Source organism: Lissotriton helveticus, chromosome 5_1 (assembly GCF_964261635.1).
Source record: "Lissotriton helveticus chromosome 5_1, aLisHel1.1, whole genome shotgun sequence".
Taxonomy (NCBI): domain Eukaryota; kingdom Metazoa; phylum Chordata; class Amphibia; order Caudata; family Salamandridae; genus Lissotriton; species Lissotriton helveticus.
This window is the reverse complement of record NC_136065.1, coordinates 1,724,688,430-1,724,932,270: the sequence shown is the minus strand read 5'-3', so window position 1 is coordinate 1,724,932,270 and position 243,841 is coordinate 1,724,688,430. Positions and strand designations below refer to the sequence as shown.

General features: G+C 45.5%; 1 protein-coding gene across 1 annotated transcript; it reads left to right on the top strand.

Annotated features, from left to right (window-relative positions):
- The first annotated feature begins 12,093 nt into the window (after positions 1-12,093).
- LOC144755771 (uncharacterized) lies at positions 12,094-243,074 on the top strand. The gene is made up of 3 exons (XM_078644992.1): positions 12,094-12,870; positions 65,552-65,935; positions 231,162-243,074. The coding sequence occupies exons 1-3, from the start codon at positions 12,210-12,212 to the stop codon at positions 232,133-232,135; spliced, it is 2,019 nt and encodes a 672-aa protein (XP_078501118.1). The 5' UTR covers positions 12,094-12,209; the 3' UTR covers positions 232,136-243,074.
- The last annotated feature ends 767 nt before the right edge of the window (positions 243,075-243,841 follow it).

The window sequence follows — 243,841 nt, the reverse complement described above, 5'->3', positions numbered from 1 at the left end:
GCTGCAGCTGTGTCTCTGTTCCCAGTGGATATTCCCCTTTCCTAGTCCTATAGTAATTGCTACAGCTGCATCTCTGTTCATACAAACACTACACTCCAAACCAAAACATATAGGGAAAATACATTGTCATTTTCAACACAAATGCCTCTAACTCTCAAATATGTGAGTCCTATTGCTTTGCAAATGCTTCTTGTACTCACCATCAAACCGCCAGGGATGCCAAAAAGCTTTATCTGGGAGCGATTTTTTATTTACGTTTGTTTTACAATTACAGCCAATTTGCATTTTAAATTTCCGATTTAACAAGCGCTGGAAGAAAAGCGCATGAGCAGCTTTCTGCAGCCATCTGGCACTTCCGGTTTCATGGCAGCTGTCACCGCCCTCTTGTGTCTGTTCGCGTGTCCGGAGCTAGGAGAAAGGAGCTGTATGTCTACGGACTGCTGTTATTCCCCATGTTCGCTCTACTGCTGTCTGTATCCGCTTCATTTGACAACTATTTGGAAAACCGAGGCAAACGAGCTGTGCATCTTCACAGGTAGGCTAAAATGACTGACCAATTCTAACTGTATTTTAGGTCTGCTCGATACTAGGATGGAATCGCGAAGAATTAGATTGGGTGCGAGAGCAGCGAAATTAATTATGTTTATGCAGCATCTCATTTATTCTAAATTTACATCAGTCAGACTTTACGAGTTAATGTAGTAGATTAAAGGAGGAAGATGGATCAAATTGTTAAAACACAGTCCAAATAACCCAGAGCTTTCAAACGATTATGGGTGAATCCAATATACATTGATATGGGTATGTCTATGCATCACGCGCAGTTCTACTATCTAAACCTGCTGATATAAGATTTATGCGTGGATTGCCCCAACTCGCCTCACTGAGCAACTAACACACATAAGTATTCAGTCTTTTAACCTCGACTGAAATTGCTCCCATTAATAATCAGTGTGGGAATTAACTAAGAAGCAGCAAATATGCAAACAGCAATACTTCATTCCAAAATTTGCCACGGTAGGAATTGTTGTCCGAAAAGCAACTTCTTTGTTATGTCCACAGCCTAAATTGTTACTCCTAGGACGATGATTCATATATTTTGTCAAGTCTTCAACCCACCAGAAATTCTGCTGTTAAACCACCTAATTGCTTCTCTAAGTCCTCCGTCTGCATTTTAAGATATCGATCTCTGAGTCAGACTTTTTCAAATTCTTAGCACCAAGCAGGTACCCAGTATTTATTTTCGTATGTAGCAGGCTCTGTGTAACTGCATTTCGTCTGACGATTCTCTTAACAAACTTGAATACTTCACTTTTTATTTAACTTTTTATTGTATATGAAGAGTACATTATGACATTTTAAGTATTCAGTTGTATTTTTTTGTGTGAAAACTAGTACATTAGGACTAATGAAATATAAAGAATAATCTTTTAAGACCATTGTTTCAGCCATGATACTGTAAATTACTGTATCTATTGAGAAATTGTATATTCCGATTGTATGAATTTCATTGAAGTAAATGTTCAAGGATGAATTTGAAGCCTAAATAAATATTTAACTTAGTAATCTATACTACTATTATAAAGAGAGAACTGTGAACCTTTTGAGGCGGGTAAACTCGGGAACCACAGCGCCAATCAAAACACCCAATACAACGTTGGAAAGGTCAGGGTAAGCAGATGGTCATAGGCTATACATCAGCAAAAAATATATGTTACAAGGGCAAAGTACGTTCTTTGCCAAAGTAGTCCCTTGGAAGTAGTGCCATGTCTGAGGTGGGCGTGTGCGCTAACGAGGAACGTGCTGACATCACCGTCAGACATTTTGGTAAAGTTCAGGAAGTAAACCAGGAGCGCGAGGAGGAACGGCCAGGAGCGCGAGGAGCAGCGGCAGGAGCGCGAGGCTGAGGAGCGGCGGCGCCCGCGGTGGGCTAAGGTAGAGGTCCGACATGCCCAGGGGTAGGAGCGGCCACGATCGCTGGGAGGAGCGGCCAGGAGCGCGAGGCTGAGGAGCGGACACGAGCGCGGGGAGGAGCGGCCAGGAGCGCGAGGCTGAGGAGCAGCGGCGGCGGCAGTGAGTGTCACCCGGTCTTTGGCCCACGGCTGCACAGGTGGTTGGGGGCCTGGGATTCGAGACGCGAGGAGGAGCGGCCAGGAGTGCGAGGCTGAGTAGGGGACACGAGCACGGGGAGGAGGGGCCTGGAGCGCGAGGCTGAGGAGCGGCGGTGAGTGTCACCCGGTCTTTGGCCCACGGCTGCACAGGTGGTTGGGGGCCTGGGATTCGAGACGCGACATGCTGCCGGAGGTCTGTGGGGGCCCTGAAGGTGGTGGTTGCGCTCCGGAGGACTGCACACTGAGCCTCATTGCCAACTGGGATTCGAGACACAACATGCTGCCGGAGGTCTGTGGGAGCCCTGAAGGTGGTGGTTGCGCTCCGGAGGACTTCACACTGAGCCTCATTGCCCCCGGACAACGTCGGGGCGGGCTGCTAGTAAACTCAATAAAAAACTTTAAATACAGTTAATTTCACTTTCTCCGACATTTATATGTATTGTTTCATTGTCTATTGATTCAGGTCCATATTACTATTTTCTTTCCTAAATGTATTTTCACACATAATCTTTTAAGACTAACAGAATGCTAATCTAATACTTCTGCTTTAATCTTGTAGTCTTCAGTTGCAACCCAGAAACACAAACCTTTAATTGCTAATTTGATTACTACTAGACTATGAGAAAAACTAAATGACTACTAAAGAAATAGTTATATTTTGTGTCCGTATTGTTCTCTTTGAATGCAAATATATGGAATTATAGATGGGTGACAGTGAGGAATGCTGATGTTTTAAACCAAGGGTTTCCGAGTGACACCAAATAGACAACAAGAGCAAACTTTGAGTTGTCTATGATACCACTCAGAACCCAGACGTGAAAAACATTTGTTCTTATGTTCACCCAAGGGCCCATTGGCGCTAAATTGGCTAGCATGCATTCCTAGGTCACTAATTTAATGTGACAGAATTGATAAGTAAACAATTGCAATTTTCGATGCTTCCCAAATATATAATAGTAATTCTGATTAAGTAAAGCAAGGGAAGCTGCAGACAATACCTATCCACCACCCAAATGTCTCTGCGGAAACAAACTGAATATGAGAGAAAATGCATAGGCAATAGTTCAGGCAGTAATAAGCATCGTGGCATGGGAAGAGGACGCCTAACGTAGTCTCGTAAAAACTCTAAATATATTCTTGCGACACCTATAATGAAATGTACTTGAAAATAAATTGCAAAATGACAAAAATATTCTTCCAAAAGGCTTCCCTTCATTTATGTACAAGAGTGATAGCTATATTTGTATAATCGTTTTCTGGTTTATTTTGCTCTCTTTCTTTGTTCGTTGTTTGTACTGTAATTGGGGTGTGTGCATTAGCTGTCCAGTACTCCATCTTCCTGTTGTAACCTGGCACTGCTTTTTAGGTCTCGCCTGCCAATGCGTTTGTGCAGTGCTGGTGAGAATTATAGAAAGTGGAAAAGAAAAGTCTACCAAAACGGTTGCGGATCCCATACAGTTCATGTGAGACAGGCGCGTGCACGCCAGCCACATAACACACCACCATTTGTCTGTGCCTGACTTCAAAGGCTGCCGCTCCCCTTCCCCCCGCGTGCACATAGCGCACCACCATTTGTCTGTGCCTAGGCATCATTCAAAGGCTGCAGCTCCCCCCCCCCGCAGCAATGCCGAGAGCTTGTTCTCCTTTTCCTTCTTGTCCGTTTGTTTACTTTTTATACTCCTCAATCTCTTGCGTATTTCTTTCATTTTGCTTTCTCGTTGTTTGTTGCTTTTTAATCTAACATTTGTCACACTCTTTAGTTTTCACTATCAGGTCTATCTTAGTCACCGTCTCTCTTTCTCCACCACCACTCATCATACCTTTTTTTAAACATTTATTTTGGATTCTCAACCTCGTTGTTTTTTGTGTAGGCACAGGGAGGTTAAGTGGTTTGGCCAGAATCACACATGTGGAACCGGCGCCGAGATTCTAACTTGGTTCCCAAATAGGCAGCTCTGGTCGGTACGCTATATCCGGTCCCCATTTGCCACTGGCGAGCATTTTTTTGGGCGTGCATTCTTTCATTTTCTCCATTTGAGCTTGAGAAACGATATTGCCTCACCCCCTCTCCCCCCTCCCAGGGTAAGTACAACGAGTCGAAAAATGCAATTTCTGTCATGGCACTGTGATTGCCGTACAAGTGCTGGTGCTGGACGGCAAGCCTTGCCTCTGAGGCTCTCAGAGCTACAGCACGGCCTACACCGTGGGCGGCATCCCCTACTCCTACAATACCTACCCGGCCTACAGCTACAGCAACAGCCCCCAGTACAACTACAACTACTCCAGCTGCACAGGGCATCGCGGGGGGCAGCACCTTAATGAGCAACCTGGGCCAGCTGAACACTGCAGCGCAGCCACAGGGACACCAAGGGGCCTCCTTGCCGCCCTGCCAGAGGACTCTGCAGGGCATCAGGGCCTGGTAGGACACCTGCACACACTGCTGCTGCGGCGCCCATCTACCCGCCGAGCCTGAGCTGCAGAGCCCGGCATGTTCACGTTTCATGAACGCCAGTTACAAGGACACATTCATTTTTGGTTTCTTTGTGTAGGCACAGGGAGATTAAGTGGTTTGGACAGATTCACACATGTGAAGTCGGCGTCGAGATTCGAACTCTGTTCCTAAATAGGCAGCTCTGGTCGGTACGCTATATCCTGTCCCCATTTGCCAAACTGTGAGATATTGGGCAGAACTTTGGTGTAACAGCGGCTTCTCCACTCGGCTGAATTGTTTGATCTTGTGCACATGAGGGGCCATTTCCATGTGCTCGGCAAAATGTGAGAGTTTTAAAGCTGATCCGCGTCAAGAACTTACTGCTTTTGGAGGGATGCCCCCTCGGTGCCAGTGTCTTAGCCTGTACGTCATGGGCCTTAGTGCAGGGAAGGAAATCGGCTTCTGGGCCGCTGTTTCACTTGGGATAACAGCAATAATCAGGGTTCGGTGGGCCCCGCAGGCCAGTGGTCAAACAATAGCCTGGGGTGGTGGTAGGATCCAAGGGCCCCCTCCAACACTGCACTTGCGCTGGGGGCCTTACAGCTCCTGAGTCCGGAGCGCCCACTCCGTAAACTATGCGGGGGCGAGCCCGCCAAGCATACAGAGTGCGTGTACAGTAGCTGGCCTCATTGGTTGTTAGAGGAAAGCATACTGCTGAATAAATAAACTAACGGTCTGCGACAGACGGCAACTAATCACAGCCTCAAAACACACAAAAAAGTGATTGAAGAAATTTGGTAGAAAAAAGAACAATGGCCTTGCTAATTTTTTCTAATTTAAAACTCCTAGTTAATGTAATAGAAAACAGATTTTACGTATAGTTTAGTTTCTTTAAAATTTAGCGTGATAGCTGCAGTGGTAAACGTAAATGTATTTATATACTACTTTGAAGGGCAGAAGGAATCGTGGTGACCGGATAGGATACCTATGCAAGAAATCTGTGGCCAGTGCTTTCCAAAAATACCCTAGGTTTGAAATCTGAATAGTATTTATCCTAATCCGGAATTTTGTTGAGGAAATATTGTTTATTTTGCACTTACCAACGTGAAAATTACCGGGTAACTTAAATGATAGCATTTTATCAGCGCACTGAGGCCCTGCTCCATTTGTCTTACTGAGCAGACTTATTTGGGAACATTTTATGATGTTGCCGGTTTTGGCTTGATGTGTCCAGCTTGTTGTGGGCGGCATCAGCCAAGTCACTGTTGGCTGCACATCCGAGAAACCAATCACTAAAGCAGCATAGGCTTTATGGGGGTTCTTTTATTGCAGGTCAGGGCGGTGGTGTTTTATGTTCTTACACTAACGTCAGTGGTGGAAACATGCCCCACAGCACGCACGCGCCCCTCAAACAACAGCTTCTTCCAATCCTCCCCCTATCTCCTTATCTCTCAGCCTGAAACTGGATCTACAACAGTAGTCGAGGGGGAGGGGCGGGGCAGCAAGACCCAAATGTTTCCCATGTGGCTTTTATAGTTGTCATGTTGGGCTTCCTGCACATGGAGTTAATTTGTCGTCTTTTATCTTTCTCGGCCTATGTGCCTGATGCAAGGTCTGACAAGGTCTGACAGGGACTAGGAGCCAGATGTAGGTCACCAAATACCGGTCGGTAACAGCCGATTTCGGCCGTTACCGACCGGTATTTGGTGATTGAGATGTAGGGGGCCTTAAATTTACCGATTCGGTATATTTACAGAATCGGTACATTTACCGATTCTGTAAATTACTGAATCGGTAAATTTACCGAATCTCAAATTTGTGATGTCGGTGGCACTGAAAACAGTGACACCGGCCCTTAAGAATGTGTTATTTACCATGACATACTATGTCATGGTAAATAACGAATTCCTGTGTACATGCACATCTGTGCATGTACACCTGTGCCATGTGGCACACATACATGCCACATGGCACACAAGCCAGAATCAGGGGTGCAACAGGGTGTCAAAGTGACACCCTGTCCCCCTTGCAAATTCGGTAATTTTACCGAATCGGTATTTACCGATTCAGTAATTGACATTGATTCCTATGGGCCTCAAGGCACATAGGAATCAATGGCAATTACAGAATCGGTAAATACGATTAATTAATTACCGAATCATACCGATTCGGTAAAATTACCTACATCCCGATTGCCAGTTCTTAAATACCGAATTGGTATGATTCGGTATTTAAGAATCGGTAATCTGGGATTACCTACATCGGGCCCTAGGTATGTTAGGAAATGGGGAGAAATTTATGTTTTTAGGTCGAGCCTAAGCCATCTATCTATCGCCCTCACTCTATCTATCTATCTATCTATCTATCGCCCTCACTCTATCTATCCCCCTCACTCTATCTATCTATCTATCTATCTATCTATCTATCTATCTATCTATCTCTCTCACTCTATCTATCGCCCTCATTCTATCCATCACCCTCATTCTATCTATCTCCCTCACTCTATCTATCTATCGCCTTCCCCCTCTCTATCTATCTATCGCCCTCCCTCCCTCTATCTATCTATTGCCCTCCCTCCCTCTATCTATCTATCGCCATCACTCTATCTATCACACTCACTCTATCGCTTCACCACAGCATCACTCAGCACCACCACAGCATCACTCAGGGGCCCCACAACATCACTCATCGCCACCACAACATCACTCAGCGCCACCACAGCATCAATCTGTGCAACCATTCAACAACAACTGGTTCAAATATGTTCTCTCAATGTTTCAAGCTTTATTACAAATGTCACAAAAAGATGTTAATATTTCACTTCTGTTCTTGTATTTTCATCACAATAAAATACACTGAATATAATCTTCACAAAAGTTATTTACAAAAGTTTACGCTATTGCCATTATAAATTACAATAGCTTTTATTTAAGTATTAATGATAAAAAATTTTTTTAAAGCCATTGTTATTTGTAATATCAATACATCTAAGTCACGTAAATACAACACATATTGCATTACAAATGCTATAGGTGTCACATTTGCGAAAGTTAAAACTATTGGCATTGTAAATGACAAAGCTATTAATTTAGCTATTTTCAAAACCAACACATAAATAAAAAATGTGCCATTTACAATACCAATAGCTCAAACTTTCCTAATGCGAGACCTATTGCATTGTAAATGCTTGTTTGATACTAGAATGCCTTCTTTGTGCATAGTTGCAGGGATGCAGTGGGAACTGTTTACGCACACTGTTGCAGAATTGATTACACCACAAACCTTGAGTTCATGCGTGATTTTCCACCATTTGCACCTTTTCCCTGCAGAGCTGATCAGCCGCCAGCGATCTACAGAGGTCAGGTATCAAAGATGAGAAGACTGTTTGTGCAACCCAAGAACCTAAGTTGCTCAGGGGCACACGTCTCACTGATACATATCATACCCAACAAGGCCTTATCTTCAAATATACAAAACACCTCTGCTAAAACTCCTGGCCTAGCTTCAAATGCAAAATGGACGGTAACGTAATTTTTTTCATATAAGCTAAAGAAAATCATGGGATTTGTATACTTACTAGAAAAAAAACATTAACACTTGACTAAAAAATATAACACACGAATGTAGTCTGATGAATTGGCATCATATTTCAGTAAAAAATGGAAGGACACCAAAACAACACCACCTCAGGAAAAACAGTCTATCAATTTGTGCACAAACCGGTTAGTTTGATATGATCTATCTCTAAATAAATGATTGCCCCTCTAAAAGAATCCACTGTCCCGAATTACAAGGGAAGTCCGAAATGCCTGCTGTGTTGTCTAAAAGTTTGCACAAAAATACTTCTAAGAGTCTCAAAAGTGTCTTACTAGAACTTGTGAGGAAGTGCAGAGGAAGTACAGAGAGATATTCTGTGCACTATATAGGAACCTAAATGACATTTTGTCCGTGGATGACTATAAAATCTTTCAACAAACCAAAACTGATGGAAGAAATGCTTGAGGTAATCGCAAACTCTGACAGTCACTAGCACCAGAATTCAAACTTTTGGTCTTCACCCACTTCAGAACAGTTTTGGTCTACCTAGTCTTGACCAGTGAGGTATGGCTTAAGTTCTGTGACAGAGTAAGCACAGCAGCCTCATCTAGGCATACCCATCGCACGTAGGGCGCCTGCTGCATCAAACAACAAAGTAATGGAAGGAAAGCTTAAATTAATCTCAGGCACTGGCAATTGCTCATGGCTGCGATCCAGATCTTCATTTTTCACCCACTGTGCCACTCTGTTCTGTCATTTTCCATTTGTAAATCAATCTTGGTCCTGGTGAAATAGGAGCAGTGCAGCCCAACCTGCCAGGCCAGTGCTCTTCAGATGGGTTCTAGGTGACTTAATCTTTATTGCTGGGGTACAGGTTAACACCTTAACTCCTGAGGCTTGTCCACCCTAACGCTGAGCTCTGTTTTGGCTTTTTGTGGTAGTTCACGCTTATTCCTCCATAACGTTTTTGCCTCTTAAGGTATCGACTCCAAATGTGCTCTTTTTTCCTAACTTCATGGGGGACCTAACGGTACCTGGATTCTTCTGGTGGGGACCGAAAAAATTGCAAAAATATAGCGAACTTTTGGATTTGTTTTGGAAAAATGGGAAAAAATTGCTGCACAAGAAAGTGTCTGTTCTTTTCCCTAGTAATGGTATCTAGATAAGGTTTGCTGTGCTAAAACCACCACCTTCTCAACTTTGAAGAATAAACAGGGCTGAATCACAAAACCAATTTTTTAACATAGTTCGGGTATTTTCCTAAGAGATAGCCCATGTTTCCTAATTTATGTTATCCAACCTACTTCCAGTTTGTGGTGGAAACGAGTGAAATCCAAGGGTAATCCCGGAAAGCTAGACGGTTCTGAAAAGTAGATATGTCTGAATTCAGCAAGTGGTCATTTTGTAGATCCCTCAACGTTTCCCAGAGAAACTAACTGTTGAAATTAAAAATGTTTGAAACTGAGTAGGAAAAACTGCCATGTGTGGAAGGAACATTTTCATCTTTAACTGCTTTTCACAATGGCAGATTTACAAAAGCAATATACCATTACATCCGCCAGAACTTTCTGGTCATGGAGTTATATAGGGTTTGTAGGTTCTTCATTAACTCAAGGTTTACAGAGTTATCTGAACTGCACCTTGCAATGGATTTTCATTGTGTCCCAAATATAGATCCAAATAGGTAAGAAGGAAACCTACGCATTTATGAAATATACACCAGATACTGAGTTTAGGGGCAGTGGATATTTGTACATCTCTGAATTTATGGGTACCCTTGCAAGCAATTCAGAGGGACTTTTGCAAAATGTATTCTTTCTAGCTCACTGGCTTACATTTACAATGGACGAATGAAGAGAAATCGAATTGGTAATAACAAATGTTCTATTGTTCTGTGTTCATACGAATGGTACCTCACATGTGTGACTGGGCCCAGCCCCTATGACACAATACATCCAAACTCGACCTAAAGACATATTTCATCCAGCTGATTCCTTGCTTTTTTTACAACGTGAGTAGCTGCACATTTTTGAGCTTATTTCACTTGTGTGGGTTGGCCTAGTGCCCACAACAGAAAAAGGCCCAAAACATAAAATGGACAGATTACTTTTTTCCTCCCTTTTATGCAATGTAGATGGCTGTGAAATTTGGGCCCAGGCGCAGCAGGTATCCTGGTAAACCTACCAAACGTGTACATTTGTGAAAACTAGATACCGGGGGAGTCCAGGGTGGCATGACTTGCAGGGCTCTCACCAGGTTTTTTTACCCAGAAGCCCTTGCAAACCTCAAATGTGGCTAAAACACACATTTCCCTCACATATCTATGGCAGAAAGTTACAGAATTTCCGGGGTGCCACAATTTCCTTTCAATTGGAGGTTAACTCAAGTCCACCAATAAAAGTGGTACCTAACTTGTGTGGGCGGGCCTAGTGCCTGCAACAGGAATAGGTTGAAAACGCAACATGGACAGATCACATTTTTCCACCTAGAAAACAACCTTTTTCTGCAGTTTCTTGTAGCCAAAGATCTCTGGAGGACAGAGGCAACAAGCCTTGGCATTGGCAAGTTGATGCAGTTACAGGGGTTCTGTTCAAGTGGTTCCGACGAGTTATATTGACCTTTATATTATTGGCTTTAATGAATTTTGAGCTCATTCTCTTGCATATTTTTCCCTACTATCCTAAGATACTATAGGAGAGACTACTTCAAGTGTTAATTACTCCCAGAGTGGTGTCTCCTTTACAAAGGGTGGATGCCAATCATCCTCGGCCAGAATGATGTCATTGAACTTCATAAATGAGTTCAGAAAACAACCTATATGGTGTGCAATATGTGACCTACTTGTATTTTTTACATTCAAACGCTGGTCTAGCATTTTACTGTTACCACACGTAAGCCTATCACAGATTAATTTACACTCTTGTCTTTACCTCTCTTTTTTTCCTTTACGGAAATTTTGTGCATTTTTCCATTCACATTAGATTGGGATGGACAGTATCTACGTCTCTTTATATATCCAGCCACTTAATTTCTTCCTAATGATGGACCCTCTTTCTATGCTTGGATGCTTTTCTGTCTGTCTACATTAAGCACAGACCACTGAAAAAACATTTCCCTGATTCTGAGACATTCCCTCAAATGTGTTATATTTTTGGGCTAAGAGAATATTGTCTCCCATCTTTAGCAGCATTCATACCTACATTCCTTACATTTTAGAGTGGTCTAGGCATTTCTGTCAAACAATTGCCATACCAAAATGAAATTCTAGAGTCCATTTATCACATTCTGATCCACTTCAGAATTCATGCTGGCTTTCACAAATTCCTGTCTCAGGACCTTGGGACCATCTGGGCAATTTATGAAGCACGATCTCCAGAATCCAGTAGTGAAGTGCCAGAGACTTTCTGTATGTTGCAGCTTTTGCCTGGAGTTCTAGCTCAACATACTTCCATCCAGCAGAAATGATGTGAAAAGAAGAATGATACTTTTTCCAAGGAGCGTTATACTGGAAGTCTTGTCTACCAACATTGCCATCGATACCAGCCATTACATTAATATTTAAACAGAGCAGCATGTGTCATATTTTTTTCTTCGACTTAAATAGTCATCATGTTTATTTTTTAGTTAATTGTTATGAATGGGCAGTTTAGGATTCCTCGCAATTTTTAGTGTTACTGTGATTTAATCTTAAATATTCATCCTGTTTTGTTTTCAAGTGACTTTCTGAATGAGCTGCTTAGGACCCCTATGCTAGTTGTTATTGTATTTTAAGAAGAACAATGAATAGTTGGTCCTGTTGACTATGTTTATGGAGGTCCCCAAAGGGATTTTATATACTTGTAGCCCTTGTATATTATGGAAATGACCCAGTTTCATTTAAAAACATAAAAAGAATAATAGAAAATGCTGTAATGATTGTGTATGTTGCCTTCCTCAACATTGTGCGATTGCTTGTAACACATGTCACTTATTTTTCAGGTGATTCTACATCATCTTCAAAGGCAAAATATTTAATGTGCTTCAGTGAATATCTAATTCATTTTAAAGGTGATGAATGATCAAGACGTGGATTTGTGATCAACGTTGAAAACCAGAGGACAAAACAAAGTCTGTAAACCTGGTCTGAGAGAATGGAGCAGCCACTAGCGCAAGTTGAGGTCCAGATTCCGAGAAATCAGCATAATTCTAAAAAGCAGAACATAGAAACATACCAGACTCTGATTCAAGACCACGTGCCTTTTAAGATAGAGCCTGGAATGGATGCTGAAGCCTTTCTAGTAGCATTTGAGTGTGCTGCAGAAGACTCTTTGTGGCCTAAAGATGAGTGGGTCATGCATCTTGCTCCCTTTCTTTCCAAAGAGGCCAAGACCATTTACCAGGCATTGCCATACAATACTATACATGATTATGATCGGTTGAAGGACGCTATCCTAAATCATGTAGGCATCGGGGAAGAAAGTTACAGGGAAAAGTTCCGCAAACTTACATTCAGAACAGGAGCAAGACCACGTATGGTTGCTCATCAATTACATGACTGGGGGAAAAAGTGGCTGAAGCCAGAGATCCGAAGCCCCGCTGAAATCGTGGAACTTATTGTAGTTGAGCAGTTCATCCAGATCCTGCCAGCTGGTGCTAGTGACTGGTTAAGTCATCAGCAAGTATGGTCTCTTGACAGTGCAGTTGAGTTAATTGAAATGTACTTAGCTGGGGAAGATTTTACACCAACTGATGGAGAACGCAACACAGATGTCCAACAATTGGCGTTTGAAGAAGTAGCTCCTGTAGCTGAAGGTACAGTAAAACATTTTGTTATACAAAACTAGGTACAAATATCATGGGTCTATATAGCATGGATTCATGCAATGATGGACAACAAATAAAAATACTCCCTGTAAAACTGTAATGGATTTTTGTTGGTACTATTGATATGCCGTAAACATTTGTTTTGTTGGACCAGCCTTCCAAATTTTGGTAGCTTAGGGCATTTGAACCTGAACTGTGGTGAGAGTGCATCATAACTGGATTCTTACAACTGACCTATGGATGTTCTCTAAATTTACTGTTGACAGCTTATATTGAGGAAGCATCTGGTAGTAATGACTGTAAAAGAATATCACTTTTCCTTTTGGCCCAACCAGAGTTTTCTCAGCATAGAGTGCATAAAATTGATTTTGATTTTGATTTTAGGTGACATATTTTATTATTTATGCTGTCTTAAATTCTGGCCTCCAAAAAGGTGAGCAATCATCCTTATGGTGCCCTTTGTGGTATTATGCTCAATGAGTCTGGTATTATCATATGTATGTAGGGTTTCTTGTGGTTTGTGATCTGCGTAGACCATGAACAAATATCTAATCATTTTAGAAAACCTTAGGTCACTTATAGGCTAAGGTACACCTCCCATTTTATCAAAGGTTACCACCAACAAGTCTGGAAGAAAGCCTTGGTAAACAGGTTATTTCCTGAATCTGCACTGCCTTGTGAATCCATCCTGAGATAGCAGAACATCAATCAAGTGATTGGCTTCTGTGGAAACTTCACTAAACTTGTGAATTCTGTTTACACAGGATTACGCATTTTGAAATTCAAAATAAGCTTTTTCTCTTAAAGCTTATTGGGCAGGTCGATCAAACTATGAATTGCCTGATATTGAATAATATCCTGCATAGTTAGAGGTGGCCGAATCAATGCTACATTTTCAGGATATCCTATAAGAAACAATGAGCATATATTAAATTTTATTGGAACTACACAATCTTTTTCCTGAAAATCTGGCATGGTGTGGCCTCTTCTGGGCGTACATTGAATAGATCCCGAAGACCGACACATCAAGCTTTAGCTGTTGCTCTGGATTTCTATGCGTAATAACGTAAACAGAGTAAATGTGTCACTGAAAATTATCTTTGATGTGTCACAATTTTACTATCGACATCAGCTCTGAAATAGCAGGTAGAATACAGCAAATCATAAATATTATACATTTGAACACCTTAAACAAATTCTATGTGCTTTTAGAATTCCAACATAATTATTGTCTCCTTACAGGAGGCATCGCTAAAGTTGGTGATAATTGGTTTTGTCCCAAAAAACATCTTACCAGTTGCTGATATTAATTTAAGCATTCTATATATCACTTTTTTTTGTACACTTTAGTTTGTCACCCTAGGTGGGATGGTTATGCCCAGACATGGGTCACATGCACACTGTGTCACTGGAACCAAGCTATAACTAGCTCATGAGCTCTAACTAGGGTGAAACTGGTCTTGGGTTGCTTGTGTTCCAGTTCAGGGAGGACTTGGCCTAGCAGTTTGGGCTGGACTGTTCCCATTGGAGCAGGGTCACAACTGATGTGCATATGGCTGGGTCCAAACTGAGATAGCATAATCAGTCCTGCCTAGTATCACGCATCAGGTGTGACTCTAACGCATTTCAGTGTGGTGGTCCTCATCACCGCAATGAAATGCATTGTCACGCATGATGCCACTCTGTCTGCTGTCACACAAAGTGCTAAACTAGTATATTACTGGCCACTTCAGGCTGCTAGCTTGCGTGCGCGCCTGTGTGTCTGGCCTGCGGGGGGGCTGCTTCCACAGACGTCATTTGCCGGCCCGGGCGTGAGCTGCTAGAAGCACAGAGCACAGCAGTGAGGCTGCTACAATGTATTCTTTTTTGAAAGCTGTAGTAGCGCGTTCCCGCCCGGCTCGGCGCCGCAGTCACAGCCTGACCTTAGGACCTGGCTGAAGGCAGTACGTACGCTATGTCCTGCTGTCACCTGTGGCGCGAGTGGGGGTGGCTGCTCAGGCAGATGAATGTAACTGCGGCAAATGGCAGTGCTGCTTGCACCGCCACCGTCATATTTTAAAATGAACATAATTGTCCCGCACAAATGGGAGCCAACTCATGGATCACGGTGGCTGCTGGAGCCCGGGGCAGCAATCACAGCTGTGTGGTGAGCCTGAATGATCTCTAGAATCGAGCCTGAGCCGCATGTTTTTTTACGCGAGAGGATAATAGAGACTAGTACAGTTATGCTTCTGTGATCAAATCACGGCAGTGCTCCTTGACTTTCTGTATTTCCGGCACCTGGGCGCCACCCGTGCACTGTGTTGGGATTATGGCCAAATGAAGTAATGAGTGGCGGCAGGTAAATGAAAGTTTCTTTTTCAAGTACACACAGGGGCCCGCCGGAAACGGAGAGAGTAGGAGGCTGGCGTCCGTTTGTCCAAATGGTGCTTAATTAGCAGTGCACTGTGAGCCTACCTCAAACCTGACTTAGAGGGTCGTTAGCGCTCATGACTGGCAGGATGTTTTTAACTATATTGTCCTACCAGCCCCAGGAAGGCATCACTGGTGCTAATGCGGGCCCGCCCGAAATTAACACGCTCGGGGTCCTGTATCAAAAACTGCTGCCACTTAGATCACGACAACCTTGAGGAGAGCTGACTGTGGCTCTCTGTTCCCTCCGAGTCAGCTTTAAACTCCAGCTGAATCACCGAGACAGGTCGCACATCAACAGTGTGAAAAAAAGTTAGGTGGTGAACCATTCAGCCTCCAGACCCACTACCAGGCAGTGGTGGAATGGACCGTAGCAGTCCGGTGAGTCAAACACTGACTAGGGTTGTCACATTCCCAAGAGAAGTTTATTTGTTTTATTAAGTCTGCCAATGGCTGGACATAATACTAAATAGAACTGGAAACAAAATCTGATTTATTCATTTTGAACTTTTGATTTCTGTTTTTGGTTACTCTAAGTAATAGTCATGTATCAGCACTAGAACACGTTTAAAGTGCTTTCTATTTGCATTACTTCTTTGTAGTATGTTCAGTTAAGGGTTGCAAATTTTACCACCTTTAGGTGATTTTGTTTACTTTTTTACATGCCAGAATAACATATCTGCCCTGTGTTCATTTGATTTCTGCAGCATGTGCTTACCTGTATTAGGCCACAATAAAGTGCAATGGCATGGGGATATGAAAGGCTTTACGATTATTTCTTTACTTTCATATCTTCTATGCAGACACATCATTTCGTATCAGTATCTTAATCTTCTATTTCAAGGGGTTTGAAGCAGTTTCAAGGTATTTTAGGGTTTCTCGTTGATAAAAAATTTCTAATATGTTATATTTATCTCTTTCCATGCACTTCATTGTTTTGTTTTACTCGAGATAAAATGTCGCCCCAAGTGTCACACATTTGGCAGTTCACTGACAACACTTAAAAGCCCTTCCATTTCTGGTGTTTTTAGCAGTTTTAAGATCTTCTTAGAGTTTCTTGTTAGTCAGTTGGGTGAAAATTCTGATATTTATATGGTTCACTGCTCTTTAGTGCTTGATTTTGCTTGCGCGAAAGTGTCACTCATAGTAGTTGAATGTCACTCATAATGCCACTGAGAGTATGAAAAAGTCACACACAAGCAATCAGAAACCTTGCATAATGTGTGCAAAATAACGATGGACTGGGATGCGGCATGAGTAATTACCAGTGACTGAGATTATTCAAGTATTCCATCCATCACTTTTTGGTATACTTTACTATGTCAACCAAAGAGGGACGGGTGTGCCCAGACGCTGGTCCCGTGCACACTGTGTCACCGGAACTAAGCTATGCCTGGCTGATGAGCCCTAACTAGGGTGAAAGCGGTTCTGGGGTGCTTGTGTTCCGGTTCAGGGAGAACCTAGCCTGGCAGTTCAGCCTGGACTGTTCCCACTGGAGTAGGGTCAAGACTAATTTGCATAGGGCTGGGTCCAAACTGAGATGACAATGTGTACAAAGTAACAGTGGACTGGGATGCGGCCCGAGTAATTATCAAGCATGCTTTCCATCACTTTTTTGCATACGTTAATGTAATTAAGAGTCCTACCAGATATTAATGGTAAAGGTGTAATTTCAGCAAAATCGGAGATGTGGCATAAGTTATATCACTTGCGTTTAACATTACATAACATAACTTTACATAATATGTCACACCCTCCCTATTCTGACTCTGAAACAGATTAACTCCTACCCTAGACAGGAGTAACTTGTAAACTGTTTTCAACTAAACGCAAACTGTTTGTGAACACCAATCGAGTTCTGAGTTTGTGTCTGCCCCGTTTGTACATCCCGCCCCCCCCCGAATGCCCTCTTTGCGTATTGCTAATACTGGGAATTCGACCTTACTGGAAGAATTTCCATTAAAGGAAATTTGTTTACGTGTGCAAATTCATATTTGTGTTAATCAGTAAATAGATTTGCACTCGTAAATCAAGACATGCATAGATACCGTTGCAAATTGGACTTGGGAAGAGGGGTCATTGAATTGATTAAAAACAAGTCCAGCATCATGTGCAAAATTAACTTTAACATGTGAGTGAAGCAGATAGAAATCGCAAATTATTTCATTCCTCCTAATCCCAGTAATGAGGCCAGGATAAATACCCCTGGATCAAGCTTCATTGTAGAACAAATGTCGTAATCTTCAGAGCAGTGCTGTGACATTGGTACATTTGATAAATATGCTTCCTCAGTTGACATTGCCATATAATGCCAAAGTAACGTTAAAATAAGCATGTAGTGTCCACATTTACTGTTCTAGCTGATGTAGATGTTCACATTGTCATTAAATGCTAGCTCATACTGTCATTCAGTGTAGTTCACAATAAGATCTAGTGCTGGCCACCTCTCGCAGGCACCTTCATCTACATCAAGACAGCATGCTTGCGGAAAAATCCCCCTCCTCCAGGTTCCAATCATGCCTTCACCACAGTTTACTGAGTCCCTCCCTCTCTCTCCTTCATGTTTTGGTGTCTGTAACTCCTCTGTGATTCCATGGTTCTCTCCTAGGCCCTACCATGTCTACCATCCACCTTCTCCTGCCTACTCTTGGTGCCTCAAGTGTACTAGTGAATACTTGTGTTCCCACATCAAACCAACATGCCTCCCCCTGTCATTAAATTCTAATGTACTTCCACAGCACTACAGGTTTTCCCATTAGCTGTCATGTATTCAGTTGCTTTGTCACTCTCCAGTATGGGCATCTTGTTTCATCCTTGTCCACCCTTATTCTCTATAAATTCATTTTAGCGCTGTTGGGATGGGACTGACTCCAGGAGTTTTGCATGCATATATTCTTGACCTCAGGGACCCAACTGCAGGTGATATATAGTATTCTGACTTTTTGTGACCCAGTTCGCATGCTAATCCAGTGTTTTTGCAAAGTCATATGGCTGTCATTTGACTCTGTTGTCCAGAGCTTTTTCCTAAGAGCTGGAGAGTCGGCCAACATGCCCTCTAGCTAACATTGAATTACTGTATTTGTCTAGGTTGTTGTCGCTGTTGTCAGCCAACCATTCTGTAACTTTAGCACCAAACAAATCTTTTTTCTCTGAATCATCAATGTGGCTCCTACGAGCCTCATTCCTCTGAAGTTCTGCTGATATGAAACACTCATACTCTTGTGCTATCATCCTGTATGCATGTCGAGCACATGTTGTATAAAGTGAACATCGCAGCAGGATTCCATTTGAGCGTGAGATATCTGAGTCCATCTTGGTTTGCCCCTGGTTTTACATGTCACAAGGTTGAGGTTGTGGGACAGCCTCTCTTGAGAGCTGGAGTGTGTTCCATGCATTCCTGAGCTGGATGGTGTAAACCTGGACCCAGAAGTGTGGAAACATGGAGACAGGTCTGCCTTTAGAAATTTTATGGTAAACTTTTAGCAGCAGATTTTGGATTATTCCTTCCTGAGCACTATCATTTGGGTTAGTGGCGGGGGAATGGGAAAGAGTTGATATATTTTGGTGCTAGAGGAATGGAAGCTTCTTTGCGGTGCCTTTCCATCTTGTCTCTCCCAGAGACAAGATGGAAAGGCACCGCAAAGTTTCAGGAAGACTGATGACAGCCAGGAGCAGACTTTTCAAGTCATTGTGCTCCTATTGTGGCTGCTATTGCCTTCAGTTAGCATAATCACTACCTGTTGTGAGAGCTGCAGAAGGAACTTGAAATATGAACCACTCAAAATCAGTTTCTGGGCATAACCAGTGGGATCAAAATTCCCTGACTAGGAAGTGTATATAAAAATTGAACTCAAACTAACCCACATGGTTCCAGATCCATGTTCTTTGCAACCAAAAAAGGGAACAGTTTGCAGATTACTTGAGGTCCAGGGCTGGTGTCTGTTTGACAGTCACTATCACCTTGGTGAGAGGATATCAACTGAAGTCTGCCCATCTTACTTGAACTATAGGTCTACCAGTGACCTTGAAGCCTGCCTGAACTGCTGAGAATGGGGTGTGGGGGGGGGGGGGGGGGGATGTCAGACCTTGCAGGAGCTGACTGCCTGAAGAAGTCGTTCAGCACATTATCATGGAAAAGGATTGGACCAGAAGAGAAGACTTTGCAGGCGAGTGACCAGAGATGATCTAAGTCAGCCCAAGTGACCCTTGTTCTTCCCAAGTGTTTCTGTATTCAAGCAACATACCATCGCACTGACCCCTTTAGGATGCCTACTGCAGGGGCTAACAGCAGAGGGCCTGTACAATGGACCCGAGTTGTGAAGCCAACCTCTGGAAGTGCTGGGACCTCCCGGATTTGAGTTGATCTTCTCAGAGATGCTGTCCCTGTACTGATCACTGCATGAAGATAAGGAGGCAGGGTCACATGGCTGAGTCATTGCACCCATGAGCGCATCTGTAGTCTGTGTGGCTGTGGTCCTCACAATCGCTCCTAAGCCTAAAAGTACCTGACATTTCAGTCAAAAACATCACCTAAACAGAACATTGACCGTTCGCTTTGCTATAGATTTATGACAGATCCATGCTTTAACAAAAACCCTGCCTCAAGAGACCTTTAGGCAGAATTGCCTATAGAGAACTGTCTAGTATAGGGAATACAAACATGGACCACAGAAACTAGGGAAGCTGCTCCTCTGCACCCACACTTAGTCTGCACCTGTCCTTTATCCTAGTCTACTGGTGTCTGTGTAGATACCCATGTAGCACCCGTAGTACTCAACCTTGTGGTTGTTAATATTTTTTGTGTGTAATATCTTGTTTAAAGTGCTTCTGCTTTTTACTGAAAGAAAAGCTCTGGGCCGGATAGTGAATTGTGCCTGTTTGTTGACTGGTTAAGTTCTGAGTCTCTGCCAAACTACTGTGTGACTGCTCACCCTCACTACCACGAGAGCCAAGAGTGGAAGGTGTGCACTTGGCTTATTTGCAGAGCCATCGTAGGATGGACCCCAGGACATAAGAGAAAGTCACTATGGTTTTGAACTAGTAGGCCCCTACTTGCCCTGTGGCCTTTCCAATGGGGCCTGGCAAGCAGATGTCACATGGAACTCATGTTTCAATAAACCACAAGAGCGAAGTATTTAGCTAAAGCAGTACTGTATGCAGGAGAAAGAAAGGCAAAATAATCATATTAGTACACAAATCTTTCTCATTTGTCCCACATGTAACTCCTATGGATCCAAGAACTTTCTTCCAGCCCGCATTTTTTTGCAGCCCCTGTATTTTTTGCAACCCCCCCCTTAGCACATATGAAAGATATTTGACTCTCTCTCTTCCCAATTCTTCGCATATCTGTGCTTCCTAAAATCTTTCTTCATGTCTCCTCATAAGCATCCCACTTTCCTTTCTCCCTGCTTCTCCTCGTTATACCCCCCTTCTCCTTTCCAATGCCTTCTGTTTCTCACTTAGTCTACATAGTAGCAATATCCACCATTTCAGTGAATGAAAAGGTACCTGTCTAGAGGGAACCTTGTAATGCAAGTGTTAATAAAACACCTGGTTGGAGTGGCGCAGAGGGAAAAGGAGGGTAGTTGGAGGTCAGGCAGGTTAATTGCATTGAAGGGGATGGATGTCAATCAGTATTTCTTTTCAGATATATTAAAAAAACAGTGTGTATGTGCTGTATTATTGACTTGAATGCTGATCATTCTGTACCTCTCCTATCCCGGAAAGTTGTATCACCATGGCTGTAAGAAATAATTGGGTTTCTGGGCTTGTCTCCCCATTAGTCACATCTGTTTCGCCTTTTCAAATTTATGACATTACAGTTAATGTTATCTTCTTACAGTTATAACCTCGCTGTTAGTACTCTTTACTGTACTTAGGATTTCCACAACACAGTAAACTTAGTCATAAATTCTAAGGGCTGAACAAGCTTACACAATCCAGAGAAAAAGAATCTTACCTTCTAAAGGTGCCCTGTGAAAAATACATGAAACTTGCTGCGCTGTGCTGTGCGTGTGATTAATGACCTATAAGATGTGACCCATGAAATCTTACCTAACCAGGCTATTCTCTAGTCATTCCAAAGACAAGTAGTTTTTAGTGTGATTTACCTCTTTACCAAGGGTCTGGGTAGTGTTAACTTGCTGTGGCAGCAGAACGACCTTACTCCTCACATCAGACACCACTAAGTTTGGATAATTTTGCTTAGATCAGCATCTAATATGTTCAACAACTCTTTGGTGATTTAGGATTTTTATAGGCTAGGGATAGGTAGACACAAACTAGAGAATAGTTGGTTTGTTTTCAGTCAGGAGCAGCAAGTGTAAATATCCTCCAGTTGAGGCAATCTTAGCCACTTTGAAGGTAATCTCTCCCCACCATGTTTTCCAGGGATAGGAATGACTGAGGTTTTTTAAGAGGACCACTGGTTTAGTTCCTATTGTCTATTTTGTGTCTAGTGGAATAGAGGTAATGGGAAATGGAGAAACTCCCCTAGCTTTGCCCAGGATCAGAATTATGATTGCAAAATGTCTTCTATTCCAATATTGCTCTTCTGTTTGGATTCTGCAGTTGTTAGTGTTGGCGTTATGTTATGTTTTGTTGATTTGTATAGCACTCTAATCACCTGACAGGGTATCCAGGCATTTGGCAGATATGTAGATGTGTGGTCCCCAAGGTGCTTATACAAAGAGCCAGGTCTTCAGCTTCTTAGGGAACTCAAGATGTGAGGAAGAGGCTCTGATGTGTTGAAGGAGGTTGTTCCATGTCTTGAATTAATGTAGGAGAATTAGCAGTCTCCAATTTTTCTTTTACAGATTTTGGGAGTGTGTGAGAGTTAGAGTTAGAGTGAGGGAGAGAGTAGGTGTCCAGTGGGTTGGGTTCAGGAATTCTGGTCCTCTGTTGTGTAGGGCTTTGTATGTGTGTGTGAAAAGTTTAAATTGGTTGCGCTTGTGAATGGGGAGCCAGTAAAGCTTCCTGAGGTGCTGTGTGGTGTGATGTGGGGGCAGCGTGGGAGGTCTAGTATGAGTCTTGGTGTTCTGGGTGGCCTAGAGTCTGTGTTGTTTGGAAATTCCAGCATAGAGAGTGCTACCGTAGTCCAGCCTGCTGGTCATGAGTGCTTGTGTAAGGGTCTGTCTGGTGTTCTCAGGCCACCATTTGAAGATCTGTCACAACATCCATAGGATGTGGAGGCAGGAGGTTCACACTGCAGTGACTTGAGCCGTTATGTTGAGCTTGTCATCGAGGATAATCCCTAGATTTCTTCTATGGTCTATGGGTGTTGGTCCAGCTCCGACTGTCACCAGTTGGAGTCACATGGGTAGGTCTTGTTCCCGAAGACCAGTACTTCTGTCTTGTCTGAGTTGAGCTTCAGGCAGGTGGTTCACATCCAGTGGTCATGCAGTTGGGTAAGTTGGTTCTTGTTGTGGTTGTCTTGTCCGTCAGGGAGAGGGTGAGTTGGGTGTCATCGTGTAGGCGATGACAGTGATGTCTTATGATCTGATGATGCTGGAGAGCGTTGTCATGTATATGTTGAAAAGTTTGGGTTTTCAACATATGCCTGTGGGACTGTGGTTCCCTGGGGAGCAGGTTGGTGGGTAACAACCTCACAAAACACAGAAGGCCCCAGACTTTGGAAATTACATATATCGAGTGAAATGGAATCCTGATTTGACAACGTGGCCCTGAACAATTACTCAGCAGAAATCTGACACTGTTATAAAAAGAGCACTGTGACACCCACAATTATTTCCACACTTGTGGGGGATTCAGGTCTTAACCATCATTGTGAAAAATAAGAATGGATGACTATTTTATAGCATTACCAACAGACCACTGCACAGTCACTCCACCGTTTATGAAACTGTGGCACCATACTCATATTTATATTGTGCCTCTTTTGATGTTACCTTTTTCATGTATGTTTACCTAATTGTATTTGTGAATATCCCTTGTGATACATATACTGAGTCTCGGCAAAGCTCAGCAACTTTGAAATGCCAGCTCCTCTGAGCTTCCAGTAGAAATCATTTCTTAGACACATAGTGGATTACCCGTATTCCTAGGTGTTTTCTGCCAAAATATCAAATAAAGTATAATGTGGGGCATTAATGTTGTTGCAGTAAAATTGTGATGCCAATTTTATTACTGCTGGTAAGATTGGCATTTTAAGGTTTTTTCTTTTTTTTAAAAAAGGTATCAGCAATAATGTAGTTAATAGCTATGTTTTTGTTAACATTTTTTGTTATTTATTTTTAAGTAATTTGCATTTTCAGGAGCTGTATCTGTGGGTTGTATTTTTTTTTTTTTATTATTATATATATATTTTTTTTTAGTTTTTCCAAGAGATCCAATACATGTTACAGTACACATATTTCAAAATACACATTAGTATACAATCAAAAAACCAAATTAAATCTAACAAAGTTGGCAGTAAAAACAAATAATCCTATTTTATCCACCCTTTCTACTTTTATATTAAATAGCATAGAAATTTCAATAAGGTAGAGCTAACCTGCCCTAGTCTTCCAGTTCTCTATGGGCATCCATATTCTCTCACCCAGTGCTCTTGCCCTGCTACCCTTCCTCTCATATATATCTTTCTCCATGTTGTATGTAGATAACAGTCTTGCTACCCACATCTGAAACGTGGGGGGTATCCTGTCACGCCATGTTCTTGCTATGCCAATCCTATATACTGCCATTGCCATGAATAGAAATTCCGTGGGGAGTCCTTCTACACCCACACTCACCCCAAGCATTATCAATTCATCAGACAATTTGATCTTAATCCCCAATGACCCTTCCAAAAATTCCTCGATTGTCGACTTCAATGTATACTATTGTGGACATTGCGCGAACATGTGTACAATATCTGCATTACTCGAGTTACAACGTGCACAGGTTATTCCAGTGGTCCCCCCCCCACTGTGCGATTCTGGCTGGGGTATGGTATAATGAATATACTGTTTTTTAATGCTGCGCTTGTAGTGTCGCAGAGCACAAAACTGTCCGACCTAGGTCTAAAGAAGCCTGTAAGCCCTCTGGATGCGAAGCCACTTTATCCATCCATTTCCTAGCATATTTGTCTCTGTCATGCCCTTTTAGCGCATAAAGTTCTGCATATAGTTGTCTTATTGTACAGTATCTGCTGCGTTCTATATAATCCATTATCCTGGAGTGACCAAAACCTAAAATGCCCCCTTTTTAGGGCTCGGACTCCTCCCCACTGAAAGTGGGAGGAGTTTGAGAACTAATGTTAAAGAAGAAAAAAAGAAGTATCTCCTAGGGCCTTGGCGAGAGGAATTCCACACATTCCTTAGCGTTTTCTGTCATCTGGCCAGTGATTCGTCTTCCTTGTGTTTTCGTTTTAATAGGCTTGAAGTGATAGGGTAAATGTAGTTTTGTTCCGCCATTTTGGGCATATTTCGTTCGTGCTCGCGCAAAGAAGTACATAAATTATAATTAGGAGCTGTCAGGGTGCCTCCGTTAGTGAATCCAGATGGCCGGGCGCGTTCACCATTCAGCAGCGCTCAGCGCGCAGCTGCTGCATGCCAGGCCGGGAAAGGGCTTCATCAGCTGCGTAGTTTTGGAAATTGTCTTTTTTTCCAGAAAGAGCAACCCATGTTAAATAAATTGGTGGAATAGCTCAACCAGCATTCAACTGTATTTTAGGAAGATAAGCACCTGCTTTGCCAAAAAAAATGCGACTATTTCATGTGTTGCGAAACGAAATTTGAATACCTGTTCTTAAATGTACTGTTTCTTGAAAATCGCATAAAACCGAATATTTTCGAGATGCAGGCACACAGACTTTATACCAGCGTTCGTTCAATAACTCCGCATTTGTGACAGCAGTTCTTACTCCAAGCACAACTACACAAAGCCCTTTCCACCAACGAGTTGCACTGATTCGCAAGGCCCAGACATGAACCCATCACATTGTGTATTTAAGGGAGAGTTTTACTGTACACGGGGACATTCGGGGCCAAGGCAGACGCCTTTTCTGTTTTGCTTTAGATAGCCGCACGGGGACGGGGGACAGGCATGTTTTTTTTAACCCGGAGCAGCTAAAAATAACAGTCATAATAAAAATGCATTTATTGTAAAAGCCGAGACGTGCTGTGGCTTCGCGGCATTTCTGCATCATCTTTCATCCGTCACAGACGTCACTCATTCATCTCTGTCGCAGCCGACGCTATTCTAAATATTTACTCCAAGGGATTGTTGGAAAGCTCAAACAGAATAATAAATATTAAATTATACGATGTCCCAATTAACCGCGGGTCGGATATACCCGGGTCTGTTTTTTAGAGTTAACAACATTTGTAAGTTCCAATCGGAAAAGAATTGCAAGGCCATAGAGGCGGGGGCAGCTGTGGGCCTCGCTCTCAAGGAAAATCTATAAAATAAAAAGGTAAATCTGGGACACGGAATGTTAGGAGCAGACGAGAGGCGCCGCTCAGTGGCACCAGATTAGGTCCTTAGCTAGTTCCTCTGATGCGGGTAAGTCACTCCTCAGTGCCTCGTAGGCGCTGGTTAGCGTCTCCCCGGGTCACTGGCACTGGCTGGCACTAGTTTAGCGCCTCGATGCCTCCAGCTGGCACACAGTTCAGGTCTGCGGGCTCCTTCCCGCTGTAACATGCGCCACGAAGCCCCTGCAGGAAGGGGCGGCGCCGGGTGAGAGTTAAAGGCAGGCTGGGGGTCGGTGCCCTCGGGGGGCGGTGATGCAATGTGTGATCTGAGGCAGAGGATGGGCCCCCGGCCGGATGGGCAACGCGTGGTCAGTGGTTTGGGCGGGCGCCCACAATCACACACACACTTACAGTGCATCGCTCACACGAGCAGAAGGCAGCCTGCCATAGAGCGAGGTATGGCATCCATCAATGAGGCCTGGCTCAGGCCTTTACATTCTTGCGTGCATTATCTTATCTTGCTTGTCAATGTATTTCATTTGCATGGTGCACACACACTCAGCACATGCGCGCTGTACCTGGACGCCCCCTCCCCCCAGGTCACCACCTTGCTTTGTTGCTTAGTTACAGTTACAGTTGCAACGTTATGGCCACTGTAACTTGCATGCACCTCTCCTTTTATTTAAAAGGATTCACAACTTGTACTTTAATACTGTATACATTGCCAACACACACAACAACACACCCCCAGCCGTCAATGAATGCTTTCACCATGCACAAACACCAACACCACACACTTGTCACCACTCAACACAACACACTCACCACCACACTCACTCCCCAGGCTCACCCCCACAGACTCACCACCACACACTCACCAGCACACAGAAAACAACACACACAACAACACACCCCCAGCCGTCAATGAATGCTTTCACCATGCACAAACACCAACAACCATCATCCATCTGTGCACGCTTTTACCAAGCACACACCCACCAGCCGTCAGTGCACCCTTTCACCAGGCACACACACCTCCAGCCGGCAGTGCACTTTTCCACCAAGCAATCGCAGTATGGTACACTTTACTTTTAAACATATTCATATAAAGCACAGCATGCCACCATTGGTAAAATTACAATTCAACCAAGATACTTCGACTACACACCACATGCACACACTCCATAACACATGGCAAAAAGACATTGGCATTTACAATGCCATTAGCTCAAACTCAAATAAATCCGAGCCCGATTGCATTTCTAATGCTTGTTTATTATGGAAATAACTCCTTACTTGCAGGTACTTAAAAAAATTACTTCCCAATATCTCGAATTTACTTTGAATCTCCTGGAATTGTAGAATCCCTCCATCCGAATCCATTATATCACCTAATTTCTTAATCCCCTTATTGTCCCATTCTTTCATAACTACATCCCTGAAGATCTCCCCTGTGAGTGAGTGATTTGTGTACAGTCTTATATATCTGTTATATCTACCTATTCCCAATTTTTTCGCAACGGCCTTCCAAATTTTATATATAGCTCTTAAGGTCTTGAACCTAGTGTGTTTGAAGTAAATATAATCTACTGATACGGCGGGATTTCTGATCTATTGCTATAAATCTAGATCCCAACTCAGGTCGACTGAACCGTTGGTACCTGTCATAGAGTAAAAGGCAATCCACTACTAGGTCAATCAATAAGGACTTACACCACTCCAAAGAACCACCTCTTCGAATAAGTTTTAAAAGTTTATTACAAAGCCAAAGTTAACTGGAGATACAAACATCTCAATATAAGGTTCAAAAGATATACTGGTATCAATACAAACATAAATTTTCTAAATGCTCTTAGTCGGCAAAAGAATATTACCAAAACCAATTCAAAGTCCATCAGAGTTGCTAGAATAGACACAAGCTGTGAGTCATTTACAGAAAGGAAAAATTACAAATTAGACTGTCCCTACACTAGACTAAGTGACATCCCTACTTAGCAGAATCTTAACCTAAAAAGGTGTCAGCCGTGGTGACTTCCAAAGAAGATCACACACTTCCCTTAGTCTTAGTTGTGAATCGATCTCTCGCAGTTAACCTATCTGCCTACCCATCCGCTCTCTAAGGTTCCTCAGATCATCTGCCTTAACTCCACCCAGGGGTGCTGTCCCTAATACAAGAATCACATTTACAATAGAAACGCCCTTTAGAGACGCCCCTCACGTGGTGTTGGTTCTGGCATTTTCCATGCTGATACTCCTCTGGGCCCATCATTAGCGTTGACCTTGCTTCTCAGGCTCTTCTCCGGCAGGACGGTACCCCCCAGGAAATTCCTGAAGCCTCCTCCAGGCCGGTGCCTGGCTCCCTGAACAAAAGTCTATTCATCACTTTCTTGATTGGAACCTCCTCGCACCTGCAAACAGACACTTGTACAGTGGGCCCCAAATTCCGGCCTCCACCGTATCTTCTAAGTCGTAAACCATCGAGCAGGCTCCGCAATTTATGCTTAACATGTCCTTCCTTTAACTAGCACGTGCAGATCTAAAGAAATGACTTTCTCTATTCAGGCCTATTAGAATTACATGAAACGGGCCTGTGCACTCTGCAAACCTTTAATTTCTTAGTCTAAACAATATTCTAACTTATTACACACAATGGTTATATGAAACACTTCTATAAAACATATATTTCAGTTCTATGATCAATAATACTTTGAATTATAACAACATTAATATCCACATTATATGAGAGTGTAACAGCATCTTTTGTTCCCTGTGAACTGCCATGTGGCCTACACATTTCTACGTTTAGCAGAATTACATTCTCCTCTACAACAGCCACACAACATGGGATTTCAACATCCTTCTAACATTTCTACACTCTCCTACATTAGCTTTTCACACTGATATATGCATTCTATTTTGATTAAACACTCTATAAATTCAACACTCTTATGTAATCTTTACTAAACTAATGCAATGTGCTTGTAAATATGGTGCACTTCTACTTTTTCTTGATTTGCGCTCCCTCAGTTCCCCCCCTTGATGACTTTTAGTAGTCATCACCATCACAACACCATCCCTGAGGTATGAACTGATTCAAACTGAACTCGTTGCAGTATTCCCTCGTTTCATCATCTCTAGAGCCCTCAGACTCCTGTACTGATTGTCCTGCATCGCAGCTAATCTCCTCTCCTGCTCTCTCATGGATCTCTGCAACCTATTTGATCTATACCGTTGGTACAGCCGCACCAATCCCCACAAGGTGATTACACAGATCACTATTATGATGATAGGTTTCAGTATGTACCAAATGAAACTCTTTCCTAGGTTGGCAAACCAACCTCCAACTTTACCTATTCTTTGACCTACTTTTTCCCACACATTTATCTGTGTCAAATCCTTAATCTCATGATGAATTTCAGTGATGTTCCGTATATATTTTTCTAGAGGTTTTGAATTGTCTGGAATGTAAGTACAACATTCCTGAACCTTCAAAGCCTTACAGACTCCTCCCTCTTTGGCTAACAGAACGTCTAGAGCAAGTCGGTTCTGAAGAACCATTGCCCTTATCGATTGCATCTCTCCCTCCACCAGCATTAATGATCTAGCAGTACTAGCGGACAACCTATCTACAACTATTGCCAATCTCCTAATCTTGACATCATTCAGTGCTATCCCTAAAAGAGGAAACATAGCACCAAATACGTCTCCAACTACCTCCTCATAGTATACATCCCTTCTTCCTCTAGCTTGAGTTCCTCTCTCTATAATCTCCAAATCCTCTGCATGGTATATTTTGGGGAAGACAATTGCTAAATAACATGATCCATACCAATTATCCGGTAGTTTCACATATGCATTTCTTCCACAAACAAAATATACATTTGGGATCACCTGCATTTCCTTCAAGAAATCTTTTGTATAATATTCTAATTGGAAAGCATGTTCACAATTTACTTCTCCCACAAACACATTCTCATAATAGGTTTTTCCCCTATGTATACACAGTTTCCCCTTTTTCTCTCGATCTAACGCTATTGGACCATTACTACCCTTTCTTTGGTGTGACCTTTCTTCCTCGGTCCAATCTGTTTTCCTTTGGCCTGAAGTCTTTAAGATCTTTTGTCTCCTGTATCGATCATCCACCTGTCCTATAAACCTTTTCTCAATTTCTGACACTTTACAAGTCGAATTATTTCTTCGGGCATGTGAAGTATCCAACGTTTTCCAAGGAATGAAAAATTTCTTTAACCTATCTTCACTCTTATAATAATCCCACTTGTTCAAATGCTTGTAGTTTGGCACTTCTGGTAAAACAGCATCAAAGTTTGAAAAATAATATTCAAACCCATCACGTTCATAAAATATACTAAGCAACAAACTACATGTGATTCCATAAGTCAATGGAAGATGATGATATCTAATACCTTCGTCTACAGAGGCTGGCAATTGCATGCACACGTAGCAATTCTTTACCTCCATAGCATCAATATATTCATAAAGCAATTTAGCATATGCATTTGATTTGAAATTTCCCTGTGATTCATCCACATGCAACCTACGAGTCTCCGCTGCTAGTAAAGCTTTATCTTTCTCTGTATTGTCCCCTTTTTGGCCAGCAGTAGTAGGTTACTGTATCGATACAATTTTTGCTTCCTTTGTTGCTTTCTCTTCATTTCTATGTCCCCCTACATATGATATGGTAACTACTAAAACTATGAGAAAAATTACTCCCACTAAAAGTGTGCATACTATGCTTTTTGTCCTGCGGTTCGGGTTACCAGCCTCCATGTTCTCAAGATAGTGTAGTTCCGATTTTCTTTCACAACACAAAGTCTCTTTTCTTTGCTTACTCAGTCTTTCCGAACCACACCTGGAAGCTGATAATCCCTTCTGCAAGATCAGTCTTTGAGTTCTATAACAACGGACAACCCTAGCCCTTCTCCGTCCACTAAATGGAAGTCCCTAAATTTCGTCTTCTTCCACTTGGCGCTAGGTTATCTCTCAATCTGTTTATCTACAAAGTCTTTAGCAATCTGGAATTATACGTGTTCCGGCAGCTCTGATCACGTATTCCAATATTTCAAGACGAAGAATGATCTCATCAGGTGTTGGCCCCATTGAACAAGAAGTCGGAAATTCTAGTCTGTTTAAAACCATGTCTCTTATCCTGCTCAGTAGGGGAGGATTGGGAATAGTGAATGTCAGCAACCCTTCGACCTCCACTCCTGGTATCAACAACACTATTTCCAATGTTATGATTGGGTCAGTACTGATCAGTAGCACTTCCCTCACCCTCCCGGATCTTCGTGCACAGGACATCTGCAGCTAGGTAGGTCCACTCAGGAGTAGCGTATCTACTGCAGGGCACTCGCTCTCTCCTCGATCTTCTCGGACCTTCCTGTTCCAGTCTTTGTGCACCTTCGTCTAGATCCGAGCCTTCAGATATAGGAGCAAGAGTCCTCTCTGGAGTTGAATTTAAGCTCGGCCTCTGCTTTCTTTCAGGCCAACTAGCTTCTCCACGCCTCGTTCTCCTATTTCTTGTCCTCACACTCGGTTCTTGATCACTCTGGTACTGATCTGTGTCTGAGCCGTATTCACAGCAACTTTCTCCTTCAGTGGCAACTTCAGTTTCACTGCCGTCCTGTCTTTCTTCTTCTGGATTTGTAGCGCTCCCAACTTCTTCCGACACCCCCACAGCTTGACTGATCCCCTCTAGTGGTTCGTCGTCCACAGCTGGATTTTCATCTGTGAGAGGAGCTGTTTCTTCTAAGGGTGCTGGAACTCTTCGAGTATGGGAGGCATGTATCCAGTTTGGCAGCCCTCCACACTTTACAGCAGTATTCGTTGTCAGGATTATTTGGTAGGGCCCCTTCCAACGCACGTCTAGGCAGTTCTTCCGGACGTGCTTCTTCACCAGAATCCAATCACCGGGGCACAAATCGTGACATAGGTCTTTGGAAGATGGAACTTCAGCAGCCTGCACCTGAAGAGACACAGAATGAATGGCGTCAGACAGTCCCTTGCAGTAATCCAGGATCAGGTCATCTGTAATATTCAACAAAGCTGTAGTTGGAACAGACGGAAGTCTCATTGCCCTCCCCATCAACACCTCATGTGGAGAGAGACCTGTCCTCCTGTCTGGTGTACTACGCATACTCATGAGTACCAAGGGCAGAGCATCAGGCCAGCTTAAGGACGTCGATGAACATACTTTGGCTATTCTGGACTTCAGAGTCCCATTTATCTGCTCCACGATACCTGACGCTTCTGGTCGATAGCTACAGTGCAACTTCTGGTCAATGTTCAATGCAGAACAAAGCATCTTCACAACTTCACTGTTGAAATGAGTTCCTCTATCTGATTCCAGGGAGGTCGGCACCCCTAAGCGCGGGATCAACTCTCTAAGCAACAACTTTGCTACTGTGAGTGTGTCGCACCTGCGTGTAGGGTATGCTTCGACCCATCTGGAAAATATGCATACAACCACCAGAACATACCTGAGGCGGTTGACTTTTGGCATCTCAATAAAATCTAATTGCATTCGGTTGAAAGGCCCCCCAGACCTCCCAATGTGACTCATTGTAACTGGTGTTCTTTTCCCTACATTCAATTGCTGACATGTGACACATCGTTTACACACTGCTTCTGCTGCAATCCTAAACTTGGGACAATACCAAGTCTGCCTAAATAACCTCAGCATGGCATCTCTTCCCAAGTGAACTGGACCATGTATCTGTCGTGCCATTGGACTCACTAATTCCTCAGGTAATACTGCCCTTCCATCTGCTAAAACCCACAAATCCATTTCACCTTTCACACAGCCTGCTGTTTCCCATGCCTTTTTCTCAGAATCAGGTGCGTTTTCTTGCATGTATTTTAAATATTCCCAAGTATCTACTGTTTCCAGCACCATGTTTAACTCCGTCTTTTCCTGAGTCCCACCTACTTCCACCTCCGTGAAAGAATATCCTTGCTCCGCGCAATATCGCGCGACTTCGTCTGCATATCGATTTCCTTGCGACACAAAATCTGTATTTTTGGTGTGGGCTACACATTTAACAATCGCAATTGCTGCTGGACCTTGTAATGCTTCTAACAACAGTCGCACAAATTCCCCATTTCGAATAGGCGAACCAGAGGAGGTCATGTAACCTCTCTGAGACCACAATTGCCCATAATCATGAACTACACCGAAACCATACTGGCTATTGGTATAAATGGTGACTCAAATGTTTCTACCTGCTATACAGGCACGTGTCAATGCAATGATTTCAGCTACCTGAGCGGAGTGTACTCCTTCCAGGCAAGCGGCTTCCACAACTCCAGTAATGGTACAAACAGCATAAGCTGCTCTCAACCGACCAGTATTGTCTCTTAAACATGAGCCATCAACAAAGAAAATTTCATCAGGGTCAGTCAACGGCTCATCCACAATATCTGGTCTTGGCTTGGTGTATAGTTCAGTCACATCAAGGCAATCGTGATCTTCACATTCTTCGCCTTCTATATCATTAGGAAGTGGCATCAATGTAGCAGGATTCAAAACAGAGCACCTCTTAAGGGTCACGTTCTCCGCAGCAAGAATAACTTGCTCGTAGCGCGTGAGCCTATTATTGGTTAAGTGCTGTGTCTTGGTCCTGGTCATTAACAGTTCTACAGAATGAGGTACATACACCACTAATTGGTGTCCCATGACGATATTTTCACACCTTTCAATGCTGACACCTGTTGCCGCGACGGATTTGAGTCATCCGGGCAACGCTGCGGCTACCGGATCTAAAGTAGCCGAAAAGTATGCAACTGGTCTACGGGCATTTCCATGAGTTTGTACTAAGACTGACAAAGCACAACCCTCTCTTTCGCAGCAGTAAAGTGAAAATGGTTTTTCGTAATCAGGCATCCCCAAAGCTGGAGCACGGCACAAGTCCTCTCTCAGCTGTAGGAACGACATCAAACAATCCTTGTCCCATGGTACCGGATCACTCACCTCCTTGTGCGTCAGTTTTTGTAAAGGTTTTGCTTTCAGTGAAAAGTTAGCTATCCACTGTCGGCAATAACCAACCATTCCTAGGAACATCCTGACTTCTCTCTGTGTCGTAGGCGCGTTCATCTTCATTATCGCCTCTATCCTATCTGGTGACACCTTGCGCTTTCCTTTTTCTATCCGGTGACCCAAGTACTGTACTTCTGTCAAACAGTACTGCAATTTGCTCGGAGATACCTTATGCCCATTTTCAGCTAAATGGTTCAGCAAGGCGATGGTATCTGTCTTACAAGCTTCTTCCGTTCCTGACGCAACAAGTAGGTCGTCTATGTACTGGACCAGAACCGAATTCTGTGGCAGTACTAGACTTTCAAGATTTTTCTTCAATAGCTGGTTGAAAATTGATGGGCTTTCTGTATACCCCTGTGGGATACGACACCATGTTAAGACACGATTTTCCAGCTTAAAAGCGAAAAGATACTGGCTCTCCTCATCTAATGGAATTGAAAAGAAGGCCTGACAAAGATCTATCACTGTGAACCACTCAGCTTGGAATGGTATCTGAAACAATATCACTGATTGATTCGGTACCACTGGACAACATGAAACAACTATGTTATTAATCTTTCGAAGATCTTGTACTATTCTAAACTTCCCACTAGGTTTCTGCAAACCCATAATCGGGGAGTTGCATGGACTACCCACGATTTCCTTCAGTATTCCCTGTTGAATCATAGAGTCGATTACGGGTTTTATTCCTGCGATCGTCTCCGGGGTCAATTTGTATTGAGGCGTTCTTGGATATTCAATATTTGGTTTTACCATGATCTTCACTGGTTCTACTCCTTTGATCAATCCTATCTCTTCTCCAGTAAAATCCCATACCTCTGATGACACTGTATCTCGTAAGTCCCATGGAAGCTCCTCCACAGTCAGGGTAGGGTACAGTTCTGCGCATACTCTCGAGTTTGCAACTTTAAAGGTAGCATCATCGTCTGTAGTCTGTACCTCCACTCCCTGAGGTGTGCAGTATATTGTGCAGTTCAATTTGCACAATAAGTCTCTTCCTAACAGACACACAGGACTTGAATCACACACTACAAACTGGTGTTCATTGGTGTAGTTTCCTATTTTCACTGACACTGGTTCCGTCAAAGGGCTAGTCATTCTCCTATTTGCGACTCCTACCACCTGAATAGTTTCCCCCGACATTGATAGATCTGGAACCACTGCCGATCTCAAAGTTGACCGAGTAGCTCCGGTATCCACTAAGAATGTTGTAGGACACCCTGCTACTTCAGCCTCAACAAACGGTCCTCTTTGATCCACCTCTAGAACTGCCCCGAGGGTACAGTCCTCCTCTCTACTTACACGTCGTCCCGTCAATGGATCAACGTAATAACACTCTTCTTCATCTGTGAAAAAAGGCATTTGTCTATAGATCTTTCCCCCTGTCGTAATCTTTAGTGGTTGCGGGAACTGAGCTCGTGGAGCCGAAGTCCCCCCTTTGGCCACCCTACTCTTTGGCACTGTCACCCCTTGAATTGGAACCTCTTGAACTTCCTCCTCCTCTACTTCTAGCTCTCCATTTTCAGGGTTATAGGGACACTCGCGTTTCCAATGTCCCACCCGGTGACACTGGTGACACTTTGTCGTTTTTTTCAATGTAGCAATGTCTATTCTAGGTCTCAAGTTTTCCTCGCTGTCCTTATTCTGACTATTTGATTTCCGTCCCATTGTCCCTGCTACCTGTTGCTGCTGTCCACCCCTTCCAGCTGACTGCATCTGCACCATCATCAGTTTCTCCTTTAGTTTCTTTGCTTTGGAATCTATTTCATCACTGCAATACCTTGCGTATCTCAAAATTTCATCCAACGGTTTGTTTTGCCAACAAATTAAATGTTGCTGAATCATCAAACAAATATCAGGTCTCAACCCCAAAACGAACTTCGATACAAACTGTCCTATCTCTTTGGGATCCATTACATCTAATCCACTGTATTGTTTGAACGTTTTCAGCAATCGCTCATAATACTCATGAACTGTCTCCTTGGGTTCCTGTCTTGTTCTGTCTATTTTTACCCAATCTATATCCTGTGGTGGCACCTTCTCCTTTAGCCATGTCATCACCCTTTCATATTTTAGCATTACACTTTCTGACGGTCCATTAGTAAGAGCATTCCTTTCTGGTTCTGCAGTTGGCCATTCAACACTAACTTTGCATGCTATCCACAAGTCTCCTGGGACCACAATGTCGAATAAGGTGTTCAAATCAATCCACAATACTTTTGAAATCTTGACAAACCTCTCTACCTGCTTGTACCACTCTACGGGATTTTCCCTTAACTTCGGAAATGAGTTGGTAAATGCGGCCAAATCTCCCCTACTCCAGGGCACGTGTACATAACTCCCATTCGCTATTTCTCGCAAAGGGAATGCCTCCATCTGCATTAGCCTTTGCTCCGGAGACATCGCATTCACGCTCCGCCTAACAGTTCCCCTTTTGGACCATCTCTCTTCCCATTTGTCCAGATCTCTCCATGCTCTTATTCCTGTGATCAGTTCCCTTATGTGTGTTTTTAATCCAGTCGTCCCCCTCTCATCTAAGTCCTGATCTGAATAATGCAACCTATGGTTACCCTGCAATGCCTTTGTTCTTGACAAATCTACCATATACTTTTCTGCCAGTTCAGACAGTTTCTCATGAGTTGCTCTTGCCTTCCGAGTAATATCCTTTGCTATAAACAGCAGCTCATCTTGTTCGTACATGTCAATCCTTTCTAAAGGCAACACACCCTCTATTATATCGTCCAGGTCAGATTTTAAGCTGGTCACATCTAGTCTTTTGGCTTTTATCACAGCCTTCAGTACGCCATCTCTAGAGAGTCCATTTACATCTCTCCCATCACAGCTCTGAATCCTACGTCTGGGCTCAGGCGTGTTATGGGGAGTCCTCCCATGCTCCCATCTCTCCAGGTCCCATGCAGTTCCATCCTCTCTGGGTGTATAGTGAAACACTTTTCTATTTCCCATAGTCCCACATTTCTCATTCTGCCTGATTTCTCTAGGTGCATGGTAAGACATTCCATTATTCCCCATGCCTTCGCAATTTGTCTGTGGTCTCTGATCACTCGACGCATGGCAAGATCCTTCGCGCTTCCCCATGTTCCCACGATTCCAGTGCTGTACGTTATCATCAGTTGCGTGGAGAGTGCACTTAAACCTGTCCCTGTACTCTTGTGTCCTTTGGTCTCCCTCACTTTGAATGAGACGAGACATCTCTCCACACTCCTTACTTCTGCCTTTTTTCTCCTGCCCATTTCCACCGTCAATATGACGTGTAACTCCTCTGCTCTCCTGACTTTTATCATCCCACTCCTGACCGCTTTCGCTAGCCCCGCAGTGAGATAATGTCCCGTTGCCTCGACTTCCCCATTCAGGTTCTGCTCTTGACCTGTTGCTTGGTGCTTCTGTGGACCTATCCCATTCTTTCAAGTCAGCCCTCAGCTCTTTATAGGATTTCGGCCGTGGTCCCCTCAGGTCCATTGGTCCTCTCTGACCCCCATTTTCTGTTACGGGATCCACTGCTGAATCCAATGGGGTGCTCCACGTTATTGGTCCTGGCAATTGCCTCCAGGCATTTGTCGTGTTATTCCTTCTTTCCATCTCAACTCTTTCTCTGTCTAGCCGTACTTGTTCTTCCTCTCTCCCTTTCTCTGGATGATAAACCGACACTATAGGACCTATGGTCACGGGTACTTGAAGAGCATCTGGCAATCCATAAGACTCAACCCTCTCTGTTGCTGGCATCTTCTGCACCACAACCCTTCCGACTACTCTCGGTACAGAACTATGTTGAGGTGTCTCCTCACCTTTGGTAGGTACCCAATTCGTTATAGGGAGTGGCCTATTCCCTTCTATGTCAACTCTATCTTCCCTTGGGAGCTCAGTACCTTCTATCTCCCTATTGTCCGGGGGTGGTCTATCTATCAGCAATCTATTTATTAGGCCATCCTCCGACTCGCTCTCGTCATCCTCATCTATGGGTCTCTTTTCTCCTGTAACCTCTCTCATTGGGTACAACTTATCCACTTCAATCGTCTGTACCCTCCATTTCTTGGCTTCCGCATCCCATTTGGCATCTTGTACTGCCCTTACTGATTGCCTTACCCTTTCCTGGCGTCTGTTCTGATTCCTGTCGTGCGCCGCCCTAATCCACGCATTAAGGGCCTCAAACTGTGTTGGTCTAGGCAAAGGTCTCAATGAGGACATAACTGCTTTCAGCTGATGCAACACTTCTAGTCTAAACGTTCCGTATTTCGGAAAAGTCAGTTCCTCATTCCCTTCTGTAATCTTACTCCAAGTGTCAAGCCACAGTATAGTATGCAACCCAACGTTCGTTGCCATATAGTGAGCTGGTGTACCCTCTGGCGGTGCCTCTTCCCCGTAATAAGATTCTCTTCTTTTCCTCTTAAAGATCGCTCTTAAACATTTAAAACACTTCATGTTCAAAATCTACAAAATTTCAATTTTCTCCGCGTTCATTTACTTCCTGATGACAATCCACCAATCCCAGCGCGGTTTTCACTAACTGGCCTATCACAGCGCGGCTTCGCACCAACCGGCCTATCACAGCGCGGCTCTCTGCTGACGTCACACCAACCGGCCTATCACAGCGCGGCTTCACACCAACCGGCCTATCACAGCGCGGCTCTCTGCTGACGTCACACGTCCCCTTCGCAGCAGTTCCCCTCCTTTCTCAGCTCCCGGTCATGCATGCGTCCCATTCATACTCTGAAAAATGATTACTTCCGACCAAGCGATCCCTTTCCTTGACTGTACGCCCACAGTCTAACTGTAATTGTCACCTTAACTGACGAAATGTCTTTCCGTGTACCTCCAGACAATCGCCTTAACTGATAGGTTACTTACACACGGTAACTTTCGACATGCGTCCGTTACCCACACACTCACTCTTGCGTTCCCCCTATCTCGGTCCTGCGGGCGATCAATGGTACCTCATGACCCCCTTTACTCTGGTCGACAACTACTCTGGATGTTCGATACACCTGAACCACTTAAGCTCTTCCCCGAACTTAAGATTTCCCAGTTTACCAGGTTGCGCGCGCTCACAACCCTCACTCAATCACACTACAGGCACTCAACTCCGCATGACATTACAATACAGATACAACACAAAACACCGCAATCTGTCCACGCATGACCCTTGTTATACTCACTCTCGTCCGACCCTGCTGCTTTTCTCTCGCACCGTCAGCACCTTCTTCGGCAGGCGATTCTTCCGCTGCTCATCTCTCGATCTCTAAGGACCTTGGGGTAATCTTACCTAGTCTAGATCACCTTCCTCTAGAAGGTAACCATCCTAACTCTGCTACCAACTGATACGGCGGGATTTCTGATCTATTGCTATAAATCTAGATCCCAACTCAGGTCGACTGAACCGTTGGTACCTGTCATAGAGTAAAAGGCAATCCACTACTAGGTCAATCAATAAGGACTTACACCACTCCAAAGAACCACCTCTTCGAATAAGTTTTAAAAGTTTATTACAAAGCCAAAGTTAACTGGAGATACAAACATCTCAATATAAGGTTCAAAAGATATACTGGTATCAATACAAACATACATTTTCTAAATGCTCTTAGTCGGCAAAAGAATATTACCAAAACCAATTCAAAGACCATCAGAGTTGCTAGAATAGACACAAGCTGTAGCTTGTGAGTCATTTACAGAAAGGAAAAATTACAAATTAGACTGTCCCTACACTAGACTAAGTGACATCCCTACTTAGCAGAATCTTAACCTAAAAAGGTGTCAGCCGTGGTGACTTCCAAAGAAGATCACACACTTCCCTTAGTCTTAGTTGTGAATCGATCTCTCGCAGTTAACCTATCTGCCTACCCATCCGCTCTCTTAGGTTCCTCAGATCATCTGCCTTAACTCCACCCAGGGGTGCTGTCCCTAATACAAGAATCACATTTACAATAGAAACGCCCTTTAGAGACGCCCCTCACGTGGTGTTGGTTCTGGCATTTTCCATGCTGATACTCCTCTGGGCCCTTCGTTAGCGTGGTGACCTTGCTTCTCAGGCTCTTCTCCGGCAGGACGGTACCCCCCAGGAAATTCCTGAAGCCTCCTCCAGGCCGGTGCCTGGCTCCCTGAACAAAAGTCTATTCATCACTTTCTTGATTGGAACCTCCTCGCACCTGCAAACAGACACTTGTACAGTGGGCCCCAAATTCCGGCCTCCACCGTATCTTCTAAGTCGTAAACCATCGAGCAGGCTCCGCAATTTATGCTTAACATGACCTTCCTTTAGCTAGCACGTGCAGATCTAAAGAAATGACTTTCTCTATTCAGGCCTATTAGAATTACATGAAACGGGCCTGTGCACTCTGCAAACCTTTAATTTCTTAGTCTAAACAATATTCTAACTTATTACACAATGGTTATATGAAACACTTCTTTAAAACATATATTTCAGTTCTATGATCAATAATACTTTGAATTATAACAACATTAATATCCACATTATATGAGAGTGTAACAGCATCTTTCGTTCCCTGTGAACTGCCATGTGGCCTACACATTTCTACGTTTAGCAGAATTACATTCTCCTCTACAACAGCCACACAACATGGGATTTCAACATCCTTCTAACATTTCTACACTCTCCTACATTAGCTTTTCACACTGATATATGCATTCTATTTTGATTAAACACTCTATAAATTCGACACTCTTATGTAATCTTTACTAAACTAATGCAACGTGCTTGTAAATATGGTGCACTTCTACTTTTTCTTGATTTGCGCTCCCTCACTACCGTATTTAATATTGCATTCTCCGCCTCTTTGCCCACCACAACTTTATACACATTCACAAAACCAGGTCCGTCCCCTCTTAGACTGGCACTTCCCCCTCCAATCAGCCCCTGTGAGTATTGCAGTGCCGTCGCCCAATAATAAAGTCTGAAATCAGGTGCCCCCCAGCCCCCCTTGTCCCTAGTGAGTGTCATAAACCGATAGGCTCTCCTTGTTTTTCCTTGCGCCCATATCAATCTATTTAATATTGCTTCTAATCTGTTAAACCACATACAATCAAAAAATAAAGGTATAGCTCTAAAGAGATACAAACATTTTGGGAATGTAACCATTTTTATCACATTGATACGCCCCACTAGAGTCAAGTGTAAATTATTAATCCTCTCAGTATTAGTTTTTACTTTCCATAACAAGGGTTCCATATTTATCCCTACTAGTCTCTCCAGATACGCGGTGACTCTAATACCTAGGTATACCGCTTCCTGAACCACCCTGTCATCCTGAAATGTTGTAAATCTGTTCTGCACTATCTGAGTTTTCCCCTGGTTTATCAGATATCCTGATATTAAGCCGAATTCCTTGCTTCTTGCTCTATTTCGCCTATTGCTATCCCTGGCTCCGGAGTTTTAATGGCCACATCGTCCGCGTAAGCAAACAATTTATATTCCTCATCGTGCGGCCTAACAGGGGGAATGTTACGATTACTAGCAAATTTCTTTAACAGCGGATCCAAATATGTATCTGTGGGTTGTAAAAGGAATGGGGGGAGAAATTTGTACATAATAGTTTAAAAATACATGTAGTTGTGATGTAATTTTAACTTTTTATATTTTAGTGTTTTATTAATGTAATGTGAACATTTCTATAAATTGTTATTTTTGGTATATTTTTTATATTTATGAAATGTTTTACGAGTTGGTTGTATGGTTTATTCGATTGCGAGTATTAATTGTTTTGAAAAATATTTATTTTATATTAGAATAATTTTTATATTTGTAAGATATTTGAGTTGTATGTATTCATTTAGTCCTTTTTGTTGAAATAATGTATTTGGGTAATTATTCATGTTTTATCATTTTAAAATTATGCTTATAGTTCTCTTTGGATGTTGTTATTTTAATAAACTTATTTAAAATATATTATGAATCTAGTCAAATTAAAGTTATTAGAATAGTATTATGTATTATTTTTTACATTTAAATTAATTGTTTTGTAAACTTTTTTTTTATTTTAGTTGTACAGTTTAAAATACCAATTTTGTCAAGTGAATATTTTAATCATATCTTTTGTATGAGTTTTTGTAAGTTGGTAATTAATTAATGTAACTTTATTAATACATAATAGAAATTAAAGTATAATATAGTATAGTTGACATTTCCTTAAACAATTTGTTCTTTGTGATTCATTTTTATTCTTTAGTGTTTTCAGTGTACTTTATATATTGTATTTCTTTGTTAACATTTTCAAAATGTTTTCATACAATTTTATTTCTACAAATGTTTTGTATTGGTTTGGAAAAATTGTAGTTCTATTTTATTAAGTTTAGGTATTTTACAGATATGACTTAGATTGGCATGGAAAAAGTGAGTCAAAGTCCAACACTTAACATAATTTGGTTTAAATTTCGGTGGGAACAGTAAATCTACCCCCTCAAAGTCCATCGCTTTCCTCAATGTTACTTTGACTGGAGTGAGACCTGTAATCTAAAGTCCAGCAGTTTCTCCAATGTGGCTTAGAATGGATTGGAATAGTACATTTACACCTTTTATTGCCTTTTAGGCTAGGCAGGGTAACTTTCTATAAATACCTTTTCCATAATATTTATTAAAAGTCCAACTTCCCCAGTTAATTGGACTTTTAAAAATATTACAAAATTTCAAAGAATGAAATGATATGGTGTTTCCTTGCCAGAGGTAACGTTATAAAATGTAATATTGTATTTCAGTGCTTTCTTGTGGAACAGCCAGGCTTGCTACAGTAATATAGTTTTTGGAGCTTTTTCACTGTAAGGACTTGTGCAATATTTAATTTCTACATGTCCTTATATGTTCAAAATACCATGCACCCTGCCTCATGGATGGCAAGGCTTACTTAGGGGTGACTTGTTAATATTTAAAAGGCTTGTTTAGGTCTAGCAAAAGGGGTCATTTTCATAGGTCGAATTTGCAGTTTAAACTGCTCAGCCAGGATACACATGATAGGCTTGCAGTAATGTTTGCACTGTCACTGTATTGGATGGCATAATGGGTGCTCCAGTCCATTAGTGGTATCTAACTTATTAGGGACATTTAATTTACAAGCCTTGGGTACTCTGTTCCATATACTAGGGAGTTATAGGTAAGTTAAATATGCCAAATAGGGTTATACCAATTTCATTATTTTGAAAGGGGATACACAAGCACACAGAGTTCTACAACTATCTAACAAAAACAATCAAGGCAAAAGTTTGGGGCTATACCACGCAAAAGCTAGTAATTTCCTGCAATATTGATTTGTATTATATTTCTATTAATTGTTAATTATTTTTATATGCTCAGCATATTTTGTACTGCATTTTGTATTATGCATTCTGCTTTGAGGGTTGATTATCATTAATTGTCCATCCAGTATTTTTTGCTAGTCAATCTTATTGTTTATTTATGTATGTTTATTTTTGATGTACGATTTAATGTTAAAGCTATTCAAACAATATTAGTACATAAAAAATGTTTTGTTGTATGAAGGTTTCTGTAGGGTTGTTTATGGTGTGGTGCTTGTATTGGTTAGTTTAGAGTAAGATTTTTGCTATGGAGTCTAGGTATGGTAGGCCTTGATTGTTGGAAAAGAGCTGGACTGTGCTTCATAATAATTTAGGTTTTAATTGCGTGACTGATGGTTCCATCCTTAGTTATTGGTAGTTTGGTTCCAATTTTAAAATGCCTACAAAATGGTATAGTGTAGGGTGGCTTTGCCTTAGAGATCCTTGGGAGGAATTGTACCACCCTTTCACTGTGTTTTTTTGTTTTTGCCTCTTGTGCCACAGTACTGTTGTAAACATTTTACCATAGTGTATGATAGTTAGGTTGGCGTCTTTGTCCAGAATGGTGTAGTTTGCCAACCCGAGCATTTTAAAAGTAGTTCACTAGGGGAGTGAATTTGTGTTCCTTTCTTTGATAATATGGTGAATATATCAATAGATTGTTATGTTTTGCTGTTTCAGTAACAGAGACGTATGCTAGGGCAATTACTTTTTTTTATTTCATGAGCAAATTTAGCATTGGTGGAGGATTCATGTCAGAAATCCTTTCAGATGGCCATGTGGCAAGCAGGAGCTACTGGACCCAACCGCATGGGCTGAGGCCATTTACTCCTGATGTCCCAGGGCCCGAACTACTATGGATTCCGAACAGTTGGTCCGATTACCCCTTCAGCACTTGACCCTCAGTGGTAGTGGGGTGAGCAGTCGAAGGCTTCTCGTGGTGGGGGTAGATACAGGTGGTGGGTGAACACAGCCTAAAACACTCAAAGTATGTTCAATAGCAGCAATAAATTATTTTCTTCAGCCAAATACAGTTTTTTTATGATAAAAGTAGTATTTAAATGCAGACGCAATGGGAAATATAGCATACACAAACAATACACACAGGGTTCTAGTGTTTAATAGGCAAGGCCCTGAGTCCCACTTCCCTCTCATTAGCGCTAGTGTTTATTGCCCATTCACTACAGGCATCATTCACGTAAGGCCCCACTAGCAGTCTGAGTGAGTTTCAGGAGTCCCACTCCGACTCCTTTAGAAAAGTCAAAAGTGTTCAAGCGCTTAAGCGCTATCTGGCTATCCTCCAGGCGTCTTGTGGTCCTTTGATCAGTCTTTGCTGCACCAGCCCGGATTGCAATACCGGAGTCTATAAGAGCATCTCTTTCACAGGTGTGGAGGCTGTAGTGGCTGCCTTTAGTGAGTAACACTTTAGGCTCCGCAGGGACAGCGTCTGGGTGTCCTCTGGCTTCCTCTGTATCAAAGCTAAGTTTCTTTTGATCCTTCCCACAGGTGGGAGAGGTTCAACGATTTCTGGTTCCGATCCTCCCTCACGACTCAAACCCATATGGATCATCATTGCACCCTCTTCTCTTGGTGAAGGCGACAACCTACACACCACCGTATAATGGGAAAATAAATAAATAAATGGCAACAGCCCAATCGGTGTGATTAAATTCATGGGGTCCCTCTGTGGCTTACGGTGTCACCAACATACACACCGCACAAGGCAGCAGCCCGTTCGGCACAGCAGCAAGTTCCTCTCCTCACACCTCACTACAGTGATCCCCTCGTCAGGTTCCCTCACTGGACTTCGCTCCCTCCAGCTATTTTCTCTTACTGACCAGGGCACAGTGGTCTTGGCAAGCAAGCAGCCCCTGGTGCTCCAGGCTCCATAGGCAGGTGGTCTTGAATTTTTCAGGATTTTCCAGCTGGGAGACTGCAAGGCCTTAACCCACAGTCCTGGTCACAGGCAAAAGTCTTGTAGAGCTTCCCCTCCTTGCACAGCTGACTGGCTGCTCGAAGGTTGACCGCTTTGGGGGGCCTTTCAGCTTTTCTTTCTTGTCCATTTCCAGACACCAAATGTCCTTTATGGTCTGAGTCTTTTAAGTTTTTGATAGAGGTCTGCTTTCTTTTTAAAGTGCCTTTTCCTCTTTCCTGCCCTTTCTCCCTGGATTTCAGCCACAATGAGATATATGTATCAAAAGGTTGCCCCAGGGCCGCAGCCCTACCCTTTATGATTCTCTTACCAGCCCCATTTTCTTCCTGAGATGTGGCCAGGCCTCTCTCTGAATCGAAGAGCACCCTTTGAATTGTATTGACAAGCCTGGCTGTTCTTCCTCAAGTGTGCGTGTCTCATCTAGCTCACAGGAATGCAGCAATCCACAAATCTGTCCGAGGGATCTGTCTACCTCCATGTGCTCCTCCAGTCAGCCCTGGGTTCTCAGAAATGGTACCCAGAATCTTCCATGTATTGTGTACTCTTCATAGGCACACATAGACCCCAAACAGGCATACAACACACACGCTCTGCGTTAAATACTAACATGAAGTAGGTTAAGGGTGAGTTAAGCACACAGCAGCAGAACTTTACATGAGTCTTTGGGCCTTACTCCTATGACACAGGTAAGAAGCATTGAAAGAGCCAATAGGTGTCGACTATAGGCGAGCTATTAGCTTTGGCAGTCGGTGGGGGCGGTGAAAGGGAGGATGAGGGTGGGTGGTATAAGGATGGTAAATAAAAGTGCTGTGAAGCGGTCAGCTGGCCATGTTATAACGATTTTTTCCCTTGTTTCTGTTGTGAGTGGGGAGAAGAAACAGGGAACGGGCTGATGGAGAAAATGATACAGTGACGGGTGGGTGGAGCGAGATGAAATAGAAATCAGGTGGGTAGAGATGAAGAAACGGGCAGGGTGTGGAGGGAAAAGAAACAGTGACTTTAGATGAAACAGGGACCGGGGGGCGGTAGAAGCAAAATGGACGGGGATAGGGAGTCATAAAAAGGCGAAACATGGACGAGGCCGGGTCACAAGTACTTGGTCATTGCTCCATCGGTGGGTTAAGCAGACCAAAATAAATTGATGCCTGTAAGCGCTGACCATACAGAAGCAGGCAGATGAGAGTGACAAAGAAGCCAACCAGTGCAATGCACTGGCCGGACTGTAAAACCAATTTATGTAAACAAAATGTTTTGCTTGCACTGTCTAGGTGAGACCCAAAAAGAACCTATTTATTTCTACTGATCACTACACTGTATGCAGCCACCACCGCACACCTGCTGCTTAACTTCGGGCAGTGGTAGTAGCCTTTCACCGTTATAAGGGTAGGGCTTTGGGCACCCCTCTTGGTCCAACAGTACCTCAATTAGTGAGACAGGCCTATGTCATGTCACACACACATGTTCTGTGTTCATCCATGACTAAAATCTGCACCAGGGGTCCAAACATCGTTGCAGCTTGAGCACCCAGGGCAGTTGTAGACATGTGTCACCATTTGAGGGACTTTTCAATCCGAACAGACGCCCTTCCCATATCACACTACCCCTGAACCAACACCTAACCTGGATAGGCTGGGTGGGCAGATTGGTACAAGCTCCAGGAAAATCCATCAGCATTTGTGTGGCTCAATTTGGCTTTGTGATCCACTACAAAATCTAACCCCTGCAAAGAAATAGATCATCTCAACAACTTGGAATCTCTCCCTTCATAGCCATCAACAACTTCAATGGTTTATGTTGTTTGTACCACAAAAGTAGTTCCAAACAAGTAATGGTGAACTTACTTACTTACTTACTTACTTTGTCATCTAGTTAAGCTAACCCCGCTCTAACTCCCCTGTCCGAGACATCCATCTGTACAGTGAACAGCTGACTGTAGTCAGGTGCTTTCACTATAGGTGCAGTGCATAGTGCCTTCTTCAGGTCCTCGAATGCTTTCTAACACTACTCAGTCCATATCACTTTCCTTGGATGCTTCTTAGATGTCAAACCAGTCAATGGGGAAACTATACTTCCATAGTTTGCCACAAAGTTCCTGAAACACCTGGCGAGTCTTAAACAAGGCTCTCATCTCAGTCTGGGTAGTAAGCAACCCCCCATTCCATCACAGACTGAATCTCAGCATCCAACGGGCGAATCTTCCAATCCCCACCTAATGTCCAAGATAGACTACAGAAGACTACATCACCTGACAAATTGATGGTCAGTTTTGCCTCTTTTATCTTAGCCAAAACCTAGGTTGTCTTGCCTTGAATTACTGAACACCGCAAGGCCAGCCAGGTAGGCCATACAGAACTTCTCCAGCCTTGCGAGAACTTGGTTGACTGTGCCAAAAAGTGGAAGGAGCATTCTTCAACCCTAAGGGGATCAACTTAAACTGATATAGCCCCCCTGGCATAGAAAATGCTGTCTTCTCCTTGGCATCTGGTGCTATCGCAACCAGTGCTAGCGCTGACTGGTTGGATCCAAGAGGTTCAAGTACTTTGCAGAATGTAACTGATCCACATGCTCATGCGCTCTTGGAATCGTATAGGCAGATGTTTTGGTTCTCTTAGTTAGGGCTCGGTAGCTAATGCAGAACCACAAGTCAGTAGACCCTTGCTTTGGTACTAACACCACAGGACGAGACCATGGTATCCGAGATTGCTCAACATTTTGGCAACTTCCGCCTAAATCTATCCCTGAACCCTGTCCGGCATTCTGAACATCCTGTGTCTATATCATGCAAAAAGACAGGTGTCAATCCTGGAGCCAGCAAGAAGAGGCTAGCAAACCATCTGAACACCCTTCTGCACTCTCTCTGCTGCACAGGAGTCAACTCGGGGCTCAGGAGTTAGCTGAAACCCTTCCACAGTGCCACCCCTCATGTCACTGTGCAGCAAGTCAGGAAGAGGCCCACTGTCTTCCTCTACTTCTTCTTCCATAACCATACCATGACATTCACTGTGTATTCTCTCCAGAGGTAAGGCTTCAGCCTGGTCACATGACGTACACTCTCGGGTTCCCTTGTGGCACCTGTCTCTACCAAATAGTGAACCTCATAAACCTTCTGAACTACCTTGTATGTCCCATACCATTTGTCCTACAAAGCCATGGGACAAATAAGCTTTAGCACCTACACCTCCTGACCTTCCTGATACCCTAGCAGCGTAGCTTTCTGGATCTTACCACATCTTCATCAGTGCTTGGCTAACCAGTAGTTTTGCTCTGCCTCAATTCATGTATTGCTCCATCAACTTCCTCAGGCAAATCATATAATGCGCCACATCCTTCTGTGGAGGCTCTGAGGTTTCTTCTCAACCTTCTCTAAGGTGAGTAGATCCCCCACCTGCTGTCCATACAGAATAACAGATGAACTGAACCCAACCCCATTCCGCAGATTCACTCGGTAGTCAAACAAGAGACACGGCAGGAGAAGATCCCACTTCTTCCTGAGGTTTTCTGGCAGAGTTCCAATCATACTCTTCAGTGTCTTTTCAGACTGCTACACCAAACCATTTTTTTGTGGGTGGTAAATCGTGAAGAAGTGGTATGTCACACCAGCTTGCTCCCACATCTCTCTCATGTAAGATGAGATGAAGTTGGTTCCTTGGTCAGAAATTACCATCCCTAGAAAAGATCCCCGGGAGAACATCTACTGCCGCCTGGGCAGTCATGCTCCTCAGCAGTACAGCTTCTGGGTAACTGGTGGCATAATCCATCACAATCAACATATACTTGTTGTCTGACTGTGAGGGTGCGTCGAAAGGACCAACTATGTTGATTCCTACCCTCTCAAATGGAACACCTACAACTGGTAGAGGCACCAACTGTGATTTTATCCTCTCTCCTGTCTTACCACTCATCTGGCACGTGGGACCGGTTCTGTGACTCTGCGCATCTCTGACCAGTAGAACAGAGGCTTAACCTATTCTGGGTTTTTCTAAGGCCCAAGTGCCATGCCAATGGCACTTTATGGGCCAGTGGCAACAGGAACTTCCTGTGTACTAGTGGGACCACAAGCGTCCTGCTAGTTCCTGTCTTAGGGTTCGACGACACACTATAAAGTAGGCCATCTTTCCAGGCAACATAGTGCTTCCAAACTATTGGTTTGATGACCTGTTCCCAGGCTTCCGTCAGAAGTCCATCAAGTGTAGGGCACGCTTCCTGTGTCTTGCGAAAATCTTCCAGAGTAGGCCCTACAGCAACAATCAAATCCAGCACCTGGTTACCTTCTGGAGCCTCATCCTACTTTCCCTTTGTAACAAAAGCTCCTTTCCATTTGGAACAGAAACAATGACCTCCAGGGCCACAGCCTTCCTGGAGTCTATTCTTTCCTGCAAAGTACTTAGTCCTGGTCCCTTCAAGTCAGGAATGATCCCAATCTCACTATGAGACTGATGTGCTGCCTGTGCTCTGGTCAACACAGCTGACGTCGTATAAGCCATAAAGGCACCAAGCCAGGGGCAACCAAATCTTTGTCCAAGAGACATTCAGCGCCTTGTTTTTCCCTTACCCTGACATGAACCATGGCTGCATTGTCATTACACTCAATCTCAGCCCTGGAAAGCGGATACTCTATGCCCTCTTCACTAGCTATCAAAACTGAATCCTTGGTACCAGGGAGCATTCCTCAGGATAAAGGTAATTCCTCTCCACCATGGTGCAGAAGGCTCTAGTATCCCTCAGGGCAGACATTTTCCCCCATTGATGCTAACTACCTGCAAAAACCTTGTTGTGTTAGGATGAGTCTGCTTCATAGAATCTGGGTCCATTTGGGTCCCTCTCTCAGATATCCATAGCTGCTAGGTTGAGCACGACTGGGCCCTCTCAGGTTCCTTCACCCACTTGTAACATGCTTGCTAACGTGAGTGTTGCTGAGTCAAGATTTTTTGCCTGACAGTCATTCTTGCAGTGTCCCACCTGGTGGCTCATTATTGTTCTTCCCCGACACACTGTCACCATTCCCATTTTGCGTGAGCCCTCCTCAGGTCCATGTGAATTACCCTGGCCCTTACCCTCTTTTTTGGAACAAGTCTGTGGAGAGTTTCTCTCCCCCTTTGGCTTTACAATCCTGCTGTTGCAGTCCCTTCTGAACCCTGTTAGCTAGCCATTTGTCAGCCAACCCCTGCAAGCTTCTCAGGATCCTTCTTGGTCAGATCTGACAGGTATTGCCTAAGTTGGGTAGAGCAATTTTGCGTAAGTTGTTCAATCACCATCAGCTGGATAAAGGACTGAAAGTCCTTGGTCTTCATCTCACTCCCCAGATATTCCATTCACTCAATACTCAATGAATCCAGGTCTCAAGCGGAATACCATCCATCTCTTGCAGTCCAGGAAGCTCTGAAGGTACTGGGTTGGCTTCAGCCCAAACCTTCTCATCAATGCCTTTTTTATTCGCTCCTAGTCCATCTGGTCTGCTACAGGCAACATTCCAACCTCTTCCAATGGCTTGCTGTTCAATAAGGCAGCTACCTTAGACACCTTATTCGAGGTCTGCGCCTTACAAGTGACCTCAAGGCTCACAAACCATTCCAAGATGTCCTGATCTTCCACATACACATGCACAAGTTCTCTTGGAACCTTGGTCATAACCTGTCCTGAAATGCATGTAGAGTAATGTATCCCTTTGTTGTAATGCGGAAGCTTACAATACTTTGTTGCGGAAAATCAATAATTTATTTTTATTTTTAAATAGAGTAATTTATCCCAGATAGAGTTGTCAATGCTGGCACCCTAGGTTTCTCTCTCTCAACGGCAATCCATTTCCTCTCTAGCTGTATTTCCTTTTACTTCTGCCACTGTCTCTGTTTCTCCTCCTTTGCTCTTTGTTTCTAGGCTCTCTCGCAATTTCTCTACCCGGGCCCATTCCGTGTTTCTCCTGCCTCTTGTCCTTTTGTTCCTGGTGAGCTAGTCTTAGCTGCTTCCTCTCAAACTCTCTGGCCTTCTCCTCTTACTCAGCATTAGCCTTCTGGAGAACCAACTGCAAGATCAGTGTCTCTGCTAGACTCAACCCACCCACAGGTTTTACTCCAGGATGTGGTGGTGACAGTGACATCCATAGAAATTCGGTGTGGGTGGTGAATGTCTTGAGGAAACTCTGGAAAATGCATTAAGGGACACACTTAAAGGGACCCTAGAGCCGAATCCACAGAGCTCTCATCCTGGGTTCCTCCCATGTTTCCCTCCCCAGAGTCAACTACAGCCTTTTCCCTTTCACCCAGTGTCTCAAACTGGTCCCTAATGGGAATCCTCCATCCTCTGTCTGTACATAAATCCTTCATATGGTTTATGGACATGGTGCTGACATCTGTTCCCAACCCTGTGTTTACCATTGTCTGTATCCTGACTTTGTGGATACAAACTGGACTTATTGTACTACTGGCATGAATTGGAAATAGCCAGTGCCAATCAATCAATTAATCAATCAATCTGCAATTGTACAGTGCGGCTAATCACCTGGGAGGGTATCAAGGCGCTGAGAGTGGTGCTGGAGGGGGGCTGTTAGACCTGTCATCTTTTGACATGTTTCCCCTGTCTTTTTGCTTTCTGACCTACTGGGTTTGACTCTGTTTTTGCTGGTTTAGTGTCTCTGTGCACTTTCTCACTGCTGTTCAGTGTTAAAGTGCAAGTGCTCCTATTGTAAATTATATTATGGATTAGTGTTTGCATTATTGGCATATTTGATTTACTGGTAAGTCCCTAGTAAAGTGCAATGAGAGTGCCAGGACCAGTAAATCTATTGCTGCTAGTGAGCTTGCAGCACTGATTTTGTCACCCACACAAGCAGCCTTTCAAAGGGTTCTCAGACCTGCCACTGTAGTGTCTACGCACAGTTTTTACTGCCATGTCAACTTGGCAAGTACAACCACTTGGCAAGCCCTATCCTTCCCTTTCCAAGGTACTCCTATGGGCAGGGTGCAGTGTATGTGAAAGGAGGGACATGTTGTGGTGTGTGTGACATGTCCTGACAGTGAACTACAGTGTAATTCGTTTTTCACTGTTGAAAGGCCATCTGTCACCTAGGATAGAATGGGGAATACTCTGTAACATTTTACGAGTATATCTTCCCATTGGGACAAGATAAAGAAATGGAGTTTAGTATGGCTGTACTCAAAATGTAAAAATACATCTTTTGGTGAAGATGATTTTATGTTCCGTGTTTGAGAATACCACTTTTAGACAAGTAGGTATTTTCTTGATTAGCTATCCTGTGTGACTTTGCTGGGTTGTGGATTGACTGTTTGGCTTTGGAGTGACAGGGTCTGGGGATGGGCATTCTCATCAGACAATGACTGGGGGTCGAGGTGTGTCCTGCCTTTCCTGGATGAGTTGGGCTGGGCTGAATCGACCTCGGCAGCATTTAGAGTAGTGGGAGGAGATTTCTTTGCACCTGAATGGGCCTGGTCTGCCTTGGACAATTCGGTCTCCACCTCCTGCCAAGAAGCTGGGCCAGAGAGGACCATACTGGTTTGGACTGAGTACATACAAAAAAAGCAAACCCTGTAAAAATAGTCGCAGGCTAGGATTGCTGTTTAGAGTGCTGAAAGGGGGTATAGAACTATTCTAATATTTAACCAGAATATCTGCTGGCCACAAAAGACAATGATACGGGGCTACAACTTATTATCTACACACAACATATGAAGTAAACAACGCTAGTGCTGGAATGATTAAAAGTTTATACACAATTTATTAGCAAACCTCCCACCTGGGTTACAATCTAAAACAATTTTATTTGTAGCAGCATATACAGAAATAAAACATAATTTTAAAATTTAGGCAAAATTCTACAGTCAAAGTATTGTAAAAAAAGTCGACGCGGCGTTTCGGTGTAATTGGTCTTGACACCTTCTTCAGGACACAAACATTTGACTTCTTTATCTATAAACAGATAACAAGATTTAGCATCACATTCTCTTGTCATTACATTTTTCTGTAGGCCCTGTCTCTTATTTATATATCTCATCTCCATTAGGCATTTTTTCTCAAAACTACTTTCCTACCCCATTCTTTTCTAAAAAGATATATAATCAGCCTCTCAGTCACTTTACATACGGTGAGTCAAAAAACATACATTGTTTATATTTTAAATACAACCTATGCACTATTGGTGGTACATTAAAAAGAGCAAGGACTGATCTACCTTTTATCTTGATTTAGAGAGGCTTTTCAATTGCCTTCACTCTTGTATAGTGGTCAGATCACCAAGGAATCTTCATGGTATTCCATACATGAACAGACGATCTAAGTGCAAACAGTGCAAAAAATGGACGGTGCCACTCCTTAGTACTAATGATACTCATGTACCCCTTGCCACAATTCATTCGGCAGACAATATGTTATTTTACCTTATGTTGCGGACTGGGAATTGTCTATGCACGGAGGAACCACCGAATTTCATACAGGGTGCTCAATATAGCTCTTCCCCTTAGGTTCTTTATCTATAACGACTCGTCCTGAGCAAGAAAATAATTAAATTAGGGGACTCCTTAGTTGGAGCAATCACACACATACATATGTCCGGCCCTAATTACGTTACTCACCCCATAGATGCGGGTAGGAGTTCTGGTTCAAACTGTTTGGGAATTCTCAATTGTTCTGGTCTTCTCAGTTGTTTCGCCTAGAAGGCATGTATACTGCAGGCATAAATATTAAGAAGGGATATTTAGCTCTCATTCTTTAAAACATCTGGGATTGATGTTCCTATCTCATCCTCCATTGGTCATGCTCATGTTGTCTGCGTATCACAAATCTGTTTATATTTGTAAAGACATTTTAACCCTATTATGTTAGCTTAACGCATGACACTCGTGTTATGTAAAGAGCGTTCTATGGGCAAGCTGTCCTGGCTCACGCAAATCTGTTTATATTTATAAAGGCATTATAACCCTATTCTATTGGTTTAAAGCGTAACACTCGTGTTATATAAAGAGCGTTCTATGAGCAAGCTGTCCTGGATCCCGGATTGTACTCATCTCTCTCTCATGTGTACAACTCGCTAACTTCGAATCAAAGATTTAACTCAAAAGGTTTAAATCAAAACGATGGCATACTGCGGGGCTGCCGCCTACTCGTCTGCGTGTCAAGACCTAGGGGCTCGTTTCTACACATACCTCAAATTTTCTGGTCGGCCTCCCTGTTCCTCCGTGTCCTGCTCCCTCGCATCAATCGGCTGGAATAGAGCAGAAACCTACGGACCACTCTTATTCAGTTCCGGATCGGGTTCACCCGGAAGTAGTTGTAATGTGTTCCGTTGTTTTGCGGGCGGGTAAAGGGATAGAATATTTTGATATAATATATTGCCCTCATCTCAGTTAGGATCGAGTCCAAAATGCGATCTGTTTGCTTTGGTGTTACTCATTTTAATTACTACCGAAGGATATGGCGCCGAAGAAATTTCGGCCTCAGTGATTTATATCGACAATGACTGAAGCAATATTCAAATTTAGTGGTGTTGGTGGCCCCTCTTATTATAGAACATTGCAATAGACCAAAACGGCCTGTGTGTATTGTTTCTAACTAGTTATCTATTTTAAAGTGTCCTTTCTACCGTGATCACAAACGGCAGTTTGTGGCGGCCATCTTGGTATGGGAACACATCCGCCTATTCACGAGCGGACCTTCCTCTATTGCTTGAGAGTTCACTGGTCTATATTTATAGTAATATTCTTCAATCTATTCTGGCTATATGGACAGAAAAGTATCTTACACTGGGTGGTGTTTACTCGTTGGTTGTTAACTATTCACAATGGCCGTCATAATGAGAGTATCAGACATCCAGTTTAGAACATTAGCCAGTTATGGTAATACATCATATAACATATATGAGAACAGACACAGACATACGTCACATTTCTTATGTGTTAAGTTAACAATACTAGAACATAATCCAAGATTATAAGATTATAGGTATAACCAGTTCATCAATTTCCTACAGAAGGTAATTCAGGGGAAAGAATATCAAAACAGGTACTTCTCATACAGTATACACTGATTTCCCATTTTTACTATCTGAGTTTATATTTCTCTACAGGATCAGTCTTTCCCACTCATCTCTGTTGTTCAGACCTGTTCTAAAGGTATTGAACAGGGACATGTAGAACTGTTCTCTTTTTTTCCTTTTCATATTTTCATTACCGCCCCTTGTGTTGTGGGAGATCCAGTGGTTAGTCACCTTAGACATAGAGGCCCTCTACACTAATATCCCGCAGGATGATACCATCAGGATGTTAGAGGGCCTCTTATTAACAGGACATGAAGATCTGAGCAATCACGCAACATTTATTTTAGAATGTGCTGAAATAATTTTAAAAAATAATATTTTTTTATTCAAAAATGATTTTTATAAACAGATCAAAGGCACCAGCATGGGGGCTACCTGTGCCCCTAGCCTGGCATGCTTATATGTAGCGGCCTTCGAGGACCAACACATTTTTAATGAGCTGGCACCATTTACCGAGAATATAACAAGTTGGTCGAGGTATATTGACGATATTTTTTTTATCTGGACCGGTGATCTTGAAACCCTGATGGAGTTCATCACTTGGCTAAATTTAGGCGATAATAATCTTCGCTTTACCTCTAACTATAATAAGGAAAGCATAGATTTCTTAGACATTAAAATCCGCGTGGAGAATGCAACTTTAGGTGTCGACCTTTACACCAAACCCACGGACAGAAACACTTTACTTCATTATGAAAGCAACCACCCAAGATGCCAAAAAGATAATATACCATTTGGCCAATTTTTAAGGATTAGGCGTAACTGCACCAATATAACTGATTTTAATAAACATGCCGATGCCCTATCAGAGAAACTAAAAACCCGCGGCTATCCCAAAAGTCTAATCAGAAAAGCCTACAAACGGGCCAAATATTACAATAGGGATACTCTGTTTGATAAGGACAAACAAGAAAAAAATAAGAACCAGGATAAATTAATTTTTGTTACTAACTATAGTGCAATTAGCAACAAAATTAAAAACATAATTAACCGCAACTGGACATTGCTTAATGACAGGCAAGAAACGAACATTCCTAAACCTATGTTTAGTTTCAGACGGAACAAAACTATAAGAAATTGTCTGGTCCATACCTTTCAAGATGAAGTCAAAGGGAGACAGGGAACTATCGATAGGAACCCTTTGCCCACAGGGAATTTTTGTTGCAACATGTGCACAAACTGCCAAACAATGATGAAGGGCAATAATATCAGTCACAACGGGATTGATCACAAAATCAAAAGTTTTATCAATTGTAAAACAAAAAACCTAGTATACATGATAAAATGCCCATGCGATAAGGCATATATAGGTGAGACAGCGAGAGAACTAAAGGTAAGGATAACAGAACATAAATCTGCAATCCGAACCAAAAAATTGACTGCTCCCTTGGTGGAACATTGGATCAAACACGGTCATATAATAGAAGATTTGAAATGGGGAGGAGTAGAAGCAATCTCCCACAACACAAGGGGCGGTAATGAAAATATGAAAAGGAAAAAAAGAGAACAGTTCTACATGTCCCTGTTCAATACCTTTAGAACAGGTCTGAACAACAGAGATGAGTGGGAAAGACTGATCCTGTAGAGAAATATAAACTCAGATAGTAAAAATGGGAAATCAGTGTATACTGTATGAGAAGTACCTGTTTTGATATTCTTTCCCCTGAATTACCTTCTGTAGGAAATTGATGAACTGGTTATACCTATAATCTTATAATCTTGGATTATGTTCTAGTATTGTTAACTTAACACATAAGAAATGTGACGTATGTCTGTGTCTGTTCTCATATATGTTATATGATGTATTACCATAACTGGCTAATGTTCTAAACTGGATGTCTGATACTCTCATTATGACGGCCATTGTGAATAGTTAACAACCAACGAGTAAACACCACCCAGTGTAAGATACTTTTCTGTCCATATAGCCAGAATAGATTGAAGAATATTACTATAAATATAGACCAGTGAACTCTCAAGCAATAGAGGAAGGTCCGCTCGTGAATAGGCGGATGTGTTCCCATACCAAGATGGCCGCCACAAACTGCCGTTTGTGATCACGGTAGAAAGGACACTTTAAAATAGATAACTAGTTAGAAACAATACACACAGGCCGTTTTGGTCTATTGCAATGTTCTATAATAAGAGGGGCCACCAACACCACTAAATTTGAATATTGCTTCAGTCATTGTCGATATAAATCACTGAGGCCGAAATTTCTTCGGCGCCATATCCTTCGGTAGTAATTAAAATGAGTAACACCAAAGCAAACAGATCGCATTTTGGACTCGATCCTAACTGAGATGAGGGCAATATATTATATCAAAATATTCTATCCCTTTACCCGCCCGCAAAACAACGGAACACATTACAACTACTTCCGGGTGAACCCGATCCGGAACTGAATAAGAGTGGTCCGTAGGTTTCTGCTCTATTCCAGCCGATTGATGCGAGGGAGCAGGACACGGAGGAACAGGGAGGCCGACCAGAAAATTTGAGGTATGTGTAGAAACGAGCCCCTAGGTCTTGACACGCAGACGAGTAGGCGGCAGCCCCGCAGTATGCCATCGTTTTGATTTAAACCTTTTGAGTTAAATCTTTGATTCGAAGTTAGCGAGTTGTACACATGAGAGAGAGATGAGTACAATCCGGGATCCAGGACAGCTTGCTCATAGAACGCTCTTTATATAACACGAGTGTTACGCTTTAAACCAATAGAATAGGGTTATAATGCCTTTATAAATATAAACAGATTTGCGTGAGCCAGGACAGGTTGCCCATAGAACGCTCTTTACATAACACGAGTGTCATGCGTTAAGCTAACATAATAGGGTTAAAATGTCTTTACAAATATAAACAGATTTGTGATACGCAGACAACATGAGCATGACCAATGGAGGATGAGATAGGAACATCAATCCCAGATGTTTTAAAGAATGAGAGCTAAATATCCCTTCTTAATATTTATGCCTGCAGTATACATGCCTTCTAGGCGAAACAACTGAGAAGACCAGAACAATTGAGAATTCCCAAACAGTTTGAACCAGAACTCCTACCCGCATCTATGGGGTGAGTAACGTAATTAGGGCCGGACATATGTATGTGTGTGATTGCTCCAACTAAGGAGTCCCCTAATTTAATTATTTTCTTGCTCAGGACGAGTCGTTATAGATAAAGAACCTAAGGGGAAGAGCTATATTGAGCACCCTGTATGAAATTCGGTGGTTCCTCCGTGCATAGACAATTCCCAGTCCGCAACATAAGGTAAAATAACATATTGTCTGCCGAATGAATTGTGGCAAGGGGTACATGAGTATCATTAGTACTAAGGAGTGGCACCGTCCATTTTTTGCACTGTTTGCACTTAGATCGTCTGTTCATGTATGGAATACCATGAAGATTCCTTGGTGATCTGACCACTATACAAGAGTGAAGGCAATTGAAAAGCCTCTCTAAATCAAGATAAAAGGTAGATCAGTCCTTGCTCTTTTTAATGTACCACCAATAGTGCATAGGTTGTATTTAAAATATAAACAATGTATGTTTTTTGACTCACCGTATGTAAAGTGACTGAGAGGCTGATTATATATCTTTTTAGAAAAGAATGGGGTAGGAAAGTAGTTTTGAGAAAAAATGCCTAATGGAGATGAGATATATAAATAAGAGACAGGGCCTACAGAAAAATGTAATGACAAGAGAATGTGATGCTAAATCTTGTTATCTGTTTATAGATAAAGAAGTCAAATGTTTGTGTCCTGAAGAAGGTGTCAAGACCAATTACACCGAAACGCCGCGTCGACTTTTTTTACAATACTTTGACTGTAGAATTTTGCCTAAATTTTAAAATTATGTTTTATTTCTGTATATGCTGCTACAAATAAAATTGTTTTAGATTGTAACCCAGGTGGGAGGTTTGCTAATAAATTGTGTATAAACTTTTAATCATTCCAGCACTAGCGTTGTTTACTTCATATGTTGTGTGTAGATAATAAGTTGTAGCCCCGTATCATTGTCTTTTGTGGCCAGCAGATATTCTGGTTAAATATTAGAATAGTTCTATACCCCCTTTCAGCACTCTAAACAGCAATCCTAGCCTGCGACTATTTTTACAGGGTTTGCTTTTTTTGTATGTTCGACTTTCCCCTACCCTGAAAACAAAACCGGGGATCCTCCATCCTTTTGAATCTGAATTGTACAGCTTGTTAGCTGGGAGGCACAAATCTTCTGATCACATTTTCAGATCACGGCATTGTCCGACATAAGCATCTAAATTAATTAATGGATGTCTTAAAAACCTATGGATTTTCCGAAGAGGAATTTAATAAAATTGTAAATGGCACCTCTAAGAATTTTACATCGATAGCCACCTCTAATAACGATGAAGAAAAATGGAAAGAGTTGTGGAATAATAAAAAGAAGTTAGTCCGCACAGAACTTCATGCAGACTTTTTAATTGACTATCTTAAAAAGGGTATAATTCCTAGTGGCCTACAAGTAAGAAATGAACCTGGAGTGTTCATACGGCACGAAAAGTTCATTGAAAACTGGACCCTGATAGCCAATAGGTGTAGCAGGGACTGGATGCTGCTTATAATTGAAACCGCCACTGCCATCTTAATAATAGAGAAAAAGGAAATAGAAGACTTAGAAGCCAAACTAGACACATCTGCGTATGAAGACGCCAAGAAAAAACTAGATGAGATCCAGAAGGATGTCTCTGGCTACAGGGACTACCTGTTTGGCAAAAAAAGTAATAAATTCCATAAAGATGTAAACAATTACAGTACCGAGATAGTCTACCCGTACACCCAAAAAGACTTCTTCGACCGCCCTAGGGAAAGCTTCTCCAATAGGAATCAATGGCAACAACCGAGACATAGATATCCTAAGAAAAGGGTGACATTTACAGATTCATCGTACACAAGCACGGAGTCTGAAAATGAAAACCAACATGATAAGAATAAAGCAGGAGAATCAACTTCAACACCTAATAGAGACTCACTATCTTTTTTAGGACAGAGAGGCAGGGGGAATCCACAACACCATCAAAACCAATCACGAGGCAATGGGAGGGGCAAGTTTTTCCCTCAACCTCAACAGCAGAGGAGGTACTACACAAGGAGCCAACCAAAGTGGGACTAGACCAAAAAGCTGCGATTATAAACCTTTCGGAAATCTCCTTAAGTAAAATTGAAACAGATGTTCTGGAAAGGGGACTGGGATTTGCCATAAGCACCAGAGTTGACAAATACAATTTAGAACGAGACCTACAGGGATTTTTTAGAAAAATCCGCCTCCAGGACTACTTTAGAGGTAAACCCCCAAAAGAGGGCCCCATAAACAAATCGGGCTTAAAGCCAAAATCCGAATGGACCCCTAACATTAATATGGTGCACAAACAAGTAGACCTTTTTGAAAAAGTCATAGAGAGCAATATTTCTGACCTCTTGAGTCACCCTGTGGTAGGTCATAATAATCTAAACTCAGCTGAAAGAATAGCACTTACAAATCTAGAAAACAATAAGAATTTAACTATTAAACCAGGAGATAAAGGGGGTAGTATTGTCTTGATGACAACTGAGGACTACAACGATAGGATGATGGGCCTTCTAAACAATTCTGAACATTACTGTTTATCTTCCAGACAAGAATGGAATGCGTTGATTACAAAAGTCAATAACTTACTCGACTTCGCCAAGGAAGACGGAGTGATCTGCCCTGACGAATACAGGTTTTTAAAAAATGAGGCCCCGGTTATCCCAGCACTCTATGGACTTCCTAAAGTCCACAAGAGTCTATCCAACCCACCCATGCGGCCTATTGTCTCGAGCATTAACTCTGTCACTGAACCACTGAGTAAATATATCGACAAATTCCTGCAACCCATGGTAACGACTCAAAAAGCATATATTAAGGATACCACCTGCATGATCGATAAAATTGAGGGGTTAGCTTATGACGTGAATAACCAGTGGTTAGTCACCTTAGACATAGAGGCCCTCTACACTAATATCCCGCAGGATGATACCATCAGGATGTTAGAGGGCCTCTTATTAACAGGACATGAAGATCTGAGCAATCACGCAACATTTATTTTAGAATGTGCTGAAATAATTTTAAAAAATAATATTTTTTTATTCAAAAATGATTTTTATAAACAGATCAAAGGCACCAGCATGGGGGCTACCTGTGCCCCTAGCCTGGCATGCTTATATGTAGCGGCCTTCGAGGACCAACACATTTTTAATGAGCTGGCACCATTTACCGAGAATATAACAAGTTGGTCGAGGTATATTGACGATATTTTTTTTATCTGGACCGGTGATCTTGAAACCCTGATGGAGTTCATCACTTGGCTAAATTTAGGCGATAATAATCTTCGCTTTACCTCTAACTATAATAAGGAAAGCATAGATTTCTTAGACATTAAAATCCGCGTGGAGAATGCAACTTTAGGTGTCGACCTTTACACCAAACCCACGGACAGAAACACTTTACTTCATTATGAAAGCAACCACCCAAGATGCCAAAAAGATAATATACCATTTGGCCAATTTTTAAGGATTAGGCGTAACTGCACCAATATAACTGATTTTAATAAACATGCCGATGCCCTATCAGAGAAACTAAAAACCCGCGGCTATCCCAAAAGTCTAATCAGAAAAGCCTACAAACGGGCCAAATATTACAATAGGGATACTCTGTTTGATAAGGACAAACAAGAAAAAAATAAGAACCAGGATAAATTAATTTTTGTTACTAACTATAGTGCAATTAGCAACAAAATTAAAAACATAATTAACCGCAACTGGACATTGCTTAATGACAGGCAAGAAACGAACATTCCTAAACCTATGTTTAGTTTCAGACGGAACAAAACTATAAGAAATTGTCTGGTCCATACCTTTCAAGATGAAGTCAAAGGGAGACAGGGAACTATCGATAGGAACCCTTTGCCCACAGGGAATTTTTGTTGCAACATGTGCACAAACTGCCAAACAATGATGAAGGGCAATAATATCAGTCACAACGGGATTGATCACAAAATCAAAAGTTTTATCAATTGTAAAACAAAAAACCTAGTATACATGATAAAATGCCCATGCGATAAGGCATATATAGGTGAGACAGCGAGAGAACTAAAGGTAAGGATAACAGAACATAAATCTGCAATCCGAACCAAAAAATTGACTGCTCCCTTGGTGGAACATTGGATCAAACACGGTCATATAATAGAAGATTTGAAATGGGGAGGAGTAGAAGCAATCTCCCACAACACAAGGGGCGGTAATGAAAATATGAAAAGGAAAAAAAGAGAACAGTTCTACATGTCCCTGTTCAATACCTTTAGAACAGGTCTGAACAACAGAGATGAGTGGGAAAGACTGATCCTGTAGAGAAATATAAACTCAGATAGTAAAAATGGGAAATCAGTGTATACTGTATGAGAAGTACCTGTTTTGATATTCTTTCCCCTGAATTACCTTCTGTAGGAAATTGATGAACTGGTTATACCTATAATCTTATAATCTTGGATTATGTTCTAGTATTGTTAACTTAACACATAAGAAATGTGACGTATGTCTGTGTCTGTTCTCATATATGTTATATGATGTATTACCATAACTGGCTAATGTTCTAAACTGGATGTCTGATACTCTCATTATGACGGCCATTGTGAATAGTTAACAACCAACGAGTAAACACCACCCAGTGTAAGATACTTTTCTGTCCATATAGCCAGAATAGATTGAAGAATATTACTATAAATATAGACCAGTGAACTCTCAAGCAATAGAGGAAGGTCCGCTCGTGAATAGGCGGATGTGTTCCCATACCAAGATGGCCGCCACAAACTGCCGTTTGTGATCACGGTAGAAAGGACACTTTAAAATAGATAACTAGTTAGAAACAATACACACAGGCCGGTTTGGTCTATTGCAATGTTCTATAATAAGAGGGGCCACCAACACCACTAAATTTGAATATTGCTTCAGTCATTGTCGATATAAATCACTGAGGCCGAAATTTCTTCGGCGCCATATCCTTCGGTAGTAATTAAAATGAGTAACACCAAAGCAAACAGATCGCATTTTGGACTCGATCCTAACTGAGATGAGGGCAATATATTATATCAAAATATTCTATCCCTTTACCCGCCCGCAAAACAACGGAACACATTACAACTACTTCCGGGTGAACCCGATCCGGAACTGAATAAGAGTGGTCCGTAGGTTTCTGCTCTATTCCAGCCGATTGATGCGAGGGAGCAGGACACGGAGGAACAGGGAGGCCGACCAGAAAATTTGAGGTATGTGTAGAAACGAGCCCCTAGGTCTTGACACGCAGACGAGTAGGCGGCAGCCCCGCAGTATGCCATCGTTTTGATTTAAACCTTTTGAGTTAAATCTTTGATTCGAAGTTAGCGAGTTGTACACATGAGAGAGAGATGAGTACAATCCGGGATCCAGGACAGCTTGCTCATAGAACGCTCTTTATATAACACGAGTGTTACGCTTTAAACCAATAGAATAGGGTTATAATGCCTTTATAAATATAAACAGATTTGCGTGAGCCAGGACAGCTTGCCCATAGAACGCTCTTTACATAACACGAGTGTCATGCGTTAAGCTAACATAATAGGGTTAAAATGTCTTTACAAATATAAACAGATTTGTGATACGCAGACAACATGAGCATGACCAATGGAGGATGAGATAGGAACATCAATCCCAGATGTTTTAAAGAATGAGAGCTAAATATCCCTTCTTAATATTTATGCCTGCAGTATACATGCCTTCTAGGCGAAACAACTGAGAAGACCAGAACAATTGAGAATTCCCAAACAGTTTGAACCAGAACTCCTACCCGCATCTATGGGGTGAGTAACGTAATTAGGGCCGGACATATGTATGTGTGTGATTGCTCCAACTAAGGAGTCCCCTAATTTAATTATTTTCTTGCTCAGGACGAGTCGTTATAGATAAAGAACCTAAGGGGAAGAGCTATATTGAGCACCCTGTATGAAATTCGGTGGTTCCTCCGTGCATAGACAATTCCCAGTCCGCAACATAAGGTAAAATAACATATTGTCTGCCGAATGAATTGTGGCAAGGGGTACATGAGTATCATTAGTACTAAGGAGTGGCACCGTCCATTTTTTGCACTGTTTGCACTTAGATCGTCTGTTCATGTATGGAATACCATGAAGATTCCTTGGTGATCTGACCACTATACAAGAGTGAAGGCAATTGAAAAGCCTCTCTAAATCAAGATAAAAGGTAGATCAGTCCTTGCTCTTTTTAATGTACCACCAATAGTGCATAGGTTGTATTTAAAATATAAACAATGTATGTTTTTTGACTCACCGTATGTAAAGTGACTGAGAGGCTGATTATATATCTTTTTAGAAAAGAATGGGGTAGGAAAGTAGTTTTGAGAAAAAATGCCTAATGGAGATGAGATATATAAAGAAGAGACAGGGCCTACAGAAAAATGTAATGACAAGAGAATGTGATGCTAAATCTTGTTATCTGTTTATAGATAAAGAAGTCAAATGTTTGTGTCCTGAAGAAGGTGTCAAGACCAATTACACCGAAACGCCGCGTCGACTTTTTTTACAATACTTTGACTGTAGAATTTTGCCTAAATTTTAAAATTATGTTTTATTTCTGTATATGCTGCTACAAATAAAATTGTTTTAGATTGTAACCCAGGTGGGAGGTTTGCTAATAAATTGTGTATAAACTTTTAATCATTCCAGCACTAGCGTTGTTTACTTCATATGTTGTGTGTAGATAATAAGTTGTAGCCCCGTATCATTGTCTTTTGTGGCCAGCAGATATTCTGGTTAAATATTAGAATAGTTCTATACCCCCTTTCAGCACTCTAAACAGCAATCCTAGCCTGCGACTATTTTTACAGGGTTTGCTTTTTTTGTATGTTCGACTTTCCCCTACCCTGAAAACAAAACCGGGGATCCTCCATCCTTTTGAATCTGAATTGGACTGAGTACAGACATTCCCTGCCCAAGAGAACAAAGAGAAATGCAGTATAAATATTAAAGTGTTTAATATGGTGGCAGTGTCTGGCATCCATATCAGGATGCAGGCGGGGCAGCCTTTCGCAAGCAGTTTTCGCGATTGAGGGCCCCGTTGCGGACCCCCAGGAAGTTTGGGGGTTGAGGGTGGCACATGGGGGGTACCTATGGTACCCCCCTGCATGTGCATGCACAACATGGCAGGCAACGTGCAGTGCTTGCCACGTTGTGCATGCATATGCACCACTTGCATTTTTGGCATTGCGGCGGGCGGTGCTTTCAGCCCCCACCAGCTATCACTGCCTCAAATCAAGCACTGGGCACATTGCTTTGCCTTGGTACGTTACCCTAATGGCCATGATTCAGGCATTAACCAAGTGTAATGAATTAGAATCTAATTAAATATGCATGAACAAGATACATACAAATTAGTTGGTGAAAAGTATGTTTTAATGTTATTTTGTTTGATTTTCTTTTTGTTTAGGACCTACTGTTGTGAAACCAGAAACTGTACAAATGGATGAAGAAAATATAGAGTCAAAGGTTATAAGTCTCATTGACTCAAGGGAGAATGAAAGGAGTGAAGTCCATGCGGCTTCATTTGTCACTGTGAAAACTGAGGCTCCACCAAGGGTTGCAATAGGTGGAAATTCACCAGTCAAAGCTGAGGGTGAAGATGGTATTGACAGTGCTACCAAAACGTCTTTGACTGTGAAGTCTGAGATTATACCTGTAAGTGAAGAAGCCAATGAACCGTCTATCATCATTTTTGAGGACTCAGATGAGGAAGACAGGATGGACAGGGGAAAGCTCCATCGGATGGCAGATTGTGCCAAGGAGAGAGAAATACCTGGGCAAAGTTTGGCAAGTAAGTAAAGCTTCTGGACATTAGAAGATGGATTTGTTTTATGCTAGGATGAGATATAAATCTTTTTCTGCTGAATGTGGTCCAACGCCTTAGTTGAGTGTGGTTTAAAGTCTGTATCCCATCTTACTGGGACAAAACACTACCTATTGCTGTAGAGCAATTAGCAGTAATAGTGAGGTAAACTCAACAATCTGTCATGATAAAGTTATCTGTGCCAAAATAATCAGCAAAAACTTTAATCCTTTAAGCAGTGTAGGGTTCTAAATAATCTATCACTCCAAGATAGCATCTTCTCTGGCTCTCAAAAGCATTCCAAAGGTTTCCCTCAATAAAAAGCCACAGGGAAACCCAAACCAACCCAATAATAATTGACCAAAACAAATCTTTTGTGGCTTGGCAAAACAATAGGAAATGGCAATTTTAGAACAGCTTAATGGAAAATATTAAACTCTACAATCTATCAATCAGCATTCCCCTATGGGTGCAGCACAAATATTGCCATCTCCAGAGTACGTGTTAAAATATACTGCAAACTGGGTAAAGGTGAAGCCTATCTCCCCATCCTTCTGGACCTTTGATGACCATTGGTACAGTTGATCATGGTACGCTTTCCCCATCCCAGAGCCTTACCTGGGCTTCAAGTGCAATGTTATGATCTGATTGACCTTATTTGATTACGGAGGGATTCTCCTAATTCTGGAATCTCATATGACCCTCAAGGGCAGGGTTCTCATTTGATGCACCTTATTTCTAATCAACTGTAAACAACATGTTAAAATGATGAACTGCTCCTCACACCATATTCTTGTTCTCGTTGGCATTCCAATGGGTTCCATCCAAGCTCCCATACAGTTTGTTAGAAATGGGTGTCTCTAGTTGGAAATGGCTGGCGCCAATGTCCAAATAGGAACCCTTCTTCCTAAGTCAGGGCAAGTGGGCTACTCCCTTTGATAACCCCTGCTCAACCCTGTGGTAATGATGTAGCACGAGCAGTTAGGCCTATCTCGGAGGCAGTGTGTGAAGCATTTATGACCAGGCACAATAAGGCAGTAACGACACCACAAAAAGACGCACCTCAAGTAGGTATAGAAAAATAGTATCTTTGTCTAAAGTTTAACTCAAGACTCTCAAAGCGTTTTAACAAGCTACCACGCACGTAAATCAGTAGGGACTTGAAACTGCAATAACATGTTCACCAGAACGTGACACTGACTGAGTTCAAGGCGGGGGCCTACGCGACCCGTTGCGCTCCAGCTAGCTGCCGTTGGAAGGGGACTCAGCACGTAGTTTCTCGAAGAAGCGGAGGCGGTGACAGGCGGACTCCCAGCGACCACAAGTCTTGGCTGCAGTAGTCCGCAGCGTGCACCCACAATGGTTCGGGCACTCGGGGACAGGCGGGCTCTCAGCAGCAACAGCACATGGCTGCAGCGGCCCGGGCTGGTGATGGCGATGACGTTCGTCGTGCAGAAACCACCGCAATGGAGCGCACACCGCTAGCCCCTCCTCCGGATCGCCCCTCGGGACTCTGGTACTTGTAGTTCAATAGTGGATCACCCAGGTGGGTGCAAGTCGGTACTTGTTGGACTGATGAATCTCTAGACCCGATACATGTCCCGGGTTTTTGGGTATCGCCCGAGACATGGCTCGGGTTTCGGGATAACTTCCCTCATCAGTAGAGAAATGGTTAGGGGTGGAGGAGGAGGCCGCCAAACAACCGTCAATGGCCTCGATGCCCGAACCGGCACGCAGGGCAGCATCCAGGAGCCCGTCGGCTCAAAGCTCAATGGAGCCAATTAGTAGAAACCACCGCAATGGAGCGCACACCGCTATCCCCTCCTCCGGGTCGCCCCTCGGGACTCTGGTACTTGTAGTTCAATAGTGGATCACCCAGGTGGGTGCAAGTCGGTACTTGTTGGACTGATGAATCTCTAGACCCGATACATGTCCCGGGTTTTTGGGTATCGCCCGAGACATGGCTCGGGTTTCGGGATAACTTCCCTCATCAGTAGAGAAATGGTTAGGGGTGGAGGAGAAGGCCGCCAAACAACCGTCAATGGCCTCGATGCCCGAACCGGCACGCAGGCCAGCATCCAGGAGCCCGTCGGCTCAAAGCTCAATGGAGCCAATTAGTAGAAACCACCGCAATGGAGCGCACACCGCTAGCCCCTCCTCCGGATCGCCCCTCGGGACTCTGGTACTTGTAGTTCAATAGTGGATCACCCAGGTGGGTGCAAGTCGGTACTTGTTGGACTGATGAATCTCTAGACCCGATACATGTCCCGCGTTTTTGGGTATCGCCCGAGACATGGCTCGGGTTTCGGGATAACTTCCCTCATCAGTAGAGAAATGTTAGGGGTGGAGGAGAAGGCCGCCAAACAACCGTCAATGGCCTCGATGCCCGAACCGGCACGCAGGGCAGCATCCAGGAGCCCGTCGGCTCAAAGCTCAATGGAGCCAATTAGTAGAAACCACCGCAATGGAGCGCACACCGCTAGCCCCTCCTCCGGATCGCCCCTCGGGACTCTGGTACTTGTAGTTCAATAGTGGATCACCCAGGTGGGTGCAAGTCGGTACTTGTTGGACTGATGAATCTCTAGACCCGATACATGTCCCGGGTTTTTGGGTATCGCCCGAGACATGGCTCGGGTTTCGGGATAACTTCCCTCATCAGTAGAGAAATGGTTAGGGGTGGAGGAGAAGGCCGCCAAATAACCGTCAATGGCCTCGATGCCCGAACCGGCACGAAGGGCAGCATCCAGGAGCCCGTCGGCTCAAAGCTCAATGGAGCCAATTAGTAGAAACCACCGCAATGGAGCGCACACCGCTAGCCCCTCCTCCGGATCGCCCCTCGGGACTCTGGTACTTGTAGTTCAATAGTGGATCACCCAGGTGGGTGCAAGTCGGTACTTGTTGGACTGATGAATCTCTAGACCCGATACATGTTGCGGGTTTTTGGGTATCGCCCGAGACATGGCTCGGGTTTCGGGATAACTTCCCTCATCAGTAGAGAAATGGTTAGGGGTGGAGGAGAAGGCCGCCAAACAACCGTCAATGGCCTCGATGCCCGAACCGGCACGCAGGGCAGCATCCAGGAGCCCGTCGGCTCAAAGCTCAATGGAGCCAATTAGTAGAAACCACCGTAATGGAGCGCACACCGCTAGCCCCTCCTCCGGATTGCCCCTCGGGACTCTGGTACTTGTAGTTCAATAGTGGATCACCCAGGTGGGTGCAAGTCGGTACTTGTTGGACTGATGAATCTCTAGACCCGATACATGTCCCGGGTTTTTGGGTATCGCCCGAGACATGGCTCGGGTTTCGGGATAACTTCCCTCATCAGTAGAGAAATGGTTAGGGGTGGAGGAGAAGGCCGCCAAACAACCGTCAATGGCCTCGATGCCCGAACCGGCACGCAGGGCAGCATCCAGGAGCCCGTCGGCTCAAAGCTCAATGGAGCCAATTAGTAGAAACCACCGCAATGGAGCGCACACCGCTAGCCCCTCCTCCGGATCGCCCCTCGGGACTCTGGTACTTGTAGTTCAATAGTGGATCACCCAGGTGGGTGCAAGTCGGTACTTGTTGGACTGATGAATCTCTAGACCCGATCCATTGCGGTGGTTTCTACTAATTGGCTCCATTGAGCTTTGAGCCGACGGGCTCCTGGACCACAGGACAAATCACAATGGTGCAAAGTTGGCAAAGGTACGGGCACTCAGCAGCAGCAGCTCTCTCCTAGCTGTGGCGGACCACACGACAAATCACGAGGATCAAACGTTGGCAAAGATGCGGGCACTCAGTGGCAGCAGCTCTCTTTTAGCTGCGGCGGCCCACAGGACAAATCGCGATGATGCACGGTTGGCAAAGGTGCGGGCACTCAGCGGCAGCAGCTCTCTCTTAGCTGCGGCGGCCCACAGGATAGATCACGATGAGGCATAGTTGGCAAAGGTGCGGGCATTCAGCGGCAGCAGCTCTCCCTTAGCTGTGTACAACAGTTTAACTTGTGCAATAAACTTCGGGCTAAAGCCGAGTCTCCAGTATGGCAAACAAATATGGCTATTCCAGTGCATCAAAGCTTTGGTGGCATCAAGAAATGCAACGAGTGCCTTTGCTTCTGGATTCAGATAGTGTAGTACTGTGAAGAAGCTACGAAGATTAAGAGTTGTAGATCTTCCTGGGATAAAGCCAGACTGGTCTGGCCTCGCGATCAGGGGAAGTAGAGGCTGCAGCCTGTTGGCCAGCAATTTGGCAAAGATTTTTGCATCTATATTTATTAAAGAAAGTGGGCGATATCCACTTCCAGGTTGGCTTCGCAGGTTTTAAGAGCATACGAACGATCGCCTCTCACATTGAAGGGGAAGTACGCTAGTAATTTGAGCCTCTTCAAAAACTGCCAATAGACGGGGAGCCAGCAAGTAGGCATACGCCTTGTAAAATGCAGTAGTTAGCCCATCCGAGCCTGGTGCCTTGCCCGCCGGCAGATTGCTAATAACCTGCAGGATATCATTGGATGTGAAGGGTACATCCAGGCATTTCCTGTGTGCCCTCCCCAGCAGTTCAATAAAATCTAGAAAGGGTTGGAGATCCTCTGGCTCTACTCGACGAGTAGCCGTGTAAAGCTTGGAGTAAAAAGTAGAGAATCTATCCAAGGCTTCTTGAGGACCTCTAAGGAGATCTGAATATTTGCCCATGATTTCGAATATGTAGGTGGAAGTGTGTGGTGTTATGAGCTGGTGTTTTCTCTGACCTGTCTCCCTCCCCGTATCTCCTAGCTTGTGTATGCTTGCCCAGAAACTGCACCTCCCGCTGTGCTTCTTCCTCAAATTCAGTGATTATCTCCCTGATGGAAGACCGATATTTAGGATCCTCCGAAGTATAGTAGTTTGTTTCCAACTCTTCTAAGGAAGCCAGCATGTTTCTGATAGCTTTGAGAACCCCAGCATAAAGGGAAATACACTTGCCCAATATGACCACCTTGAATGCTTCCCAAAGTGAAGCATATGTGGAGACAGAGCCAGTGTTCGTGTCGAAAAATACTCCTCTATATCTCTCCTCTTTAAAAGCAGAGTCTAGAAGAGCGTTCGAGGCCAGTCATCAATTAAAACATTTTTAGAGGAGTGTCAGGAATCGTCAGTTGTAACATACAGGGGGCGTGATCTGAGAGTGTCTGAGGAAATGTGTGCTATCTGAGGTCCAAGCGGCAATGTGCGATACTAGCCAATAATCTAATCGGGACCAAGCTGCATGATATGTTGATATGCATGTACCCTCCATTACCCATGAATGTCTCTGCCTCCAAATGTTTATCAACCTCCCGTCCCACAGTATCTCGTTTAGAGCGTCACAAGAATTAGCATGCATAATGTGAGAGGTGCCCTTTCTTTCCAAGGAATCGTTTAATACCGCATTGAAGTCGCCCTCTCCCCCTCCCATATTATTGTGTCACAACCCACCAGTTGGAATTTGGCCCATACATTCCAAAAGAGGTCGGGACAGTCAGTGTTCGGACCATAGACTGCAAGGATCGTCACCTTCACTCCTCTCAGCACGCCAAAAATTATTACAAATCTGCTCTCTGGGTCTAACTGTGTTTTGAACCTTTTCCAATCAAGACCCTGTTGAATCAAGAAGGCCACCCCCCTAGCATAATTGGAATAAATAGAAGAGAAAGTGTGTGCCTAGTGCCTGTGGTGCAATCTGGGATGAGATGTGCAATTTAAGCGGGTCTCCTGAATCAGACATATATCTATATGGTGCCTGCTTAGATATGAATATACAAGCCTTGACTTCCTACAGTCGTTCAACCCGCGAACGCTCCAGGTTAAAAATCTAAAGTTAGTCATGCCACAAGTTGGGTATATACATGACGAATAGGAGTGGGTTGTGTATATTCAAGAATCTTGTACGAACTGTGTGTGGTCCCGTTTGGGACATGGCCCTCCACTGCAGCCACCACCTAAGGTTGACTATTACATGGCAGCTGTCATCAGTGCATATATAAATATGTGTTTGTCTCCTGTCTAACTTCCCAACTATGGTATCCCCTTCCCCACCCACACCAACCCCCTAATTAGGTTGTGCTGAACTATCTCCCTCAAAAAACAAACTGAACGACATACTCCAGGTCAAGACCTGGTAACGGCATTTGGAAGCTCTCCCCGGAGGCGTGGGGTCACCGGCATACATCCCTGCCCGGAGGTGGGGTGTCCGAGAAGGATGCAGAGTCCCAGCTAGAAATAAGTAACATCAGGAATACATAAGAAAGTGAAGCTAGGACTTATATCTAGCAACACTATGTCCCTTGGTCAATGTATATTCAACAGCATTCGACTCTGGAGTGCATAGTGGACAACAGCTACTGCCGGCAATCAGTCATTGTCACTTACGTTGTTATCAGGGCTTGAGTTATCTTTGGAATTAGCAGTTCGTCTTCTCCCGCTCACATGCTTGGCAAACGTCATTGCTGACTTTGCATCGGTAAAAAAGTGGGCAGTGCCGTTGTGCGTGACTTTTAGTTTGGCAGGGACGCGCTCCAACACATATGGTATGACAGAACTGCTTGTGCCGACCTAATTTGAATTTTAACCTCACTCTGTGGCCTGATTATATAGCGGCATTGCGCTAGTGCGCTTTTTAAACATTGTAATTGTCACTTACTAGGGATTGCTTTCACTCTCCCCGGTCCACCGCGAGCTTCGCTCGTTTGTTGTGGAGGAAGATTCTTCCTTTCTCTTCTTCATTTTAAGTAAATACCCATTTCCGACGGAAGGGTGAGCGGTCTTGTGGTTCACCGCTTCCACCCCATAAAACGATGCTCTGGGCGACGCGCAGCTAAAGGCAAGCCCGTCTGCGCCAGGCCGCCGCCAGACGCCAGACCCCCTGCATGTGTTTCTGCAGATTGCACACAAAGCCACAAACAGCATCTTGCCTACTCCAGACAGGAGCTGTTAAGCATTAGAAAGACTAAAGATAATGCTAAGGGGGGATGTAACATAAATGTGTGCACTAATCAGTTCCCTCTTACAATTGAGGGTCCACTCTCATGTATCCACTGTGGGTTTGAGAATCTACCATCCTCCCTGGGAGTTGTCACATGCCACCCAAGATACTGACATCATCCCTCTTAAAACTAGCTGGAATTGTTTTTTAGCGAATGTTCTCTCTCTTCCTAAGCATACAATTAATATCTGGGATCTCTTTGCCTCCTCTGCCCCAGACATTGTATTTAAAAAAAATAATAATAATTATATTCAAACATTGCTACCATTTCACAGCGCAATGTACCCCAGGTCAGATATACCATCACATTCAGATTGCAATCCATTTGTCTTATAGGAACAAGCAAATACAAACAAAGCCAGATTAACCCCCCTCCCCTCCAGCTACCCCCTTCCCTCCCCCCCTAAAACCCCCGCTCCCGGATCCCACCCAACCCCGCCGCATGGTCTCCTTTCACGTCTCCAGTTCCTTATGTACGCAACCAACAGAATGCGAGCACCTGCTATCATAGCCCCATCACCCGTCCATCGGAGGGTCCTGTTCCACCGGAGGTTCAAGCCACAAACCCCTAAAATCAGCCCAGCGCTTCCAAATTTTAAAATGCTTTCGTGGACATCCCCGGGCAACAAAGATCAGCCTTTCCATACCCATACAGAAGTCGAGCCCTCTCTTACATGCCACTACTGAGGGGGCCCACGTATTCTTCCATGCTCTGGCCACATCCCTTTTGGCCAGTGTGAGACCCAGCAGGAGTAAATGCCTCTTATAGATGTTGCCCCCACTCCATTCGATGACATGCAGTAGGCCCAGCTGGGGCATACGGGGGAGCTCCCACCCCAGGACCTCAGACATACAATCCCACACCCCACTCCAGAACCTATCCAGTGAGTTACAGCTCCACACCGTATGTATCAATGTCCCAATTTCCTGACCACATCGGAGACAATCTGGGTAGGCAATCAATCCCGCCCACCACAAACGCTGTCTAGTGAAGTACACCCTGTGGAGGTACTTAAATTGCATGAGCGGTAGGCGTATTGCAATGGCGGCACCCCTGGGGGCCGCCAGCGCCTCTCTCCAATCCTCCTCCTCCACTCCCCCACATCCCCTTCCCAGGACTCTCGTAACTTTTGCAGCGAAGGGGAGCAATGTGTAACAAGGGATTGATATATACGCGAGATCTTTTTCGTCTCCAAATCACCCATGAACACCTTCGCTTCCAGAGGACTAAACTCGGGGAGGGAATCCAACCCCTCCAGACATGGGGCGAGGGCGTGGCGGAACTGAAGGTATCTAAAAAATTGAGAACGGGGCATACCATATTCCTGGCTCAGATCTTGAAATGACTTAAGTGTTACTCCTGTCAATACATCCCCTAGGGTTAATATCCCAATGCTAACCCAGCCCCCAAAACCCCTCAGAGTCGCCAAACCGGGCAAGCATCCATTACACCAGAGGGGAGTTTCACCTGTCAGAGTGTTCCACCATCCCATACGCCGTAGCGCTTGTCTCCAGATCCGGAATAGTGTCTGTGTGACGGGTGGGAATGTCTTCCGCACCTGTGCCGCATATAGTATTGTGTGTAGTGTATGGGATCCCATCAGGTATGCCGGGTCTCCCCTGTCCCCCTACCACGACTCATTTAAAACTAGGAGGTGAGAGGCCTGGTAATAGGAGAGGATATCAGAGGTCGCCAATCCACCACAGTAAGTCAACAGGAAGCAGGTGCGCAGTGCCACCCGTACTGTACCCCCCGTCCAAAGGAACTGCCACAACACCGAGTCCACCTGTCGGAACCACTGAGGCGGAATAGGATAGGGATGATTTTGCAATTGGTAAAGTAGCCTGGGGAGGGCCACCATCTTAAAGATGGCTGACCTACCATAGATTGTCAGTGGCATACAGGTCCATGTCCTAATATCTGCCCTGACCCGCTCCCAGACAGGCACCACGTTCCGCTCACAGGAAACGGTCGGGGCCTCGGATAAGAACACGCCCAGATACTTAATACCCCCCACTGCCACCTGAAGGGCTGACGCCCAATCCCCCACCCTCAAGCACTCCCCCAACACCCACAAGGTCGATTTGCGAGGGTTCAGGTACAGCCCCATGGTCTCCCCGAAGATCTGCATGATTCGCATGAGGCGCGGCCCTGACCTATTGATGTCGGTGAGGAAGAACAGGACATCGTCTGCATATAGCGCAATTCTATCGGACGGCCCTTTCTCCCACTCGAACCCCCGTAGCTGTGCGTCCATGCGTACCCATGCAGCCAGCGGCTCCATAGCTAGAGCAAATAAATATGGTGAGAGGGGGCAGCCCTGCCTGGTGCCCCTCCCGATGGAAACCCTGGAGGATAAAGCCCCTGCAACCCGAACCGAGGCTGTCAGATCTGTGTATAAAAGTCGTATATATGACAAAAAGTGGGGACCAAGGTTGAGCAGAGGTAGGAGTGCGAACGGGTAAACCCAACTCAGCGAGTCGAACGCCCTGTCCATATCAGCTAAAAGAAGCGCCGCCTGTACCCCCGCGCTCCGAACCGCCACTATAGCCACATGTGCCCTCCGAATGTTGTGCCTGGTCGCCCTCTGGGGCATAAAGCCAGCCTGATGCATGCCTCCAATCTGGGGGGAGGCTGCCCTGTTCCCTAGCCACCTCCACGACCGCTCTGTAATGAGCACCAAGCTGTAGGAGATATTTCCTATAGAATTCGCTGGGGAACCCATTGGGCCCAGGGGCCTTTCCCGTGTTAAGTTCACCCAGGGCAGTGCCCAGTTCCTCCGCTGTCAGGGGGAGGTCCAGGTGCTCCCGCACCTCACCTGAGACCACGTGGCGGTAAATCTGCTAGGAATTTGTCTACCACATCCGCAGGGAGGCATTCATTCGGGGCTTAGAGATCTGCATAATATGCAGTAAAGCCTTCTGCTAACACTTTAGGGTCTGTGACTGGGGGATCCCATACCATCCAGAATCCCCGGTAGGGTCTGAGCCTGGAACGTGCCCTGACATAACCGATGTAGCATCGTTCCCGACTTGTCCCACCACTGCTAGATCCTACTGCGCGCCGCGAGCCATATCTGTTTCGCCTCGCCTATCAACATAGAGGCATAGGACTGCTGCGCCAGAAGGAGCTGCCCCACCGCTTGAACCTCACCGTCTACGCTTCCCTGAGGCTCCAACGCCTCAATCTCAGCCTCAGCCCATACCAAGTCCTCCCTGCGCTTCCTCCGAGCCGCTGCGCACCAAGCTATGTCCACTCCCCGCAGTGTCGGCTTCATGGCCTCCCATAATGTTCGGCATCCGCCACAGATCCCACATTCTCAACCAAAAAGTGGGCAATGGCCTCGCTCATATGCCTCTGATAATCCGGCTGCTGTAGGTGCCAAACGGAGAGGCGCCATCGAAAGGGCCGCCGCCCCCTGCCCAAACAAACGTCAATGGTAGTGGGAGAGTGGTCCAAAAGCCCGCGTAGCAGCATATCCGCCGATTCCACTCTATTAATTGCCGCTCTGGGAATAAATATATAATCTAACCTAGAGAAAGATTTGTGTACAGCAGAGAGGAACGTGTAGCCCCGCAAGTCACCGTGTAGGTATCGGCAAGTATCTACCCAGTTCAACCCCCTAGCCATGTCATTCAGCTTAGTTGACGGACCCACCACCTGCCTACTCCCAGGTCGATACCTATCTTTAAGGCTGTCCATAATATCATTCCAATCTTTCCCAATAATCGCCAAGGCATCTGGGATGTCTGCCCAAACCGCTAATAGCTTTTCGACGAAGGACCACTGCAGAGGGGGCGGGGCATAAACACTCCCAAGTACCAGTGGCTACTCACCTACCATACCCTTAATAATAACATAGCGGCCCTGCGTATCAATCCACTGAGCTGAATGAACATAGGGAATTCTACTGTATACTAAGATGGCTACCCCACTAGATTCCTTAGTGAAACCTGCATGAAATACCTGATGGTAGCCGTAGTGTTGTAAACACAGTATTTTCGTGCCCAGTAGGTGAGTTTCCTGCAGCATCAGTACATCTGCTCCAGCCCTCTTCGCCTGCCGCAATACCGCTCCCCTCTTAACCATATCCAGGATTCCCCGGACAGTTAAACTGAGGACTCGGAGAGAGCCCCCGGGCCCATCCGCCCCATCCTCACAACTTGCCATAAGGGAACATCCAGCGTGGGCGCCCAGGTGCTTGGCCATTCAGGTGCACACATACCAACTATCGAGACCCCCACGAGACCATGCAACTCCCACCCCTCCCCAACTGAACCCCTCACCAGTGCCAACAACCCCCCATCCCCTCCCCCCTGCCCCCCACCACATACCTCAAAAACATAGAAGTACCTGTCGCGATATAGTAAACTCTCGGCCCCCAACATGGAGCCTGAGGCCGTCTACACCAATGGATCCCCATCGAACAACCCCCAAACCCTCAACCACCCTCAACCAACCCGCAATTAGGGGGACAGTCCGCCCATACCACCCCTCCCCTCCACCACCCAACTTACTCAAGGCCATTTGCATATCTACGCATCAAGCACCCCTTGCCCACAAATGAGTAAAAACAACAGCATGCTAAGGCACAAAGTTACGTCCTGTGATATTCCAGACTCAGCCCCTTTGGTTTGTCCGTCGAGAGCCTCAATGATCCTCTGTTTGGCTTCCAGAAGCCCCCTTCCCCCTCTCCGAAGCACTGCCAGATGCAGAGCGCGGTCTGGACCTGGACTTCCAGTTATTCGTCTGCCATGTCCCCCGAGAGGCCTGCGTCTGCTTCCCACTCTGAGATGAGTCCGACTCCAGCCCCGGCGGTGTATGCACTCACTGTCACCGTCTTATCTGTCCATTTGAACACCTCCTCGGGGGTATCGAAGAAGTGGGTGCAGGACTGATACACGACCCGCAAGCGGGCCGGGTAGAGCAAGGCATAGGGGAGTTTAAGATCTCTCAGGCGAGCCTTGGCCGCCGTGAATGATTGCCGCTGCCGTTGCACCAAGCGTGTGTAGTCTGGGAAGATCAGGATATGGTGGTTCTCAAACATCAGTGGTTCTTTTTCCCTGGCTTGTCGCAGAATAGTGTCCCGATCATGATAGTTTAACAGCTTGGCTATCACCGGCCGCGGACGGGCCCCTACCGGCGGTTTTTGCATGAGGGCCCTGTGTGCCCGCTCAATCACGAAACATCTGGAGAGAGAGTCAGGGGGGAGCCAGCCCTCCTGCCACCGTGTCAAGAAGCCCTCCATGCTGCCTTTCTCACATCCCTCCGGGAGCCCAACCAAGCGTATGTTGTTCCGCCGGGCCCGCCCCTCCGCGTCCTCCGCCCGGAGTGCCAAGCCCTTCTGAATGCCCTCCATACTGGCCACCTTACGCTTCAGGGCCGCAACGTCATCCTCCACCCCCGAGATACGTGTTTCAGCCTCCGTTATGCGGGTCACGGCATTTCGCAGGTCTTGGCGCAATAAAGTGACATCTGACCCCACAGCCCCTATCTTCGCATCCAACATATCCCGGGACTGTGTTATGGCTGCCATCAGGGCCGCGTTGTCTGGCCCAGTGTCTTGATGACCGCCCGTCGCCATTGCGCCTCCACTCGGTCCTGTGAATTTGTCGATAGGACCCTGCTTGGGGGCCCCGCCACCACTACCACCTCGCGTCATGGCTACCAGTCACCCTGGGCTGTCCCCGGGGGTACACTCGTCGCGTCTACTGGCAGGTCCACCTCAGTAATACTGGGGATGCGTATGTGTGTCTCGCCACTCTCTGCCCACCAGCAGGCACCTTCAAGGCAGAACCCACTGTCCAGGCCCGTCCCCCTCGCCTCCTCCACCGGGCCCACTGTTGAGAGGCCCTCAATGTCTCCCTTAAGCCCCAGGACACAAACTAGACCTCCGTGTGGCCCCTACAACCGCTGCAGCCCAGCCTGGCCGCCGAATATTTATTTGGCTGACCTCCTCCTTCCACACGCCTCAGCACGGCATTCAGGACAGTGCGCACCAGGAAGGGGCTGCGACTTATGTTACAGCTCCAGAACACAGCACCAAGACAAGGCCCCATCCAGTCGAGGTGGGCCCCTAGAACACCAGCTCACGGCCGGGGTGGGCCCAGCCCCAGGAGGCCCCACTCCAATCCAGGCCCCTCTCGGCAACGGGCTCCAGGGCCCAGGTATACTCCGTTCAGGCCCCTACGCCGTTGCTCTTCCAACGCGGCCCAATCCAACCCCGGGGCGGGCAATAGGCCCGCTCCAGCCACGTGTGTCAGCAATGCCTCCTGGTCGCGCCCCCCGGGGATCGCCGCTCTCCTCCTTACTTCTGTCCTTCTGGGAGCCGATGTGCTCCCCGAGTGTCCACCACAAGGTCTATGGCCGCCGCCCGCCGCAGGGGGTCTCCAAACTCGAGCTCCCGGGTCCGCCGCTGAATTCTAGGCCTCGCCACTCCGCCGCCTTACATGGACAAGGATCAGGCCTCCTACCCCCGGAGCCCCCGGTACCAGGGACCCCCGAGGGGCAGGCCGGCACTGTCAGGTGCCGCCGCAGGTTCCACAGGCCACCGCAGGTCCCACCGAGCCAGGGACTCGCCCCGCAGCACCACCGCCACTTCGAACGCCGGGAGCCACGACACTCAAGGTCCCCGGCTTCACCACACTGGATAGGTCCCACACTGCACGGCCGCAATCGCCGGCCCCCGGCGCACCCAATCACTCGAAACTGCGCCAGGTGCTCGCAGCCGGGTTCCGGTGCAGGATTCTCCCCTCTGGGTCGCACTAGAGCGGGGGAGGCAGGATACAGGTAAGGATCAATGTCGGGCGGGACAGAGTTCAGTTAAGCTGCGTCCGCCATGATGGCTCTCTTGGCCACGGCCCCCCAGACATTGGGGTTTTAACGGAGACTTGGATAAAACCGTCCTCCACTCCGGATATCGCGATTGCAGTACCAGATGGTTATCATATCCTAAAACTGGATAGGCCTATTAAAGTAGGTGGCGGAGTCACCATAATTTATAAAGATTTATTAAAAGCCACTTTATTAGACAATTTCAGCACCGACAAAATTTAAATTCTTGTTTTTTGACTTGACTTCCATTCACAGCTGAGTTGGAAGGGAGCTCTCGTCTATCGTCCCCCAGGTCCTATTTCTAATTCGATCTCGCACCTATTAGATATATTGGCACCCCATTTTATATCGTCGGATAAATTTGTCCTTTTGGGAGATTTTAACGCCCATATTGATAATCCGGAAGATTCAGATGCTGTTACTTTTTCTAATGAAATGTTAGCCTCAAATCTCACGAAAAGGAATGATGTCCCCACACATATTGCCGGCCATATTTTAGACCAGGCTCTTTCTAATTCACCTGAGCTAACCTATATTTCTACAGATCCGCTTATATGGTCAGACCATTTTATGGTCTCTTTTGACCTCCTAAACCCAAGGAAACAGGTAGTAAAGAAAGCCCCAACCAAAAGGACCTTCAGACTCTGGCATGAATTATCCCCTAACAAATGTGGTGAACTGTTTACCTGGAATAGGCAGAAATCTGGTCCAGTCACAGTGGATAGCCACTATATGACCTTTCATAACACCATGAAAACTACCTTGGATGCTCTAATTCCGGAAAACACTGTTTCTAGCTGCACTAAGACCACCTGGTATACAACTGATCTCAGGGTGGAGAAGAGAAATTGTATAAAACTTGAACGCAAGTGGCGGGGCACCAAGTACTCTTTAAACAAAGAACGATATAAAATGGCTTTGATCAAATACGATAAAAACGTACAATCTGCACGGAAACACCAAATCACTATGCAGCTGGAACAATCAGGCAATTCTTCCAAAATGCTTTTTCATATCCTTAATACTTTTGTCAATCCTAAAGTCCTTAATACGGAAGAGGAACCCACCCAATTTCTCTGTGATAAAATCGCAGATCACTTCTCTCAAAAAATAGAGGATATATATAACAACGTAACCTCTTCTGTCAACAATAAGGGTGACGTTGACATTATCCAATCCCCTGACTTTCTCGGACAGGGAATTCTTAAAGAATTCCCCCTGCTGACAGCCCAGGATATGGAACTCTTATTAAAATCTGTAAAGTCTGGCTCGCCAACTGACTTAATCCCTGCTAGATTTGCCAAAAAATTAGCAGCGGATTTGGCAGATCATCCCAGTCCCATCCTTAATTATTCCATTAAAGAAGGCAAACTTCCCAAAGCATGGAAAGTTGCTCAAATTATGCCCATCCGAAAAAACACCAAATTGGCTTCAGACATCATAACTAACTATCGTCCTATCTCCTTGTTAACTCTATACAGTAAACTGTTGGATAAACATGTTAATACTCATCTCTCGGCCTATCTGGAATCTACCAACTGCTTGGACTATTCTCAGTCTGGTTTTCGTCCCAGACATAGTACCGAACTTGCCTTGGTGAAGATAACTGATGATATAAGAATGCTGGCAGATGCAGGTCAGGCAGTAATTCTGGTACTGCTTGACCTATCTGCCGCATTCGATACTATATCTCATCAAATCCTATTGGATAGATTACGTTCCATAGGTGTCCAGAACTCTGCCCTGAACTGGATACAAGATTTTCTAACAGATAGGACACAAATAGTGATCATAGGCTCTTTTCAATCAAACACCAGCCATGTCATGAAAGGGGTGCCGCAGGGCTCTTGTCTCAGCCTGTCTTTACTTAATGTATATGCCGCCCCCTTAGCAGCACTTCTTAGGAAAATTGGGTTTCTCCCAATCTCCTATGCGGACGACACGCAACTGATTTTCACATGTAACAAATACACCCCTAACATCTAGAATGTGTTCTCAGAAGGCATGAAAACGATTACCTCTGGATGAGAAGTAATTTCTTGCAGTTAAACGCAGGAAAAACGGAAATCATGCTCTTTAAGGACGCTATTACTAGATGGTCTCCTAGATGGTGGCCAGAAGAACTGGGCTTAGCTCCCACACCTAAGACAGTTGTCAAAAATGTAGGGGTTCTAGTAAATAGAGATCTCAACCTGGAGGGTCATATAGCAACTATCAAAAGATCTTGTTTCTATGCGCTGAGCTTACTTCAGAAGATTTTCCATTTTCTTCTTATGAAAAGGCGAAAAACATTAATCCATGCTTTGGTGCTTAGTCGCTTGGATTACATTAATGCTTTGTTAATGTCCGCCAAGGGTTCTACAAAGTTTGCAGGCAGTGCAGAACACTGCAGCACGCCTGGTGACCAGTGCTCCTTATCGCGCCCCTTCTCTTCCCTTGCTACACAACTTACACTGGCTTCCTATTAGGAAGAGAATTCACTTTAAAGGGTGCTGCCTAGTGTTCAAAGGCCTCAATCATATGGGCCCTACATATCTAGCTGAAAAACTAGTTAAATACAATCCAGCTGCACACTTCGTTCTGTGGGAAAAGGCTTGCTTGTCGTCCCTCGAATTAAGCAAACCAGATTAGGAGGAAAATCATTCTCCTACATTGCCCCTACATTATGGAACCAATTGCCCCTGGAACTTCGCCTAAATAAAAATTATTTGGCATTTAGGAAAAAGCTTACGATCCAGCTTTTCTAGTATTGCATGCTTTTACTGTGTTGTTCCGCTAGTTGTCCTCAGCGCGGACATAACCCATGTGGGGTGAGTCAGGCGCTTTATAAATGCTATAAATAAATAAAAATAAGGCGTACGGCACCTCCGCAGATAGGAGCAGGCGTTTGACTGGCTCAAATTCACTCCGCACCGCCTGAACTGCGGGCATGACATCTGGGACGAATGAGATAGTGTTAGCTCTATGCTGTATAGACGCACGTTCCCTGGCCAGGCGCAGAACAACATCTCGGTCCCGATAATTCAACAGCCGGGCTAAGATCGGACGAGGAGTGAATCCCACCGGCGGCCTAAGCCCCAACGTGCAATGCACCCGTTTCGACAATGAAAGCTGCGATAGGTCAGGCCCAAACAAATCTTGCAGAAGTTCCTCCACATACGTTTCCATTTTGGAAATGGCTGTTGTTTCCGGAATACCCATTATGCGAATGTTAGTACACCTTGATCTGGCCTCCAAATCCTCATTTTTAGCTCTTATCAGGGTTAAGACTTTGTCCATTAGTAATAGCTGTTCTTTGGCCTCTACCTGGAAGTCATGTACAGTTCCTTGCCATTAACTGGAAAATGAACAGGGTCCTGGTGACTGTGCAATGGAGTCGCTACATAGTACAAAGTGTGCGGAGTGAACATGTGGCGTTGACACTGGAAGACAGGAGGGGATGTAGGAAATATCCAGTGGAAGAGGCATAGAGGGAGCTCCTGGAGGCATTTGAGCATCCGGACCCAACACCTCGACCTGCCTTGGCCCGAGGGTTGGCATTGACGTGCAGACAAGTGGGGAATTCAGAAGTTTGGGAACAAACAACAACGCAGTGCAAAAAAACCAGAGACTAAACACTGCAGGACAAGAGGATAGGGGAGACTGAAGGGGCCGGAGCCCCAGAGTGGAAGAAGTGTGTAGGAACAACAGCTGTTACCTCAGCCCTCTGGGCACTTTTGATTCATTCATGCCAGGTAGCATTGCCTGTTGTGAGCATGTTTAAACGACTTTGGCAACTTTTAAGTGTACTTTGCAACCCCTGCTCAACACTGTTGCTTTAACAAAGGCTGAAAGGGGACCACGATTATCTTAGCCCTGGGGGATTCCCTCATTCATTCATTCATTCATTAATTCATTCATCGCAAGCAGTTTTGTCTTTACTGGGCACCATTTAAATGTATTTTCTATAAGTTTCGATGGGTTTCATTCCCTATTCCGAGTGAACCTTAGTTGGTGTGAGTGCTCTGGCCCTTCTGGGACCCACCTCAGCATAAAGGTAGAAGCAACCAACATAAAAGTTGGAGAAAATGGAAGAAAAAAGTGGTGTGATAGCATGTGGAAAGTGAGACGGGAACCACATCAACACTCTTTTGTGTGTTCTCCTACTCGAACAAAGGGGAAATGAGCATGCACATTTTTTTTTTATGGTTCGACGCCCAAACCGATCCACTGTAAGCAAGACACACAGTTATCAAGCTTCCCAATTCCACGGGGCATTATCACATCCAGCCCAGATTTTTTGGGCATTTTACTACTTGTAGCCCTGAATTTTCAATGGGCTAAACAAGAGATCTTCAAATAGCAAAATGTAATGCATCAAGTGGGGCCTCCTGGGATTTTCTTTCTGCCCGAGGCAAGAGTGCCATTCCATGGAATCTGTGTTTTTGTTTATGCCCTGACAAAAGATTAGCATTTTATTGCTTGCATTTGGAAGCCGCTGTGGTCACCAAACCACTTTATGTAGGCTGCAAGCCATTTGTCAGGTCATAAACAAACACAGCGTGCATGCTTCAATTGACACTGGTGAGGCATAGGGTCAGTAAGCAAAAGAAGAAAGGACAATGGTTAGCTTCTTACTACGTATTCTTGACAGGAAGACAGTTGCCTTTTAGTCTGAGCATTTTTGGCTAGCACTTACCCTCGTCAGTAAACCTCTTCAGACCATAAATTAAATCCATACTTAATACAGAGAGAACAGGTGGCACAAACGTTCGCCAAACCACAATAAAAAAAATCCTTTTGTTGGTGCATCTCTTTATATATCTTAACAACCATAAATGTAGCCTAGGCAAGATATAGAAAAAGAAATACATATTAATCATATCCTTCTAGGTACTGCCGAGCCCCAAAACTTTGACTTGTCAAAATATTTTGGACCAGAATGAAAGGCACATAAGGCTCATGTTACCTTATGGCATCTCTGGCACTCTTGCTCCATTATGTTTCTCATATCGTTCTATGCTTCTCGGGGGTGCTTGCCGGCAGCATTTTAGTGGAGAATTTCTTTTATGGCATGTTTATAAAGCACAAACTCGACCCAAAGGTATTGGAGCAATTGTAGCAACTGGAAAGGGCACGAGTGTGTCTTCCCCTGCCTTTCAATATCTCCTGAGTTCAGAATGGAAGTTCTGTTTGACAGACGAAGGAAGCTAAATCATGGACAACAGAGTACTCGGCACTGGGCTGCTTATGAAGACTCGTATGTACCCATTTAGGTGGTGTACATGTGTTACCCCAGCAAAGCATTTCATATGACATTAAGTTACACACATAACATAACCAGACATACTTTCTTTGTAGGCACGCCAGTGACGGGGAGATTAAGTGATTTGCCCAGAATCGCAGTGATGTTGAGCTAACGCCAAGACTCGAACCTGGCTGGTTCTCCAGCTCCAAAGTCGTCAGTCAGCATCTCTGGCCATTACAGCACACCACAACGTTTCTCCCAAAGTGATCAGAAATTAATTATATGAGATCTAGTCACGTCACACTTGAAAACAGAACAAGAATGTTATTAGGGAGAGGATGTGTGCCATCCCTAAGAACATTCTTGTTCTGTTTTCAAGTATGACGAGACTAGTTCTCATATAATTAATTGTTCCTTCAGCTTTATTCACCCTTCTTATTGGGCCTGGGGCGATGTTGCGAAAAACGCGTCAGCGCCCGATCACGCTCCTATGTATAGACATGGGCACTGTTTTGAGCATGCGCTGCAAGTCTATGGAGTTGTGAATGTGTGAGAAGGCTGAAACGAAAAGCGCCCCTCACGCATGCACAATTCAGAGATGGAACCCTGCAAATACCCCCTCCCCTCTACTGCTGACATGCGCAATTTGCCTGTTAGCAGCACAGGAAGTGACTGTCACAGATATATATAAAAACGAGCATAGAGACAATTTAGTTAATACTTTTCCGACATCGAAGCTTTAAAGAGGAGGTTCACTTTCTGTCAGTGCTGAAGCTTGTGGGGCGCCGCTCTTCCGCCCTCTATGCACCAGCCGCCGCTGCATGATGCATAATATAATCTGTGTCAACTGTCAATCATACAATGCGCTAAGCTACGTACTGCTCATAACATTGATAAGTGCAATAATCCATGTGACAGTTGATACTCTGTATTAGGCACTGCACTAGCAGATGCAATGACGTCTTATGGACTGGAGTGGGAATAGTAAATGCCACCCCTTTAGTGCCCAACACCTTCCCCAATATAGTTCGACAGGTGTGGAAATAGTAAATGTCACCCCTTTAGTGTCTTGCTCCTTTCCCAGTATGGTCAAACTGAAGTGGGAGTATTAAATGTCATCCCTTTAATGTCAAACACCCTATCCAAATTGGTTTAGATTGGAGTGGGAATAGTAATTGTCACATTTCTCGTGTCTAACACTTTTTTTAAAATGGGCTATGTTGGAGTGTTAATATTTATTCTTTTTTTCTGAAATTCTTTTTATTTTATTTGTATTTCTATCTAGTAGATATAGTTGTGTATTATTGATATCGGTCTTTAGAAATGTAATTTAAAAAAACTACGTTTGTAGGGAATAAAATCAGGGATTACATTTTTATAGATTAAAGATGTAACACGTTTTTCTCATTTCATTTATAGTTTCATCGTTTATTATATATATATATATATATGTATGTATGTATATATATATATTACCTACTGGCGGTCGCCAGTAGGTATATATAGTTAGGATTTTTTCTCTATGGGATTTTTGAAAATTCTATGTCTAATAACTTTGGCGTTTGTGGATGGAATTGGCTGAAATTTTCAGGAAAATGGAACATTTTGTTTCTGAGCAGCCCCTGAAAATTGGGGGGGGGGGGGTTCGTCAAGGGGGGGCCGAGAAAAAAGGGGGGTCCCAAAACGCGTTTCTCCCATGTTAATTTCCATAGGGCGGTTGGCCTCACTTTTAGCCCGAACGGCTGAATGGATTTGCACGAAACTTGGCAAAATTGTAGGGACCGGTAGCCGAGAGACAAGAGGAGGCCAAAGCGAAGGGGCAAATGACCATAAGGGGGCATAGTAGATCCTCCCTGACCCCCTAGGTTTGATGTGGAGGCTTTAAAAGGGCCACGCGGGGCAAAAAAAAAATCTTTTTTTTCGTGGGGTGCGCCCGGTACGCGTAACGGAAAGCGGACTGGGGAGCGTACTACAAGGAAACAAGAATGATTGACTTTTAACTTATTGTATGTTTATAGACTTTTTTTTTCTGCTGAGTGACGTCTTGGCCTATCTCCACGGGATGCAGTCCCTACCATCTCGGCGTTTAAGCCCAGGGGGACCGGTAGTGTGGGAGAGATAACGTCTGTTAACGTTCGATTCGAAGGAAATCAGGAAGTGTTGATAAACATTGTCTGCGCCATCTTGCCTTTTTTCAAATGCCACACTTTTGTCGTGCACGGCAGCCATTTTAGATGCCTTGACCAGACCCACTCTCTGCACGCTGTCGATCCTTAGCATGGCTCCCCACCCTCGCAAGCATCTCCCCCAGGCACTGGTCACCCCCGCTCTCTGTCTTATGCATGGGCAATAAACCTCCCCCCATCTGCGCTGCTCTTCCCTGAGAATCACACCCTGTGCCCGCCCGACACCTCCCTTACGCCCTATTCACTACCGCACCCTCTGACACTCCTCTTCCTCTGTGTCCGATTGTCCAGGCCGGTCCCAGGCTATCACCTAGCCCTGCAGATGTAGTTTATGGCCCCAGCTGTAAAGAATCACCACTCTTCAAAGGAGTTACAGTAGATCAAGGCCCCCACCCGATGAGATCCGTCACACCACACGCGTTCCTACTATCTGAAAACCATCCTGTATTGTGATTGGGGAGGGGACCGAGCCTGAAGCGGAAGATTCCAGGGATGCCTCTTTGTACATCAAAGTTTTTACAATTATGTGTCACATTAAAAATATATAGCACTCCAACAAAGTAGTAGGATTATAAAACTTTAATAACTTATAAATATATACAACGCAACAAAAACAGTAAATACATTTAAACATTTTTTTGAAAAAAGAAGCAACAATGGTCAGTAGCTGTGTTTTGTGCGAATAGTCCCAAGGCAGCACAACGTCCTGAGTTCTGGACGGCACCCAGGTGATGTTACCTGGGTGCCGCACTGGTTTTTGGTATCCTACAATGCAGCTCCGAAAAACGGCGTGGGGCGTCCCGGAGGGTGCGGGGGGAGGCCTCGTCAGTAGCGGTCTGTTGTGCGAATAGTCCCAAGGCAGCAGAACGCGCTGAGATGTGGATGGCACCCAGGTGATGTCCAGTAAGTTGCCGCACTAGTTTTGGTATCCTACAATGCTGCTCCGAATAACGGCGTGGGGCGCCCCGGGGGGGAGTGAGGGGGGGTGAGGCGGCGTGAACGGGCCTCCCCAGGTGGAGGCTCGTCTGCTGTAGTGGGGCGCCCCTTTACCGTTTCAGTTGCCATTCCGCCCGCTTTTGGTACACTGTGCCAAAATCCGCCATTCAGCTGAGTTGCGCCCACTCTTGCGGTGCAGCGATAGGCGGCTGCCACAGGACTCTCAAAATGGCGGCAGGCTCTTTCCTTTTTGGGCCTGGTCCACTGAAATGGCCCTGGGACACCTTGGAACTCGGACGCTTGTCTGCTAGGTCTTGGACCCCATTCTCGAAAGCGTCCCCTCAGCCTTGAAGATTCTACAAAAGTCTTGGGGGCCCCCGACTCCTGCAGGCTTCCGGTGGGGAGCGGCTGCCATGATTGCTCGCGGAATGACCACGACGGAGCCACGAGATGGTGGTGCTTTCATGCTGACGCCAGCTTCAGTCTGAAACATCCAGAAACAAGGTGGGGCTTTCATCGTTTGGGAAAACAAAATGTTTTAATCCAATGAAAAGTGTTATTTTTAGGTCATGTGATCAAGCCTTCCATCATTAGGAAACCAAAAGTAAAATGAACCAATGAAAAGTTTTATAAACAAGTCACATGACCTGTTATGCGGCATAGGGCTATAAAAAGCGTAGAAAATCCGTTGGCACGTGAGGCGGCGTCAGTAGCGGACCGATGTGCGAATAGGCCGAGGCAGCACAACGCGCCAAGATCCGGATGGCACCGAGGTGGTGTCCAGCAAGTTGCCGCACTGGTGTGGCCATCCTACAATGCTGCGCCGAAAGTCGGCGTGGGGCGCCCAGTTGGCCTGTGAGTTCGCGTCAGTCAGTGGGGGCTGTTTGAGGATCTGACTGCATTGGAAAGCAATGTGATGCTGTGCGTCGCCCCCAAGATGGAGGTTCCTCGGCTGCAGTGGGGCGCCCCTTGGTGTTTCACTCGCTATGCAGCTGAGTTGCGTGCGCACTTGCGGCGAATAGGCCGAAGGCAGCACAACGCGCCGAGATCTGGATGGCACCGAGGTGGTGTCCAGCAAGTTGCCGCACTGGTGTGGCCATCCTACAATGCTGCGCCGAAAGTCGGCGTGGGGCGCCCCGTTGGCCTGTGAGGTGGCGTCAGTAGCGGACCGATGTGTGAATAGGCCGGAACCAGCACAAGGCGCCAAGATCCGGATGGCACCCAGGTGGTGTCATAGTTGAGAGTTCTGAGCAGCGCTTGTAACACTGTCTGAAGCTTATTTGCACCTGCTGCAGCTTCACTATTGCCCTGGTGTGGCCTAAGATCGCCCATGACATAGGCGGCCGCCTCCCGGGGTCCGGTGAAAATATTTTCCTTTTCCTTTGTGCATCTTGTCCCACAATCCGTTAGACCTGAAGACACGACCAGGTCCCTGAATGTGTGCAGGGGGACGCTATTGATTGAATCAAAATGGCGGCTTCACACAAAGCTGACTCAAGCGTTGCTGCTGATGCTATACAGACAAAAACTGGTTTTCAGTTTGTACATTCTTCAGGATTTTTCCATCCAAGGCTGGTTGAGAGTTTGTAGAACAATGGCTTCAGATTTTCAACATACTACTCTTCAACATTCTTCCTAAATGTAACAATGTGAGACTCACTAGGAGAACGGTGTAGTGAGGGCCACAAACGGCTGTTTATCTTTCCTTTCAAAATGCTGCCAACAATATTTTCGGAATGGAAGATACCACAAGGCGCTGAGATTCGGTTGGCACCGAGGTGGTGTCCAGCAAGTTGCCGCACTGGTGTGGCCATCCTACAATGCTGCGCCGAAAGTCGGCGTGGGGTGCCCGAAGGGGGGGGTGGGGGGGGGGAGGCGGCGCAAACGAGCCTCTCCCGCTTCTCCATGTGGAGGCACTTCATCTGCAGTGGGGCGCCGAGATCCGGATGGCACCGAGGTGGTGTCTAGCAAGTTGCCGCACTGGTGTGGCCATCCTACAATGCTGCGCCGAAAGACGGCGTGGGGTGCCCGAAGGGGGGGGGGAGGCGGCGCAAACGAGCCTCTCCCGCCTCTCCAGGTTGAGGCACTTCATCTGCAGTGGAGCGCCGTCTAGCTGAGTTTCGCCCGCTCTTGCTGCTACAGCGACAGGCGGCTGCAACAGGACTCTCAAAATGGCGGCCTGTTCTTTGGATTTGGGCCTGGTCCACTAAAATGGCCCTGGGACACCTTAGAACTCGGACGCTCAAATTTTTTTTCCTTTCCTCTACATGCAAAAAAGGTAAATGCCCGGTACGTTACCTGCCTCATCTGCCACAATGTACTCTCCAGAGGAACCGAAAAAAAATATAGTTATGGTAATTATACCATGCATCGTCATATGGAGAGATGGCACCGATTAATTATAGTGCTGCACAAAAGAGAGATTTGGAGGACAACCCCCGACCTGCCAGTACATTCACCAAAGAAGTGGCACTGACAGCATCAGAGGCAAGGGAAACGGTCCCAAATATTCAGAAGAACTTTGGAAAGATTAAAATGACATGTTTAGATTGTGGCAAATTAATTTCATGTGGACAGATGAGTGTTACTCTAATAAATACAGCATATGAACATCATCATAGTCGATGGTTGGTGGAGACATTTTGACTATATCCTGGACCTGCCCGTCCTCGCCCAAAATGGCGCCGGAATAAATGGGACTCGTAACTCCTTGTTGTGTACTGGTTGCACAACCTTGATATCACGAGATACGTATGCAGTTTTGAAGCACATGGCGGGCGGGGACGAGAATTGATTGAATATTTCGACATCCCTATTGATATTAAGTTCTGATGTGTTATTGATTACTGTACTATTGAAAGTTCGAATTATCGTCACCCATGGTACTTGCCCGCAAATGTATATCTAGATAATTTTATTGTAACTGGCCCTGTCGTATTTTAATTATAAAATGTACGTCCACCGATTCCGCAACTGTTAGACACCTTAGTTCTTGCAACCTAATGGCCCGCCCGTTACGTTCCTCTACAGTGTAAATGTCTCCTCATCATATACGATTACAGTTTGCTCCGTGGCCGGCCCACGTGGTTATAGGCCCGTATTTGTATACTGACATTTTCACAATAAAGGTTTTTAAAAGAAAACATGGTAGTAGTATTTACATTGGTAAAGTTTTTAATAATAGTCACTGTTTTCGAATCAGTAAAAGGCAAGTGAAATAAAGCAGTCCAATTACATGAAGGGTAAAAGGTATAATACGCAGGAACGCAGTAAAGATAAATGGTCAAGGGCTGTTGTGTTTTCTACTCCTGCAACATAAAGTGATCGATAAGAATCTGATATTCAGGCGTATCGGCGACTAATACAGCAGGCCGAGCCTCTTTTGCTCAACGGCTCCGTCATGGGACGAAGAAACGCCCTTTTTCTCGAAAAAGGAATATATTTTACTTGCAGGACAGTTGTAAATTTTCCGGGAAAGTACATTAGCCTGGAACATTATAACATATATGTTTAAGAAAAAATAATGTTCGAAAGTAATAAAAAGCGTAATTTGTAGGTCATATGACCAAGCCTTTCATCATTAGAATAAGAAAAGTAAAATGAACCAATGAAAAGTTTTATTAACAAGTCACATGACCTGTTATGCTTACGTTACGCGCTGCGCGCCGTGCCCCGGATCGCTTCCGGGAAGCTGCGCTTCGCGCACCGGAGCACTTCCGGATGCGCTAACGCGGCGCGTCATATGACGCATTACGCTACAACGCAGGTCCAGAATATAGTCAAAATGTCTCCACCAACCAGCGGTCGGAACACAACCCCTTTCAGCAGGCTAAATAGTTCTGTTAAATGACAACAGAAGGGACAGGCAACAAGAACCATCAGTCAAAGAGGGGAGGGCAAGTTCTTCTCTACCGGGTCACGTTGGGGCGCTACCGGAACTGATCGAATTGGTAGTCTACAGTGTTTCTGGATGTTTCAGACTGAAGCTGGCGTCAGCATGAGAGCACCACCATCTCGTAGCTCCGTCGTGGCCATTCCACGAGCAATCATGGCAGCCGCTCCCCACCAGAAGCCTGCGGGAGTCGGGGGCCCCCAAGACTTTTGTAGAATCTTCAAGGCTGAGGGGACGCTTTCGAGAATGGAGCCCAAGCCCTAGCAGACAAGCTTCCGAGTTCCAAGGTGTCGCAGGGCCATTTTAGTGGAGCACGCCCAAATCTGAAGAGCCGGCCGCCATTTTGAGAGTCCTGTGGCAGCCGCCTATCGCTGCACCGCAAGAGCGGGAGCAACTCAACTACATGGTGAGCGAGACGCTGTAGTCGCAAGAGCGGGCGGTAAACAGCTGAATAGCGGAAGAGGCACAGTGTAGCAAAAGCGGGCGGAATGGCAACTGAAACGGTAAAGGGGCGCCCCACTACAGCGTGTCTTTAGGTCAAACGGATTGTGGGACAAGGTCAAGAATGGAAGAGTCACCAAAAGGCAAAAAGTTCCGCTTGACCCCGGGAGCCGGCCACCTATGTCGGGGGCGATCTCAGGCCACACCAGGGCAACACGACTTGGGGAGGGGGCCGGAGCCAAGCGCCCCCTCCGAGTCCGCGCCATCACACTGTCCCTCGGGGGCCTCCGTCAAGCGGTTCAGGGAGGCACCGCATCACATTGTTTTCAAATGCAGTCACGTCCTCAAACAGCCCCCACTTACATTGAGAATAGTGAAGCTGTAGCAGGTGCAAATAAGCTTCAGACAGTCTAACAAGCACTCCTCAAAACTTTGAACTATCAGAGTGCATGAGTTTCATGCTCGATCGATTGAGCTAGCCGGATCGGGCAACAAAAAGTATAAAATAGTTATGTAAATAGTTATTTAATAAAATGTTTTACCCTGTTACTTTGCTGGTGTGTTGTATATATTTGTAATATTTGCATAGAGTTTATCGTTATTTTGGGCGGGGTGGGTGGCGGAGCCGAGCTGTCTTGCAGCCATCATGGTGTGGAGCTCAGTTCATCTCACTAGTTTCGTATTTCTCATGAGGGGTTGTTCCTAATGTTTCTATTTTAGCGAGGTCAAAAAGAGATCCCATTAGTGGCCTACTGATTTTGCTCGATTCCTTTTGTTTTTTTACACGATTTTTCACTATCTGCAAAGACTAAACAGAGTATTGCGACTCTGTGCTTGTTTGTAAATAAAGAATGAACCAAAGAGAACCAATTCTAAAACAGTAAATGCTTGGATAACAATCAATCAAATGGAGAGAGAAGCAGGCACGACGGATTACAACGGGGGCAAAGGCCTGCGTTAACTACCCTTCACTATCTGCAAAGAGAGAGTACTCCTAATAGAAATGAGGGGGGGGCAGCATTCAAAGCAGATCAGTGTGCATAAACACGAAAATGTTTTTACTTACCACGTACTTGACATTCGACAGCTTATGATATTTGCTATTAAAAAACAATTGAAATTCACTGAAAAAACCATAGGTTATAGACCATATATAGTTAGGAATTAGCATTTACAAAACCTTGAAAATTCACTGAAAAAACCATAGGTTATAGACCATATATAGTTAGGAATTAGCATTTACAAAACCTTGAAAATTCACTGAAAAAACCATAGGTTATAGACCATATATAGTTAGGAATTAGCATTTAAAAAACCTTATTTTACTCACACAAAACCATTGAAATTCCATATATAGTTTATTTATTTTTTTATTCAAAGTTTTATATAGTGCGAACAAGATCCTTACGGATATCAGAGCGCTTCACATAGACAGGGTAGGGGCGGTGGGAATGAACAGAGATAATGGAAGCAGTATAATAGTCACTGACATGGTAGGATAATAATAACATACATAAAACATATCAATATGCAAACAGGTAAACAAGTAATAAAAGACGGCACCAGTCATTGATACCACTACAGAGGTGTTCAGGTACACCTTGGGTGTGTGGATGGCTTATACCAATGTCTTCGTGTATAGCGAACAATGAGTGGGGGCTTCGGGAGAGTGATAGTATATAGGAGTGATATATAGTTAGTTGCACTAACTATATATCGCGCACCCGCAATCCACTGCTGATGATGTCACATATTACATCATTCATGACATGGTCAGTGACATCACTGATGACATCACTGATGACATCTCATTTGACATCAATGACCACATCACTGATGATATCATTCATGTGACAATACAATGCATCTCCTCACATTTTAATATAACCTCTGTTTCACACAGTGTTAAATACAGAGTATAATTTTTTAAACCATTGACACACCAATACTAGTTACTACATACGCACTCACTGATTCCTACGTCTACACACACATTCACTCATTCACCCATACAATCATTCATACATACAATCACTCATCTTTACAACACTATCATATGCACTCATACACCTATACAGACACTCACACTCTGCCACTCATCCATGGAGTTACTCACACACCTAGTCAGTCCTGTAAAGAATCAATCACACTTCCATTTTCTTGTCTATACAGTTAAACATAGAGCACCTTACATTTTCAAACATATACTAACACATACTTACTTTCTTATACAATCATTGATACAAGTACACATTGATCTGCACAGAGTCACACACCTCCCAGCCAGCCACACACACACTCAGTCTCCCATACAAATAATTGGACAATCAATCAATAACCCATATAGTTAATCATATAGCTACTGATCAACACATGCAGCAGTTTACAGAACAACAGACAGAATGATGCACAAATTAAGACAGTTTAGTCACTAACCCATGCACTCAGTGAGACACATTTAATCACTCTCATACATTCAGTCATGCACCTACTAAATCCTTTGTCCAGACACTTATACTTCCACTCATTCTTTAATATGTAAGACACATTTTAACTTTACAGAAACATACAGTCACTGGATGTTGTCATCAGTGATGTCATCAGTGATGTCATTTGAGATGTCATCAGTGATGTCATCAGTGATGTCACTGACCATGTCATGAATGACGTAATATGTGACATCATCAGCAGTGGATTGCGGGTGCGCGATATATAGTTAGTGCAACTAACTATATATGGAATTTCAATGGTTTTGTGTGAGTAAAATAAGGTTTTTTAAATGCTAATTCCTAACTATATATGGTCTATAACCTATGGTTTTTTCAGTGAATTTTCAAGGTTTTGTAAATGCTAATTCCTAACTATATATGGTCTATAACCTATGGTTTTTTCAGTGAATATATATATATATATACGTTCAGTACCCGGTTTTCACCGGGATCGCCATAACTCCGCCACCAACAACGGCGGCCCGTGGTAAAGGAGGCAAGCCTTCAATAACTTTTCGTAACGTTGTATTCACTCCCAAAACACCTTGGAAAACAACCACCACGGACTCCGATTGCATTTGCAGTGATTTTATTTCAAAACGGCAACCGTTTTGAAATAAAATCACTGCAAATGCAATCGGAGTCCGTGGTGGTTGTTTTCCAAGGTGTTTTGGGAGTGAATACAACGTTTCGAAAAGATATATATATATATATATATATGTATATATATATATATATATATATTACCTACTGGCGGTCGCCAGTAGGTATATATAGTTAGGATTTTTTTCCTATGGGATTTTTGAAAATTCTATGTTGAATAACTTTGGCGTTTGAGGACGGAATTGGCTGAAATTTTCTGGAAAATGGAACATTTTGTTTCTGAGCAGCCCCTGAAAATTTGGGGGGGTTTCGTCAAGCGGGTGGCCGAGAAAAAAGGGGGGTCCCAAAACGTGTTTTTAATATTGAGTTTTCCATAGGGCGGTTGGACTCACTTTTAGCTCGATCGGCTGAATGGATTTCCACGAAACTTGGCAAAATTGTAGGGACTGGTAGCCCGATGTGCCTTTGCTATGTCTCAAGATATATGCTCCAGTGGTTTTTACGAAAATTAACTTCGAAAAATATATATTGGGCTACATTGGGCTATATATATGTTGGAGCCCAAATGTAGCCCAATGTAGCCCAATGAAGCCCAATGTCGCCCAAAGATGGCCGCCAGAGACAAAAAAAAACAAATGTAGCCCAAATATCAGCCAGATGTAGCCCAACTATAGCGCAGTGACAGAATGTCCCAGAGTGTTTTAAAGAACAACTAGAACGCTAACAGTCTTACTTATGACAAAAGTATGGCACACCTGAAGTCATCTTGATTGGAATAAAGTGGTAACACTTACTACATTTAATTTGAAAAGGAACAAAATAAGGGGTTTCATTTTGCCATAGAAATGTTATATATATATATAATATATATATATATATATATATTCACTGAAAAAACCATAGGTTATAGACCATATATAGTTAGGAATTAGCATTTAAAAAACCTTATTTTACTCACACAAAACCATTGAAATTCCATATATAGTTAGTTGCACTAACTATATATCGCGCACCCGCAATCCACTGCTGATGAAGTCACATATTACATCATTCATGACATGGTCAGTGACATCACTGATGACATCACTGATGACATCTCAAATGACATCACTGATGACATCACTGATGACATCATCCATTGACTGTGTGTTTCTGTAAAGTTTAAATATGTTTTACATATTGAAGAATGAGTAGATGTATAAGTGTCTGGATGAAGGATTTAGGTGCGTGACTGACTGTATGAGTGAGTGATTAAATGTGTCTCACTGAGTGCATGGGTTAGTGACTAAACTGTCTTAATTTGTGCATCATTATGTCTGTTGTTCTGTAAACTGCTGCATGTGTTGATCAGTAGCTATATGATTAACTATATGGGTTATTGATTGATTGTCCAAGTATTTGTATGGGAGACTGAGTGTGTGTGTGGCTGGCTGGGAGGTGTGTGACTCTGTGCAGATCAATGTGTACTTGTATCAATGATTGTATAAGAAAGTAAGTATGTGTTAGTATATGTTTGAAAATGTAAGGTGCTCTATGTTTAACTGTATAGACAAGAAAATGGAAGTGTGATTGATTCTTTACAGGACTGACTAGGTGTGTGAGTAACTCCATGGATGAGTGGCAGAGTGTGAGTGTCTGTATAGGTGTATGAGTGCATATGATAGTGTTGTAAAGATGAGTGATTGTATGTATGAATGATTGTATGGGTGAATGAGTGAATGTGTGTGTAGACGTAGGAATCAGTGAGTACGTATGTAGTAACTAGTATTGGTGTGTCAATGGTTTCAAAAATTATACTCTGTATTTAACACTGGGTGAAACAGAGGTTATATTAAAATGTGAGGAGATGCATTGTAGTGTCACATGAATGATATCATCAGTGATGTGGTCATTGATGTCAAATGAGATGTCATCAGTGATGTCATTTGAGATGTCATCAGTGATGTCATCAGTGATGTCACTGACCATGTCATGAATGATGTAATATGTGACATCATCAGCAGTGGATTGCGGGTGCGCGATATATAGTTAGTGCAACTAACTATATATGGAATATATATATATATATTCGGGAAGCCTAATGGAGGGCTTGAAAAACATTTATCCTGCAATCAATCGTGGGCATGTTACCCACTGGAGGGGATAAATAGTGCTTAAATGGACTACGCTGCCCAAAATGCAACAAATTCGGCATTCGGAAGCCAATTAATAAAATGGGCGGCGAGTCATGCACGTCATTTTTTCCTGCTCACGAGGCCTCTGAAGAGATGGTGAAAGTCCATCGAAACGCGTCAGGCCACAGGATGTATTACGGAATCGGAAGCTGCCTGTTTCTTCTAATTAAGGATGTTTCCTTCATCGCAGTGTTGTGCGGCCTCAAATGCTGGGCATTTTTTGGTACATATATATATATATATATAATGTATTTATTACCTGTCGCCAGTAGGTAGTTCTAGTTAGAACCTAGTTTCCATAGGAAAATAATTTTTTGATTTGCTAATAACTTTTGCGTCGTTTCACAAACTTTCGCGAAATTCTCCCCCAAAAAAGTCTATCCAGGTCAGCTGCTATGCTGAAAGTTTGGGAGTGATTCGTCAAGCGGGAGCTGAGAAAAAAATGGGTCCCAAAACGCGTTTTCCCCATATTTATTTCCATAGGAAATTTTGAGACGGGCTACATCCCGAACTTCTGAACGGAATTACCCCAAATTTGGCAGATAGGTAGAGCTTGGTTCAGAAATCAACCTTTTTTTGAAATGGTGTCAATCCTTTCAGTAGGTTTTGAGAAATTCAAAAAATAAGAGTCACAAAATCAATTTCCCTTAGGAAACTTTGGGCAAGGCTACAGCCGAAACTACTGAACGGAATTACCCCAAATTGGGCAAAAGGGTACTGCTTGCATCAGAAAGCAACTTTTTTTCTAAATGGTTTCAATCCATTCAGTAGTTGCTGAGAAATTGAAAAAATAAAAATGTCGATATCTGGGTGGAGCCTAACTTCCGAGCACGAGCTTCACTGTGATTGGCTGCCAAAACTCCAAACCAGGAAGTGTTGGCAGCCATCTTGTGACTCGGTAGAAGCGAGTCACCAGATAACAGAGAAACAAAGATATAAAACAAGAGAAGGGGGCAGCGTAGAAACACCCTGACACCCTAGGCCTACTCAGGGGTCCCAGAAGGACCCCCAGGGCCAAAAAAAGATTTTTTTTAAAAATGTCGGCGCAATACGTGCTGGGGTCGCGAATTCCGCCGCATAAGTTTAAAAACAATGAAAAAGTGCGGGTTCCCGCATTTTATTTTAATGAGGCCCCCGGGTGGGCTAGGGGAATTTCTTAAAAAATAACAGCTTGTGCCTTGCTCCGGGGACCACCACCTCGCCAGGGCTTCTCTCATGTTGGGAGGGGGGCCGTGTGGCCCCCTCCTGGAGCAAATAATGGCCCTGGGGACCGCCACCCCACAGGGCCGGCTCCTGCAGTGTCCCGGGGTGCCCAACCCCGGGACCCTGCTGTTTGCTATGACAGGGCGGGAGTTGCCTGGGTCACTCCCTGTCATAGCATACTTGCTTTGGGTTTTGGAAGCGAGAGCAGGGAAACCTGCTCTCGCTTCCAAACTCCATAGCTGATTATTTTCCACCCAGGGAGGTGCATGTCAGCAGCTCCCCGTGTGGAAAAGCAATGCCTGCTACCGCAGGACACGGGGAGCCGGCGGGACCATGGGGGCATTGGGGCTCCCCCCACGGTCCCCAACCATGAGGCCGGAATTGGCCACGGGAGGGGGGCCGACGCGGCCATCTTCTCTTTTGTTTTTTTAAATTTAAATAATGAACAAGTCGGCCTGCTTCAGGGGATAGGGTCCCCAAGGCAAATGTAAGTTAATAAAAGTGAACGTTTAAAAAAAGAAATAAAATGGAGGTTCGGCCCCTCGTGTGAAAGCGATGTGTGCAGGGATCTCAGCCAGCGCGCACTTAAGTACTTCTTAAGTCTTTCAAACAACTGTGGGTATATTCTCAAGGACACATCACCGAGTTAACGGCACTTTATCGCAACCAACATTTTAATAAATTTAACGCACCATTCACAATCTGGAGCAAACAGCCCATATCACCAGTTTACCAGCGATAGCAGCCTCAAAAAGCATCATCACAGATGACCCGGGCAGATATTGCTAATGAGATGTAGAGTAGGCTTCCCTTGCAAAAAAACGAACACATCACTTCCCAAGTTTCACAACCACGAGCAAGATTGTTGAACAGAGTACAAAACAGGTGATAAGGTGCTTTAGTAGCAGGAAGTTTACACATGCTCTGAGGTGGTGTAAAGACGAACTACAACCTGCAACATGAAAGGGGGCCCAGCTCAGAGCCACACCTGAACAACAATAGATGCAATGGAGCCAACAATCAAGCAGCTCGGACACCCAACACTCCTTCGACACCCCCACGCCACCAGCCCCTTGTCCGCCGCCCCTTCCTCACCACCCCCCACAAACAAATGTGACAGCAACCTTAGGAAATCTGGAATGTAACAATTTGGCTGATGTAGCACAATTATAATTAAGAAGATTCATGTGAGGTTGGACAAATAAGAATCACAGTCATGTATGTATATACATATAAAACATTTTATTTAAACAAACAACAACAAATACAACTATGTACAGCCTTGGCATGTAATCTGTGGACCATTTGTGAATCACAGCCTGCAAGACAAAAAGCAAAATAAGATTGTGCGTCATGCGTCCATCAAAGGAGAGAGAGAGAAGGAGTGGGAGAGAGGAAGAGTGGGAGAAAGAATGGCTGAAAGAGAGATGAAGACAGAAAGAGTGAGAGAGAAAGAGTGAGATTCAAGGAAGAGAGAGAAAGAGAAACAGTATGAGAGAGAGGAAGAGAGAGAGAGAGAAAGAAAGAGACCGAGAGAGAGAAAGAATGAGAGACAGAGGAAGAGATAGAGAGTGTGAAAGAGAGAGAAAGGATGAGATAGAGAGTGAGAGAGAGAGAAAGAGTGTGACTGACAGAAAGGAAGAGATGGAGAGGGAGAGTGAGTGTTGACACTGTGGAGAAAATCCTCACAGCTCACCTATCTGCCACCAGTGTATCTCCAACCACGTGCCGGAACATAGTGCAGCCCTCAAGTTTAGTAATCTGAAACATAGTATAGAATAAGTAATGGCAGAGTACATACAACTGCACACACCTAATTCTCTGTTTCGCCCCTGCGCACCTAGCCTGCTGCATCACCCCATCCACTCCCGCTGCCCAGATGTGTCTGCCTGCCTCTTCGCACCCAGGCTGCTGTACCCCATCCACTCCCACTGCCCAGAGGTGTCTGCCCGCTGCTGTGCACCCAGTCTGCTCCACACCATCCACTCCCACTGCCCGAGGGATGTACGTTGTTACAACGCATGCTTTTACCACGCATGCTTTTACAACGCAGGTTTTTCAACGCAATTCGTTACAACGACTTGCGTTGGGGGGTGCTGGATAGTGAATAGTTTACTTTACTATTCCAACTCCAGTCCCCGTGGATAGTAGGGAAGGTGTTGGATAGTAAATTAAACTATTACCTATCCTAGAGCACACCCCAGCGCAATTCGTTGTAATGACTTGCGTTGAAAAACCTGCGTTGTAAAGGCACTGCGTGGTAAAAGTTGTGTTGTAAAGGATGTTTCGCGCCCGAGGTGACAGCCCGTTCCTGCACACCCAGACTGCTGCACCCCAACCACTCCCACTGCCTAGAGGTGTCTGCCCGCTCTTGTGCACCCAGGCTGAGAGGAAGAGAGAGAGAAAGAAAGAAAGAGTGAGCGAGAGAGGAAGACAGAGAAAGAGTGAGAGAGAGAGAGGAAGAAAGAGAGAGAAAGAGTGAGATACAAGGAAGAGAGAGGGAAAGAATGAGACAGAGGAAGAGAGAGAGAAAGAGAAAGAATGAGAGAGAGAGGAAGAGACAGAGAAAGAGTGTGAGAAAGAGAATGGAAGAGATAGAGAGTGAGAGAGAGAACGAGTGGGAGTGACAGAAAGTAGGAGATGGAGAGGGATAGTGAGTGTTGACACTGTGGAGAAAATCCTCACTGCTCACCTTTCTGCCACCGGTGTGTCTCCAACCACGTGCCGGGATATAGTGCAGCCCTCAAGCTTAGTCATCTGAAACATAGTATGGAATCAGTAATGGCAGAGTACATACAACTGCACACGCCTAAATTGCTGTCCCGCCTTTGTGCACCCAGGCTGCTGCATCCCATCCACTTCCCAGAGGTGTCTGCCTGCTGCAGTGCACCCAGGCTGATGCACCCCATCCACTCCCACTGCCCGGAGGTAACTGACCGCCGCTGCACAAACAAGCCTCTCTGCTCACCTTCCGCCACCGGCGTGTGTCGAAGAGGGTCTACCACGTGTCGAAGCAACCTCCTCAGCCGTTGCGTACACGCGGCCAAGCCGAGCTCACAATTCAAAGTGGGTGTTGATTGCTAGGATGGCCACGCATCATCACAGGATGCAGACCCGCTCAGGTCTGGTGGCACTAACTCAGTGGAACTGAAGTCATCGCCTTGTGGCAGGAGGTCCGTGTGAGGGGGTCGTAAATCTGTGAATCACAGCCTGCTAGACAAAAAGCAAGATAAGATTGTGCGTCATGCGTCCATCAAAGGAGAGAGAGACAGAGAAAGAGTGAGAGGAAGACAGAGAGAAAGAGTGAGAGGAAGAGAGAGAGAAACAGTGAGAGAAAGGAAGCGAGAAACTGTGAGACAGAGGAAGAGAGAAACCGAGGAAGTGTGAGAGAGAGAGAGGAAGAGAGAGAGAAAGAGAGAAACAGTGTGAGAGAGAGAAAGAGTGTGAGGGAGAGAAAGAAAGAGAGGGAGAGGGACAGTGAGTGCTCACACTGTGGACAAAACCCTCACAGCTCACCTTTCCGCCACCAGTGTGTCTCCAACCACGTGCCGGGACATAGTGGAGCCCCCAAGAATAGTCAGTGCATCCGGTGCCACCAAGTCTGAAATAGAATTGGCATGGAGCACGTGCACCTGGTCCTTTTTATTGGCAGGGTCCCGTGTCCTGTGACATCTGTGCTTGATGGGTGTGGTGTGGGTGTAAACCAGACTCAGGGAGTGGCTGTGGCATGCTGACAACTAGACTTGTGAGCAGCAGATCACCTCAATGAAAATCTGGGTCATGTAGCGTTGTTGTCCCTCCCTGTATGCGTAAGCGGAGTGGGCTTGCCTGATGTATGCCAGTCCTGCGTATGGCAGTGAACAATGACTCCGGAGCTCTGGGTGTGGTTCCGTCCTGGGCTGTATGAGGAATCAACTGATACAGGTGTTCCTGTTGTAGTGCCGCCGCCACCCGGGCAGCAAGCGCCAATGTGTTACCCTGTGACCCAAGACCCAAAACATGGCCAACATGGAAGGTAGGGGGAATCACTGACCCTACATTCATCCCTACTTCCACACATGAAAGATAGTGCACATGATACATCTGTGTGAATATGAATGTTTATTGCACATTCAGTGAAGTGTTGCAGCCGTAGCAATACAGGGCCATACAAAGCCCAAATTTCAGTTTTTGGCACATGGAGGGCAGCCAATTAGGGCCAAGCTCGTGCTTGGGGTTAGGCTCCGCCAACATATGTACTTATCCAATCACTGCGCCAATTCCAAAGCACTTATAAATTCACTATACACTCTCCTTGCAGTACTCTAATGATCCAGTCTCTACGTAGGGCCCAGGACCATCATGCATACATAATGAACACACGGTCAGATAGATAGTGGAACTGGGTACGGGCACGTGCGCTCAGCCCTTTTTTATTACCAGGGTCACATGTCCAGTGACGTCTGTGCTGGATGCTTGTGGGGTGAGTGTAAGCCAGCCCTCATGGAATGGCTGGTGCTGGCAACAAGTACAACAGTAATCATAGGATCACACACAGAGATTCCATCATAAAGGGTCCATGACTTGTGCTACACTAAGTTAAGGGCACTAGATGTGAAATAATATACAAAAGATTCTATCGGAAAGGGTTCATGACTTGTGGTACACTGAGGTAGGGGCAGCAGATGGGAAATCATACCCAAAAGATTCTATTATAAAGGGTCCATGAGTTGTGGTGCACGGAGATAGGGGTATCAGAAGCATTCCACGTGTGCACAGCTAGCGATAATGCGGGGCCTGGGAGGGTCGCACTGGTAGCAATGTCTGTTGCGTACTGGACACTAGTAAAAGGCAGATGTTACATTCCTAATGCTAATGCAGCTTATCTCCTGTTTTTGGATCGCACTGCTGATTTGGCTGCTTGTTGAAAATATCAGGAAGTTGTGTTTTCTTGTTCTTTTTTGCACAGGAACGCCTACTCTGCATATTGTTAGCATTAGTTGTTGCTCTCATTTGTGGCCATCTTTTTTTATTTTTGCTGAAGCTATTGCTGGAAAACTGGCGATATCGGCTGTTTTCAGCAGGTTGAGAATGGGATGATAATTTAAAATCACTGAAACAACTATAGGATTTATTAACATTATAATTAGAAATTAGCATTTAAAAATCCTTTGAAATCACTGAAAAAACCATAGGTTTCAGGGATCTTATAGTAATTTGGACATTTCACTGGTACAAAACCAGAGAAATTTGAACGTTCTAGTTAGTAGAGCTAACTATAACTCGCGCCCCCGCAATGCACTGCTGATGACGTCCCATATTACATCACTCATGACATAGTCAGTGACATCACTGATGACATCTCAAATGACATCACTGATGACATCATCCACGTGATAATCTGATGCACCTCCTCACACCCTAATGTAACCTTTGATACACCCATTCTAAAATACTGACTACCAAATCAGTCTGAAAGTTTTTTTTAAAAAGAAAGTGCGGGCTTCTGCTCTTCGTTTTCTATAAGCCCCTGGGTGGGCCAGGTCCCGGGGCAATGTCCAATTATGTAGCAGGTGCCTGAGGGAACCACCGCAGTTCTGGGGACCGCCCCCTCCCCATGCTTAGTCAATAATATGCGGGGGGCGTGCTGACCCAGGAGCCCCGGGGACCACCACCTCCCTGGGGTTTAAAAAAAACAAAAACCTTGGGGTGACTCCTGCCCCCCCACCTTGTCCCGGGGACTCCTGCCCTCCCAGCCTGCCCCGGGGACCACCATCTCCCCGGGGTACTCTTGATTAAAATACAGGGGTCAGTTGTGGACCCCCGGGACCACCACCTCCCCAATGCATAAATCAGTTGCGAGGGTGGGCCGCGCGGCCCTCCATCCCGGAGCCCTCAATGGCCCTGGTGACCACCACCCTCCCGGTCCGGCTCCTCAAATATCCCGGGGTGCCCACCCCCGGGACATTACTGTTTGCCAGGGCAGGAGCACAGCGCATGTGGTATGTGGTATGTTGTGCTGTGAAAATATGTGGCTAGAAATTATGTGGTATTTAGTGTGTAGGAATTAGGTAGAGTGGGATTAAGTGGTATGAAGAGCAAATATGCAATATGGTAGTCTGTGTTGTGGATTGGTAACCTCATGTTTAGTCTTCCTTGTTTCCATGGAAGCTAAACTATGAACTCAATGAGACAAAATTAAGAAGGAATCACTGAGAAGCACTTCTGGACCTAGTCAGAGGCATGAGCAGGGCCACTGGAATTATGCGACTGTTTGGCTGCACCAACTTTTGCACAATTATACATTTTCCGCAATAGCTAAATAATCCATCATCTGCTTCCTAATCTGCAGATTTGAACAAAAAAAGGCTTGTTTCTAGCTCAAACGTTACCAAAAATGCAGCTACAAGTTTTACAGCGTGATGGAAGCTCCTTTGTAACCTAGAATGGTCACCTGTTACTTATTGCTAAATGTGGGTGTTAAATTTGTAGTAATGGTGTGCCACTCTTACTTCTTTCTGCGCCTCTCTTGCCTCTTTCTGCATTTCTGCTGCTTCTTTCTGCACCTTTCTTCCTTTTTCTGCACTTCTCATGGCCCTTTCTGCATATCTCTTCTCCTTTCTGCACCTCCTTTGCCTCTTTCTGCAGCTCACTTGCTTCTTTGTGCACCCCTCTTGCCTTTTTCTGCAACTCTCTTCCCTCTTTCTGAACCCCTCCTGCCTCTTTCTGCCCCTCTGTTCCTTCTTTTGCACTTCTTTTGTTTCTTTCTGCAACTCTTGCTTCTTTCTCAACCCGCTTTTGTCTCTTTCTCCACACCTCTTTCTGCATCTCTGTTGCTTCTTTCTGCACTTATCTTGCGTCTTTCAATTCTGCTCTTGCTTCTTTCTGCATCCCATACGCCTCTTTCTGCACCTCTGTTCCTTCTTTCTGCACTTCTTTTCTTACTTTTTGTACCTCTCTTGCTTCTTTCTGCACCTCTCTTGCCTCTTTCTCCACCCCTCTTCCCTCTTTCGGCATCTCTGTTGCTTCTTTCTGCACCTCTCCTGCTTCATTGTGCACCCCTCCTGCTTCTTTCTGCACCCCTCTTCCCTCTTTTTTGCACCCCTCTTGCCTCTTTCTGCACCTCTGTTACATCTTTCTGCACAACTCTTGCTTCTTTCTGCACCTCTCTTTTTTCTGAACCCTTCTTCCGTCTTTCTGCATGCCTCTTGCCACACCCCTGTTCCTTCTTTCCGCTCTTCTTTTGTTTCTTGCTGCACATTTCTTCATTCTTTCTATACCCCTCTCACCACTTTCTCTACCCCTGTTCCCCCTTTTTGCATCCCTTTTGCTTCTTTCTGCACTTCTCTTGCCGCTTTTTCCACCCCTCATCCCTCGTTCTGCACTTCTCTTGCTTCTTTCTGCACCTCTGTACCTTCTTTTTGCACCCCTCGTGCCTCTTTCACACCCCTCTTCCCTCATTCTGCACCACTCTTGCTTTTTTTCTGTACCCCTGTTCCTTCTTTCTGCACTTCCTTTGTTTCTATCTACACCTCTGTTGTTTATTCCTGTATCCCTCTTGCCTCTTTCTCTACCCACTTCCCCCTTTCTGCATGTCTTTTGCTTTTAATGCATTTCTCTTGCTTCTTTCTGTACCCCTCGTGCCTGCTTCTGCACCCCTCATTTTTTTTGTTTTGTTTTTTTGCCCTCATTTGTCAAATCAGTATGTATAATTGGAGATAAATAAGGATTCGGGCTCTCTCAGTTCCATAAATGTGGATACCCAATCACTCCAATAAAGGAGGGCATGAATCACATCTCGGGTTCCCAACTCCTTGCCGCCCATCCTTTTCCTCCAGTTATACAGGTACTTACAGATTTACCCCAACAGGAATGTCCATCAATCTCGGTCACTCCTGTGTAATCTCAAACAACCTGTATTTCTGATTAGTAATCTTTGGACTTAATGTAAACTATAATAGAAGATAAAAAAGAGAGAGCAAAAAACAAACAAGAGAGGAAAGAAAATAAATAAATACATAAAATAGAATAGGTTACCTTAAACCAGTTATCCCAAAAACTCCAAATTGTTGTTCTTTTCGAGTTCTGGGATGCCCTATCAATTTTAGCTATTCTTTGTACTGAGCGTACCCACTCACATTCAAGAGGAGGAATAGGTAAAATCCATTTGATACACAACTCTCTACGCGCCAAAAGAACTAAAGTAAAAATAAGCGCTTTTTTATGGTTTAGACAAAATACTGTTACACTCCTCAACCGGAATTACCCCAAAAATAATTAATACCAGGTTCACCTTAATTTCTTGGCCCACATTTTCCGAAAGCATTGTACCCACTTTTTGCCAGAAGTTTTGGATGGAAGGACACCGCCAGAACATATGTGCTTCATCTGCGTTTATTTCTCTGCATTTTGGACAATTCCTCACAGCTAGAGAACCCATTTTTGCCAACCTTTGAGGTTTCCAGTATGCCTTATGAATGGTAAAAAAGTGTTTTTTTCTTAGAGTTGGAGACTTCAAATAAGACATAGAAAAGATACCCCTCATCCCTCTTTCTGCAGTCCTCTTGCCTCTTTCTGCACTTCTTTTGTTTCTTTCTGCGCCTCTCGCTCCTTTCTGCACCCCTCTTGCCTCTTTCTGCACATCTGTTCCTTCTTTCTGCACTTACCTTGCATCTTTCTGTACCTCTCTTGCTTTCTCGGCACCACTTGTGCCTCTTTCTGCACCTTCTTCTCTTTCTGCACCCCTCTTGCCTCTTTCTCCATCTTTCTTTCTGCACCTCTGTTGCTTCTTTCTGCACCTCTCTTGTCTCTTTTTTTACCCCTCTTCCCTCTTTCTGCACTCCTCATGCCTTTTTCTGTACCCCTCTTCCCTCTTTTTGCACCCTTCTTGCCTCTTTCTGCATCCCTGTCCCTTTTTTCTGCTCTTCTTTTCTTTATTTCCTCACCTCTCTTGCTTCTTTCTGCACCCATCTCACCACTTTTTCCACCCCTTTTCCTTCTTTCTGCTCTTCTTTTGTTTCTTTCTGCACCCCTCTCACCACTTTCTCTACCCCTGTTCCACCTTTTTGCATCCCTGTTGCTTTTTCTGCACTTCTCTTGCCTTTTTTTCTACCCCTCATCCCTCTTTCTTCACCTCCGTTGCTTCTTTCTGCTCTTCTCTTGCTTCTTTCTGCACCTGTCTTTTCTGCACCCTTTGTGCCTCTTTCACACCCCTCTTCCCTCTTTCTGTACCCATCTTGCCTCTTTCTGCACCTCTGTACCTTCTTTCTGAACTTCTTTTGTTTCTCTCTGCACCTCTCGTTTATTTCTGTATCCCTCTTGCCTCTTTCTCTACCCCACTTCCCCCTTTCTGCATCTCTGTTGCTTTTTATGCATTTCTCTTGCTTCTTTCTGCATCTCTTTTGCTTCTTTGTGCACCCCTCTTGCCTCTTTCTGCGCCCCTCTTGCCTCATTCCGCACCCTCATCCCTCTTTCTGCAGTCCTCCTGCCTCTTTCTGCACTTATTTTGGTTTTTTCTTTACACCTATTGCCTCTTTCTGCACCTCTGTTCCTTTTTGTACCTCTCACTTCTCTCTGCACCCTTTTTTGTACCCCTCCTGCCTCTTTCTGCTCCTCTGTTCCTTCTTTCTGCACTTTTGTTTCTTTCTGTAGCTCTCACGCTTCTTTCTGCACCCCTTGCCAGTTTCCCTGCCCTCTTCTCTCTTTTTGCACCCCTGATGCCTTTCTGCACCTCTGTTCTTTCTATCTGCACTTTTGTTTCTTTCTGCACATCTCTTGCTTCTTTCTGCACCCCTTGGGCTTCTTTCTGCACCCCTCTTTCCTCTTTCTGCACCCCTCTTGCCTCTTTCTGCACCCCTGTTGCTTCTTTCTGCACTCCTCTTAATACTTTCTGCACCTCTCTTGCTTCTTTCTGCAACACTTGTGTGTCTTTCTTCGCCCCTCATCCCTCTTTCTGCATCCCTCTTGCCTCTTTCTGCACCTTTGTTGCTTCTTTCTGCACTTATTTTGTTTTTTTCTGCACTTCTCTTGCTTCTGTCTGCACCATTGTTCCTTCTTTCTGTACTTATTTTGTTCCTTTCTGCACCTCTCACTTCTCTCTGCACCCTTTTCTGCACCCCTCTTGCCTCTTTCTGCTCCTCTGTTCCTTCTTTCTGCACTTTTGTTTCTTTCTGCAGCTCTCACGCTTCTTTCTGCACCCCTTGCCTCTTTCTCTGCCCTCTTCCCTCTTTCTGCATTCCTGATGCCTTTCTGCACCTCTGTTCTTTCTATCTGCACTTCTTTTGTTTCTTTCTGCACATCTCTTGCTACTTTCTGCACCCCTCTTTCCTCTTTCTGCACCCCTGTTGCTTCTTTCTGCACTCCTCTTAATACTTTCTGCACCTCTCTTGCTTCTTTCTGCACCACTTGTGTGTCTTTCTGCACCCCTCGTCCCTCTTTCTGCATCCCTGTTGCCTCTTTCTGCACCTCTGTTCCTTCTTTCTGCACTCCTTTGTTTCTTTCTGCACTTCTCTTGCTTCTTTCTGCACCACTCTTGCCACTTTCTCCACCCATGTTCCCACTTTTTGCATCTCTGTTGCTTCTTTCTGCACTTCTCTTGCCTCTTTCTCCATCTTTCTCCATCCCTCATCCCTCTTCCTGCACCTCTGTTGCTTCTTTCTGCACTTTTCTTGCTTCATTCTGCAACCCCTTTGCCTCTTTCTGCACCCCTTGTGCCTCTTTCTGCACTCCTCTTGCTTCTTTCTGCACCCCTATTCCTTCTTTCTGCACTTTTGTTTCTTTCTGCAACTCTGAATTTGAATTTAAATTTGAATTTAAAAACATTTATATAGCGCGCTTATACCGTGCGGTTTCTTGGCGCTGTTGGATTGCAAGGAGACAAACAGGAGCAGAGGGAGTCTAGACATTATAGGCTAGGGAGAAGAGCAGAGTTTTGAGACCTTTCCGAAACTCGGTATAGGAGGGCGTCATACGGAGTTTCGTAGGGAGGGAGTTCCAGAATACAGGGGCGAGAACTGCAAATTTTGTTCCGCCCGCCTTTTTCTTTCTGAAACGAGGGGTAGTTAGCAGGGACAGATGAGTGGATCGGAGCTCTCTTCCCGGCGTGTAGGAAGTGATGGCGGAGCAAATGAACTCCGGGGCAGTGCCCATTTTGGCCTGAAAGGTAATACAGCCAAGTTTAAACAGGGCTCGCTCTTTCACCGGCAGCCAGTGCAGGGCCTGCAGTAAAGGGGTGACTCGATGGAATTTAGGCAGGCCGTGAATCAGGCGGGCAGCCTGGTTCTGCACTAGCTGCAAACGGTGGATGGCATAGGCTGGGGCGCCATTGTAAATGATGTTGCCATAATCAAGGCGCGAGAGCACCATAGCCATCACTATGATCTTTAGGGCAGGTAGAGAGAAGAAGCGAGAGATCTTCCTAATGGTTCTAAGGGAAAAAAAACAGGAAGAGACAACCGAATTAACCTGGGAGTGAACAGAAAGTGAGGAGTTTAGGAAAATACCTAGAGTTTTGACTTTGGGGACAGGGAGCGGGGGGACACCAAGTGAAGAAGGCCAATGGGAAGGGGACCAGGGACTGCAACCACCTCCGGTCAAGACAAGCTCCGTCTTGTCCGGATTGAGTTTGAGGTGGTTGCAGTTCATCCAATCCTGGATGAACGACATGACGGATTGGACATTCAGGGAGGACGAGGGGGAGTGGGAAAGGTTGAAAATTAGCTGGAGGTCATCGGCGTAATTAAACACCGTGACCTCGAGCTGCTGTAACATAAAAATAAGGGGGTAGATGTATAAATTAAACAAGAGAGGGGAAAGTGAGGAACCTTGGGGGACTCCGCATACCACCCTACGAGGGGCAGCGGTGAAACCAGCTAGGTGGACTGCCTGAGCCCTACCACTCAGGAAGGACTCCAGCCAGGCGAGGGCCAGGCCCTCTATGCCCGCCGCCCTGACACGGGTGAGGAGGATGGAGTGGTCCACCGTGTCAAACGCGGCGGACAGATCTAAAAGGATGAGGGCCTGCGGGATGTTGGTGTCAATGCCCTCGCGTAGGCTGTCCATCACTGAGGTCACCACCTTCTCCGTAGAGTGGAGGGGGCGAAAGCCCGCCTGCCGGGGGGAGAGGCAGTGATTAGTTTCCACATGGGAGCTCAGGGTGCTGGTTACGTAGGTTTCTAGAACCTTGCCCAGGTAGGGCAGAAGGGAGATAGGACGGTAATTGGAAGGGGATGAAGGGTCAGCACCGGGCTTTTTTAGAATAGGAATAACAGCCGCAAGCTTGTAAGCGGTGGGGACCACTCCATTACTGAGTGAGTCGTTCAGGAGTGTGAGGGGGGGAATAGGGCAGTTTAAGAAGATTTCTCTCAAGATATGGGCAGGGGCAAAGTCTAGGGGGGAGCCTGACTTTACCTTTTGAAGCAAGGGAAGTAGTGTGGCCTCGGTCAAGGGGGGAATAGACGTGAGCTTGGAAGTGACAATAGGTGGGGAGGGGTTGGTGAAGGTAGGGGAGGGGAGAGGGATGTTGGACTTAATCTTAGCGACCTTGTCAACAAAAAAGTTGTTGAGTGAGTCGCAGAGCGGTTGGGAAGGGGGAATCGAAACCGTGGTTCTATTGGATGAGGCAAGCTCGTGTACTGTCGCGAAGATTTCTTTAGCTTGGGATTCCGCTTCCAGTATTCTGTTGGAGTAGAACAGGGTCTTGGCATCGAGGATGCCTTGCTTATACGCCTTGAGCACGGAAAGATAAGTAGTTTTTTTTCGGGGCAGTATTATCTTCTCCATGAGCGCTCTGCTCTGCGTGCGGCCAGTTTCTTCTCCTTGAGGTCAGGGGTGAACCAGCGGTTAGCAGCATGGGCTCGCTTAACCGTTATTCGCCTCAAGGGAGCAAAGTCGTCTCCTGCCTGGGTCAGCCAGCCATCGATAGTGGCCAGTTGGGCCTGGGCAGAGAGGCCTGAAAGGTCGGGGCAGGAATTAACTAAAGATGAGCAGAAAGATGACATATCTGCCTTACCCCATTTTCTGACCCAGATATTCTTGGGAAGGGGGGGTTTGATAGCAGGAACTAAGGAAAGGGAAAAGGAGATTAAAAAGTGGTCCGACCAGGAGCAGGGGGAAATGGTAAGGGGAGTGGTAGGAACATTCAAAGTCCAAACCTGGTCGAGCAGATGGCCATGCACGAGTGGGGCTGTGAACATGGGAAATAAAATTAAGGCTGGTCATAAGGTCGGTGAATTCTTTGGATAGGGGACTTTCGGCGGGATCGTTGGGCCAGAAATTAAAGTCGCCCAACACCAACACTGATGAGTTGTTAACGACCAGTGTTGCGAGAACGTCCTGGAGACTGGAAATAAAAGAGGGAGTGTTGTGTGGGGGACGGTAGATGAGGACAGCTGTGAAAGGGGCCGAATAAGAGCTGGCGCGAATTATCAGACAGTCAACCTCGGAGATAGAAGGAGAGGGGAGAATCTGAAAGTGAGCGTCAGCATGAGCTATCAAGGCTACTCCCCCACCTCTAGTGCCCTCAGGTCGATCCGCACGAATGATGGAATATGAGGGAGGAAGAGCGGCTAAGACGTGAGGTAGGGAGTCAGCCTTGTACCAGGTCTCTGTTAAGAACAAGAGGTCTGGATTATGGGTGCTTCTTTCTGCACGCCTCTTGCTTCTTTCTGCACCCCTCGTACCTTTCATACCCCTCTTTCCTCTTTCTGCACCTCTGTTGTTTTACTGCTCTTCTCTTGCTTCTGTCTGCACCTCTGTCCCTTCTTTTTTCACCCCTCGTGCCTTTCACAGCCCACTTCCCTCTTTCTGCACCTCTGTTGCTTCTTTCTGCTCTTTTCTTGCTCCTTTCTGCACCCCTGTTCCTTATTTCTGCACTTTTGTTTTTTTCTGCAACTCTTTTGCTTCTTTCTGCACTCCTCGTGCCTCTTTCACACCCCTCTTCCCGCACCTCCATCCCTTCTTTCTGCACTGCTTTTGTTTCTCTATGCGCCTCTCTTGTTCATATCTGTATCTCTCTTGCCTCTTTCTACTTTCCATTTCCCCTTTTCTGCATCTCTCTTGCTTCTTTCTGCACCCCTCATCTCTCTTTCTGCAGTTCTCCTGCCTCTTTCTGCACCTCTGTGGCTTCTTTCTGCACTTATTTTGTTTCTTTCTGCACCCCTTTTCTCTTTCTGCGCCTCTGTTCCTTCTTTCTGCACTTCTTTTGTTTCTTTCTGCAGCTCTCGTGCTTCTTTCTGCACCCCCTTGTCTCTTTCTCCACCCAACTTCCCTCTTTCTGTACCCAGTTGCCCCTTTCTGCACCTCTGTTCCTTCTATCTGCACTTATTTTATTTCTTTCTGCACATCTCTTGTTTCTTTCTGCACCCCATGCCTTTTTCTACACCCCTCTTTTGGACCCCTCTTGCCTCTTTCTGCATCTCTGTTGCTTCTTGATTCACTCCTCTTGCTTCTTTCTACACATCTCTTGCTTCTTTCTGCACCACTTATGCTTCTTTCTGCACCCCTCATCCTTCTTCCTGCAACCATGCTGCCTCTTTCTTCACATCTTGCTTCTTTCTGTTATGTTCTTGCTTCTTTCTGCTCCCCTCTTCCCTCTTTCTGTATCCCTCTTGCCTCTATCTGCACCTCTGTCCTTCTTTCTGCACTTCTTTTGTTTTTGTTTCTTTCTGTACATCTCTTGCTTCTTTCTGCACCCCTCCTGCCTCTTTCTGCTCCTCTGTTCCTTCTTTCTGCACTTTTGTTTCTTTCTGTAGCTCTCACGCTTCTTTCTGAACCCCTTGCCAGTTTCCCTGCCCTCTTCTCTCTTTTTGCACCCCTGATGCCTTTCTGCACCTCTGTTCTATCTGCACTTCCTTTGTTTCTTTCTGCACATCTCTTGCTTCTTTCTGCACCCCTTGTGCCTTTTTCTGTACCCCTCTTCCTTCTTTTTGCACCCTTCTTGCCTCTTTCTGCACCTCTGTTGAATCTTTCTGCACTACTCTTGCTTCTCTTCTTTCTGCACCTCTTTGCTTCTTTCTTCGCCACTTGTGCTTCTTTCTGTACCCTTCCCTTTTTGTGCACCTCTTGCCTCTTTCTGCATCTCTGTTCCTTCTTCCTGCTCTTCTTTTATTTCTTCTGCACATCTCTTACTTCTTTCTGCACACCTCTTGCTACCTTCTCCACCCCTGTTCCCCCTTTTTGCATCTCTGTTGCTTCTTTCTGCACTTCTCCTGGGTCTTTCTCCACCCCTCATCTCTTTCTGCACCTCTGTTTCTTCTTTCTGTAGTGCTCTAGCTTCTTTCTGCACCTCTGTCCCTTTTTTCTGCAACCCTTTTTGCCTCTTTCTGCACATCTCTTGCCTCTGTCTGCACATCACTTGCCTCTTTCTGCACCTTTCTTGCTTCTTTCTACACATCTCTTGGTTCTTTCTGTACTGCTCCTGACTCTTTCTGCACCCCTCTTGCCTCTTTCTGCACCCCTCGTGCCTCTTTCTGCACCTTTCTTGCTTCTTTCTGCACTTTCCTTACTTCTTTCTGCACGACTCGTGCCTCTTTCTGCACCCTCCTTCCCTTTTCCTGCACGTCTCTTTGTTCTTTCTGCACTGCTCTTGCCTCTTTCTGCACCCCTCTTGCCTCCTTCTGTACCTCTGTTGTTTCTTACGGCACTGCTCTTGCTTCTTTATGTACCTCTCTTGCAAATTGCTGCCCCCCTCTAGCCTCTTTCTGCACCCCTCTTGCCTCCTTCTGCACCTCTGTTTATTCTTTCTGCACCTCTTTTGCCTGTTTCCTGCAACTCTCCTGCCTCTCTCTGCAACTCTCCTGCCTCTCTCTGCACTTCTCTTGCCTCCTTCTGCACATCTGTTGCTTCTTTTTTGCACTTCTCTTCCTTTTTCTGCACCCCTCTTGCTTCTTTCTGCACCGCTGTTCCTTCTTTCTGCACTGCTGTTGCTTCTTTCTGCACTTCTCTTGTTTCTTTCTGCCCCTTTCTTGCCTCTTTCTGTGCCCTTCTGCCCCCTTTCTACACCTCTCCTACCTCTTTTTGTACCTCTCGCCTCTTTCTGCACCGTTCCCTTTTCTGTAAATCTCTTGCCTGTTTCTGCTACTCTGTTGCCTCTTTCTACAGTTCTGTTGCCCATGACAACAATGAGAATAGTGCTGATGATACCAATGGGACTAGTGCCGATGCAAACAATGAGAATAGCGCTGATGATACCAATAGGACTAGTGCCCATGACAACAATGAGAAAAGCACTGATGACACCAATGGGACTAGTGCCGATGCCAACAATGAGAATAGCGCTGATGATACCAATGGGACTAGTGCAGATGCCAACAATGAGAATAGCGCTGATGATACCAATGGGACTAGTGCCCATGACAACAATGAGAATAGCACTGATAACCATTTAACTAGTGCCCATGACAACAATGAGAATAGCACTGATGATACCAATGCAACCAGTGCCGATGCCAACAATGAAAATAGCACTGATGATACCAATGGGACTAGTGCCAATGCCATCAATGAGAATAGCACTGATGATACCAATGGGAATAGTGCAGATGCAAACAGTGAGAATAGCACTGATGATAACAATGGAACTAGTGCCGATGCCAACAATGAGAATAGCACTGATGATACCAATGGGAATAGTGCCGATGCAAACAGTGAGAATAGCACTGATGATAACAATGGAACTAGTACCGATGCCAACAATGAGAATAGCACTGATGAGGCCAATGGGATTAGTACCCATGACAACTATGAGAATAGCGCTAACGAAACCAATATGACTAGAGCTCCTGACAACAATGAGAATAGCACTGATGAAAACAATGGGACTAGTTCCCATGCCAACAATGAGAATAGCACTGATGATAACCATGGGACTAGTGCCAATGCCAACAATGAGAATAGCAATGATAACCATGGAACTAGTGCCAATGCAAACAATGAGAATAGCATTGATGATAACAATGGGACTAGTGCCGATGCCAACAATGAGAGTAGCACTGATGATAACAATGAGACTAGTGCTGATGGAAACAATGAGAATAGCGCTGATGATAACAATGGGACTAGTGCCAATGCAAACAGTGAGAATAGCACTGATGATAACAATGGAACTAGTGCCGATGCCAACAATGAGAATAGCACTGATGATAACAAAGGGAGTAGTACCGATACCATCAACGAGAATAGCACTGATGATACCAATGGGACTAGTGCCGATGCAAACAGTGAGAATAGCACTGATGATAACAGTGGAACTAATGCCGATGCCAACAATGAGAATAGCACTGGTGATAACAATGGGACTAGTTCCGATGCAAACAGTGAGAATAGCGCTGATTACCAATGGGACTAGTGCCCATGACAACAATGAGAATAGCACTGATGATACCAATGGGACTAGTGCCGATGCCAACAATGAGAATAGCACTCATAACCATGAGACTAGTGCCCATGACAACAATGAGAATAGGGCTGATGATACCAATGGGACTAGTGCTCATGCCAACAATGAGGATAGCACTGATGATACCAATGGGACTAGTGCTCATGCCAACAATGAGGCTAGCACTGATGATACCAATGGGACTAGTGCTGATGCCAACAATGAGAATAGCCCTGATGATAACAATGGGATTAACGCCCATGACAATGAGAATAGCACTGATAACCATGGGACTAGTGCCCATGACAACAATGAGAATAGCGCTGATGATACCAATGGGACTAGTGCTCCTGACAACAATGAGAATTACACTGACGATAACAATAGAACTAGTGCAGGTGCCAACAATGAGAATAGCACTGATAACCATGGGACTAGTGCCCATGACAATAATGAGAATAGTGATGATGATGCCAATGCGGCTAGTGTCCATGACAACAATGAGAATAGCACTGGAGATACCAATGGGAATAGTGCTGCTGCCAACAATGAGATTAGCACTGATGATAACAATGGAACTCGTGGCCATGACAATAATGAGAATAGCACTGATAACCATGGGACTAGTGTCCATAACAACAATGTGAATAGCGCTGATGATACCAATGGCAGGGCTCGAAAATTCCACTCGACCACTCGCATAGTCGAGCTAAATTTAACAAGGTCGAGCTGTTTTTAGGTCCTACTCGCCCTTTCTGGCGAGTAGGAAAACAGACCAACTTTTGTCCTCCATATGTGAAAACAGAGCAAATGTGACAAGATAACAAGATTTAAAGGCATTTTTATTGCTCACATAGTTAATGAGCAATAAAGAAGCCTTTAAATCTTGTTATCTTGTCACATTTGCTCCGCTTTCAGAGACGGAGGTCAAGTAGGTTGCAGTTAGGTCGAGGACATTTTTTAAGGTACTAGTCCTGCAGGACTAGCACCATTTTTTGGTTTTTTCGAGCCCTGAATGGGACTAGTGCTCCTGACAACAATGAAGATAACACTGATGATAACAATGTGACTAGTGCTAATCGCAACAATGAGAATAGCACTGATGATAACAATGGGACTAGTGCCGATGCCAACAATGAGGATAGCACTGATGAAAACAATGGGACTAGTGCCGATGCCAACAATGAGAATAGAACTGATGATACTAATGGGACTAGTGTCCATAACAACAATGAGAATAGCGCTGATGATACCAATGGGACTAGTGCCCATGACAACAATGAGAATAGCACTGATAACCATCGGACTGGTGCCCATGCCAACAATGAGAATAGCGCTGATGATACAAATGGGGCTAGTGCCCATGACAACAATGAGAATAGCAGTGATTATACCAATGGGACTAGTGCCAATGCCAACAGTGAGAATAGCAATGATGATAACAATGGGACTAGTGCCGATGCAAACAGTGAGAATTACACTGATGATAACAATGGGACTAGTGCCGATGCCAACAATAAGAATAGCACTGATGATAACAATGGGACTAGTTCCTATGCCAACAATGAGATTAGCACTGATGATAACAATGGGACTAGTGCCTATGCCAACAATGAGATTAGCACTGATGATAACAATGGGACTCGTGGCCATGACAATAATGAGAATAGCACTGATAACCATGGGACTAGTGTCCATAACAACAATGAGAATAGCACTGATGATAACAATGTGACTAGTGCTAATCGCAACAATGAGAATAGCACTGATGATAACAATGGGACTAGTGCCGATGCCAACAATGAGGATAGCACTGATGAAAACAATGGGACTAGTGCCGATGCCAACAATGAGAATAGAACTGATGATACTAATGGGACTAGTGTCCATAACAACAATGAGAATAGCGCTGATGATACCAATGGGACTAGTGCCCATGACAACAATGAGATTAGCACTGATAACCATCGGACTAGTGCCCATGCCCACAATGAGAATAGCGCTGATGATACAAATGGGGCTAGTGCCCATGACAACAATGAGAATAGCAGTGATGATACCAATGGGACTAGTGCCAATGCCATCAATGAGAATAGCACTGATGATGCCAATGGGATGAGTGCCGATGCCATCAATGAGAATATCACTGATGATACCAATGTGAATAGTACCGATGCAAACAGTGAGAATAGCACTGATGATAACAATGGAACTAGTGCCGATGCCAACAATGAGAATGGCACTGGTGATTACAATGGGACTAGTACTGATGCCAACAATGAGAATAGCACTGATAATAACAATGGGACTAGTGCTGATGCCAACAATGAGAATAGCACTGATGATAACAATGGGACTAGTGCCGATGCCAACAATGAGAATAGCACTGATGATAACAATGGGACTAGTACCCATGACAACTATGAGAATAGCGCTAACGATACCAAACTGACTAGTGCTCCTGACAACAATGAGAATAGCACTGATGAAAACAATGGAACTAGTTCCCATGCCAACAATGAGAATAGCACTGATGATAACCATGGGACTAGTGCCAATGCCAACAATGAGAATAGCAATGATAACCATGGAACTAGTGCCAATGCAAACAATGAGAATATCACTGATGATACCAATGTGAATAGTACCGATGCAAACAGTGAGAATAGCACTGATGATAACAATGGAACTAGTGCCGATGCCAACAATGAGAATGGCACTGGTGATTACAATGGGACTAGTACTGATGCCAACAATGAGAATAGCACTGATAATAACAATGGGACTAGTGCTGATGCCAACAATGAGAATAGCACTGATGATAACAATGGGACTAGTGCCGATGCCAACAATGAGAATAGCACTGATGATAACAATGGGACTAGTGCCTATGACAACAATGAGAATAGCACTGATGATACCAATGGGACTAGTACCCATGACAACTATGAGAATAGCGCTAACGATACCAAACTGACTAGTGCTCCTGACAACAATGAGAATAGCACTGATGAAAACAATGGGACTAGTTCCCATGCCAACAATGAGAATAGCACTGATGATAACCATGGGACTAGTGCCAATGCCAACAATGAGAATAGCAATGATAACCATGGAACTAGTGCCAATGCAAACAATGAGAATAGCATTGATGATAACAATGGGACTAGTGCCGATGCCAACAATGAGAATAGCACTGATGATAACAATGAGACTAGTGCTGATGGAAACAATGAAAATAGCGCTGATGATAACAATGGGACTAGTGCTGATGCCAACAGTGAGAATAGCACTGATAATAACATTGGGACTAGTGCTGATGCCAGCGATGAGAATAGCGCTGATGATAATAATGGGACTAGTGATGATGTCAACAATGAGAATAGCACTAATAACTATGGGACTAGTTCCCATGACAACAATGAGAATAGCGCTGATGATACCAATGGGACTAGTGCTGATGCCAACAATGAGAATAGCGCTGCTGATACCAATAGGACTAGTGCCCATGACAACAATGAGAATAGCACTGATGACACCAATGGGACTAGTGCCGATGCCAACAATGAGAATAGCGCTGATGATACCAATGGGACTAGTGCAGATGCCAACAATGAGAATAGCGCTGATGATACCAATAAGACTAGTGCCCATGACAACAATGAGAATAGCACTGATAACCATTTAACTAGTGCCCATGACAACAATGAGAATAGCTCTGATGATACCAATGGAACCAGTGCTGATGCCAACAATGAAAATAGCACTGATGATACCAATGGGACGAGTGCCAATGCCATCAATGAGAATAGCACTGATGATACCAATGGGAATAGTGCCGATGCAAACAGTGAGAATAGCACTGATGATAACAATGGAACTAGTGCCGATGCCAACAATGAGAATAGCACTGATGATACCAAAGGGAGTAGTACCGATACCATCAACGAGAATAGCACTGATGATACCAATGGGAATAGTGCTGATGCAAACAGTGAGAATAGCACTGATGATAACAATGGAACTAGTGCCGATGCCAACAATGAGAATAGCACTGATGATACCAATGGGACTAGTACCCATGACAACTATGAGAATAGCGCTAACGATACGAATATGACTAGTGCTCCTGACAACAACGAGAGTAGCACTGATGAAAACAATGGGACTAGTTTCCATGCCAACAATGAGAATAGCACTGATGATAACCATGGGACTAGTGCCAATGCCAACAATGAAGTGTAGTTCCTAGGGGGGCGTGGCTAGCCGAGCAGCGAGATGACCGCTCTGTGAGCGAGCTCCGCCGGCTACGTTCTGAAATCCTGCCATAATCCTTGTTCGGGTCCCTGCGGACCCCCGTCATACCTGGGGTTGGACGACGGACACCCAGCGGATTCTATTGCAGGAGTTTGGGGCGCGGAGCTCCCCGGATGGTGGAGCTAACGTGATCTGCAAAATCGCCGATCTGTGCGCCGGCGGCGACCCGAGGCTGCGGAGCTGTGATCTGGACGCTGCGAGCCACTGTGGACCGTGGCTTTGGAGGCCCTTGGAGATCCTGAGAGGGCGGACGCGGGACCCCGACGGCTTTGGCGCCGCTCCGTCGGAACACACTGGTAAACCCCTGCTGGCCCGGAGAGAAGACCTGGGCACGTCCGGTCCGGGGGGCGTGTGGGGTGGACAATCCCCCTCCGTGGGGGCAAAGCCTCAACACTCCTACAGACGGCCGGCCATTTTCGTACATCTGGCGCATGTTGACCGGCGCTGATGTGCTTCGGCTGAGAAGGAGCCTGACCCTGAGCAGCGACCACCTACATCTCACAAGGTGAGGCGTGGAACTTGCGTGAGTGGGGTGTGGGACGGCCGCGCTGCCTCACTCACGCGCTGACCTGCCGAAGTGGCGACTCTGACCTCTTGCGACGGGGCTGATCCGCTGGTAGTGATTACTGAGCCCGTGAACTGTTGCAGCCCCTACCCTACATCTGGGCGACATACTGGGCCGGACTCGGCGCTGGGCAGCCGAGGGGCCGGAATTGGCACTGCCGCCATTTTGTAGCCTGTGCGTGCTCAGAGCTGTGTGCGGCTGGAGGCGCGAACCTAGTAGTGCGGTACACTGGAAGCCTGGGAGGCTGGTTGGCGAGTCTGCGCTCACTGTTGTATGCACAAATTGCTTCTGGCGCTTCATGTGCTAGCACGGACACGGCCTATTTGTTGAAGCTATCTGCACGAGTGACTTGCTGCCCATTAGTCGCCTCCATCATGGGGGGGAAAAATGAGGCCAGACAGCCCAAAATTAACTTTGATAATAAAAGACCGCCAAAACACCCGCAAGCTGAAACGGACGGCGGAGGATCTTCGTCGCATGGTGCGCCGGCGGACATAGACTTTGGGGCACTTATAATGGAGGTGAGGTCCAGCCGGAAAAGTATTGATGGCAAACTAGATGCCATGTCCGAACAGCTGGAGTCAGTGAAGGCCAAGGTGGGCACTCATGAGACGAGGCTGGATTGTTTAGAAAATAGACAAACTGAATGCTGCGAATTCCAACAGCAGGCCAAAAAGCACATAACGAACCTGGAGAAAGATCTGGACAACCTACGCGCTAAGGCAGACCATTTGGAAGCGCGTTCCCGTAGATCTAATGTTCGCATTACGGGAATTCCAGAGACGACAAACACTGGCAAGATGGAGGTGTTCGTGACCGATCTGCTACATGAGCTCTTTGACCGGCTCTGTCACCAGTCTTTACGGTCGAGAGGGCGCATAGGTCACTTGGGAAAAAACCGCCGCTGGGTGCGCCACCACGTCCCATTCTCGCTAAGTTGCTCAATTATCAGGACAGAGACCTCATTCTACGGCTGGCTAGAGAAAAAGGCAAGATAACGCATAAGGGAAATAATATTTCATTTTACCCGGATTTCACCCCCTTGGTACAAGCGGCCCGCAAGGAATTTCTGCCGGCTAAGAAAGTACTGATACAGGCTGGAGTGCAATACTCCCTGTTATATCCAGCGAAGCTGAAGGTGCTCCATGACAACGAGACGCACTTCTTCACGGATGCGAAGTCTGCACTTAAATTTGCTAAACACATCAACGGCCCGGGAGCAAGAAGAAAATCGCCCAGACTGGAAGATGCTACTGATCAACTTAGTGATAATGACTAGATGAGCTGCCAATGTGAGTGATGCTACGCTGGTTACTTGATCCCTCTGAGTCTTGCACCGGAGCTTGGAGACCCCCAAGCACCTACTGATGTTACACTTGATCTGATTGCGAGTGGGGTAAGACACTGCTGTAGTACGGGAGGCGAATTTATGACTGCCCGAACCTGGACCTTATGTGACAATGGCTGTGGTGGGGTTAGTCGACCCTGAGGCGGGGGCGCCGTTGGGGCCCTGCAGCTTTCTGTTCTGAATGTAGCCACCCCGCTAACGCGGGGGTGTAGGCTGGGTGCACCACGTCCCCATGGGGTGTATCCCACTGTTTCTGATGTTGGTTGTATATCACGCTATGCGTGTTTTTCTATGGGGTATGTCACCACCTGATTGGGGGGTTGGTGAGGGAGGCGGGGAGCGGGGGGGGTTGGAGAATTTGTTGTTTGAAGTTTTAGACTGGTGCACTGAGAGATATCTTCTACTTTCATTTCTGGGCACAGGGACAATGCATGTGCTGTGGGCTGGGTCTGGCGGTCCTGGGGGTCGGGTGCTGTCGGGGGATCTGTTGCTTCTACTGTACATCCGAGATGGGGGGGGTTAAACTGTGGACCTGGAACATTAGAGGCCTTGGGGACTACAAGAAAGCCCGGTTGATGCATGGTATGCTAGCCAGACATAATGTGGACATTTGTTTTCTGCAAGAAACTCACCTTAACACTATTCCTTCACCTAGACTGCGGAATTCCAGATGGTCAAATGTGTATTCTGCCATATTTTCCAATTATGCAAGAGGTGTGGCTATACTTGTACGTAGAGGGCTGGACTGGCGGGAACATGCATGTGTGCAGGACAATGAGGGGAGGTATGTGCTCTTACATGGCTCATTGCAAGGCAAACCGGTTGTGCTAGCTGCCATCTACGGTCCGAACGTGGATGATCCGGACTTCTTTATGACTCTATGGGCGCGAATTGCACTGCACTTGATTGCCAATCGATTATTATTGGAGGTGATTTCAATGTTGTGCTGGATGATGCTATGGATCGGAGAGGTGCGGGTAGGCCAACACATGCTAGAGCGCGCCAGGCTGTCTTTGATGTAATGGGGGAGGGGTTGCTTTCAGACGTGTGGAGAGTTCGACACCCTGGGGAAAAGATGGGCACCTGCTTCACGTGTCATCAGTCTGCCTGGTCCCGGTTGGATTACTGGCTGGCGTCGCCTGAGGTGGCGACGTGGGTGAGGGAAGTCGACATACAAGCCAGATCACTGTCGGATCATGCCCCGTGTTTGTTGGAGTTATGCATGCCTGATGCGATTCATAGGGAATTCACGTGGCGTCTGCCCCCTCATGCTCTCACGGACCCGGTATTTGTTGAGGAGATCAGGAAAGATATTATTACATACTTTGCAGAAAATACTGGGTCAGTTTCATCAGAGGCCATAGTATGGGACGCCTTTAAGGCGATGATCAGGGGCCAGTGCATAGCGCGACAGGCGGGAGTGCTGAAGGCCATCCGCAGAACACTAGCCCAATTAGAAAGGGAGATGCGAGACCTGGATGAGACCTTCAGCCGAGATCTGTCCTTGGAGACTGCTGGTAAATTCAAAGCCAAGCTACTTGAATTCAATGAGGAGGCGGACCGCGAAGTTAGATTCCTAGGGAAACAAGCAGAGGCTCGTAGATACGGGGAAGGGGATAGGCCAAGCAGGACCCTAGCTAGATTAATAGCTCCACGTACACAATCACACTACATGCACGCCATCCACGACGAGAGTGGATCCCTGGTTATGGGCCAAGATGCGGTACTGCGCGCCTTCACTGACTTTTACACATCTCTTTACACCTCCAGACAACCCGTAGCTCCAGCTTCTTTGGAGAACTTTCTGGACTCCATCGCCCTAGTGTGGTTTAACGACAACCACAGGCAATACATGGATCTCCCGGTGACCGTCCAGGATATTATTCAGGTCATCAAAAGCATGCCGGCCAACAAGGCTCCGGGCCCTGACGGTCTGACAACGTCCTTCTACAAGACATATGCAGACGAACTGGCACCGAAACTGCATGCGGTGTTCGTAGAAGCCCTCGAATTGAACTCCCTCCCAGACTCCATGCATGAAGCATTAATTATTACACTATTGAAACCAGACAAAGACGAACAGTTCCTAGACTCCTATAGGCCCCTCTCCCTAATCAATGTGGATGCTAAAATCTATGCCAAAATCATTGCGGATAAACTACAACCAATGTTGCCGATCATTGCACTCCCTGACCAATCAGGATTTATTCCTGGGCGAGCCACATCGCATAACCTCAGAACAATCTTCTCTGTCCTGCACTACTTACACCCTTCTGTACAGGCGGCAGTGGTGTTCCTTGACGCTACTCCTTGGAGTGGCCTTATCTATTCCGGATCTTGGAGAGGATGGGATTTAGTCGTAATTTCATAACCCTAATCAAATTACTGTACAGCGCGCCCAGAGCTAGAGTGAGCGTAAATGGCCTCGTTTCCAAGCCCTTTGAGATCTCTAGGGGAACCAGACAGGGATGCCCGTTGTCCCCGCTCCTGTTTGCTATTGCAATGGAGCCGCTTGCGGCCAGGATACGGCAACACCACACCGCGAGGGGGATCGGGTTCAGCTCCCGAAGTTTGCTGATTTCGTTATACGCAGACGATGTCACCTTGTACATCGTCGACCCTAGGGACAACATGAACCCGTTACTCCGTGAATTCGTGCGGTTTGAGGGACTCGCGGGGGTATCCGTGAATTGGACTAAGTCGGTCGCGTTTCCCCTTACTGATGAGACGAGCCAACCATCACCGGAGTACCCCCTGCGTTGGGAAACTGACGCAGTTAAGTATCTGGGTATCTGGATCAGTCGTGATATTCAGGAGTTGTGGTCTCTTAATTTTGGCAGAGCGGTGGACTGGCTTGAGAGGAAAATCGAAGTCTGGAACAAACTACCCCTTTCCCTGGTGGCACGAATAGCGCTGGTGAAAATGGTGATCCTACCCAAATTCCTATACCTGTTCGTGAATGTTCCATTGCCCATGACGGCACACTTCCATGCGCGTGTCCGCTCCTTGCTATTGAATCTTGTCTGGGCGGGGAAACAGGCGAGGGTGTCCTGGAATCTGCTAACACTCCCACTGAGGCAGGGTGGCCTCGGAGCTCCTGACCTCAAGCTATACTCCCTATGCGCGCAGGCGCAGTTTTTACATTTCTGGGCCTTCCCCACTCCTTACCAACCACATGTGGCGGTGGAGCTCGCCGCTGTTGCCCCGTTACCGCTGCGAGTGGCGCTCTATGGCAAAGTCAAACGTCCTTCGAAGGATGTGGATACGGTGGAGATGATTCGCTGGTCTTGGCGCGAATTGCAAAACAGAGCGGGTCTCTCCTTGTTGTATGCGCCAGCTGTCCCCCTGCGGGGCAATCCAATGCTGCCTTGCTTGAGTACCAGAGGGGATACCCTTACACTCCGCGGACGGAGACTAAATACGTTTGCTGATATCTATCCAGAGGGCACTTTTGGGGAATTGCTCGCGGGGGCGGACGATCAGCCCGAGTCTTTCGCGGACGCGCTGCTGTACCACTCCCTCAGGGAATCCTGTAAGGAATTGGGACCCCAATTTCCTGAAGAACCGCCGACACTGGATGCCCTTCAGAACCTACTTTCAAGACCTTCCCCCAAAAAACTGGTGTCAAGATTATATAACTGTATGCAAGAGCAGGCCCCGATAACGGTATCCACGGCCAAACAGGCTTGGGATGCTGACCTTACTGATCCGCTGACAGATGACATGTGGGAATACTGCTGCAAGCAGCTCACGGCACTGTCCCCGAATTATCGTCTTAGACTCATCCACTTTAAATTTCTGCAGCGATACTATCGCACGCCGGTTCTGCTACACCGAATGGGCGTCCGTGAGGATGCTGCTTGCTGGAAATGTGGGGGAGCAGATGCGTCCTTCATTCATGTGGCGTGGAGTTGTCCCGAGCTAGATGAGTACTGGTCGGCAGTGTTCGCTGCTATTAACCAGATTCTCCACAGGACTGATGCCCCGTCGCCACTATTGGGTCTGTTGGGATACGTCAAGGACACGGAGCCTTGTGATACGAAATTGCATGCAATGCTTCTCCTATATGCCAAACGACAGATATCGCTACACTGGGGCCGGAGGGCTCTTCCATTGTACGCAGACTGGATTAGGGATGTGACATATGGACACACGCAACTGACCAATTATTGGGAAACGATGCCAACGGCTTCCAGACCTAGTGATATCTGGGAACCCTTCCTACAATGGACTAGCGAGCATGCGGGCTCGGACGCTTCTGATGGTTCACCTGATGTGGGTGTGCCGGATGATATGGGATGAGAGCTCTGAGATGGGGGCATGTGACAGCTGTCCTGGTACGTGGGGCTGGTGTGGTCTTCCTTGGGGATAGGACATATCCCGATTCTACTGTGCACACCATAGCGGCCTGCCTCCGGGTTGTTGGCGTTACGCAGTGTACCTCTTATGTTTTCTCTACATAATAAATATCTTACAAACAAAAAAAAAAATGTAGTGTAGTTCCTATAGTCCCAATAGGCTCTGCCCATTGGAATAATATCTTCAGTAGTGTAGACGTAGGACTGAGGTTAACTAGGTCTTTACTGACTATATTAGACTTAAGTTTTTTGCCAGCTAGCTCAGAGTTCACTAGAAACTTTCTTGAATAAGCGAGGAGGAGTTTAACCTCCCTGGATAGACAAGAAGGGATTTAGTTTCTGACAACCATAAAACATGACAACTTTGCTCTCCCTGAATAAGAGTGTATCTCTAGAGTCGTGTGAAAACAAAAGACAGCTATTTCACTCAGTCAATACGTGCGTACTTAGTTTCACCAGATTGCAGAGAAAAAGAGAGACGGGCGTTTTCAATAAAAGGTGTTATTTATTGAGCAGTCTCTTTCCTCATACAAGAGAAATTAATTGCTACAATTGCAATACTTATAGTTAAGTAAAGTGCATACAGTAAAAGCAGGATTATGAAATAATACTGTAAAAGCATTGATATGGTTTCTTAGCCATATGATACTTTAAAATGGATAAAATAGATACATACATATATACATTGACTAATCGTACTCAACTGGTGCTTCTAACTACGCCTACCCCGGTGTACCTGACCTAAGCCTAATACGTGGGAAGGGGTAAGTAAGTAGCAGTTTAAGTTAAGTTTGTTTTGCCAAGAGTCTGACTCAAGAATTCTCTGTAAGGGTTTAGTCAGTTCAGTACCTGGGTATTAGAAGGCAGGAGGGCTGGTATCTCTCTCTCAGGACTCGATATCCCAGTCACCCGCAAGGGTAGGCTGGAAACGCCGGAGCTGGATTTTCTCTGCAGGAGAAAAGACAGCGTCTTTCTCAGCGCGTCAAAAGGGAGGGGCAGCGTCCGTGGGCTCTCGCATCAGCTGGGCTCTTCGGAAGTAGATAGCTGCTCTGCTCCAGGATTACCACCGTGTGTTTGCTTAAGGCAACGTTGGTATATTTATACCTGAAAGGTGCCGGGTTTGACGTAAGGATGGACATAAGACGTCAATAAAGATGTCACTAAGAACTGGTCGTTCTTACAGTGCTTTACAGGAGTTCTCGGACGAAATCAAAACAAAGGCAGCGGGGATTTCCCAGGTTGCTGGAGGCTTGGATTTGTTTAAGAACTCGGTGTGCTTTCTATGGGGCCGGAGGAATAGGCTTGCTTAATGTGACAGCATGCGCTATGACCGAATTATGAAAAGGGTTTCTATGCCGTTGTAGGGATATTATTGATTTATAACCAGACAAAGGCAAAGAATAGGAATATTGATTCAGGTACCTAGATAAACACACTACACCCACTCCACGAATTCATGTCCATAATTACTAAACTAAGCAATAGTAAACATATCTAACGGAGCATGTGTATACCGATCCACCCCAAAATACATTTCTTGCATCTGAAATGGCATATGCGAAATACACGAAAAATGAGTATAGGTATAGTATTTCAAGCAGAGTAATCATTCATAAAACAGGATGCATATATATCAGCGGAATGATTTTGCGAAAATTACACATGAAATGGCTCTTAATACAGAAAAGAAAAGTGCGAGACCATTTCATCACATATAAATACAGTTATTTGTAAATATGCTAGAGGCTGAGGTAATATATTGTCTCTAGAGTTCCTAAAAATAGAAGCTCTGCTCTCTAAGAATAGTTCTACTTTAAGCAGAGGTTGAGTGCCAAAAAAAGTAAATATTTTGGAATCGGGGAAAAAAATAATTTCGTTTTTCAGGGGAAGAAGCCAAAACAGTTCCAAATATTTCCAGAAGCTTTTGTTTTTCAAAGCTGAAGGCCAAATTCAGAGTTCAGGGAACGCTGAGTGCTCGTTTGCTTAAAAGTTATTCTTTTTGTTCAGGGGAGAACATCATTTCAGACAGACTTTCAAAAAAGCAGTTCACCGCTTCAGGTGAAAGTTCGACCAAGTTGGAAAATGCCGCAACTGTGCAGTCATGAGAATGATTGCTATCATCGATGTATTGATTAGCATTGCTCACAGAAGGTCGTACCTGGTTGATGCTGCTCTCATCTTGCACTTCACTACCCTTTAATCGCAGTGGTGAAGTTTCCACGAATGCCGTCATCAGGATGGGTAACCGCTGGGGACAACACAATGCATGAGCCGTTACTGGACTTAGCAAAGTATCTGTATCCATTGGTACTTCTGATTGTAGTGTAAGACAGACGTCTAACACGCATTCTTCTCCGCACAGCATACATCTTAACACAGGTAAGATACAATTCTGCCAGATGGGTCTGAATGAAAGAAACCAGGTCATATTCAGATCTCTTAGCCGGGCTAATCCAAGGACTTTAGTTATGCGGTCCCGATAGCGTATAGCTAGGATTGTTTCTTCCATTGTTGCTGGAGTCTTGTCTGTGACATGGCTTGCCATAACGAAGCAGGAGTATCAAAAATAAAATGCCTGCTACGAGTCCCAACAGGAGTGGAAGGCCGCCAAAGATCGAATGGACAAAATTAGGAAAAATGCCCAGGACTGCTTTGAAGGGTGTTAACAGTCCCGAAAAAATTGTCTTAAATACACTTGGGATACCATTCGTATCTGAAATGTTTAAGATTTGGTTTAGCATTTCTGCAAAATGCAAGGGGCAATTTGTTGATAATAGTGCATGAATCTCTGTTGTTGTCCTTGCAACCTGGAGATCATACGTTTCTTTTGATGACGTCAAGGGCACAGGCGTCTGTAGAAGAACAGACTTCATTCTGCTTAAAGTATCAATTCGAATAGAAGAGATTTTCAAACTGGGCCAAATGTTTCCCTCCCTGTCTGGAGTGTCGTTCGGATACAATACTTGCATACAACAAGTGACCATGGACAAACGCTTACAAGATAAGCTTTTCCTGGCATCAAGCCACAACATCTGTGGTCCACAATTAGAATGTAGCTCCCGTTCGAAAGCCGTCTAAAAAATGGCTGTATTCGAGTTGCAGGTGTGCCAAGCTGGTGACATGAAAGGTTATTTGAAGTCCCCTCACAGGCCCCATGTAGATTTATACCCTGGCACAGAAGTATACCACTTAGTGATTTTTCACAATTATTACCACTAAGAAATACATTCTGTCCTTTTTCACTATAACGTGTGTGTGTAAGGTAATTTCCATGATGACTTAATGTATCCTTTACCCAACCTTTCATACTGGCCTGCCTGCATATACTTTTGGCAGTATCGAAATTGGAAAGTTGTTATCGGAATAGTTATGATTCCGTGTATTATCCATTCGATGACAGGTCGTTCTGACATTGTCAATGGTAATCTCTCAAGTTTTTCAATGCTCAGAATTGTATATTCTGATCCTTTTTGTGCCAAGCTGATTTGTGTATCAGTAAGGTTAAAGATAGAGAATAATGACGTTGTGTTGATTAAACGCCAAGGCACGTAGCCTGAACGCAGATTTTGTAACGTCCAGCCAAGCCGTACAATAGAACGCAATTGGGACTGACCATGTTGTAACATTAGTACGTCCTGCTCTATTATATCGATTGCAGATGATACAATACTGTCCAGTGAATATATTCTGGAAGACAGAGTCATTAACCCATTGTCCACAACAGAAAGTGATTTTTCCAAATTAATACGGTCAATTTCCCGTATTTTCTCTGCTGTTTCAATTTGAGTTTCTTTCCAAGCTTCGTTATAAGCTCCATATATAGAGGCTGCTATGAAACGTTTTTGACGCTGTTTGCGTGGTCCCATAATGAAATCACGCAAGTCAGCACCTTCTTTAAGTAAAGTTAAGTGTTGCTTAATTTCTGCCAGTGTTGATGTATGCAGCCATTCGAGGCAGAGTTTTCCTACACTGTATTTAGTTACTATCCCTGGATGTTGTCTCTTGGAGTATCTAGGGTCTGGCCTGGTCAATTTGAACCCCTGTATTTGGTTCAGGAATCTATCTTGACAGTTATTTGTGTCTGTGGGCCAGATCAACCATTTGTTCCAATCAGGATTTGTTCTTTTTTGGTTTAAAATATGGGATACGTCTATCTCAACATCTGTAGTGCTATTACTGTCAGGTGTTGGCTTTGGAATAGACGGTTTGTTTAAGTCTTTAATTTTGGCTAGGCCAAAACAGGTTGTTTGTTGAATTGTGTCATTCAAAAATATCATTTGTTCTGGGATCATGCAGGCTCTGAATAATGATTCTATACCTTGGACTTGCCAATCTTTGGTACCCCAGATGGTTTTTGTTTCAATGTTATTTTTCCAAAAATCAAAACCAAATGTATTCATTTTTTCAAAAAATATTTCTGAATAGATTAATTTTGTATTTGTCAGCATGGTTTTCATTCCTGTCTTATTTAACAGTTTGAAATAAAATGTTTCTGCTTCACTTGTGTTAAACCCTGAGAAGTATGGGAATTTATCATAAAATGTTTTAGAACTGCCTTTTGGTGGAGTTGCACATGACAGCGATTGAGGCAATAGGGTGGATCCGACTCAATGGGCATTGGGCCATCAATAACAGTATACAAAAAACAGGAGTGTCATGTAAATGAGCAGTGCAACATTTGCGCAGTAATGATCTTACATTTTTATCAGTGCTGTAGGCAAAAGATGAATCTAAGGGTTTCAGGTCTGTCCCAAGTCCAGCAACAGGACACAGCCTGTTGAAACGGCAGAATGAAAGGAATCGCCTACCAGCACTGTTTTCACCCAACTTGTCCCAACATACAAAAGAAAAACATGAACAGTAAACAACGGTGCAGTAGAGAAACATGAAGTATGCAATATCCACCCACATATAGGGCCGCGCGCATGTGCGCTGTGCAGCTGTGAATGAGTGTTAATCAGCGGTATGGGCCTTAGTAGTGCATGTGTCAGGTCCCAATCGCTAAGACAGGGGGGGGGGGAAGGGGAAGGAGGGGGGGGGACGGGGAGGGAGCTGAGGCAGGACGATCTATAGGGTCATGTGGCCCTAGGGGTGGAACAGGGCAGTCCCGGAGGGCCGCATGTAGGGAACAATAAGGACATTTCTAGGTTGAGCCGATTTATGCAAATAATGGTTAGCATAGTGGTTGTAGCAGTACATCTGTTCATAATTTGATGAACCTTGTAAATAATCATGTTCTGTAAATTTTGCTGACCTAACTAAGTCTGACATCATATCATTAATACTTTCAAAGTCCCAATCATCAGAAAATGTGCTCGGTTTTACAAAGTCACTTAATGAAACCTTAAATTGATGAGGATACTTCAAGAGCTCGACCGGGCCATATATTTCGTAATCTGTTTTGTCCCATGCTACCCCACCGGGTATCGGATTGGCTGTGAAGTTTACTGAAGAAAGTTCCCTTTTCTCGATGTGTGAAGACTTGTGAGGCTTTAGGACCAGGTTGATATTCTGGCTTGCTGTGTCCATAGTAATATATTTTCCCTCAATGAAGTGTCCCAAGCATAGCACCATGATGAGCCAAAGCAGGAGGAAAAGTACACCTAGCACCACCCAAAATTCAATCCATGGGGAAATCAGATAGATTTCTTGTAGTTGATGAAAGAGTTCTTTAGCTTTATCTTTAAACGTTTTTGTTGTTGTTGGCTGTTCCTCAGGTTCGCTTGGATCCTCAGAAAAGTAATCGAAATTGATGAAGTAGCCTGATGCAGTTCTGTCACTTGTTGGAATTGCTTCTGGATTTTTCTTTGTTTCATAAATATAGTCTGTGGCTACATCGTTGTAGACACGTGTTTCTTGACGACTTGTTGCAATTTGGGTTTTAAGAGGCATACGTTTCATGGCTTTGTTGCATAGTCCTTGTTGATTCACTGTAGGTTTATCAAATGTGATTAGTCTCTCAGTTTGAACCTCTTGATTTGTAGCAAACTTTGGTGTTCTGCTATTTCGTGGGAGTCCACTTGGCCTACTACTTATTATTGGCACATGATTGTGGTTTAACCAGGTCGATGGATACAACTCGGTTCTCCTTTTTACCAGCAAGGGGCGGTAGTACAACTGATCTTGTTCCGTTGACAGCTAAGACAGGTACTGCTTTTCTGTAAGAAGGCCCAAATTCCTTCTTCACCGCGATTTTCTCTCTGACCAGATCCCCAATCTTTGGAATCCAGACAGGCCTTGCTGGGACAGGTGGTTTCTCTTCAGTGGCTGTTGGCTGTTGTTTCAACTTTATGTTGCTCAGGTCTTTTCTTGTTTCATTTAAGTCCTGTAAAATAGCCAAACGATCTTTGATATCAAAGCATGTTCCTTCTACCACTGAAGTCTGACTGTCGAGGTCCTGGATATGCATTCAAGTCCCGAACAATAGTTCGTACGGACTGAAACCTTTTAGAGAATTTCTTGGCAGATTGTTAAGACTACGTTGGACACTTATTAAATGTTTGACCCACCCATCACCCGTACCTAATACCTTTGCCGTTATAGATTGCTTTATGTCTCGGTTTTTTCTTTCCACAAGCCCGTTTCCTCCAGGATGGAAGGGACAAGAATACCGCAATGCAATGCCCATGCTGGTCATGGCCTCCTTATAAGCTCGAGAGCTAAAAGCAGGACCCTGGTCAGAGTGTAGCATGCCAATTACGTATGTGCCGATATAGACTCGCAAATCTTTTATAACAGTTCAGACGTCAGCCGAGAGCTGGGGTCTACATTTTAAATGAATCTAGTCTTAAATAATATTAATGAGACGCATTTTTTCTGGGTATTTCGTATTGATATTCTTGTGATATCTAAAAGAAGGGCAATGGTAATACTCCGGGCAGTTCGCCACTGCGATGCCCTAGACCTTCCCCCATGTGTGCGTCTGCTATTAATAAGTTTCTCCTGTTCGTGTTTGGAATCACTCTATCCCCCACTCCAGGGATTCGAGCAAAAGGAACGGAGTTAGCATCGATTATGTATGTATAATTGAGTGGATAGTTGACAGGTAGCGCTGCACAGTCGCCTTTTGATGATGTTTTTACCGCCAGCATGGTTTCCCCGTCTATGTATTTTTCGGAGCGCTTTTTTGTAGCTACGGAAGCCGGTTTAGTTGCTTCCGCTGTGGCTGTCTCAGCCAATGAATTCCCTGTAACGTGAACGCCATCACGTTCATGACTCAATGAATGTATCACGTGAGTTTTTGGTAGTTCTTTCTGTAAAAGAACTACTTGTTCCCAAAGCGATTTATGCTTGATTGTGCCACCTTATGCATCTTTGAAACCGTTTAGAACCCAGTTCTGCAAGTCGTTATTGTATGATTTGACGCAGTAATACGAATCGCACACTATTAGTGTCGGGAATTCGCGATCGGCATTATTTAGCGCCATTTTTAACGCTATTACTTCAGTTCGTTGTTCTGAATTGTTTTTTACAGAGTGTGATATTGTTACCAGAGGTCTCAATTTACCTCCGCGCCACACGTATTTAACAATCTCGCATGTGGCGTTATAGGCTTGTTTTCCCCAAACTGAGGGTTGTGCATATCCGTCTGTATATATTACACAGGCGTACTGTCGTATGGGCAGAATGTCGATTGGCAGAGGATATTCTCTTTCATATTCTAGATTTTTTTAACCTTTTCATGTTCGGGTCAAAATAGTATTTCACTTTTTCTGTAGCAAGAGAATTTTCCCATTGTATCCATTTTGGATTTAATGCCATGGTAGTTAAATTACATGGGCTTGTTAATGCCTCAAAGGCTGATTCTGCTGTTAAAACAGTAATCCGTCTGCCTTGGGCCTGGGCTCTTTCTTTTGCTACAGCTGTTTGAACCGCATGTACAATGTTTTCCGCAATACTGAATGTTTTTTCAGCTTCTGTGTACAAATGTGATTTGTATGTTATTGGTACCGTTTCTCCCTCATTAGAGGTTAGGTACGTGAATCCGCATCTTCCTGGGATGACTCGGATTACAAGGTTGCGCGTGTTATCGCGTGTTTGCAATTTTGTTTTAGCTAACATGTCTGTTTGCAATGATCTCAAAATTTCTGTGTGTTTTTGAGTCCAATTGATTGTTTTAAAATCTGGTTTTATTAGTTCATAGAGAGGTTTAACCCTCTCTGCATAATTTAGAATGTAAGTTCTTCCGAAATTCAGGAAACCTGGAATTGATTGTAAGTTTTTCAGCGTTCTTGGTGCTTGGATTACAGCGCATTTCTCTAAGAAATTGTCTGCCAGGCTTTTACCCTCACTTGATAATTCATATCCTAAAAACAGGACAGTTAGATGGGCAATTCGTGACTTTTTAAAGTTGAATTTGTAACCCTCTGCTGCAAACCCAAGTATTATGGTGTTCACTCTTTTCAAGTGAGTATCAAAGTCATCATCTGTTAGATAGATGTCATCGACATAAGATAATGCCTCATCATCATATATTTGTAGTAACTCTGTTACTCTTGCTGAGAATAATCCTGGGCTGTTCTTGAACCCCTGTGGGAGTCGACAGAATTTTCTGCGAGCCCATTATTGAGAAAGCGGTCAAATACCTGCTTTCAGGTGCTATGTTTTGACAAAAGAATCCATTAGAGATGTCTAATGTTGTTTTGTATTTTTTGCGCACGATGTTATTCTTTAGTGCTGCACTACGTGAGTTTTGTACTGCAAAGATTTTGCAACATGAGTTTAGATGTCTGTAGTCCAAAACTAGACGATGTGAATTGTCTGGCTTGGAGACAGGAAACAAAGGATTGTTCATTTGTGAGGTGCAAGTTTCAATCACCCCCTGGTATTCAAGTTGATCTAAGATCTCCCTGACCTGTTTTTTAGCTTCTTGCTTAATTGGGTACTACCTCTGTGCAGTTGGTTGACATTTTAATTGGAGTTTGTGAGAAGGAGAGTCCTCATCCCATCCTACATGATTTTTATATAATGCAGGAGCCTGGGCTACTGCCCACTTTCTTGCAAGTGTATATTTTTTATGAATTGGAATATGATTTGAGAAGGCAGGCATAATCATTTCTTCGCCATGAGGGCACTCCCTGACAAACTCTGGTGGCCAGTCTTTTTCAGCTAAAAGGATGTCATAGCCTTTGGAAAGGTTGTCCCAAAATAGACCCCTTATTTTCCTAGTCTTATCTCCCTCTATACGTAATGTTATTTCGTATATTTTATGAGGTTTGCTAACTCTGGTATCTGCAGTTTCCACCTGAATGTATTCATTCATGTCCACTGTCTCCAGATGATTCATCAGGATCTTGCGAGCTATGCTCACTCCTGCTGCGCTGTCTAGCATTGTCTGAGCCCACTCTCCGTTTTTCAGCTGTGTCCTCAGGATCCTCGGCATGTTTGATTACTTTAATACTGGCTACCTTCTTTTTTGGAAATTGTAATTTTTTACTTTGATGAGCAGGTTCCTTGTCTTTGGACTTGACGTGCTCTTCCCTTTGTTCTGACCGTCCTCTTCTTTCCGATTTCTGCGAGGAAGTCTGAAAAGATCGAGAGGGACGTGTATCAATATCTTGATATCTATCAGGTTTCTTTAAATTATCCCTATTTCTAAGGTTGTATCTTTTTTCAGAGGGCTCCCTCTGGGGAGACGTGTCCTTGGTCCGGAGATCTTTCTCTCCGCCGAGGAGACCTTCCTCTGGACTGGAATCTTTTTTCTTTGGGAGTGGATTGTTTATTTCCATCCCAGCTCTTTTTGGGAGTGTTTAGATTATTTTTAATAAATATTTTTTCAGGATTTTCAGTTAGTTGGGGTTTTACTGGTTTCCCACCCAAACTATCTCTTCCTAGCTCTTCATAGGATTTTTCTATGATTCTGGCAAGTTCAAATGGTTGTTCTGCTATATCTGTTTCTTTCAATTTCTGGAGGTATGTTATGTCCTCCGTTGCCAATTGAACTAATTCTCTATATGCCTTTGTTAATTCTTTTATTTTAACTAAGAGTTCTTCGCTTGACATTTTATCAATGTCTGGATGTGGTGTGTAGCTGGCTAGAACCGGCCACGTTGCTCCTGGTCTACCTAGTGGACCGAGCCTGGTGATGTGATTATTATGTTTTAGGGCGCCTTTAAACCAGAGCAGGTGCTCTTGGTATTTTAATGGGATTTCCACCTCCTCGAAAGGAGTGTACTCTTCCGGAGGTTCCTCTACTTTGTAATAGTGGAACTCACGTGTGACAGCGTTTGCTGCTGGAAAGTTTATCCATGAATAGAATACCTCTGTCTGCCGATATTCATGTGCCTCAATTACGAATATGACTGTACCACCTCTCGATGTTAGTCCATTTTCTATAAGTTTAATAGTTATAGTTTTCCTTATGTTGACCGGAATGAGTATTGCATCCGGGTCTTTCTGTAGGAGACTTGTGTCATCCTGTAGGAGTCGAGCTGCTATTCTAGCTGTCTCCCTTTCTTCTTCACTTTCTGTCATTTTTACTGGCAGAAAGGTTTTTGTTGCAGATCAAGTTTCAAGGAAACAAAGATTAGGTGCACAATATTTTGGAACACTGTATCCTTCAACGTTGAATAAACCAAAAACTATACATAGAAATCTCTTCCTACTAAGTTTCGGCGGATTTTTAACCTTTGACCCACTCCAGACGTCTTTGGAGTATTTAAGGGAGAAAGGGTCTGTGTGAAAAAGCACGACTGAGTTACTCTAACGTCTTGCGTTAGATTTATCGCCTTACCAAACGTTGGGCGCCATGTAGTGTAGTTCCTATAGTCCCAATAGGCTCTGCGCATTGGAATAATATCTTCAGTAGTGTAGACGTAGGACTGAGGTTAACTAGGTCTCTACTGACTATATTAGACTTAAGTTTTTTGCCAGCTAGCTCAGAGTTCACTAGAAACTTTCTTGAATAAGCGAGGAGGAGTTTAACCTCCCTGGATAGACAAGAAGGGATTTAGTTTCTGACAACCATAAAACATGATAACTTTGCTCTCCCTGAATAAGAGTGTATCTCTAGAGTCGTGTGAAAACAAAAGACAGCTATTTCACTCAGTCAATACGTGCGTACTTAGTTTCACCAGATTGCAGAGAAAAAGAGAGACGGGCGTTTTCAATAAAAGGTGTTATTTATTGAGCAGTCTCTTTCCTCATACAAGAGAAATGAATTGCTACAATTGCAATACTTATAGTTAAGTAAAGTGCATACAGTAAAAGCAGGATTATGAAATAATACTGTAAAAACATTGATATGGTTTCTTAGCCATATGATACTTTAAAATGGATAAAATAGATACATACATATATACATTGACTAATCGTACTCAACTGGTGCTTCTAACTACGCCTACCCCGGTGTACCTGACCTAAGCCTAATACGTGGGAAGGAGTAAGTAAGTAGCAGTTTAAGTTAAGTTTGTTTTGCCAAGAGTCTGACTCAAGAATTCTCTGTAAGGGTTTAGTCAGTTCAGTACCTGGGTATTAGAAGGCAGGAGGGCTGGTATCTCTCTCTCAGGACTCGATATCCCAGTCACCCGCAAGGGTAGGCTGGAAACGCCGGAGCCGGATTTTCTCGGCAGGAGAAAAGACAGCGTCTTTCTCAGCGCGTCAAAAGGGAGGGGCAGCGTCCGTGGGCTCTCGCATCAGCTGGGCTCTTCGGAAGTAGATAGCTGCTCTGCTCCAGGATTACCACCGTGTGTTTGCTTAAGGCAACGTTGGTATATTTATACCTGAAAGGTGCCGGGTTTGACGTAAGGATGGACATAAGACGTCAATAAAGATGTCACTAAGAACTGGTCGTTCTTACAGTGCTTTACAGGAGTTCTCGGACGAAATCAAAACAAAGGCAGCGGGGATTTCCCAGGTTGCTGGAGGCTTGGATTTGTTTAAGAACTCGGTGTGCTTTCTAGGGGGCTGGAGGAATAGGCTTGCTTAATTTCACAGCATGCGCTATGACTGAATTATGAGAAGGGTTTCTATGCCGTTGTAGGGATATTATTGATTTATAACCAGACAAAGGCAAAGAATAGGAATATTGATTCAGGTACCTAGATAAACACACTACAATACCAATGGGACGAGTGCCAATGCCATCAATGAGAATAGCACTGATGATACCAATGGGAATAGTGCCGATGCAAACAGTGAGAATAGCACTGATGATAACAATGGAACTAGTGCCGATGCCAACAATGAGAATAGCACTGATGATACCAAAGGGAGTAGTACCGATACCATCAACGAGAATAGCACTGATGACACCAATGGGAATAGTGCTGATGCAAACAGTGAGAATAGCACTGATGATAACAATGGGACTAGTACCCATGACAACTATGAGAATAGCGCTAACGATACGAATATGACTAGTGCTCCTGACAACAATGAGAGTAGCACTGATGAAAACAATGGGACTAGTTCCCATGCCAACAATGAGAATAGCACTGATGATAACCATGGGACTAGTGCCAATGCAAACAATGAGAATAGCATTGATGATAACAATGGGACTAGTGCCGATGCCAACAATGAGAATAGCACTGATGATAACAATGAGACTAGTGCTGATGGAAACAATGAAAATAGCGCTGATGATAACAATGGGACTAGTGCCGATGCCAACAATGAGAATAGCCCTGATGATAACAATGGGCCTAGTGCTGATGCCAACAATGAGAATAGCACTGATAACCATGGGACTAGTGCCCATTTCAAAAATGAGAATAGCGCTGATGATACCAATGGGACTAGTGCCGATGTCAACAATGAGAATAGTGCTGATGATACCAATGGGACTAGTGCCTATGCCAACAATGAGAATAGCGCTGATGATACCAATGGGACTAGTGCTCATGACAACAATGAGAATAGCGCTGATGATACCAATGGGACTAGTGCCCATGACAACAATGAGAATAGCACTGATAACCATGGGACTATTGCCCATGCCAACAATGAGAATAGCGCTGATGATACAAATGGGGCTAATGCCCATGACAACAATGAGAATAGCAGTGATGATACCAATGGGACTAGTGCCGATGCCAACAGTGAGAATAGCACTGAAAATAACATTGGGACTAGTGCCGATGCCAGCGATGAGAATAGCGCTAATGATAACAATGAGACTAGTGATGATGCCAACAATGAGAATAGCACTTATAACCATGGGACTAGTGCCCATGACAACAATGAGAATAGCGCTGATGATACCAATGGGACTAGTGCCGATGCCAAGAATGAGAATAGCGCTGATGATACCAATAGGACTAGTGCCCATGACAACAATGAGAATAGCACTGATGACACCAATGGGACTAGTGCGGATGCCAACCATGAGAATAGCGCTGATGATACCAATGGGACTAGTGCAGATGCCAACAATGAGAATAGCGCTGATGATACCAATGGGACTAGTGCCCATGACAACAATGAGAATAGCACTGATGCTAGGGCGTGGCTTGGATGCCGAGGAGTTAGGCAGCCTGAGCCCGGAGCTCCGCGCCCGATCCCGGATAAAATCCTGTTACCTATATGAACTCCGACGGAATACGATCGCACTACTGGCTGAAGGCATCGGCGAGGCGGCGGCACCCTGTGTTCGCAGCTTTCTGTTACTAATTGCCACGAAAACCGCCTTTGAGTTGCGACTGCGGCACGACCCATTTCGCTCCAAGATGGCGACTCAGGATTTGACCCGGTGATGTCGCAGACAAAGGGAGCGCGACGATCTTCACCTGGGGAGACCCAGCAAAATCGGAGCCGCCGCTGGATAAGGTGCTGAGAGCCCATACTTGCAGGGATCACGCACGGCATCCGACCCTCCACTTTGGGGAGGCGGCGACTAACGAGTGGAGCACTTCCCCAGGGCGCACCTGAGGTGGCGGCAATCTTGAGGATAGGAAGCTGAAGACCTCGCGAAAGGAGTGGGGTTGCGGGGATCCCGGCGGCACTGCTTCGGCCGGAGGGGTCTGGATTTCCCCCCCCCCTGTTTGCCCAGAGGAGCGGTCCGCGCCGAGCCCTGCTCCTCGGACGCGGCCCGAATTTACAACGGGGAAGCCGAGCACACGAAACCCGAACCTGGGTTGATCTACTCCCCCAGCGTCGGCCTCCGAGGCCCGGGATGAACTGGGTGCTCTTACTGACTGAGCGCGTGTGAGGCCTTGCCTGAGGGTTGGTGGAGGACTGGTGTGCCTGCTGCTCCACACGAGGCCTGGGAGCAGACTCAACGATCGTAGGAGCGGCCCTGAGTGCGCTCGGGAGTTGGTGGAGACTCGCGGCTTAAGGAGGGGGGCTTCCGAGCGGCGGACCATGAGACCCTGGAGGTGGAGGTGGTAAAGCCGGCTGGGTAGCCGGACCTCGTGCGCAAAATCCCGGCCCGCGAGGGGGAGACACTGCACAGCTCGAGGCTTCAACGCCTGCCGGAGGCCTACAAGTCGACGTGTTGGATTGGGCTGGTGATTCCTCTACTCCTTACAGAGGTGCAGACCTTGGGGCCACTGGAGGGGAGCTTGTATCGCCCTGAACGACTATCCGGGCCAGCCGGCGTTGGTGCACTGAGAGGCGGATTGAGATCTGCGCACTGGGTGGAGAAGAAGCTGAGCGGGGAAGGAGGCATTAAGAGCTGATCGTCGCTAGAGCGTTGGTGCTGCTCGGACCGCTAGTTGCTATTTGAAGCGGGCCTTACCTTTCGCCCTGACCTACCGGGGAACCCCCCTCCCATCGTCTGCAGGTCCCTGGTGAAATCTCATCGGCTACAACACAATCCACGATGGGGAAGACGAAGGGTAAAGGAGACGGGGCTGCCAGCTCTGAACCGGCGGATGGAGCGGGACAGGGTCACACGGACCTCCAACAAATGCAGGACCGCATTCTGGAAGCTATCTCAGCTACGAAGGAAGCCCTGCAGCAGGACATTGCCCAGGTGGCGACAGGCTTGGGACTCCTGCGAGCAGATCATGATAAGGTAAAGGATAGGGTCAAGAGCACGGAGGTAACCCTACAAGAACTGGTCCCTGCGCACAAAACTATGGAAGGTCGGTTGGGTGATGCTCTGGACCGAATTCAGGCGCTGGAACGGCGGGCGGAGGACGCTGAAAATCGTAGCAGGCGCAACAACGTCCGCCTGGTGGGTCTTCCGGAGAAAATGGAGGGCGACGACATGATGGGTTACCTGGACAACTGGCTGCGTACTGTAGTGGCACCGGAGGGGCTCTCTCCCTTCTTCTCGCTGGAGCGGGCGCACAGGGTGCCGGCCAGGCCGCCTGCCCCTGGCCTGCCACCCCGCCCCGTGGTGATCAAACTTTTACATTACAAAGATAGGGACTGGCTGTTGCAGAGGGCCAGGGAGGCAGGCCCTTTCCAGGTTGACAACAACAAGGTGACACTGTTCCCGGATTTTACGTTTGAGACACAGAAACTTCGGGCTAGCTTCTTGTCGCTTAAACGGAAGCTACGTGTGGAGGGCATCAAGTACTCACTCCTCTTCCCAGCCAAGCTCAGGGTTGTGGTGGACGATAAAACTCACTTTTTTCCTACGTCGGCGGATGCCTGGGCTTGGTGGGATATCTATAAGGCCGGGACGGATGGTGCTCGGGCCCGAGCTGAGGAGTCACAGCGGAGACAACCGACGAGGAAATCGCAGCGCCTCCGGAAACGCAGACAAAGGACTCGGAAACCAACGGCGTCGCAAACGGAGGAGGAGAGGAAGGCAGCACTTCAGGCGGTGGTGGACCTATCAGGGGCAATGTGCGGCCAGTCCGGTGAGGGCTCAGACTCTGAGGAACAGGCAACGGGGTCGGGAACAGACCTCTCGGAACTTGGTGGAGGTAGAGGGCCAATTGTAACACTACAGACGTCAGAAGAAATTGTAGAAGCTTGAGGGAAGTGATTCTGAGAGGCGGCATTGCACATTGAACACGAGGGGCCATGCCCGTAGATGCCACAGACTACCCAGCAGGACTATGGAGACTTGTGAGTGCTCATGGGGGGATTGTGGGGCGGGCATGTTTTAGAGTAACGAACACCCTCGGAATCGAGCCGTGCCCTACTGACCCTTAAGGTCACCGCAGTGGAGACTGCAGACTTTAGTGTGGGTGGTTGAGGAGGTTCACCTAGTTGATAAAGTTTGGATGGGAATTACTTCGATTAAGTTGAGTCCTGTCCTGGAGGGGTGGATGCCGAGAGTAGTTTGGGGGGCTCGCGGTGTGGGTGGTCGGGTCTGGGGATTAGTTGTTGGGAGAGGGTGGGGGGATTTGAGATGTGCCAACATAAGCGCCTGGATGTTGACTTGTATTACTATGTTCGAGCATGCAGGGGGCAATGGCTAGTACTGGTACTTTGAAATGTGTGACCTGGAACGTGCGGGGCCTACACACCATGGCGCGAAGACACAAGATACATGCTTATTTAGTCCGTAGAGGGGTTCATATAGCACTGCTGCAGGAGACGCACCTTACGAAGCAGGAGGGCATAGCGCTGCAGAGCAGCTGTTCAGCACGACGTACTCTGCATTTGCAAGGGGGGCCTTGATATGGATCCGAGCAGGGGTTCCCTTCCAGATGACTAAGCAGGTAATAGACCCGGAGGGTAGATTTGTGGTGTGGGGGGGGAAGCTCAGAGGTCGAGACATATCAATATGTAGCGTGTACGCCCCTAACTTAGATCTACCTGCCTTTCTGACGAAGCTATCAGGCAAGCTGGCGGGCTATTTGACAGGTCCCATACTCATGGGAGGGGACTTTAATTCGATAACAGACATCACATTAGATAGGTCCCACCCACTGCTGCAGACGTCACCGGTACATAGACTAGCGAAACGCAGGTTAGAGTGGCAGGAGAGGTGGGGTTTGGGAGGCGCTTGGAGGACACTACACCCTACGTTGAGGGATTACTCCTTTTATTCCGGTATACACGACCTACACGTCCGGTTAGATGCGTTTCTGTGCTCTACACCCATACTCCCCACCGTGGGGAACGCGGAGTACCTGGCCCGCACGTTGTCTGACCACAACCCCCTGTTGCTGTCCCTGAACTGGATGACTGAACTTTCACGAGTCCCGACCTGGCGACTGCGACCGGAAGCCCTGGATGACCTGCTGTTCAGGGAAGCCTTAGGCGAGCGCTTGACCCGTTATTTTGAGGAAAACAGTGGAACCGCGTCCTCCAGGGCGACGGAGTGGGATGCCTTGAAGGTTGTGGTCCGGGGTCACTGCATAGGGGCGTCCGCAAGCCGCTCTTGGATGACCTCGAGCGAACGGAAAAAGAGTTGCGGAAATTAGAACGAGAGCGCCCTAATCGTCCCGAGCTTCAGGGAGCAGTTAACAGGGCCAAGGAAACAGTAGCGGTGGAATTGGAACGATTATGGAGTTTTGACCACAAGGTCTACTTGACTAGAGCGCATGCAGAGGGCTATAAGGCGGGGACCATGCTTGCCTGGCTTGCTAATTCGACTAGGCGCAGCCACCCGATCTTGAGGGGGAAGGGGGCACTGTCTATCATACCCAACCGGAGATCCTAGATGGGTTCCGAGCATACTACGAAGGATTGTATGAGAGTGGGTCAGAGGGCCGGGACGCTGAAATTGATGCCTTTCTTAAAGGGCTGCAATTGCCTCAGCTGGACCGAGAACAGGCGGATGAATTGGGCGGAAACATCACACTAGGGGAAATAGGGAGTGCAGTGAAGCAGATGGCGCGGAACAAAACTCTGGGACTAGATGGTCTACAAATAGAGTTTTACAGTAGATACCTGGAATTCATAGCTCCGCAACTACAAGCGGTGTATAATGAAGCAAAGTCGAGAGGGAGACTGCCTCGGTCTATGAGTGAGGCTTTAATGATTCCGCTGTTGAAACCTGGAAGGGAGAGCAGTAATTTATCCTCATATCGCCCGTTGTCCATGCTGACGACGGATTATAAAATCCTGAGCAAAATATTGGCCAACAGGCTGCTGAGCCACATGACCGAGCTTATACACAAAGACCAATCGGGATTCATCCCCACGCGGAATACTACCAACAACATCCGTCGGTTGATACGGCTACTCGGGAACCAGCTTTCCGAAGCGTCTGCGCCCCTGGTGTTCTCTATTGATATTGAGACAGCGTTCGACAGTCTGGAGTGGGGGTATCTCTACAGGGTGATGCAACATTTCGGGCTGGGTGATAATTATATCGGCTGGACCAAAGTGTTGTATACAGCGGCCACGGCACGAGTCCGGGTAGGCTCTCTCATCTCGAGTCGATATCAGGTGGGCCGTGGAACCAGGCAGGGGTGTTCACTATCCCCCCTGTTGTTTGCATTGGCGATGAAACCCTTTGCGGTGGAGGCCCGAGCGGGACGATACTACAGGGGCCTCGCTTACGGAGGTAGACCACATGCCATTTCGCTGTACGCGGACGACCTTCTGTTGTTTTTAGCGGAAGAGGAATTGGAGGGAGCAAAGCGGCTCCTCTGACTTTTCGGGAGATTATCGGGCCTGAAGGTTAACTGGGCCAAATCCTGTTTATTTCCACTGCGCAAAGGGGAGGCGCAACCCGTCAACCTCCGGACACTCAAATGGGAGCCTGACTGTTTACAGTATTTAGGTGTATATATATACCACTCAGCAGCAGACATGCTAGACGGCAATGTGACCCGCTGCATTAATACATTGAAGGGTAGCATGGCCTTTTGGGCCACCCTTCCGCTTTCGGTTATGGGCCGTATCTCCCTACTAAAGATGATAGCACTGCCGAGGCTGCTCTACTACTTCCGCACGTTACCGGTGTGGATACCGAGCTCCATTTTCCGACGATTGAGGTCACTGGTGATAGCATTTCTGTGGGGTGCAGGTTGACGTATGATAGCGCTTGACACCTTATTACGGCCCAAGGATGACGGGGGCATGGCAGTGCCTGACTTCGAGTGTTACTATCTGGCGGCTCAATTGCAGTCCTTCACACAAGAGATAGCAAGGGTTTACCGGAGTCCGAAATCGGGCAGAGACGAGGGCACCCCGCGACATGTGCTGGCGTACATCACCCTCCATCAAAAGCTTCTCGTCAGGGACTTATCCATGGAGGAACAGACGTTTAGACTATGCTGGAACCGTGCGTGTTGGAGAGCGGAGCTTCGACGCATGTACGCACTGGAGATCCCGCTGGGGATGGTGACGGCACTCCCTCACGGCGGGGACTGGTCGAGACTGCAGAGTTGGGAAGATGCAGGTCTACTGATGCTGGGTGACCTGTATGAGGACGGGGTGTTACTCCTGTTCCAGACCCTGCAGGAACGGTTCGGTTTGTCTAGAGGGGACTACCTGATGCATGCTGCTGTGACCGGGGCCATGCAGGAGCACTGGGGGGAGGGGTTGCGGGAACCCGCCACTTCTATGGCCTGTCAGTACGCGATGATGGCAGCCGGTACTTACAAGGCAGTGACCTGCCTGTATTCTCGGATGTTGGGGGAAACCCTGAAGCCACTCACCGCCTTGAAAGATAAATGGGAACTGGATCTCCAGTTGGAGATCCCTGACACCACCTGGGCACAATTACTACGGCGAGCGAGAAAGAGCACGAGAAACGCCAGATTTCAATTGATACACTACTACATACTCCATAGGGCGTACCTCACCCCGGGGAAACTGAGGAAATACTTTGGAGTCGAACAAGCGGCTTGCCCTAGATGCAATACTGTAGAGGCAGACTTGGGGCACATGCTGTGGGATTGCCCCCAACTGAGGGACTATTGGCAGGAGATCGGGGAGGCACTGAATAACGCTACGGATAGGGAATTGCAATACACTAAAGCGGTAGGAATACTGCACTGGTTCCCTCACACACCCAAGAATAAGACGACGAGTCAGTTTATAGACATGGGATTGGTACTGGCAAAGCGGGAAATCACTAGGAACTGGAAATCCAGGAGAGGGCCCACGTATCAGCGTTGGTATAATGAATGTCTGAAGTGGGCGGCGAGCGAAAGCACCCTGCGGTATCAACTAGCCAGACGCACTGCAGACGAAAAGGCGTTAGAAAGGGCGACAGCATGGGAGTCACTAGTACAGGCGCTCCGCGATGGTACGGGAGGGGAGGAGGAGGGGTCTACAGACCCCGAAACGGAGGATCCCACTAGCACACCGGGCACACAACCTTAGCGAATGATACATTCCTCCTTGCAGACACCAGGACATACGCTATCTAGGAATCCGGGCATAGGCGCAGGCATGGGGGGGGGAGGTGGGAAGGGGGGGGAGTTGGGGGTTTTGGGTGGGTTGGAAGTTAGGAGGAGGGGAAGGGGCGAAAATGCAAAGCAGACCGCTAATGTCCTGGCAATCAGAATTCAAGGAATCAGGAGCGATTGTGTAGAATGGATACAGTATTGACGCCGCCCGGCCTTCGGGATGTGGGCCTATTGGCTGTGTAAATGATTCGCTCAAGCAATCTCTCCATTTAATTGCTGCAATGATGATATGCCCCAAACTGTAATATGTATGTAAGATTTGGTACTGCAATAAAAACGATGTTATAAAAAAAAAAATGAGAATAGCACTGATAACCATTTAACTAGTGCCCATGACAACAATGAGAATAGCACTGATGATACCAATGGGACCAGTGCCGATGCCAACAATGAAAATAGCACTGATGATACCAATGGGACTAGTGCCAATGCCATCAATGAGAATAGCACTGATGATACCAATGGGAATAGTGCCGATGCAAACAGTGAGAATATCACTGATGATAACAATGGAACTAGTGCCTATGCCAACAATGAGAATAGCACTGATGATACCAAAGGGAGTAGTACCCATGACCACTATGACTAGTGCTCCTGACAACAATGAGAATAGCACTGATGAAACAAATGGGACTAGTTCCCATGCCAACTATGAGAATAGCACTGATGATAACCATGGGACTAGTGCCAATGCCAACAATGAGAATAGCAATGATAACCATGGAACTAGTGCCAATGCAAACAATGAGAATAGCATTGATGATAACAATGGGACTAGTGCCGATGCCAACAATGAGAATAGCACTGATAACCATGGGACTAGTGCCCATGACAAAAATGAGAATAGCGCTGATGATACCAATGGGACTAGTGCCGATGCCAACAATGAGAATAGCTCTGATGATACCAATGGGACTAGTGCTCATGACAACAATGTTATCATCAGCACTATTCTCATTGTTGGCATGGGCACTAGTCCCATGGTTATCAGTGCTATTCTCATTGTTGTCATGGGCACTAGTCCCATTGGTTTCATCAGCGCTATTCTCATGCCAACAATGAGAATAGCACTGATGATACCAAAGGGAGTAGTACCGATACCATCAACGAGAATAGCACTGATGATATCAATGGGAATAGTGCTGATGCAAACAGTGAGAATAGCACTGATGATTCCAATGGAACTAGTGCCGATGGCAACAATGAGAATAGCCCTGATGATAACAATGGGCCTAGTGCTGATGCCGACAATGAGAATAGCACTGATAACCATGGGACTAGTGCCCATGACAAAAATGAGAATAGCGCTGATGATACCAATGGGACTAGTGCCGATGTCAACAATGAGAATAGCGCTGATGATACCAATGTGACTAGTGCCGATGCCAACAATGAGAATAGCGCTGATGATACCAATGGGACTAGTGCTCATGACAACAATGAGAATAGCGCTGATGATACCAATGGGACTAGTGCCCATGACAACAATGAGAATAGTGCTAAAGATACCAATATGACTAGTGCTCCTGACAACAATGAGAATAGCACTGATTAAAACAATGGGACTAGTTCCCATGCCAACAATGAGAATAGCACTGATGATAACCATGGGACTAGTGCCAATGCCAACAATGAGAATAGCAATGATGATACCAATGGGACTAGTACCCATGACAACTATGAGAATAGCGCTAAAGATAACAATATGACTAGTGCTCCTGACAACAATGAGAATAGCACTGATTAAAACAATGGGACTAGTTCCCATGCCAACAATGAGAATAGCACTGATGATAACCATGGGACTAGTGCCAATGCCAACAATGAGAATAGCAATGATAACCATGGAACTAGTGCCAATGCAAACAATGAGAATAGCATTGATGATAACAATGGGACTAGTGCCGATGCCAACAATGAGAATAGCACTGATGATAACAATGAGACTAGTGCTGATGGAAACAATGAGAATAGCGCTGATGATAACAATGGGCCTAGTGCTGATGCCGACAATGAGAATAGCACTGATAACCATGGTACTAGTGCCCATGACAAAAATGAGAATAGCGCTGATGATACCAATGGGACTAGTACCGATGTCAACAATGAGAATAGCGCTGATGATACCAATGGGACTAGTGCCGATGCCAACAATGAGAATAGCGCTGATGATACCAATGGGACTAGTGCTCATGACAACAATGAGAATAGCGCTGATGATACCAATGGGACTAGTGCCCATGACAACAATGAGAATAGCAGTGATGATACCAATGGGACTAGTGCCCATGCCAACAATGAGAATAGCGCTGAGGATACAAATGGGGCTAGTGCCCATGACAACAATGAAAATAGCAGTGATGATACCAATGGGACTAGTGCCGATGCCAACAGTGAGAATAGCACTGATAATAACATTGGGGCTAATGCCGATGCCAGCGCTGAGAATAGCGCTGATGATAACAATGGGACTAGTGATGATGCCAACAATGAGAATAGCACTGATAACCATGGTACTAGTGCCCATGACAACAATGAGAATAGCGCTGATGATACCAATGGGACTAGTGCCGATGCCAACAATGAGAATAGCGCTGATGATACCAATAGGACTAGTGCCCATGACAACAATGAGAATAGCACTGATGACACCAATGGGACTAGTGCCGATGCCAACAATGAGAATAGCGCTGATGATACCAATGGGACTAGTGCAGATGCCAACAATGAGAATAGCGCTGATGATACCAATGGGACTAGTGCCCATGACAACAATGAGAATAGCACAGATAACCATTTAACTAGTGCCCATGACAACAATGAGAATAGCACTGATGATACCAATGGGACCAGTGCCGATGCCAACAATGAAAATGGCACTGATGATACCAATGGGACTAGTGCCAATGCCATCAATAAGAATAGCAGTGATGATAACAATGGGACTAGTACCCATGACAACTATGAGAATAGCGCTAACGATACCAATGTGACTAGTGCTCCTGACAACAATGAGAATAGCACTGATGAAAACAATGGGACTAGTTCCCATGCCAACAATGAGAATATCACTGATGATAACCATGGGACTAGTGCCAATGCCAACAATGAGAATAGCAATGATAACCATGGAACTAGTGCCAATGCAAACAATGAGAATAGCATTGATGATAACAATGGGACTAGTGTTGATGCCAACAATGAGAATAGCACTGATGATAACAATGAGACTAGTCCTGATGGAAACAATGAGAATAGCGCTGATGATAACAATGGGACTAGTGCCGATGCCAACAATGAGAATAGCCCTGATGATAACAATGGGCCTAGTGCTGATGCCAACAATGAGAATAGCACTGATAACCATGGGACTAGTGTCCATGACAAAAATGAGAATAGCGCTGATGATACCAATGGGACTAGTGCTGATGTCAACAATGAGAATAGCATTGATGATACCAATGGGACTAGTGCCGATGCCAACAATGAGAATAGCGCTGATGATACCAATGGGACTAGTGCTCATGACAACAATGAGAATAGCGCTGATGATACCAATGGGACTAGTGCCCATGACAACAATGAGAATAGCACTGATAACCATGGGACTAGTGCCCATGCCAACAATGAGAATAGCGCTGATGATACAAATGGGGCTAGTGCCCATGACAACAATGAGAATAGCAGTGATGATACCAATGGGACTAGTGCAGATGCCAACAATGAGAATAGCGCTGATGATACCAATGGGATGAGTGCCGATGCCATCAATGAGAATAGCACTGATAACCATTTAACTAGTGCCCATGACAACAATGAGAATAGCACTGATGATACCAATGGGACCAGTGCCGATGCCAACAATGAAAATAGCACTGATGATACCAATGGAACTAGTGCTGATGCCAACAATTAGAATAACACTGATGATGCCGAAGGGAGTAGTACCGATACCATCAACGAGAATAGCACTGATGATGCCAATGGGACTAGTGCCGATGCCAACAATGAGAATAGCACTGGTGATAACAATGGGACTAGTTCCAATGCAAACAGTGAGAATAGGGCTGATGATACCAATGGGACTAGTGCTCATGCCAACAATGAGGATAGCACTGATGATACCAATGGGACTAGTGCTCATGCCAACAACGAGGCTAGCACTGATGATACCAATGGGACTAGTGCTCATGCCAACAATGAGAATAGCCCTGATGATAACAATGGGATTAATGCCCATGACAATGAGAATAGTACTGATAACCATGGGACTAGTGCCCATGACAACAATGAGAATAGCGCTGATGATACCAATGGGACTAGTGCTCCTGACAACAATGAGAATTAGACTGACGATAACAATGGAACTAGTGCAGGTGCCAACAATGAGAATAGCACTGATAACCATGGGACTAGTGCCCATGACAACAATGAGAATAGCACTGATGATACCAATGGGACCAGTGCCGATGCCAACAATGAAAATAGCACTGATGATACCAATGGAACTAGTGCTGATGCCAACAATGAGAATAACACTGATGATGCCAAAGGGAGTAGTACCGATACCATCAACGAGAATAGCACTGATGATACCAATGGGACTAGTGCCGATGCAAACAGTGAGAATAGCACTGATGATAACAATGGAACTAGTGCCGATGCCAACAATGAGAATAGCACTGGTGATAACAATGGGACTAGTTCCGATGCAAACAGTGAGAATAGCGCTGATGTTACCAATGGGACTAGTGCCCATGACAACAATGAGAATAGCACTGATGATACCAATGGGACTAGTGCCGATGCCAACAATGAGAATAGCACTGATAACCATGAGACTAGTGCCCATGACAACAATGAGAATAGGGCTGATGATACCAATGGGACTAGTGCTCATGCCAACAATGAGGATAGCACTGATGATACCAATGGGACTAGTGCTCATGCCAACAACGAGGCTAGCACTGATGATACCAATGGGACTAGTGCTCATGCCAACAATAAGAATAGCCCTGATGATAACAATGGGATTAATGCCCATGACAATGAGAATAGCACTGATAACCATGGGACTAGTGCCCATGACAACAATGAGAATAGCGCTGATGATACCAATGGGACTAGTGCTCCTGACAACAATGAGAATTACACTGACGATAACAATGGAACTAGTGCAGGTGCCAACAATGAGAATAGCACTGATAACCATGGGACTAGTGCCTATGACAACAATGAGAATAGTGATGATGATACCAATGCGGCTAGTGTCCATGACAACAATGAGAATAGCACTGGAGATACCAATAGGACTAGTGCCGATGCCAACAGTGAGAATAGCAATGATGATAACAATGGGACTAGTGCCGATGCAAACCGTGAGAATTACACTGATGATAACAATGGGACTAGTGCCTATGCGAACAATGAGAATAGCACTGATAATAACAATGGGACTAGTGCTGATGCCAACAATGAGAATAGCACTGATGAGAACAATGGGACTAGTGCCGATGCCTATAATGAGAATAGCACTGATGATAACAATGGGACTATTGCCTATGACAACAATGAGAATAGCACTGATGATACCAATGGGACTAGTACCCATGACAACTATGAGAATAGCACTAGCGATACCAATATGACTAGTGCTCCTGACAACAATGAGAATAGCACTGATGAAAACAATGGGACTAGTTCCCATGCCAACAATGAGAATCGCACTGATGATAACCATGGGACTAGTGCCAATGCCAACAATGAGAATAGCAATGATAACCATGAAACTAGTGCCAATGCAAACAATGAGAATAGCATTGATGATAACAATGGGACTAGTGCCGATGCCAACAATGAGAATAGCACTGATGATAACAATGAGACTAGTGCTGATGGAAACAATGAGAATAGCGCTGATGATAACAATGGGACTAGTGCCGATGCCAACAGTGAGAATAGCACTGATAATAACATTAGGACTAGTGCTGATGCCACCGATGAGAATAGCGCTGATGATAACAATGGGACTAGTGATGATGCCAACAATGAGAATAGCACTTATAACCATGGGACTAGTGCCCATGACAAGAATGAGAATAGCACTGATGATACCAATGGGACTAGTGCCGATGCCAACAATGAGAATAGCGCTGATGATACCACAGGGACTAGTGCCCATGACAACAATGAGAATAGCCCTGATGACACCAATGGGACTAGTGCCGATGCCAACAGTGAGAATAGCACTGATAATAACATTAGGACTAGTGCCGATGCCACCGATGAGAAGTGCTGATGATAACAATGGGACTAGTGATGATGCCAACAATGAGAATAGCACTTATAACCATGGGACTAGTGCCCATGACAACAATGAGAATAGCGCTGATTATACCAATGGGACTAGTGCAGATGCCAACAATGAGAATAGCGCTGATGATACCAATGGGACTAGTGCCCTTGACAACAATGAGAATAGCACTGATAACCATTTAACTAGTGCCCATGACAACAATGAGAATAGCACTGATGATACCAATGGGACCAGTGCCAATGCCAACAATGAAAATAGCACTGAGGATACCAATGGGACTAGTGCCAATGCCATCAATGAGAATAGCACTGATGATACCAATGGGAATAGTGCCGATGCAAACAGTGAGAATAGCACTGATGATAACAATGGAACTAGTGCCGATGCCAACAATGAGAATAGCACTGATGATGCCAAAGGGAGTAGTACCGATACCATCAACGAGAATAGCACTGATGATACCAATGGGACTAGTGCCGATGCAAACAGTGAGAATAGCACTGATGATAACAATGGAACTAGTGCCGATGCCAACAATGAGAATAGCACTGGTGATAACAATGGGACTAGTTCCGATGCAAACAGTGAGAATAGCGCTGATGTTACCAATGGGACTAGTGCCCATGACAACAATGAGAATAGCACTGATGATACCAATGGGACTAGTGCCGATGCCAACAATAAGAATAGCACTGATAACCATGAGACTAGTGCCCATGACAACAATGAGAATAGGGCTGATGATACCAATGGGACTAGTGCTCATGCCAACAATGAGTATAGCACTGATGATACCAATGGGACTAGTGCTCATGCCAACAATGAGGCTAGCACTGATGATAACAATGGGATTAACGCCCATGACCATGAGAATAGCACTGATAACCATGGGACTAGTGCCCATGACAACAATGAGAATAGTGATGATAATACCAACGCGGCTAGTGTCCATGACAACAATGAGAATAGCACTGGAGATACCGATAGGAATAGTGCCGATGCCAATAATGAGAATAGCACTGATGATAACAATGGGACTAGTGCCGATGCCAACAGTGAGAATAGCAATGATGATAACAATGGGACTAGTGCCGATGCAAACAGTGAGAATTACACTGATGATAACAATGGGACTAGTGCCGATGCCAACAATGAGAATAGCACTGATGATAACAATGGGACTAGTGCCGACGCCAACAATGAGAATAGCACTGATGATAACAATGGAACTAGTGATGATGCCAACAATGAGAATAGCACTGATGATAACAATGGGACTAGTGCCGATGCAAACAGTGAGAATTACACTGATGATAACAATGGGACTAGTGCTCCTGACAACAATGAGAATAGCACTGATGATAACAATGGGACTAGTGCCGACACCAACAATGAGAATAGCACTGATGATAACAATGGAACTAGTGATGATGCCAACAGTGAGAATAGCACTGATGATAACAATGGGACTAGTGCCTATGCCAACAATGAGATTAGCACTGATGATAACAATGGGACTAGTGCCTATGCCAACAATGAGATTAGCACTGATGATAACAATAGGACTCGTGGCCATGATAATAATGAGAATAGCACTGATAACCATGGGACTAGTGCCCATGACAACAATGAGAATAGCACTGATGATACCAATGGGACTAGTGCCGATGCCAACAATGAGAATAGCACTGATAATAACATTAGGACTAGTGCCGATGCCACCAATGAGAATAGCGCTGATTATACCAATGGGACTAGTGCAGATGCCAACAATGAGAATAGCGCTGATGATACCAATGGGACTAGTGCCTATGACAACAATGAGAATAGCACTGATAACCATTTAACTAGTGCCCATGACAACAATGAGAATAGCACTGATGATACCAATGGGACCAGTGCCAATGCCAACAATGAAAATAGCACTGAGGATACCAATGGGACTAGTGCCAATGCCATCAATGAGAATAGCACTGATGATGCCAATGGGAATAGTGCTGATGCAAACAGTGAGAATAGCACTGATGATAACAATGGAACTAGTGCCGATGCCAACAATGAGAATAGCACTGATGATGCCAAAGGGAGTAGTACCGATACCATCAACGAGAATAGCACTGATGATACCAATGGGACTAGTGCCGATGCAAACAGTGAGAATAGCACTGATGATAACAATGGAACTAGTGCCGATGCCAACAATGAGAATAGCACTGGTGATAACAATGGGACTAGTTCCGATGCAAACAGTGAGAATAGCGCTGATGTTACCAATGGGACTAGTGCCCATGACAACAATGAGAATAGCACTGATGATACCAATGAGACTAGTGCCGATGCCAACAATAAGAATAGCACTGATAACCATGAGACTAGTGCCCATGACAACAATGAGAATAGGGCTGATGATACCAATGGGACTAGTGCCGATGCCAACAGTGAGAATAGCAATGATGATAACAATGGGACTAGTGCCGATGCAAACAGTGAGAATTACACTGATGATAACAATGGGAGTAGTGCCGATGCCAACAATGAGAATAGCACTGATGATACCAATGGGACTAGTGCTCCTGACAACAATGAGAATAGCACTGATGATAACAATGGGACTAGTGCCGACCCCAACAATGAGAATAGCACTGATGATAACAATGGAACTAGTGATGATGCCAACAATGAGAATAGCACTGATGATAACAATGGGACTAGTGCCTATGCCAACAATGAGATTAGCACTGATGATAACAATGGGACTAGTGCCTATGCCAACAATGAGATTAGCACTGATGATAACAATAGGACTCGTGGCCATGACAATAATGAGAATAGCACTGATAACCATGGGACTAGTGTCCATAACAACAATGAGAATAGCGCTGATGATACCAATGGGACTAGTGCTCCTGACAACAATGAGGATAGCACTGATGATAACAATGTGACTAGGGCTGATCGCAACAATGAGAATAGCACTGATGACAACAATGGGACTAGTGCCGATGCCAACAATAAGAATAGCACTGATGAAAACAATGGGACTAGTGCCGATGCCAACAATGAGAATAGCACTGGTGATAACAATGGGACTAGTTCCGATGCAAACAGTGAGAATAGCGCTGATGTTACCAATGGGACTAGTGCCCATGACAACAATGAGAATAGCACTGATGATACCAATGGGACTAGTGCCGATGCCAACAATGAGAATAGCACTGATAACCATGAGACTAGTGCCCATGACAACAATGAGAATAGGTCTGATGATACCAATGGTACTAGTGCTCATGCCAACAATGAGTATAGCACTGATGATACCAATAGGGACTAGTGCTCATGCCAACAATGAGGCTAGCACTGATGATACCAATGGGACTAGTGCTCATGCCAACAATGAGAATAGCCCTGATGATAACAATGGGATTAACGCCCATGACAATGAGAATAGCACTGATAACCATGGGACTAGTGCCCATGACAACAATGAGAATAGCGCTGATGATACCAATGGGACTAGTGCTCCTGACAACAATGAGAATTACACTGACGATAACAATGGAACTAGTGCAGGTGCCAACAATGAGAATAGCACTATTAACCATGGGACTAGTGCCCATGACAACAATGAGAATAGTGATGATAATACCAACGCGGCTGGTGTCTATGACAACAATGAGAATAGCACTGGAGATACCGATAGGAATAGTGCCGATGCCAATAATGAGAATAGCACTGATGATAACAATGGGACTAGTGCCGATGCCAACAGTGAGAATAGCAATGATGATAACAATGGGACTAGTGCCGATGCCAACAGTGAGAATAGCACTGATGATACCAATGGGACTAGTGCTCCTGACAAGAATGAGAATAGTACTGATGATAACAATGGGACTAGTGCCGACGCCAACAATGAGAATAGCACTGATGATAACAATGGAACTAGTGATGATGCCAACAATGAGAATAGCACTGATGATAACAATGGGACTAGTCCCTATGCCAACAATGAGATTAGCACTGATGATAACAATGGGACTAGTGCCTATGCCAACAATGAGATTAGCACTGATGATAACAATGGGACTCGTGGCCATGACAATAATGAGAATAGCACTGATAACCATGGGACTAGTGTCCATAACAACAATGAGAATAGCGCTGATGAAACCAATGGGACTAGTGCTCCTGACAACAATGAGAATAGCACTGATGATAACAATGTGACTAGTGCTGATCGCAACAATGAGAATAGCACTGATGACAACAATGGGACTAGTGCCGATGCCAACAATGAGAATAGCACTGATGAAAACAATGGGACTAGTGCCGATGCCAACAATGAGAATAGCACTGATGATAACAATGGGACTAGTGCCTATGCCAACAATGAGATTAGCACTGATGATAACAATGGGACTAGTGCCTATGCCAACAATGAGATTAGCACTGATGATAACAATGGGACTCGTGGCCATGACAATAATGAGAATAGCACTGATAACCATGGGACTAGTGTCCATGACAACTATGAGAATAGCGCTGATGATACCAATGGGACTAGTGCTCCTGACAACAATGAGGATAGCACTGATGATAACAATGTGACTAGTGCTGATCGCAACAATGAGAATAGCACTGATGATAACAATTGGACTAGTACCGATGCCAAAAATGAAAATAGCACTGATGATAACAATGGGACTGGTGCCGATGCCAACAATGAGAATAGCACTGATGATGACAATGGGACTAGTGCCGATGCCAACAAAGAGAATAGAGATGATGATACTAATGGGACTAGTGCCCATGACAACAATGAGAATAGCACTGGTGATAACAATGGGACTAGTTCCGATGCAAACAGTGAGAATAGCGCTGATGTTACCAATGGGACTAGTGCCCATGACAACAATGAGAATAGCACTGATGATACCAATGGGACTAGTGCCGATGCCAACAATGAGAATAGCACTGATAACCATGAGACTAGTGCCCATGACAACAATGAGAATAGGGCTGATGATACCAATGGGACTAGTGCTCATGCCAACAATGAGGATAGCACTGATGATACCAATGGGACTAGTGCTCATGCCAACAACGAGGCTAGCACTGATGATACCAATGGGACTAGTGCTCATGCCAACAATGAGAATAGCCCTGATGATAACAATGGGATTAATGCCCATGACAATGAGAATAGCACTGATAACCATGGGACTAGTGCCCATGACAACAATGAGAATAGCGCTGATGATACCAATGGGACTAGTGCTCCTGACAACAATGAGAATTACACTGACGATAACAATGGAACTAGTGCAGGTGCCAACAATGAGAATAGCACTGATAACCATGGGACTAGTGCCCATGACAACAATGAGAATAGTGATGATGATACCAATGCGGCTAGTGTCCATGACAACAATGAGAATAGCACTGGAGATACCAATAGGACTAGTGCCGTTGCCAACAGTGAGAATAGCAATGATGATAACAATGGGACTAGTGCCGATGCAAACAGTGAGAATTACACTGATGATAACAATGGGACTAGTGCCTATGCGAACAATGAGAATAGCACTGATAATAACAATGGGACTAGTGCTGATGCCAACAATGAGAATAGCACTGATGATAACAATGGGACTAGTGCCGATGCCTATAATGAGAATAGCACTGATGATAACAATGGGACTAGTGCCTATGACAACAATGAGAATAGCACTGATGATACCAATGGGACTAGTACCCATGACAACTATGAGAATAGCACTAACGATACCAATATGACTAGTGCTCCTGACAACAATGAGAATAGCACTGATGAAAACAATGGGACTAGTTCCCATGCCAACAATGAGAATAGCACTGATGATAACCATGGGACTAGTGCCAATGCCAACAATGAGAATAGCAATGATAACCATGGAACTAGTGCCAATGCAAACAATGAGAATAGCATTGATGATAACAATGGGACTAGTGCCGATGCCAACAATGAGAATAGCACTGATGATAACAAGGAGACTAGTGCTGATGGAAACAATGAGAATAGCGCTGATAACAATGGGACTAGTGCCGATGCCAACAGTGAGAATAGCACTGATAATAACATTAGGACTAGTGCTGATGCCACCGATGAGAATAGCGCTGATGATAACAATGGGACTAGTGATGATGCCAACAATGAGAATAGCACTTATAACCATGGGACTAGTGCCCATGACAACAATGAGAATAGCACTGATGATACCAATGGGACTAGTGCCGATGCCAACAATGAGAATCGCGCTGATGATACCACAGGGACTAGTGCCCATGACAACAATGAGAATAGCCCTGATGACACCAATGGGACTAGTGCCGATGCCAACAGTGAGAATAGCACTGATAATAACATTAGGACTAGTGCCGATGCCACCGATGAGAAATGCTGATGATAACAATGGGACTAGTGATGATGCCAACAATGAGAATAGCACTTATAACCATGGGACTAGTGCCCATGACAACAATGAGAATAGCGCTGATTATACCAATGGGACTAGTGCAGATGCCAACATTGAGAATAGCGCTGATGATACCAATGGGACTAGTGCCCATGACAACAATGAGAATAGCACTGATAACCATTTAACTAGTGCCTATGACAACAATGAGAATAGCACTGATGATACCAATGGGACCAGTGCCAATGCCAACAATGAAAATAGCACTGAGGATACCAATGGGACTAGTGCCAATGCCATCAATGAGAATAGCACTGATGATACCAATGGGAATAGTGCCGATGCAAACAGTGAGAATAGCACTGATGATAACAATGGAACTAGTGTCGATGCCAACAATGAGAATAGCACTGATGATGCCAAAGGGAGTAGTACCGATACCATCAACGAGAATAGCACTGATGATACCAATGGGACTAGTGCCGATGCAAACAGTGAGAATAGCACTGATGATAACAATGGAACTAGTGCTGATGCCAACAATGAGAATAGCACTGATGATACCAATGGGACTAGTGCCGATGCCAACAATAAGAATAGCACTGATAACCATGAGACTAGTGCCCATGACAACAATGAGAATAGGGCTGATGATACCAATGGGACTAGTGCTCATGCCAACAATGAGTATAGCACTGATGATACCAATGGGACTAGTGCTCATGCCAACAATGAGGCTAGCACTGATGAAACCAATGGGACTAGTGCTCATGCCAACAATGAGAATAGCCCTGATGATAACAATGGGATTAACGCCCATGACAATGAGAATAGCACTGATCACCATGGGACTAGTGCCCATGACAACAATGAGAATAGTGATGATAATACCAACGCGGCTAGTGTCCATGACAACAATGAGAATAGCACTGGAGATACCGATAGGAATAGTGCCGATGCCAATAATGAGAATAGCACTGATGATAACAATGGGACTAGTGCCGATGCCAACAGTGAGAATAGCAATGATGATAACAATGGGACTAGTGCCGATGCAAACAGTGAGAATTACACTGATGATAACAATGGGACAAGTGCCGATGCCAACAATGAGAATAGCACTGATGATAACAATGGGACTAGTGCCGATGCCAACAATGAGAATAGCACTGATGATAACAATGGAACTAGTGATGATGCCAACAATGAGAATAGCACTGATGATAACAATGGGACTAGTGCCGATGCAAACAGTGAGAATTACACTGATGATAACAATGGGACTAGTGCTCCTGACAACAATGAGAATAGCACTGATGATAACAATGGGACTAGTGCCGACGCCAATAATGAGAATAGCACTGATGATAACAATGGAACTAGTGATGATGCCAACAGTGAGAATAGCACTGATGATAACAATGGGACTAGTGCCTATGCCAACAATGAGATTAGCACTGATGATAACAATGGGACTAGTGCCTATGCCAACAATGAGATTAGCACTGATGATAACAATAGGACTCGTGGCCATGATAATAATGAGAATAGCACTGATAACCATGGGACTAGTGCCCATGACAACAATGAGAATAGCACTGATGATACCAATGGGACTAGTGCCGATGCCAACAATGAGAATAGCGCTGATGATACCACAGGGACTAGTGCCCATGACAATAATGAGAATAGCCCTGATGACACCAATGGGACTAGTGCCGATGCCAACAGTGAGAATAGCACTGATAATAACATTAGGACTAGTGCCGATGCCACCGATGAGAATAGCGCTGATGATAACAATGGGACTAGTGATGATGCCAACAATGAGAATAGCACTTATAACCATGGGACTAGTGCCCATGACAACAATGAAAATAGCGCTGATTATACCAATGGGACTAGTGCAGATGCCAACAATGAGAATAGCGCTGATGATACCAATGGGACTAGTGCCGATGCCAACAGTGAGAATAGCACTGATAATAACATTAGGACTAGTGCCGATGACACCGATGAGAATAGCGCTGATGATAACAATGGGACTAGTGATGATGCCAACAAAGAGAATAGCACTTATAACCATGGGACTAGTGCCCATGACAACAATGAGAATAGCGCTGATTATACCAATGGGACTAGTGCAGATGCCAACAATGAGAATAGCGCTGATGATACCAATGGGACTAGTGCCCATGACAACAATGAGAATACCACTGATAACCATTTAACTAGTGCCCATGACAACAATGAGAATAGCACTGATGATACCAATGGGACCAGTGCCAATGCCAACAATGAAAATACCACTGAGGATACCAATGGGACTAGTGCCAATGCCATCAATGAGAATAGCACTGATGATACCAATGGGAATAGTGCCGATGCAAACAGTGAGAATAGCACTGATGATAACAATGGAACTAGTGCCGATGCCAACAATGAGAATAGCACTGGTGATAACAATGGGACTAGTTCCGATGCAAACAGTGAGAATAGCGCTGATGTTACCAATGGGACTAGTGCCCATGACAACAATGAGAATAGCACTGATGATACCAATGAGACTAGTGCCGATGCCAACAATAAGAATAGCACTGATAACCATGAGACTAGTGCCCATGACAACAATGAGAATAGGGCTGATGATACCAATGGGACTAGTGCCGATGCCAACAGTGAGAATAGCAATGATGATAACAATGGGACTAGTGCCGATGCAAACAGTGAGAATTACACTGATGATAACAATGGGAGTAGTGCCGATGCCAACAATGAGAATAGCACTGATGATACCAATGGGACTAGTGCTCCTGACAACAATGAGAATAGCACTGATGATAACAATGGGACTAGTGCCGACCCCAACAATGAGAATAGCACTGATGATAACAATGGAACTAGTGATGATGCCAACAATGAGAATAGCACTGATGATAACAATGGGACTAGTGCCTATGCCAACAATGAGATTAGCACTGATGATAACAATGGGACTAGTGCCTATGCCAACAATGAGATTAGCACTGATGATAACAATAGGACTCGTGGCCATGACAATAATGAGAATAGCACTGATAACCATGGGACTAGTGTCCATAACAACAATGAGAATAGCGCTGATGATACCAATGGGACTAGTGCTCCTGACAACAATGAGGATAGCACTGATGATAACAATGTGACTAGGGCTGATCGCAACAATGAGAATAGCACTGATGACAACAATGGGACTAGTGCCGATGCCAACAATAAGAATAGCACTGATGAAAACAATGGGACTAGTGCCGATGCCAACAATGAGAATAGCACTGGTGATAACAATGGGACTAGTTCCGATGCAAACAGTGAGAATAGCGCTGATGTTACCAATGGGACTAGTGCCCATGACAACAATGAGAATAGCACTGATGATACCAATGGGACTAGTGCCGATGCCAACAATGAGAATAGCACTGATAACCATGAGACTAGTGCCCATGACAACAATGAGAATAGGTCTGATGATACCAATGGTACTAGTGCTCATGCCAACAATGAGTATAGCACTGATGATACCGATGGGACTAGTGCTCATGCCAACAATGAGGCTAGCACTGATGATACCAATGGGACTAGTGCTCATGCCAACAATGAGAATAGCCCTGATGATAACAATGGGATTAACGCCCATGACAATGAGAATAGCACTGATAACCATGGGACTAGTGCCCATGACAACAATGAGAATAGCGCTGATGATACCAATGGGACTAGTGCTCCTGACAACAATGAGAATTACACTGACGATAACAATGGAACTAGTGCAGGTGCCAACAATGAGAATAGCACTATTAACCATGGGACTAGTGCCCATGACAACAATGAGAATAGTGATGATAATACCAACGCGGCTGGTGTCTTAGACAACAATGAGAATAGCACTGGAGATACCGATAGGAATAGTGCCGATGCCAATAATGAGAATAGCACTGATGATAACAATGGGACTAGTGCCGATGCCAACAGTGAGAATAGCAATGATGATAACAATGGGACTAGTGCCGATGCCAACAGTGAGAATAGCACTGATGATACCAATGGGACTAGTGCTCCTGACAAGAATGAGAATAGTACTGATGATAACAATGGGACTAGTGCCGACGCCAACAATGAGAATAGCACTGATGATAACAATGGAACTAGTGATGATGCCAACAATGAGAATAGCACTGATGATAACAATGGGACTAGTCCCTATGCCAACAATGAGATTAGCACTGATGATAACAATGGGACTAGTGCCTATGCCAACAATGAGATTAGCACTGATGATAACAATGGGACTCGTGGCCATGACAATAATGAGAATAGCACTGATAACCATGGGACTAGTGTCCATAACAACAATGAGAATAGCGCTGATGAAACCAATGGGACTAGTGCTCCTGACAACAATGAGAATAGCACTGATGATAACAATGTGACTAGTGCTGATCGCAACAATGAGAATAGCACTGATGACAACAATGGGACTAGTGCCGATGCCAACAATGAGAATAGCACTGATGAAAACAATGGGACTAGTGCCGATGCCAACAATGAGAATAGCACTGATGATAACAATGGGACTAGTGCCTATGCCAACAATGAGATTAGCACTGATGATAACAATGGGACTAGTGCCTATGCCAACAATGAGATTAGCACTGATGATAACAATGGGACTCGTGGCCATGACAATAATGAGAAAAGCACTGATAACCATGGGACTAGTGTCCATAACAACTATGAGAATAGCACTGATGATAACAATGTGACTAGTGCTGATCGCAACAATGAGAATAGCACTGATGATAACAATTGGACTAGTACCGATGCCAAAAATGAGAATAGCACTGATGATAACAATGGGACTGGTGCCGATGCCAACAATGAGAATAGCACTGATGATGACAATGGGACTAGTGCCGATGCCAACAAAGAGAATAGAGATGATGATACTAATGGGACTAGTGCCCATGACAACAATGAGAATAGCACTGGTGATAACAATGGGACTAGTTCCGATGCAAACAGTGAGAATAGCGCTGATGTTACCAATGGGACTAGTGCCCATGACAACAATGAGAATAGCACTGATGATACCAATGGGACTAGTGCCGATGCCAACAATGAGAATAGCACTGATAACCATGAGACTAGTGCCCATGACAACAATGAGAATAGGGCTGATGATACCAATGGGACTAGTGCTCATGCCAACAATGAGGATAGCACTGATGATACCAATGGGACTAGTGCTCATGCCAACAACGAGGCTAGCACTGATGATACCAATGGGACTAGTGCTCATGCCAACAATGAGAATAGCCCTGATGATAACAATGGGATTAATGCCCATGACAATGAGAATAGCACTGATAACCATGGGACTAGTGCCCATGACAACAATGAGAATAGCGCTGATGATACCAATGGGACTAGTGCTCCTGACAACAATGAGAATTACACTGACGATAACAATGGAACTAGTGCAGGTGCCAACAATGAGAATAGCACTGATAACCATGGGACTAGTGCCCATGACAACAATGAGAATAGTGATGATGATACCAATGCGGCTAGTGTCCATGACAACAATGAGAATAGCACTGGAGATACCAATAGGACTAGTGCCGTTGCCAACAGTGAGAATAGCAATGATGATAACAATGGGACTAGTGCCGATGCAAACAGTGAGAATTACACTGATGATAACAATGGGACTAGTGCCTATGCGAACAATGAGAATAGCACTGATAATAACAATGGGACTAGTGCTGATGCCAACAATGAGAATAGCACTGATGATAACAATGGGACTAGTGCCGATGCCTATAATGAGAATAGCACTGATGATAACAATGGGACTAGTGCCTATGACAACAATGAGAATAGCACTGATGATACCAATGGGACTAGTACCCATGACAACTATGAGAATAGCACTAACGATACCAATATGACTAGTGCTCCTGACAACAATGAGAATAGCACTGATGAAAACAATGGGACTAGTTCCCATGCCAACAATGAGAATAGCACGGATGATAACCATGGGACTAGTGCCAATGCCAACAATGAGAATAGCAATGATAACCATGGAACTAGTGCCAATGCAAACAATGAGAATAGCATTGATGATAACAATGGGACTAGTGCCGATGCCAACAATGAGAATAGCACTGATGATAACAAGGAGACTAGTGCTGATGGAAACAATGAGAATAGCGCTGATAACAATGGGACTAGTGCCGATGCCAACAGTGAGAATAGCACTGATAATAACATTAGGACTAGTGCTGATGCCACCGATGAGAATAGCGCTGATGATAACAATGGGACTAGTGATGATGCCAACAATGAGAATAGCACTTATAACCATGGGACTAGTGCCCATGACAACAATGAGAATAGCACTGATGATACCAATGGGACTAGTGCCGATGCCAACAATGAGAATCGCGCTGATGATACCACAGGGACTAGTGCCCATGACAACAATGAGAATAGCCCTGATGATAACAATGGGATTAACGCCCATGACAATGAGAATAGCACTGATGATACCAATGGGACTAGTGCCCATGACAACAATGAGAATAGCACTGATAACCATTTAACTAGTGCCTATGACAACAATGAGAATAGCACTGATGATACCAATGGGACCAGTGCCAATGCCAACAATGAAAATAGCACTGAGGATACCAATGGGACTAGTGCCAATGCCATCAATGAGAATAGCACTGATGATACCAATGGGAATAGTGCCGATGCAAACAGTGAGAATAGCACTGATGATAACAATGGAACTAGTGTCGATGCCAACAATGAGAATAGCACTGATGATGCCAAAGGGAGTAGTACCGATACCATCAACGAGAATAGCACTGATGATACCAATGGGACTAGTGCCGATGCAAACAGTGAGAATAGCACTGATGATAACAATGGGACTAGTTCCGATGCAAACAGTGAGAATAGCGCTGATGTTACCAATGGGACTAGTGCCCATGACAACAATGAGAATAGCACTGATGATACCAATGGGACTAGTGCCGATGCCAACAATAAGAATAGCACTGATAACCATGAGACTAGTGCCCATGACAACAATGAGAATAGGGCTGATGATACCAATGGGACTAGTGCTCATGCCAACAATGAGTATAGCACTGATGATACCAATGGGACTAGTGCTCATGCCAACAATGAGGCTAGCACTGATGAAACCAATGGGACTAGTGCTCATGCCAACAATGAGAATAGCCCTGATGATAACAATGGGATTAACACCCATGACAATGAGAATAGCACTGATCACCATGGGACTAGTGCCCATGACAACAATGAGAATAGTGATGATAATACCAACGCGGCTAGTGTCCATGACAACAATGAGAATAGCACTGGAGATACCGATAGGAATAGTGCCGATGCCAATAATGAGAATAGCACTGATGATAACAATGGGACTAGTGCCGATGCCAACAGTGAGAATAGCAATGATGATAACAATGGGACTAGTGCCGATGCAAACAGTGAGAATTACACTGATGATAACAATGGGACAAGTGCCGATGCCAACAATGAGAATAGCACTGATGATAACAATGGGACTAGTGCCGACGCCAACAATGAGAATAGCACTGATGATAACAATGGAACTAGTGATGATGCCAACAATGAGAATAGCACTGATGATAACAATGGGACTAGTGCCGATGCAAACAGTGAGAATTACACTGATGATAACAATGGGACTAGTGCTCCTGACAACAATGAGAATAGCACTGATGATAACAATGGGACTAGTGCCGACGCCAACAATGAGAATAGCACTGATGATAACAATGGAACTAGTGATGATGCCAACAGTGAGAATAGCACTGATGATAACAATGGGACTAGTGCCTATGCCAACAATGAGATTAGCACTGATGATAACAATGGGACTAATGCCTATGCCAACAATGAGATTAGCACTGATGATAACAATAGGACTCGTGGCCATGATAATAATGAGAATAGCACTGATAACCATGGGACTAGTGCCCATGACAACAATGAGAATAGCACTGATGATACCAATGGGACTAGTGCCGATGCCAACAATGAGAATAGCGCTGATGATACCACAGGGACTAGTGCCCATGACAATAATGAGAATAGCCCTGATGACACCAATGGGACTAGTGCCGATGCCAACAGTGAGAATAGCACTGATAATAACATTAGGACTAGTGCCGATGCCACCGATGAGAATAGCGCTGATGATAACAATGGGACTAGTGATGATGCCAACAATGAGAATAGCACTTATAACCATGGGACTAGTGCCCATGACAACAATGAGAATAGCGCTGATTATACCAATGGGACTAGTGCAGATGCCAACAATGAGAATAGCGCTGATGATACCAATGGGACTAGTGCCCATGACAACAATGAGAATACCACTGATAACCATTTAACTAGTGCCCATGACAACAATGAGAATAGCACTGATGATACCAATGGGACCAGTGCCAATGCCAACAATGAAAATAGCACTGAGGATACCAATGGGACTATTGCCAATGCCATCAATGAGAATAGCACTGATGATACCAATGGGAATAGTGCCGATGCAAACAGTGAGAATAGCACTGATGATAACAATGGAACCAGTGCCGATGCCAACAATGAGAATAGCACTGATGATGCCAAAGGGAGTAGTACCGATACCATCAACGAGAATAGCACTGATGATACCAATGGGACTAGTGCCGATGCAAACAGTGAGAATAGCACTGATGATAACAATGGAACTAGTGCCGATGCCAACAATGAGAATAGCACTGGTGATAACAATGGGACTAGTTCCGATGCAAACAATGAGAATAGCGCTGATGTTACCAATGGGACTAGTGCCCATGACAACAATGAGAATAGCACTGATGATACCAATGGGACTAGTGCCGATGCAAACAATAAGAATAGCACTGATAACCATGAGACTAGTGCCCATGACAACAATGAGAATAGGGCTGATGATACCAATGGGACTAGTGCCGATGCCAACAGTGAGAATAGCAATGATGATAACAATGGGACTAGTGCCGATGCAAACAGTGAGAATTACACTGATGATAACAATGGGACTAGTGCCGATGCCAACAATGAGAATAGCACTGATGATAACAATGGGCTTAACGCCCATGACAATGAGAATAGCACTGATCACCATGGGACTAGTGCCCATGACAACAATGAGAATAGTGATGAAAATACCAACGCGGCTAGTGTCCATGACAACAATGAGAATAGCACTGGAGATACCGATAGGAATAGTGCCGATGCCAATAATGAGAATAGCACTGATGATAACAATGGGACTAGTGCCGATGCCAACAGTGAGAATAGCAATGATGATAACAATGGGACTAGTGCCGATGCAAACAGTGAGAATTACACTGATGATAACAATGGGACAAGTGCCGATGCCAACAATGAGAATAGCACTGATGATAACAATGGGACTAGTGCCGACGCCAACAATGAGAATAGCACTGATGATAACAATGGAACTAGTGATGATGCCAACAATGAGAATAGCACTGATGATAACAATGGGACTGGTGCCGATGCAAACAGTGAGAATTACACTGATGATAACAATGGGACTAGTGCTCCTGACAACAATGAGAATAGCACTGATGATAACAATGGGACTAGTGCCGACGCCAACAATGAGAATAGCACTGATGATAACAATGGAACTAGTGATGATGCCAACAGTGAGAATAGCACTGATGATAACAATGGGACTAGTGCCTATGCCAACAATGAGATTAGCACTGATGATAACAATAGGACTCGTGGCCATGATAATAATGAGAATAGCTCTGATAACCATGGGACTAGTGCCCATGACAACAATGAGAATAGCACTGATGATACCAATGGGACTAGTGCCGATGCCAACAATGAGAATAGCGCTGATGATACCACAGGGACTAGTGCCCATGACAATAATGAGAATAGCCCTGATGACACCAATGGGACTAGTGCCGATGCCAACAGTGAGAATAGCACTGATAATAACATTAGGACTAGTGCCGATGCCACCGATGAGAATAGCGCTGATGATAACAATGGGACTAGTGATGATGCCAACAAAGAGAATAGCACTTATAACCATGGGACTAGTGCCCATGACAACAATGAGAATAGCGCTGATTATACCAATGGGACTAGTGCAGATGCCAACAATGAGAATAGCGCTGATGATACCAATGGGACTAGTGCCCATGACAACAATGAGAATACCACTGATAACCATTTAACTAGTGCCCATGACAACAATGAGAATAGCACTGATGATACCAATGGGACCAGTGCCAATGCCAACAATGAAAATACCACTGAGGATACCAATGGGACTAGTGCCAATGCCATCAATGAGAATAGCACTGATGATACCAATGGGAATAGTGCCGATGCAAACAGTGAGAATAGCACTGATGATAACAATGGAACCAGTGCCAATGCCAACAATGAGAATAGCACTGATGATTCCAAAGGGAGTAGTACCGATACCATCAACGAGAATAGCACTGATGATACCAATGGGACTAGTGCCGATGCAAACAGTGAGAATAGCACTGATGATAACAATGGAACTAGTGCCGATGCCAACAATGAGAATAGCACTGGTGATAACAATGGGACTAGTTCCGATGCAAACAATGAGAATAGCGCTGATGTTACCAATGGGACTAGTGCCCATGACAACAATGAGAATAGCACTGATGATACCAATGGGACTAGTGCCGATGCCAACAATAAGAATAGCACTGATAACCATGAGACTAGTGCCCATGACAACAATGAGAATAGGGCTGATGATACCAATGGGACTAGTGCCGATGCCAACAGTGAGAATAGCAATGATGATAACAATGGGACTAGTGCCGATGCAAACTGTGAGAATTACACTGATGATAACAATGGGACTAGTGCCGATGCCAACAATGAGAATAGCACTGATGATACCAATGGGACTAGTGCTCCTGACAACAATGAGAATAGCACTGATAATAACAATGGGACTAGTGCCGACCCCAACAATGAGAATAGCACTGATGATAACAATGGAACTAGTGATGATGCCAACAATGAGAATAGCACTGATGATAACAATGGGACTAGTGCCTATGCCAACAATGAAATTAGCACTGATGATAACAATGGGACTAGTGCCTATGCCAACAATGAGATTAGCACTGATGATAACAATAGGACTCGTGGCCATGACAATAATGAGAATAGCACTGATAACCATGGGACTAGTGTCCATAACAACAATGAGAATAGCGCTGATGATACCAATGGGACTAGTGCTCCTGACAACAATGAGGATAGCACTGATGATAACAATGTGACTAGTGCTGATCGCAACAATGAGAATAGCACTGATGACAACAATGGGACTAGTGCCGATGCCAACAATAAGAATAGCACTGATGAAAACAATGGGACTAGTGCCGATGCCAACAATGAGAATAGCACTGGTGATAACAATGGGACTAGTTCCGATGCAAACAGTGAGAATAGCGCTGATGTTACCAATGGGACTAGTGCCCATGACAACAATGAGAATAGCACTGATGATACCAATGGGACTAGTGCCGATGCCAATAATGAGAATAGCACTGATAACCATGAGACTAGTGCCCATGACAACAATGAGAATAGGGCTGATGATACCAATGGTACTAGTGCTCATGCCAACAATGAGTATAGCACTGATGATACCAATGGGACTAGTGCTCATGCCAACAATGAGGCTAGCACTGATGATACCAATGGGACTAGTGCTCATGCCAACAATGAGAATAGCCCTGATGATAACAATGGGATTAACGCCCATGACAATGAGAATAGCACTGATAACCATGGGACTAGTGCCCATGACAACAATGAGAATAGCGCTGATGATACCAATGGGACTAGTGCTCCTGACAACAATGAGAATTACACTGACGATAACAATGGAACTAGTGCAGGTGCCAACAATGAGAATAGCACTGATAACCATGGGACTAGTGCCCATGACAACAATGAGAATAGTGATGATAATACCAACGCGGCTAGTGTCTATGACAACAATGAGAATAGCACTGGAGATACCGATAGGAATAGTGCCGATGCCAATAATGAGAATAGCACTGATGATAACAATGGGACTAGTGCCGATGCCAACAGTAAGAATAGCAATGATGATAACAATGGGACTAGTGCCGATGCTAACAATGAGAATAGCACTGATGATACCAATGGGACTAGTGCTCCTGACAAGAATGAGAATAGTACTGATGATAACAATGGGACTAGTGCCGACGCCAACAATGAGAATAGCACTGATGATAACAATGGAACTAGTGATGATGCCAACAATGAGAATAGCACTGATGATAACAATGGGACTAGTCCCTTTCCCAACAATGAGATTAGCACTGATGATAACAATGGGACTAGTGCCTATGCCAACAATGAGATTAGCACTGATGATAACAATGGGACTCGTGGCCATGACAATAATGAGAATAGCACTGATAACCATGGGACTAGTGTCCATAACAACAATGAGAATAGCGCTGATGAAACCAATGGGACTAGTGCTCCTGACAACAATGAGAATAGCACTGATGATAACAATGTGACTAGTGCTGATCGCAACAATGAGAATAGCACTGATGACAACAATGGGACTAGTGCCGATGCCAACAATGAGAATAGCACTGATGAAAACAATGGGACTAGTGCTGATGCCAACAATGAGAATAGCACTGATGATAACAATGGGACTAGTGCCTATGCCAACAATGAGATTAGCACTGATGATAACAATGGGACTAGTGCCTATGCCAACAATGAGATTAGCACTGATGATAACAATAAGACTCGTGGCCTTGACAATAATGAGAATAGCACTGATAACCATGGGACTAGTGTCCATAACAACAATGAGAATAGCGCTGATGATACCAATGGGACTAGTGCTCCTGACAACAATGAGGATAGCACTGATGATAACAATGTGACTAGTGCTGATCGCAACAATGAGAATAGCACTGATGATAACAATTGGACTAGTACCGATGCCAAAAATGAGAATAGCACTGATGATAACAATGGGACTGGTGCCGATGCCAACAATGAGAATAGCACTGATGATGACAATGGGACTAGGGCCGATGCCAACAAAGAGAATAGAGTTGATGATACTAATGGGACTAGTGCCCATGACAACAATGAGAATAGCACTGGTAACCATTTAACTAGTGCCCATGACAACAATGAGAATAACGCTGATTATATCAATAGGACTAGTGCCCATGACAACAATGTGAATAGCACTGATGACACCAATGGGACTAGTGCCGATGCCAACAATGAGAATAGCGCTGATGATACCAATGGGACTAGTGCCGACACCAACAATGAGAATAGCGCTGATGATACCAATGGGACTATTGCCCATGACAACAATGAGAATAGCACTGATAACCATTTAACTAGTGCCCATGACAACAATGACAATAGCACTGATGATACCAATGGGACTAGTGCCGATGCCAACAATGAAAATAGCACTGATGATACCAATGGGACTAGTGCCAATGCCATCAATGAGAATAGCACTGATGATACCAATGGGAATAGTGCCGATGCAAACAGTGAGAATAGCACTGATGATAACAATGGAACTAGTGCCGATGCCAACAATGAGAATAGCACTGATGATACCAATGGGAGTAGTACCGATACCTTCAACGAGAATAGCCCTGATGATACCAATGGGACTAGTGCCCATGCCAACAATGAGAATAGCACTGATGATAACCATGGGACTAGTGCCAATGCCAACAATGAGAATAGCACTGATAACCATGGGACTAGTGCCCATGACAACAATGAGAATAGCGCTGTTGATACCAATGGGACTAGTGCCGATGCCAACAAAGAGAATAGCGTTGATGATACCAATAGGACTAGTGCCCATGACAACAATGAGAATAGCACTGATGATACCAATGGGACTAGTGCCGATGCCAACATTGAGGATAGCACTGATGATACCAATGGGACTAGTGCTCATGAATTTGAATTTGAATTTAAAATATTTATAGAGCGCAACATACACCAAACGGTTTCATGGCGCTATGGAGACAAAGTTAGCAGAGGAGAGGCAATGGATACTGGTGCAATGAAAGAAAGAAATAAAGACAGTTTACAGAGGGAAAGCCTGATTGATTAAGAAGGTTTTGAGATCTTTGCGGAAAAGAGAGTAGTGCTTGGCTAACCGTAAGTGGTCAGGGAGGGAGTTCCAGAAAGTGGGTGCCAGAGTTGAAAAATTGGCCCCTCCCCACTTTTTGCGCTTATAGCGGGGTACCTGCAAAAGAGATTGTGATGATGAGCGAAGCTCTCTGGCAGGGACATACTCCCTTATCAGAGAGGTAATGAAAGCGGGAGCTGAGCCCTGGCGCGCCTGGAAGACCATGCAGCCAGTTTTGAAGAGGGATCGCTCCCTGACAGGTAGCCAGTGGAGCGCCTTCAATAAAGGAGTTGAGTGATGGGAACGGGAGAGGCCGTACACTAGTCGGGCCGCCTGGTTTTGGACCAGTTGTAGCTTCCGTAGGCTGTACGCCGGAATGCCGTTGTATAGGGCATTGGCGTAATCCAGCGGGGAGATCATCAAGGCGGACATAATCAATTTAAGTGCCAGGGGAGAAAAGAAGCGAGAAACAGTGCGAATGGTGCGAAGAGTGAGAAAGCAAGAAGAGACAACAGAACTAATTTGTGAATGTAGGGTGAGATGGTTATTCATTTTAATGCCTAAGGTCTTGACTGTGGAAGAGGGAGTGGGAGGGGGACCAAATGAAGGGGGCCAAAATAAAGAGTTCCAGGGACTGGAAGAACCACCCGTGAGAACCAGCTCAGTTTTATCCGGGTTCAGCTTTAGATGGTTGTGGTTCATCCAGTCCCTGATAAAAATCATAATAGTCTGAAAGTTAGAAATAGAATAGGAGGAAGAGGAAAGGTTAAAAATGAGCTGGAGGTCGTCCGCATAGTTATATACGGTGACCTCCAGCTGCTGGAGTGCAAAGATTAAAGGATAGATATAAAGATTAAACAAAAGAGGGGAAAGAGAAGAACCCTGGGGAACACCACAAGTGACTTTAAGCGGGGTAGCCAGGAGATCCCCCAATCGGACCGCTTGGGTGCGGTCCCTCAGGAAGGACGATAACCAGACCAAGGCTGAGCCCCCGATTCCCGCTGCTCTGACACGTGAAAGCAAGATGGAATGGTCCACCGTGTCAAAAGCGGCGGAGAGATCGAGGAGCACCAGGGCCTGGTGTTGATTTTGATCCATGCCCTCCCTGAGGTTGTCCAGGACCGACACCACGACGGACTCAGTGGAGTGCCTTTGCCGGAAGCCCGCCTGACGAGACGCCAGGCCCCCATTTGCTTCTACATGGGCGCTGAGTACCGATGTTACATGGCGCTCAAGCACCTTGCCCAAAAAGGGCAACAGTGAAATAGGGCGATAGTTGGCTGGGGCGGAAGAGTCCGCACCGGGCTTCTTCAGGATAGGCACTATTGTAGCAGATTTAAGTGCTGGGATCACAACCCCCTGGGCAAGGGAGCTGTTGAGAAAAGTGATCGGGGGCTGGGTACAGACAGAATAAATCTGTTGGAGGATACGGGCCGGACAAATATCTGCCGGGGAGCCTGATTTTACCTTAGGAAGTATTGCCAAGAATATTTCTTCAGTAAGAGGGGGGATCGAAGAAAGACAGCACTGGACAGTAGGAGGAATAGGATCAACAAAAGTAGGAGAGGGAAGTGGAATATTGATCTTGATGTTAGTAATTTTTTCCAAAAAATAAGAATTGAACGAATCACATAAAGACTGGGTGGGGGGAGGTTTAAGTGTGGCCCTGTCCGAAAAGGCCAGATCGTGGATAATTGTAAAAATCTCTCTGGATTTATTATCTGCCACCATAATTTTTGTTGAAAAGTAGGCGGTTTTGGCGCCTAGTATGGCTTTTTTGTAGCCGCTTAATAGTGTGGAGTAATGGGTTTTCAGTAGAGGACAATAGTCCCTTCTCCATTGCCTCTCGGCCCTCCGGAGGGTCAACTTTTTTTCCTTCAGATCTTCACTGAACCACCGGTTTGACTCCTTAGGTCGTCTAGATGAAATCCGGCGTAGGGGAGCTACCGAGTCGCAGCCTCCAGCAAGCCAGGTGTTGATGGCAGTGGCTTGAGATGAAGAAGATAAGCCTGTCAGCTTAGGTGAAGAGTTCAAGAGAAAAGAAGATAAAGAAGGGAGATCGGCACGATTCCAGTTCCGCGCCCAGGTGTTTTTGGCAAGCGGGGCCTTAATTACAGGGTTAAGGTGGAGGGAGAAGGAAATTAAGGCATGATCTGACCAGGGACATGGGGACACAGACATGGAAGAAACGGAGATATTGAGGGACCAAACCTGGTCTAACACATGACCGTGTTTGTGTGTCGGGACATGTATATGAGGGACAAAATTTAAGGATTGAAGCGATTCAGTAAACTGTTTAGAGGAAGTACACTCAAGGGGGTCCGAGGGCCAGTAGTTAAAGTCGCCCAACACTAGGACTGAGGCGTAATTGACCGCCAAAGTGGCCAGTAAGTCCTGAAGGGCTGGCATGAACGAGGGTGAAGACTGGGGCGGGCGATACATAAGAAGACAAGTAAGCGGGGGGGGGAAGGCAAGAGAGCGAACCACAAGATACTCAGTGGGAATAATAAGAGGGGAAGGAAGAAGTTGGAAATTGTACTCAGACCGGACAATGAGAGCCACGCCGCCCCCTGTCTTGCCCGCAGGGCGGTCTGCACGGATGGCCACATAAGAAGGAGGGAGAGCAGCCAGAAGAGAGGGCAGAGAGGATTCACAGAACCAGGTTTCGGTCAAGAATAGTATGTCAGGCATGTAAGTATCAAGCAGAACAAACAGCTCCTGGTAATGTCTGACCGCTGACCAGGTGTTGAGCAAGATGATAGATAGAGGAGGGGGGAAAGGAAAGGAACCAGAGTGAGAGGGAAACGGCGTCAAGAGTGCCAACAGTGGGGAAGGAAACTGGGGAGATAAAGGGGCAAGACCAAGAGAGGAAATATGGCTAATGATGGAAACAGGTAGAGACCAAGGGCCCTGTATAGCTTTTAGATCAGCAGACGAGTATGTAATAGGAATGGCATGAGGACGCGCCCCTAGCCCCATTCGGCCGCGGACGGGCGCAGACGGGCTCGACTTAGGCCCGACTTCGGCGCGCCTTCGTCGGGCCCGCTGCGCTCGTCCGTTGCGCTGCCTCATTGGGGGTGTTTAAATAGGGGCGGAGCGCGGGGGTGTGGCGCGGAGCTAGGTCGCCTGACCAGCCCGATGTAAGATGGCGCCCACACACCACCGAGTCCTGGAAAGATAATAGGGAAGTTAATCTCCTGTTGATTTTCAGTAGGGTTAAAACATAAGTATGGCAATTTAAAAATTAAAAGTATGGCAATTTAAAAATTCAGTGCCACTGCTCTCAGTCAGCAGGGCGCTGCAATCACACACAGGAAATCATGCCAACAATGTGGATAGCACTGATGATACTAATGGGACTAGTGCTCATGCCAACAATGAGGCTAGCACTGATGATACCAATGGGACTAGTGCTCCTGACAACAACGACAATTACACAGACGATAACAATGGAACTAGTGCAGGTGCCAACAATGAGAATAGCACTGATAACCATGGGACTAGTGCCCATGACAACAATGAGAATAGCGCTGCTGATACCAATGCGGCTAGTGTCCATGACGACAATGAGAATAGCACTGGAGATACCAATGGGACTAGTGCCGATGCCAATAATGAGAATAGCACTGATGATAACAATGGGACTAGTGCCGATGCCAACAGTGAGAATAGCAATGATGATAACAATGGGACTAGTGCCGATGCAAACAGTGAGAATTACACTGATGATAACAATGGAACTAGTGCCGATGCCACCAATGAGAATTGCTCTGATGATAAAAATGGGACTAGTGCCGATGCCAACAATGAGAATAGCACTGATAACCATTGGACTAGTGCCCATGAGAACACTGAGAATAGCACTGATGATAACATCGGGAACAGTGCAGATGCCAACAATGAGAATAGCACTGATAACCATGGGGCTTGTGCCGATGACAACAAAGAGAATAGCCCTGATGATACCAATGGTACTAGTGCTCCTGACAACAATGAGAATAGCACTGATGATAACAATGGGACTAGTGCTGATTCCAACAATGAGAATGGCACTGATGATAACAATGGAACTAGTGATGATGCCAACAATGAGAATAGCACTGATGATAACAATGGGACTAGTGCCGATGCCAACAATGAGAATAGCACTGATGATAACAATGGGACTAGTGCCTATGCCAACAATGAGATTAGCACTGATGATAACAATGGGACTAGTGCCCATGACAATAATGAGAATAGCACTGATACCAATGGGACTAGTGCTCCTGACAACAATGAGGATAGCACTGATGATAACAATGTGACTAGTGCTGATCGCAACAATGAGAATAGCACTGATGATAACAATGGGACTAGTGCCGATGCCAAAAATGAATATAGCACTGATGATAACAATGGAACTAGTGCCGATGCCAAAAATGAGAATAGCACTGATGATAACAATGGGACTGGTGCCGATGCCAACAATGAGAATAGCACTGATGATGACAATGGGATTAGTGCCCATGCCAACAAAGAGAATAGAACTGATGATAACAATGGGACTATTGCTCATGAGAGCAATGAGAATAGCACTGATAACCATGGGACTAGTGCCCATGACAACAATGAGAATAGCCCTGATGATAACAACGGGACTGGTGCCGATGCCAACAATGAGAATAGCACTGATGATGACAATGGGACTAGTGCCGATGCAAACAAAGAGAATAGAACTGATGATAACAATGGGGCTATTGCTCATGAGAGCAATGAGAATAGCACTGATAACCATGGGACTAGTACCCATGACAACAATGAGAATAGCACTGATGATGACAATGGGACTAGTGCCGATGCCAACAAAGGGAATAGAACTGATGATAACAATGGGACTATTGCTCATGAGAGCAATGAGAATAGCACTGATAACCATGGGACTAGTGCCCATGACAACAATGAGAATAGCCCTGATGATAACAACGGGACTAGTGGTGATGATAACAATGAAAATAGCTCGCGCGCATCCCAGATGGCCGCGTGAGCACAGGGCTCCCGAGACCCTCGCCACCTCCCGCATCTATCCTGAATTTTATCCTGATTACGACGACGGGTTATTAAGGACGCAACCCAGCTGATATAATAGCTGCTTTCAGAAATCGAATTGGACTCCGGGAACCGCAACTACGATACTTTGAACTTTTGTGGCCCACTCCATGGAGCTGCCCGGGGCTCGAGTCATTATGGTGCCCAGGCAGTAGTTGAACAACATCGGCCTGCGGGGCTCTGTCCACAATCTTGGAGTTAACTTTCGGTTTCGTTTTTGGTTCCTTGGCCTCCTCCTATCTCAGGACCGCTCTGGTAGCCCAGGGTACAGCCGGACCCCGCAACACCACCGTGGGCCAACTGCTGAGTGTTCATGGTTGTGGTTATATCCTGCTGAAATTCGCTTTTGGCGATCCCTGTGGGTGAATTGTGTGGAGCCATTTTTACCAGGTCTCAAAGGCCCCTCCGGGGCGCAACATCTACTATGACGGGCAAACCCGATAGCGAGAAACGAAAGACCAAGACCATTCACCGGGGGGGGCACTATTCAATCGAATGTTATGGATTGCTATACCCATCCTAAAGGGTCCCCCGGTGGTGCGAGTAGGTCTCTGGAAGTGGCAGGTGACGGCTCAGCTGCGCCCGATTATTTGACTCTACAGGATGTCATGGGCGCCATTGCTAGTATGAAGACCTCCATTGGCCAGCAATATGAGGCTCTGGCCCTTAAGCTAGACACTGTGGCAATCAACGTCAATCTGATCAGGGTGGACTTATAAAAGACTAACGAAAACGTCAAATCCTTGGATTTGAGGACCTCCAGCCTTACGACGGATGTGTCCGATTTACAGACTGAGGTTCGCAACCTACGATCCTCCAATGATCTCTTTGCTCGTCGGCTGGAGCATTTTGAAAGTCGGGACAGACGCAATAATGTACGTATTATTGGGTTCCTGAAAAATCGGAAGAACCAGCTGCGGATCTCCTTGTCGAGGACCTCATCCTAAATCACCTCACCCCCAAAGGCCTGAGCAACTTCTTCATGGTGGAACGAGCACACAGAGTGCTGGGTGGGAAGCCGAAGCAGGGTGCCCCTCCGCGGCCTATCATCGCCAGAATTTTCAACTTCAGAGATAGAGACGCTATCCTGCAGGCATCTCGGGTGGGCGGCCCCACGAAGTTCGAAAACACTACGGTGAGCTTCTACCCAGACTTCACCCAGTTCGTTCAGAAGCAAAGGATGGGGTTTCAGGGGGTGAAGCGACGACTGAGGGACATGGGTATGAAATACGCGATGCTTTCCCCAACCCGGCTACGTATTGAATACGAGGATCGGACGTTTTTCTTTAATCGCCCTGAGAGTGTGAGTGACTGGCTTGATACATTGCCTACGCAGCGTGATTGCACGGAACAATCTGGAGGAGCTGAAGGTGGCCCGATGGAGCAAGAATGAGAAGTGGTTTCTGGTTTCCGGACTTTAAGTATGACTAGCAGCTGTGGTTTGATGACTTTTACACTTGCGTTATTTATGGTGGGATACCCAGGGGTGGCGAGGGGAGTGGGACTCTTTCCTCCTCCGGGTTTCTTTTTGTAGACTAGTTTAATGTTTGGGAGACAGGCACACTGCAAGTTGGGGTGGCTTTTGAGTCTAACGCAGGGGTGCAGGGTGGGGGGAGTTGTATCAGGTACTTGTTGGGGGGTGGGGGAGGGGGTTTGGGTGTGTTTCATGTTTTCTCAAGGCAACGTATTGTTCTATTTCCGGATCTGGGTTTTGTGTTCGCTATGGAGTGGGTTCTGCATTCACTTCTGGGATGGGGAGTAGGTTGAAGTTACTATGTTGGAATGTTAACGGTTTAGGTGATAGGATAAAACGTGAGGTAGTGTTGCAACTACTGAGACGCCTTTCCCCTGATATAGTGTTATTGCAAGAGACACATTTGATTGGAAACACATGCCATGCTATGAATCGGCGAGGATATCGTCTTGTTGCACACTCCGGATTCACTACTGGTTCTAGGGGGGTGGGTATTCTAATTAGGAGCTCCCTCCCCCTGGAGGTAGATGACATCATCCTCAATGACAGGGGGCGCTATGCTGCTCTCACTGGTAGATGGGAGGGGAAGACTGTCTCATTGCTTTCTGTATATGTCCCACCTGGCCTGCAAACAACGACTTTTGCTGATTTGGGGAGAGTAGTTCTGGGACTTCCAGATGGCATTCTGGTGATGGGTGGAGATTTTAATTCTGTTGTCTCTGGCAGGGAGGACCGCTACCCCCCCAGGGACCTCACGAGATCACAATCTTGGCTGAGTGGCTTTCTGGAGACGCTGGGACTGGTAGATTGTTGGAGGCTGCTGCATCCGGGACAGGCGCAATACACCTTCCACTCTGGTGCTCACGGTAGTCACTCTAGACTTGACTATGTCTTGATGCCAGCAGCACAGGCCTTGTCAGTTAGGGAAGTTAGACACCTGGCTCGGGGTATTTCAGATCACTCCCCACTGTGGCTTTTGAGGGACACGAAGTTGGGGGCAGAGGGTCGACTGGCCCCGATTAATCCTTGGTATCTCCGTAACCCCAAAACCCGGGCAGAGTTGGTCAAGTCTCTGGATCAGTATTTTACTGAGAATGTGGGATCTGTGTCCTCTTCTGTTTCACTGTGGGAGGCTTTCAAGACGGTTATCCGTGGACAGGCGCTATCATTAATCGCTGGTGCCAAGAAAAGCAAAAATGAAGCGGTGGTCCGCCTCGAGACCGAAATAGCTGAACTGGAAGGGGATTTGGAGTTGGGTATCACTCATGATAGGGTTCATGTCCTCAGTCTCAAACAGCTTGATTATAGGGCGTTGGTAACTGACGCTGCTAGAGTTATGAGTAGAGAGCAGCAGGGACAGCTATATGATGTGGGAGACAAGGCTGGGAAACTGATTCCTTGGTTAGACAGAAAGGAGAGGGCGAGTCGTGTGGTTCCTGTGATTGAGGGAACAGATGGAATGCGAGTGACTGACCATGTTGAGATTGTTGAGTGTTTTGCTGAACATTTTCGAAAAGTGTATTCCCCAGTTTCCGATAGACCAGAGGAAGATTCACATCAGCTGATACGAGACATCACGTTGCCTTGCTTGTCGGATTCAGACAGGGACCTGATGGACGCAGCACTTTCGGTTGACGAGGTGGCTCTCGCTATTCGTTCTGTCCGTTCGGGAAAATATATGGGCCCCAATGGTCTCCCCATTGAGCTTTACAAGCTGCGTCCTGATAAAATGGCGCCATATCTTCGTGATATGTTTCTGGAATCGCGAGACATCGGCTCCCTCCCCCGTGATCAGCGACTTGCGACCATTGTGGTGATTCATAAGGAAGGGAAGCCGCGGGATCGCTGTGCTTCTTATAGGCCTATTTCGCTTCTAAATGCGGAGCCCAAGATCCTCGCAAAGTTGCTTGCTAACCGCTTGATAAAAGTAATCAGTGTCCTCATCCATCCGGATCAATCTGGTTTCATTCCACATCGTAATACAGCATTGAACTTGCGGCGCTTGCATGGCGTTCTCGTGAGAGCAGCGTCACTGCGTGAACCGGCCATCTTGGCTTCCTTAGATGCTACGATGGCCTTTGATACAGTGGAATGGCCGTATCTTTGGGCTGCCCTTGCAAAGTTCGGTTTTGGTCCTGGTTTCATTGACTGGGTGAAACTTTTGTATACGGAACCATTGGCTCAGATTGTGGTGAATGGTCGAGTTTCTGAGTCCTTTGTTCTTGGGAGGGGCACACCGCAGGGATGCCCGTTGTCCCCGCTTCTTTTTGCCCTCGCCTTGGAACCTCTTGCGGCCTGGCTGCGGTGGGAGCCATCGCTGAGGGGTATTCAGTGGACCCCGGACTTTGAGGATCGAATATCACTCTATGCAGACGACATCTTGCTGTATCTCACGTCGTCTCGAAAGTCACTGATTGTACTGTTTGATGTGCTGAACTCGTTCGGGAGGAACTCCGGCCTTGTGATTAATTGGACCAAGTCCTGTGTCTACGTACTCTCTGGTGACGCTCCCTCATTGCTGCGCGGTTGCCCTATGCAGGTGACGCAGATGGGATGTAAGTATTTGGGGGTCTTTATTACATTAGACCCCGGGGTCCGTTGTGATCGTAATCTGCTTCGTCCGCTCCAACGGTTAAAATCTGACTTTGTGGCCTGGCGCAAACTGCCACTGTCCCCCCCTCGGGCGTGCAGCTCTTTTTAAAATGATGTCCTTGCCGCGTTTTTTATACGCGCTTCAGAACACGTTTGATGTCATTCCGGCGAGCTATTTCCGGGAGGTGGAGAGTCTGCAGAGGCGGTTGATCTGGGATGGGCGTTCCCGTATCGCCCTCGCCAAACTGACGCTCCCCTGGTATGACGGTGGTATCGCACTTCCAGATATTATGCAATACTATTGGGCCTCTCAGCTGGGGGCGATTAATCATGCAATGTATGGTCCTGCTTTAAATCCTGCGTTTGCGATGGATAAGTGGCTGCTACCGGGTGGTGATTATAACAGGGCGCTTTATTCCAAATCTGCTGGACGGATACTTTCGGGACCCACTAAGATAGCGGTGACAAGGAGTTCTTCCGTTATTTACAGATTCGCCACGCGTTAAGTTCGGTTTTTCCTGAAGGTACTGTTATCCCGGAATCATCTCCACTCGGAGATCGGGTGCTTGACGGATATGTTCCCGACAGCACTATTTCTTTGATATATAAGAAATTGATAAACGATCGAGTTGACCTGTTGGCGCACCTCAGGGAGGTCTGGACCAGTGATGGTCTAGAGTTGGATGACGAGGACTGGCAATCGGCGATATCCTCACCTAAGAAGGTCACGATTCCGGCCCGTCTCCGGCTCGTACAGCTTAAGATCCTGCATCGTATTTATGTGACCGGCCCTCGCCTGATTCGTATGGGTTATTCTGTTGATGGGTTGTGTAAGCGTGGATGCGGTTTAATTGGTACTTTCCTCCACATAATTTGGGAGTGTCCGGAAGTGGTAGTCTTTTGGAATCGAGTGCATGCTTCATGTGCTTCATGTGGAAAGCGCCGGGACACTCTTTTAGAGTAGCCGAGCGCTATATAAACATATTTTAACATAACATAACATAACATGCTGTGATGGAGGAGGTCACGGGTGTTGCGCTGTTGCCTGAAGCCAGGCGTTGTTTGTTGAATGTTTGGGGACCGACTGATTATGATGTGGCGCAGACTCAGTGGGCGACCCTTGGGAATATGGTTGCCAAAAGAGATATTGCGCAATTGTGGGGTTCCCAGAGACCGCCCACGGTCTTGGCATGGAAGGAGAACATGGACTGGTGTATGTTTAGAGAGAAGACTGTGTATGTGGCGCGCGGCAGACCTAAGATGTGGGTTCAAATCTGGGGCCAATGGAACTCTTACCGGGGTGATATATGTACACCTCCCCTCGCTGATATTCCGGATGTTCCTCTTTCCCCCTGACCCGACATTTCTAGTGTTGTTTAAGCCCCGGTATGTTATGACTCTGATTTTCCCTCTGCCCCCGCCCCCCACCCCCACCCCCACCCCCGCCCCAACCCCCCTCGTATTGATGATTTGTATTAAATTGTAATGCACTTTCCTTCCTCCCTGAACGCATATCCAGCTGTATTGCTTTTTATTGCCTTGTTTGTTTATGTTTTATAAATAATAAAAAGAGTTACAAACAATGAAAATAGCTCTGATGATAACAATGGGACTAGTGCTCAGGACAACAATGAGAATAGCACTGATGATAACAATGGCTATAGCTCTGATGATAACAGTGGGACTAGTGCTACAGAACAGTAAGAATAGCGCTGCTGACAACAATGAGACTAGTGCTTATGACAACACTAATGACAACAACGAAAATAGCGCTGATGATAACGAGACTAGTGCCGATGGCAACGAGACTAGTGCCGGTGGCAACGAGACTAGTGCCGGTGGCAACGAGACTAGTGCCGGTGGCAACGAGACTAGTGCCGGTGGCAACGAGACTAGTGCCGATGGCAACGAGACTAATGCTGATGACAACGAGACTAAAGCCGATGACAACAATAAGAATAGCGCTGATGTTAACAGGACCAGCTACAGAACAGTAAGGACCTGATAACGTCTTTGGCAGTGCAGGAGTGGGCTGCCACGTCGCCATTCCATTCCTGCATCTCCAAAGTTCACCACCGCCCACCTGCCAGATTACAATTATTTTTGTAGTCTGGCAGGCAGTCCTTTGGCATTCCCACGGCGGTGCCTTTCAAAATAGATTATATAACCATTCTTTTAAAACTGGGGGAAATTACTGTAGTGGCCTATAACCTCTCAACAGCTTGTGTATTTAGTTGTGGAGAAAGGTACATGCTGCTGTCCTCTTAGTGAAATTGGAAATTTCCTTCCACAGTTGATGCTCTTATTTATTTTCTTTGACTGCTCTTCGCTTTAAACATATTTGCACTAATATCCCTTGTCTTTCCATTGTTTGCTTTTTTAAGCCAATTCTAACCACATCTGTGCTGGGGAGCTATGCTTCCGGAGCTGAAATACTCGTCTATAGAAGTTAATGATGGCTTGATCTAGAGGAATGACCTATCTCTCGAACATAGCTTCTGGCCTAGATGCAAAAGTTGGCAGGAATTTGGCACATTTTACTTTTGCAATTTGGACAAGGGTTGGGCCCCACAGTTTTTGGGGTAATTCTTAAGGTGTGGAGCAAGGAAGAAACCTTTGCTTTTATGGATTGTTTCTGAGGCATGAACGTTCCTTGGATATCAGTCACAACCCCCAGGTTGTTTACAATGCTACTCTCTTGATTGGTAAGCCACTTACTTGCCAAACACCTGGCTTCTTGATCTTTCATCCCATAGCCATGACTTAGGGCCTAATAAGGAGTTTAGGGGTCTTACCACCATACTGCTGTGGCAGCGGTCCCAAAAAGACCGCCGAGTTGGCTGTCTCCCTCCCGCCGTATTACGATGTCACCGCTGGCTCAGTGGCAGTGTTTCTGATGGTGGGTAATATTTTTTCGAATGTGTTGATGCAGGTGTGTATATATTTACTGCACAAGTATTAAATGTACACATCTGCATGACATGTGAAAAAATACCTTGTTCAATTACTTGCCCATTGTTGGAGTCAGGACCATATGTGCCCAGTCCAATCAACGGGTGAACAGTGGAAAATTGACTTAACTCAATTTCGGCGCCAAAAGGGTTGTTTACTTCGGTGTCAAGATGCTGCTGTGAAGGGGGGCCCTGGGTGAAGGGATCCATGTGGGAGACTGAAGGGTTAAAAGGAAATGAGTGTTTGCATCCTAATTCCTTTGACTCCGCCATTGGAAGCAGGCAGTCTCCCCGTCACAGTCGTCTCGATGGAACCAACTCGTAATCCCGACAGCGGTAACCTTGTCTGTACCGCCTCTGACAACTGCTTTCCCCCTACCGCCATCACAGCGGTCTGGGAATGGCTGGCTTTGTAGGCGGTCTTCCCTTCAACAAACCCCCAACAGTGACTCCAAGTGTTATCTGAATTAATTGTTAATCCATTAAGTTCAACATAATCATGAAACTTATTTAAGAGTCATTTGAGCCCAATCCTGGTTCTAGGTAATAACAGTGGGCTAAAGAACGCTGATGGATTAAACCCAGATCTTTTGACTGGGTGTGAGTGTTTGATTGGTTCGGATGCTCCGTCCATCACCACCCCCTTTTGTACCGCCTTTGGCTGCCATAAGTGTGGCAGGGTATGCTCAGACGTGAGTCCCTTGTTCACTTTGCCACTGTATTCAAGCAATCGGGGCTGAAGACGGCTGTAATGCCAGAAACCGGTCCTCGGAAGCTTGTTTCCGGTCCAGGGAAGACATGGCTTGGCAGTTCGGGCTGGACTGTTCCCATGAGGCACAGGGTCAGACTGATTTGCATATAGCCATGTCTGAACTGGGGTGGCAGAGTGGGCTAAAGAACGGTAATGGATTAAACCCAGATCGTTTGACTGGGTGTGAGTGTTTGATTGGTTTGGATGCTCCGTCCATCAGCACCCCCTTTTGTACCGTCTTGGTAATAACTGGGCACTGTCTGCAAAAAAAAGGCATGAGATCGAGTTGCTGCTGAGCGGGGGCGCATGTACATTTATACTCTCCAAGTCTGTAGATAAGTCTGCTATAAAGATATAAAAACATGTATTGGTACCAGGATGCAGTCCTGTTTTAAACCAACCAAAGTATAGATTTTGCGTGTGACTCCGCTACTGTTTTTGATTTTACCTTGAGACTAGGTTTTGGTATATAACAATATAATATTTTTTTAGGAAGGTAGACTGAATGATCCTTTGTCTAGTTTCTGCATTAAAAGGCCTCTGGCGATGGAGTAAAATGCCCGTTAAATCCCACAAAACAAAAATGCAACATAGATTTAGCTGAGTGTGCTGTATCCATGAGGGTTGAGAGTGTCAGATGATTTGCTGCTTTTCCAATAATCACTTTTTGAATCCAGATTTATATGATGGAACTATCTGCTGCTTATTAGCCCATGTCACAAGATTTTTCAAATCCAGCCTACTAAGTATTCTGCCTCACTGCTAAAAGGGAGATTAGACAATAGATAGCTGGGTTGACAGGTCCCCGCTCCCCTTATAGATATGGTCAATTACAGCAACCGCCATAAGTCCGGGATTTTTTGGATTGGCACCCAGTGATTACAAATTGGGTTCAATATATATGCCCAGAATTCAGAGTGGAGTGTCAATAATGACTGGGGCTGGCCAATGGGTCTATGTACCCAACACACCACACAAACCTGAATACTCTCTGATCACAGATCCCACAGCACTCTCTACAATCACATTTTGCAGAGTTACGTTATAAATGTGATCAGAGATCATTCTACCCAAGAAAACTGTAACAAATCACTTCCTGTAAACTCAAAGCACTATTTTACATGCATCACATCTAAAGATGCACTCCTGAGATGTAGGTCTTTGTTTTTTGATGCATCTCCCATATCTTCACTCATCCATATTATGATATTTATACATTTTTAATTATTGGTAATATTTTACAACTTTACATTCAATTACATTTTAGGGTAGTCCTAACCCTGAATCGGGTAGCCTTACCGCTCCCATTTGTCTAACTGGTTTGTTGGCCATCAGAACTCTGAGTGCAGTGTTTATAATTAGGAGTACCCCACTCGCTCTTTGGCTGCTACCTTTTAATAGAGACTGAGCATGCAGGTTAATTATTTATTCATTTGTTCAGGGTTGGTGTATAGGCATATCTTTCTCCATCGATGACTCCCATTATTATCCCACTGTCATCTCATATTCATATTTGCCCCCCCTTATATGATTACCACTCTGACCTCTATTCTGCTTACCTCCACTACAGATCTATGTAATCTCTCCCTACAGTCAGCTACTATACCTTCCAAATGGGAGACCGCTTGCATTAAACTTCTTAAAAAAAGTTACTGCAGACCCTCTAGATTTGGTAAATTACAGACCTATATCCTTACCTCCTTTTATGCCCTAATGAGAACCCGAAGGTCATCGGCTTCCCTGGCGCTAGCCGAGCTGCATTGGCTCCAGGTAAGCCAAAGGATACTATTCAAGTCTCTGTGTATTGTTTTGAAAGCTCTTCACGATTTTGGACCTAAACCACTTCAGGGTAGGTTTGGTTGGTATGTTCCTGCACAAAGTCTTGCTCCTCTGCAGCCAGTTTGGCAATTATCCCGAGGTCCAAGAGAATCACACTAGGGGGCAGAGCGTTTGGAGTGGCGGATGCTCGTTTATGGAACAGTCTCCCCCTGGAATTGAGGCAAATAAAGGATCTTTTGTCATTTCGGAAGAAAGTTAAGACTTGGCTTTTCCCCAGAGTGTAGCAGGTAGTTCAGCGCCCTGCAATTTACTCTTCTACTCTTTACTGTGTCTCAGCGCCAGGATGCCCAAAGGGTTACAGTGCGCTCTATAAATGTGAAATACATACATACATACATATCCAAAATATTAGTCTTTAGTTAATCATCAATTGGTGTCTTACCTCGAAACAAACCATCTGCTGAACACTTATTAGTCAGGCTTCAGTGCATCCCATAGCACAGAATCAGCCTTAATAGAGGTTACGGATACCATCAAACTGGCTTTAGATGAGGGTTCCTCAGCGATGCTGGTTCTCTCACATCTGTCAGCAGCTTTTGACACCTTCTCCCATTAAATCTTAGTCCAAAGACTAGGGGAGATTTGTGTCAGGAGTAAAGCCTTGGAATTTCTGAAGAATTTCCTGTCTGAACATACTCATCTGGTTCAGTTGGGTGACCATTCTTCTGCATCCAGGATCCTGGATAAAGGGGTGCCGCAGGGATCAATTCTGAGCCCCACTTTGTTTACTATCTATGTGGCACCCTTGGCAAAACTCATCCCGTCATGTGGGTTTGAAACCATCTCTTATGCTGATGACACACAATTGGTCATCACTATGGATCATAATCCAATGCTCAAATTAAAGTCAAATTTAAGAACTGTTTACTAGGAATCTCCTGGGGGATGACTGATAAAGTTTTGCAGATTAATACGAACAAACCAGAGATCCTCTTGTTCGAAAAAGCTCCCCCAGTCTGGTCAGCTGACTGGTGGCCATCGGAGCTGGGCCCACCACCTATCCCAAAAAAATGTGCTAAGAATTCGGGAGTTCTTGTAGATGATAATCTCTCCATGAATGAGCATGTCAAAGCCATCTCCGGAACCTGTTTTGGTCTAATTTGAATGTTTAAAAATGCCTTTCCATGTACTCCATTACAAACCAGGAAAACTCTTGTTCAAGCCTTGATAATAAGTTGTATTGACTATGGAAATGCCTTAATGGTAGGAATTAATGAAAACCTCCTAACTAGGCTCCGGATAGTGCAGAACTGAGCTGCACACCTGGTCTTGAACCTTCCCCCTCGGCCTCCTTCAGAGACCACCCTCCGCTCTCGCCATTGGCTTCCAATTAAAAAACGCATCCCCTTCAAACTTCTTTGTCTGGTCTGTAAAACTCTCCAAGGTAACAGCCCCCTTTACCTCAGAAACAAACTTCAGCCTTACATCCCGGTTTACCAGCATAGATCCAGTGATCTATTACTTCCACGTCCCAAACATTTACGAACAAATAGGTTTGGGAGTCGTTCTTTTTCCTATCTCACCCCTATCACTGGAATTGGCTGCCTTAGTCTATCCGTGCATGCTCGGACCTCACTCTTTTTGAAAAACTCCTGAAAACGTGGCTATTCACCCTATAATTTCTCTCAGAAAGGTGCTTAGATATCCCCTCGGGGATGATTTGTGCGCCTAATAAATAAATAAATATACCTTTATATTGACCTTGGTTTTTTACATCAACATGATTGATTCTCTATTGTAACCCTTGTAAGTAGAGTAGATTTTTACTCGAGCGGCAACTTTCTCAATGCAGACTGGTAGTTTCTCATCGCGAACGGTCACGACCATACGCGACCACTCGAAATATGAGATCTGACCTCCCCGCGTTGGGAATCTCGTCGGGAGATTTATTTTCCACGCTCGCGATCAGCAACTTGATGTTCCTGATCGCAAACAAGGTAAAAGTCTCGCCGGGATGTCATTTTGCTTGCTCGCGGTCGCCAACTTGACGTTGAGGACCGCGAGCAAACAAAACATGACTGCTGCACTACGCTACGCGTGTTTGCACTGTGCTACGTGCAGTTCGCATAGTGCGAAGTAGCGCAAACTTCGCAAACTACGCGAGCGTAGCGTAGTGCTTTGCCCAGGCCTAGACATAAGTGTCTTCCCACTTGAGTATTAGTTTTGAGAGGATTCTACTGTTATTGCACACAACCTAGCTTGGGAGCTTTACTTTGCAACTGCCACCTTAGTGGAGCAGGTAGACTACACAAACCTCTTCAGCCACACTCTTACTAGTCTTGATTGTAAGGATGAAACGTTCACACCCCAGAAACACTTCACAAGCAGCCCAAGGATCTAATATGATCTAGGTAGACCATACTGAAGGCCGCCAGAGAAGCTACTACTTGTTTCACTAAGGTCTGTTGTTAGCAGGGGCACTATTTACTTCAAAGGGGTTCAATTTGAATTGATACAGGGCCCCTGATGTCTTGAGTGCTACTACAGCCTCACAGGCAGTTAAGTGAGGACTCTAGGAGTCAAGATGCATGTGGAAAACACATTTTCGCTTCTGCTAGTTCTGTGTTAATGTCCACCAACCTGTCTTGTGTTCTTGGACGGTTTTCCCACACTTCGTGGGATACCTTGCAGACTATGTTGCCATCACTTCTGGATAACGTCTGTATTTATATGGAAAACATGATTAGAGATGGCCAACAGGCAGCTAAGCTGATAATGAAATGTGGCATGGATACTACTGTTTCAGTAGGTCGGGCCATGGCATCATTAGTAGCGTTCCGTCATCATGCATGGGTAAGAGCTTCAGGTTTTTCAGAGGCTGTACAGACAACTGTAGTCGATATGCCTTTTGAAGGCTCCCATCTTTTTGGGGCTCAGGGCGATTCAGCATTGAGACACTTCCGAGATAGAAGAAGTGATACAGAGTCTTAATTATTCTTTTTCTGTTATAGGTTCTTAACTTTTGACCCTATACTGGAGCTGTATAGGAGATACTGTTTTTTTTCTTTCTCAAAGGTCCTAACTTTGTTAGGGCATTGACATGTCCCTCTTTTGAATGCACCTGGTTGGTGTTTCTGCGGGGTGCAGATGTTATTTCAATGCTGTCTTTAACAGTTTAAGTGGCATAAGGATACCCGAGGTATATTTTCTCTTTCAAGAGGTCATTCTAATGTGATGTGTCTCTTTTGGTTAGGAAGATTACCTGTTCTCATACTTCTTTCAAAGCAGTTTAGTGATGCTAGTATGCATTACTGTGAATTGCTGTATTTCTTATTACTTGCACCGATTGTGAGACCTTGTATTTAGAGTGCATATTTGTTCTTGCGAATACTCTGAGTTTCCACTTCAGGGTAGTTTTTGTCTCTAGATTGTGTAACACAGTCCTGTTCACTACTTTAGCGGAGTGCACTTTTTATTGAATTCAGATAGTGCATGGATAGTTGTTGCATTAGATACATTTTAGGTTATGATTCCCGGTGCGTGGGTTATGCTAGCTTTAATATATATTGAGTTCACTTACCTGCACTTAGGATTTTGTTCCATGGAAGTGTGCTCCTATTTGTTGGAAGCACTACATCTGACAAGCTCAGGGTGTCCGATGTGTATTCTTCTGAATAAGTACAGTCTTTATTTCCTTCATTTTTGGAGGTGATATTATTACTATGTTCAAGTTGGGAGCATGGTTATCCCGTGAGCACTGTTTCTGAGATGACCTGATGTGCAGTATTAGAATTGTTTCCTTAGGGTTGTTTATGGGCATGCCTTACATAGTTGAGAAGGTTTCATCAAAAGAGAAGGTTTATTTTGTTATCCTTCTTCAATTTAAGAACATCCTGGATATTTCCATATTCTTTGGTTATTGATAGTCATTACTTTCCTGTCTGGATATTGGATGCTATCTGCCTCCCTGTGGACAGTTCTCTTTCTCAGTTAAGCATTGTTATATTCTGTACCTTACACTTTTTAACCCCTTTACCGCAGCGCAAATTCTGCCGCAGGGCGTTCCATTGAGTGGGTGAGGCCGCGTCGGCCAACGGACGTGCGCAGCACTACCGACGTAGTGCTCGCGACGCCCGTTGGCGGACGAACGCACTTAACGGGTTAAGGGATCATGGTGTGAGGTTATGATCTGGTGCTTCATTGTTCTTGCATAACTAAAATATACCTATTTGGGCCCTTGTCTACTTTATAGTCAGCTTAGATTTTGGCTCATTTGTTTTGTGGACAGTTGTGCCAACTGGGTTCCTTTTTGGGTAATTTCCAGGTGCTTAGCCTATTTTATTTACATTGACCTTCTTGGTCAAGTGTTGTCATAGGTGCTTGCTTAAAGCAAGGTGTCTTTCTCATGTAGTGCTTCATTACGTATTATCCGCCTGTTAAGATACTTTTGGCAGGCAGCATTATCTCTATGCTTAGTCTACCCAGGTGTTTCGGGGAGGGTGCAATATTTCTCTTGATGCTAAATTGTATAGTGTTTTGGGGCAGGTTTTCAGTTCCATGTATTTATCCATGTATGTAGGTTTGTTGCATATGTGGTTGCACATGCTGGGTTATGATTCTGCTACAAAAATAAAATAAAAAATATATGTGTGTGTGTATATATATATATATGGTTTCAGGCACGTTCTAGTTAGGAATTAGCATTTAAAAAAAACATGTATTCACTAAGATACACTTAATCCTTCAGTTATACAAAAAAAAATCCATTTAGACACTTATTTACCCATTTATTCTTGCATCGACCTTGAGATATACATATATAAAAAATATTGAATTTTTAGAAAGACACACATTCACTGAATGATGTCATCAGTGATGTCATTGGAGATGTCATCAGTGATGTCATGAGTGATGTCACTGACTGTCATGAGTGATGTAATATGTGACGTCATCAGCAGTGCATTGCGGGCGCGCGAGTTATAGTTAGCTGAACTAACTATAACAGGGGAATTTCAATGGTTAAATGACCAGCTAACTATAACGTCCATGAAACCTATGGTTTTTTCAGTGAATTTCTACATTTTTTTTTAAATGCTAATTTCTAACTATAACATGCCTGAAACCTATGGTTTTTAAAGTGAATTTCAAAGGTTTTTTTAAATGCTAATTTCTAACTGTAACGTGCCTGAAACTTATGTTTTTTTCAGTGAATTTGAAACTTTTTTAAATGCTAGTTTCTAACTATGCCTACATAGGTAGGACATGTGAAGAAAGAAGAAAAAACACACAGAAAGAAGAAAAAGAAATGCAGAACGAAGCCACAGAAGTCCTCAAAGATTAAGAAAAGTGCAGGAAGAAGGAAGACATGCAGAAAGAACAAACAGAGGAGCCTTGTTGCAAAATATTCATGTACCCTCAATCTTTTCAGATGGGTACTGGTGGTAACTGACTCTGACTAACCAGTCCTAGAGCCAGTGCAATGCTAAAAGACACTTAGACTACAGTTAAAACACCTACATACACTAGGGAAAACTATGCGTTAGCATGACCTCCTCTGTAAGCCCCATATATATATAGTAGGGCAGGGGGATTAAAACTACCTCTTAAAACGCGCCACAGGGCGCGTTTGCACACTGGTGAAGGGAGGGGGGAGCTGAGCTGACGTGTGCAAACAAGCCCTGTGGCCGTTTTAATTTGGTGGATAAAGTCACCTTGAATCCTGAGTGTCTCTTGGGTACAACTAGCCCATTGGGTATCTCTAGTTAGCATAACAGAGCTGCTTTGCAGAGAAAATGGGCATGGCCTGGACTAACTCTCTGCAACGCAGCGCAGTGGCGCTTACTGGAAGCACCTGGTGGACTAGTTGGCCCCCAAAGGCCCTCAGGATTGAAGGGGAATTATTTCCCCAACTTAAAACACGCCATAGGGCGTCTTTGCACACGTCACCTCCGGCCCCGTCTCCTCCCTTCCCAACTGTGTAAACACGCCCTGTGGCCGTTTTAAGTTGGGAGATTAACTCCCCTTGAATCCCGAGGGTCCCTAGGTGCAAATTAGCCCACCAGGTACGTCCAGTAAGCATCATTGCAGAGAGGTGTAAAAAAGGGCACGGCCTGCACCACCTCTCTGCAACGCAGCGCAGTGGCGCTTCCTGGAAGCACCTGGTAGGCAGGTTGGCCTCAGGGTTCCTCAGGATTGAATGGGAATTATTTCCCCAACTTAAAACGCACCACAGGGCGTGTTTGCACACGTCACCTCAGGCCCCGTCCCCATCCTTCACCACTGTGTAAACACGCCCTGTGGCCGTTCTAAGTTGAGAGATTAAGTCGCCTTGAATCCTAAGGGTCCCTAGGGTCAAACTAGCCCACTAGGTACCTCCAGTAAGCGCCACAGAGCTGCTTTCCAGAGAGGTGTAAAAAGGGGCGTGGCCTCTGAACACCTGTCTGCAACGCAGCTCCCTGGCGCATACTGGAGATACCTGTTGGGCTAGTTGGCCCTCAGGGACCCTCAGTATTGAAAGAGAATTAATTCCTCAACTTAAAACGTGCCACGGGGCACGTTTGCACAGTGGGGAAGGAAGGGGGTGTGGCCTGAGGTGACATGTCTGCAAACACGCCCTGTGGCGCGTTTTAAGTTAGAGAATTCATTCCTCTACAATCCTGTGGGTCCCTGGGGACCAACTAGTCCACCAGGTACCTCCAGTATGCGCCAGTGTGCTGCGTTGCAGTGAGGTGTTCAGAGGCCACACCCCTTTGTACAACACTCTGCAACGCAGCTCCATGGTGCTTACTGGAGGTACCTGGTGGGCTAGTGGCCCCATGGGACCCTCAGGATTGACGAGGAATTAATTCCCCAACTTAAACCGCGCCACAGGGTGTGTTTGCACACATGTGAACTCAGGCCCCGCCCCCTCCCTTCACCAATGTGCAAACGTGCCCCGTGGCGCGTTTTAAGTTGGGGGATTAACTCACCTTGAATCCAGTGGGTCTCTGGGGTGTAACTAGCCCACCAGCTACCTCCACTAAGCGCCACAGAGCTGCGTTGCAGAGAGGTGTAAAAAGGGGCGTGGCCTTAGAACACCTCCCTGCAGCGCAGCCCCCGGCGCATACTGGAGGTTCCTGGTGGACTAGTTGGCCCCCAGGGACCCACAGGATTGTAGAGGAATGAATTCTCTAGCTTAAAACTCGCCACAGGGCGTGTTTGCAGACATGTCACCTCAGGCCACACCCCCTTCAATAAAACATGAACATCCAACAAGGGCAGAGACTACCAGTTGATTCCTTTGTGTTCTACTGCAGTTTCTCAGAGTGTTCTAATGAACAACTAGGGCGCTATCAGCCCTAATTATGACAAACGTATGGCACATCTGAAGCCATCTTGATTGGAAAAAAGTGGTAACTCTTAAAACATTTAATTTAAAAAGTAACAAAATGAGGGGGTTCATTTTGCCATAGAAAATATGATAGTGCTGCAGAAAGAAAAATGAGCGCACATTTTGAGTGACTTCTCAAATCCTCTTCTATTTCATAAAAAAATTCTGACATGCAGACTGAAACATGCACTTTCTATAACAGCAGCAGACTTCCCTGGTAAGCAGTAGCTTTGCTACAGTGATCTAATAAACAACTAGAGTGCTAACATTCGGAATTCATGGCAAATGTGTGACGCATCTGAATGCCTTCTTGATGGAACCAAAGTAAACAAGCATTGAAAATGCTATAGGTCTCGCCCTCGTTTAAGTTAAAGCAATTCTGTTTGTAATTAGGTGGCTTTTTAGCTTTGCTTTTATTAGTGTTTTTCAAACTTTCATGTACATACCATGCATACTTATGTATATGTATGCATGCATTTATATTTGTATTTATATAGATATGCAGATTATATATGTTTATATATGTATGTATATATATATACAAATACATATATATATATATGCATATATATGTGCATATGTGTACGTGTAGAGAGAGGTAGAGAGGTGTAGAGGTAGAGAGGTAGAGGTAGAGAGGTAGAGAGTAGTAGAGCGGGAGGTAGAGAGTAGAGGATGAGTAGTAGAGAGTGAGTAGTAGAGAGTAGTAGCGAGAGTAGTAGAGAGTTGTAGAGAGTGAGTAGTATAGAGTAGTACAGAGTGGGTAGTAGAGTGTGAGTAGTAGAGAGTAGCAAAGAGTAGTAGAGTGAGTAGTAGAGAGTGAGTAGTAGAGAGTGAGCAGTAGAGAGGAGTAGAGAGTGAGTAGTAGAGAATGAGTAGCAGAGAGTGAGTAGCAGAGAGTGAGTAGTAGAGAGTGAGTAGTAGAGAGTAGTAGAGAGTGAGTAGTAGAGTAGTAGAGAGAGAGTAGTAGAGTAGTAGAGAGAGAGTAGTAGAGAGTGAGTAGTAGAGTGTGAGTAGTAGAGAGTGAGTAGTAGAGAGAGTAGTAGGGAGTAGTAGAGTACTAGAGAGTGAGTAGTAGAGAGTGAGTAGTAGAAAGTAGTGGAGTAGTAGAGTGAGTAGTAGAGTAGTAGAGAGTGAGTAGTAGTGAGTAGTAGAGAGCGAGTAGTAGAGAGCAAGTAGTAGAGTGAGTAGTAGAGAGTGAGTAGTAGAGTGAGTAGTAGAGTAGTAGAGAGTTAGTAGTAGAGAGTAGTAGAGAGTGAGTAGTAAAGAGTAGTAGAGAGTGAGTAGCAGAGAGTGAGTAGCAGCGAGAGAGTAGAGAGTAGTAGAGAGTAGTAGAGAGTGAGTAGTAAAGTGAATAGTAGAGAGTAGTAGAGTGAGTAGTAGAGTTAGTAGTAGAGAGTATTAGGGAGTAGTAGAGAGTGAGTAGTAGAGAGTGAGTAGTAGAGTGAGTAGTAGGGAGTAGTAGAGAGTATTAGAGAACAAGTAGTAGAGAGTGTGTCGTAGAGAGTGAGTAGTAGAGTGAGTAGTAGAGAGAGTAGTAAAGAGTAGGAGAGTAGTAGAGAGTGAGTAGTAGAGAGTAGTAGAGAGTGAGTAGTAGAGAGCGAGTTAGTAGAGAGAGAATAGTAGAGAGTGAGTAGTAGAGAGTGAGTAGTAGAGAGTGAGTAGTAGAGAGTAGTAGAGAGTGAGTAGTAGAGAGTAGTAGAGAGTGAGTAGTAGAGAGAGAATAGTAGAGAGTGAGTAGTAGAAAGTAGTAGAGAGGGAGTAGTAGAGAGAGAGTAGTAGAGTAGTAGAGAGTGAGTGGTAGAGAGTAGTAGAGTGAGTCGTAGAGAGTAGTAGAGTGAGTAGTAGAGAGTAGTAGCGAGTGAGTAGTAGAGAGTGAGTAGTTTAATTTAAAAGGAACACAATGAGGGGGTTCATTTTGCCATAGAAATTTTGAATAGTGCTGAAAAAAGAAAAATTAGTGCACATTTTGAGTAACTTCTCAAATCCTCTTCTATGTCTTTTTTTTCTTTTCTTTTTTTCTTAATCACCATCAGTTATTAGTTTATCGTTACACAAAAGAAAAAAAAAGAAGTAAAACAAAAGCAAAAACATACAATTCCATACAAATCTCCTTGATAATATATAACTGGCGAAAGGTACAAAATAGATTTTAAACATTAATGGGAGAAAACAAAGATAAAAAAGCCAACAGTCCACTTAAAATTATAATATTCCCTATTCCCACCCTTCAAAATAGAAAAGATAGCATATATACTGCCAAAGCTGGAACGGCTACTAAATTCAAGACCAATGATTATAGCTGGGATCCCTCCAATCTAATCTTCCAATCTATTACTGGGGCCCAGATAGGTTTCCCTAGCTTCCTCGCTTTTCACCCTTTTTTCTCGTGTAGGCCCTTTTCCAAACTATATATAGCTAAAAGTCGTGACACCCATTGTTGAAAAGTAGGAGGGTTAGAATCCTTCCATGCGGATGCCACACAGATCCTAGCAACAGCCATGGCAAGAAATATAAACTCACGGTGAGCTACTTGAGCTCCGTCCCTGGCCATCCCGAAAACCACTACTTCATTGGTTAAACTTATTTGGATCCCCAGAGTCTGTCCCATAAAAAGCTCTAGCGCCCTTTTCAAAGGGTCCTACATAGGACACGAGAAGAACATATGCATCGTGTCAGCTTCTGTTCTGTACTGTCCTGCCCCATTGAGTTATTCTTGCTGGAGTGAAATATAGTTGAAAAATAGTTTTAAAATGTTGGGCCTGAAGATTGACCACCTTTAGAACCGTACACCCCAGCTTAAGCGAGGCTTTAAACTCGTTCCCTTTGATGTTCAACTTCCCCCTCCACTTTTCAAAAAACTTTTCCAGATCGTCTTTCTGAGATCGGTTAAATTTGCCATAGATCTGTGTGATTGAGCACTCCTCCGAATCTTGCAACTGTTCCATAACAGCATCTCTCCCAAATGCTTTAAACCCCCACTTTTCCTTACCAAAGCTGACCTGATCTGCAAATATTTAAAAAATTCTCTACGCTCCAAATTGAATAAACTTTGTGCTCTTTCAAAGGTAATTATGCCATCAGGATCCATAATATCCCCAATTGTTTTTACTCCCAATTCATCCCATCGCCTCATTCCTCCATCATGGAAAACCTCAGGTAAGGATGGATTCCCGAATAAAGGTGTGCAATAATTCATTCTACCCAATCCCAGCTTCTTCCGGATAGTAACCCAGACCGTAATTGCAGATCCCAGAGTCTTAAATTTAACTTTTTTGTAATAACTTGCCTCATTGAACTATAAAAGCCAGTTATGGGTCTCACTGTTTATGAGCAACTCATATACATCTGGTATAGCATCACTGCCCCTCCACCGATCGGTAATCTTGCCATCCAGAAGCCCACGAATATATTGCAGGGAGGGACATGAATTTGAGTGCCCTTCTCGTCTTCCCTTGAGCCCAAATGAACCGGTTTACAACACTCCATTTCTTTAAATCAATTACTACCGAACTTCAAGGGAATCGTCCTAAACAAATATAAAACCTTTGGGAGGAATAGCATTTTAATAACGTTGCAACGTCCCACAATCGTCAAATGTAAATTATTCATCCTGTCAAGATCTCTTTGATTTCTGAATTACGGGAGCTAGATTCTTTTCAACTACTTTAGTTATTCTGACGTAATAATAACCCCTAAATACAAGGCCGATTCAGTCACTCTTGGATCTACCAAATCGATATTATCGTTAACCACAATTTCTGTCTTCCCCCGATTAAGCCTATAGCCAAAGACTGCCCCAAAGCATTCTGCCTCATGTTCTATTTCATCCAGATCATCTGCATAGCCTAAGATCTTCGTCTCGAAGCCATTAAGTCGTATTGGAAGAATGCCTCTGTTCTACTCAATTCTCCTAATAAAGGGATCAATGTAAAAGGCAAAGAGAAGAGGAGAACCGGGGCACCCATGCCTAGTTCCTCGCATAATATCTATTGGCTCGCTCTGTCCTCCCATTGCCCGAAGTCGAATCTTTGGGTTCCTATACAGGGCCTGTAATGCCTTTATGCGCCCCTTGCCAATATTTACATTCTCCAGTACAGACCAGAGAAAGCCCCACGAGACCCTATTGAACGCTTTCTCCTCGTCAAGCAGTATAAGCACCATAGGGTCCCGTGTAGCTGAGGTGCCATCAAACAAAGTACAGACTCTCCTTATATGTTCTGTCGTACCCCTCCCGGGGATGAACCCATGTTGCCTGGGCGAGATCACCTTCCCTATGATAGAGCTAAGACGATTAGCTAGGATTTTGGAATACATTTTTGTATCACTGTTCATAAGGCTGATTGGCCTATACGAGCCGGGCTCTTTAGAGGGTTTCCTTTCTTTAAAAAAATTATCATAGTGACTTCTCCCCATGACTGTGGGGGAGTTTGTCTACTCTGAACTTGACTCATTAAATGACACAAATCTTCCTTGAAAAGCGGAAAACATTTCTTATAGAATTCTAATGTAATTAAATCCGGCCCAACTGCCTTGCCGGCTGGCAGATCTTTAATTGCCCCTGGATCTCGTTATCCAAAAACCTAACCTCCATGGCTGTAGAATCATCCAGAGAGAATCTCTCAACTGGAGCCAGCTCTAGGTAGTCCTCTATCTCTTTAACATTCCTAACAATATCCTCGCTATACAGGTTTTGATAATACCCTTGAAATATATTGCATATATCTTTTGGGATGGTAACAGCCACCCCGGCTTCTGATATAACCTCCGAGATAGCCCCCCTAGTTGCAATCTGTCTGGTCCTTACCTCTAGAATACGACCCGCTTGTTCGCTAAACTCATGATGGGTTTGTTTCCAGGCCAAAAATGTACCTGCTGCTTTGGCGGCCATAATATCCCCAGCCGCAGCTTTTGCTAATGTAAGTTTCTGCGCAATCTCATCTATATTAAGGCTGGAGCCAATTGCACGGACCAATTCTTCCCTCAAATTCATAATAGATCTTTGTATAGCCTCCATTTCCGCTTTTTCCAGCTTATTCCGTCTCATGGAGTAGCTCATGGTTTCTCCCCTAATACCAGCCTTCAAGGCATTTCATACTACTCCAAACTGAGCGCTCCCCCTATTAACCTCAAGAAAATCTTTAAGCCATTTATTCATATGTGCAACGTATTATACATCCTGCAGTTGTGATGTATTCCTATAGGTCCTGAATCGATCCCCCTATTGCTGACCCTATTCTGGTTAGCAAACTAACAAGTTAACTAAGTAATCAGCCCATGAGGCAGAAAAACCCCATGATGCAGATACCGTTATCTGACGCAGTCACACTACGGCACAGGAACGTGTTATCTGATTAGGTCATAACGCTTGCGATCTAATTAGACAAGCGATATTCCTCCAGCCCCTGATAAGGCATACGGAGTTCTCATAACAAATCAAACCTATGACAACCTGGGCAAAACCCTGCGGCCATTGTTTTGATTTCACCGAGAACTTCAGCAAAAGAATGTGCTAACGAGCAAGTCGTATGACATCCTTATTGACGTATCTATGTCCATCCTTACGTCAATCTCGGCACCTTAAAGGTATAAATATTACCGATCTTGCCCTATGCAAACACACGCGTGGTGACGAGACGGAGCAGCCATACTTGCCGAAGCCCAGAAGCAGAGCAGACCCCGCTGGCAGCAGCCCCGCCTTTCTGACGCGCTGAGAACGAGAAGCTGCTTTCTCCTGCCGAGAAACCAAGCACCGGCGCTTCCGGGTAGCCCTCGCAGGCAGCCTGGAATATCGAGACCAGAGAAAGAGATACCATTCCTCATTCATCCTAACTTCCAGGTACAGAACTGAATAACCCCTCACAGAGAATTCTTAAGTTATTCACTTGGCAAAAACAAACTTAACTTAAACTGTAACTTTCTATTCCCGCCCTCGTATTAGACTTCGGTCAGGTACACGGGGTAGGCGTATCTAGAAACACCAGTTGAGTACGTTTAGTCAAATGTATATGTGTATGTAATATATTTTATTCATTTTAAACATCTTATGGCTTAGAAACCATATCAATGTTTTTACAGTATTATTTTATACTGCTGCTTTTGATGTATGCACTTTACTTAACTATAAGTATTGCAATAATATCGATCCATTTCTCTTGTATGAGAAAAGAGACTGATCAATAAATAACACCTTTTTATTGAACACGCCTGTCTCTTCCTTTTCTCTACAATCTGATGAGACTAAGAATGCACGTACTGACTGAGTAAAATAAATTGCCTTTTGTTCACACGACTCTCGAGATTTACTCTTGATTAGGGGAGAGCAAAGTTGTCATGTTCTATGGTTGTCAGAAACTAAATCCCTTCTTGTCTAATCAGGGAAGTTAATTCTTTCCTGAACATTCGAGAAAGTTTCTAGTGAACTTTGAGCTAAGCTGGCAAACCCAAAACTTTAAGTCTAATATCGACAGTAGTAGACCTAGTTAACGTCTGGTCTAGGCCTTTACTATTGTAGGTATTATTCCAATGCGCAGAGCCTATTGGGATGATAGGAGCTACACTACACAGTAAAGCTTGTTCAAACGACTAGCTCATTACCTGTGATTTACTAACCACATTTTTAACCTCTAGCACCAGGGGGTTATGATCAGAGACCACTCGTGGAAGGTTTTTAATTTTGCAAGTGGAAAGAAGAGATGAAGAAATCAAAAAATAATCTAACCGTGCTATAGCCCTATGTGGTGCGGAGTAATATGTACTGCCCACCCCCAGGGGGATTTTGTTGCTCCCAAACGTCTATGAACCCATTATCATCCATCATTTGAACTAAAGCCCTATGGCTTTTCTTTTTCCGGCCTACAAATATTGTCGGATCCCCCCTCCACAGCCCATTTAGGCAATTGCTATTAAAGTCCCCACACATGATGATAGGAAGAGGCCACCTAGCTAGTTGCATGTTTACATGATTAAGCATTTCCGGTTCATCATTTTGGCACTCCACTATAACCCACTGGCCATAAGTATCCGATAGGCATTTTTTCGCTAGTATCGCATTTCCTTGAGCGAGTATCGCCACACCCCGGGTCCTAGTCCCTTGTGAGGTACATGCTATTAATCAAAACACCAGCTGATCAGGGAGAAACTTACGAGACCCCTCAATGTGCGTCTCCTGTAAGCAAACAATATCCACCCGCAGGAATTTAAGATATTCTTTCACCATCCTTCACTTGGCCGCATCATTTAACACACATACATTAATGGTTGCTATCCGCATCTTATGGCCACCAGTGATCTAATGAGCAACTAGAGTGCTAACATTTAGAATTCATAGCAAATGTGTGACACATCTAAATGCCTTCTTGATGGAACCAAAGTAAACAAGCGTTGAAAACGCAATAGGTCTCAGCCTCGTTTAAGTTAAAGCAATTCTGTTTGTAATTAGGTGGCTTTTTAGCTTTGCTTGTATTAGTGTTATTCAAACTTTCATGTACATAACATGCATATGTATGCATATATGTATGCATGCATTTATATTTGTATTTATATAGATATGCATTTTTTATATATGTTTATATATGTATGCATATATAAATGCATATGCATATATATATGCATATATATGTGCATATGTGTGCGTGTAGAGAGAGGTAGAGAGGTAGAGGTAGAGAGTAGTAGAGAGAGAAGTAGAGAGAGGTAGAGAGTAGGGAGTGAGTAATAGAGTAGAGAGATAGTAGTAGAGAGAGTAGTAGAGAGAGTAGCAGAGAGAGAGTAGTAGAGTGAGTAGTAGAGAGTGAGTAGTAGGGAGTAGTTGAGAGTGAGTAGTAGAGAGAGAGGAGCAGAGAGTAAGTAGTAGAGAGTAGTAGAGGTTGAGTAGGAGAGAGTGAGTAGCAGAGAGAGAGTAGTAGAGAATGAGTAGTAGAGAGTAGTGGAGTAGCAGTGAGTGAGTAGTAGAGAGTGATTAGTAGAGAGAGTAGTAGAGAGTGAGTGGTAGAGTGAGTAGTAGAGAGAGAGTAGAGAGAGTGGTAGAGAGTGAGTAGTAGAGAGTAGTAGTAGAGAGTAGTAGAGAGCGAGTAATAGAGAGTGAATAGTAGAGAGAGAGTGGTAGAGTGAGTAGTAGAGAGACTGGTAGAGAGAGAGTAGAGAGTAGTAGTGAGTAGTAGAGTAGTAGAGAGTGAGTAGTAGAGAGACAGAGCAGTAGAGATTAGTCAGTCAGTGTCAGTCAGTCAGTGTCAATCAGTGTCAGTCAATCAGTGTCGGTCAATCAGTGTCGGTCAGTGTCAGTCAGTGTCAGTCAATCAGTGTCAGTGTCAGTCAGTGTTAGTCTATCCGTGGCAATCAGTCAGTGTCAATCAGTCAGTGTCAGTCAGTCAGTGTCAGCTAGAGCAGCTCTGCTGACTTGGTTTTCTGGCTCTAAAACAGCTCTGCTGACCTGGTTCTCTCACTCTAAAGCAGCTCTGCTGACCTGGTCCTCTCCCACTAGAGCAGCTCTGCTGACCTGGTTTCTCTGGTTGCTATCCGCATCTTATGGCCACCAGTGATCTAATGAGCAACTAGAGTGCTAACATTTAGAATTCATAGCAAATGTGTGACACATCTAAATGCCTTCTTGATGGAACCAAAGTAAACAAGCGTTGAAAACGCAATAGGTCTCAGCCTCGTTTAAGTTAAAGCAATTATGTTTGTAATTAGGTGGCTTTTTAGCTTTGCTTGTATTAGTGTTATTCAAACTTTCATGTACATAACATGCATATGTATGCATATATGTATGCATGCATTTATATTTGTATTTATATAGATATGCATTTTTTATATATGTTTATATATGTATGCATATATAAATGCATATGCATATATATATGCATATATATATGTGCATATGTGTGCGTTTAGAGAGAGGTAGAGAGGTAGAGGTAGAGAGTAGTAGAGAGAGAAGTAGAGAGAGGTAGAGAGTAGGGAGTGAGTAATAGAGTAGAGAGATAGTAGTAGAGAGAGTAGTAGAGAGAGTAGCAGAGAGAGAGTAGTAGAGTGAGTAGTAGAGAATGAGAAGTAGGGAGTAGTTGAGAGTGAGTAGTAGAGAGAGAGGAGCAGAGAGTAAGTAGTAGAGAGTAGTAGAGGTTGAGTAGGAGAGAGTGAGTAGCAGAGAGAGAGTAGTAGAGAATGAGTAGTAGAGAGTAGTGGAGTAGTAGTGAGTGAGTAGTAGAGAGTGATTAGTAGAGAGAGAGTAGTAGAGAGTGAGTGGTAGAGTGAGTAGTAGAGAGAGAGTAGAGAGAGTGGTAGAGAGTGAGTAGTAGAGAGTAGTAGTAGAGAGTAGTAGAGAGCGAGTAATAGAGAGTGAATAGTAGAGAGAGAGTGGTAGAGTGAGTAGTAGAGAGACTAGTAGAGAGAGAGTAGAGAGTAGTTGTGAGTAGTAGAGAGTGAGTAGTAGAGAGACAGAGCAGTAGAGATTAGTCAGTCAGTGTCAGTCAGTCAGTGTCAATCAGTGTCAGTCAATCAGTGTCGGTCAATCAGTGTCGGTCAGTGTCAGTCAGTCAGTGTCAGTGTCAGTCAATCAGTGTCAGTGTCAGTGTCAGTCAGTGTTAGTCTATCCGTGGCAATCAGTCAGTGTCAATCAGTCAGTGTCAGTCAGTCAGTGTCAGCTAGAGCAGCTCTGCTGACTTGGTTTTCTGGCTCTAAAACAGCTCTGCTGACCTGGTTCTCTCACTCTAAAGCAGCTCTGCTGACCTGGTCCTCTCCCACTAGAGCAGCTCTGCTGACCTGGTTTCTCTGGCTCTAGAGCAGCTCTGCTGACCTAGTTATTAGGCTACAGAGCAGAGCTGATCCAGTTCTCTGGCTGGCTCTTAAGCAGTTCTGCTGACATGGTTCTCTGGCTCTAAAGTCCGCACTTTCATCAGTGATGTCACTGACCATGTCATGAATGATGCAATTTGTGACATCATCAGCAGTGCATTGCGCGCGCGCAAGTTATAGTAAGCAGAACTACCTATAACGGAGGAATTTCTATGGTTTTGTACGAGTGAAATGGCCAGCTAACTATAACACCCCTGAAACCTATGTTTTTTTCTGTGAATTTCTAAGGTTTTTAAATGCTAATTTCTAACTATAATGTGAATATTTGTTATCTTCCGTTTCAACACGCACTATACATTACGTGAGCATTCAGATGGTCATTTTGGATAAATATGTTTTTGTTTTAAAGATGACTATGATGTTCATCAACCTTGATACTTGGTGTGCTATTCCAGACCTTGCAATGAATGAGTTATTCATTTTGGTTTTAATAAGAATGGGTTTTGGAAGCCCTTCTATTGTGGAGCTTTTAGGTTAGGTTCCTTCAGAGATTTTTTGCAGGGTTGTTTCTTATTTTCTTTGTCTGTGGTCATTGCCACTGTTTATGTAAGGAGACATGCTTTATTTCATCTAATTCCTACGTATGTCTGGTCTACGGCCAATTACGACCAGCCACTTATTTTTAGGAACTTTTGTAGGATTCGTTTGCAGACCATCCTCTGAGTAGGTATAGCTATGGTATTTAATTCAAACGTTAAGGAATCTGCTGCTAGATGTCTCTATCAGATGAACAAGTTACTTACCTTCGGTAACGTATTATGTGGTAGAAACACCATCTAGCTGCCGATTCCTTAACGCCCTGCCCATCCTCCCCACTTTGCGAACGATCTTTAGTGTAAGGGTTTTTTTATTTTTTTTTATTATTGATTTGAGTTTTATATAGTGCTGGCTAGACCCGGAGGTATCAGAGCGCTTTACATGAGGATCAGAGTTACAAAAATTCGATGAGGGGGGATGGGCGAGACAGGGAGAAGCTGTGCCCAAAGTCCGGCTGGGTAGGTGACAGTCAAGGGGTTGAACCAAGGCCGATCTCCTCAATAGCTGAACAGAGCAGCTCCACCGGGTGTCGGACGTAATGCTCGGACTCCGCTGTCAGGATAGTGATCAGGTATCCTCGGAGAGTGTCAGATTAGCGCGGGAGGCAGTGAGAAACCATGGTCCGAATGAAATCCAGACGCCATCTTGAGGTCAGGCACAGTCCTGGTAGGGTTATGTAAGAAAAAGTTCAGCTTAGGGAAAAAAGTCACCACTTGCAGCCATGTAAGGGTCAGAAACCAATCAGCCTCAGCTTTGAGTAAATAGTGGCCCCAGGGACCCCTCTCCACACCATATGTGTGCCAGGTACTACAGTACATTACATGGAAGGATGGGCCAGTCTCCCTTTGCTCTTAAAAGGTCACAAGATCTCCCAGGCTTCCACAGGCGAGTTCGGGGGCTGCCCTATCTGCTTCCCCGGTGGGCGCCAGCAGGTGAAGCAAACAGTTATACCGAAGGCGCAGCCTTGAACATTACATCTGCACCCAATGAGATCCAGACATTCGGGAGCCTCTATCCGCAGAGTGTGGAAAGTAACCGTGGCCGCAGTGGACATGCCGGACAAGTTTTTCAGGAACCCAGAGGCACTTGTTGACGAAGGCACAGGTGAGCGGACCCTCCTCCCCCACCCAACCCCCCCACCCCCACCCCCACCCCCGCGCATGGCAAAATGGCAGCTTCTACCGCGCTGGCCTGCCATGAGAGGAGATGCATCCAAGTGGGCTTATAGGGACTGCGCTACTCCCGATCGCCTGTGGAAGCCTGGGAGATCTTGTGACCTTTTAAGAGCAAAGGGAGACAGGGGGTGGAGTCGGAGTTGATCAATATTCAAAGCGGCACAAGGCAGGGTTGCCCATGTTCACCAATATTATTTGCGCTTTATATCAACCCATTAATCCTAAAACTGCTTGTATCTAGTTTAATAGAACCAGTCATAGCCAATAGCTACCAAACTAAAGTATTAGCATATGCCGATGATGTGGCGGTACTAACACCGAACCCTGCGGAGGCAATCCAGGAGATCGAGCAAATTACTAATACCTATGGCCTATATTCAGGTTATTCCCTGAATAGAGATAAAACAATGGTTTTATGTACTGATAACATCTTGTACGAGGGTCCTTATAAGGTTGATAAGGCCACCTACCTTGGAGTTTGTATTTCTCCCAAGGTTGAGACTATTAACCAATTTAATTACGAGCCCCTTGTTAGAAATATTAAAAAAGATCTCTCCAGGGTAAATAACCTCCACTTATCTATTATCGGTAGGGGAAACTTTATTAAAATGAATATCTTTCAAAAGATATTATACTTATTCCGTGCAATTCCATTGATGGTGGATGATAACATCATTAAAACTATAGATTCCTGCTTATCTAAATTCCTTTGGAGCTATGGGAAAATTAGGAGGTCTCTTTCATACCTGTCCCTTTCCCCAGATATGGGAGGGTTAGCTATTCCAAATATCACGTTATATCTATGGGCAACCCTCCTTCAACAAATGGCACCACTATTTATTATTCCTAAAATAGCGCTAGGACCAACACCAGTTCAGGATATACCATCAATTTATGAACTGGCAATTGGCAATAAAGCCAGAGGATTATTGCTTAGGCAGGTAGAGCCATCTTATTTTAAAAAAAACAAATTTAAGATTATACATAGTGCATGGAATATTTGGAAAAGAGTTTCTAAATTTTTATTGATACCGAAATATACTAAGTATACTCCCCTGTGGCAGAGTTCAATCTTACCACATCAAAGTAATGATGGGCTTACTAGAAAATGGGAAAGTCTGGGAATTAATACAGTGGGGGACCTTCTTTGCCATGATCCTAATCTGGGATTTCAAAATATTCAATCAAATTTTGCTGTCTCTAGAAATGACTTTCTTAAATACATCCAAGTATATACTGCCCTTAATCAAAAATCCCCAAAAATTTGGATGGATAATATCCCCTTGCTGGATATGATAGGGAAACGAAACACCAGGATAGGAACCATCTACGAACTGCTGACTCAGAATCAAAAAGACGACCTAGAGCGCACCGAGAGAGGCTTGTCTAGCAAACTAGGAAATCCCAATGTTGATATTGATTTGTCTTTGTCACTCTCGTCTAATTATTTTTAACATCTAACCTTAAGGCCCAACTTTACAAAACCATTTATAACTTATATTTTACACCTGCAAAGTTATTTGCGTGGGGCAAAAGATCAAATAGCAACTGCCTTGGGCAGGGACCGGCAGACTTAATACACATGTTTGCAGAATGCCCTAAATTAGATCTATGCAAAAAAATGATTTCCGACTATTGGGAAGAGGTTTTTGGGCATAAAGTGAAAACATCAACTACACTTTACTTATTGGGTCATGATAGCACTCTCGGGCATAGTAAAGAAGAGGAATCAACTTTATTTTTGGGGTCAGCGGTATACCGGATCATCTTGGCAGCACGGTGGAAAGATGTTGATCCCCCAACCTTCCAAATGTGGTTAACCCGCTTTCTAGGAGTTTATAAGCAAGAGGTAGCAATTTATGAAACACGGTGGAAAAAGTCAAGAATACGAGGGGCTCAAATTTGGTCTCCAATTACCTGGTATTATGATATACGAAACATGTAAACTCCAACTGAGTTGTCTTTTTTATGCTATTTATATGTGGAAGAACTTCTTAATTTCTTGTTTTTTCTTTTCCCTCTATTCGTTAGTTAGCCTCTTACGAATTGTTAATTGGAATCTCGCTTTTTAAGTACACAAGTGTATGCCATGCTTACGTATTTTGTACTATCTGATTTTCGCTAAATAAAAAAAAGAAAAGAAAAAAAGAGTTGTCTTTTTTCTAATTGTAAGTACCCTTCCTCCCGTTCTGTACCATGGGGATGGAGATGCTTAACATTGACACCCTCACCAGGGCTGAGCTGCAGAGGCTCTGCAAGGACAGGGTACTGAATGCAGGCAAGAAGGCCACAATAAGCACTTGTGCATAGCCCTCAGAGCCTATGAGGATTTATAAGGTTTGCAAGGCACACCAGCGGATGGCAACCCTGAGAAGAAAGGAATGAATTTGGTTGATGAGGAGGAGGGCCAAGAATGGTTCCTGAGTTGCGGGAGGAGCATAACTCATCCCCAAGAGAGGAGCCTCACAAGAGGGCAGGAAGCTGTATGTCTGCCTGCGGTCTGTCCCTGGAGGAGCTGGAGAATAGCAAGGTGGAGAGGGAGCTCAAACTACAGCTGACCCAGATGAAACTAGAAGCAGAAGAGAAGGCAGAGAGAGCCTTGGTTAGAGAAAAGGTGAAAACGGAGGAGAGAAAAGCGTAGACTAAAAGGGCCGTGGCTGAGCGAAAACTATTGATGTATCACGAGAAAAGCATAAAGAAGCTGGAGCTCAAGCCTAGGTGTTAGACCTTTCAGCCTCAGGGTGGTCTTCCCAAAATGACTTGTTTGCTTAACTCCCATTTTTGATGATTTTCGTGTCTGTTAGCCTTAGAACGCTGTGCACTTTACCACTGCTAAGCAGTGGCAAGTGTGCTTGTGCTCACTCCCCTAAACAGGGTGTGATTGGCATATACCTAACTGGCATATTTAATTTACTTACAAGTCTCTTTTAGAGTGGTATTCCATATACCCAGGGCCTGTAAATGAAATGCTATCAGTGGGCCTGCGGCACTTATTGTACCACCCACTTAAGTAGCCCTCCAAAACATGTCCCAGGCCTGCCATTGCAGCCTGAATGCAGTATCACACTGTCACGTCCATTTTGCATTTAAACCCCCTTATCAAGCCTTAAACGCCCCTTTTATTACATATACGTCACCCTTAAGGTAGGCCCTAGGTAGTCCCTAGGGCATGGTGTACTGTAATTAAAAGGTTATACGTGTATTTTTAGCTTTGACATATATTGGTAGTGAAAAACTCCCAAATCCGTTGTTCACTACTGTGCGGCGAACTCTTCCCATAGGTTAACATTGGGGATTCCGTATTACCTTTAATAGGCTGTAATTCTTAATAGGTAGCAGGTAGATATATCATGTTTAGTACCTATGAAATTGTAAAAACAACCCCTATTTAATGGTAAAGTCAGATTTTTGATTAGAATTTTGTAAATTACACTTTTAGAAAGTTGACATTTTCTTGCCCTTAGCCCTTTTGGGCCTGTAACCTATCTTGGGTCATATGACTAGGTGTAGCTCACAGACCTTGTGAATTCCTTCCAGACAATCGCACAACAGAGGGATTAGGTGTGCCTGGAAGGGCCATCTGCTGGTAGGATGGGGTCAGGTTTAGCCCAGCCCCACTTACAACTGAATAGCCTGTGGTCTGACGTTATACCAAAGACCTAACAACTCTGCTTTGTCACTTCAGCCAGCTTGGAGCCAAGCCACTAAAGGCTGGGAAGTCCATACACTTCAAATACAGAGTCTAGAAGCTTCTCCCACCTTCCTGAACCAGGGCATCCGGGTATAAAAGAGGGACTGTAGTCACCAACTCTTCAGTTCACATCTGGACCTGTGGATTCTCTTCCAGGAAGAAGGCTGTTTGTGCTGTTACAAGAATTGTCACTTTGCTGTGCTGCTGCTCTGGAAGAACTGCTGCCCGCCACCCCCCACCTAAAATTAGCCCAAGCTGCCACAAGGGTGTCTTCGCACAGCAAGCCTCGATCGCCAATGCGAGGCTCCAGCCCGTCCATCCGCGACGCCCAGCCTGCTTCTGCACCACACCGACCATGTCTGCAACACTCTCCTCGCTCCTGGTGATCTTCTTTCACATCAACGGGACTCTTGGCAGAAAACTTGAAAAGGAAAACTTTCAGCAGGACTAATCTGGGACTGTATCTGACCCACGCTTCATCTCAGTCAGCCTGAACGTTTGAATTTGACCCGTTCCAGCACGACCAGATTTCCCCGACTGGGGATTTATGCTTTTAGGCGGGATTTTGCCATTTATTCATTACAAATTCAGAATGCCAGTTCTACTTACGTACTAAAATGGTGTGGGATTTTTCTTGTGTTATGATTTCACTTTGTTACTGTTTGTGTGCTGCAAAAGTATCTTACTCATTACCTCTAAGTTAAGCTTGACTGCTTTTGACCCAAGCTACCAGAGTGTTAAGCACAGGTTAATTTAGTGACTTTTGTGGTTGCTCCTGATAGAGATTATGGTTGTTGCTTGAGCAGGTTTAACACCCCACTCAAACAACAACCACATTTCTCACAGTAAAAAAACAACATTTATTGACAACAGCGGACAGTAACAATAGGCACATTCCCTTCTGCCAGTAGAGTAATATATTGAATTTTCAGATATCTGAATTTATCATCACAGCAGAATGCTTACCATGCTATTATTTATAAGAAATTGGGTTATTCTTTGGTGGAGGCGGAGTACACACCTCAAGTAATAATCATAATCTTTGTCAGGGTGAACCCTTAAAGTTACTAAATTAGCCTTAGCTCAACCTCCTGGTAGTTATGGCACTGAGCAGACAAGCTTAACTTACAAGCAATTTGATTACAAACACACAGTAAAACATTTGAAATGCAAAAGAAAAATGAATCCCAAAACAAATTAGGAAAATTGAGTAAGATTTTATAAACAAAAGGATTTTGTTAATCTTTAGCGGTTATGGTCTGTCCTGTCGGAAACTGGAATGGAGGAGACAATAGTGCATTTCTTAGCCTACATCGAAATTGGAAAGGTAGAATTAGAATTAATGCACAAGGTGAAGTTTTCTATGATATTGGTGTTTTTAGAGAGGTAAGGCAGGGCTCTTTGCCCCCCTCTGTGCCTAGTGTCATTGTCATTGTTTGATTTCATTTACTGTATTGTGATTTGTGATTTTGTGCTTATTTACTGTTTTAGGGCTTCCTTTCCTGTTAGTAAGCTCTGTTGCGCTTCCCCCTTTTGCTCTGTGCCCCTGGTGTAACCCCCCCCTCCGCTCCCCGCTTCCCGCCGCTGCTCCCTCGCGGCCCGCCCCCTTTTTCATTCTGTTTCCCCATTGACCGCCCCGCTCCCGCCTCCCAGCTGCTCCTCCCTCCCACTTGGCCTTAAATGGAGCCCGCGCGGCGTAGGCGAGTGTGACCTGTCCCCTGGACACCCGCACGGCCCACCAGCTGAGAAGCGCCTCTCTCCCAGCGCCACAGGTCCTCCCTGACCTCAGTGCCCCCTCGCTGCTGCTCGATCTTTTTCGCTGGTTTGCCCCCCTCTGTGCCTAGTTTCATTGTTTGATTTCATTTACTGTATTGTGATTTTGTGCTTATTTACTGTTTTAGTGCTTCCTTTCCTGTTAGTAAGCTCTGTTGCGCTTCCCCCTTTTGCTCTGTGCCCCTGGTGTGACCGCTCCCCGCTTCCCGCCGCTGCTCCCTCGCGGCCCCGCCCCCTTTTTCATTCTGTTTCCCCATTGACCGCCCCGCTCCCACCTCCCAGCTGCTCCTCCCTCCCACTTTGCCTTAAATGGAGCCCGCAGCATTCACGCGCAGCGTTCACACGCAGCGGACGCGCCGATTGTGCGCCAAAGGCAAGCCCAGCGCCAGGACCCCTGGCCCCCGACGACGCCAGCCCACACGACGGACCTACGACGCCGCCACCCTCAACGCACTCAAACCCGACCGGAACCCCGCCTGCTACCGAGCCACCCCGAAACGCACCCACGGACCCTTCGCCTGCCAAGCCTGCAAATTCACCTGCCTCCGGACCTGCACCGCACCCAACAAGCCGAGCACCAGCAGCAACCACCTCAAGTGCATCCTGCTCAACACCCGCTCCATCCACAAACACGCCGTCGAACTCTGGAACCTGCTCGACACAACATTACCAGACGTCACCTTCCTCACAGAAACCTGGATGAACGCCTCCTCAGCGCCTGACATCGCCATAGCCATCCCGGACGGATACAAGATCACCCGGAAGGACCGCGTCAACCAGACTGGAGGAGGCATCGCCATCGTACACAAGAACACCATCCGCATCACAACCAACCCCGACAACACCTTCACCGCCGCCGAACACCTCCACTTACAGATACACACCGACCCCAAGACCACCCTCTGAGGCACCCTCATCTACAGACCCCCGGGACCACGCACCCAATTCAGCGAAGACATCGCTGACTTCATAAGCCCGCACGCCCTCCCCTCCGCTGACTACATCCTCCTAGGGGACCTCAACGTCCACCTGGAGAACAACAAGGACAGCAACACCACCACCCTGCTGGACAACCTCGCTAACCTCGGACTCAAGCAACTGGTGAACACCCCCACCCACTACGCCGGCCACACGCTTGACCCCGTCTTCTCCTCCAGCAAGCACATCTCCTTCAGCCACTCCACCGGACTCCATTGGACTGACCACAGCTGCATCCACTTCAGCTTCAGAAGAACCACGACCCACCACCACCCGCAACAGATTCCTCGCAGGAGCTGGAAAAAAATCACCACCGAGCAGCTCACCACCTCCCTCCGCCATCACCCTCCCGCCAGCACAACAGACCCCAACGTAGCAGCCAGCAACCTCACACAGTGGCTCACCAACTGCGCAGATGACCTCGCACCACTGAAGAACCCTCCCAGCAGACACGGCCGCAAGAAAGCCCCCTGGTTCACCGACGAACTCAAGATCTCCAAGAAGAACTGCCGCACCCTCGAGAAAACCTGGCGCCACGACCAGACCACAGACAACATGACTGCCCTCAAGCACGCCACCCACAAACCCCACCAGCTGATCCGCACCACCAAGAAGACAGCATTCACAGAACGACTGGACAACAACGCCCACAACAGCAAGGAACTCTTCAGCATCGTCAAAGAGTTCTCCAACCCCAGCGCCGGAAACAACAACATCACCCCCTCGCAAGACCTCTGCGACTCACTCGCCTCGTTCTTCCACCGCAAGATCGCCGATATACACAACAGCTTCGGCGCATCTACCACGCACCCAACCACGAACCAACGCCCCCCACCACCACCCTCTGCGCCTGGACCCCGGTCAGCACCGAAAACACCACCCGCACGATGAACACCATCCACTCCGGATCACCAACCGACCCCTACCCCCACCACGTCTTCAACAAGGCCGACTCCATCATCGCACCCCAACTCCGGGACGTCATCAACACCTCCTTCAACTTCAACACCGCCACCTTCCAGGAGACCTGGAAGCACGCCGAGCTCAGCGCCCTCCTGAAGAATCCAACTGCAGACCCCACCGACCTCAAGAACTACCGCCCCATCTCGCTCCTCCCTTTTCCTGCCAAAGTCATCGAGAAGACCGTCAACAGACAGCTTGCCGCCTTCCTCGAGACGAACGGATCCCTCGACCCCTCGCAGTCCGGTTTCCGAGCCAACCACAGCACCGAGACCTCCCTCATCGCAGCCACTGACGACATCAGATCCCTGCTCGACAACGGGGAAACAGCGGCCCTCATCCTCCTGGACCTCACTGCAGCGTTCGACACGGTCTGCCACCGCACCCTAGTGCAGCGCCTCAGCAACATCGGAGTCCAAGAGAAGGCACTGGAGTGGATCATCTCGTTCCTCGCCGGAAGAACCCAGAGAGTCCGCCTCCCCCCGTTCAGATCCGAGGCCACCGAAGTCATTTGCGGCGTACCACAAGGATCATCACTCAGCCCAACCCTCTACAACGTCTACATGAGCCCTCTCGCAGCCATCGCACGCAAACACAACCTCAACATCATCTCCTACGCCGACGACACCCAGCTGATCCTCTCCCTCACCAACGACCCAGCCACCGCCAGAACCAGCCTGCACGAAGGGATGAAAGACGTCGCCGAGTGGATGAAGAACAGCCGCCTGAAACTGAACTCAGACAAGACGGAAGTCCTCATCCAGGGATCATCGCCCTCCGCCTGGGACGACTCCTGGTGGCCCTCTGCCCTGGGCACCACTCCCAAGCCAACATACCACGCATGCAACCTGGGCTTCATCCTGGACTCCTCCCTCTCGATGACCAGACAAGTCAACGCCGTCTCATCATCATGCTTCAACACCCTGCGCATGCTCGTAAGATCTTCCGATGGATCCCCACCGAAACCAGGAAGACGGTCACCCAGGCACTCGTCACCAGCCGACTGGACTACCGAAACACCCTTTACGCCGGAACCACAGACAAACTTCAGAAAAGACTCCAGCGCATCCAGAATGCCTCCGCCCGACTCGTCCTGGACGTCCCCCGACACAGCCACATCTCCGGCCACCTGAGAGACCTGCACTGGCTCCCCGTCAGCAAGAGGATCACGTTCAGGCTCCTCACCCACGCACACAAGGCCCTCCAGGACCTGGGCCCCAAGTACCTCAACAACCGCCTGACCTTCTACGCGCCCACCCGCCAGCTACGATCGACCAGCCTCGCCTTTGCCGCTGTACCACGCATCCGCAAAGCCACCACCAGGGGAAGATCCTTCTCCTACCTGGCAGCCAAGACATGGAACTCCCTCCCCATCCACCTTCGACTGACCCAGGATCACCTTTCCTTCAGGAAGCTCCTCAAGACCTGGCTCTTCGAGCAGTAGCGGACCCTTCCCCCCCCCGCCCCCCCCCCCCCCCCCCAGCGCCTTGAGACCCTACCGGGTGAGTAGCGCGCTATACAAATGTCCATGATTGATTGATTGATTGATCTGTTCTGGCCCCATTACTTTTTCTTTTATATATTAATAATTTACACAAGTTTTTAGTTACGCTCATTAATGATGTCTGAAGAATCGATGCATTTATACTTCATCATCATAAAACTTTATTTCGGCAATCAAATGCCATAAAAGCATCAATAAAAACAAGTAATAAAATATTCGATTCATGAGCTATACACAATTTTAAAAAGCAGTCTAAAAATTGAATACAGTGCTAGTCAGTGGTTCAAATCAATACGAATAATATGGCCCCACCCACATCCCGAAATGCAACCAGACAAATGCAGTGTTATAGCCGCTCATACAGTTCCTGCATTATCATTTTGCTGGGTCAATCTATTGAGAAAGACCCCTTAGGGTACACCACATATTAAATAGGAAACATGAGATGGAATAAACAATGGGCGTTTGCATGATTGATTTAAATATACTATACACTTCACTACAGCGTCTTGACCCCAAGTTTCTGCTAAGTTGGATTAGCCAGCGTGTTCTGGCCTTTCCATACCGTTTGCTGAAAAATAGCACGTGCAATTCCGTTTCATCTGGGTAGCTACAGGCCGGGAAACCCCCGTTTGAAGTCCCCTCTCAATTTCGGGTAAAGGCACGTAGCGGGAGGACTCCGTGTCTGAACTGGACATAAAGCTTTTTGGCAAGGAAAAGCTGGATATCATCCAGCACCAGTTCTAGACGGTACCTATTTTTTATAGCCAAGAATTCCACCGTCAAACGGCGAGTGGCAGTTCTTCGTTCAAGCTTGTTGAGCTTTTGCTCTCTGAAGCTCTCTATCAGGGTCTTTCTTGCTATTGTTTGGGATGTGTCTTCCGCGTTATTCCATAGACCGCCCACACCCAAGCCCTCGCAGATGTTCCTAATGTTGGACAGCCAAGGTATCCTTCCTGAGTTTCGCATAACTATGACTTCAGTTAGTTCGTCCCTATAGACAACTAGCTCTGGGGTACTCCAGAGGCGGCGCCAATAGAGCAAGGGCCTCTTCCGCTATGAGCCTAACCCCGAGGTCCAAACGGAGTGGTGGTAATGGGATGCTATTGGGGAGGCCCAAAAGCTGTCTAGTAAAGGAATTTTCTATTCGGATTAGCGGGCTCATTGCACAATGACCCCAGAGTTCTGCTCCATAGAAGGTAGCGGACCTGATCTGTCGCTTATAGATTTCCAACACTGGACTACGTGTTTTTTTGGTAAACATCCTATATAGTTTTAGGATGCCCCCTGTTGTTTGAGTAAATTTCAGCCCTGCTTTATTTATTTGGGCACCCCAATCCATTTTCTTGGTCAGCGTCAAACCAAGGTATTCAAATATGTTTACTCTTTCCAGGGGTCTGCCGTCCAAGCAGGGGTTGGGGCAGGTGGATTTGCCTACGTTAATGGCCATATAATTAGTTTTTTTCAGGTTAATTTCCAGGCCCGATGTTTGCAGAAATTGCTAAAGTTGTCAAGGGTCCTCTGAATTGCCATTGGGGGTTTTGCGAGGAGAAGCGTATTATCCGCAAACATCAGGGCCGGGATCTTGCGCTGCGCCAACCTGAGTGCATCGATGTTCTTCCCACAGCCCTGACGAACCCCTCTCTCCACGGGCAAGGGGGCTGAGAGTTCACCATTCTTTCAATATCTAATGCGTGCATAGTTGCCCTTGTGAAGATGTTTTATCTGGTGGCACAGGTATTCTGGCACTCCCATATCTCTTAGTATTGCCTATAATTTTTCCCTCTGGACCAAATTAAAGGCAGATTTTAAATCTACAAAAATAAGATAGAGGCTACCTCCCTCAATGTTAACGGATTTCCAATGTATCATCTGCAACCTAAATAGTTGGTCAATCGTGGATGTCTTAGCCCTTAACCCGGCTTAGGGGAGGGTTAAGATATTATGTTTCTCCATCCACGATTGTAATTAGCAGGCAAGAGCAGAGAGCCCTTTTTAGGTCGAGCTGGAGTTAGCAGCCAAAGGATGCGTCCAGCTGGAGACCTAATGTTGCCTGTCTCGGGGGAAGGAAGGACAAGAGGGTGTTACGAGCTTGAAAGCCAGATTTGTGTGCACGAACGCGCACGTTCCGTCCCGCGCCGTGCCCATGCGCGCGCATATACACAGACAGACACAGCCAGCCCCCACCCCTCTGCATGCACGCACACACATACACACGCTGCCGCCCCCCAACCCCCCGGAACACACACAGACACGCACGCATACACACGCCGCCGCCGCCGCCCTATACCACCCCCCCGCGCATCTCGCTGCACTCTTCATTACAGCCGGGTGCTTCTGCCGGTGTGCATCTCGGTTACGGCACAAGGGTCTACAGCCGCATCTCCTCGCCCCCAGGGGCCCACGCAGCAGTCCCAGGCTCACAATGAGCGAGAGAGAGGGACTTTGGCGATCCTTACCGGGGCTCTTCAGATAGCTGCGGCTGCGGCTGCTGCGGGTGCTCGTTGTTTCTTCTTGCCCCGCCCCCTTTGCGCTCCAGGCCTCACTTTCGTCCAGGGCTCCCTCGTTATGAATGTGTCGCATTTCATTCTGAACGTCAACGCCCACCGGTGGAGAAGGAGGGGTGTTCCGCGCGGGCACTGTCTGCTGGGGCGGGGGAGAGGGCTACGAGCCAAGGGACGTTTTTAACCGTCAGCGCGCGCGACCGGAGCGGCTCACTCTGATCTCAGATGTAGGGGGGCGGAATGGTGAGTTGTGTCCATTCACCTCCCGTCAGATCGACTGTCCCTCCCGTTGTAGAGTCCCAGGACCTGTTTCGGCCTTGCCTCCGTAATTTCGCTGCTTCTCCTGGGGTGCTGCTATCGTACTGTCGTCACCCCAAAGATCACTCAATCGGTGGTTTCTCCCACCACTTTGGCTAAAAGTTGCTTAGCTCGCGAGCCGGCGTTTAAAACCGTCTTGTGAGTGGCTCGCGCGAGCCCACGCACAGCAGTGGCATGCGAGAACTGCTTCCGGGAGACACATGTTTATCTGTCTCCCTGTGGATAGGTGAGCTAGTTGCTCTACCTAATCAGATGTGAAACGCAGCTTCAATTGTAGACAGGTCTTCTGGGAGACGTACTCTTTTGCAGGAAAATATCGTGAGAGCGTCACGGGAAGGCATGCTACTAATATTTGACACGAGACTCTCCAGCCTCTTTGTAATGTGCGCACCAGGGCCTGATGGCTCGCTTGGGATAGTGCTGCCAATACTATGAAAACTCCTTACGAGCAAGCAGCCTCGTTAAATGTGGGGGGGAATTAAAATATTATTTTCGTTTTTGGCCTTCATCCGTCATTCTTTTACTACTAGGCCAGGTGTTCTTATCTAGGGTTGCCACATGGTTGGGTAAATAACAGGGCCTGAACTGTCAAAATATATAATTTCACGCTGTGTGTGTTCACCAGAAGCAGTGTTGATTGTATACATCAACACTGCTTCTGGTGAAAACAATCAAAACAGGTTAGACTGAGGTGATATCACTCGTATAGGGGCACGGTATGGATCAAATTGCATGTCCTCAACTAACTCCTCTTGTTGAGGCTCTGGGCGTGGATGACTATAAGCTGGCTCTGCCATTGTATGTTCAGTCCTAGGGGTCAGGGGACGATGGCTGCAGCTAGCTGTGCAGAACAACCCCCTGCCAGACCCCTGCTTAGAGGCCTGCTCAGTCTTCACTGTCTCTCCTTGCATCCCTGAATAACCTTTTACTGCAGCATTTCCGATCTGAAATAATGTGGTGAAATATGCCACCAGGGGACCTGTGACCTCAGCAGCAGGTACCACGTCCAGTATTAATGGCTTCTATTTCTGACTCAGTTGGTAGATTGAAAAGGCTCGTGTGTTTGCAGGTAAATGTTTCCTTTCTGCTCGAGAGCTGAGAATGATTCTCCCCATATAACGGTGGAAGAGAAGATATCTTTTCTGATGTATCTGCGTTACCTATCTGTTTAAAGGTTAATGCCTTTCACTTTTTACACAATGCCTTTCACTCACTAGCCCCTTCTATTTTTAGGTTTGGCTTGAGGTCCCAAGCACTGTAAATACAACACATATTGCATTACAAATGCTATAGGTGTCACATTTGCAAAAGTTAAAACTATTGGCATTGTAAATGACAAAGCTATTAATTTCGCTATTTTCAAAACCAACATATAAATAAAAACTGTGTCATTTACAATACCAATGGCTCAAACTTTCCTAATGCGAGACCTGCATTGCAAATGCTTGTTATAAATTGGTATTATTTCGGCTCCCGCCCAGGTGGTGGGGTTTGCCATGCCTTGTAATATGGCATTAAACAACGTAGTCAAATAAGGGACCCAGATGGTGGGTTCAGATCGGTAGAGATCACCAGGGATCCTATCCCTAGAGTGTCTGTGGTTTCTCTTACTGTGATTGGGGGGGCGTCATCCTGGGTTGGTCCCGGGTACGTCAGGGCTCTACCCATTTTTTCTTCCCCTTCCTTGTCCCTTCTATAGAAGATTTCAAAGTGCGCCCTCAAGACAGTTTCATCTATGTTGGGTTCAATAGCCGATCTACCAGCCTGGGAGTCAGTGTTTACAATGTTCGAGAAGGACCTCAGATCGTGAGAATTTAATGCGTTTCTGAGGTCTTTCCATTTTTAAGTTTCCCAGTGTTGTTTAGCTTTAGTTATGGCTCTTTTGTATGCTGCCCTAACTTCTTTAATTTTAGTGTTATCCCTACTTTGAATGGCAGTTATTAGTTCAGTTTTAGCAGCTCGGCAGTTGGCATTGAACCATTTCTGGTTAGACTTATTTGGTGCTTTCAGCTTTTTAATTTGATAGAAAATAGTGGCCAAGATGCCAACCAGATCTTGGTGGTTTTGTGAGATCTTTAAGAGAGAGTTTGGAGCTCCGATACCCTCTGTTAGTTGGGAAGTGGTTAAAAGATAAGGGATCACTTGATGGTATAGTTTGGCCAATTTAGCTTGCGATTGGGAGATTTCGGCCCAACGTACTCTTCTCCCTACTTTGGTTTGTATCAGACTTTGGGCTGGTATTTAGGGATTGACCTGTGCCATAGTTATACATGGCGATAATATTTCTGAAATAAAGGCATCATGGTCGCTGTCATGTCGCGGGCTGATTTTGAAATCTAACACCTTGTGCCAGGACTGTAAGTCTAACATAATGTAGTCAATTATTGAGGTGTGGCCCGGTCTATTAAAAGTGTGGATCCCCGGGCTGTCAGATCTAGTACGTCCATTACATGCTCTTAGGGAAATGTTTAATGTTGGGGCTTGTATCTGGAGTGCTAACGGGTCCAGGCCCTTAGTGGCGGGATGTTAGGTTCGGGAATGGACCAGTAATGGTCCTCCTTATCTGTCGGGCCTCTAAACAAACCATCCAGGGGCTCAAATTGGCAGTTGAAGTCGCCACCAATAATTACTCCACAGTTTGGTGGGATTGTTGGAAGGAAGGTATTAGGCTGATCGAGGGTATTAGACTCTTGGCCCCCGGGCGTGAGTATAGGTTTATAAGCAGAATACTTTGTTTTGCCTGAAACGTTAAAAGTACACAAAGGATATAGCCAGTGGAACTCTCAATGAGTTCAGCCTCACAGCCTAAGTGAACTCCCACCCATGTGGACAATCCACCTGAGGGTCTATTTATCCCCATTTGGGTCGCTGGAATGTTAAAGACAGCGTACCCCTGCCTGCTGAATTCATCCCTGGACCATGTTTCTTGGAATATGCAAATTTCGTGATGTTCGATGAACGGTCCCCATTCAGGGTTCCCCAGTTTAGAAGTTAGTCCTGCGATGTTCCAGGAACGTATTTTCACACTTGAGATATGCCCTGTAGTAACGTGTATGGGGGGGTCGATGGTTGTACTGTCTAACATAAGCTTTTTGTGCATAACTAAACTTGGGTCAGGATTTGGGTTAAGTACGTTTCTAGTTAAAACTGAGAGTTTTCCATCCCTGTTTACTGATTTGCTTGAGTGCTTGACTATAGGGGATTTATCTTTATTCTGTATGCCCTCGCAATCTTGATTCAATCTATCATTTAGTGTACTACTTTTTCCAGCCTATATGGGTTGCCCAATGGCCTTAAATAGTGTTAGAAAATTACTCCTTTGGTCAGTCCCACTTGCCTGTATGGTGCGCTTACTGGATTGGACTCCATCTGGTGTGGGATCTACCACTTTTGATATTCAGTCAAATGCCTCAAGGGGGCTGAACCTATTATTCACTGGGATATTGAAAAATAATGGAGTTAAATACGCCTGCAAGGGTGTGGGAAATTGGATGCTCTGGTTCGTTGCCCACTTCTTGTAATGGGCTCCTCTAGAGTCTTGCGGGTGCTGGTGAGGGGGGTAGAAGAAACGTAAGGGGAGTAAGTTGACAAATCTCCCAGGCCTGACTAAGTGATGGTCTAAAAGATAGTTAACTATCCCCCTGTCCCTGAAGTTAATGATAACACAGTCCCCAGTAATATCGGTGGGTCTCCAACCTACCCATCCCACCCTACGAATCATAATGATTTTGTTTATGTCCCTATTGGTAAACTGATTATTACTAATTAGCCAATGGATGCATTTATTCTTCAGAACGAAGTAGGTTTCTCTGATGCCTTTCTTTAATTCAGGGACTCCCGCTAGAATAACTACTTAGGGGATTGAGGCTGGGGGTAGATCAATGCATGGAAGGGCAGTCCCTACCTCTTGTGGACCCTCCTGTTGCCTACTATTTTGTCTGGCCCTAATACCAGTAGAGGTGCTTTCATGGGTCCCTACAACGCTCCCAATATTAACCTTTACCTTCTGGGCTCCCTGCTTGGGCTCCCGGCCATGAGTTTATTTCCTTTCTCCATCCCTTTAGGACTGCATTGTTGCTCTCCCTCCTTCTCCTGATTTAATTGAGATGTTTTGTTAGGAGGGAGCGTGTTAACTTCTACGGTCTGGGGGCCAGGTATTGTGTGGGACAGTGTGTTGACTGGCACCTTTTCTTTCAAGATCCATCGGTCCTATCCACCCAACGTTCTACTAGTTTTGCGAGTTAGTCAACTCGCTCCCATAGATTTTTTAGTTCATCCCTCACTATGGTCCTTACTTGGACCTGCATGTCTACAACCACGTCCGTGACCCAGGCTGGCTGTTCTGGGCCACCGTTAGATATGGGGCTATGCTCGTTAGCCCTTGTGGCGATGAGTCTCCTGTGCTGGTACTATTTTTTTTTTGGCCATCTTGGTTTAGTAACTTTGGTTTTCCCTTTTTTTGGGTGAGCCCCCCCGGATGTAAAATGTCCAACTGCGGGGGGGGGGGGGGGGGGGTGGGTTGTCCTGAGTCACATGAGATAAGTTCCTGATCCGTGATGAAAGGGGAGTCTGTTAAATCAAGTGGACTTAGCGGAGCGGCAAGGTTGGGTGTGAGTGATAGTCGCCTTTCAGTTAGTTCAATCTCATTTGTCACTTCGCTAATGGCTCTGTGGAGCATCCGGTCTATTGATGTCTGTTGAATAGAAGAGGCTGGCTGTACTGGGGCTACATTTGGCTTTCCCGCCCCAGCTCGCCTTCCTATCTTTGCAAAGGGGTCGGTTTAGTGGCCACGTATAAGAGAACAGGGGACCTTAAGTCACTAACCTTGATGATAATTTGAGGGAATCCGCTTCCAAGGTCTGTCCTGCACCCCTTCAAGGGCTCATGGGAGTGACCCAGCCCAGCCTCTTCCGGCCTCTGACGGGCGCAGACTGGCCTGCCCTTGGCCCGGGCTTTGCCCGGGCACACCCGCGCGCGTCCCGCGCTGCGGGAGGGCTGTGCTGGCTTTACAGGGCCTCCTGGGGCCCTGCGATGACGCCCTCAACAGGTGCCACACAAGTCCTGCTGGGACCTGTGGTTCTGGCTTGGCTGTTCCCCTCACGGCGGTATCAGGGCGGCAGAATGGCGTAGAGGCAGGTCAATGCGCCATTTCCCTCATGGCTGTGGTCAGAGGAGGTGGGTGTTGGCAGCCGTTCCCCTCACGGCATTGCTGCTTACAGTTTGCACGTCCTGCGCTGCGGGAGGGGCGCACTAGCTTTACAGGGCCTCCTGGCGCCCTGCGATAACGCCCTCAACAGGCGCCACACAAGTCATGCTGGGACCTGTGGTTCTGGCTAGGCCGTTCCCCTCACGGTGGTACCAGGGTGGCAGAATGGCGAAGAGGCAGGTCAATGCGCCGTTTCCCTCACGGCTGTGGTCAGAGGCGGTGGGTGTTGGCAGCCGCTCCCCTCACGGCGTTGCTGCTTGCAGTTTGCGCATCTCGCACTGGCTTTACAGGGCCTCCTGGTGCCCTGCGATGACGCCCTCAACAGGCCCCACGCAAGTCCTGCTGGGACCTGTAGTTTTGGCTTGGCCGTACCCCTCACGGTGGTACCAGGGCGGCGGAATGGCGAAGAGGCAGGACAATGCGCCATTTCCCTCATGGCAGTGGTCAAAGAAGTTGGGTGTTGACAGCCGTTCCCCTCACGGCGTTGGAACTTGCAGTTTTTTGCGTCCCTATTATACGCTGATGATGCATTCCTAATATGCCGCACCCCTAAAACCCTGCATTTGTTAGTGCAAGGCTTTGTTGATATTATGGCCTCTTTAGATTTGTGTACAAATTAAAAAAATCTTTTATAAGGGCCTGCGGACCTAGGAAGTATGCGCGGAACATACTCCATGTCCGCTACCAGAGCTTACCAAGCACCAGCACTTTTTCTTCCCTCGGTTTGGTTTTTGCCGCTAATGGTTTGTGGACAGAGAATACTGCATACTGCAGAACCAAGTTTCCTACATCAGTTAACACAGTACTTAGCCTGCCCCAACCCAGGAGAGGGTGGCTATTTTACTTATTAAAATATTTTTTAAAACAATGCACACCGACAGCTACATATGGTGCCGAGGTTTGGGGCATTGCCAAATGACATCGTATTCAGCTTGAGGAGAATAGGTTTTGTTGCCAGCCTTTGGGCACCCCAATCTCTTCTTCTCCATTTGTGAGCCTTAGTGAACTTAAGCTACACTATATCAAAGATTTTATCAGAGCGCGCCCTGCCCTATTTTGGTTAAGCGTGAGGAAAAATAAGGCAGCGTCCCTCAGAAGAGATATTATAGTTAACTGTCTTAATTGCGGGAAAGGCATGGAATTCCCATGGTTAGCAGCGGTAAGATCCAATTTACGCAAGATTAGTTATGGAAATGTTTTTGATAACCCGAATGATCTAAATACTGTAAATAAAAAAGAGTTGCAGGCGGCCCTGTAGGTGTGCTATTACAAGGTAGACTGGCCCCACAGTCCAGCAAATCTAGCATAGTTGTGTACTTGAATTTTGAGAACAATCAACACTTACCCAGCTGATGGTAGGGTGGCCTCCTGTTCCTCCTAAATGCTGGCACAAGTATCTATTATGCTTCCCTCTGGGCTATCAAGCAAATCTTGATTTTATTCCTTGTCCATGTATTGGGCATTCGGGTCATACCCTATTATATATTTTTTTGTAAGTTCAGTGAACAACATGCTAAATTATTCCATCTTCCTTTTAAAAAAAAAAAAGGTCATATGTCGATTTTAGAGATGCCTACAAACCTCTCCTCTTACTGGGCGAGGATGAGCTAATAACCCATGTGGGCACATGTCTGAAAATTGCAGTTAAAGCCTGCATAGACAGAAGTTTGGTAGAACAAAGTTGAGCTTTCAGCAACTAGACGGGAGATACACACAAATTGTTTTGCCATTCTGTTTCTCTCCCCTCAAGTGTGACCAAATGTCATATGAACAACCTCAGCAGAGCTGTCAAGCAGGACTTGACACACCAACAGTATCTAACACTGTGAAGTCATCAAGCTTCCTACTATGATTGAGACCGGGCTAGCTGGAGGGACATAAGAAGGATCTGCTAGGAACAGGGTGATCCAAATTAATCAAGTCCTGGGGCCCAGTACTCAGGCCATCTTATCAATAGCACAACAATACATCCCCACAGCCAAGGCCTTGTGTTATAGTACTGTGAGCAAATTCACACCACATTTATGCCCATTAAAATTCGAATACGTTTTTGGCAGAACAGAGAGCAAAATGCAGACTTCGCTTCTAGGGACTTATGGCCTGGCAAGTAAAATATTTATAATAAATACAACTTCACCAGTGAATTAGGCTTGTAATAAATGTTTCAAAAAGTCCCCAAAAGGTGAGTGGTGTTTCCTAGGCAGAGATAACATTTCTTACACTTAATATTGTACCCTAATGTTTCCTATGAAATAGCTAACCTTGATTTAGTGAAAATGCCCCTTAATAATAAATAATAATAATAGGCACATTTATAAAGCGCATGGTTGCACTCGGCCAGTGTGTCCCCGCGCTGCTGTGCAACTGCACAGAATGCCACAGCCTACCCTAGCCAATCCAACTATGCCGAGGGGAAGAGATGCAATGTCAAATATTTTCTGAAGGTGCCCTCCCGGGCCTCCATCTCGAGACTCAAGGGAAGTCTGTTCCATTCCTGAGCAGCAAGCAGGTGGAAGGAGCGCCCACCCATCCTAGCTCTCTTAATAGCGGGAATGCACACCAAACCCGCCCCACCTGATCTCAGTTGGCGCGCTGGGACATAAGGGGTGAGTAACTCAGACAGATAGGAAGGAGCCGACCCCTGAATAATACTATGGCATAAGCACAGTGCCTTAAACAGGATACTCTCTCTTATCGGCAGCCAGTGGAGTAAAGCCAACGCTGCCTTCGAGGAGGCCCTTCTTGGGCGCATGAGAACCAGACAAGCTGCTGCGTTCTGTACCCCTTGGAGTCTAAGCATACACTTCGTCGTAGCACGCAGGTATAGAATGTTGCCATAATCCAGGCGCGATGTCACCAGGGCATGAACCATGGTCTTCCTGGCTGCGGTAGGCAACCTGTCCAGTGTTTTGCGAAGGGCCCTCAGGACTACAAAACAGGCGCCTGCCACCCGCCTGGTTTGGTACTCAAAGGAGAGCCTTGTGTCCAGCCACACCCCTAGGTTCTTCGCCTGAGCACAGGGCACAGGGGTGGACCCCAGACTCTGGGGCAACCAGACCGATGACCACACCGACGGGGCTCTTCCTACCACAAGCACCTCGGTGTTATTGCCATTCAATTTCAGGCCTTTGTTAGCCATCCAAGAGGCCAGCTCTTGAGGGCATGCACGAAATTGGAGACTGCTGTATCCTGTGCCTGTGTCAGGGAGACCGCCAGCTGAGTGTCATCGGCATAGGACACGACCCTGATCCCAAACCCATCAGCAATCTCCGCTAGTGGAGCCACGTAGAGTTTGAACAGGGTCGGGCTCAGGGTCAATCCCTGCGGCACCCCCTGTCTTAGTTTGAAGACTTTCGAATATTCAGTGCCCTGCCTCACCTGAAAGCTACGCTCCGTCAGAAATGATTTCATCCAACTCAGGGCACTGCCAGACACACCTCCTTTCCTCAGACACTGCACCAGAGTGTGATGGGCAACAGTATCAAAGGCGGGATTTAAATCCAACAGGATTAAGGCCCCTGTCTGACCTGCATCCACATATTGCCTGATGGTTTCTGTGGCAAAAAGCAAGGCAGATTCCGTTGAGTGACAGGCCCGGAATCCAGACTGAGTGAGATGCTGGAGATTGAATTTCCCAATATGCGCCGTCAGCTGCATATTTACCACTTTCTCCGACAACCTTTGCGAAGTACGAGAGATTGGACGAAAATTGTCCAGTTGGTCTGGGCCTATATGAGGTTTCTTGGGGAGCGGGAGGACCACTGCTTCCTTCCAGCATCCTGGCACTATCCATGTCCTGAATGAGACCTCCACCAGGTGTCTGATATATCACTACAGGGTTTCCAAGCTCCCTCTCAGCACTTTAGGGGAGGCCGGGTCTCTAGGAGAGCCCGACTTAATACTAATACAAATTTTAGTTAGCTGCTCTGAGGGGGGAACGGTGAAACTCCAGCCCTTCACCGTCCCAGGCGTACTCTGTCTCCTCCAATGCCTCGTGTCCTACTTGGGCTGAGTCAGGAAAGGTGGAATACATTTTCTCCACCTTGTCTGAGAAGAAATCTGCCACACGGTTGCATAGCTCTTCTGAGCCCAGAGCCGGAGCAGCCGACGTAGCTAGTGAAGATACCTCCTTCTAAACCCTAAACAATTCCATTGTCGAATTGCCCGCCGACCCATTTTTTTCCAGGTAGTATGCTGCCTTCGCCCTTCTGATGAGCCCATGATAGCTCTTCAGTGTTTTTTTATACTCCCTCCTCCCCTGGTCGGAGAAGTCTTTCCTCCACTGCCTTTCCAGGCGTTTACAGTCTGCTTTCGCCATTCTCAGGGCGGCGGTATACCAAGGAGCTGATTTTTGTGCTCTACCTGGTATTTTTTGTGACCAGGGGGCAGTGCTGTCCAGGGCCTCCGTAATCCGCCTATCCAAGTGTATGCATGCACTTTCAGCATCTGTACCTCCAGGTAGGCTCCCCTGAGAAAGGGCGCTGCTGAACTTTTCCTGCGAGAAGCCAGCCCACGTCCGGCACACTATGCCCCTCTTAGCTTTCTCCCGTATCTTTGGCCCAGGCAGCCTCATAACAAAGGAGACCAGGAAATGGCCTGTCCATACAACAGGAAGAGGTGGATGGACCGCTATATCCTCCCAATTCGCTTAAATTGGGTCAAGCAGATGTCCCCTGAGATGAGATGGGGAGTCGGATATTAACCTGAGTTGTTGAGTGGCCAATTCCTGACATAGCTCACCCGCCGCCACACAACAAGCATCATCAAAATGCAGATTGAGATCACCCAGCACTAAGAATTTATCATACCGTAGTGCCGGTTGAGTAAGGCAATCTATCAAGCTTGGAGAAAAGCGAGTGGGGGGTCCAGGAGGTTTGTAGACCAGAAGCCCTTTCACAAAGTAATTCAAGTCCACCTTAATCGTAAAGATCCCAGCCTCGCTATCAGCAATGGTGATAGGCTCGAGGGCACATTGGATGTGGTGTTTAAATATAATTGCCTCTCTGCCAGAATCCCTGTTTAGCCTAGTGATCGCCTAGCCTCTAGGTAGTGCCTCTAGGATCTCTGGAGCAGAGTCCTGGTCCAGCCAAGTCTCAGACAGAAACATCATGTCTACCTGACCATCTAAAAGCGGGTCGTAGATCTCCAGTCTATGCTTCCTGAGTGACCGACAGTTCAGCCAGCAGCAATTCAAATGCGGGCTTGCTTCCTTCACCTCCCTCCCCACACTAGGCTTGAATGAGCAGTACCTACAGTCCCAGCTCTTACTACCTCCAGCCATGCTGTGTCTACACAGATCCGCCATAGCGGGGCGCAGAGCAACCAGTTCTTGAGAGCTATATTGTAGCTGTACTCCAGCACAACCAGGGGTCTTCGGCCGCGGTCGCTGAGGCATGTAGTTTTATAGCTACCTGCTCCCCACAACTAGACCGCTAACCGGTCGACCGGAAGTGCCTGGCTCTCCCTACCCCGCCCTCAGAGCAACGGTACTGGTTACCGCGTCGGACCGGTGCGGTAAGGAGTTAAGATTGAGCCCAGGTCTCCGTTGGCCTCCAGAGAAGGTAAGCCGCTGGAATGCCCCCAACACTCTCCTCAAGAAGAATGCACAGTTTAAAAAAGATTACACAGTTGAAAGAAAATGCACGAAATCCGCTCGTTTTAAAATTCTCAAGCAGCAGTTTACAGCACCAAGCAATTAGAGGGCCCTGCCACAGCCCCACTCACCTTAAGAGTCTTTTCACTGTAAAGACAGGTTTAAAATTAAACCTTTACATGTTGTACTTTTAAATACCATGCACCATGCCCTGGTGGGCAGTAAGGCTTACTTAGGGTGATTCATTAATATTTAAAAGGATAGTTTAGGCCTGTCAAAAAGATTTTTTTGACAGGTCGAATTTGCAGTTAAAATCTGTACAGCTAGGCCACTGGTGTGCACCTGCAGTCATGTTTACATTGTCACTGGAGTTAGTTGCACAATGGATCCTGCAGTCCACTTGTGACATTTGAAAACGGCCTTTGGATACACCTTGGTACCATATACTAGAGTCTTAAAGGTTAGTAAAATATGCCACTTATGTGTATAACAATTTAATCATATTAAAAGGAATTAAAAAGCACCTTACCTCTGGTTAGCAGGAGCAAAGTGCACATAGTTCTATAGCCAGCAAAATATGGTTCAGGAAAAAGGACAAATGAATCTGGGCAGAGCTGCAGAAAGGGCACATTTCTAATAACATATTTGCTAGAGAAACAATTATGTGATTGTTGTGCACACTCCTAATGTGTAGAACCAGATGCTGTTACAAATATATGAAAAACACATTCTTATTACTACTTGCTTGCTGTCATTGTTTTATTTATGTTTTATACACAACTGTGTTTATTACAGATGTAAGAAAGCTATTGTTTTCCCAAACTGCTCTTTTAATGTAACTAATTCCTTATTTGGTATGTTCTAATATCAGACTCTATCTCTTTAACAGACTTGGTTAAGGGCAGAATCTGTGAAGAAGGAAACAATGATGTATATCTTGTACATACCGATCCTCCTCAGGCATCCCGGATGGTCAAGGAACGAATGGTGCATTTACAACCCAGAGAAACCGGAAAGAGGTGGAAATCGCTTGACCAAAAGATACTCAATGAATCCACTTATAGTGAAAGAGATGTCTGCAAAGCCGCAAACAATAGCAAACAGCTGATAACTGAGCGAGACGAAATCAGCTATACATGTACTGAAAATGCGAAAAGGTTTAGTAAAAACTTGGCTCTTAACAATAATGAAACTCTCCACACCAGGGAGGAAAGATTTAGTTGTCAAGAAAGTAGTAAGAGATTTCAACAGTCCAGTACCCCTACTAGGAATCCATGGATGCAAGCAGAAATCAAACGCTACACATGTAGTCACTGTGGTAAAAGTTTCAGCCAGATCATAAATCTTACCATTCACCAAAGAATACACACAGGTGAAAAGCCATACACATGCAATGAATGTGGAAAGTGTTTCAGTCACAACTCAAATCTTACCATACATCAGAGAATACACACAGGGGAAAAACCATATACTTGTGGAGAATGTGGTAAAAGTTTTAGGCACAACTCAAATCTTACCATCCACCAGAGAATACATACAGGAGAAAAACCATATGCATGCACTGAATGTGGAAAATTCTTCCGTCACAACTCAAATCTCACAACACATCAGAGAATACACATGGGAGAAAAACATGCTTCTACTATAGGAAATGAATTTGGGATTATTCAAGTTTTACCAAATCTAAGACTATATACACAAGACAACCACGTATATAAAGGACAAAGGGGAATTTCTTCAGTTTCAAATCCAGGCTTGCCACATAAGCGAGTGTACACATGGGAGAAAAACCACATGCAAGTGCCTGATCTGGAAAATTCTTCTGTCAGAAACAGGAGCCACATGTGGGAAGTGCTTCAATGATACTTCAGACCTGACCAAATGTCGGAGAATGCAATCAAATATAGTTCTTTCAAATGTACAACAGAACACAGCGACAAACCCAGTGTAAACTTTGTAGGTCTTGTCAGCACTAAAATGACTGGCACCATGTACATGACTCAGTTAGAGAAATTGAAAAAGTCTTGAGCACATGTTGGTATTGAATGTACTGGTCTGTGAGTGCTTACTTACAGGCAGGGTGCACTGTTGTACCCCTGCAGCTAGTCAGCAGGGTACTTGCAGTTCAAATTTTCGGTTTTTGATAAAACCTTAAGAGAGACTATAGGTCCATTCAGGTAATGGTTGATGTGTTCGAGAACTGCTCACCAATGCTTACAGGGCTCCCATGATCATTTGTTTGAGCAAAGGAAGATGTACATAGTGTACAGTTTCATATAACCCTATAAAAGTCTAGTCTTTTTCTCCTTGTGACTTCCTTTGTCCCTCTCCTCCCTCCACATCGCTATGATGTGTGTCAACAGCTCCTTTAACTTCACATTTTAATATTCCTATGTCAGTGAAGGTGAGCAGAGCCTGCTTAATATGCATTGTCTGAGTGACAGTGTGAAAGGAATTTAAAGAGATTAGTGGGAGTGTGAAGAGGTTAGTTGAGGGCATAGCAGAGGGTTTCATCTTATGTAAACAATTACAAATCCTATTGCTGATGTGTTTTTGCTGCTATAGTAATATGGAGGACAGCATGTCATGAATAGGTTGTTGCGCTATGAAATATACATGATGAAATATCCTTGTGCTCAAGACTTTGCAAATCTTCAGCTTATGCCATGCATTCCCTAATGCCAATTCCAAAACTTTGAAGCCTGGACCCTAAACACTGTTCCTTACAATCTGGTGTTCGTGAAGTTTGCTATTAGCATGTTAGAATTTCAACCTGATCTGAGATTGCAGCTAGGCTTAAAGTCGTGAAATTTGCTATTCAAATACAAATCCAGGTTGGTAGATGCTGGATGAATGAACCTGATACTTAAACTGGATGCTCTTCTGCTCAGCCAGACTGTCATTAGCACACGTCCAACGCATATGCAAAAGCACATCAGAAGGCTTTGCATTCTCCTACATCACTGCTAAAGCATGATACGACCTCCCACACCACATTAAAGTCTCCACCTCTCTTGTTCTGCAAGAAACTGAAGACCTGGCTCTTTGATTAAGGTCCCCTGAGACTAGCCTTACACACCTGACAAACTGCCAGGACACCCTCACAGGAGATCGCACAATATAAATATTCACATAGCGTAACATATTGTATATGCACTCAGTAGATACAGAAGCATGGTCATGGGAGTTTAGAGGAAAGCATAGGTGGTCAAAATTATTTTGATTGTATGCAGATATAATAATAATAATCCACATTTTGTAAAGCGCACAATCACCCGTAAGGGTCTCTAGGCGCTGGGGGCCGTCGGGAAGATTAAGCAAGCTATTGCCCAGAGTCACATGGTGCTGGGCTAATCTGCCGCCGGACCCGGGGATCGAACCGTGATCCCCAGATTCCGGAGTCAGTCGCCCTAGCCGCGGCGCCACACCTCTTCCAAATCGAGGCTCAGGGTGTGCAGGCCATTCCTATCAGTGTGTACAGCATGACTGAGAGTGAGCAGTGTGTGAGTAAGGCAGCACTGAGTGACTGTGGATCATTGTGTGAAGGGCATTTGTCAACAAATCGTGGCAGGGCCAAAGATAATTTTCAGTACCTTTATAGTGCAAGCTCTCTACAATTGGCACTGGACTACAACAATAACTAGGCAAGGAGCGTAGTGGGCCATCACTGACATGGCAATGCTGATTCCAAATCACAAGAATAGTTGCTTGGATATCTAACTTGATCACAAAAGAATCATGTATCTGTGGCAAGGGACCCTAGAACAGCATTAAGCATGATACCGCTAAAGCTGACATTTCCCACACTTCCACTAGTACACATTATATCTGCTAAAGAACACATTTGATTATACAATATCCTATTCAACTCTACGCAACCCATCCTCCAAACTCTACCGCAGAGTATCTTACCAAACCATGACCAGCCACCTACTGTGCTATGCAGATACCATCACACCGACCATAGGCAAATTCAGGACACTTTCTTATGTCATCTTATGCTCTTCGATTCACTTAGTAGTTGTCAATATTTCCCCAAGACTAACAACCTAAATCCAGAACTAGCAGGAAACCACACCTTCATTTCAAACCTATCAGCTATCAGGAATACCCTTGTAAACCAGTTGCAAGCCCTCATTTCTTAAAAGTGCTCAAACAAATCAGGTCTGTGTACAAGTTATTGACTTAAAATATTCTTCCTCCATGTACGCAATAACATACTAACCTTGTCCTATGATAGCCTGTTCACTATGCTAATGTTCTTTGTCAGTGCAATATGATTTGGTTGATCACCTCATATGCTTACCTCTTTAATTCCTAGTTTATTAGAGAAGATTTGACACTGGTTACTCCTGCTTGCAATACAAAAACAACTGGTAAAACCTTGGTATCTTATGGAATACTACCTATAAAAGATGCTCTGAAAGTAGACCTAGTGCATTATTTTTCTTTGACTTAGGACGTCCTAATACCTTTTATGGAATGTCAATAATAAGCTTAGGTTCCAGGCACAAAAATGATTTGTGCCCTGAGGAATTTCCTTGATCGTGTCACTGTGACATAAGATGCCCTCACCTTTCGCCACTTCTTGTGCAAGCAACAGTGAAACTTCTAGCTTCATTTTCATATTTCAAGGCTAGATGCTAAACTAAACTGTCCTGGCCCTTGGGCATTGTTTAGCGTAGTATTTCCTAATAGTATGAATGTAGCCAGTGATTTCCAATGACACTTTTAAGTTTAACTTCGTTTTATTGGCATTTGCTTCAAGAGGAGTACAAACATTTCCAATGAGGACATACAAACTGTTCGTGCATATCAAATCGGAAATAAGCCCCCTCTTGTGGGACAGAATCTATGAACCACATAACCGCCTTGAAAGTCCCCCCCCTGGTGCTGACGCACTAACTGACGTGCGAACAGCCAAACAGTGAGGAATGTTGCTATATTACCTTTTAGAGGAGTAATAGAAACCCCCTCCCTTGCCCTTCCCCCAGTCCCCAACGCCCTCTCCCACCCCGAAATGTTGTGTCTTCCTAGTGTACCTAGATGCGTTATCGTGACAGGGAAAGTCCTGTGTGAATCTCCGTATATTTTGGTGTAGGGGCCAAGCTTGTGAGCTGGAGGAGGCGAAGATATTTAGGGCTTGTGATCTCATTCATTGCCAGCGATAGTAAAGCAAGCAGTGGCTGCCAGGCATCAGTGAAGCTGGCCATAGTGTTGGAAAGAGAGGTTGTGTACGTTCCATTCCTAGGACATACCATAGTTTATGGAGCCACCCCAGTTGTGTCGCTCTCATAGGTGAGCTCCAATGTGATAGGATGTTCTGCGTGGCAGCTCCTAAAGCTATCCCCATCATTCGCCCCGCCTGGACTTGAGTGGGTATGTTATGGAGTTGGGCAGACCCAAAATAACGTAAGCAGGGAAATGCGGAATCTCAGTATCAAATTGGCAATCAATATGATTTAGACCCACTTTTCAGTAATTCTGAAGCTCTCCGCATTCCCACAAAATATGTACCAGGGTGCCATCCTCCCCGCAGCCAGGCCAGCACAGCGGACAACCTGCTGGATTCCCCCTATGCAGGCGGGCCGGGGTCAGATGCCAATACATGGCCGCCTTAACTGCTGCTTCCCTGCTAGCCGTGTTACGCGCTGTGTGATTCGCTCGATAATAGATGTCCGCCCAGTCCTTGCTCGTTAGTTGTCTCCCCAGTTCCCTTTCCCACCTACTCTGGCCTGCAGTTGGCTCCACAAAGCCCCCTCTCTAAGCATGTCGTAGATGTCAGTTATCATTGCTTTGTCCGTGTTTTTGAGGTATAGCTAGCCACTTCTCAAACTTAGTTAGCTTGCTAGCTACTTTGGGCAAACATCAGGGTGGAGGAGCCAGTGTCTGAGCTGCAAATAGCGAAAGCGCTCTGTATCCTGAAGTCTATAATCGCTCTTGAGGTCGTGAAAGGGGATGACGCCCTCAAGGTCAAAGAAATGGCCTGCCGACCGTCAATCAGATGCCCTCCAGACAGAAAAAGCACTAGCATCCACCCCTGGGGAAAACTCTTTATTATCAAAAAGCGGTGTCATGCGAGAAGGGAATGTCATCAAGCTCCGTCTTACCGCCATCCCATCCCACACTCACAGCATAGTCTTTGTAACAGGGGAGACCAGGAGGCCGGGGGTCCTGTGAGTCTGACCTATCTTGGAAAAGACAGCTTTTCTCAGATTTGGGACGTTTTCACTCCACCAGATATCTAAGTTGCGCTGTGCGGAAATACTCTAAAACATTAGGAATGCCCAATATCCCTTTGTCAGGCTTCAGGTATCCCAGATTCTTGCGTAGCCGGGGTCTCTTCCCCCCCATATAAATTGATTGATAGCTCTCTGCAAAGCTTGTAGTGTGCCCGGGAGTGGCCAGACTGGAATAGTTTGAAAGTGGTACATTGCTCGGGGTAGGAGCGACATCTTGATCTCTGCTACCCTGACCCGCAGAGAGAGTGAGTGACGTTTCCAATCATTCAGGTCTTTGGCAGAGCGCTGTGAAAATTCAGCGTAGTTAAGATAAACCGTGTGAGACACCGACGCTGCGAGCTCTATGCCCAAGTACGGGATAGAAGAGTAAATGGGTATGTCCCCATATTGTCTATTAACAGGTGAGGGAACTGAACCCTCCTCCCGAAAACATAGGACTGAGGACTTCCCAATATTAACCTGTAGGCCCGAAACATGACCAAAGTCCTCTAGTTCCTGCAAAAAGGCAGGGACAGAGCGTGCCGGCGATTCTAGGGAGGCGATTTTATCATCGGCGTATAGACTAATGGTGTGCCGTTCTCCCCCAAATGGGATGCCCTTTATCTCCGGATTGTCCCTAACCTGCGCCAGCAGTTCTACATACAGGGCGAACAGAAGGGGGGACAACGGTCACCCCTGCCTGGTTCCCCATTGTATCTCAAAAAGTGTGGAAGTTACCCCATTCACCCTAAGCAATGCCTTGGGGTTAGTGTAGCAGTTCGAGATCCACGCCTGGAACCTGTCCCCAAAGCCAAAATGTATTAGGGTTCTGTCCAAGAAGCGACAATCTACCCGAACGAACTCCTTCTCGGCGTCCACCGATAAGAGAAGAGCGTCCATTTTAGTGTGATGAGCCTTATCTATAAGATGAAATATACTTTTAGTGTTGTCGCTAAATTGCCCGGCCTGTATATGACCAGACTGATCCGGATCAATTATGCCTGGCATAAGGGGACCCAGGCTCACCGCCAATATCCCCGCGAACAGTTTTAGAAGCAATGAAATGGGCCGGTAGGAGCCACACTTTGACACGTCCTTACCCAGTTTTTAGTAGTACCACTATTGAGGCCAATAGCTTCTCCGGGGGGGTCGTAATGGGGCCCATGAAGGAATTGAAAAGTCTGGTAAGTACAGGAGCTAAGACGAGGCAGAACCTCTTATAAAACCCATCAGAAAATCCATCCGGACCCGGGCCTTCAGGAGTTTAAGGCGGGAAATGGCTCTTACCACTTCCTCGATGCGTATGGGATCATCAAGCGCTTCGCCATTTAACTGATTTAGTGCTGTTGTTTGTGCCTGTCGAAGGTAGGCATCTGTCTGAGGGGCGGACGATGACTCCCCTTCGTAAAGAGCTGCGTAAAAGTCCAGAAAAGCCTGTTCTATTCCCTTATCATCTGTGATCTGGCCTCCCTCAGAGTCGGTGATCTCCTTAACCTTGCCCTGTTGTGTCTTCACCCTCAACCTGCTAGCCAACATCTGGCCTGTTTTATCCCCTCTGACATAATAAGAATGCTTTAGACGAAGAGCCGCATATTCTGCTCTGTCAAGGTTGAACCCCGCCAGCAGGGATTGCGCATTCGTCAGTTGTTGCAAATCCGGGGAGCTCCTGTTCGGCTGTGGGCTCTCTCCAGCTAAAGCACTTGGGCCGTGAGTTCTTCCCTCTTAGCTTTGCGCTCTCTATTTTCTGCCGCTGACAAAGCGATCAGTTCCCCCCTCACAACTGCCTTGAGTGCCCCCCAAAGTGTAGCTACGGAAGTGTCTGGGGTGTCAATAACCTCCAGGTAGTCCTTGATATACTTGATTTGCTCCTGAACTGCCGGTTTGTGAAGCATGGTCTCTTGCAGTCCACAGTTCCCCGCGGGCCAGGTTATGCAAGGGACCCCCACTTTGACCACCACCGCATCATGGTCTGACAAGGCCGCCGCCATAATGTAAATATCCTTAATCGTCTCTTGTAACTCTAATGAGCCCAAAAAGTGGTGCGAGTAATAAGAAAATTGGGAGGCCCGAGGGTGAGACGCTCGCCATAGATCAATCAAGCCCCTCTCTTCCAGCCACTTCTTACCTTCTCTCGAGACCTCCCCCCCTGGAATTGTCAGCTGCCAGATCTGTCCGCTACTATGTCCATGACTAAGTTCATGTCGTCTCCCACCAAAATGAAGCGGTCTTGTGGTTCTAAGAGTTTGGAAAGGGCTGTTCTAAGGAACTCCTCTCGGCCTGCATTCGGAGCGTATATCGTTCTAATCGTTAGAGCGAGGCCTTTAATCCAAAAACGGTACGCCAGTAGCCGTTCCTTAATTTCCGCTACTTTATATCCCACCGACCCTCGAAACTTCCTCGCTACAAGGATCGCCACCCCTGCCCTCTTGTCAGTCATAGAGGAGAGATATTGATAAGGGAACACCCTGGACTTCAACCTATGCCAGTCATTTGCTAGCAAGGGCATCTCCTGCAGCAGGCAGATATTCACCCCCATATTCTCTAAGTAGGAGAGAATGGCTCGCCTCTTGTTGGGGCTATTGAGGCCTTTAACATTAAGTGTGAGGATAGTTAGCTCAGTGTCCTGCATATTTGAGCAGTTGAGCAGAGCGCTCACAAGCCTGCGTTGCTAGCTGGTGAAATAAACCCCGAGCCCCACCCGCATAAGTGAGATTCCTGAAACCACAGCTAAGAAGATGCAAACACCCCACCTGAGCACACCATTTCTCCTCCCCCCCAGCCCCAACTCCCAAAACAATCCCCCCTTATAGTCCCACACACACCATGTCTAGTAGTGTGCTTGTGGTGAAGTAAGACAGTCCGGGGCATCCTGTGGCATGGTCAATGTAGCCAAACCCTCCTCCCCCGCCTCACCCCCCAGCCCCATCCTCACAGGAATACACGCAGGGCCCAAGCACCCTCATATGTCTTCTGGAGATGATGTGTCTGTAGTGACTGCTTCGATTGCCGCTCTTTGTTCCTGTGCTAACACCTTCAGGTCGGGCCCTCGGGCAGTTCCCCTAGAGTGTCTCCTCCCGACCGACTGCCAACGCGCCGAGGACTGGCAACGATCCGGTGCACTCTCCGTCGCTGGACTCTGGTGTGGCAGACCCAACAGCTTGCACGCCTCGGAAAGGGGCGGCATCTGGCGCAATCGTCCTTGCCATTTGAAGATGATACGAAAGGGGTGCCCCCAGGAGTAAGCCAACCCTTTGTCCTGCAGGTGCGCCGTAACTCCCTTGAAGTTTCTCCGTTTCTGCAAGGTGCTGGCGTCCAGGTCTTGATACAAGGTGATATTCAGGCCCTGGTATTGGACTGCCTGCACTAACTTGAGGGCCCTTGGTGAGCATTTCCTTCAATGTGCGCTCTTTCCTCCCCTGTTGGTTGGACATGGCGTTACCCAATCTGCGAAATCACTGAGTGCCGGTCGATCCGTGGCTCTGTGCGAGCGAAACCTAATGTTATGTGGCGAACTGGGGAGGAACGCGCCCCAGAGAGATTCAATAAACGCTCACGAAAGCATTGCGGCCCTTGGTGGTCTTGACAGGTGGGCAGCCGGAGTGTAAAGCCCCCTAGCCAATGAGGATTGGGTCCCTGAAGCCCGGATGCAGAACCCCTGCTCAGGGCCAGATTCCACTTGCCACTGTCAGTGTCTATGGAAAGGCCTCATCGACAATCCAGGACCCTCAGTACCCAGCCGTCTCCCCTCAGAGCAATGAGATGTGTAGGGCTAGGTACAAGCTAGGGACTACCTCGCTACTGGTAACCTCCAGCTGCAAAATGGAAGGCCTCTGCAAGCAATCAAGGCTTTTCTGCACCACTATGCAAGCCCCTCTGGGGGGGAAGTAAGGAGGTCCATACCCGCTGAAGCGCCTTTATGTCCCCCAATGCCAGCCGAGTCGCCCTGGCCGATACCCCAAAATGTGCATTGGAGTCCCAGCTCCTTCCAATGTGCCAGCCTGCCTCACTGCTACTCCGCACCACGTGGTAGGCCCATGTTTGTTACTGTCCCCGGGGTCATGCCTGCCAATGTCTGCTTCAAACTACGTCCGCTGGGCCAGCAACTGCCTGGAAGGGTCACTCACTGGCTTCCCCCTCCGAACCGGAGGCGCTGCTCACTGTCACCCAAGGCAATCCGAAGGGCCGCCACAATGTTCGGCGTCCCTCCGTGCTCCCCGGCTCCTCCGACCCTTTGGGTAATGCTTCTGGAACCGGTTCCCGGGCTGTCACACCCGCAGAACCAGAGTGACAGCTGGTCGTCACCGGCCGCCCGTCTCCAATCCACTTTGCCCGCGAGGAGCACAGGTCTCTGCTCCTCTCCGCTCCGAAGCTCCCCTTACCACGCAGCCCCGCGGGCATCTCACCCAGCTGGTTGCGTCGGGGACTCTCCTCCGAATCCGGCAGCAGTTCGCTGCCCTGGTCCCCCTGCCTGTGGTCGTCCGGGTCGCTGTCAGAGCCGCTGCTTGCGTCTCCAGGTAGGATCGACCCAGCCTCACCGCCGGCTGAAGTTCAGCTATACACAGGGCCCGGCCCCCATCTTAGCCTCACTGCACGCTGCGCTCCATAGAGGCCCCAAATTTCAGCCCCACCCGCAAAAACACAGACTCGAAGCTGTAGTTCGGCTGGGGAGCAGATCCACCACCCCCTAGGTGCTTTAGAGGGGGAAATACGCTAGATAGGGGCCGAGTTGGGCATTGGCGGACGGGGAGGAGAAGCAGCACACGTCCTACCCGCTCGGCATCTTGGCCACGCCCCCATGACACGTTTAAATGGAAAATGCCCTCCTTAAAATCACAACCATCAGTATTGCTGTTCATACTATATATACCATTCTGCCTTGAAAAAAACTTGGATTTTGTGAAACTAAATGCATGAAATTAAACATTGCCAGTCTTAAAGCATTACAGCTATAGAGCTACCCTATGACAAATGTCCCCCACCTTTTTGCATAAAAAAAGTTCACAGCAAAAAAGCACAAAACTAAAGAATATAGGAGGCATGTTTTAAACTTTTCTCGCAGTGGACAAACACGTTGTTAAAGGCCCTCAAACACGACAAAAGCTCATAAATCACCCCAGACAAAACACTGTATTAGGCATTATGTTTAACAGTGGAATATTCCACTGCTTCTACTCATAGTGTAACTGCCTGCAGAAAGCCAATTCTCTATTTTCAAGGAGTGTAGTATTCAGTAGCCAAATATTCCTGTCAAATCATTTGTCGGACAATTTCATTAGCTACCATGCACGAATAAAGTTCAAAATTGATTTATGAACATTGTACATAAGGAGCTAAACACAAACTGTTTTCAACATTTGCAAACCAAATCTTTTCTCTAATGGTGATAGAATATTTTTGATAACTGGTTCCATTTTTTTGAAGGTTCTTCATGAGCTGCGAAAATGTTTGTGAATACTCATAACCATACTTTTGAATGCCAAATCCCTGTTCCATGGAGAGACATCATTACACGTACAAGTAAGTGTGAATAAACAGTTTTATAGGTGTAAATCACATTTTTGTAAATCTCAAGCTTAGATGTAAACTAATATAAAAGAAAGCCGGTTTAGGTGCTGATATTACTTTGAGAATTAAGCCCTTCACAATCCAGTTCCACACTTGATCCAGCTGGAAATGTACTCCTGTTAAAGGCATGGTGATGGAATACCCCCTAATTTATTGAGCATAAGGGTAAGGTGTTTCTCAAAGGTGAAACGTTATTCTCATGGAGAAACAATATTAGCAAGTGCATTTGCGCTTGGTCACAACCTTCACATGAGCAAATATACACAACAGTGACAGACTACGCTCTCTGCCAAACTCCCGTCTGCCTGGCCAATTTAGAAAAGGGTGGACCAAAAGGTTTGTGACTGACAGAGCCTACTCCCGGACTGCTCCTCAATGGCCCGTTGGAGTACGAGCCGTCGGAGGTTAGCTACCAAGTTCTGATTGGGCGATCGGATGGATTTTTTCTTTCTTTTTTTTTTGCTGTCCTCCATCATTTGGACAAATGTCTCATGATGCGGAGTCATTAGTTTGTAATTTTCCAAAAACAAACACCTGCTTTGAGAATTTGTTTTTGTTGTATGCAAAGCCTAAGTAAAACATTTCACTTGCCTCACCGGAATAAACTTTTAGATTTACCAGACACATATTTTAGCATACAACTGAGAATGTTCACATGAGAAACCAAAAAAGTGAGCTTTTAAAGGTACCTGCTGCTGATAAATGTAATTGTTGATTTTTTGTAAGGAAGCAACATATCATTTTTCAATATAAATTGAGAATTCTCAGACGTTATAAACTTCTCATTATATATGTGTTTTTCCAAAACACATATAACAAGCATTGGAAATGCAATAGGTCTCGCATTAGGAAAGTTTGAGCGATTGGTATTGTAAATGACACTTTTTTTATTTATGTGTTGGTTTTGAAAATAGCAAAATTAATAGCTTTGTCAGTTACAATGTCAATAGTTTGAACTTTCGCAAATGTGACACCTATAGCATTTGTAATGTAATGTGTGTTGTATTTACGTGACTTACATGTATTGACATTACAAATAACAATGGCTTTTAATTTTGTAAATAATTAATACTTAAATAAAATGTATTGTAATTTATTATGGCAATAGCTTAAACGTTTGTAAATACATTTTGTGAAGATTATGTTCAGTGTATTTTATTGTGACGAAAATCCAAGAACATTGCATTTGCACCTACACACACACAGAGCCACACACACACACACACACACACACACACACACACACATATAGATGTGGTGGTGGATCTGGGGGATATGGTGGTGGTGGATGTGGTGGTGGTGGTGATGGTGGTGATGGTGGATGTGGTGGTGATGGTGGTGGATGTGGTGGTGGATGTGGTGGTGGTGGTGGATGTGGTGGTGGTGGAGGTGGTGGTGGATGTGGTGGAGGTGGTGGTGGATGTGGTGGAGGTGGTGGATGTGGTGGTGGTGGGTGTGGTGGATGTGGTGGTGGATGAGGTGGTGGATATGGTGGTGGTGGATATGGTGGTGGTGGATGCGGTGGTGGTGGTGGATGTGGTGGTGGTGGATGTGGTGGTGGTGGATGCGGTGGTGGTGGTGCATGCGGTGGTGGTGGAAGTGGTGGTGGATGTGTTGGATGTGGTGGTGGATGTGGTGGTGGTGGGTGTGGTGGATGCGGTGGTGGTGCATGTGGTGGATGTGGTGGTGGTGCATGTGGTGGTGGTGCATGTGGTGGTGGTGCATGTGGTGATGGTGCATGTGGTGGTGGTGCATGTGATGGTGGTGCATGTGGTGGTGGTGC

Bases quoted from the DNA above. Each gene is read 5' to 3' on its own strand.
- LOC144755771 (XM_078644992.1), top strand. From the start codon at position 12,210: ATGGAGCAGCCACTAGCGCAAGTTGAGGTCCAGATTCCGAGAAATCAG. The intron at 12,871-65,551 runs GTACAGTAAAAC...CTTTTTGTTTAG, and splicing joins AGTAGCTCCTGTAGCTGAAG to GACCTACTGTTGTGAAACCA. The intron at 65,936-231,161 runs GTAAGTAAAGCT...TCTCTTTAACAG, and splicing joins ACCTGGGCAAAGTTTGGCAA to ACTTGGTTAAGGGCAGAATC.